The 243,793-nt window shown below is 40.7% G+C and overlaps 2 protein-coding genes across 6 annotated transcripts; both read right to left on the reverse strand.

Annotated features, from left to right (window-relative positions):
* Positions 1-22,462: 22,462 nt before the first annotated feature.
* Cdca7 (cell division cycle associated 7) lies at positions 22,463-33,919 on the reverse strand. 3 transcript variants are annotated; one of them, XM_048344235.1, is made up of 10 exons: positions 33,805-33,919; positions 30,038-30,160; positions 29,360-29,596; positions 27,126-27,353; positions 26,653-26,733; positions 25,415-25,618; positions 24,943-25,080; positions 23,979-24,128; positions 23,494-23,630; positions 22,463-22,950 (listed from the first exon to the last, which is right to left on the reverse strand). In XM_048344235.1, the coding sequence occupies exons 1-10, from the start codon at positions 33,823-33,825 to the stop codon at positions 22,920-22,922; spliced, it is 1,350 nt and encodes a 449-aa protein (XP_048200192.1). In that variant the 5' UTR covers positions 33,826-33,919; the 3' UTR covers positions 22,463-22,919. The 3 variants fall into 3 exon arrangements, with proteins under 3 accessions (XP_048200192.1, XP_048200194.1, XP_048200195.1); XM_048344237.1 differs by having other exon boundaries at positions 30,038-30,279; XM_048344238.1 differs by lacking the exon at positions 29,360-29,596.
* A 33,996-nt stretch (positions 33,920-67,915) lies between these two features.
* Positions 67,916-238,816, reverse strand: Map3k20 (mitogen-activated protein kinase kinase kinase 20). 3 transcript variants are annotated; one of them, XM_048345234.1, is made up of 20 exons: positions 238,657-238,816; positions 224,122-224,313; positions 163,119-163,206; positions 153,629-153,730; positions 148,896-148,961; positions 146,761-146,789; positions 146,228-146,365; positions 139,496-139,582; positions 133,707-133,781; positions 126,312-126,418; positions 118,905-119,040; positions 105,966-106,010; positions 103,959-103,989; positions 103,716-103,855; positions 98,863-98,925; positions 97,902-97,994; positions 78,137-78,253; positions 74,917-74,991; positions 71,720-71,870; positions 67,916-69,123 (listed from the first exon to the last, which is right to left on the reverse strand). In XM_048345234.1, the coding sequence occupies exons 2-20, from the start codon at positions 224,278-224,280 to the stop codon at positions 68,423-68,425; spliced, it is 2,403 nt and encodes an 800-aa protein (XP_048201191.1). In that variant the 5' UTR covers positions 224,281-224,313; positions 238,657-238,816; the 3' UTR covers positions 67,916-68,422. The 3 variants fall into 3 exon arrangements, with proteins under 3 accessions (XP_048201191.1, XP_048201190.1, XP_048201193.1); XM_048345233.1 differs by lacking the exon at positions 238,657-238,816 and adding an exon at positions 224,471-224,908; XM_048345236.1 differs by lacking the exons at positions 67,916-69,123; positions 71,720-71,870; positions 74,917-74,991; ... (4 more) ...; positions 103,959-103,989; positions 105,966-106,010 and adding an exon at positions 108,620-114,670 and having other exon boundaries at positions 238,657-238,790.
* Positions 238,817-243,793: the final 4,977 nt, after the last annotated feature.

Here is a 243,793-nt window from a genome sequence, read left to right on the forward strand (position 1 = left end):
TGTCTCCCCCCACCCCCCCACCACCACTTATCACGTCATTTTATCCCAGTCTCTTTGGGAGACACAAATAGCACACTAGTGTTTCCTTTTGTTAGGGTGAGTTGTCAATCTCCTCTGAGAGAGGGAACAACTACAGACAGCTCTTTCTTTTGATAATCTTCCTGACACTTGCCTAAGACTGCCTGATCCATTGCTTGGAACTGGGCTCAGGGGAGAGGCACATGCCAACAGTCAATCAGTGTGGATTCACTTTGTGTCCATCAAGAAAATGCATCATGTGAACAACTATGTGTTTTGTTCTAGTAAAGAGCCTTCCTTTCTTCCTAAATCTTGTGGGGTTTTCAGGAGCTGATAGTGTGAATCAGCACACAGTACTCTGCTCTTTTAACATGCAAGTCTGAAAGTGACCCGCTGGGTGGGTCTGAGCATAAGGATGCACCAAGTGATTTCTGGAGATGAAGGACAGGAAGGTTGAGTCTCCCACATGGAGGGGGTCATGATGCTGTAAATTTAGATCAAGAGTCCCTTGGTAGATTAGGAATGCTGGGTTGGGTGTGAATGGCTCAATTGTCTTCTTAGCCAACAAGTTTTACATCCGGGGATCTTCCCACTTAGAGCTCCACTTCCCAGGAGAAAAACAATTCAGAGACCTGGAAGAGCGAACTAGGGATATAGAGCCAAAAAAACATAATGAGTAATTTCTCCAAAAGAATTGTACAGATCAACCTGGCCCAAGCCTAGAAGCTTTTCTTAGAACTTTCTTTTTTTTTTTTTTGGCCAGTCCTGGGCCTTGGACTCAGGGCCTGAGCACTGTCCCTGGCTTCTTCCCGCTCAAGGCTAGCACTCTGCCACTTGAGCCACAGCGCCGCTTCTGGCCATTTTCTGTATATGTGGTGCTGGGGAACCGAACCTAGGGCCTCGTGTATCCGAGGCAGGCACTCTTGCCACTAGGCTATATCCCCAGCCCCTCTTAGAACTTTCTTTTACCATCTAAAAGTAGGGGGTGGGGGGCACGGAATCTGCCAGGACCTTGGTGGCGCCCACCTAGGAATTCTAGATACTTAGGAGGCTGAGGTTTGAGAATCACAGTTCAAAGCCAGCCTGATCAACCAAGCACATCAAACACTTAACTCCAACACCCATTATAAGGCTGGAAAGTGAAGCTGTGGCTTAAGTAGTAGAGTGCCAGCCTTTAAATGAAAAAGCTAAGGGATAATGCCAAGGCCCTGAGTTCAAGCCTCAGTACCAACACAAACAACAACAACAAAATCATGTAAGAAGAAATGTTTGAGGGAAGGGGGAACAAAAGGCAAGATTTTGAGGCTGGATGCCAGTGGCTCATACCTGTAATCCTAGCTGAGATTCAAGGATGGTAATTCCAAGCCAGCCCCAGCGGGAAAGCCTGCAAGAAAAAGCCAGAAGTGGCGCTATGGCTCAAGTAGTAGAGCGCTAGCCTTGAGCAAAAAGGACAGTGTGCCCAGGGTCAGAGTTGGATTCCCAGTACTGGCAAAAAAAAAAAAGCAAGATTTTGCTGTATTTCCCAAACTGGCCTTGAACTCCTAGAGCTCAGGTAGTCTTACTCTCTCAGCTTCTAGTGAGCTAGTACAGTAGGCATGTACCACAGCACTCAGCAATTAGGAATATTCTTAACTATTCTGCATTAGAAGTAGTATAAAACTGTGTTTTATACTATTTCTTTTGTTCTGTGCTCTTCATTGCAGGGTGCACCCATCTTGTAACTCATGCTAGAAGACAGTATCAGCATGCACCTGTGTGTGTGAGTGTGTGCATGCGTGTGTGTGTGAGTAGGTGGGTGTGTAACTTCTATGGTGTTGTTCTAGTATCTTCAATCTAGCCTCGCCATGGAGTAGGAGACAGAAAGCATATTTAATTTCACGTAGTGTGTTATATAGTTTTAAAAGTTGCTTTACATTTCTCACCAGATGGCATTTCTAGTTCTGAAGAATTTCTTCACAAATTGTTCAATTCCTTGAATTCCTAGGGGAGAAAAAGAAGCAGCAAACAATAGCAACTAGTATGTGGCTGGACCCTGATTGAGTGTCTGTAATGGCACCTGTTCTGCTTGACTGGAACATCCTGGGTGAACACACACAGCCCCTTTCTTCCTGCTGTAATGCATGAATCTCAGTGCTCCTGTTCTCAGCCCTCTCCCCAGGCTTTCTGTGTCATAATCTGCTTTTTATGAGTCAGATTCTCTTACAGCACTCCAGGGCTGTGGGTTAGCATGTTTGCTGAATTTTCTTTTTGGGCGGGAATCACATTCCTGTTTAGTTGTTTGTTTTTTTAAACACATTTTTATAAATTCAGTCAGAAAGACAAGTAAAAATAATTTTCTGAGATAATGTGTTTAATGTGGATCTTTATTTGGATGTTTCTTTAGGTCAGTGATATGGAATTCTTTGTAGTGGAGAAGCCACGGGGATTATTGCGTCTTTGTCACAGAACCCCTACATCTTTGTGGGAGGTTCAGGAGCACCAGTTTCTTCTCTTTCCTTTAAACAAATTCAATTCAGTTCCTTGCACTGGCAGAACACACCAAAATCTTATTTTTCTCAGCCACAGAAAGCAAAGCTGATCTTACCATAGCTTGTTAAATTCACATTTCTCCCCACCCCCTCCACATGCTCAGAAAAGAAAAAAAAAATTACCCACTCCTCTCTAAAGCAATGAGGACATGTAAAGTTTCTTTTTGGAAACCCTTTCCTGATCATGAGATGGTGATGTGTGAGTGAAAGTAAGTAGAACTTAATGTCTTGAAGTAAATGACCTTTTGTTGTTCTTGTTGGTCCTACAGCTTAAACAAACTCAGGGACTGGGTGCTGTCCCTGAATTTTTTTTTACATCAAGCCTAGCGCTCTACACTTGAGCCACATCTCTATTTCTGGCATTTTGGGGTACTTAATTGGAAATAAGAGTCTCATGCGATTTCCTGCACAGACTGGCTTTGTACCACAATTCTCAGATCTCAGCTTCCTGGGTAGTTAGTACATGGCAATATTTATTTTTAAAAATTAAGCAAGATAAAATATGAGCAGGTCTCTTCCATTCCCATTATCTCAAGGTTAATCCTTAACAGTTGGCGCTGATGTCCTGCTTTAGAGAGAAAAGATGGGCTGTGTTGTCCATACCAGCATACAGAAAGTAAGTTCACATTGTACTGAACATTTCATGGCTATACACAAAGATCTAGCTCATTCCTGAGCGGCAGCAAGGGATCCCACAGAACAATGACGCCCTATAATTTACTACTTTCTATTCATGGGCAGCTTGGTTTTCTGCAAAATTTTTATTGTTGTTGTTTAAAAGCCAAGATGTTGCATCTAAGTATGTCATAGGTCCAATTATACTGCTAACACTGCCAGGCATGGGAATTGTCACCACTGAAAGTGATTGCTTTTTCTGTGTCTACTTCTAGAAAAGAGAGAATGAAACAATCCTGATCCAGGGACTAGCCTACATACACGGTACAAAAATGTAAGTGTGAAGCTGCTTCTCCCGCCTGTAGTCTAAGTACTTGGAAAGCTTAAGTGGGAGGATTGTAAATTTAAGGCCAGTCTGAGCTTTAGAGCAAGAATCTATCAAAAAAAAAGTACATTCTTTTTCGTTTAAAAGAAATGTTAGGGCTGTGAATATGGCCTAGTGGTAAAGTGCTAATCTCGTATACATGAAGCCCTGGGTTCGATTCCTCAGCACCACATATATAGAAAAAGCCGGAAGTGGTGCTGTGGCTCAAGTGGTAGAGGGCTAGCCTTGGGCAAAAAGAAGAAGCCAGAGACAGTGCTCAGGCCCTGAGTTCAAGCCCCAGGATTGGCAAAAAAACAAAAAACAAAACAAAAACTTTTAAACTGAAGTACCAATACAAAATTTAGGGGATAGGTATGTTCATCAATGTTGGCTCAAGGGAAATTTTAAAATATAATCATAAGGAAATGATGCTTTTTTATCCATCAATAGTTAAAAGTAACTAACAAAAACATTATGGTACCCTAATCATATATACATTATTCTTATAAAGAGTAATGGTTTGGGGATGGTGGTAGTGCTTGCCCAGCATGTAGAAAGCCCTGGGTTTCATCCCCAGCATCACACACACAAGTGATAGTTTACTATTATACTTACTGATAGGAAGGTATTCCACAAAATGCTAATTACATAAAGCTGTACACATTTGAGTTTCGTTTTATTATCTTTAAAGAGTTGTACAAAGTGGTTTCAATTCAACACATCCATTTATGAGTACAGTGCATCTTGATCCATGTCACTCCTCCCTTCATTCTTCCCCATCTCTCGAAACTATATACTTCTACTAATGATATTTTACTAGTTTAAGGCAATATGATAGAATTTAAACGTATTTGTCTCGTGTGATATGCAAAGCTCAATATTGTGTGAAAATTGGATCCATTTATGAAAAAGTATGTGATATGTACATAACACAAAGTGTAAAAAAGTAAAAATATGGAGAAAACAGTACCAACTGATACTATGTGAAATATTGTATATGAGCTATTTCACATTGTACATGCATGTTATAAAGTACAAGCAGATAAGCATGGAATCAGAACGTGGTCACTCACTCTTCAGGAGTGAGATGGGAGTGTAAGGAGAGGTCCTGACATCATTTGCTAGGGGGAAAAAGTCTGTGTGGATATGTACAATTTTTAAAACTATTTTTTAATTTTATTAATTTACTTCATTGTTATAGAGGTGATGTACAAAGGGATTACAATTACTTGAGTCAGGTAATGAGTACACTTCCTTTGGTACAGTGTCTTCTGTTCCTTTTTCTCTCCCAGTCCCTCCATTCTGTCTCCACCCACGAGTTGTACAGTTCACTTTCTTCTGTGTCCAGTGAGCTCCACTGCTGCATTAAAATGATTTTAAATATTGTCCACTTACTACTTGTGCACCTTTCTGTATGTATACCGTATTTCATTTTTTATTAAGAAATAAAAAGCATAGATCCAAGATGCTAAGAATGCTCTCTTTGGAAGATAGGGTTGTTGTTTTTTATTTTTCGTAGTCCATTTTTCTCTCTTACTTAAATGTTTTATAACAACTGTATATGGATTGCTTTTCAAGTTTGAAACACAAATAATGAAGGAATTATTTAGAGAAGTATCAAGCCATGGAAACTAAGATCATAATGGCATTTTGGCATCAAGTCATAATTTCTCTCTACAGGATTCTTTTCTTAGCTTTGCAACAGCCATAGATAGACACTATCTGTATGGTTCCTTCCAGACACTCAAAGAATGTACCCCAACCCCAACAAAATCAACTGTTTCCCCTCAGTGGTTAAAAGGTGTGAGTAACATGGAGACCTAATCCTCCTGCCTCATTAGGAAAATAGCCAGCCCAAAGAGGTCACAAACCAGAGCAGTGTCCAGCCTGGGAGGGAAGTGAATGGGAGACAGGATGAAGGAAGCCTCGGCTCAGATTCCTGCCGTTCTGGCCTAGATGTTGAAGGGCTCCGTTGAGGTGTGTTGCTGTGTACGTGCCAGGCTCTGTTTATTTCATCTTCTGAATGATTCCTTTTTAACCTACCAAGTATTTATAGCCCATAGAATCTCAGAGATGAAAGTTGTTCCAACGTGCAAAAGCCACAAATGACAAGATCTTGTTAGAGTGGCCAAAGCTAGGAGGGCTCTCCTGCCCCATCTGTGTGCGTGTGTCCGTCCGTCTGAAGCTCCTGTTCATTACGAGGGGGCTTTTCTGGGCTGGTCCACAGAGGAGAATGGATGACCCTAGGAAACCACTGCCCACCACTGTGTTGTGAGCTGAAGGAGAGCCATTGAACACAAACAAAAAGAATGCTTCAAGGACGCATTGCAACACAATCGGAACCATGCCACAGGCTCTGATGGCTAGAGGGGACAGCAGGAGTGACACAATTAAGGACAGGAGTGGTTCAATTTAGGGGGAAAAAAAACCAACAGAAGTATGCGGTTTGCTGGACAAAGAGGCCGAGTTCTAAAGCACCCCCAGTAAGCGGCTTCCACAAAGCGCTGACCATGTGTATGGAGCAGGCTCTGCAGACGGCTCTTTAAGCCCCACTCAGAGCTGGCACTCTAAAAAGAGTTCAGGGGCAGCAGGCTGGCAGACCAGGGAGAGCGAAGCTGCATGAGGATGTGCGTGTGCCCTCACGTACCAGAGGCAGTGCGGGCCAACAAAGCCCCACCTGGCAGGACTGGTGAGTCTCCAGCCTATTTCTGCTCTCTTCCTCTTCTTCCTGTTCTGTCCTTCCCAGCACTCCCAGCTTTATGTATTCTGAAGTGATAAGCCACGTTAGAATTCCCACATCTCATTTGTTCAGTCATTTTTGGTTACAAGGCTCACTCAACCCACACTTTTCCTCTTGATAACAGTGAAGGGCACAGGATCTTTGGGGAGAATGGGAATGCTATGATGTATAGTATGTTCCCAATGACAGTGATGCATTCAAGACGACTAACTAGAGAAGACATAGATGAAGAAGACAAGTGGAATAAAATGTGTATTTTAACCCAATTATTCTCCTGAAATTTCAGGCCCAAGTGAATCCTCTCTCAAGAAGTTTATAGGCTGAGAATAGTACTGCAAATCTCAGCTTTTTGAGAGGCTAAGATTGGAGGATTAAGTCCAAGGCCAGCTTGGACAAAGTTATTCAGATCCTGCCTCAAAGAATAGACCAGATGTGGTGCTTCATGCCTGCCATCTACTTGGGAGGTGGAACAAAGTCTGAGACTGTCTAAGCAAGAGCAGGAAACCGTGTCTGAAAAACTAAAAGCAAAAGGCATGGCTCAAGTGGTACAGCACTTGACTAGCAAATATGAGGCTCTGAGTTCAATCCCAAGAATTTCCTTCTCCCCACCAAAAAAAAAAAAAAAAGAAAGAAAGAAAAAGAAAAAAGATGTTCACAACAAAATAAGTCACCGTCAGCCTTTGACATGCTGTTCAGGTGGGAAAAACAAGGGAGCTCTGAGCTTCATCTTACCTTACCATGTTACCCTTGTGTTTGAAGGAACCAAGCCCTGGGCAGCAGAGTTACCTCTATAGATCTTTAGTGTTGATGTCTGTTTGGGGTATTTTTGTTTATTATATTTGGTTTGGTGTTTTCTAGGTTTTGGTTTGTTGTTATTGTTGTTTGCTTGCTTTTGTGCTAGTCAGGTCCTGGGCTTGAACTCAGAGCCTGGGCCCTGTCCCTGAGCTTTTTTTTTTTTTTTCCCTCAAGGTTAGCACTCTACCTCTTGAGTCACAGCTCCACTTCCAGCTTTATGGTGGTTAACTGAAGTAAAGAGTCTCATAGACCTTCCTGCCCCAGGTGGCTTCAAACGACAATCTCCTGAGTAGCTAGAATTACAAGTATGAGCCAATGGTACCCAGAATGGATGTTTTGTTTCCTTGCAGCTCAAGAGGGACATATTCCTTGTTCAAAGATGAGTACAGTTTGTGATAACATTATGGAATAGGTTAGCAGCTTTTGGAAAAGATAAACACTGAAGAGCCTATCCATATTAGGAAAGAGACTTTCTGGAATCATTGGTACAAAAGCAGTCTGTCTTGAAAACAATACAGGCTTCATATTTACCACTTTCTTTTAATCAGTCCTGTTGTTGTTGTGTTTCTGAATGTGGCCTGTACATTTATGTCATGTACAAACCCATAGGCAATTCTCAGACAATGATATGTCCAGCTGCTGATGCTAATAGAGTAAATGAACTTGTGCAGTGGGTGCTGTATGTTGAAGCCTAGGTGGGTACCTGTTGCTACTTGTGCTGCATAGCAGTGCCAAGATGTGCATCCCTGTCCCTTTATCTATACTATGCCTCCAAAGGCCATGTACCACAAAATGAGGACAGCTGTCTGCACTGCCGTGTAGAACGCTCCCCAGCCCACCCATCAATCATGATCAACTCTAGGAAGAGCCAAGACCTAGCAGATGCTACTATTTAATCTTTCACAACTCGTTGAAGTAAACTGGCCTATATACAAGTTCAAGCCTCCCTGAGCCCTGGGGTCACATTTCTCATTTGGTTTTGTTTGTTTTTTCCAGTCCTAGAACTTGAACTTAGGGCCTGAGCACTGTCCCTGAGCTTCTTTTGCTCAAGGCCAGCCCTGTACCACTTGAGCCACAGCACCACTTCTGGCTTTTTCTGTGTGGTACTAGGAATTGAACCCAAGGCTTCATGCATGCAAGGCAAGCACTGTACCACTAAGCCACATTCCCAGCCCATCTCATTTGTTGACTATGAAGGCACCACTTCCCTCCAGGTCCTCCAACCTCCCTTTGGTTCCTGGGGCTCTGAGCTTCTGTTGTTTTGCCTGGAAGGTGCTTTCCCATCCTGACTGCTTCTGATCTTTGGGTCCTCAGCTTCAGAATGGCTCCTCAAGCTAGCTTAGGCCTCTCCTGTTCTACTCCCTTCTTCCCTGTGGCACTGGGTGCTGCTCTGGCCCTGTCCTAGTTCTGCGTTTGTGTTGCCATACTGAGAAGCTTGAGAGGGAGGATTGGGCCTGTCACATGGCTGGCTGGCTGCCTAGTGACTGGCACATCACTGGGCTTCTCAACATCTGGTGAATGAATAAGTGCAAAGAGTACACAGGGGAGTGGGGTCTACGCAGCACAGATACTGAAGTGTCATAGAGTTCTCTTCAGATTACATCCACTCTAGCAACACAGAGCTCTCATTGTGAAGAAAGCTCACACTCAAATCCTTCAGAGCCATCTTGTGAGCTGGGCACCAGTGGCTCATGCCTGTAATCCCACTCAGGAGGCTGAGTTCTGAGGACTACAGTTCAAAAACAGCTTAGGCAGACAAATCCCTAAGACTTGTCTCGAATTAACAAGTAAAAAGCTGCAAGGTGGGGGATGGCTCAAGTTGGTAGAGCACCAGCTTTGAGCAAAAAGCCAAGCAAGAGCAGAGCGTAAGGCTCCAGATTCAAGACTGAGTACTGGCATACACACAAAAAAGTATCATTTTCTGGGTGCTCATGAAGGTTCCTCTTTGAGGGGTCTCCTGACTACACCTGCCTCCTAGGACAGACTTCCAGAGAGGGCTCCTCAACCTCCCTGAGATTCTGGCCTTCCACCCACTGCCCAGGGTGAAACCCAGCCTGCTCACTCTTCTCCATATTACTGTGACTGGGTCCCACCATTAAGTACAATATTACTCCTTAGTTTCATGTACAATGATCATATTATAGTGATATAATACACTGTGACAATCTCGATACTTTCATTTGACAAGCCAACAAACCTGACAATCTCATTTTAAAGGCATCTACAATTTAAAGGGAAAAAAAATGTACACTCTAATGTCATTGTACCCTCCCCACAAGAGGAGGGGTTGGATCTACTTGGAGTATGACATTCTAAGATGCTGTCAGGATTCTTAAAGTTAAACAAAAACCCTCTGGGTGTTACAAGCAAGAAGACAATAGCAGCCACCACCTGAATAGATAGCTGTCACTCTAGATGACAGCCTGCCTGCCCGCTATTCAGAGATGTTGCTTTTGAGGGGAGCTGTGCTGGGGCTGCTGAGGGTGTTTCCACTGGGTACCCCATTCCAGCTGCCTTGCAGATGGGGTAGGAGGGCCCTACCTGGCCTGGCTGGTCCCTCCTCCAGGCTGAGCTCTGTATCTGAGGAACAAAGGCTGCCAGGTTGCACAGTTAAAACTGCAATTCCTCCAGAACATTACAACAAGGCTCAGTCCAACCCGACTTCCCCAAGAATTAATATTCCCATTTAACAGTATTTCCAGCTATGCTTTAAAATCACTCCTAACCTGCCATCCATTTGTTTGGGGTTGCTTATTCTTTCCCTCCCCTGCCCCCCCTTACAAATAAGCTCTCAATCCAAATTAATTATTTGCATTCTGTTAATTAAAAGAAAAAAGAAAACTTGAGCCCCGTGCTATCAAAAGAAGAGCAAAAATTCTGGCCAGTTGTGCTCCTTGGGAGAAGGAAGTGCACCCCCACCCTGACCTCCCCTCAGGAGTTTGGGAAACCCTCCAACGAGCTAGCATTTTGTGGGGGGTGCCATGTTCCACAAACTGGATTTGAAAGAACCGGGAGGAATCTGCCCCTGGTGTGGGGCTGCAGGGCCCTTTGTGTCTGCAATGATTTTCTCAGCCTTAATAGGAAGCCAAGTCCTGCTCAGGCAGCAGATGAGTGCCCCTGGGTGACCCTAGCATGCAGCCGCCCTGGGTCCGTGCAGGGCGATGCTCACCTTTGGGGAAAGAAATGCTCTAATCTTGATCCTGTTCCCACAGCTGCAGGAAAGCCCCCTGGGTCTGTGTCCTCGGCCTTTTTTCTTGCTTGCTTTTGTGGGCTGGGGACACCGATCCCTTCCTGGCTGGGTGAGAGAGCAGTAGGGCCTCAGGGCTCCCTCCCTCCTACTTTCCCTCCCTTGCTCCTCATCTGGGTAGCAAGCTCTTCCAACCCCCAGTCCTTCTTCACAGGTAGGAAGCACATCACAACTCATTAGTAATTTACTGCTACAGTAATTTTTATAATTACTGCCAGGAGGCCTCATTAAATTTGATCTAATGAATAAATATTGTATTTTTCAACGTGATTACCAGAACAGCTTAAGCTGAGTGCCATAAACAATTATTTTCCTCACTACTCAGGATGTCGGTGAGTATTGATTTTTATTTCATAAAGAATTTACTGTCGTAATACCAATAGAAATGATTTCAGGAATCGACGAAATCCCCTGTGTCAACTCGCAAACAATATCTAGCTCTAGAAACAGCCAAAGGGCAGGGCTGGGAGGCCAGAGGGAAGAAAAAATTGACAAGAAGAGCTTTGCACCCAGGGTCTGTCCATCTATGGATGAAGAGCCTGGTGCTACTGACTGCCCATCGGGACCCTGAGATTTCTGACATGGTGGGTAGTGAGCTCCAAGGCAGAACAATAAAAACAGCTGTTTTGATTTTTGCAGTTCCATAAATTCTGCTCAGTTGGAAATTTCTCAAAGAAAATATGAAAAACAGTCAGTAATCATCTCATACCAAATTCTAGTGTATGTATCTATAGATATTATGAACTCTCCTGCTTTGTTTTTCTGTTGATTTGCTTTTTTCCTTTTCTAACTTCATGTAATGGAATTTCGCTTTTCTTTCTGTCTGTGTGTATGTGTGCCAGTACTAGGGCTTGAACTCAGGGCCTTGAAAGCTCTCACTTGATTTTTGATTGATGGTCTGCCACTTAAGTCAGACTTCCACTTCCTGCTTTTAGGTGGTTAAGTAAAGACATTGAGTCTTGGGGACTTTTCTGCTCAGGCTGGATTCAAACCAAGATCCTCACATTTCAGCCTCCTGAGTAATTAAAATTACAGGCATGAGCCACCAGAACCCTGGAGAATCTCACATTTTAACTAATGGGATAGGTATTTCCCTGCCTCTTGATTTTTATCGCCCTTAACACCCAGTCCTCCTGATAACATAAAACCCCTGTGAAATACACAGAGGGTCTGCTGATTCTGATTTCTCTTCCTCTAACCAAAGCAGCAATTTGCTACCATGGGTGTCCATGGCTTCCTTCTCAGATCTCTCTTTCCCCTTAGGTTGGTGGGCCTCAACCCAGATTCTACACTTGATTTACCGAAGAATTTCCAAAATATGTGAATTCTCAGATCTTGAGAGTAGAGCCAGGCTGTATTCCTTCTTTTAACTCACTAGGCAATTCTAATGCAGTTAGGGTCTGAAACCACTGCCCTATAAAGAAAAGGGTCAAGGCCCCCAGTCTACATAAGAGCTCCGGCCCTATAGAACTCCACAAAGCCTGCAGGCAGTCAATGGGGCTCAGTTGTTTCTTTCCAAAACTCATGTTGCTGGGCCTCGTGACTCACACCTATAATCCATGCCATTTGAGAGTCAGAGACAAGAGGATCTAAGTTGGAGACCAGTCCTAGGACACTGTGGACATTAGGAGATCTAACAGCTAAAAACAGAGACTCTGGAGGTAGTCAGAGTTAGTTTCAAATCCAGCTCTGGAATATACTTAGTCAAATTACTTCAGAAACAGTGACATTAAATAGCCTTTTCCATACTCTGCGAATCAAGACTTTTGATGGTGTTCCTTGGTGACAACCAGTCTCTCTGCAATGCTGTCTGAGGTCTTAGCTGGAAGTTGAGAAGGATGAGGTTCAGGATCACCTGAAGACCTGTCTTCTTTCATGCCCTGAGATGGGCTAGCCATCGGCTGGATCTAAGCTGAGCCTAACTAGCCAGAATACTTACACATGGCATCTTCATGAAGCATAGGCTTCCTCACAATATGGCAGCTGGGATCTGAGGGCCAGAATCTAGAGGAAAAGACAGTAAGATGCACCTCTGCCTTGCAAAAACCATGCAGAGACTTCCTCATGTTCGGTTCAATAAGGTGGCCACAGCGGCCTATGCATGTCCCAAGGGGAAGGAGACTGGCAAAGGAGCAAATGGCAGTGCTTGAAAAAGCAGGTGGGGGCTAGGAATATGGCCTAGTGGCAAGAGTGCTTGCCTCATATACATGAAGCCCTGAGTTCGATTTTTCAGCACCACATATATAATAGAGAAAACAGCCAGAAGTGGCACTGTGGTTCAAGTGGCAGAGTGCAGGCCTTGAGCAACAAAAAAAAGAAGCCATGACAGTGCTCAGGCCCTGAGTTCAAGGCCCAGGACTAGCCTCCCCTGCCCCCGCCCCCCAGCAAAAAAAAAAAAGAAAAAAAAGCAGGTGGGACCAGGAAGAATGCTGAAGCCATTTATTGGAAAATAGAATCTACCCACACTTAAATGTATTTTTTAAAAGCTCCTTGAGCCTCTATTTCCTTATTCCTAAAATGTAATAGTAAAGTGCCAGTGTGGTGATGCTTGCCTGTCATGCCAGCACTTGGGCAGCAGTAGGAAAAATGGAAGTTCAAAGTCAGCTTCAGCTACATAGTGAGTCCTAGATTGCCTAGGCTACATATAAATACCATATCAGACAAAAAGGAGTATCATAAAGTTACCCACTTACAGGCTAGAATGGTAACTGTAAAGCATATAGTCTGATGTACCTAGCAAGACTTTAGGAAATCCTTGTTCCTCTATTTTTTTTTCCAGTACTAGGGCTTGAGCTCAGGGCTTCATACTTGTTAAGCAGGTGTTCTACCACTTGAGTCATACCTCCAGTCTTTTTGGCTCTGGTTAGTTTTGATTTAGGGATTCACTTTTTGCCCAGGTTGGCCTGGACTATGACTTTCCTCTATTATACACTTCAACACACTCTGCCTTTTCTGTTTAGATAAAGGTCTCCTGAACTCTTTGCCCAAGTTAGCCTGAAACTCCTATCCTCCTGATCTCTGTCTCCCGAGAAGCTAAGATAGAGGAATGATACAGGCTTGAAATTGCTAGTTAGTATTTGAGGCCAGCATGCCTATTGTGGCCAGGGCTTGACAGATGATCAAAGGCCTCAGAGGCTGCTCCTGCCTGCCCAGAATTGTGACATCCTCCTCATCCTCTTCCCCCTCTGCACCCCAGTCTCACTAGACAGGGCCTGGGACCCTCTGCTCCAAGCCCCACCGGTGTGATCTCTCAGACTCCTACCCCTCTACCCCTACCACCCTCTGCCTTCACACTGGACATCCAGGGCTAAAAACCTGGACCTTCCTCCTCATCACTATTAGTTCAGTCACCCAGGCCAAACATTCAGGGTAAAAACTTGATTTGAGAAAAGCAAGTTGCCAAATAATATCTCCAATATGATCCCAAATTTGTAAAGGAAAAAAAAAAAGAAAAAGAAAGCCTGTATACCCAGATACAAAAAGCTAAAAATGCTAAATGTTAAAAATGCTGAGCCAGGTGGCCAGGTGCCAGTGGCTCACACCTGTAATTGGAGCTACTCAGGAGGCTGAGATCTGAGCATTGCACTACACTTCAAAGTCAGCCCAAGCAGAAAAGTCCATGTAACTAGCAAAAAGCTAAAAGTGGAAGTATGGCTCTCAAGCGGTAAAGTACTAGCCTTGTGCAGGAAAAGCCAAGCAAGAGCTCAAGGCCCTGAATTCAAGCCCCAGTAAAAAATAAACAAACAAACATCAAAAAGCATTTGAGCTAAAAGTAAGCAATCATTTAGAAGGCATTTGTATGAATCAGTCCACCAACCCTTTCACATCTAGCCTACAGGTAATATGAGCCAGGAATTTTCCCACAGGTAAAGACTTTTTTTCCCTAGAGAAATAGAATTGAACTATACAGAAAGAACTAGACCAGTTAATCCATGTGTTATCTCCTCCTAGAAGCCTGCTGGCACTTCCAAGTGTTCTAGGGAAAGACTTGCTCCCAGCCTTCAGCCTGAAGTCAGCCTCCCCTTGAGCCAGCCTGGCTCAGCTACCCAGAGCCAAGAGCCAGCCTTCCAATATCCCCATTCCGAATACAGACAGACTCTGAGAGATCCCCAGATACTGAAGAAAACCTCAAACAAAATTAACCTCAGAGGAAGGAGCTGAAAGATTCTTTTCAAATAATCATACAGAATAAAACATTACTATGTATATCCCCCCCCCCAAAAAACCCCCACAAAGTACAGGATGCTATGAAAGAAAATCACAGAACAGGAATGAACTCTTGGATATGAAAAATACAGTAAAAAAAAAAAATAACACAGTGGGGGCTGAGAGTGTGGCTTAGTGGTAGAGTGCTTGCCTGGCATGCATGAAGCCCTGGGTTCAAATCCTTAGCACCGTATACACAGAAATAGTCAGAAGTGGCGCTGTGGCTCAAATGGTAGAGTGCTAGCCTTGAGCAAAAGAAGCTCAGGCCCTGAGTTCAATCCCCCAGGACTGGCAACACACACACACACACACACACACACACACACACACACACACACACACACAGTGGTAAGCTGAAACAGTTGAAATGGTTGAGCTTTTTGGTACCATGTAAATAGCAACTTTGTATGATACAAATTGCTTTAAGGATTCAGTGATAAAGTTGAGGAAGCCTCAGCAAATGTAGAGAAACAGACATTATACTTCATGAGAGATGGATGACAAAAGAAAAGGAAAATTCAGATGGTCATTACAGAAAACAAGCATCCAACAATGAAAAATTCAAATTAAAAAAGTCACAAAAAAGCGACATAAAAACATACAAAATTGAGGGCTGGGGATATGGCCTAGTGGCAAGAGTGCCTGCCTCATATACATGAGGCCCTGGGTTCAATTCCCCAGCACCACATATACAGAAAATGGCCAGAAGTGGCGCTGTGACTCAAGTGGCAGAGTGCTAGCCTTGAGCAAAAAGAAGCCAGGGACAGTGCTCAGGCCCTGAGTCCAAGGCCCAGGACTGGCCAAAAAAAAAAAAAAAACCCATACAAAATTGAGATCATTATTGAAGTAACAAAAAAATTTACCCTTGTACAGCAGGGAAGTCAGAAGGGAAAAACTGGGAGCGAGTGAGGAAAGGGGTGACACTGTTCAAAAAGAAATGTACTCATTACTTGATTTCCCTAACTGTAACCCTCTGTACAAGACCTTTACAATAATAATAAAAAATTAGCCTAGCAAAATAGAATAATTGTAATTGAAACTGCCGATAAGAACAAATGAAAATAAAATAATACTAAAACAAAACATACCAAGGTACCTCATCATTGTGAAATTTCAGCACATTGATCATAAAGATTGCAAAAGCCTCCAGAGAGCAGCAGACATATTCTCGCTGGCAACAACTTCTCACCAGCTCCAAAGACACTGGAGGGCAATGAGACAGGCAACAGTAAACATCTGGAGAAAAATCTGATCTGCCTTCAAATTCTCTTTCCTACCAGGCTACTAGTCAGGTTTGAAGATAAAATAACTTCCCGTGAGTGCAAGCACTTACTTTTTATCTTTTCGGGGGAAATTATCTAAGGATGCACTCCAGCAAAATTAGAGTTGAAACGAAGGAGAAAATGTGGGTTACAGAAGTAATGGCTTTTGCTTACCCATCCTAGGAAGACAAATGTGGAGCAAAACAGAGCAGTGAATGAAAAACTGACTTCGGGAGAAGAGAGTTCCAAGCAGCAGGCGGATGAGAAAGACTAAGGAGATAAACCTATGAAAAGTATATGACAAGGGGCTAGGCACCAGTGGCTCACACCTGTAATTCTGGCTACTCAGGAGGCTGAGATCTGAGGAGCACAGTACAAAGACAGCCTGGGCAGGAAAGTGGGTAAGACTCTTTACATCCAATTAAACACCAAAAAAGCCTGAAGTGGAGCTGTGGTTCAAGTGGTAGAGCAATAGCCTTGAGAGAAAACAAAAAAACAAAAAAACTCAAGGACATTGCCAAGACCCTGAGTTCAAGCCCCACAACAAGTGTGCACACACACACACACACATATACACACAAAAAGGTGTGCCCTTTCCTGTCATGTGTGAGGCCTAGGTTTGTTTCCCACAATCAGAAAGAAAGGAAGAAGGAAAAAGAAAGAAAAGCAATGTGTGTGTGTGTGTGTGTGTGTGTGTGTGTGTGTGTGTGTGATTTGAACTCAAGAGCCTTAACATTTACAAGGCATTTTACCAAGGGAGCCATTTTACCAAGTTTGTTTTTCAGATAAGATCTTCTGTTTTTGCCCTGGGCTAGTCTAGGACTACTATCCTCCAACCTCTGCTTCCTAATTACCTGGGGTTAAAGGGGTGTACTGGCACACCTGGCCTGAAGAGTCACTAAAGAATAGGAGTAGAGAATCCAATTGATAGCAACACTGAGAACATTTTACTTTCAGAAGACAAAGGTGGTGGAGGAAATGAAATCATTCACTTAGAACTAATAAGAGGTCACATCTTAGTAATATGTTTATTTGGTCTCAATCTTTAGAACTATCTTAGAGATGGGGTTTTATGTATATAGAACAAAATACAACCATTATCACCCTTGATTACAGAAAACTAAAAGGATAAGTGCCAGAAGTTGAGAAGAGAGACCAAGAGGTCTCAAGTTAAATCAAGAGATATCAAGGGCTAGGAATATGGCCTAGTGGCAAGAGTGCTTGCCTCATATACTTGAAGCCCTGGGTTCGATTCCCCAGCACCACATATATAGAAAATGGCCAGAAGTGGCACTGTGGCTCAAGTGGTAGAGTGCTAGACTTGAGCAAAAAGAAGCCAGGGACAGTGCTCAGGCCTTGAGTCCAAGCCCCAGGACTGGCCAAAAAAAAAAAAAAAAAGAGAGAGAGATATTAAGAGATATCAAGCAGCCAGGTATGGTGGCCAATGCAAGTAAGGTCAGCTATTTGGGAGGCAGAAACAGGTGGATCTCAAGTTTGAGGCTAGCCCCGGTAAAGTTAGCAATTTTAAATTTGTAGGAATAGACAAGGTGATCTTAAAATTCACACAGACTTGCAAAGGGCTCCAATATCAAAATTATCTTGGGGGGGGGGGGAAAGAAGAGTAATTTTACAACTACCTATGAAAATATAGCAATCAAATCAGTATGGCATAAAGGCCGATAGAGCACAGTGGAAGAGAGAACTGGAGCTTCGTTGCAAATTCCTCAACGATGTCTAACTTTCAACAAAGGTGCCAGCAGGAAAGAATAATCTTCGCAGCAATGGTGGAGGGACAATTGGATATCCCTGAGCAAAACAAGGAAGTTGGACTTCTACCTCACACAAAACACAAAGTTAACTCAAAATGGACTGTTGACCTACCTGTACAAAGCTATAGAACTCAGGAATAAAATGCTCCAGCCAGGCACTGGTGGCTCATGCCTGCAATTCTAGCTATTCATTCAGCAGGCTGACCTGAGGATTGTGCTTTACCTCCACTAAACTACCAAAATAAGCCAGAAGTGGAACTGTGGTTCAAAGGCAAGAACTGTGCCCAGGCCCAGAGTTCAAGCCCCAGGAGTGGCACACACACAAAATATAATACTGAAAACATGAAGAAAAATGGAGGGGCATCAGGTATTAATATGTGGTGGCAGAGCATTTGCCTGACATGTGTGAAGCCTGAGTTCAAAGCATCACAACAATAAATAAAAAAAGAAGCCAGATGCTGGTGGCTTGTGCTTGTAATCCTAGTTATTCAGGAGGCTGAGCTACAACACTTATAGCTCAATGACAGCTCTGGAAGAAAAAGCATGTGAGAATCTTATCCCAATGAACTAACAAAAAGCCAGTAGAGTTGTAGCCTCAGCGGTCTTCAGTGAAAATCTAAGGGACAGTGCCCAGGTTCTATGTTCTAGCCCCAATATGACACATAAATACATATGTACGTACGTACATACTTCTGTGTCCATGAGCATGAGGCTATAGTCTGGCAGTGGTTTAAAATAGTTGCTTTGTGATCTATAGTCCTACTCTTAGGTATATAGCAAAGAAAGGAAATCAGCTGTTCAAAAACTAACAAATGCTCACAGAAGCATTACTCACACTAGCAAAAGATGATAAGAATAAAAATACCAACTGTGTGTAAAATTCATGATCAATTCATATAATGGAATATTATCGTCATAAACAGAAAATGAAGTACTGAAACATGCTATAACATAAGCCTTGAAAATATTACCACAGGTAGAATAGAACACACATGTTTCTACATGTGCAGAATGGGGGAAAAAAAGAGAGAAAGCAGATATAGGTTACTATGAGTTGGGGAGAGGGAAATGGGAGAACATTCATTACTTTTGTAGAGCATCTTAAAATAGACCAGAGACCACTCAACTATACGATTGGAAATGTTAAAATGGTAAGCTTTATGTTATCCAAAGTTTAATTTCTTTTAAGTTAAGAGAAATAATCACAAAACCAGTCATGTGAAAACACTAGCAGCAGTCAGGCACCAGTGGCTCATGCCTATAATCCTAGCTACACAGGAGGCTAATATCTGAGAATCAAAGGCAGCCCAGGCAGAAAATGTCTGAGACTCATCTCCACTAATGTCCCCAAAAGAAGCTGGAAGTAGAGCTGTGGCTCAAGTGGTAGAGTACTAGCCCTTGAGCAAAAGCTCAGCGATGGTGTCCAAGCCCTGAGTTCTAACCCCAGAAAAAATAGATATACCACAGAATACACGTTTCATATATGTGTGTGTGTACACACACACACACACACACACATATATATGAAACACACACCTCAAAGCCTAGAACTAGTTTGCTTGCAAAGCTAGGTTCTATGGTAAAGCAAAAGAAAAGAACATTAAGAGAACCTCAGCCTCATCCAGGCAGCTCTACAGCTCCAGCCCATGTCACCTGCTGCAACTGAGTTCTTGGTGTCGCCCTAATCACATGCAGACAACACTGTGTTAATATCCTTTCCTCTCTCCCCAGTACTGAAAAATAAAATAGAATCTATCTCCATAATTTTACCTAGTCATTTTAGTTTAGTAGCATCTGTTTATCATGATGATTTAGAAGATTTTGGCTGGCAATGAGTTGCAGAGTGGATTTGCATTACAGAATTTTATTTACATATTTTTTCCTTAAGTATTAGGATACTCAAAAAATGGTCACATCTAGGAAACACAGGCAAGCTCTTGTGCTATTACTTTTCTAAATGTCCTATCGGATGGTAATTTGTAGCACATGCTTGTAATCCTAGCTACTTGTGAGACTGAGACCTGCAAGATCAAGATTTGAAGCCAGCTCAGTCTCTCTTACCTCCAATTAACCAGCAAAATGCTATATTGGAAGCACAGTTCAAGTGGTAGAGCACCAGCCATAAGCAAGAAAGCTGAGCCAGAGCTCAGGGCCCCAAGTTCAAGCCCCACTTGTGCACGGGCATGCGTGTGTGCATACACACACACAAATACACAGACACGAAGATATTTGCAGCTCTTCAGTTTGAAAGACAAACCTAAAGATCATGATGAAAGCAGGGGTAACCAAAAAAATAAGAGAAGCTGAGATAGATTCCTGTTGCTCCTGGCTTCCACCTAAACATGAGGAAAGGGAACTGGCCTTGTCAGCAGGGGCTCACAGACTGTCGTTGGGTAGGCATAAGTCGTGTCCACAGTATGTTCTTCTGCAACTTTCAAGGTATTTCTATGTCCATCCATGGAAGTATACTTCAGAATAAAGTTTGTTATGGTCATCTCTCCCATATGTAGTTAGAAGGGTAATAGAAATTTAGATTTTGAAAAATAGGCTAGCGCTCTACCACTTGAGCCACAGCGCCACTTCCAGCTTTTTCTATTTATGTGGTACTGAGGAATCGAACCCAGAGCTTCATGTATTTGAGGCGAGCACTTTACCACTAGGCCATATTCCCAGCCGCTAAATTTAAAAAAAAAAAAAAAAAAAAAAAGGTTATCCATCCAGCAAGTGCTCAGACTAAAAGAGGCAGGGATGTGGACTAAATTTCTCTAAAATCATCTTACTTTGCAGATGTAACTTAAGTGTAACTGTTTAAGCAGGACAGTGTTAACTGTTTAGCTATAATCCTAGCTACTCAGCTAACTTATCCAAGGAGATTTATATACCATTATAAGATAGAATTGAATCCTTATGTGCGTGCAGGAATGCACACACATGCATGCATACACCAGTCCTAGGGCTTGAACTGTGTTGTGTGGGTGCTGTCCCTGAGCTTCTTTTGCTCAAGGTTAATGCCCTACACCACTTGGCCATTGTTCTACTTCTGGCTTTTTTTGGTTAGGTGGAGTCTCATTGACTTTTCTGGCCATGCTGGCCTTGAACCATGATCCTCAAATCTCAACCTCCTGAGTAGCTAGGATTACAAGCATGAGTCAGTTCGTCCAGCTTTAAGTTTAAAAACAAAAAATAGGATTCAGCAAGGTGTTGGCTCAGAAGTAGAGCTGTGGCTCAAGTGGTAGAGGGCTAGCCTTGGGAACAAAAGCTCAGGGACTGTGCCCAAGCTCTGAGTTCAAGCCACAGAAATGGCACACACAATTGTTAAAAGCAAATGTATACAATTAAATCTAACTATGTATAAAATTAAAAAAAAAAAAACAGAACCCAAATTTCAGCAGAGTCTAGCCTACAGGTGTAGCTTCCAATTCCTGGTCAAATAATTTGGTTATAGCTTTTTGAGACATGTTTTGTTATGTATGTAGCCCAAACAGGCCTCAAACCCCAGCTTCCTGCTCCTGCTTCCCAAATGCTGGTATTACAGTATGTGCCACTGCTCCCAGCTAGGAGTTTAGATTATGCATTTTGCGTCTTCTAGTTACAATCATTTTGGAACAGTCCTCAAGGGCAAGCATACATTTAGTAAATATCAGAATGGTTGGTAAAAGCAGTCAAATATTGTGAAGTTGCTAAATGCTTTGGTCTGCAAATGATAAGAGAACAATGGCTTTATGAAACTTCACAAGTACACCTGGGGTAAGGTGGGAGGGGGGGTTAATGGCTGTCTTTATTTCCTCATCACAGCTACTAATCACATCATCAAAGAAGGTACTGTTCAAATCCAGAAACTTTAGCCAAATGGGAAACTTCTAAAAGAGGCAGAAAGGGCCTTTCAAATTAAAAATAAGTGAATAACTAAAAAGATTAAGAACAGTAAGAATGAATTTTTTTAAAAAAGCAGACAAGTTAGAACATAATGTTTTATTATTAAAATAAAAACCTTTGTATAAAAGCATTACAGATCAAAAGCTATATTTACACTTAGTGATGCAAGGTCCAATTAAAAGCATCCAACACTGAGTAGGTCCAGCAACAGCTACATATGCGAAGCCAGACACAATATAGTAAGATGCCACCTCCAGGCAAGTGACCTATTGAAAAAGGGAAGAAGAGGGTGACAGAGTAACAAGGCAAGAAGACCTGCCTGCAAACTGGGTCAGCATTAACTAGTAAGTTAACAATTCGGTGAAAGTTACCCATTTCCCAAAAGGCACTTCTCATTGTTACAAAAGTGCTTAAAAACTAAAACACAAGGCAACCGCAGTGATGATTTCTTCAAGACACAGCAAAGAATAGACTAATTATTAATTTTAAAAATTCAAAAGTTTTACCCCAACCATTCCATTACCCTGTTCCTGGATTTCACCATCTTAAGTTTCCAGAATATCTGTTTGACAGTAATTTGACGTAATACAGTACAATGTTGCCCACAAACCTATGGCTGAATGGGACGGGGGGGGGGGGGGGCGGGGGGGCGCAGCACTTAGGCTCAGGGCAGGTGAAATCAGTAGGGACCATATGTTGGCATGGAAACTATATACTGAGTACAACAGAGACACAGCCAAGGCTGTTAATTCTGTAACGAATTGCCTAACTTCCCACAAAGCTTTTACATTTTTTTGTGCCTAGATTACATGTTTTAAATGTCAACTAGTGCTGGGCGCCAATGGCTCATGCCTATAACGCTAGCTACTTGGGAGTCTGAGATCTGAGAACTGCAGTTTAAAGCCAGCCTAGGCAGGAAAGTCTTAGTGAGACTCTTATCTCCAATTAACCACCAGAAAACCAGAAGTGGAAGTGTGGCTTCACATGCCCTTAAACACAAAAAGCTCAGGGACAGCAGTGACAGGAACAGACTCAGGCCTTGAGTTCAAGCCCCAGAACTGGCACAAAAATAAAGCCAACTAGCATAAATAACCATCTGTTTTTTTAATGTAAACAAGTTATAGGGCTGCTCTCTGGAATCCAATGAAACAATTATGTTAACATTAATATGCTTCTAAGTGCTTGGATTTCAACACCAATTAAATGCAATATGCTTTCATGGCTTTGCCACTTAAGAATCTGGAAACCAATTGTTGGGAAGGACCACCAGAGTTAGATGGGCTCATTGGTAGGGCTAGAATTAGAAAACTACTGAGGGACCAAATAAAACTAGCAACATGCTTTCCATGGTTCAGGAGTCTGTGTATAGCAAGATCAACCTGATGTGAGCTTCCTATAAAACATCAAGATTCTTAACTAGGTTTTCAATCAAGAACAAAAATGAAAACTATACAAGAGAGACTGAAGAATCAGGATGGCACAGAAGAATCTTCTAGACACTATGCTTGCATCTCAAATTCCTGCTTCAGGCTGTGAATAAAGAGAAGGAAACACATTAGGATATAGTTTGTGACCAGAAATTTTCTTTTGAATACCAAATTCAGCTTTTAAAAAATGTTACTGAGTTACAATGTATAAGCTGGGCACCAGGGGCACATGCCTATAATCCTATCAGGAAGAGGAGATCTAGGATCACAATTTGAAGGCAGCCCCAACAGGAAAAAGCCCGTGGGATTCTTATCACCAATTAACCACCAAAAAGTTGGAAGTGCAGCTGTGGCTCGAGTGGTAGATCACTAGACTTGAGTAAAAAAAGCTAAGCAAGAACATGAAGTCCTAAGTTCAAGACTTTGTACCAGCATACACACGCATGCACGCACGCACGCACGCGCGCACACACACACACATATTACCATGTATTACATTAACCAGGTATGTGCGTTTCAAATATGAACTTTAATTTTTCACAGATACAGAGACCCAGTCAGATGTTTCCAGCCCTTTAACCCTGGAAATAATTGCTAGTCTATCTTTTCATTAGGCACATATAAAGAGAAAAATAATAGCCATTACCTTTTTAAGTAAGCATGCACGTTCCCAAAGCCATGATACTTCGCTAAGTATACAAGGACCCCAGTGGCACACCGTCCATCTCGCTGGCGGCAGAAACTACAATTGCAGATCCCCCGGCATGGCGGGCAATGCCAGTTCTGAAGGCAAATGGTAAAAAGCACCATGAAACAAAACTTTACCCTACTCACACTCCTTTTCTGGGTAGGTATCAAATCACTTGAACACCCTTCTCCCCTTATTTAATAGAGAACTCATAAGCTGGTTAACATATAGTAGTCACAGCTAAATCCAAAGAAGGAAGTCCTGTACAACTAACCAGGGATAAGATGAATAATGAATGTCCCTGAACAGATGGCTGTGAGCGTTCTGGACCCAGCTCAGCTGCATCCTACTTCACCCCCAGCCCCTGCAATACCCCACACATGCCTCTGAACACGAAAGGTTCAAGCCTTCCTCTAGTACCCCCTTTCCTTCAGGAAACCCACCGGATCCAGGAGGGCCTCCTGGACGTTCTCTCCGTAACGGTTTCGAAGGCAGGGACCACAGAACTGGCCTCGCACACCCCAGCAATCTGGGTTTCTGCAGTTTGTTTTGGTATCTATAGTTTTCTGGCGGCACTGATGACAAGTAGATCCCTTCAAAGAAAGAGCAAGGAAAAAAAAAAACACCTAAAACTATACTGCTATTTTGTAAGAAAAATGGCATTGAAACAACACCCTTGTCCATACAAAAGTCTGACACTTAAATTTTATTTCATAGCTGGGCACTGATGACTCACATCTATAATCCTAGCTATTTGGGAGGCTGAGATTTGAGGATCTGCAGTTCAAAGGCAGCCCACATGGGAAAGTCTGTGACACTTTTGTCTCCAAAAGAACCACTATAAAGCTGTACGTAGAGCACTTGCTCAAGTGGTAGAGCACCAGCTTTGAGTATAACAGCTAAGGGATAGTACCAAGGCCCTGAGTTTCAACTCCCAATAATGGCACAAAAAAGTAATAAATTACTTACCATCTACATACACAGGTAAATACCTGGCAATGTAAACTATCCCAAACAAGGTGATTCAATTCAATTGACAGATATAATAGTTAACAGCATCAAAACTAATATTTTGGGGGGAGCCTGAGGGTATCGCTCAGTTATAATTGGCCCAGCATGAGCAGGTGCCTGGGTTCCATTTCCAACACCAGAAAAAACCCAGATCCATTTTTATCTTTAGCCTACTACCGTATCCCAACATCTATGTAACACATATGCACATAAGAGACTCATAACAAACACAGGCTGAATCTAAATTGATTCAATACTGCTTCTGCCAGGAAGACTATAACACAATTCTTTCCATGTGTGGAAGAACACACAAGCCTGTGTCCCATTCACCCAGACCATTGAGGGATAGAAGCCAGTCACCATCCCATTTCCAGACAAAGAGGAGATGACTCTCACCAGTGACCGGCTATATATCTTCTCACGAGAGTTGGTGCAGATGTTCTCCAACATTTCCTCTGTAATTTCTTCCACTGGGCGAATTATATGTGGAAGGGTCATTGATCCAGGACGACGGCTCCTGGGCATGTCATCATCCTGTCTGACAAGAAGCAAGAGATAGTTCCTCAGTCCCTTTCCCGGGCACTGAAATTCCCAGGATCTTGGAATGAAAATGACTGCTGCTTATGGAGACGGGACAAGGTCTAAGTGGACTGTACAGACAACTGGATTACAGAATGGACACAATTTGTACAATTGAGATAAGCTGGAAATCAGACTTGCCTGGTAAAGAAACAAAGTTAGCTAATGTCCCACCACCAGTGGTTCTGCAAGGTCTGAAAAAACATTTATATTGGTGTTGTGAGGCTATGCCATCTGAATTAACGTGATAGCAGATGGACAGAAGAACAGAGAAATGCAGAGAACTCACGTTCATGTAGCCGTCCATGGTCTTCCTCTTTCTCACTAATGCAAACTTATCATCTTCCTCCTCCTCTTCTTCCTCCTCGGTGGGTAGAGCCCCCAAGGACCCTAGGACCCGAGACCTCGATCTGGTAAGAGGTCGGGCTTTCCGCTCGGGGTTCCTCCGGGAACTCACACCTGGGAAGGAACGTCTCGAAGGTGTCTTTGATGGCTGAACAAACAACACAGGATAGAATTCATTTATTCCAGAACAAAGAGAAATAGCATTTTGGAAAATTCCTACCTTGTCTCTACATTTTCATTTAAGTAAAAAAATAAAAAGGTGACTCCACTTTTTCCTTTTCTTTTGTCTTTTTTATAATACATGGATAATGAGCCCTAAAGCCATAGTCACTGTAATTGTTATTTATTCTATTTAGCTCTACTATTTGTTCTTCTCATACAATATGTAAAAAATCAATTTCCAGTTCCATTTTTTTTCCCCTATGACATCTCTTGGCACTTTTCTATGACAACACATGTGTTATACACATTTGCACAAAAGAGGAACAGCAGGCTTTCCTTCTTGCCCTTCCTCTGGGGAAGATGGGGAAAGGCAAGCTTTTCTTTTGTATAGCAGACACAGCAAATTCCCCTTAGATGTATCATGTTAATTCCTCAAAATACAATCACATATGATATTAGGCCAAGACCTGATTTTAAAACTTGTGTGTGCTTACGTTTTCCTCATTTTGAACTCTTAAAAGCATAGTAGTGTAAGTCTGTAATCTTAGCTACTCAGGAGGTAGAGGTAGGAGGATTGTAGTCTGAGGCCAGTTAGCACAAGATGCTCTCATTAAAACAAATCAAAAGCAAAAAGCCTAGGGGCATGGCACAATAGTCAACTGCTTGCCCTAGCAATCACAATTTTCCCCAGTCTGGCCATTACAAAACATAGCATCTATTGTTCATCTACTGTGAATAGAATTAGGAGAAATGTGCTAAAGTCTAAGATATAGAAGCACCCCTTCAACCTTCTCTGGGAAAGAGGTAAGTAACCAAAAGGATACAGGAGTGAAGGGGGTTGCAAGGGAAGGCCACCCCACTGTCTGGAAGGTACTGCTAGTTCCTCTCTGTCTGGAAGACCAAACCTAGATCTTAACAGTCTCACACAAATCTGCCCGAGGCTTGCCCCAACACCACACTACATACAAACATTCACACTTAGCACCACACTACATACGAGCACTCACACAGGACACTTACCGGTGCCCTGGAGCCTGGGAAGGACCGTCTTCCTGGGAACGAGCCAGGAAAACTTTCTAATTCTGACATGAGTTTTGCAAGCTAGAACGGAAAGAAATTAAACAGAAATTTCTGGTTTAGAATAAGTGCTAAAAATGAGCAGAAATGCTATCCATAGAAATAATGCTAGCACATCTCAAGGACTTGAATTTAGCAAACAGATAAAAAAAAATCTGTTATTTCTCCCTTAACCCAACCCAAGCTTTAAGAGATCTTTTTTTAATGGAGAATAAAGGAAGGGTGACATTGTCCAAGAAGCTATGTACTCCCAACCTGACATGGAAGTGTAGCCACTCTGCACAACTACTTCATAAGAAAGAACTTTTACATGGAAAATATGTCGCACTTATGTTCTCAGGACACAGACATTAAGTAACAAAGCTGCTCTCTGCAAAGACAGGAGGAATTGACACCCTCAAACCCAAATTACCTACCATTGCTTTGTTTTGTTTTATATTTAAAGCCCTTTTCTCCAGAAAGCTCATGCCACTTTCATCTTCTGAGTCATAACTGGACTCCATGGCAGAGTTCTCCGGGGCCTGGAGAGGGGCTGCTTTTTTGCTTGCTCTCCTCCTGGTGTTTTGCACTGGGAACTTCATGGCTACCAGGAGAGGTCCAGATTGTAGGCGCTGGCTTCGGGTCCTGCAGCCTTCCTGCCTTGGCTTAATCAGAGCAATTAAGTTGTTAAAAACTTGTAAGTTTCACCCAATGGCTTTCAAATACAAGGAACTTTAACAAATCAATTTCAACCCAATACTGGTAACAAAATCAAAGGCTTATATACAAATACCACAAGAAAGTGAGCAGACTCCTAGCATCCTGCCGGGCTACCTAGGTTTAGGATTCTAAGCCATTTTGTAATGTAGTCACTCCAGCGCTATAGATCTGTATGTATTTTAAAAAGGACTTCTGTAGGAACTGTGTATTAAACTATTTTGTGCATATGCTGGTACTAGGGCTTGAACTCAAGGCCTAGGCACTAGTCCATTAGCTTTTTATTCAAGACTGGCACTCTACCACTGAGCAACAGCACCACTTCCAGTTTTTGCTGGTGAACTGGAGATAGGAATCAAATGGACTTTCCTGCCTGGGCTGGCTTTGAACAACACATCCTCAGAGCTCATCCCCCTAAGTAGCTAGGATTACAGGTATGAGGCATGGGTACTGGGCTTAAACTACTGATATTTTTAAATGGTCTCTATTCTCTATCATATAAGATGTAAGAAATATAACTGTTCTCAATTTTAGTGTCTTTTATCACACCCAAAAGAAACCCTGTATCAATTAATATCCGCTTTCCATTCTTCCTCAACATCCTTCAGTTGATATGTCAGTTGTTTGTACTTTTTTTTAGCCTTACTGAATAATGGTGCTGGGAATATAGTAGTCCCTGTAAGTTGTTACTGTACATATGTACTTGAAGTAGGTATAGTGTACTTGAAGTAGGTATAGGAGTAGGAGGTCAGACACATTGGCTTGTGTATATCATTATGGCTATTCAGAGGCACAGAGCACCAAAAAGTTAATAAGATTTCATCTCAACAATAAGTGAAGCTTGGGGCTGGGGATATAGCCTAGTGGCAAGAGTGCCTGCCTCGGATACACGAGGCCCTAGGTTCGATTCCCCAGCACCACATATACAGAAAACGGCCAGAAGCGGCGCTGTGGCTCAAGTGGCAGAGTGCTAGCCTTGAGCGGGAAGAAGCCAGGGACAGTGCTCAGGCCCTGAGTCCAAGGCCCAGGACTGGCCAAAAAATAAAAATAAAAAATAAGTGAAGCTTGGTGGCACATGCCCATAATCCCAGCTATATAGGAGGAAGATCAAGGTCTAAGGCTGGTCCAAGGAAAAAAAAAACAAAACAATACCAGGAAACCCTATTGAGAAAATAACAAAAAAGGCTGGAGGTAAGGCTCAAGTGGTACAGCACCAATCTAGCAATAAGGTCCAGAGTTCAAACCCCAATACCAACATACACACACGCCAACTTGGATTGGTACTGCTTGTTGAAGGAACACACCTCAGCACCACAGTGCTAAAACGTGCCTGGGTCAAGCACTGCAACTGTGTTACTCAAGGGACTCATGTCAGAGCACTGGAAGTGAAGAAAATGTACCTGTTGTTATGAACACACTGCTGCCTCTGGAGAAAGACATAGGGACAAGCAAATGTCTGCAAAGTATACAACATGCTCAGGGAGAGTGGCTGGGTGCAGATGCAGCAGTGTGCACAGGGTGAGCAAATTGAAACAACAGGAGCATGCACCAGAACAGCCCACAGAGAAGCAAGCAGAGAGAGGCAGGCCAGGCTGTCAGCACCTCTCCTTAGGAGAGTCACTTGCTCTCAGAGGCAGATGGAGCGAATCATAAAATCAGCCCTGATCCAAGGCCTGCTCTGCACCTGGCATTGCAATGAGCACCTAATGCCCAGCTCATGGATAGGACAGGGGTGTTTCCTTGGGCTAGGCTAGATCCCTGAAAGAATGGAATCTGAAGGTGACCAACTTTATTTACTAACTTTCCGAGATGGTCAAAACCTATTAAGGTTGAAGACTTACAAGCAAGTCGCTAGTTAAAGTCACATGAAAAATGGTTTCTAAAAAGTTAACTATCTCCTGCCTCTTAGCCAATGTCCCCTGCTTCTTCAGAGCAGTGCAATTCTCAGACTCACCATTCCATCTTTCCTCTCACTCTTTGAGAAAGTGCAAAGAGGTTCATCAGCAGGGTCGACATGAAAACCACTGGCCAGCTCATTAGTGACACCTGGCCTTGCTTTCTCTGAAAGTCCACAATGCTCTAACACATCTTGCACCTCACTTTCTGAAAAGCCGCAGAAAGATTCATTATCAGAGTCCTCATAAAAAACATGTGCCAGTTCTTCACTGATATCTGACCTGAATTTAGGTTTCTGTAAAATAAATAAATAAATGTGGTTGTGCATTTTTTTCTCCCTGCTTTTTTTCTCTTTTCAAGAACCCATTTTCCATAAACCGCGCAGAGAGCAAATCACATTTACAAGTGCACTACAAGAGAATAGCTTTTGTTACAAAGGAAAAATGGTTCAGAGGTTTACAAATGACTTCTGAGTTGTTATGGCAAATCATCAGGCATGTTAGGTTAGTCGACATTTCAAAAGGATAGAATAAGTAGCTAATCTACCTCCAACAATTACTACCTAGAACCACAGCAAAAAGTGAAATGAAATTACAGTGCGTACTGTATTTTCCTAAGGGCTGTATAGAAATGTAGGCAAAAAGCAAGCAGTTTTAATCATGCACAAAGCGTTTGGGGGGGGGGAGGATTTTGAACACCACAGACTCAATTCTGTTTATTCTCAGGCAGCACTTACCGTGTTTGCAAAATTATCAGAAGCAAAGCTGTCACAACTGTCATCAGAGGATGACGAGGTTTCCATGGAAATCAACTTCATATAGCTGAATTTCTTTAAGTTCTTTACTCTGACATCCTTTCGCTGCAAATGGAAATGGCAACACTATTAAGTGGGATGCTTACTGTGGGATCTAACTGGAGACATGGCTTTTTAGTTTAGTAGGCTTAAACAGCAGAGTAGACATGTCCATCTCTCATGCCCTACAGACAAAAAAAAAAGATTTAAAATTGCTGGGAAAAAGAAAAAAGCTCAAATTCAGATCAAATCCTAAGAAAAGAATCCTTTTGAAGAACATTTTAATGGCATTTATCAATTTATTCAAACATCTGCAGAGCTACCGATTTTCCCACCTCAAGGAGCCCCAAAGCTCTTAGCATTACGCTGAGCTCCAGAGGAGTTGAATACAAAACTCCAAAAATCCAACCTTATTTTTTTTTAATTGAACAGTACTTCTACCAGGAAATTTCCAAAGTATAAAATGGCAGAGCCATTTTTCTCCCTCGGCCAAAATCAAGCTAATGAGGTCTTTTTATGTAAGCTGTGGGCGCTGTACTGTGACGCTAATTTCCCAAACTAGAGAAACTGGGCAGAACCTCTGCTTTAAGATGGCAGGCAGGCAGGCAGGCTTCCAAACAGGCCCCTAGGAAGGGTACAAATCCTTACAAATTTATCAATCTAGTAAACATAGGGTACAAAACACCAAGGGAAAGGTCAAAGAACTCTCCCAACTCAGGTACTCCACTGAATTACATTTTAGTAGTAAATTATTCTAGGCTTCATTCAGCTCCAATACAGGCCTTTCAGTCTACAAGTTTGGGGGGATAGGGCTAGTGGTATGGCTCAGTGGAGATGTTTGCCTAGTATACATGAGACCTTGGGTCCAATCACCAAGCACAATGGCAGAAAAGGAAACTTGTCTTATAACAGAGACCTCCTATAAGGTCAAATTACTTAATGCAAAAACGCTTTATTTGTTCACTTAACTAGTATTATTAATCAGAAAGTGTAACTGGGAACTATCTTGTGTAAAAAGGACAGAAATTTATGCCCATTTTGTCATATTTTATGTGGGGTTTTTTTGTCTGTATAATACCAGGGTTTGCACTCAAAAGCTTCAGGCTTGCTAGGCTCTACCATTTGGGCCACACCTCCAGCCTAGGGCTTCTGGTGACTTCCTTTTATTTTCTGTACTGTAACTCAGCCTTCTTGCTCACTGCTGGGCTCTATCACTTGAGCCACACCTTCAGTCCAGCATTTTCTTCGTTAATTGGAGGTGGAATCTAACAGTCTGCCTCCCTGGTTTCAAATCCTGGTCAAATTTCAGCCTCCTAAATAGCTAGGATTACAGGCCTGAGCCATCAGAACCTGGCTTTGTGTAATGTCTTAAGAGTTGCAGGTGTGTGCGGGTGTTGTTTATTTTCCTTCTTGTTTTTGCGGGGGGGGGGGGGTGGGGGGGTGGGGGGGTGGGGATGGGTCCTGGGGCTTGAACTCAGAGCCTGAGCACTGTCCCTGGCTTCTTTTTGTTCAAGGCTAGCACTCTACCGCTTGAGCCACAGCACCATTTCCAGACTTTTCTGCTTTTTCTGTTTATGTGGTGCTGAGGAATCAAACCCAGGGCTTCATGCATACTAGGTACACACTTTATCACTAAGCCACATTCCCAGCCCTTACTTTTTTGGTGCTGGTCCTGGGGCTTGAACTCAGGGCCTGGGCACTATCTCTGAGCTTCTTTTGCCCAAGGCTAGCACTCTATCCTTGAGCCACAGCTCCACTTCCAGGTTTTTTGGGTTAATTTCTTGGAGATACACACACACACACACACACACACACACACACATACCTTTAATCACAAACAATCCTCAGCTCTCAACCTCCAGAGTAGCTAGGATTAAAGGCATGAGCCGCCAGCATACAGTCATTTTTATTTTTAAAGAGAGCCATGGAATAGCAGTGAATCCTTATAATGAAAACTTAGAAAGGCCAATTTCCAATATACACCCTAGAAAAACAATGCTAATACTTGAGGCCTCAGGTACACCAACAGCCTTAATTTCCTTCACCTTACATTGTGAATTTCAGTCTGGCAACCAATAGTTATTTCCATGATGAAAGTAGCTCAACCTCCTTTTGCTAAGTAGATAGCATTCATTTTAGGAATGTCTTTCAATGTCCTTCCAGGAAGGTAGGAATCTGACAACAGGCAGAGCTATAAAGTATAAAGGTTCTTATGTAAACAGGATACAGTATTAGGGGCTGAAAGGGATCTCAAAAAAGTCCCTACTTCACCTTTTCAGAAGAGGAAATTCAAGGCCCTAGCAAGGTAAAACAAGATTGTGCTAGAAGTCTGTCCTCTCAAATAGCAGCGTTCCTTGCAGGAGGGTTTCTCATCAATCTACCAATTATCAAGACGTCCAGGACGTCCCCAAGGAAGGCCTTCTACTGGAAGCTATGGGGAGGGGGCAGCGCTCACGTGTTGATCTTTAACAAGTTAGGGCTGGCCAAGAGTTATTTACCAGGCCAATTTACCTTGGAGGAAAAGACATGGTAAGAAGCAAAGCAAATGGTCATGGCTAAACGGAACGTTTTGGCAGGCATAACTTATTTTGCCCTGGGTGTTTCCTTCACACCAGGCATTGTGTAAATAATTGCTTACAAATCATGTTTCATTCTTTGCGACAAAATGTATTTTTACCCTCCACTTAAAAAGTGAGGAAAGAATACTGAGGTGAAACATATTGCTCAAGAGTCACAAAGATGCCCAAATTTTAACTAGGTTTGACGGATCCCAAGCCAGCAAACGCAAAAGCCACCTGAAACTTTGCCCCTCCCATTCACCCCAGACTTCCCTAAACCTCTAATAATTCTGTTAAACGCCTCCCTCTATCTCTCCACCCAACCCCCATTACTGTATCCACTCCAGGGCCGAAAGAATATTCACTCACCGCAGCGAGTGGGTTTGGGGTGGAGTAGAGTGTGGTCGGGACCACCAGACCCGTTAACTACCCCTTAGTTAACATTTGGGACTGAAGAAACACCCATCCCCCTGCATAAACCGAGTTCTAAAAAGATCCATTTGCTGAGGCATTAAACTTCAAAGCTGCAGAATCTGAACAGGTGGGGGGTGGGGTGTCGCGTCGGTGATCCCAGCTCTAGGGAGGTTGGAGGCAGGAAGATAGGAGTTTAGGAGGCCAGCTTGGACAACAGAGCCAGACTTTAACGCCCTCGCAACTCCCGACAGGGCCGCAGAGGCTAAGCGTTCCAGACTCACCCGCGGCGCGCGGACGGGAAGTCACTCACCCGCCCCAGGGCAGCAAGCCGAAAAGACCCGGCGGCTCCAGGAAGAAATCCCCCGGAGCCAAGAGGCTGGAAACACCGCCTAGGGATGCGATCCAGCAGGCCGTCTCCCCTCCTACCCCCTCCCCCCAAGCCTCTTGCGTGCACGTGCATCCTAGGAGCACGTGCCTCGGGCTCCCCAATTCTACCAACCACCCCGCAAACCCGCTCACTTCTCCATCCCTATACGCCGATCGGACGATCCCTCGGCCCCGAGTTACAAAAGTGCACAAAATCTGCAACTTGCTACTACAGGCGAAGCCCAGGACAGTCTCCAGTTGATTAGCAGCTCTAGATTGAGAAGGAAGCTGACCTCTGCCCAAGCTCAATTAGCACCCACCTCGCTCACCCCAGGGTTCACCCGCCCTAGAGATCATCCACCCATCCCTCACCAGCACTCCACGAGCCGTCATGCTGGTGGCCCGCACCCAGGAAATCGCTCAGAACAGGGAAAGCGGTGCAACGGTGCGCCGAGAACCGGGATGCAACCGAGCAGGAGCAGCCAGAGCCGCGCGCGGTCCGCAGGAGGGGCACACCGACCGGGTCCCAAGGGGCGGGGCACAGGCCGACTTTCCCGCGCTGGAGTACAGGTCCTGAAAGCTGAGGTAACTGCCGAGCTCCAGAGAAGACAGATTCGGGCACAGAAAAAAAAACTTTATCCGTTTCTACGTTTCAGTTCGGATAATAGTGTTGACCCCTTATATAATCCGCTTTTTTAATCTCTTTGGAGACTTAAAGGATCTTCCGCTTTATGTAGCTGCAGTGTCCTCAGCGAGTGGCGCGAAACTGGTTCCTATTGCCCAAGGGCGAGCAGGCTGATTTGCATGAATTCCTGGGCTGGGGGTGGGGGGCAGCCGAGGTGGGGGTAATGGGAAGCCGCACTTAGCATTTTGCCCCTTGACATTACTTACATTACATTAAGAAATAAATAACTGTCCCCAAATCTGGCTCGAGTACCACCCTTTAGTCGCAGATTCTAGGGTCACTGGGCGTAACACCTCTTATCTGGCAACCTATGCATTCTCTGAAAAGATTGAAGTCGTAGAACCCCGATCCTTGCCAAATCGTGGCAAAATAACTCAACTGCGCTAACACCTTGGCTGTTTTTAAAGGACGGCCACTGCAGTTTGGTGAAGACTTACCTATAGGATTAAAAAAAAAAAAAATGGCTTTAGGGATTATCTGATGGAGATAAAAACCGTAGATTGTATTTAAGTGGTTTGGTAATATTTTCTTTCGTCAGAATTTGGAGTTACCTGAATTAGAGCTGTTTTTCATCGTCTTTTTAATCAAATCTGGCTTGAAGATGGATTGAAGGGCGCGTGTGTGTGTTTGTGTTTAGCAAAACACTTGCCTTTTTAAAGAAGAAACCGGGTTTGCTTTAAAAGACCTTCATTGTAATATTACATTTAAAACAAGTGCTTGAAGTGAAAACATTCACATTTCCTAATATTTGAAAACTTTACTTTGGAGAATAATTTCTTGACAGCAAAGAGAGCATGCGTGGACAGAGTTCCTCTGGATATGTGGACTGTATAAAAACTTGTAAGTAAATAATGTACACAACAATGGAGACGCCCCTGCTTTTCTGCAACGCAGGCTAGAGACAAAGAACTCTCCCATGTCAAGGGATGGCTCCCAGAACTGGCTGTTAGTCTGTCTGGTGACTCTGCTGGTGCTAACTGCTCCTCAACAAATTCTTGCTGGATGAATAACCAAATGAATGATGAACCAAAAATAACTTCTGGGCAGTGTCTTTAGAAGTAGTTTATGCATATAGGAACACTTGTCATTGCTGTTCACATAAGATAAGGAAGCTAAAATCCCTTTGCCTTATGAAAGCAAGGTTCTGATAAGAAAAGTTTTCCCTTGGGGACACTCCAAAATAATTTGGTTTACATGTTTTTGAAAGGATGATTTTTGAGAAAAAAAATAGTCTTTTTAGTGTAAGCAGGAAAACGCAGACTAAAACAAGATGATACAGTTTTGTTCTGATGGGCAAAACTTTGAAATCTGGTGAGACTCAGAGTTGGTAAGGGGAACCTTTCACACCTTTCCATTAGTGGAAGAAATTGTTTTCTAATTAGTAAAACACACCAGCTACTCACACTGAAAATTCAAACCTCGCAAACCTCAATTCAGTGAGTTACAACTAGCATATTTTCCTCTAGTGTGTCCTTAGTAATTTCATTTTACTGTGGTAGGTAAAAATGTTTAACATGAGATCTACCTTCCTAGCAAATTTAAAGAATATTATATTGTAGTACAGATCTTTAGAATTTACACATCTTAGTTCACTGAAAGTTTAGGTTGATTACTAACTTCTCACTTCCTCCTCCTACTATTCAACTTGATTCTAGTAATTTGACTATTTCAAGTACAAGAAGGAAGGGAAGGAGGGAGGGAGGGAGAGAGGGAGAGAGGACATTGCAAACATCTGTAAAGAATATTCCCTATGCAAAACATAGACAAGTACAATGAGATAGAAGTTAGAGCTCTAGAGAGGGAGAGAGATGGTAGTGGAGCCTTTGTATAATGAATAAAAATAAAGACTATGTATCAAATATGGAAAACTGGCCAATGTGGTAAATATGAGCACATGGATATTCTTTATAATTTTAGTTTCTGTGAGGTTTCTTTGTATCTGACACATTTCATAATTATAATTAAGGATTGAACTATATATGTGTACATATGCATATATATTTGTAGTGTTAAATATGCATTTCCTTTACAGGTACTGGTAAATGAGAAGGCAAGTTTGCCTCAATTTTCGTTCCCTTATATTGCTTTAAGTCAGTAGATTAACCACTAAGCAGGGAAAACAGAGGCGCAAGCCCCAGGAAACATGTAAAAAAGGTAATGACAGTAAAGGTAATAACAGTTGTGAGCCCTTACCCCAATTTATCCCCTTAGCATCACAGGCGAGTGCTGTCAAAACAGTGGGTATTCAGTCAGCGCTTATTATAAGTGTACTCTTGTATCTGTTGTAGATTATCAGTCTCCAATTTCAGAGCTTTGCATTTCTTGGGCTATTAAGAACTTTTAAGGATGGCCGTGAGTTGTCCCCTTAGCTTTCATTCACTTTACACAAAGAACTCTTATTTCCTCTTGTTCAAAACTTGACCCAGAGGTTGTGAGCACCTGGTGCTTTTATAATGAGGTGAGTTGCAGTTAAACTTGTAACTCTGGATGATTGGCTTTAAAGTAAAGAGCTCCACGGTCAGTAAGATATATCATTATTACATGAGATTCCCAAACAATGCTGAGGTCTGAATGGGGCCACACCCCCCTCTCAGGCAGTGTAATGTGAACCCAGGCAGCCTGGAAATGCAAGGCCTGGAGTAAACCAGACCCACTTAGAGACAAAGGGCTAGGAAAGGTCTTTACAGTGTCCCAGGTACCAACAAGTGGCAACTTGCCAAATCACAAATCTGTATTTTTCAATAACCTTCTAATTACAGACCGACTTTTCTATGCCAGCTTTCAGGATGTATATAAAAAGAGCAGAAGTCAGGTTAACTTGCCACTGGGTGGGAGAGCCCAGCCTTACCACCCAGGCTTAGCTACCTGGAAAAGCCAGCACCTTCAAATTGGAATATATGACCACGTGTATCTTAGGTACATCAGCTAGCTCTTGTCCCTTACTTGGTTAGAGAAAGGAATATGGAAGAAATGAATGAAAATCTGTCCATTTTTAATGAGAGAAAACATTAGTTTTGTTGGATCTTTCATTTTTCCCTCCTTGTAGTGCTCGGACTCAGGGCCTACACACTGTCCCTGAGGGTTTTTTGTTTTTTTACCCAAGGCTAGCACTCTACCACTTTGAGCCACAGCTCCACTTCTAGTTTTCTGGTGGTTCATTGTAGGTTGGCTTCAAACCGAAATCCTCAGATCTCAGCCTCCTGAGTACTGGGATTATAGGCATGAGCCACCAGATCCGGATTTGGAAGAGCATTTTTCACAGTCAAATGTTTAATTACACAGCTTAGAACATTGTTTTAAATACTTTTGGTTTGTTGTTGTTGTTTTTGTTTTTGTTTTGGTGGTGCTGGGGCTCAAACCCAAGGCTTTATGCTCGTTAGCCAAGTGCTCTACTATTAACCCATATCCCCAGCCCCATTAAATCCTTTGAATAAAGTCAAATTATGATTAAGAAATCAGACAATTCCACTATGGACGCTGGCTTACAATTAAAAACTAATTTTAGCTGAGTGTTCGTGCCTTTAATCCCAACTACTCAGGAGGCTGAGATCTGAGGATTGTAGTTCAATACGAGCCAGGACAGGAAATGGGGACTCTTATCTATAATTAAGCAGCAAAAATCCAGAAATAGAACTATGGCTCGAGTAGCAGAAGCATCAGCCTCAAGTGAAAAAGCATTCTTACCTTAAGTTCAAACTTTAGTATGAGAGAGAGAGAGAGAGAGAGAGAGAGAGAGAGAGAGAGAGAGAGAGAGAGAGAGAGAAAAGAAATTGGCAGTCTTTCTAACTTGAAGAAACCGGATGAAAGAGTTTAAAGTGACCACAGCAGCTGGAAACTAAGTGAGCTAAGGATAAGTCACCAAAAAGAGTAGCTTCAAATTCTGCAAAAACAAACAAAAAAGCCCCACCTGTATGGAAGAATTCTCCTCACACGCTCTGCTCATATGTGAAGTACATTCTAGAGGTTCTGGCAGAGAAAAAAGAATAAGCAATATTTCAGCTACTGCCAAATGCAGGGATGTTTATATTTGAGGTAGCTAGGTAATTTCCTGTTCAAACACACTATTGAGACTCTTTGGGAGAATAGAAAGGAGTTTCTGCAATGTATCCTTTACATTGTCTTAGATAAATTCAAAATTACCAGACAAAAGAAAGAAGACAACCAATTCAGGCTGATTTCTAGATTCCCTAGATGATGAAGTTAACAACAACAACAACTTTGTAATTTATTAAAATCATGCTCAAAAGAAGAAATATCTTATAAACAAATAGGAAACACCAACAGAAAGATTAAAAAAAAGGTGGGGGGCAGGGGGAGAACCAAATGAAAATTCTAGAGCTGAAAAAGAAAATTACCAAACTATTTAGCAGAAGGACTTTACAGAAGATTGGAGATGATCTAATACATGAAGATAAAGACAGAGAATTACAAATTATCCAATGTGCGGAACAGGTAGAAAAACATTTGAGGTAGGGGGAAGGGAAGAGAATAGAACAGGGGTTTAGTGATCTATGGAGCCATATTTTTTTTAAAAAATCAGGTATGACTCAGGTCCTAGGAGGAAAGGAGAATGAGTAGAACAATGAAGGAATGGTAACAGAAAATTTCCTAAATTTATAGATTTATCCAGCAAACTCCGAGCTGGATAGGTGGGAAGAAAACCATATTTATGGCGGTATAGTAAATTTCATGAAAACTAAAAACAAAAGTCTTAAAAGCAATTTTTTTTAAATCAGTCTATCATATGTAAGAGATTACAATACAAATGACTAGTGACTTACCAAAAATACTTGTTAAGTATAGCCATGTCTATATTCCAGGTAGAATTAAACCTTAGCATCCTATGAGACAGAAAAGGTAGTTGGCTGTGTAATTATGATGTTAGTCCCTTAGCAAAATTTTTTCCTTCAGTCCCATCCTCCAAAATAGATCAAAGAACCAGTTAGTCCACTGTAGACTAACAAAAAAAAAACCTAGTTGCTTAAGAAAATAAAACTGTGCCTTTGTGATAAGCATTAACACTGGGTTGTCATATCAACCCTCCATAAGGTAGCATAAGAAGCTCAGGTAGGAAGAGATCAAAAAAAAATGCAGCTGATTAAATTGGATTATCATCCTTCCAGCTCCTTCTAATCTCTAGTCAATGCTATCTCTCTGGGGGTTTATTTTCTTTATATTCTTTGGATAACAGAAGTGTTCATTTTTCAGGTGATATTGACCTGGTCCAGGACTAGAGTCAAATGACTTAAAAGAAAATTTTATAACTCTTTTCAGGATCAAGATCAATGTAGAAAAAAAAAAGACAGAGAGAAAGAAAGAAAGGTAACAATAGATACTTCTAAAATCGAACAAGTTTTCATCAGAGCCAGTCAAACAAATGAACTTAAGAGGTATTTTAAAGCTATCTTCACAATGGTTGGAAATATAAAGCAAAAAAATCAAATAAAAAAACATAAATCAGAAGTAGAATTGGGCATGTGATACTGATTCTTAGAAAATGTATCAATCTATAAGGATTAAAAACATCTCAGGGGACCAAAGATAGGCCCTCTTAGAATGGTTACTTCTCAACAACCTTCACATAAAAGTTGTAAAACATGATTCAAACAATGGCAGTGGACCGAAGGTCTTCAGCCTTTGAGTTCTCAAATCTGTTTCTTGAATTTTCTTCCTAACTCTGGAATGCCATTCTCCATTCACCATTTTTCCATGGGGAACTGTGTTTCCCTGCCTCAACTCCTTCCAGCTCGTTGGTCACGTATTGCCCTAATATTATAACCCTCTGATGTGTTGTGTTACTGCATTCTTTACATTGACCTCTATGCTTACCTCCATAAAATTTTAAATCATGGCTACCATGAAAAAGGCAATGTAACTTGCCATCAATACAGTGATAGATAAATGCAACAAAAAGCATGATTTCTTTTTTACATGTGGTTGTCTTCTAAAACCTGAACCCTACTACCTCTTCGATAAATGAAAAGTATCCAACATTAACTACCATTAACATCAGATGAAGCTTGATGTAATTTAAAAGATTTTTTTTTATAGAATTAGGAAACAGTGAATATTCTGGGGTGTGAACGTGAGGCCTCATGCTCTTGCTCAAGGCTGATACTCTACCACTGGAGCCACAGCTCCTCTTCCAGCTTTTGGCTGGATAATTTGAAATAAGTCTCTCAACTTGGTCTGCCAGGCTGCTTTGAACCTTGATCCTCAAATCTTAGTCTCCTGAATAGTTAGGATTACAGGCTTGAGCCACCAGCATCAGACAAGAATGTATATTTCTTTAAAAAGAGAGAAGGAACAGAATAAAAATAAGAAAAATCAAAATTGTTACACACAAAATATAGTACTAAACCCCAACACTACAATTATCTAAAGAAAATGGAAAGTGACTAGAATTAGATAGTAAAAGCAACAAATCTATTTCTTAACTCATGCTGCCATTTTTCTTTTCTTTCTTCCTTTCCTTTCTTTCTTTTCCTTCCTTCCTTCCTTTCTTCCTTCCTTCCTTCTGCTCTCTCTCTCTCTCTCTCTCTCTCTCTCTCTCTCTCTCTCTCTCTCTCTCTCTCTTTCTTTCTTTCTTTTTTATTGTCTGGTCCTTGGGCTTGAACACAGGGTCTGGGCATTGTCCTTGAGATTTTTTGTTCAAGGCTAGCACTCTGCCACTTGAGCCACAGCTCTACTTCTGGCATTTTTAGCGGTTATTTGCAGTTAAGAGTGTCAGGGTAGCCAAAGCAATTGCGCGCGCGCGCGCGCACACACACACACACACACACACACACACACAATGCTGGTGGTATCACAATCCCAGACCTCAACCTCTACTACAGAGCTATAATAATAAAAACAGCCTGATAGTGGCACAAAAATAGGCCCCAAAATCAATGAAACAGATTATAGTAGGCCCAGAAATAAAACCACATACTTACAGTTATCTAATACTTAGTAAGGGAGTCAGAGATATACAGTGGAAAAAAGATAGCCTCTTCAATAATTGGTGTTGGGAAAACTGGGCATCCATATGCAGAAAACTAAAATGGATCCCAGTTCATCACTATGGACTAATATCAACTTGAATTGAAAAGAAGCCCTCAATATCAGATCTGAAACTGAAAGTGCTGCAAGAGAGAGTAGGAGAAACACTAGAACTCATAAGCATAAGCAGAAACTTTCTGAAGAGTCCTAGGGGCACAGTAAATAGGAGAGAGCCTTGACAAATGGGATTATAAAAAACTAAAAAGTTTCTGCACAACAAAGGACATAGTTACTAAACTAGAAAGACAGTTAACAGTCTAGGAGAAGATCTTTACCAGCAATACATCAGACAAAGGCCTAATATCCAAAATATACAAGGAACTAAAAAAACTAACCCCTCCCAAAGCTAATAAACTAATCACTAAATGGGTAAAGGAGCTAAGGAAGGACTTCTCAGAAGAGGTAAGAATGGCAAAGAAACGTATGAGGAAATGCTCATCATCCCTGGCCATAAAGGAAAAGCAACTCAAAACAACTCTGAAATTCCATCTCACTCTAGTTAGACTGGCCATCATGGTGTATTCTAACAACAACAAATATTGACCAGGATGTGGGGGAAAAGGAACCCTAGTGCAGTAATGGTGGGAATGTAAACTAGTATAACCACTCTGGATAGCAGTCTGGAGGTTCCTCAAAAAACTAAACGTGGAGCTTCCCTACGACTGAAGCCATACCACTCCTGGACGTCTACCCAGATCATCACAAGTCAGGATATCATAAAGATGCTTGCACATCTATGTTTACTATTCATAATATCCAAGTTATGAAAATAGCTCAGCTGCCTTACAATAGATAAGTGGATCCAAAAATATGTGTTACCCATATACAATGCAATTTTACATAGCCATTAGAAATAATAATATGATGTCATTTTCAGGAAATGTATGGCCCTAGAAAAAATCATGTTAAGTGAGGTAAGCCAAGCTCAGAGAGGCAAACAATACATGCTTTCTCTCATATGTGGAGGCTAGATCTAAAATACCCGAGAACATAATAAATTATACAAGATTCTATGCATTCATACACAGTGAGATCAAATGACTATACTCTTAGAAACACAAAGGGGCAATGCCTACTATGTCCCTCTAATCTTAAAAATAATGTTTATTGAAATAAACTCCAGGAAATGGAAATAAGAGGTTCTTTTTTCTTTGTTGCTATCTTTCTTTTCTTTTTGTCTTGTTTGTTCATTTATCTGCCTTGTGGGGAAGGGGGCAAGAGGAGACACAGAAATGGAGAGACCAAAGGTAAACAAATGCAGCACTGGTACTCACTAGACCCTGTTGAAAATGAACAATACAACTTATGGGTGGAGATTGGAGGGGAAAACAGAGGGGGGAGGGGTAATATTGTCTAAAAAGAAATGTACTCATCACTTGACTTATGTAACTCTAACCCCTCTATACATCACCATTATAATAACAATTTTAAAGCCTAGCCTTTTGGACAGACCCACCATCTTCCAGTAATTTGCCAAAATGACAAACACACAAGGAAAGAGGAGAGATACCTGATACATGTTCTCTAGACCCTCCAGAAAGCATGGAGTTATTTGTTTGGCCCCATACAGGCGAATCTAAAAGAAAGGTGTTACTGTGGACATCAAGAGAATGGGTAATGTTCAAAAAGGAATGCTCCACAAATGTTACCACGGCAAAATTGGAAGCGTCTACAATGTTATCCAGCATGCTGTTGGCCTTATTGTGAGCAAGCAAGTTAAGGGCAAGATCCTTTCCAAAAGGAGTAGTGTGCGTATTGAGCATATGTATTAAGCACTCCAAGAGCTGAGATAGCTTCCTGAAATGAGTGAAGGAAAATGAGCAGACAAAGAAGCCAAAGAGAAAGGAAGCTGGGTTCAACTGAAGCACCAGCCTGCTCCATCCAGAGAAGCACACTTTGTGAGAACCCACAGAAAGGAGCCTGAGCTATTGGAACCTATGCCCGAAGGAAGGAAGGGAAAGAAAGAAAGGAAGAAAGAAAGAATGAAAGAAAGAAAGAAGGAAAGAAAGAAAGAAAGGAAGGAAAGAAGGAAAGAAAGAAAGAAAGAAAGGAAGGAAGAAAGAAAGAAAGAAAGAAAGAAAGAAAGAAAGAAAGAAAGAAAGAAAGAAAGAAAGAAAGAAAGAAAAAGAAAGAAAGACTGCTGGACTATAAAAATGACAAATAAATAAATAAATAAAATAAAGCATCTCAGGGACTCACCTGCCTTGGCTGGCTTCAAATCACTATTCTCAGAACTCAGTCTCTTGAGTCATCTGTGCCTATCTTTTCCCCATACTTCTTTTGTGCTTTTTTAAATTTTTATTTTATTTTTTTGCCAGTCCTGGGCCTTGGACTCAGGGCCTGAGCACTGTCCCTGGCTTCTTCTTGCTCAAGGCTAGCACTCTGCCACTTGAGCCACAGCGCCGCTTCTGGCCGTTTTCTGTATATGTGGTGCTAGGGAATTGAACCCAGGGCTTCATGTATGTGAGGCAAGCACTCTTGCCACTAGGCCATAGCCCCAGCCCCTCTTTTGTGCTTTTTCTGTTGTTGTTGTGGGGGGAGGGAGGGTGCCGGTCCTGGTGCTTGAACTCAGGGCTAGACACTGTCCCTGAGCTTTTGTGTGCAAAGATAGTGCTCCACTACTTTGAGCTAGTGCTCTATCACTTTGAGCCACAGTGCCATTTTGGGTTTTTAGTAGCTAATTGAAAACAAGAGTCTCAAGATCTTTCTTTCTTGCCCAGTCTGGCTTTGAACTATAATCCTTAGATCTCAGCCTCCTGAGTAGTTAGGATTACAGGCATGAGCCACCAGCACTGGGCTTTAATGATTCTTTGGCTAGAAATGTGTTTGTTTGCAGCTGTGTGAGTGGCTCACATCTATACCCCTCGCTGTAAGGAGCAGCCTGGGGAGAAAAGTCTGTGATAGTCAATCTCTAACCAGCAAAATGTCAAGCTGTCAGCGTGGCTCAAGTGATACAGTGCCAGCTGTGAGCAAGCAAACTGATCTACAGCACAAAGCTTGTGTTGAAGCTCCAGTGTCCGCATGTGCTCATTCACATGTACACACACACACACACACACACACACACACAGAGAGAGAGAAAAAAGAAAGAAAGGAGGAAAGAAAGGAGGGAGGGAAGGGGGGGAGAAGAAAGGAAGAAAAGATAAATCTACAATCAATGACAGGAAGTAAACGAAAATAGTTAAGACAGTGAAATTACAAAATTGTGTAGAGAGCAGTAAAAGTGTTTGTTTATAATGTTTATTTGAAAGATAATCTTCCACAGTTTGAATTATTTGACTGAATTACACCAAACCAACTTTTCTCTAAGTAGAATTAATTGTATGTATTTTCTTGGATGGAAGGCAAGTACTACAGTAACTTTTAAAAAATTTAAAGGGGGTTATATATTTATAGATTTTAAAAGCTTAAGCTAACAACTGCTGGGCTGGTAAAATCTCTCTAAACACTTTTAGGTTAACTTTAGATTGAGTTTTATTCTTTTAAAAATCTAAAAGCAGGGCTGAAGGCAAGGTTCACTTGGTGTAGCGTCTGCCTAGCAAGTCCAAGCCTTGAATTCAATTTCTTATACTACACACACACACACACACACACACACACACACACACACACACACACACACACACACACACAAAAAGCTATGTTATATTTTATAGGTCATCCAATGAGATTACTAAATAAAATCTATTAAAGTCCTAGGAAGGAAGGGAGAGAAAGAATGAAGGAAGGAAAATAGGAAGGAAACATAAAAATTCTTTGCAAAAGTTTACTGTGCTTAACAGGATAAAATAGAAAAATTTGTGTTAAATTATTATAAAAATGTTCTAATATAATGCTATATATTTTGAATATGAAGTCCCATGTAAAACATACAGTTTTAGAGTTGGAGGTTATAAATCAAAGCCTGAGGCTTTGAGTTTGGTTGCTGGCACCACGGAGAGGGAGAAGAAGAGGGAACGAGAGGGAGAGGGAAAGGTAGGGGCAGGGGGTGGGAGAGGGAGAGGGAAAGGGAAGGGGAGGAGGAGAGACAGGTTTAGCATCACACTGGTGTTGGTGTCAATAATGTCAAAGTATTTGCAGTATAATAACCCTCAAGCAGAAAACACTAGTACATTCTAAACAAAATTTAATCAACTACTTGAAGACACTGGAAACTAGAGGGCATTTCAAGCCATAAAAGGGAATCACATTCACTGGGTGAGATTCACATTTGAGTGGATTTTCCTCAAGTCTTTGCATCATGGGACAGGGACAACTGCAGTATTCATGGCGTGAGGTGTTGAAGGCTAGAAATTACAGAGTGGCTGGAAGTCTAGGGTGAATCCCAGGAAAGAAAGAATCATAAAATAAGGACTCCTCAAAGTCTGTATATAAACTCTTGTCAAATACTCAGCAGGCTTTGAATTTGTGCTTATGTACAGATAACGACAACAAGTGTAGAGAAGGCTGATAATTGAAAGGCTGGAAGAACTGAGCAGATGTGCCAGCTGTTGTTTACTGCGAGAAAGAGACAGACAGACAGACAGATAGACAGACAGACAGATTGAACTTGACGTGCTTCCCAGTTTAAGAGACTTCCTAAATACCTTGGTCTCGAAATAGGTTCATCCTGAAAATTCATAAAACCAAGGCTTTAGAAGTTTAATATGCAGACCAGGATTGAAGGCTCATTGGAGAAATGTAACAGAAGCCAGTTGCTACAGATGATCATTCACTGGTCCAGTTATGGGAAGTAGGGAACTAAGGAAACCTGGCCCCACACCAAAGAAGAAGGAAGTATACCATAGAGACACACCCTTAGACCACCAAGATGCCAGAATTAGCTCACAAGTACTTAGAGCTGTCACATGTGTATTTCAAGAACTTTGAAGATACTCATGAGTGAACCAATGGGGAATCTCAATGGAGAAATAGAAACTCTAAGAAAGAATAAGTTGGCAACTCTAAACTTGAAGGTGCCATTGCTGAAATGAATTACAGATCATTACGAGTTATCCATGGATGGTCTATGCAGGTGTGGAAATACCACACCACTGTGAATCTCATTAATGTGTACAATTAATCTACGTTCATAATAACATAAAAACAAGGGGCACAATCTGGAGACAAGAGAAAAAATACTTTAAGAAACAAACCCTCAGTCACACATGACACAATATGAAGTACTTTACTACTCATGCAGTTGACATCTTGGGGGCAGGAGACAGCCAATGAGGCAGAAAATAATCTGAAGAAATAATGTCTAGATTTTGCCAAAGCTGATAAATAAAAAAGAAACCACATTTATTCACTCATAGAGTGATTAATAACACCAAAAGAGAAACCAAAGAGAAAGAATAATTCTTGAAAGCAGCCAGGGTGAGGCTGGGAGCAGCCCAGGATGGACACACTACACACATGGAAGCCAGATAGTGGAAAGACGTCTTTATATTGCTGAGGAGGTGGGGGGAGGGAACTCTGTCAGATGTTTGATATATAGTGAGAGGATCTTTAGAAAGGAGGTATCAGCTAAGACATTTTCAGATAACAATGCCGACAAAACTTATCAACAGTGAACCTATAATACAAATAAGAAAAGATGAAAGGAGGGAAAGAGAAAATTTTTTTAAAGAAATAAAGGAAAGAAGGAAGGAAAGATGAAGAAAGGAAAGGAGGAAAGGAAGGATTATTACAGTTGAAATATATAAAATATATAAATTTGGATCTATGAAGGAAGGAAGAACATGGGAAATGGCAAATGTGTTCATAAGTATAAAGATTTCTCTTTAAAAAATTAACATATATTTTTGGATTTGTAATATAACTCAAAGTGTATATATGATACCACTAACAAAATGGTCAAAAGAAATAGCTGGGGGCTGGGGATATAGCCTAGTGGCAAGAGTGCCTGCCTCGGATACACGAGGCCCTAGGTTCGATTCCCCAGCACCACATATACAGAAAACGGCCAGAAGTGGCGCTGTGGCTCAAGTGGCAGAGTGCTAGCCTTGAGCGGGAAGAAGCCAGGGACAGTGCTCAGGCCCTGAGTTCAAGGCCCAGGACTGGCCAAAAAAAAAAAAAAAGAAATAGCTGGAATTACATTATAATATGGATCTTAATTTCATGTAAATTGGTGCAATATTAATGGGGAATAAAATGTGATAAATTAAGAATCCTTCTAGTGCTCACTAGAGCAACTATGAAAACAACGAGAGATATAGGCAAGAAGCCAGTAAGAAACTAGAACTAAGTACTAAAAGTATATGATTTACTAAAAATAAGGTTGTACAGGAAGAACAGAGGAACGAAAAGCAGTTGGGACAGAAAAGAAACAAATAGTATAACTGAATTCACTATGCCAATAATTGCATCAAATGTAAATGAACTAAGTATACAAATCAAGCCACGCACAGTGGATCAAATCTATTGTCCTAGCTACTAGACGAGCCGCAGTGGGAGGATCACTTGAGCCCACGAGACTAAGGCCAGTTTGAACAAAATAGTTAGACTATACCTTAAAAGCAAAAATAAACCCTCCAACAAAAAATAAATAAAAGAGCAAACAACAACAGCAAAAAAAGCAAATATCAAATGAGGTATAGTTCAGTAGAAGAATAGTGCTTGCCTGATATGTGCAAGGCCCTGGGGTTTGACCTCCAGTATCAAACACACACACACCCCTTCATTTGCTTTCCAGTTGTTTAGGTCCTGTATAATCCTATCTTCCCCTTCATTCTCTCTCTAATTTCACCCCATTCCAGTGGTTCCCTGGGCTCAATGGGGCCCAATCACAGGAGGTTCAGGTTCCCAGCCATGTTGAGACCTGTGCCTATGTCATTTGGTCTGCCATGAAATGATTTTTGTACTTAGATACCTTCTGAGTATCCAAGTCCAAGTTCAAATGTTGTCTTCCTAGCCTCGATATTATATTCAGAGCGGCCACCTCTAACTTATTCTGTCTCAGGATCCTATTTATTTTCTCCAAAGCTCCTTGCCATTAGCTGTACCTCCTTCCTAATACCTAATGACTGTTTAGGCTCTTGTCCTATAGAATGCTGAAGTGTTCTGTGTCATACTACCTTGTGAACACAGGGCCTCATGTATGCAAACTGCTCTAGATAAGATGACAGGCATGTACGCCACTCAGTCCAGTTACTGGTTGAGAAGGAGTATCTTAAACTTTTTCTCACTAAGCTGGTATTGAATTATGATCCCTCGTCTGTAGCTAGGATCACAGGCAGGAGCAACTGGCAGCCAGCAATAGCTAGCAAGTATTTCTAATACACCTGTAATTGAGTAGATCCCCCCCCCCCCGCCCTTCTTACTTCTTAGGCTTTTGGCTAGACTTGGAACCAATTAATTCTTGCTACTAGTAACTAACAAGAGAAAAAGCATAAACGCTTTATTAATCTTATATGTCAGTCTTCAGAAGAGAGTTGCATCAGAAGAAATAACTAAAAGCATGATGCTTTTCTACATGTTACATAAAGAACAGTACATTGGTGAAGGAGTAACAGCACAAATGGATATCTGGTTTAGCTAGGACAGGAAATGTCAGGAATGTTATTAGAAAACTTAGCTAGTGTGTAGTTAGTAGCTAGTGTGGCCTCTGGTTCTAGTGACCAGTCTCTAGTGATCAAGGCTAGTTTTTGGTCTTGGATGTCAAGGATGTCCCTATTAAAACAATCTTTATAGCTTGTTACTAGGAAAAGACAGGCCAAATGGCCCTTCTATAGTTACAGCAAGATTTCAACTTGAAATAATCAATATGCCAATTTCCATACTTCACCTTATGTCCTTCACTTTGCTTGTGACTCCTCAATGGCTCTCAAATGTTACTGAATAAAAACTCCACAATTTCAGCCCAGTCCAGCTACTTAGTCTTTATTTCTTTGTCCTTGACAGGGACTAAGCTAGCTTCTCTTTGCATTTTAAAACTACTAAAACTCTACTATCTACCATCCTTCAACTTAAGAGTTCCTTTCTCCTCTTCTCCAGACAGTGGACTAGATAGATCACAGTCTCTTGCTGATAGCATTTCCCTAGTCTCAGGTCCTCAGCTCCTCCCACTAGCCCCCAGATCCACCCATACCTAATGAGCCACTCCTACTCACTACCTAACCACTTCTCCTTTACCCCCAAAGAGAGAAGCTGCCACCTGGATAAGGTGCAGACTCCATGTAGCGCCCTCTCCCGTGGGAACTATGGCCCCACTAATAAACCTCCTTATGAACCTTCTTCTGCCTGTGATTATCTCCGCATGGTTCTCTGGGATGGCCGGGACCTATGCTTTTTCACTTGCTAACACATGTTGGATAAGCACAAAAACAAAAACATACCACCATCAGCTAGGAGCCAGTGGCTTACACCTGTAATCCTAGCTACTCAAGAGGCTGAGATGTGAGAATCACAGTGCCAAGCTAGTCCAGGTGGAAAAATTTGTGACACTCTTATCTCCAGTTAATGAGCACGCATCCAGAAATAGAGGTATGGTTTAAAACAAAGCAGTAGATCACTGGCCTTGAAGGAAAAGGCTAAGTGATAGTGCTCAGTCCCTGAGTTTCAAGCTCCAGTGCCAGCAAACACACACACACACACACACACACACACACACACACTCTCTCTCTCTCTCTCTCTCTCTCTCCCTTCATCTCTCTGTGTCTCTGTCTCTGTCTCTGTCTCTGTCTCTGTGTCTCTCTCTCTCTCTCTCTCTCTCTCTCTCTCTCTCTCTCTCTCTCTCTCTCTCTCTCTCAAATAGGCCACCTTGACAGAAAGATTCTTTTGAGCAGAAGGCAACTAAGAATCAACAGATGGAGAAAGAAGCCTTCCAAGCAATTCCCTTATTTCCACCTGACTAAACACAGAAACTGTTGGCATCAATCCCCACTCCCAAGGGGTTTATGGCCATAAGGAAGACAGAGCTGGCACCAAGACAGACTTGCATAAACAACCCAGCTTCTACCACCTATTTGCCACATTAGAAACTATGGGTTCAGTGGCTGGGAATATGGCCTAGGGGCAAGAGTACTTGCCTCACATACATGAAGCCCTGGGTTCAATTCCCTGGCACCACATATATAGAAAACGACCAGAAGTGGTGCTGTGGCTCAAGTGGTAGAGTGCTAGCCTTGAGCAAAAAGAAGCCAGGGACAGTGCTCAGGTCCTGAATCCAAGGCCCAGGACTGGCAAAAAAAAAAAAAAAAAGAAAAAAAAGAAACCATGGGTTCTTTTCCTTAGCCTTGGTGCTTCTCTAGAAATCTGGAATCTCAGTAGCAATAAGGCTAAGTCTGAAGCACTCATCAGAACTTCCTTCACCATCAAATATGCATTATTTTGTGCCTATCCTGGGGTTTAAACTCTCATTCTGGGCACTGGCTCCAAATGCTTTTGCTCGAGGCTACCACTCTGCCACTTGAGCCACAGCTCTACTTCTGGCTTTTTGATGGTTAGAGATAAGAGTCTTACTGGCTTTCTGCCCTAGTAGGCTTTGAACTGTGATCCTTAGATCTCAGCCTCCTGAGCAGCTAGTATTAGAGTCATAAGTCACCAATCCCTGGCAGGCTGAGCACGCATTATTAATTCTTTGTTACTCTTCTGCTCACCTGTGTGTGTCAGTCAGATTTATAGACCCTAGCTGAAGAACCTAAGAAGGTAATGAGAAAAAGAATCTTTTCCTTCCCAACATAAACAATCGCCATTTCTATTGAGTTATTTCTACTGCCCAGCCTAAAAAAAATATTGATGAATAAGAGAAGAAAAGTAAAATTTCTTTTCTCGCCCATCATAGATCCTTAGGAGGTATTCCCCTTAAAAAAGGCAAATGAACCCAGGAGGATCAAGCACTTTTAACGCCCTTGGATCATGTCAGCCATGTTAGGGGTTGGAGGGAAACTTCTCAAAGTAATAGATTGACCGAATGGTCTTCAATAATATTTTAATAAAGAGCAATGAATCTCAGACTGACAAGATTAGGGAGCCAGGCGTTTCAGCCTTGAGAGGTGGGAAAACTCTGACGAGGTGTGAAGTCTACTCCTAGATCCCCTGAGTTGAGGGCAGTTGTCTTCAGCAAGGGGGAATTTAAGAGGCTTCAGGCTGGCAAGGGGAAAGGGTAGAAAGACCTTTTGTCGTGTGCTTCTCTCTCATCAGGCAAATAGAGGGAAATACTTAATACTTCAATACCTCTTAATACTTCAAGTACTTAGTCTGGTTTCCTTTGAGTTTGGGGGGACTCTGTTCTGAATTCTCTCCTCTAGTCACTGTTCTGAGTAATCACATCCCATCATTCCCCTTCTCAGTTCCTCTCTTCCTCTCTCTTGTTGGGGCCAGGCCTTGAGATTTAGGTGTATCTCTTTTTTAAGAGAAAGTCAGAGGATGCCAGGGACACAGAAGCCCTTGTGTTTGTTTTCCTACGAACTTAAATTTTCAAAGGCTCTTGTTTCTGCAGTGCACCCCCACAGGCCCAAGGCCAAGAACAAATAAAGTCTACCTGGGTCCCTAAGTCCTTTCACTACCTTCTAGCTAACTTGTCACAGAGCAGTTCAGAAGATAACCAATTTTTTCTTTATAGAAGGCCTTCTTCCCAGGACACACCTGTCAAAGAGCCTCAGCCTCTCAAGCAAAGTCCTCTGAGAGCCATTTTCTACCTTTCTAGATTGGGGATTCTCTTTCACACCACCCAGCAGCTCTAGCTCCATAGGAAATACCTAATGTCACCTGCTGCTTCCTGGTGAGCCTTCCTCCTGTCTGAGGGCTGCCCAGGTTTCTTGCAAACCAAAACCAACTCTGTAGCCCTGAAGTGTTCTGTGGGAACTCCTTTGTTCCCCCACTATCCTCCAGGTCCCCCAGGAATGATCCTCCTAGCAGCTTTCAACAGCCCAAACTCCTGTCACACTTGGTCCCTCCTTGTGACCATGTGACCACCTGGATGGCCCCAGGGTCTCCAGAGGACATCAGCTGCTCATACCTCACCCACCAGGAACCCGAAGATGGTGGGGGAATTCTCCCAGCTCTCTGTAGCTAACTTCTGCTCATTCATTTCCCATTTTGTTCCAAAAACCACATAAAGCATCCACCACCCAGCCTTCAGCTACATCACTCCACATTGTACTGCATAGCCAGCTTCAAGTGACCCAGGCTTTATCATCATCCACAGGAACTGTAGAGTCTGTGAAGTGACCCATTTAAGAACTCACCTGCAGATGTCTGTCTTTAACTGATTCTAACGGTCCCTCAACTCCCACAGTTCAGAGTGGCTCTATTTGCAGAGAGGTCAACTCTAATAATAGAAATCAGGAACACACTCCTGTCCTTCTTGTGGTCTCACTTTCTGACTTTTGTAAGGGCTGGGTTTCCTTCCTTCCTTCCTTCCTTCCTTCCTTCCTTCCTTCCTTCCTTCCTTCCTTCCTTCCTTCCTTCCTTCCTTCCTTGCTTCCTCCCTCCCTCCCTCCCTCCCTTCCTTCCTCCTTCTGTCCTCCTTTCTCCCCCTATGCTTCACTCCTTCTCCCCTTCCCCACCACTTCTCTATCTCTCAGCTTGTAATAACCCGCAGGGCCAGGAAATCCTGCCCCATGCCACAAGTTATTACAGTAGGCCATATCCTCGAGAGATAGGAAGATACTAAACCAGAACAGTATGCTATCTATAATGAAGGAGTATTCAGAGAAACATAAGAAAAACTCTATCAAATAAAAAGTAAATATAGACAGGTTCTGGTGCCTGTAACTCTAGCTACTCAGGAGGCTGAGATCTGGGGATCATGGCTCAAAGCCAGCCAAGACAGAAAAGTCCCCATGAAACTCTTATTGCCAATTAGCCATTCCAAAACTGGAAGTGGCACCGTGGCTCAAAGTGGTAGAGCACTATCCTTAAGCTAAATAGCTCAGGGACAGTACCCAGGCCCTGAGCTCTAACCCCACAACAGACCAGGAAAAAACACTAAATATGCAAAAGTAAGGAAAGGTTTGATAAAAAGGTCTAGATGATGCTTCGCACAAATGAAATAAAAATGAAAGATTTCAGTCACTGAGTCACTAACCTGATGACTGTCACTTAGAGAGGTTAAGTACTTTTCCCAAGTCCACATAGATCACTGTGGAGTTGGGAATGTAAAGCAGACACCTGATTACAAAATCTCTCTCGCCCAACAGGATCATGTAATAGATGTATCCAAAATGGAATGTATTTAGTTTTGTTAAGCAAATGTTTTATTTGCCTTTTGACATGTGGTTGTGAGAGGAAGATACTGAGCCTCTGGTCTCTTCATCCTGAAACATCACCTCTCTGTCAGGCTGACATTATCAGCTGTTCTGTGCCTGGGAAACTGTAGTAAAATGCCAGATACTGGGAAGCTTATAAATAATAGACACTAATGTTTCTGGAAGCTGAAATCCAAGCCCAAGGTACCACCATGGTCACATACTGGTGAGGTCTCTCCTCTGGGTTGCAGACTGCTGGCTTCTTGTCATAGCCAGAAGAAAGAGAAGAGAGCATTTCTGGGCCTCTGTCACAAGGGTTCTGCTCTTATGACCTAGTCACTTCTAGAAGGCCCTGCCTCTGATTACCATCACATGAGAGGTTAGAATGGTGACCTACAAATTTTAGACCAACACCAACATGTAGAGCACATAGTAGTGCCTATTATTTTTGTGAAGTTATTGAATATTCAAAAGATATTATCAGTGATCCTGTTTAGGAAAGCTGCTTATAGTGTGAAAAGGCCAAGCTACAGAAACATGTAGATTTTTGTTGTTGTTGGTGGTGGTGGTTGTAGGGCTTGAACTTTGGGCCTGGGCACTGTCCCTGAGCTTGTCAGCTCAAGGCTAGTGCTCTACCACTTTGAACCACAGTACCACTTCCAGTTTTCTGGTGGTTAATTGGAGCTAAGAGTCTCACAGACTTTCCTGCCCTGGCTGGCTTTGAACCACAATCCTCAGATCTCAGCCTCCTGAGAATTAGGATTAAAGGCATGAGCCACCAGCACCTGGCTGATTTTTTTAACACTCAGTTATTGTACATTCTCTACTAAATCAAGTATAACATAACATAAATAGTCTAGGGATTTGAAGAAAAGAAAAGCAGGCTTTCTGTGAGTCTAGACATATAGGGAAGCTCAGAAAGTCACTAGGGTAAGATGCTTTCACTGATAACCTCCTCAGAAGAGAGGCAAGTAGACACGAGTTCCCCCTGCAGTCTTCAACTTAAATGTTCTAGAACTTTCTAGTTGGAACTTTCTAGTTGGATTGGGCCTATTGTGTTTTTCCACATAACATGTTTACACATGGTTAAACACAATCTCCACAGACTATTATTAAATTCAGACATAGAAAACTCCTCCTGCATAACTTCCAACCTGTCACAAGGAAGAATGTGATTCTGGAAGTTTATTAGAATAAAAAAATTAGAGAAAAAAATTGCTTGAGCACCATATATTCAGCTTAATACAAGATATTTGTGCCAGTCTCCTCAAAGGAAACATGGCTATCTTCCAGTTTACTGATAGAAAGTATTAGGAGGTCTTTTCTAATCAGGTTTTCCCTCCAATTTTTTTTTTTTTCCAGTCCTGGGGTTTGGACTCAAGGCCTGAGCACTGTCCCTGGCTTCTTTTTTTTTTGCTCAAGGCTAGCACTCTGCCACTTGAGCCACAGTGCCACTTCTGGCCATTTTCTTTATATGTGGTGCTGGGGAATTGAACCCAGGGCTTCATGTATATGGGGCAAGCGCTCTTGCCACTAGGCCATATCCCCAGCCCCTCCCTCTCAATTTTGAAATGAAGCAACTTTGTCTTTTCTGAAGTAGAATAATAACAGTAATTAGGTCATGAGATATTTCACTTTGGATGCAAACGTTCAAATGTGTATCTTTGGGGTATACTATCAGTAGACCTGGAAGTTGAGTTTGTAGAAACTGCAAGCTTCAAAGGCAAAGACTTTATCTTGAACATTGTAACTTGGACCTGAAAGCATAGCTGGGAATGGACCCAGAGAGAGAACTGTGTCTGACTGACAGGCAGAGTGTCCTGCTCCCAACTCAGCAAGTTTCTATAAAATGGTCAGGAGGCAGTTCTGGCGTGTCCTCTGGTAAAGTGCACATCCTTGGGTCTTCCTCAATTCCATCTTTCTATGGAGACATCTACTGGGGAGGGGCTGGAATTAAGGAGAAGAGGCTGGGATTAGAAAAATGCCAACAGGGCTGGGAATATGGCCTAGTGGCAAGAGTGCTTGCCTCCTACACATGAAGCTCTCGGTTCGATTCCCCAGCACCACATAAATGGAAAACGGCCAGAAGGGGTGCTGTGGCTCAGGTGGCAGAGTGCTAGCCTTGAGTGGGAAGAAGCCAGGGATGGTGCTCAGGCCCTGAGTCCAAGGCCCAGGACTGGCCAAAAAAAAAAAAAAAGCCAAGGGACCATGTATTCAAACACTTGATTATTGTGGCACCAAATAGTGACTATTCCAGCTTATCTGGCACCCCCAAATCAATTTTCTTCACAGGGAGAATAAGGCCCTGCCACTTAACTTTGAATTATATCTATGACACAAAAATGACTTAGGAGATATTCTGTGTCTTGCTCTCTTCTCTATGACAACTGCACATGGATTTAGTGATTTTTCTGACAATGGTTCTCAAGAAACAGAATCATGCATGTTGGTAGCTTGCCATTCTGGTAGAATGATGGAGTCACAAAGGTCAGTGGAATCTCTTTCATGTTTATAATATTGATCACATCGAATAAGAGCTACTTCGTGCTGAGCTCTCACTGTTCTTAGCAATTTACCTTATGAGATGCGATGGAATTATTATCTTAATTGTTGAGGAAACTGAAACTGTTGAAGTAAGTAATTTGAAAGTGGTGAGTTGGAATTGAATTCTGATTTCACATATTCTAGTATGGGGGTAAGGCAGACAACTAGGATTGAACCCAGGGCCTAGTGCAAGCAGAACACATGTTCTACCTTCTGAGATTCACCCCACCTTCTGTTCCTAGTTCTGAATATAGGATAGAAAATAACTGGGGGAGGGGGAGAAGCAAAGGAGAAAAAATATTGAGAGGTTTGGAGGGCTTCTCAGGAAGCTTTCTGGTTTGGAGTGCTATAGATGGGACCCAGAACCTCATACCTGTCAGGAAAGCTGCCTAAATAGCCCTGAGACCATAGTCTTATCTATGCCTCTTGAGTTTAAACAAAGATTAACAAAATGACTAAAACAAGTGCTTAAGTGTTTGTCTGGATGGTACCAGTCTTTTCTGTCTCTGATCTGGTTGTTTCCATTTGAATTTTAGGATATATCTACAGCAGCAAGTATGGTAACAGTTGCATTTTATTGAACCCACAGCAGGGGCCAAGAAAAAACTGAGATACATATGTGTGTATACATATACACGCATATATTTGTATGTATATAGTTGTATGCATGTATATATGCACATATACCTATACATACATAAGTGTGCATAATGTACATAAACACACATATGCTCATCCCCCTCCCATATATGCCCATCCCCCTCCCATACACACTATTTTTAGTGCTGGAGATCTAACCCAATTTGAGAAATGTGTCTATGTGAAAATGATGGATGAAGGAGAAGGGAAAGGTTGTTCTTTTTCAAGGAGCCTGGCTAATGAAAGCATTGATGACAAAGGTTTTTACTCACATGTAAACTGTCTCTTATTGAGAACCAAATTACCACAGTCATATACCAAGCCTCAATCTCCAAGGATAACAAAATCCTTTCAAGAAAATGACTCTCCAAGTGTCATTAATTCTTGACTCCAGCAATAAACACAAAGGCCTTGTTCCATGCTCAACTTTCAGGAACACTTAGCAGCCACTCAGCATGAAAAGCTGCCTCGGTACTGAAACGTCTACCAAAAAAACCCTGGAAAACCAAATGGCTAACAAAAACCAAGTGAAGATAAAGCAGGATGTGTGAGGTAAAATTAAACATTACACAAGTTCACATTTATAGAGCATCTTGGGCAGAGTAAGCTAGAGTTAACTTAGAGTTTCAATTATTATTAGTCCTGAAAATAGAAGAGAGGAAGGGGAAAGGGAGAAAGACTGGGAAAGAGAAATCAGAAAGTGCCTAGTTAGGTGATCTGGATAAGCAGACATGGAAAAGATCCTCAAGGTGCAATTTCAGAAAGGATATGGGTCCAACATCTTATTCTGGTCTGTCAGTAACTTCCTGAGAAGCCAAGTTTGGGACACTTGAGATGAAAAAGACAATCCTTGTCCTAAGCAGCTCGCAGATGTCCTTCTATTCCAGGGCCTTGTCCACCATCAGAAAATGGGTAGGGGTGATGGAAATTACTATTCCTTGAACAAGTAATGCAAGGCCTCCTTTTAAAGGAAAGGAATGATATTCTCTAAGTATTACTTAACTACTCTGGTAATAATGTTACTTAAATATAAACATCACCACTAAGGGGAAAAAAGCATAATTTCCTTATTTTATAGTTGTTTTTCAGCTATACTGCCTTAACTTATTTAAAACGAAATGTTAGCTGGGCACCAGTGGCTCGCACCAGAAATGCTAACTACTCAAGAGGCTGAGATCTGAGGACCATGGCTCAAAGCCAGTTTAGGCAGGAAACGCCATGAGACTCTTATCTCCAATTAACTACCAAAAACAAGAAGCTAGAAGTAAAGCTGGGATTCAAGTAGTAGAGTGCTAGCCTTGTGCAAAAAAGTTCAGGTACAGCATAATGGCCTTAAGTTCAAGCTCCAGGACCAGCACATCAACAAGCCAACAAAAAACTCTAAATATAAGAAAAAATAATCTTTTAAATTTAGATTGGGTCTTTCTTTTCAGATGGTGTCTGAGGTGTCTTGAATTGAGATCCTCCTGCCTCAGTCTCCTAAATGCTGGGATTCCAGGAGTAATCTATGCTGTATATATGCATATATCTGTATGTGTCTGTCTGTATTTGTATCACCTGTACCTATATCTCTATATTATCTGTCATCTATCTATTTATCTATCATCTATCTAAACCTATCATCTATATATCATCTATCTAATCATCTTCATCAATTTGTGACCTTTAGAATGCACCTGACCCCAATTTGAGGAACTCTGAACTAGTGATCCCAAATCCTTCCCAAATCCTTCCCAAATCCTTCCTACTTTTAGGAAGTTTGTCCTTAAATGTAATAGGTGCTTGACTTAATATTGATTAAAATCAATCATACCTCAACTTATAAAATCATGTGATCCACTCTTTTTTAAAGCAGAGATATTTATCTACATGATCTTCCTAGTACAATTCTTCTAAATGCCATATAATATAGACCTATTACATTTAGCAAATGTGTTCACATCTGCCCTTCTAGCAAACAGGATTAAACAGTAGAGGATAATGACCCTGGAAAGGTTATTCTGAATCTTACAGCCCCTGCAGCTTCTGGCAGCCTATATGGCCATGCTGCTTTTCACTTGTCCTCCTGTCCCCTCCTTCTAGAGGCCATCACTGGCAACTGAGTTATATTAATGGGAGAACATGAAGCAGGGCCCAGCAGCCCAGCCAGTCCCTAGAGATACCTTAAATTCTGAAGCCCCAGTCTTTGGGGGGCTCTACTCTGTTATGGTTTTATTTCTTGGACTACCCTGATCAAGTAGAACCTCTCTGTGCCTTTTTCTTTTCTTCTTCTTTATTTTTTTATTTTTATTCTTGTTGGTTGTGGAGCTTGAATTCAGGGTCTGGGTGCTGTCCCTGAGCTTTTTTTGCTCAAGGCTAGATCTCTATCACATTGAGCCACAGCATCACATCTGGTTTTCTGGTGGTGAATTGGAGATAAAGAGTCTCATGGACTTTTCTGTCCCTGGCTAACTTTGAACCTTTATCCTCAGATTTCAGCCTCCTGAGTAGGTAGGATTACAGGCATGAATCACCAGCACCCAGTTTGACTCTCCCAATCTCTTTGAAGGCTATGTAAGTGACTTTTATCAGGGCTGTGACCAAATACCGAGCAGAAGCAATTTAGGGGGTTTATTGTGGTTTACATTTTCAGAGGGCTTCATCCATGGTTGCTTGGCCCCATGCACTTGCACAGAACATCATGGCTGTAGAAGGCTGCCTGGCGGGCTTCTTCACCTCATTGGGACCAGGAGCCGAGAGGACAAGAACTAGAGCCAGGTATACCACCAAAGGCCCACCTCCAGGGACCTACTTCCTCTACTTAGGCCGTGCCTCCTCTTGCACAATCTCTCAAAATATCATTTCCAGCTGGGAACCAAGCAGTCAAATACGTAAGCCTGTGGTGATGTTTCATATTCAAAACTCTTGACACCCAAGAAGCTTCAGCTGTTCAACATTTACTGAAGTCAGTGTGAACCCACAGCTGACAGTGCTCAGCAATATAAGTTCCATAAGTGATGGAAAGTTCCCAAAGCATGAGCTTCAATGAGAATGGTGCAGAAAGGATCTGGGGCTGGGAGGCTTGGAGCTCTGTCTTTCCTAGAAACTGGTAAATAAAATGAGGACACAGAACTTCTGTAGATGCTCTTTAGGATGCCTTCCTGTTCTCAATTCAACTGACCTATGAGCAGTTTTAAATTATAGATTGTGGGAAAAATTAAAATAAGCAAAAAGGCAAAGCTCAGAAAAGAAGACATCTAATGTCAATGGGGCAAAGAGACTTGGTTGTAGTTTGCATTGCAGCCTCCAAAATGGCCTTTTCCAGTGACTCTGAAACTCAGTGTTGTCATTGTCTCCTCTTACACTAAACAGTGCCCACCTGTGTAAGTAGTGGGACATTACAGGAAAAATGGGGCATGACACACAACAGGCAAGGGCCTCATATCTAAAATATACCTACAGCTCAAAAAATTAAATTCCCCAAAAGCAAACCCCAAAGAAACAACTATCTCATTAAAAAGTGGGCTAAAGACTTTAAAAGACACTTCTCTGAAGAGGAAATATGAATGGCCAAGAGACACATGAAGACATGCTCAACATCTCTGGCTATAAAAAAATTAACTCAAAACAACATTGAGATTCCACCTTACACCAGTTAGAATGACCATTATCCAGAAAACTAATAACAACAGACGCTGGTGGGGATGTGGCCAATGGTGAACACTTCTACACTGTTGGTGTGAGTGTAAACTTGTCCCACTAATCTGGAAATCAGTATGGAAGTTCCTCAAAAGACTAAGCATAGGGTCTGGGAATATGGCCTAGTGGCAAGAGTGCTTGCCTCCTATACATGAAGCCCTGGGTTCGATTCCTCAGCACCACGTATGTAGAAAATGGCCAGAAGTGGCGCTGTGGCTCAAGTGGCAGAGTGCTAGCCTTGAGCAAAAAGAAGCCAGGGACAGTGCTCAGGCCCTGAGTCCAAGGCCCAGGACTGGCAAAAAAAAAAGAAAGAAAGAAAGAAAAGAAAAAGAAAAAGACTAAGCATAGAGTTCCTCTATGACCCAGCAATCCCACTCCTGGGCATTTACCCAAATGATCACAAACAAGGCTGTACTAAAGCTACCACCACAACCATGTTCATTGCAGCATTGTTTACTATAGCTAAGATATGGAACCAACCCAGATGCCCCTCAGTTAATGAGAAGATCAAGAAGATGTGATATATATAACAATGGAGTTCTGTGCTTCCATCAGAAAGAATGACATTGCCCCATTCATAAGGAAATGGAAAGACTTGGGAAAATTTTATTAAGTGAAGTAAGCCAGACCCAAAGAAAAGTAGGTTGCATGATTTCCCTCATATGTAAGAACTAGAATATGTCTATGATATGCTTTTTTTTTTTTTGGTCAGTCACAGGGCTTGAACTCTGGGCCTGGGTGCTGTCCTTGAGCTCTTCAACTTAAGGCTAGCATACTACCACTTGAGCCACAGTGCCAGTTCCAATTTTCTGGTGGTTAATTGGAGATAAGAGTCTCATGGACTTTCCTACCTGGGCTGGCTTTGAACCACGATCCTCAGATCTCAGCCTCCTGAGTAGCTAGCATTATAGGCATGAACCACCAGTGCCTGGCTTATGGTATTCTTAACAGGGGATCTCAATTACCCAATTGCTTTGAAGTGTATCAACATGAACTCCAATATATGGAAACAAGAGGTTATTATTATGTCCTGTATGAAGTTTTTTTTTTCATTTCTTAGTCTTCTGTACCTTGTGTCTTGTATATAAGATTATTCAATATGTGGAAGGGAAAGGGAATCGCAGAAATAGCAGGACAAAAGATGAACCTATGCAACATTGATACTTACTTGACACTATGTTGGATATGAACCTTACAATTTGGGGGAGAGGGGACAGGGAGGGGTAAGTGGGAGATAATGAGGGATCCAGTAACAATAATTGAAAACAAATGTACTTACATGTAACTGTAACCTCTCTGTTCATAACCTTTTCAATAAAAATAAAATTTAAAAAAATGGGGCATGACTTCTGAGGTTAGGCCATAAGAGATATTATGCCTCTCCCACCTTGACTCACTCAAGCTGGACAAATCCGGCCACTCTGTAATGAGGACAGTCAGGCATGTGAAGACCCTCATGGAGAGGAGTAAGGCATGGGCCTATAATAGCTTGGTCTGGCCTGAGGAGAACCATCTTGGAAGTAGAGCCTCTAAGCTTCAGTTGAATGTAGCACATTCAATACCCTGGTTGTTACTTCATTAAAAACCAGAGCCAGAGCTGGCCAGCTAAGCCACTTCTGGATTCCTGACCCTCAAATATCATGTGGGATCAAACATGCTTATTCTAATTTGAGGTCATTACGCCTGGGGGGATTTGTTACACAACAATCCCATAGCTATTGCAACATAAGAAAAATACAGTTGTTCCAGAAGAATGCTTACACACATGGAATATTTTTCACCTTTGTTCTTTAATTATTCATCAGAATATTTTTTAAGAAGTCATTGTGTTCAAGGTGGCAAAAATCCAGGAAGAAATTCAGAAATAAAATTGGCTACTTTCAAGAAGCTCATAGTCACCAGGCAGTAGTGGCTCACACCTGTAATCCTAGATACTCAGGAGGCTGAGATCTGAGGATCTAGGTTCAAAGCCAGGCAGGAAAGTCCATGAGACTCGTATGGCCAATTAATCACCAGAAAACCAGAAGTGGAGATGTATTTCAAAGTGGTAGAGTGCTACCCTTGAGCAAAATTGCTGAGGACAGCACCTAAGCCCTGAGTTCAAGCCCCACAACTGACCAAAAAAAAAAAAAAAGCTCATAATCCATTATTATTATGTTAAGGGATGCTCAGTGAAGATATAGCTTAAGTGGTAGAGTGCCTGCCTAGCAAACACAGGCCCTGAATTGAAACTGCAGTAGTTCCTAAAAATAAATACAAAACAGTAAGTGATTGGAGTGATAGCACATCCCTTTAAACTCAGCTGCCTGGGAGGTGGAGATAGAAGGATCATGGTTTCAGGTCAGCCCACAATCGCTCCCTTCTAAAAACAAAAAAGTTTGTGAGATATCCTTCCCCATCTCAAAGAAGCAGATCACAGTAGTATATATCTTTAATTTCAGAAACATAGGAAGTAGAGGTAGGAGAACTGAACCTAGCCTCAACACTGACTTGGATTCCTGCTAAAATAATAACAATAATAATAATAATAATAATAATAATAATAATAACACACACATGAGACATGAAAGAAGAGGAGCTATATTAGGAAGGAAAGGGACCAGCTGGAGATAGAAGAGGGACAAGAGAGGGTAATGGCAATAAATATGATCAAAATACATATGCATGTATGAAAATGTTATAGTGAAACCCTATTAACATATGCTAGGGCGAAATGAATGTAAAATGGGAGAAACAGACGTAAAAAGAACCATTGAAAAATTTAAGGAATATTGGTGTTATTTGCCTTTAAAGTCCTACAGAATTTGGCCTTCAGGTCCTGGGCTTTTCTTGGAAGGGAGGGCTTTTATTGTCAATTCAATTTTGTTACTTGTGATGGGTTTGTTTAGTTGGTTTATGTCTTTCTGACTCACTTTGGGTATATTTATTTTATCTAGGAATGTATCCATTCCTGCTAGATTCTCCAACTTGTTGGCATAGAAACTTGTAAAATATTCCCTTGTAATAGTTTGTATGTTGCTTGAATGTGTCATGATGTTTCCTTCATCATTTCTGATTTTATTTCTGTGCATGGTTTCTCTTTTTAATTAAGTTTTCTAGGGGCCTGTCAATTTTGTTAATTTTTTCCCATAGAACCAGCATTTGATTTTGTTGATTCTCTATATGGATTTTTTAAGTGGAATTAACTTATTTTGTTCTAATTTTTATTATATCTTTTTGTCTACTGGTTTACTGTTTGTCTTGTTTCAGTTTTCCTACGAGCTTGAAGCTCATCATTAGAGTATACACAATAGAATTCTACTCATCTGTCAGAAAGAATAATATTGTACCATTTGTAAGGAAATGGAAAGACTTGGAGAAAATCATATTAAGTAAACCAGACCCAGAGAAACAGGTTGCATGCTCTCCCTAATTTGTGGGAGCTAGAATGGGTCTATAAGTCTGTAAGTAAGCACATTGGGTGATATACAAGTAGTTATAAATGAATTAGCTGAAGTATAATAGACTCTATGGAGAGTGTAAATAGTATAATGCCAAGCCAAACAAAATAAGTACTGGGAAATGGGTATTGGCAAGAGGTGGGGAAAGGGGAGAGGGGTAGAAGAATGAACAGGGGGGAAAGGAGTAGAATGCAGGCAAGAATTCATTGTATATATCACCAAACTGAGAAACATAAGGGAAGGAGTGACACAAACCAAGATGCATTGTATACATAAACTGTTTGGTTAAATGGCAAAAAAAATTAAAGGCATAACCTAAAAATTAAGAGGAGTGAGGGGAGGGATGGAATGGGAGGAGCAGGTGAGAATGTCGAAAGGGGTGAGGTTGATCAAGGTGCACTGTATAAACTGCTCTGTTGAATGGCAACTCCTTTGTTCAACTACTTAAAGAGAATACAAATATTACAGAAAAAGCAACAGCAAAAGTAGCTCAGGATCTAGGAAACTGGGGAGGTGGTGGTGGCATGCCATAAGTGATGGTAACAGATGTCACCTCTCCCTGCTTGAACATCCCTTTTCAGCTTCTGCTGGGGTTCCAAGTGCAGCAACTTTGGCTGGGACCCCAGCATCTAAAGAGATTGCTCATCAGATCCTGCCGCACGAATGTGTTTGGTTTTAATAAGAGTGATCAATACCATCAGTTCCCCCTTTAAATGCTAATGAATGCTTTAACGCAGCAGATGCAGACATACAGTACACTGCAGATTAAAATTAGGCACAAAATTAAATTGCTTACACATAGCAAAGCAGCCAGTTTGGACATCTTGATAATCAGCCACAACCAGCTGACAAATCTTGAATTGTTCCGGCACCGACACAAAGCCTCTCCCAGCCTCCATCAGAACAGGCAGCATCTGGTGGCTAATGCATGGGCCTGGGGCCTTGGACAGGAGAACATCAACTAGGGAAGTCTTTCAGCAGGACTGTAGAGGGCAGGGTGTTAGCATGAGGAACCATTTAGATTCATTAAAAAGACAATTCTTGTGCATTGGGAAAGGAAAGGCCAAATGTCAAGCTTCTCTAAATTTCCTAAATGATTGCTTTTGTGCACAAGTCTTCCTTCCTTCCTTCCTTCCTTCCTTCCTTCCTTCCTTCCTTCCTTCCTTCCTTCCTTCCTTCCTTCCCCTCCCTCCCTCCCTCCCTTCCTCCTTGTCTTTAGCCCTTTATCCATCTCTCCCACCTTCTCTTCTTTCCTTCTTTCTTTTTTTTTGAATTTTAACCTGACCGAGACTGTTGCAACTAATATGGATCCTCACAGTTGGAAACTAATGTATTCTCTGTTTTCGGTGTTGGGTATTGAAGCTAAGGCTTTGTGCATGCTAAGTCACTAAGCTACATCCTCAGCTCCTATTTTTTAAAAATTATTTTTGCAACTGATTAATCTTATGAGAAAGGTCCTGTTGATTCTTGTTCTGCGCTTGACTTCCATTCATCTTTCAACCTGGCAAACCATTTTGGGTGAATAAGCATCATTAAGGGGGAAAAAAGCCAGAAAGCATGCAGATCCAACTCTTATTATTTCTTTACAACTAAGAAGCAGACTGCAGATGTTCTTGTTTTGCTTTTCATTGGGAGCATAGATGATGACAAGTATTTTTCCACAAGATGTTACCAAGCGGTCAGTGCTGTAGGCTGTGAGTATAACTTCATTGTGGTTGCCAACTGTACTTAATAAAGCTGAGATTGTTGAAGTCATTTTATTACTAATTTGGATCCTCAAGTCATGTGCAAGCAAGCAAGATAGTGGGGTGGGAAAGAGAATGAAAAAAGCTAGCATTTTCAAAGCACCTTTTAAACTAGAGTCATCAACAACTCTCCAAAATGCACATGCTAATAATTAAAGCCATACTTTAATTCCTTTCATACGTCAGTTCCTTTCAGAGTGCTTGAATGATCCGTGCTCTACTATGTACACAAACATTCTAATAGAAAAAAAATACTGCATATTTGGGAACAGTATGTATTAAGAAAACAAACTTGGTATTAGTCTTTTTTCTCTTTAGATTTAAGTATGTGATAGTACACACCTGTCATTAAAGAACTCAGAAGGCTGAGGTAGGCAGATTATGAGTTCCAGGCCAGCCTAGGCTACATAGAGAGACCCTGTCACAAAAGCCAATAGCTGGGAGTAGTGGCACATGCCTGTAATCTTAATTATATGGAAAGTAGGGATGAGAGGACTAGAGTTAATGGTAGCCCAGGCAAAATTATTAGTGAGATCTCATATTAACAAACCAGCTAAGCATGGTGTTTCATACCCGGGTAGGTGGGAGACAAAGGAAAGAGGTCTAAGACCAGTCCAGACCAAGAGCCCAAGGCTCTGTCTGAAAAATAACTAAATAAAAAAGAGAAAGAGAGAGAAAGAGAGACAGAGACAGAGAGACAGAGGGAATGAAAGAGAGCTGGGATATGGCTCAAATGGCTCAGTACCTGTTTATCAAGTTGCAAGGCCCTGAGTTCAAGCCCCAGTAAATCACAACTCTCCCTGTCCTCCTTTCCAAAAATAACATAAAACAAAATGAAACATGACCACTGGACAAAGAGAAAAATTGGGGAAAAGTCTGTGGCTGTTTAAGTAAGCTTTGTGAGAAGGGGTACCAGTGGAAGTGACTTAGAGAAGAGGAGATGTTGCCATTCTGGGATGGAAATCAGTACTTCAAACCTCAGCAACTGCTTTGGACTTAACATTCTCATTGTTTTGCTTATAATTAATACAAGTGGCAAGCAAGGTTGATCAAGTCATCAAATCAACGTTTAGGTCATAACAGCTTCACTTACAAATCAAGTTATTTCCTATAACCTTGACTCCAGTGCTATTGAATACAGCTTTCTCCAGGAGGTACAGGGCTGTCCTCTGAGAAGACAGGTATACACCTGCATGATTTCTACAGAGCATCAAAAACTTCAGGTAGCTCAGAGGACACTCAACATTTGGTGTTAGTGAATGCAGAAGGCATCTCAAAATAGTGAATGTTTATTGATTTTTCATAGAGAAGCTTAGTTGCCACTGACTTGCTGATTTGTAAAAGAAGAAGGGTTCTACCTGTGATCCTAGCTACTTAGGAGGCTGCAGTTCTGAGGATCGTAGTTCAAAGCCAGTCTGTGAAGAAAAATCTAAGAGACTCTTATCTCCAATTAACCAGTAAAGAGCCAGAAGTGGAAGTAAAGCTCAAGTGGTAGAGCACCAGCCTTGAGTAAAAAAGGGACAGAGCCCAGAGCTCTGAGTTCAAGCCCCAATATGGGCACAAAGAAGGAAATGTAGGAAGGGTTTCATAGGTTGGATTCCAGCATTCCTGTACTAACTGCAAATGGTCACCTCTTTGTCACCCCCAGATGCCCAGTGCCGTCTGGCTGCAAGGCTTGTATTTGCTGTCTTGTTCTAACAAGGATGTTGATAATTGAGAAATTGTCCTGGCTTTTAGCTTGTGATGCAAGTCTCTCACTCTGTTTTCTTTTAGATTTTGGATTTCTGACATTCCAGAGGCTTTTGTGGACTCATACTTTTCCTTTTCCTTCCCTGGTAATCTGGGAAGTCTAGAATGCTTAGGCCTCAGAAATGACCATGATCTCCAGGTCATTGGTTTCTGATCAACAATTTTTTTCCTTCTTTTCTCCTCCTCCCTCCCCACCTCCCCCTGCCTTTTTTGTTGTTGTTGTTGGTTGTAGGGCTCTCTTTTGTTGTTGTTGGTGGTGGTCAGGGCTCTTTTGCTCAAGGCTAGTGCTCTACCACTTTGAGCCACAGCCCTACTTCCAGTTTTGTAGTGGTTAATTGGAGGTAAGAGGCTCACAGACTTTACTGCCCAGGCTGGCTTTGAACCTTGATCATCAGATCTCAGCCTCCTGAGTAGCTAGGATTACAGGTGTTTGCCACTGGTGCCCCGGCCCCTCAGTTTTTATTACCATCAATTAGTAAACAGGGATTTCATCTTGACATGTCCATACATGCATACAATGTGCCTTGATCAGATTCCCCCCAATCACTACACTAGTCACTCTCTCATCCCTCCCTTCTCCCTTGCATAAGCTTAATGAATGAGATAGGATAATGTAATTACCATAGGTATGATAGCCATTTTTTATTACCAAAAAAAAATGACAAGCCAAATCAGTTCCATGATAATAACATAAATACCTTACTACAATAAATACTACCTAGCAGGGTAGAGATGAGAAGACATTTGCTTGGGCACAAAATTTATGGAGGCATAAAAAAACCTCAACAATCAACATAAATGATATTTTAATGAAAATATTAAAAAATAAAACCAATGCAAAAACTTCATGAGGACGACTGAAATACCAAGATTTTAAGACAGGATCAATAAAAGCACCTTGCTAAGCCACACTAGAGCCTTAGCCAAAAGGAAAAAGAAATTACTATTACTGATCTTGTCTTTATCTTTGATTTCTCATAGACCTCATTTGCCTTACCCTAGTCCCAGCCCTGCTAAGCACAATGCCAGTGCTCAGGGTAACAAGATGGTACGTCCTACCTCCCACAATGTGAACTCAGGGAAGGCAGTATGAAGAGTTGTTTTGTAAGCTTGGTGATCACCGCTAAGGCAACCAACGACCATAATTTTTGTCTTGGTGTGGCTGCAGTCTCAATTAGAAAGAATTTCCCAATCCCCAAATAGGAAGAATTGTCTTCTTTGTTAATTGGATCTGAAGATATCCTGTGGTCAAAACCCACTGCATGAATCAAAGAAAAACACATCAAGTTCAAGACATCAAAAGTTCCTCCGCCCTCGGAAGTTTCCTCTGGCTCTTTCTTTGCTGGTTTTGGCAGGAGAGGGCCTGTGAGGCTTCTTCCTGTATTCTACTTTAGTCCACCCTCCCTCGCTCACTTTGCTTTCCTCCTCGCTGGCTCTGGAGACAGGCTCAGAGTGCAAAGGCATCCCTGGGATGGTCTTAGGTAAGTGGTGATCATGAGGGCCTCTTTTGAAGTCAGGTGACTGGTGAGGACTGAATGCTGGTTGAGACACCTTGTAGAACTTTCCAGAATATCTTTCTCTTGATGGAGTAGAATGTTGACTTTTCCCATCATATCTGCCTCTCGGAGAGGAATTGAGTGATACACTCCCCCGACCATACTTGTTCCTGCTTCGGTCTGAGTAGCGACCCCTCTCTGAAAAGCTATCAGTGTTGAGACTGGAAAAGCCGCTGTCCTTGGAGTTGAGCTGCAGTGAGGAGAAGTGTTTGGTCAGCCCATACTGAGTGGGAGAGGAGCTTCTGGATTGGTTGATAGGTGTGATCTGTTGATACTTAACAGGGACCTGAGTCCGCCTCACTGCAGCTGCATAGGAGCCCTGGTCAGCAAAGTATGGGAAGAAAGGTGACCCCAGGATGGGGTTGCTCTGGGAACGCTGCAAGGATGTGTTGGAGGCAATCTGCCGCAACCGCAGTGTGTCTAACCACTGGCAGTCAGCACCTGCAGGAGAGAGAGGAGTGAGCACCTTCTGGGCCATAGGGAGGCCACAGGCCTTGGGAACTCAAGGCTTCTTGGGACACTGCAAGCTTTCCTGTTCATAGACACTCTATAAGGATATTTCCTTTACTGGTTAAAAAACGAAAGACATGGTCATTGAGTCTAAGCCATGTGCTTTTTTTTTTCACATTGATAGGTTATTTTATTAAATTAGCCAAAATTTTATATAAAATAGTTACATTTATATATAAAGAGCACCAAGATATGTAAACACAATAAGAAACTGCCTTTTAGTCTGTTAGTCTGTTTTAGTCTGTTAGTGTGTTTATCCTGGGACCCTTCCATCTTTCTTACATTATTTCTTCCAACCCACAATATGGTATTGGGGAAAATCTTATCCTGAGAAAAAGATGTATTATTTCCTCTGCCTGAAATATTCTTTCCTAATTCCTTTTTTTTACTTTTCTTCCTTCCTTCCTTTCTTTTTGGCACTATTAAGGATTGAAATCAGGACCTTGTGTTCCTTGAGCATTTCTTTTAATTTCTTAGTAGCAGTCCTGGAGCTTGAACTCAGGGCCTGATCCCTGTTCCTGAGTTCTTTTGCTCAAGACTAGCGCTCTATCACTTGAGCCACAGCTCCACTTATGGCTTTTTGGTGATTAATTGGAAATAAGAGTCTCACAGACTTTTGAGTCTGGCTTTGAAACACAATCCTCAGATCTCAGCCTCTGAGTAGCTAGGACTATAAACGTGAGCCACTAGCAGAACTCCCTCTTTCATTTCCATTGGTCAGCCAAGTGTTCTGTATTTAGTGTGTGTTTTAAAAGATAGGTAAGGGACTTTGTTGAATGATAGTCAATATGTCCTGAAGACAGAGTTTAAATTCCAACCTAGTGATGGGTTTCCAAGAGGGAAAGAAATCATAGTTCCTACATTTTCTACATATGGAGTATTTATATGTGAGATTTACTTTTCTTTTTTAAATTTATTTTATTTATTTATTTTTTCTTATTTATTGTCAAAGTGATGTACAGAGAGGTTACAGTTTCATACCTTAGGCCTTGGGTACATTTCTTGTACTGTTTGTTACCTCCTCCCTCATTCCTCCCTTCCCCTTTCCCTCTCCCATGACATGGGCTTGTTTTTCCATGGGTTTTCCTTACGTTACTCCATTGCTCTTCCAATAACATCAGGAAATTTGTTACTAGTGGTAGTCACGGGGCTTGAACCCAGGGCCTGGGTACTTTCCCTGAATTCTTTTGCTCAAGGCTACTGCTCTACCACTTTGAGCCACAGCTCCACTTCTGGTTTGGGGGGTGGTGGTTAACTGGAGATAAGAGTCTCATGGACTTGCTTGCCTGGGCTGGCATCTTCAGGATACAGGCATGAGCCACCAGCACCCAGCTTCAGGGAAATATTAATTAACAATCTTCTGTAAATAAGGAAGCTTATGAGGCCAAGTTACTTGCCCATGATCACTCAGCCAACAATCCCTCTACATTGAAATCCCATATTCCTCCTACTTAGTTGTGTTGTAACTTCAAGAAATAATTTGCTTTGTAGGTGGTAAGGGAATTATGACTTTTCTTGGCAATATGCTGGGTTGGGCACCCTGGCCGGTGGACATTTAAGATCTATCTGGTCCACTGGGCAGGTCAGTTCTTAGGGTAAGGGACATGGAGATGAGCCTCAAGACACCAGTCCCCCAAAGTAGTAAGTTAAACCTCTGGCTAACTGTTTTCTTGCTTACCAAACAATTTCCTGACATGGACTCATAGTTATATTTTTCTCTTGGGAGAAAAAGTATACTAATCAGAAAAAATATATTTTTGGTTTGTTTGGTGGGTATATTTCTTGTGGTAAAGAGGGAACCACAAGAGATTTCGTATACCCCCTTCTCCAATGTATTTGCTAGCTGTCCTAGGCCCACTGAGTATTAGGGTTTCTGGATCTACAAAACTGAGAGTCTTCCTTGAATCTACCAAATAATGACCAACTTGATAGCCAGTCAGCTGGCCTTCCTCTATGTTATTCTGTTTCTTTACATGGACTGTAATTACTGCCCCCACCATCCATTAAATGCATTTCGAGTTTTCTTTCTTTATCCTCTTTCTTTTCCTGCCTCGCCCCTATTTGTCCCTCCATCCTTTCCCCTTCTCTTCCCTCTATCCTTTTCTTTCTGCCTTTCTTTATCATTCCTGTGCTTTGATGCATCAATGATGCTCAGGACTCAGGAAATTCTAGTGATGGAATGGTGCTGTAGGCATGTTTGCTAGACATAGAAGAGTCTCACCTTTATCTACATATAGTTTCAGAAATGAAATATACAGACAGTTTTATTTACCCATGCAATATAATCATTAATTTTTATCTGTTATCATAGTCACCCAAATATTCTAGTTAACTCATATGCTCATATTTGTGTCTATCAGTACAACTCTCCCTATAACTGTGATAAAGGCAGGCTTGTAAACATATGAGAAGGCAGTCCTAGGGTAGAAGTCTGTGTCTAGCCACTGGCCAACACTGTCTCTGCGATGCGCATGTCATAACCCACTCTGGGCGGCAGCATACATGCAATACCAGAGCACTAACTTACTCGAGTCAGACCTGCTGCCAGGGTTACCCTCAGAATTGGGGAATAATGTTTGAATGGCCAGCTGGACTGCTTTCACGTCATCCTGGGGTTTGGTTCTACTCCACTGAATTGAATGGATGTGTTTAGTGCTTTTGGGAGTTCTGACATCACTCTGTTAAGAGGAAAAATAAAAAACAATAAGTAAAGTCAGGATCAAACATATACATATTTATAAAATGAGAACAAAAGAAGCCCAAGTTATGATCTCACTTTAATTAGCACATTATCATAATGTATTAGGTAAAATAATTTGAATAGCTCACCAAAATATGTGTATTTGATGAAGAGGAAAATTTTAGTTACTTATTCCTTAGTGGATTATAGCACTTTATTTTTTTTTTCTCCTCTCTCCTTCCCCATATTCTTTCTCCTCACTTTTTTTCTCTTGTTTCCTTTCTGTCTCTCTTTCTTTGTGGTTGTTGGGGGTTAAATCCAGGTGTCACAAATGCTAACTAAGCATGTGCTCTTCCACTAAGCTAGATCCCTATCCCAATAGTAAGTATTTTCTTTCTTAATGGATTATAACATATTCTTTAGTAGGTTATCGTACTTAACAATGTAGTTGTCTTCTCTCAGAATTTTTAACATTCGGTGAATCTTAACACCTCTAGGTGATGAGAAATGTGATATATTTTCTTCTTCTTTTTGTATTTAAAATAGATAGTTTGGTGAAAAAAAACCTAACACTGTCTACATTTTTGCCCAAGAATGTCTTTGGTCCCGGGGTGCTTCAGTGTGTTTATCTAGCACAAAAGGAGATAATTTTCTACAGGAAGAATATAGGGAAACAGGGTGCCGGTGAGATGGATGGAGAGTAAGGAAATTAAGATCAGGAAAAGAAAGGATACAAGATCAAGAAAGATAAATCTTTGCCTTGCTCCCTAGTCACCATGCGTCCCCAAATAGTGGAGGTTAAAGTGTGTCCAGGGCTGGGAATGCAGCTCAGTGCCAGAGTGCTTGCTCAGCATGTCCAAGGCCCTGGGCTTCTCTGCACCCCCCCCCCCAAAAGACTCTTTAGGATTCAGTTATAAAATAACACTTTTAAAAACTAGGAAGTGAGAAACACAGACATAAGTGGCATGTCAATATGTCTAAAGAAGTCAAGGAAGGAGAGAAAGAGAGCAAGCACAACACAGAAGCAGGTTAGTGTGTCTGCAGAGTTGCAGGCAGAGGTGAAAATCTATCTCTTCTAACTATGGGCTGTGAAGACCAGTCAACAGGTTTGAGAATGATCTGGATGGTAAGATCCTTAAGACTCACCAGGCTCCTTCACAAGCAAAGGAGCTTGTGTCCTTTGCAACCTCAATGAATGTTATTTCTCAGGTGACTCATCCCTGATAGCCTGTGGGCCCTGGAGGTGAAGCTATATCCTTTCTGTGATCTGTATTGGAAGGTATCTGTAATGGAAGGTATGGCCAAGTCTTGGAGCTCTAGTATTAAAGAGCCAAACCTTAGGAAGCCATCCCAATGTACCAGTTCCTGACTCCAGTTGAAGCTGACTTCTTGCATCTTATGGAGAAGCTAAGAGCTGTGGTGGTCAGGCCTGAGCGGGAAGTGTTCTTCCAGCCAGAACACATGGGTGTGGCCTTAACAACTCTGTCACTGAGTACCCCGTGCTCGGGACTTCCTTTCACCTCTCCATGCCCATTTTCCCTATTTGTAAAATAATGAAAACCCTCTCTATGGTTCGTATTTGTGAGAGCATATGTTCCTCTTATAGTTCCTGGTAAATTCCTCATAAATCATTCTTGAACGAATGATTGAGTTCATGTCTTACGGATGTAGCTGCATATGAATATCTTCATGTGGCTCCTAGACTCTGCCCACCCCCCACCCCCACCCCCTCACATGGAGCTCCTCTATTTTATAAAGTCCACATCCTGCCATCCAGGAAGATCTTGTTAATTTTTACCAAGTCATTAGCATTAAATAGGCTTATTAAAGACAGATTATGGAAATATATTTACAGAGAGACCATTTAGCAAGTTGAGGGGAATTTTTTTTAATGCCAACTTGAAATCTATCCTCTTAACACATTTTTAAGTGTAAAATATTATTAACTACATTGCACAGATGATCTTGCTTGTAACAAAACAACTGGAGTTGTTCTATGGCTTAAAATGTCCCCATTTACTTTTTATTGTGGTTAGAGTAAGTCCAAACTCCCTCCCCGGGCACTGTGATCTGACCCTTCCCACTTGTCTAGTTTTTTTCCTTGTACTGTTTTTTGTTTGTTTGTTTTCTCCTGGTTCTGAAGTTTAAACTCAGGACCTCACAATGGTTTGGCCAGTACTCTGTTACTTGAGCCATGTCTCCACCCTCCAGCTCAGCTCTTTGTTGATTAATTGGAAGTTGAGTCTCACAGACTTTCCTGCCCTGCCTGACTCTAAACTGCAATCCTCTGGATCTCAGTCTTGAATAGCTAGGATTACAGGCATGAGGGATGACCCCAGCTTTGTCATTGTACACTTGTACTTGCTATTGCTATTTACCATCTATCACGGACATGATTTAGTTATTTCCCATCTCTTCTGATCGGAGTATGAGCTTCAGGGAATACAGGCTTCTGCCCTCACCACAGAATAGTACCTGCCACCAGCTACTACTGAATATATGAATTTTAATTTAACACCATATTTTTAATTATACATTTTTACACAAAAATGTATAATATCTGTGTCTGCTTTTCATAACACACTCTTTCCAGATGGTGGGGAATTATGCTCTGGTTTTTTGAAGAAAGACTCCTAAACTTCTTCACTCAAAGAGGGAAAAGGTCTGTTTCACTCACTTTTTGGCATTCCCAGTACCTAAATTATTAGATGGTGTATGAAAATGTTCAATTAGTCACAAATGAAGACTGTAAGTGTGGCTTAAGTGGTAGAGCACCAGCTTAGCAAGTGCAAGATCCTGAGTTCAAACCCCAGTGTCAGCAAAAACAACAACCAAGAGTCTAATGAATGAAGTGTAAGTTTATCTTGTTCCCTTTCCTTCCTAACACATGGTTAGAGAATTTATATTGATCTACCCATATTCATGTTGACTATATAATTTCTATCTCAATAAATCCCAGTAACCTCTAAGTACTCCAAGGGAGCCAATAAAAGCCAGTTTACTGAGTGGTGGTGAAGCCAACAGCCTTCTTCCCCGGAGCTTACCTCATAGGTCACTGTACACTCCACAGTCTGATCTTCCACTATTCCTACAATCCACTTCTCCATCACAAATGGCGGCTGCAAAACAAAAGATAGGATGGTGCAGTACCACAATATAGCCTGCTCTGTCATTGTGTGTTTCTTTAAGGCTAGTTGTGCTGAGTACAATTTACAAATACAAGCACAATAACAGACTATCATGAACATCATGCTGGTTCACAACTCAGTGATATCTAGGACTTTGTTTTTTTATAAGACATCAGTTAATACATTGGCAAAACCAGTTTCCTGAATGAATGAATGCTATGCATAGCCTACTGATGGCAGAGGGCAGTCCTCATTTCTTCCTTTTGTTTTTCTAGGACAGAGTCTTGCTATGTACCCCACTCTGGCCTTGAACTCCTGCTTCTCGCCTCAGCCTCTTGAGTGCTGGGATGACCAAGGTATACTACCATGCAGGTCCATAATCCATTTTATTTTTCCAGTCCTGGGCCTTGAACTCAGGGCCTGAGCACTGTCCCTGGCTTCTGTTTGCTCAAGGCTAGCACTCTACCACTTGAGCCACAGTGCCACTTCTGGCAGTTTTCTATATATGTGGTGCTGGGGAATCGAACCCAGGGCTTCATGTATACAAGGCAAGCACTCTTGCCACTAGGCCATATTCCCAGCCCCCACAATCCATTTTTTATATGATATAACATTTGCTATCACTCAGTCTTATCATTAGGTCATTTATTCATTTGTTTGAAGCATCAATCAGCAAAACCATAACCATAGAAGACCCAGAAGTATCCTTGAGTGGCTGCTGAAGTAACTTCGACCATTATAGCTTTCCCCTCTCTCAGGTAACCCTGTGGAGCTGCATGTAAAACACACAGACAATGTGGTCACATTTACCCACAACTAAAACAAAAGATGAAGCTGGGGGTGGGGGCAGCTGGTAGCTCACACTTACAATCCTAAGTACTCAGGAAGCTGAGACCTGAGAATTATAGTTAAAAGCTACTCTGAGAGAAAAAAAAATCCAAGAGATTATCTTCAATTAACCAGCAAAAACCTCAAAGTGGAGGTATGGTTCGGGTAGTAGAGCACCAGGCTTGAGCAGAAATGCCAGGTGAGAATACAAGGCCTTAAATTCAATCTCCAGTACTAGCACACACACACACACACACACACACACACACACACACACACACACACAAAATAACAATAAGATGAACAAAGAAACCTATACCTTGGATCTATGCTAATTTTGATTAAAATAATCTATCTCTTCTATTGTATTCTTTTCTCCTCTCCTGTTTAGTGCTGCCTATGAGTTGAGTACGGAAAATGTGGTAGAGATTTAACTGGGCAATTTTTAAAAAATGAATAAATTATGATTACTGTTCTTATTGATGTTAAAAGTTCTATAAAGTTTGAAAGATTTACCCAATCATATTTTCCTGATAAGCCCTATGAATATGGGTATATGCTTTTACATATATGACATCCTAGCAGAACCCTCTGTACTTGGCTTTACAATTCCATCTTTTTATGTTTTTGTTGTTGTTGTTGTTTTTTGCCAGTCCTGGGCCTTGGACTCAGGGCTGAGCACTGTCCCTGGTTTCCTTTTGCTCAAGACTATAGCACTCTGCCACTTGAGCCACAGCACCACTTCTGGCTGTTTTCTATATATGTGGTCCTGGGGAATTGAACCCAGGGCTTCATGTATAGGAAGCAAGCACTCTTGCCACTAGGCCATATCCCCAGCCCCCATCTTTTTATGTTTACCATGCGTGACTTCTCTGCTCATAGGCAATGACTCGAATCTTGCTTTGAAGGTACTGGGAAACAAGGGACAACTGCTGCAATTAGAGTGAGCATGGGCAAGGAGGAGGGATTTCCTATATGTTCTAGTCTCCCAGACAAAGTTAAACCCAAAGCATAACCTTTATACATAAATAATGCCATCAAAACAAAGTGCAGGTATGCAAAAGATTGCAACAATCAATATCGAATCAGTTGACTTGATGAATCCACTTGTAAATTAAAAAAAATATATAACTTGGTGTTCAGCAATCTAATGTTGTGCAGAGAAGACATTTACAAGTCTAATGCCAGACTTTGAAGACTCATTTTATTTTCCTACTTGTGTTTATACTCTGGTTCTTTCTTCACTGAGACTAAAAACTCAGTGAATAGTGCACTAGAGTTGCTGGTCATTTAAGGTTATGATCATTGTCTGGTTGACATCACAATTATTTGCCTGAAATTGCTGACCTTCTACTATTCACATTTTATATGCATTTTTCATTGTACTTGAAATAAGCCTACTTTCTTTTTCCCTTCTGAGGAGCAAATTAATTATTTATATCAGTCACTTCTGTGTTTCTGTTGGAAATGGTATGTCAGTGACCCTGGAGTGGTTACATGTTTTCTGATCACCCCAATAATCCTAAGTATAAACTCAAGCTAGCCACTAATATTTCAACATGTATCCCCTAAACAACTTTGCCAGAAAGTGGAGTTGTGGCTCAAGTGGCAGAGTGCCAGCCTTGATCAGAAGTCAAGCAAGAGCATGAGGCCCTGAGTTCAAGTCCCAGGACTAGCACAAAACAAAACCAAACACCAGCCTCATTTCCATGCCCCAAGAAAAGTCTACATCTTAAAAGTTTTCCAAAGTTTATGGGCTGGGAATATGGCCTAGTGGCAAGAGTGCTTGTATTGTATACATGGAGCCCTGGGTTTTGCTTCCTCAAAACCACATATATAGAAAAGGCTGGAAATGGCGCTGTGGCTCAAGTGGCAGAGTGTTAGCTTTGAGCAAAAAGAAGCCAGAGACAGTACTCAGGCCCTGAGTTCAAGCCCCATGACTGGCAAAAAAAAAAGTTTTCCAAAGTTTAAAACAATCCAAATGTGAAGTAAATATTTTCATGGGTCATATTTTCTTCCTTTTAACAAATGACAGAGTAAGCATAAAGAAATGTAGAAAGAAACTTAAAAAAATGAAATGATCCTTTTTTTTTGCAGTGCTTTTTAGTTCACACTGCATAAGTGGAATTTTAACAAAAAACTATTATCCTCTCAATCTGCTAAATAAAATGTGCCTTTCAACAGCCTGCTTGAGGCTGAGCTGATGTGAGCATGGACAAGCACAAAAGCGTACTGCTGGGGTATTTTAATGTCTTTGTTTGATATCTGTGAATGCAAAAAAGCTTTTAAGCTGTAAATAGAACCTTACCTTTGTCATCTTTAAAATCTCTGCATCAGGTAGGTTAGTGTTGAATGTCACATCTTTTATGTAGGTTATTGCAATTTCATCCCCATCCATCTCCATATACATTTTCCACTTACAGTCCTGGAATTAAAAGCAAAATTACAGAATTGAGAAAGTGAAACAATATTTTTTTAGCTTCAATGTTTTATAACATACAAAGTATTCTAAATGATGTATATGGAAATATTTTTATTTTCTTCAATAAAAGGATATGAAATCAGATTCTTTTGTATATCTAAATAATCCCCACATAACTGATCAGTTCATGTGTTCTATTATAGGAGTTACAAACTTAAAATCCTAAGAGGTTGAGGAAGAAAATAAAAATAAGTAAAGCAGGCAGTTTCATTACAGAATGTTAAGGTATAAGGTTTTTAAAACAGATCCATTTAATTTACAAATTAAGCATAACAATTACTATTTTCTCATTGCTGCAAATAAATGTGGTCTGTGTCTTTTCAACTATGTTGCCTTCTTTGCCAGTACTTGGGCTTGAATGGAGGTCTTTTCACTCTTTTGTGCAGCTTTTTCTTGCTCACAGCTAGTGCTCTACTGTTTGAGCCATGCTTACAGTTCCAGCTTTTTGCTGCTTAATTGAAGACAAGAATCATTTAGATTTGTCTGTCCCAGTGGGCTTTGAACCTTGATTACTCAGATGTCAAGTTTCTGAGCACTTAGGACTATAGACATGAGCCACAGGCATTTAGCTAAATATCCCTCTTTTAAATTTTATTTATTTCATTTTTATTGTTATTGTAAAGGTGATATACAGAGGGGTTACAGTTACATAAGTCAGGTAATGAGTGTATTTCTTTTTTGTTGGTTGTGGGGTTTGAATTCAGGACCTGGGTGCTGTGTCCCTGAGCTCTTTTGCTCAAGGCGAGTGCTCTACCACCTTAAGCCACAACTCCACTTTCAGTTTTTGAGTGGTTAATTGGAGGTAAGAGTCTCTCGAGGACTTTTCTGCCCAGGTTACCTTTAAACTGTGATCCTCAGACCTCAGCCAGGAGTGAGCCATTGGCGCCTAGCATGAGTGCATTTCTTTTGGAATAGTGTCATTTCTTCCTTTGCTCTCTCCCATTTTTTTCCCTCATGTTCCCACCCACAAGTTGTGTAGTTCATTTTCAACATAGTATTTAGTGAGTACCACTGCATTTTGATATCCCTCTTAATCTACCCTTCATTTCTGCAGAATTTATGATATGGCCTCCGGAGACAGCTCACCTTCTTTTTAATGGGGAGAAAAACAGCATAGTAACTGTGAGACACATAGAAGCTGACAACTGGGGAGTGAAGGAGACCTCAGCTAGGGACTCCGGGGAGCTGATGAGCAGTAAAGCACAGCCACTGCCCAGCTTCTACTTTTTCTTCTTTTTTTTTTTTGGTTTGTTTCCATAGGGGAATATGAGTCCAGTTTTGCTAGGCTCTTTCAGGAAATCTGGATTCTTATGTAAAATCTCTTAATTATAAAATCACAGCATGTTAATTAAAATTTCAATAATACTGCCTTATAGTAAAAAGTGTTCTACATAAAGGGTCACTAGAGAAATGCAAAAGCCACAGTGAGGTAGCAGTACATACCCAACAGGGTGGCAAAGGCTGATAATATCAAGTGTTGTCTGGGGTTTGGTGCTTAGCAGGAGTGTGGTGCTTAGCAGGAGTGTCAATGCTTCAGAAATGCTTCAGAAAAACTTTGGACAACTTGTTATAAAATGAACTATATGCCTATTCAATGACTCAGAAATTCTACTTCTAAAGAAATTAAATGAAAGACTTGTCTGGGTATGTTCTTAGCAGCTTTACAAGAACAGCCAAAAACTGAGTCAAGGCCAGGCACTAATGGCTCATGCTTGTAATCCTAGCTACTCAGGAAGCTGAGATCTGAGGATCACAGTTCAAAGCCAGCCTAGGCAAGAAAGTCCATGAGACTCTTAACTCCAATAAACTACCCAGAAAAATCTACCTGTGGTATGTGGTGCTCTGGCTCAAGAGGTAGAGTGCTAGCCTTGAGAAAAAGAAGCTAAGGTACACAAGCCCTGAGTTCAAGCCCCAAGACCAACACACACACACACACACACACACACACACACACACACACACACACACACACACAGATACACACACCCCAAAACAAAACCGATCGAATCAAAAGGAGAATACATACATAAACTATGGTCTAATGCTCCTAAATACTGAAGTGTAACACTGTCTTCAGATCACTTTGGTTTCCATCACATATTAAAGACTGCTAGATGGCTTGAGAGATAGGTAGATAAGCTATTGTTTGTCTTATTAAACAAGCATAGTAAAATGTTAATAGTTGACTGAAGAGAAACAACTGATTCATGAACAACACAGCTACATCTCATTGTAGTGAATGAAAGAAGATTTATCCAGAAAAAAAGAATACATTCATGGTTCCATTTATATGTCACCACACAAAACAAGCCTGATTGCTTCTGCAGATGGAGACTGCTTGGGACGGCATTAGGGAACTTCCTGAGAGTGGCAGTTCTTGATGGACAGAGGTTAGTATATCATAGTTGTATGCATTTGTTGACACTTAGTGAAAGTACTCTTGGGATTTGTGCATTTCTTGGTGAATTCTAACATACTGAAGTATTTAGGAGGAAGTGTATGAATGTTTACAAGCTACTTTGAGATGATCACAAAATACAATTGGCTAGAGAGATAGGCAGGTAAGCAGTAAGGCAAGTGAAGTGTTAATGGTTGAATTCAGAGGTGGGTATATGAGAGGTTTGCAATAAAATTCTTTCAACATTACATATGAAAATTTTAGTAACAAAGATGCTGTAATTCAAACAAAAACAAACCCGTGTCTTCACACCTAGTTTGATCCGTAGAGCATAAATTCATAATCTGTCTTGCAGTTTTTGAAAACGGAAGGTTTCTGAGTGATTAAGGTTAAGAGATCAGGCACTTCACATGCTGAAACTAGAAAATGCCCTCATGAATGAATGTGTACCTGGAATATTTCCTATAGCAAGCTCAGACAATTCTCTGGAAGAAGGGCAACAAAGAAGCTGTTGAAATCCTGTTGGCTCGAACAGGAGGCTGGGGAGATGCTGTTTCAGGAGCACCTCTGGAGGAACTACAGAAGTAGGCAGGGTGCATGTCTGAGGGGAGGGGCCTTCTGCCTAGCCACAATCCCAAAAAGGGGCAACGAATTACATCAGGAAAAGGTCTAGTCAATCAAATGAAAAACTAGCTCTTTCTAGTATCAGTCAAATGAGTCACTGAAAATGAACAAACCTCTCAGTATTTCTTTGTTTTGAAGCCACTGCTACCCAGGCAACGTGGGCCTTGAAGTAACAGGGCAGGATAATGACTGGTGTCATGATTGTTCTTCTCAAGGGAACGGCTGGAATAAAAAGCCTTTAAACAGAGGAGTTTACTTGGTTCTGTTCCTTTCGCCTGTCAAGATTTACATTAGTCAAAAGCATAAACACAAACGGTGTGAAAATGCCAGGACTCCCTCTGCTTTGTTCCTGTCTCAAAGCTCTGGTACCTCCACGGTGTCATGCTCCAGATCAGAGCCTCCTGGCTGCCAGAAGGAGCTCAGTGTTAAGATGGGGCTGATGGGAGGAAACCCACATGGGTAGGGTGCTTACTATGCTCTAGGCATGTGGCTGTTAACTTACATTGTGCTATGTCTACTTTCCCGTTAGATGAATGGGAAAACGGAGGCTCGGACACATGAAGGAGCTTTGCTGGGATTTCCTGAGCAGCAAGTGGTGGGGGTGGAGGTCTCTGACACTGGAGGAGAAACCAATGGGGAAGTGGACTGGAAGGGGGAAGCTGGGCTCACTCAGTTCTGCCTGGCTCCACAACGTGAGAAGACATTGACAACAGGAAGGAGGGTGAAGGCCAGTCACGATTTCACTAATCCAACTAAAAACACCCCAAAAGTCAGGAGTTCTCCCTGCAGTGACTGCTCCCCTGCTCCCCAAACTCCAACTTGGAGTAACAGAGCCAATAATAGGGTTATAGACCCTTTATCTTTTTGTTTTGTTTTGTTTTTTTGCCAGTCCTGGGGCTTGAACTCAGGGCCTGAGCACTGTCCCTGGCTTCTTTTTGCTCAAGGCTAGCACTCTGCCACTTGAGCCACAGTGCCACTTCCTGCTTTTTCTATATATGTGGTGCTGAGGAATTGAACCCAGGGCTTCATGTATACGAGGCAAGCACTCTACCACTAGGCCATATTCCCTGCCCTAGACTTTTTATCTTTTTAACCTCTCTTTTTCTCTTATCTGCAAGAAAACCATACCTGAACCATAAAACAAGGCAGCTATGGGAACAATAAAACCACAACCAAGGGAGTTATAAGACCAAAGACCATTATCTATTTCATTAAAAGATGCGTACTGCTGCTTACAAAACTGGGTAACCAAGAAAATGAGTAGTTTTCACCTAAAGCAGTAACTCCATTTGCCAATAGCTCGACATAGCTCTTAGGGATTTTCAAGGTCTCCTCGATGTCACTGCTGCCTAGTTAAAAAAATGCAACCCACAAATGAAATGAAAGAATATCTTAATTCAAATGAATCTAAAGTATCTTTGGATAGCTGAAAAGAATCTCCAAACAAACAAGAATAATTATATCATCACTAAAAGTAACAATCACATATATTCATGAATGGAACACAGGCTTTCCTGTCGCAACTGCTGCTGGCTCACATGTATTGCGTGATTTTAGAGATAGACAGGGGCCAGGTAGAGAAACTGAGGGCTCTGGTTTGAAAACCACCCACTGTACCAGGGTGAGCTGGTATTGATTTTGGCTTGATGTAAGTATGAGAAATGTGAGTGCTGGTTTTGAATGGTTCAAGAGTGACTTTCACTGTGAACAACTCGCAACCCTGACAGGCCCAAATCAAAAGTAGACAGCTCTAGATTCTGAGAGATCCCATAGGGGCTCAAAGGACTTTTTTCCAAAACCACCTCAGCCTTGACAGTATAAAAGGTCTCTGCTGTTCAATCAATTGGCTTAAAATATTGATGATTCCTATATGAACAAATGGTAAAGGTTATCTGTTAAGTCATTATTGGGGGTGCTATGGGGCAAGGTAGAAGAGCACAAGTTTAAATTATCACTCCTTGTTTTTGTCTCTTCCCCTCACAACCATAGTCACCTTATAGAACTTTTCTGAGCTTCAGTTCTTTAGTCACAGGTGGGTTGCTGTATTGTGTGATGATTAAACAAAATAACATTGTCAGAATTGAATTAGGAACTCAAAAAGAGTGATTATTATTATTTCTGATGTGTTGTCAACACAACTCCATTTTGTTTACTAGGCTAGCTGGCTTGTCATCCAGGAGTGATGGGAAGTAATGGGACAGAGGACAAGGGAAGAAAGCTTTTTTTTTTTTTTTTGGCCAGTCCTGGCGCTTGAACTCAGGGCCTGAGCCCTGTCTCTGGCTACCCCCCCCCCCTTTTTTTTTTTGCTCAAGGCTAGCATTCTACCTCTTGAGCCACAGCACCACATCTGGCTTTTTCTGTGTATGTGGTACTGAGGAATTGAACCCCAGGCTTCATCTATGTGAGGCAAACACTCTACCACTAGGCCATATTCCCAGCCCCAAGGGAAGGAAACTTTGATGGGCGGTAAGGTGCAGAGTGATCTAGAGCAGGATCCTGCCAGAGCAGGAGGCTGGGTCACAGCATCACCCCTGGACAGGCGATCCAGGGATCAGAGGATCAGTGTTGAAAAAAAGAAAGTGTAGCTAAGAGGTAGCATGAAAATGACTAGTTGTAGGGGAACAAATACAAAGACTAAATACCTTCTTTCTTTCATAGATGGGTTACATAATAACACTTCTCTTCTATTTCAATAGATCCCAATAAAGCCCTCCTAAGAAGAACTATTGGCTATCTGGAGACACAGTGGATATTACATGTGACTGACAGCCAGAGAGCCTTATCTCGTTTAAGGAAATTGAATCTCAGAGAGAAATTGAATCTCAGTAATTTGATTGAGATCACACAGGTAAGCAAGTGGTGGGTTCATTTCAGATTTGAACCAAAGCAGTCTCTCTTGCTACTTTGAAGAAGAGAATGCTTGTATTAGTCAGCCTTGCATCACTAGCACAAACACCTGAGATAATCAACTTACAAATAAAGGTTTATTTTGATTTAACTCATGGTTAGTTGGCCTGTTGTTTTTGGGCCTGTAGTAAAGCAGCACATGATGGTGTATAGTGAAGCAAAATAGATAACTTCATGTCCAAGGAGTGAAAAAGTGATGAAGAAATAGATCCTACAGTTCCCTTTGAAGGCATGTTCCCAATGACCTAAAGACCTCCCACTAGGCCATGCCTTTTAAAGGTCTTACAACTTCATAATAGCTCCAAGTTGAAACTAAGTCTTTGACACATGGACCCATGGAGAACACTATGGATTTGAACTACGGTTTCTCCCTCATTGTTTACTTTTCATTGATATTGGTTAACAAAAGGAAAAACTTGGAAGTACTAGGAAGTATCATCTTTCCAAATCAATATGAAAGGCAAATATTACAAATAGTTCAAGTTCTCTGATGAATTCCTTAGTAAGGCATTATAGAAAAGATAAAAATATTGTCTCTATAAATTCTAACATAGCCAGTTTCCCTTCCAGTCCTACACAAGGCTACCTACTGGCTGTGTAGCTCTGTGAGAGTTCTAACATCTGAGTGAGCTCTCCTGTCTTATTTCAGATGCAAAACCATGAAGACGGGTTTGGTCACCCCTAATTTTTATTTTCCAACTAGATTCCTGTTTAAAAGGGCATTCACTGTTGGTGTGTGCACCATCCTAGGGAATGTCAAAGGGCAAAGTCCCAGCTTAGCAGCAGAGTTAGGCATTGGAAGTGATTTTGCTTTGCTATAACTTTGAGTAGAAAAACAGTGACCTGAAACTCCATTAGATAAAAAAAAAGTTGGAGGGCTGGGAATGTAGCTTAGTGGTAGAGCCCTTGCCTAGCATGCATGAAGCCCTGGGTTGGATTCCTTAGTACCACATAAACAGAAAAAGCTGGAAGTGGCTCAAGTGGTAGAGTGCTAGCCTTGAGCAAAAGAAGCTCAGGGGCAGCTCCCAGGCCCTGAGTTCAAACCTCAGGACTGGCAAAAAAATAAAAAATTTGAGCCAGGTGCTGGTGGCTCACACCTGAAATCCTAGCTAGTCAGGAGGCTGAGATCTAAGGATTGTGGTTCCCCTGAAAATGGAGCTGTGCCTCAAGTGGTAGAGGAATAGTCTTTATTTATTTATTTATCTTGCCAGTCCTGGGACTTGGACTCAGGGCCTAGACATTGTCCCTGAGCTTCTTTTGCTCAAGGCTAGCACTCTACCATTTGAGCCATAGCGCCACTTCTGGTTTTTTTCTGTTTGTGTGGTACTGAGAAATCAAACCCAGGGCTACATGCATGCTAGGCAAGCATTCTACTGCTATGTCACATTCCCAGTCCCTAGAGGACTAGTCTTAAGAAAAAAAAAAGAAAAAAAAGCTCAGGGACAGCACCAAATTCAAGCCCCAAGACTGGTACAAAAGCCAACAAAACAGAAAAAAATAAAAATAGAAGTACATTTTCTAACCAGGAAAAAAAAAGATAATAATTGAGTAATTCAGAGACTATCAGTATATATGCATTGTTCCTCTACCAAATTTAATTGGAACTATCAACACAGTAGGTAAATAAAGAAAAAATGCAAGGTACTTATTCATGGTACTTATTAAGGCAAGTCACTCAATTAGGCTTTCAGGCTTTTATAGATCATCTTTAGCTTAAGGCTATAAACATTAAGAAAATTTAATGTGCTTTCTTATTGAGGCATAATTTATATGATACTATGAACAGATTTTTAAATGTACAGTCTGAGTTTTGATGAAAAAATCTATCTATCTATCTATCTATCTATCTATCTATCTATCTATCTATCTCAGTGTAAATGAAGAAACAAATTAAGATAAGTTGGTAGTACATGCCCGTAAGCCTGTACTATCAGCTGGAGGGAAGTGGAGGCAGGAGGATTTTGAGTTGGAAACTAGCTTGGGTTACACAGTGAGACTTTCTATTAATAAGCAAAAACAAAACAAAGCAATAAAATAAGTAGGAAGTTATTTCCAGAAAGTTGTCTTCCAATATGCCCTTTCCGGGCAAGCTCCCTACACAAACAGTAGTTCTTTTTCTTGGGGGGCGGGAGGGGGCACTGGTATTAGGGTTTGAACGCATGCCTCATTCTCTCCTTGAGCTTTCTCGATCAAGGCTGATACTCTGCCACTTGAGCCACAGCTCCTCCACCTCTGGCTTTTTGCTGTTCAGTTGGAGATAAGAATTTCTCCGCTTTTGCTATCCAGGCTGGCTCCAAACTATGATCCTCACATCAGCCTCTAGGGTAGCTAGTATTGCAGGCATGAGCCACCAGTATCTGGCTACAGGTTCTAATTTGTCACCATAGATTAAAATTTATGGAACCACTGGGGCATGTCTGACCTAAGATTCTTGAGATCTACCTATGTTATTTAACCCTCCTGGTCTAACCCTGCTTTAGAGAACACTGTCCCATTTTACAGATGAGGATACTGAGATTCAGAAATGGGAATGATCTGGCAAGGTCATTCAGCTTCCAAGGACAGGAATTCAAGTCAACTCCAACTCTAGAGACATTAGCTTTCAAAATCAACACAATTTTCTTCTCTTATGAATGGATAACAAAGTAAAATCACCCAGAAGGCTCAGGGTTCCAGAGAAAAGGCCTGAACTGAAAAATAGTATAAAATATACAAGTGAGTGACCAGAAAAAAACTTTTTTTTAAGACTGGAGAGTGGGTAGAACAAGGTAGCAATCATCGCAAGCAAGTGAGTGTTGTGAAGTATAAGAAGTAATGCCAGATGAAATAAAAACAGGATAAAAATATTGGACCCTGCTGGTATGACGGTAGGGCAACGCTAAGGAGCCACAATCCAGACCTGAGAAGGCTCCTTTGCATGAGACCACGACATTATTATGTAGCTCAGCTGCAGGAACCTGCTGGGTTCAAGGCAGGAGAGGAGAGCAGCCCCTGGTAGCACCTGGGTTATTTATCATTAAGTATAACCCCTCTATACTACATTTTATTATGTTGCCTTTAAAAGACAGCAAATACAAGTATGGTTAATTTGCCGTTCTTCTTTATCTATACAGTGTCATGACCCACCACGGCTTTGTCCCATGAGATTTGTTTTTCAACCCTAAAGAAATCCACAAGAAACTCTCCCTAAAAAAAAAAAATAATAAATTCCATTAATAACCTCTTTCAGTGCCGTATAGGTTGCAGGGTCTGGAACTAAGAATGTTTTAATCTCTTCAGCAAAACAATGTCTCATAATGATGTACAGGACTATTGCTGCACTCATGAAGAATCATACATAATTCAGCACCTTTCACTTTGGCAACACTGTGATATCCTCATTAGCCGTGGCTCACAGTGTCTGTCAGATGGTGTCCATGCGAACGCAGGCATTATATTGTCTTTGAGATGCGCAGCTGCTTCCATGACACTGCCAGTATATAAAAACATGACGCCAGTTTGTTTTATTTAGTGCTAAACCTTCCAGTTTGTAAAAACAAGGCTGACACAGAGCCTGACATGAGGCAGTGAAAATAATTAGCTCTCATTTTCTCAGCCTCCTATTTCCTTCTCCCTGCTGTGTTCTCTTTCCACTAAACCACCACATGTCAGTCGAAATGGGAGGCAATTAGTGGGCTCATTTCAGTCCCCACAACTGTGCTGAAAAGAAAGTATTTATGATGGCACAATGAACAGCTGAAAGATTAAATAACATTTGCCTTTTGAAAAGAAAATGACTTCTAGCTAAATGGGCAATTTTTGATTATTCTCAAACAAGCTTAGAGTAGTTGGTTTTTTTTTTTTAAATACAAGAAAGGAAAATGAGTCATTTTTAGGTGAAAGAATCAAATAAAACTTGACACAGTAATGCAAATAACTGATGTTTTATTGCAAAATATGTAAATGTGTTATACCCTTAACAATGGCTCATGTCTAAGGTCAGGGCAGATTGGTGCCAAGTAGACACCAGTGGAGATAAGGGTGTTAGAGTGTCTTTTGGGGGACTGTTATTGGAGTCATGTATGAAAAAGGATGTTAAAACAAAGTGAAACAAATCAAGTGATGTGTACCATACTTGACAAGCTAAGATTGTTTGGATGTTAGTTGATAGGAGAGGCCATTAAAACAAAACAACAACAACAACTGTATTTGAAATTGTAAGGTATTAGGTACTTATCTTGTTAAAAAAAAAAAGGATAGTAAGTCTTGCTGTTGATTTGTGAGTAATTAAGAATGTACTCTCTCTCAGACTAGGCTTCTTAACCAATGCAGAAGGAAATCTGGCTTACCTAAATGCTGCTTCATTTTTGCTGTTGTTGTTGATACCGAGAAATCTGTAGGAAAGAAGCTCTTCCCCTGGACAGTCAAAATATAAAAAATAGCTGTTCTACTTGCTAAGCTGTTTTTCTCCTACCTGCTATGACTGTAGGTTGGTTGTGAGAAAGACAATCTCATAAAAAATACAATTCCTGACTTAGTGGGTAGGCATGTTTACCAGTCAGGCTATTCTCTGTTAAAATTTGGATGAGGAGATTCATATGGCTCTCCTATAGCCTTGATTTCCTAATAGTGCTTTTAATTGTATTTCAAATAATTGGTCCATTTTTGAAGAGATTCTTCTTAAGAACTAATGTTTGGTAACTACTGAGGCCTTCCCCCCACAACCCTTAGAGTGGTCCTCAGTCTTAGGAACCTCTTCTAACAGCAAATACCCTCTTCCAGCAACAACTGACCCTGTCAACCACCTAGGATTTCAATCCTTTTCCAAAGAGAGCCACAAATTTCAATTTTGTTTCTCTGTCTCTGTAAGTCAAGTTTTCCTTTTCACAGACTTAAATGCCCCTTTTTGATGCATGTGCAATGGTCAGTATGATACAGTTTGATACTATGAGATAATGAAGACTCAAAGACTTAAGCTAACAACGAATTCAGAAAACTGGAGCTAATACCTTTGAGCATTTGTAATCTAGTTGAGCCTGTGTTTCTTCATATATGCCTTATTTGCTATTTGTTATTTTTTTAAAAGGAATTCATCATCTTGATTAAGAAAACTCAAGATAAGTGACGTCAGAAGCCCAAGGTCAGTGACTTCAGAACCTCAAGGTCAGTGAAGTCAGAGTGGTGACTTGAAGTAGCATGCTAGGAATATTTACATCCTGGAAATAGGTAAATGCTGCAAATCAGGGTTCTTTTCTCTAGTTATTATACATTATCTGGCAGGCTGGCCTGCACACATAATTGTCATTCTGTCAGCAGACAAGCAGCTCACACCTTGTACCTCTCCCAGGTCTGTCCAGCTGCAAGAACAGCTGTCCAACTGATTCAACACATTCTTTTCATTAGCAACCAGCAGTAAGTAATGCAATTCTAAGAGCCTACATTGCATTTGCTTCTTTGCTCTCAGTTGAAACTTGGAGCTCATGCCTGTTATCCTAGCTACTTAGGAGACTGAGATCTGAGGATCATAGCTCAAAGCCAGCCTGAGAAAGAGCATCTGTGAGGCTCTTGTCTCAAATTAACACCTCTCCTACCTACAACAAAAAAATCCCCAGACTGGAAGTGGAACTGTGGCTCAAGTGGTAGAGGGCTATCTTTGAGCTAAAAAGCCCAGAGACAACACCCAGGCCCTGAGTTCAAGCCCCAGGGCTGGCAACAATCAATCAATCAAATTAACAAAACCCACCCTGGGTTTCTTAGGGAGGTATGATTGATAAGCAAAGAGCTGAACATAGTGTAAATAACTTGATTCTCTAAAGATAAGTAACATTCATAAAGCCATCACCTCAGACTGCCATGAACTTCCTGATCACCTCCAAAGGTTTCCTCTGCTGTCTTACTTATTATTATGGTAAGAACATTTAACATAAGATCTTCCTTAAGGACACATGGCCTTGTTAGCAGTAGGCACTATGGTATTTATTATTTATGTTGTATAACCAAAACTTTGTACCCTTGAACTGATAACTGTTTCTTCCCCCAACCTTTGTAATTCTTAGAACCCAATAACTGCAAGTTTATATACTTGGCCACACAAATATGTGTCTGTGTCCATTCTGACACCCTCCCCCAAGATGATCAAAGGAAATGAACATCCTTTTGCTGAATTTTTAATAAATTAAACCTATATCAAAGTAGAGAAAAGCTCTGCTTTTTAGCTGTTCTGAAATTTTACCAAAAAAAAAAAAAAAGGTATCGGCTTTATACTTCCTTACAAAATCCTTTTCTTTGTGCCCTGTTATTTTATTCATGTTTATCTATCCATTTACAAAAATTACACAATAGGGGAAAAAGGGCCTATTTGACAGTTTTTGATATTTATAGTGCTTTGAGAAAGAGCCTGGAGATTCAATTAAGTTTATTAAATGCAACATTTTACAATCAATCTAATAAAGACCCGAGCACAATGCAAGTGGGAAGCATTTGTAAAAAGCAGCATTTTTTTAGACCTATAGATGAAATGACAAAAGAAGCAGAATTATTGACTGGTGGTGGTGGTAAAAGCGGCCAGGGGTCACCAAGGCCAGGGCTGGCCAGAGGAAAGGGAGAAGGGCAGTGAAAAGTCCTCTAGATACCACCATCAGCATGGAGGGACTTTGTCACTTGGCTTCCCCCTCTTTAAAATGATTCCCCTTATTTCCTCTTCCTGGCCTCCTGGTCCCTCAGAACACCCTTCCAAAGGAAAGTAGGAGCGATGCCTACGTGGAAAGGGTGGTTTGAGTCCAGAAGTGCATCCAATTCAGGGGTCCATGGCTGAGAGTGTTGGGAAGGGAAGAGGGTGCTGGCTGTTGACTTTTCCTGTAGCCTGCCTTCTTATCTATGGCAGGTGGTCGACCCACAGGGACCCAGCTCTATTCCGATTTCATTTCTCACTGAGGACAGGGAAAAGAGGGACTGCATGGACTGCATTTGATCGTTCAGCACTCATGAGCAATGGATGACTCTCAAGTAGTTTTCTTCCTCATTTTGAATTTGTACTACACTAAGTCTCAGAAAGATCTTGGTGAGAAAACTGCTGGGTGACTTAATCGTTTCTCCCTTGGCAAGTTGAGAATCAATATTCCTGACGGGTGAGCTGATAAAAGCTATAATAATAAACCCTATGCACCTGCATATTTTAATAATAAAAAAGAGTGCCTGCTACCTGGGGAGGGCTCGAAGCTGCCTGATTTTCTAGAAGCTGCTTTCTGGTTTTTGTGTTCATTTGTTGAGGTGGGAGCTCACTATATATCCCAGGCTGGCCTCAAATTCTGATCCTCTTGCCTCAACTTCCCAAGTGCTGGGATTATAGGTGTGCATAAATACATCTGGCATTTTCTTGTTATTATTATTATTGTTGTTGTTGTTATTGTGTATGCTGGTCCTGGGGCTTGGACTCAGGGTCTGAGTGCTGTCCCTGAGCTTTGTGCTTAAGGCTAGTGTTCAGCCACCAAAGCTATAGCTCCACTTGTGATTTCTTGGTAGTTTATTGGAGATAAGAGTTTCATGGACCCTACTGCGTGGACTGGCTTCAAGCTGTCATCATCAGATTGCAGCCTCTTGAGTAGTTAGGATTATAGGTATGAGCCACTAATGACCAGCTTGTTGTTTATTTTTTGAAACAGTCTCACTTCTTGCTCAGGTTAACCTCAAACCACTATCTATCCTTATCTGGCCTCTCAAACACCGGATCCTCCTGCCTCAGTCTCCTGATTGCAGGAATTCCATGGCCAACCTGCTTTTCTTATGCATCCAAGTTCAAGATTTTACCATGCAAAGCACAAGGCATTTTCCACATAAAGCAGATATTGTAGGAATACATTATAAACTGACCCAAACCTAATTGATTACCAGTGCACCTGTTCAAAGATAGGTACTCAACAGTGGTAGTTTCCAGAAGGAAGGTGCATGACATAGTGGCTAAGACCATCAACTAGACCTGTCCCTTTCCAGGCAGGCACTCTGGGCAAATAGTTTCACTTCTGCTCTTGGGGTTCATGAAGAGAGAAATACAAGGATGGTGCTCCCCATTATGCGGAGTTAAAAGGGTGGCATAAAAAATATTCACTGCAGTGTCTGCTGGAAGTATAAGGGCAATGACAATTATACAGGCACTTCCTGTTCTCACAGGAGAGGCATTCAAGCCGAGAAGGACCCAATGTCTGCTGACCTGATCGCCATAATTTCTAGGCTGTCTTAATATACAGTGTTATTTAAATGAATAATTAACTTTACTCTTTAGAAACAGGTCAAGTGGCAGAGTAAAACCCATTTTCACTTATTAGCTGAAATTTCCCATGTACCTTTTGGCTCAATCATGATTTTTCTCCCTGCCGGTTGGTTGTTTCACAAAAGGTAATGAAGAAGGGCATTTTGTTTTGGGGAGAAGTAATGCCTGTGATGTGCATAAAGTCAGTTCCGGCTCTCTGGAGAAGGGTAGCTATAAAGACTCAGATTCTGGGAAAGATGTCACTGCAGTGACCTTTGCCTCTGGCAGCAGAGGGCTTTCCAACCTTCTGCAAACTAGCCTCATTTTGTGCCATAAACCATCTGGTTGTAAATTTAAAGCTAAGACAAAGAATTTAAGAAAGAAAAAGAATCCTTCCTTCCTTCCTTCCTTCCTTCCTTCCTTCCTTCCTTCCTTCCTTCCTTCCTTCCTTCCTTCCTTCCTCTCACAGCTGGAATTCTACCACGTGGGCCATGCCTCCAGTTTTATTTTTATTTTTTCTGTTTCACAGGAGATAATAGGCTTGTGGATTTGTTTGTTCAGGCTGGCTTCCCCATATCTCAGCCTCACGAGTAGCTAGGATTATAAGCATGAGCTACCAGTGTCTGGCTAAACTGGATTCTTTGAACAAAAGGTTGATTTTACAACAAAAGGGTTCTTCCTTGTCATCTATTTGTGTCTTTGTGTTCTCATATTTTCATTGTTTTGTCTTGGTAGACTTTAAGTTAATGGCCTGGCATAGTACTTCTATGGGGTAGATGCCTAGTGGGCCTTCTCAGAGGTAAAGAGGAAAAGTAGCTGCCATCTTAATGAAAGTCACCATCATACACCACGTCCAGTGGTTCCCAGTAGAACACACCTTCTGTTTCACTTGCAATCAAGCAAATGCCTCTGATCTGCAAAGTTTTAGGTCTGAGAAGAATTTCCAAAGCTTCAACTGTAAGGCTTGTAAGGATTATCTGAGTCATAGGTAGAGCGGGCATAAGGCTTCACCTGTTCTGTGAAGATGGGCTCATGAGAACTCAGTTAACTAGGATTTTGAGGGAGTCCTTGAGGGTGGGAATGTGTGTGTATATATCCTATATTTAAGGATCAAGATAACAGGCAAAGCATTTTTATGAGCAAGTATTTTATAATGCTACCTTATCTCTTGGCATAACTGGGTAGCTTAGAAATGGCCAGTGATCTACTTCCAATACTGTTTTATTTAAGTTTACAGATGGATTAACAGGTCAGGTATCATGGTTCAAACACAAAGAGAGAAATAAAGCCACAATTTCTGGACTAGCTCTGTTCTCACCTCCCTTCCCCACCACCCCCTCCACCCCAAGCTGGCCACACCTTTCTCTTGTTATCTATTTCCTAATCAGTAATAACACCTTCTATATCTTATACAGATCCCAAGGGGATCAATGAGATGATATTGACTGTTATATCACTGTTGTAATTACTTTCAACATGCCATGTGAAACCGTAGTTTCCATTGTTGATGATCTTCTTGTATCCCCTTCCTGTGGTTGTACCTGCACTATCACTGTATCTTATCTGAGTACACTGGAAACTGTATATACTGGTATTAGAACTAGGGAAGTGAAAGGGTATATCAAAATCGAGAGACAAAGGATAAAAAGACAAACAACTCCAAAAGCAATACTTGCAAAACCATTTGGTGTAAACCAACTGAACAACTCTTGAGGGGAGAGGGCGAGGGGAGGGGGGAGGGGAGAATGAGGGAAGAGGTAACAAACAGTACAAGAAATGTACCCAAGGCCTAACATATGAAACTGTAACCTCTCTGTATAACACTTTGACAATAGATAAAAAAAATTAAAAAATTTAAAAAAAAATTTAAAATAAGATGATATTTGTAAAACCCTTGACACTTTTAGGAGGAAGTATTTTCTAAACATAAGCTTGAAACATTATCCTCAGACAATCAGTTTGCAATTGTCTATCAACTTCTTCAAGCTGAAATTCAGTGCTCATTGCTTCCAAAAAGCTTTTCCTGATTAGTGGGTCACTTCTTTGTGCTTTTAAACCCTTAGTATTATACTCACAGAAAATAGTTTACTTCTGGTCTGTCAGAACACCAACTATCTAGAAACCTTAGGTCCCATCCTGGCTCTTCTCACTGACCCCCTTTTCTGCTAGTTACAAATCTCATCAGTTCTATCTCAGCAGATCCCAGGACCTGTGGCACATTCCTCCATACTTGGAATCTACTTGCCTTCTCTGTCTACTCTCAGATCTTTGTCACTCTAGCCTGGTCCCTTCCCATCTCATCCTCCTCTTGCCTCTGAGGATGTTCTAGAAACCTAAATCAGACCTACTCTGCTTAAATCTTTCACACTCCTTAACCCAGCACGTAAGATAGTCATTTTTCTGGGCTTGACTCTCATCACACTACTCTCCTGCTCCCTGTTAAGTCTTCCCAGGGTCAGGATGCTTGAAGAGTGTTGTTAGGGCCTATGGAAAGGAACCAGGAGAGCTCAGTGGGTTTGCCTGGCTTCACGCATCTGAGATTTACATACACAGTTCCTTTGCCTTCAACATCCTCTCCCTACCTAACAAATCCTAATGTTTTCAATTATATTTTGTTTTCTCTTGTTGTTGTTTGTCTTTTTCTGGTCCCAGGGCTTGAACTCTGAGCCTGGGCACCGTCCCTGAGCACCTTTTGCTTAAGGTTCTATCACTTGAACCACAGCTCCACTTCCAGGTTTTTTGGTGATTAAGAGATAAGAGTTTTTTGGTGATTTGGAGATAAGAGTCTCATGGACTTTCTTGCCTGGACTGGCTTTGAACTGAGATCCTCAGATCTCAGCCTCATGAGTTAAGTAGCTAGGATTAAAGATATGAGACACCAGGACCCAGCTTCAAGCTTTAGTTTAAGCATTACTACTACCCAGAAGACTTGGGACTGTCCCACACCCCTTCCTCAGGGGGTTCACCCATACAATAATATTCAGGCTTTGGAAAAACACATCTTTCTGCACTTTAACCATTTACTTGTCCGTTTCTCCCAATAAGCTGTCGGTTCCTTGAAAGCCCAGATTGTACTTGTTGATTCTATATTCTGAGAATGTAGTATACAGCCATGAACATAATAAGTACTCAGCAACTGTCTACTGAATGAATGGATGAAATTATTCCTCCAGCTAGGTGACCCAGGACAGGAAAATATCAAAAGTTGTGGCAATTTTAATCTTGTGCATAATAAATGTGCCTGAAGAAGTCTATAAAATTATATTAAAAATGGATCATTGTGTTTGGTCCCAAATGTCATCAATAGCCTCTGGTTTTTAAACCCAATGGATAGGGGCTGGGAATATGGCCTAGTGGCAAGAGTGCTTGCCTTATATACATGAAGCCCTGGGTTCAATTCCTCAGCACCATATATATAGAAAATGGCCAGAAGTGGCGCTGTGGCTTAAGTGGTAGAGCGCTAGCCTTGAGCAAAAAGAAGCCAGGGACAGTGCTCAGGCCCTGAGTCTAAGCCCCAGAACTGGCAAAAAAAAAAAAAAAAAAAAAAAAAAAAAGACTCAGAATCTAAACCCAATGGATAGTAAAAGACAAAATAATTATACTTGGACATTATAAATTAAACAGACTCTAAACATTCACACAACAAGACCAAAGGAAGAGATTCTTAGGAAAGGAATACAAGGGCTCAATAATTATTGCATATGATCATATAAAATGATGCTTATTGAAATGAACTGGAGTTCACTGAAATGGAAACAAGAGGTGTTTTATTTTGCTTTCTGTGTTTTTCCCCCCTTTTGTTGCTGTTCTTGTTTTTTATACCTTTTGCCTTATATATAAGCTTATCTGATTTGGGGATGGCACTCGACACTATGTTCGCAATGAACTATATAACTTGGAGGGGAGAAGGGTCAGGAGAGAAGAAAATGACAGAAACCGAGGAAAGAGGTGATACTGTTCAAAAAGAAATATACTCCGTACCTGACTTATGTAACTGTCTCTGTACATCACCTTGACAATAAAATTTTTTTCAAAAGAAATAATAAGAAAAATATCTGTATTTTTCAGCTTTTAAAATAAATAATTCCTTCCTTAAAATTGAAAAAAGATTGTTTATGCTCTCTCTCAGGGAAATTCTTCTCTCTTTTTATGACCTACAAGCCATAAAAAGGTTAGAACAAAGAGAACTCATAAATGAAGCACCATGGAGTTAAGGATACCAAAGAAGGCAAACTAAAACGGTTCCAAACAGATGGATTCAAGGGTGCCCACCTACAGCTACAATATTTCAGGTTTAGAAAGACCCCTTGATTTGCTGGAGAGAGAAAAATTTCCTCATTGGTCCCCTTTCCGGAATGCATAGAGGGTGACCCAAGAATAGAAAAGTAGTTACATACAAAAGAAGCCTGGATTCAGAACAGCTTTCCTTCAACCACGTGTCAAGAAACACCTGAGGTCAAGAGAGGTCATGTGTTTCACTGGGCAGGGGAGGCATCAAGGCAACTACAATGGTGCAGGCCTGACCCTCCCTGCAGGGGTCTAGAATGCATCTTTTACAGATCCAGGTGAGGTTCCACCCTCCAACAACTTCCAATCCCCAAGCACCAGCACGGGGCTGGGGGAAGCATGCTTGGTTAAGCACTGGCCCATGGTCCAGTGGGGCCCATTATAGTCATCCCCCAGTGACCAGCTACAGGAGAAACTGTGTTCACAAGGTCTCTCAACCCTCAAGAAAAGAACAGAGTATAGGAGTTAAGAGCTGGGGTATTAGGGATAGAGAGGCTAGTGCTCTGCTATTTGCTAGTCAGGTAACCCTCGAGCAACTCATTCAACCTCTCAAAGCTTCATTTTCCGCATTTGGAAATAGGGGAAGACAGCATTTACTCCATGCCTCACACACCATAAGTGGTCACTTAGTCGTGATACTACTATTTGCTATTTATGGTACTGTACATGAACAGAGACCTATTAAAATTCTTGTGCACATGCTACCTAGACAAGTAGTTTTCTTCTCCCCCTCCCACCCGACTCTTAAAAATGACATAAAGAGCAAGCAAACTCTGAATGAGTTCTGGTCAGATGCCCCGACACCCTATTTGGAGCTGGTAATGTGGGTCTCTAGAGTGTCCAGAACTCCAATCTCCATGCTGGTTTCCTCTTGCAGCTGGAGAACTGATTTCCCTTAGGAAACAGGTGTCAGGAGTAGCATCCTCTGCGGCCCAACCTCTTCCATCCCCATCCGGGCTTTGCTCTGAGCTACCTTGGTGCCTTTCGCAGCAGTCTTCCGCATCGGAGAAGATAGGATTCCTAGACTGGTAGCTAAATCTTATTCTATAAAGTCTGTAAGTTCACTCGGAATCACATCACCAGATGACTGATTATTACAGTGGAGTAAATTAGACTGAACATTTCCCCAAAGGATTTGAAATATAATTTACCTGTGGGCCAGTTCCTGGTTTCAAGTGAAAACCAAAAACAAGTTCCAGGTTCACTATTTTTTCCTCATTTTCTTCAGGTTCACCTCCAGAGTCCTAAAACAGAAAACCGGGCATCATTTATTTAATGTGAGGTTTTCACTTTGACTGCTACTTTGGCCTTTTGGATTTGCTTTTAACTTCTGGTTGTTTCTGGATTAAGCCACAATTTCTAATTAAATGGAACAAGAGAAATCACCTAATAAGCCTGTGAAAACGTTGCCAAGTGATTTCTCTCATGCACTTCGGGGCAATGAACATTGTACCTGGAGATGCCTTGGGAGATGTCAACTGGAGAGTCTGAAGGTATTTATATAAACTCTTCCCAATGAGGAACTGTAGAGCTGCTAGCATGTGTGTGCGTGGATGACCCAAGAGATGTCTATTTTAATATTAATTATTGCTGTTAATCCTTTATTATGTCTACTTGACACATTTTATTATATCTATATACAAGGGAAAACAGTACCAGTGGGTTTGATACTAACCTCAGTTTCAGGCATCCACAAAGGGTATTGGCACACAATTCCCCACAGATGTGGGGTACTGTCTATTCTTATCTCATCTAAACAATAAACCTTCCATGCCTACCAGGGTGAGTGATAATCCAGAGCCTCTGCTGTGTGAATTCCTTCAGTGTGCAGAGCCAGATGCAAAACCCAAGTCCTCACAAGAATGGAGGGCAGTTAGCTCTCCTAGCCACGGAGGAGAGATGTGCAGTTCTTATCATAAATGCGTTGTTAATATTCCAACTCCTGAGGAACAAGTGGGTTCAGTTTATAGCATCCTAGTCTTCAAAGGGCCTTTTGTGAGACAGTAAATTTCACTTCAAACACAAGTTTCCCACCTGGGCAAAGTGAGGTGTGGATGTGCAGGTGCATAGGTTAATAAAGGTAGGGTGCTCTCAGTAAGGAAAAAGCCTTACCTTAATTAGAGGTGGGAAGTGAAACAAGTTCAGGTAATCGTGGGTCAGTTTCTCAATGGCTGACTGTTAACAAAAATCACATGACTTTATTAATGATTCAATAATGCTGAGAGAGAATTAAAATCCTTGGCACATATATAAAAGTATTCCATATGGTTCATAAAGTATTAGGGGGAAATTAATATCCATTGTCTGTTTGTACACACACCTGGCTGTTCAAAATAGTACAGGTAGTTTGTATTCATGTCAAGGAGCAGGAAGGTATTTTAAAGATGTTAAACCTCAGACTAAGCATTAAATAAAAGCATCCTTTAGACAGCACCGAGGCCCAGAGTTCAAGTCCCAGTACTGACACAAAATAAAAAAATAAAAGCATACTTTATTTAGTAGTGACAAGTTAATGTTGTAGTATATAGATCACAGCTGTCACTCAGAATAACTGGGAAGAACGAGAAAGCACAGGGAGAGAACAGCAAAGACTGCCAAGGGGGGGGTTCCATCTCACTGAAGGACTGGGTATATCATGAGGGCTTTCCTGCGGAAAGGAAGCAAAGGACATCTTTAGGGAACAAAGACATCTTTAGGGAGAGGGGGAAATGTAAAGGATGAGATTTTTATACTCATCCACTATCAGTTCTCAGCTGATGGGAACACAAACAAGGCCAACCTAAAGATAACTCATTTGCATTTTTTCTTAAGGCCGATGAAACAGTTGACAATGCAGTGAACACTTACTGGCTATCCAGTCTTCCTCCCAACCAGCTCCTCTACGTGAGGATTTTCAGGCACAGGGGAGAAGGGAGCCACAGACAGTCTCGAGGGAAGGATGACTGGGTAGCCAAAGGATAGTAGATACGCTCTGTGAGTCTATAGTTTTATCATGATTTCTTGGGCCCCAGAGACTCTTAGAGAAAGTATGTAATGGTGGAGAATCTACCTTTCTTATTGAAAGATCAGGGCAAGAGGCTATATCCGTGTGTGTGTGTGTGTGTGTGTGTGTGTGTGTGTGTGTGTGTGTGTGTGTGTTACAGAGAAAGATTGGTAGAGAGAGTGAGTGAGTTCTGATTAGCAACAGTAGGGTGCTCCTTTAGTCTAGTATACTCACAGGACAGTATTCCAATGACCTACCTCTTCATCCTAACTGTCCTGAATATATGTAGGGCTTCCAAGAGCACATGTCCCTCCCTTTTCCCTCACCTTTATTCCCATAGAACATGGCAGAAACATCATGCTCAGCTGAGTTAAAGGAGCCCCCCCTGCAGCCCCTATAATGCTATAGCTAGGCAGCCAGGTGGAGGTCCTAGACCCTGACCACTGAGACCCACCCCTCTGTATGCTACTTTTCTTTCTATCCTAGGGCTCAAGGGGGGTCTTGGGCCCCTGTAGATACTGGTTGCCCTTTTCTCAGCTGCTTGGATTAGGTTTTCTGGGTCATGGTGAGACCCCATGTTGAGTACAGCCTCCCACAGTGGTTGTTCTCCCCAAGCTGCTGGGCTTCTCTGTAACCTCCAATTCTTTGGATCATTCTACATGGTGGCTTCCCAACCTGACTTCCGAATACCACTTCACCATTCCCCACTTTCTGGACAGGAGTTGCCCTCCTCTCTCTCCCCTGCACAGGCTCCTCAGACCCTTCTTGCTATAGGAATCTTTCTAAGGTTCATCATTCTCCAAAGACAGACAGTTCCCAGTAGGAAAATGACTGTTTTTGGCCACCGGTCTAAGTATAACTGTGCTTTCCTTGTGTGTATTGGGGCTTGAACTCAGAGCCTGGGAGCTGTCCCTTAGCTTTTTCGCTCAATCTGGCACTCTAGTACTTAAGCAACAGTTCTACTTCTAGCTTTTTATTTTGATAGTTCACTGGAGAAAAAGTCTAATGAACTTTCCTTCCTCAGCTGACTTTGAACCTCAATCTTTAGTCTCAGCCTCCTTAGTAACTAGGATTATAATCATGAGCCACTGGCATCTAGATCCACCCCCCCCCCCAACCCCGGCTTTTACTAGTCCTGGGGCTTGAACTCAGGGCCTGAGCTCAGTCTCCAAGCTTCTTTTTACTCAAGACTAGTACTCTAACCCTTAAGTTACATTTCCACTTTCAGCTTTTTTATTAGTTTATTGCAGATAAGAATCTCACAGACTTTTTTGCTTGAGCTGTCTTTGAACTGTGATCCTCAGATCTCAGCCTCATGGTTCTCTAGGATTACCGGTGTGAGCCACCAGTGCCCACCTAGCTCATTTTTTTTTTTTTAATGGAAGAAAACTGACACAACATAAAATGCACCACTTTAAAGTGAGCATCTCAGCAGCATCAAGCACCTTTACAGTATTGTACAACTCTCTCTACAGTGGATTCTAAAACATTTCCACCAGCCCACAGGACTCTATCCACATGAAGCATCCATGACTCTTTCCTACTTGCCCCAACCTTTGGCAATCACCCATCTGTCACTATGATTTGCCTTGTCTAAATATCTCTTGGTACCTGATCTTTCTTTCCTTCCTTCCTTCCTTCCTTCCTTCCTTCCTTCCTTCCTTCCTTCCTTCCTTCCTTCCTTCCTTCCTTCCTTCTTTCTTTCTTTCTTTCTTTCTTTCTTTCTTTCTTTCTTTCTTTCCTTCTTTCTGCCAGTCCTGGGCCTTGAACTCGGGGCCTAAGCACTGTCCCTGGCTTCTTTTTGCTAAAGGCTAGCACTCTGCCACTTGAGCCACAGGGCCACTTCTGGCCATTTTCTATATACATGGTGCTGAGGAATTGAACCCAGAGCTTCATGTATACAAGGCAAGTACTCTTGCCACTAGGCCATATTCCCAGCCCCGGTACCTGATCACTTTCACTGAGTATTGTGATTCCAGACTCACTCATGTGACCAAGCACTGCACATCTCCTTGTGTTCTCCTTCATGAACTCCATCCCCTCAGGAGCCAGGCCTCATTACTCTAACATCACACCACCCTGCTAGAACTGATTTTTCAGCCTGTCCTTTTGAATCTACATTAAAACTTCCAGAAGCAAAGTTTCAATATTGTCAAGTTTCCATATGCTCCACCTCCGGTCAAATTCCAGACCTCCAGCCTGAAGTTGGAAGCAGTGCAGAATGTGGCTCCATCTTTCTTCTACTTCATCTCTCCTGAGCTCTGTTTCCCACCTGGGCTTCCAACAGACAGAGCAAGTGATCCACTGCTCCTGGGAATGGAAGCAATCCATCCTGCTCTCTATCTTCCTGTACTCTGGTCTACCTCCCAAATTCTGTCCTTCCTCAAAGATCTGTCTCCAAACTGCCTGTGGAGTGTCCTCATTCCATGTCCTTATACTATCCCATACAAGTCAAGGCAATGAACCATTCTTTTTCTTCCACCTGTTTGTAAGAAGTTGAACACACGTTTTATCTTTTCTCTAGGATGTAAATTCTTAAGGGCAGAATGGTTCTTCAATCTTCACAAACACAATCTTACAATTAATAGGCACTCATTGAGTTTGTTGAGCATAAAAAATAAGAGTGGATATTGTTATCTTAATGACGCCTACCAGCACAAAGGAGGTCCTGCGGTTGTCCCCAGCCAAACCCAGGAGTGTTTAAATCCCTAATGGTCTTGTGAGGTATCATAGTTTGCCACCCTCTTTTCCCCTAACTGGTCCCTAAGGAATGTTGGTCTGTTTTTAAAGACAACAGAGGGAATAGAAAGATAGGGACATTTAACCCACCATCTGCCAAATAGGATAAGATTTATAAAATTTCTCTTTGTAGAACTTGAATCTTCTTTTTCTACAGAAAATATTTTTTTTCCTATTGTGGCCCACTAAGCTAGCATTATGTTTTGGGATGGACTTGCTGATACCTAGAGGGCCAGATTCAATTCTTTTCTAGTCTTTGAAGTATAATATGTATGTCTGAGTTTTTGTGCTCAGCATGGATAACAAGGTCCTACTTTGTTTGGAAATGATCTCTGGTGGCTTAGTGACAAGTTAATCTCCAAAAGGTGCTTAGGGAATGCAAAGATGATCCCTTGCTGGGTGCTAGTGATCATGCCTATATTCTTAGATACTCAAGAGGCTGAATTCTGAGGATTCATGGTTCAAAACAAGGCACACAGAAAAGTCCATGAGGCTCTTAGAGCCTATTGACCAGCAAAAGCATGAAGTGGAAGTGGTAGAGCACTAGCCTTGAGCAAAAAAGCCAAGCAGAGCATGAGGCCCTGAGTTCAAGGCCCAGTACTGGCACAAAAACAAACTCCCCCCCCCCCCCCCCGCACCAGTTCTTTCATAGATTGGAGTCTGTGGAATGAAATGAATAGATTATCTTTGAACCTTAATGAGGATTTTTCAAGGAAGCTAATGTGAATAGCTCTGAAGGTAAGGGAAATGAGTTGGTATGTGAGCAGAGCCTTTAGGAAGGTTTGGGTATGATAGGAAGCTGATTTTTCTGTTTCCTCTTTTGATTTCTCTGCTTTCTAATCTATGCAACCCCCTGTGCACCCACACTGGGAGTAGGAAGGTTTAGAAAGTCAACTTGGTTTTTATCTTGCATAAGATCTTTCTCAAAACAAACCTCAGAATCTTTCTGCCCAGTTAGCTTTCTCCCATGCACAGGCTTTCCCAAGGCAGTGCCTTGCAGGATACCTACTGTCCCACCCCTTCACCTGGTTAATGCCTACTTGTCCCATGCTTTCATGACCTTCATCCCTTCTTCACTGAAGCCTCCTCCATCCCAACTCCTTTGTTGTGGGATTAAGAGGCAGGTATAAGGGCAGCATAGGGCAGCCGCTGGTAATGGACAGATATGGAGCCTTTCAGCCATTACAAGCCAGCATGGTGCTCAGTAAAGATGTGTTAGTGGTGTGGCTCCCTTTCCAGGTACCTTAAAATGGATAATATGTCCTTTGGAGACAATGCCCATGTCTTTCAAGTCCTCTTCATCCAGAAGCAGCAGCCGCTTGCCTGTGATGTTGTTGTCTTTGAACAAGCTGGCGTAGGTACTCATCTCCACTGAAGAGTCACCTGAGGACGAGGGTGGCGGGCAGAAGGCAGAAGGAAATGAGAGAAAAACCACATCCACAACAAAGTTAACTCCATGAATAAGAAGATAACTTGTTCCACTTGCCTTGTCTGACGAGTTGCTGAACCCATAAATACTGCAAAAAAGGACATACAGGGTTTGGAAGGTTCACATGTAGCCAGTGGCTATGCGTAACCATAAGACACAGTTTTCAATAGGTTAAAGATATAAATCGATTTCCTGCTTAGGAGCAACTTCTCCTTGTAGTTTATAGAATCTCAACCTTTCAAACTGGAGCCATCCCTCCCATAGGGGGATGGGGAGGGCTGGGCCCACTGAAATACTTCCTTGGGAGATATTTTAAATTTTTCTAACAGGGCTTTTACAGTGGTTCCCCCCCCCCCCACACACACACATCTGCACAAGTCATCCCTAAATTGTCAGTGGCCACAGCAATGGATGGAATGAGGACTCTGTCCTGGGCTTGTCTGTTCATAGTGTATGCAGATGGCCCCAGATAAGGCAGTGGAGCATTCCCCAGTGGGGTGAGGTAGGAGGACCTGGACACTCCTAGTTCTTGGGTTTCACTTGGCACCTGGTCACTGGTGGCTCCTGACATTACCTGGTGAAGGCATATAGGTTTCAATCCGTTTCTCTGAACCTCTGGGTCCCTTAACGCTGAAATTTTATTTAAATGGCCTGGAAACAATTCAACTTGAGAGCTAAACACAGCTATTGGAACTCAGTGCTTTTAGAATGATTTCTTTTCAAAGGGAGTAGGCCTTTGTAGCTGAGGAGCAAGGGGAAAAAGGAAACTAGACATCTTCTTTCCATGGTAAGCTAGATGGCAGAGAGTTCCTGGGACTCAGTGACTGGAAAGAAACAGGGATAGATGATGCCAGCCTTCCACACCCTCCAGGAGCTAACACGGCTGCCTAATGGGAAGACAAGACAGTGGGCTAAAGGGACACATCCTGGTCTCACACCTGGGTAGCAGACTTTCTGAAGTGTTCCTAGTAGCCAGTCAGTTCCTTAGGGCCCTTGGCCTGTTCCTTGGGTGGGGCCATCCCTGGCAGGCTACCTTCCATCTTTACATCTTTATTTTCTTCTTCATTTCTAAAATGGTCCCGAACTGGTGTGTGTCCCAGGGGTCTCAGATCAGTAATTCTCATGTCTGCTTTATCACTGGCCGGGAGAAGGGGGGCTGGATGGGGGAAGGTGGAGATCTAACAAGTTAAATGGGATTGCTTCTTATGGCTTCTACCCAGTGCATAGAGAACAGGACTTTCTTTGGGTTTGAATATCCTGCCCGCATTCCCTTGGCATCATGTCTGAGAGTGCTCTGTCCATTTCTCCTAGGAAGAAGGAGCAAAGATGGTAAATAGGAAGCTGGGCTTTCATGAGCAGGATTAAGATGGGAAGAAAACACTGTGCAGGGGAACCCAGCCCAGTACTGCCCTCATGAATCCTTCTCTACCATGCCTCAAGTCCACACCTGACATCTTAGGAAAATTTAAGATCTTTTTTTTCCAAGTCTGTTCATTTGGTTTTCTGAGTCACTATTAAATGTTGTGATTGTGTGTGTGTGTGTGTGTGTGTGTGTGTGTGTGTGTGTTTATCATTCTGGAATACTGTCACTGCCAATAGAAAAGTGAAATCTTCCTTTTAGATTTGAGAGACACTTGTATTATTGTATTATTCTTGAGACCTTATGATTATTGGATTAAAAACAGAAAGAAAGGAATTTGTCAGTTCTTGCTGGTGAGGCTTTTTTTTTTTTTTTTTTTTTTTTGGTGCTGAGGTTTGAACTCAGGACTCGAATGCTGTCCCTGAGCTTTGTTGCTCAAAGCTAGCACTCTATCACATGAGCCATAGCTCTACTTTCTGCTTTTTGGTAGTTTATTGGAGATAAGAGTCTCAGGACTTTCTTGCCCAGCTGGCTTTGAACTGTGATCCCCAGATCTCAGCCTTCTGAGTGGCTAGGATTAGAGCTGTGAGCCACCAGTGCCTGGCTTAGACTTTGCTTTCCTAATATCTAAATCCCTGTAGCTGCATTTTCAAACTTCTGGACTACCTGCTTGAGTGCTATGAGGCATTTGCAGAGCAGCTTACCACGTCGTCTTCAGTCCATGCACCAATCTCAAAGGAAGGCAGCAGCTGCGTGGGAGATATGAATGAAATGAAAAAAGGAAGTAAAATTATCCTTGTCCTTTTGGTTCATCCTCTGGCCTCACTCACCTCTCAGCCGCTGCTCCTGCAGGTGAGGTTAAATGGAAAACAATTTCCCTGACCTTCAGAGGAAGTTCTCAGTATTCTGAGGTTCTGACCCCAGAAGCCAATAATGTACATCATTCTCCTGGAACAACACCTTGCGAACTGTTTCAAGAGGGACTCTGTACAACTTGATATACTCTTCTCTTGGCATGTAGCCTACCAGGAATGGATGTATATCCCATAATAGGGTCCTGGGTAGTCAGGGAATTTTTAACCAACATGAAGATCATCTATCAATGAAAGTCCCAAAGCATGGAAGCCAGATGACTTATGTCCAATCTCACAGAAGAATTTGTGTTTAAACATCTCACTTGTGTTATATCAGGACCCATGGAAGAACATGTAACATGTGAAATTGGAATTGTCCTAAGAAATCCAGGTATGGAATTGCTCTGACACAGACTAAACTATTTCCCTGCCAGGGGCAACAGCAGGACTGAAAACTGTGCAGAACATTTTGATCCATACCATCTCCATAGACAATGAGCTCCTCATGTCACTGTATACCCCCTGGTTATAGTCTAAATAATAAATGCTTACATAGAATCTATATGCCCTTTGGATTGAATCAGTCTGATATGTAGCTATTTGCTTTAATTATATTAACTTGCCACTTATTTTGTTCACTGATAATATGCCAATGAGTCACCCAACCTCTGTTACAAATACACTTTTGTGGTAGATGAGTTTTAAAAACAAAGCCATTGAATTAGTTGTATTTATTATTGGTGTAAAAATCCAAGGGTGACTGGATGGATCTTTCTAACCTGTAGATATTTATTTTTGTATTCACACGTTCTAAGGCCTTCTAGGAAAGGCAGAGCCCCTGCAAGCTGCTTTTAGCAGAATCAAGGGTGAGATGGGTATGAATTATTCATGTTTTCCCCAAGACTCTTTCTTCATGCTTTACCTCCTGCCTCGGGTATACTTGGTACACGTTTGTTGAACCATTTTGTGGAATGAATGAAACTGAAGGATGTATGTGCTAAAATGCCAAAATCTCTGTTACAGACTTCAGTGTCAGGTATAAATGTTGATGTATTCCCCAAAGAGCCCTTCAACATACTCTCAGGAACTGCAAGGCCAGTGGCTTAAGCTGGGTGCAGCAGGCCCAGGAGAGAGAGGTGATTCCCCATGAAGAGAAGCAGGAAGGCAAAATCCCAGAAGAGGAGAATGGAGTGGCACGCTTACTTAACTGGAGAACATTGGTGGAAGAATTGGAAATGATGCAGATTTGGGGGGTGAAGCAGCAGAAGGTATTTTTGTTGTTGTTGTTGTGGTTGTTGTTTTTGAACCTCCACTTGTTAAACATAAATGTATAGGGTTTGAGTAGTAGAGATAAGCTAAGCTGCAAGGCCATAAAGCATACACTTAGATCAATTCTGTAAATTCTGCTAAATTCTGTAAATTCTGTAAATACTCTGCTATCCTGACGTGACTTCCATCACATGACTTCTGTCAGGAAGTGTCTCTTCCCTTTTCTGAAACACTTGAGGTATATAAGAATCATTAAACACACTCACCTGCTTTAATAATGTGGACAGAAGATGCAAGGAAATCAAATCTAAAGCTGAACTTGATCAAAGAGAACACATGACAAGTTTTACTCCTTTGCAGGGCAGCTGGATACAGCTGCAGGAATGTGTCCTTCCCTCTCCCATCAGATGCCAATGTGAAACGAGGTACTTTTTGATTAATTCAAGAAAGACAAGACTGAGTAGCAGAAATGTTTCCCTGTGTCAAGGCTGGCTTTTACAGTAAAGGGAGAGAGAGAGAGAGAGAGAGAGAGAGAGAGAGAGAGAGAGAGAGAGAGTGTGTGTGTGTGTGTGTGTGTGTGTTGATTTTTATACAATTCCCCACACTGAGAAATCAGCATTTTTTCCATAGACGTTGTAAAGGAAACAATCCACATCTTTGGTTTCAAGGTAAGAAGAAGAGCAGAGCACTCGCTTGTCCTCTGAGGCTGGTTCATGAATATGATGCCAGGGGAAAGACACTGAACGACACGGACGCAGCCTGCTCCTCCAGCAGGAGCCTGCGAGATGCTTACAAAGACCAGTGAGAGGTAGGCTAGAGCTGGCCACTGTTGCAAGACCCTTTGAATTTGGAAAGACAGGGGATGAGAGTTAATGATCTCCAGCCACATAGTGGCTTACCATTTCCTTTATGCTTTCTGTACCTTGTTAACATATCAGTGTATCTGCTACAGAATGAATTCTAAGCCTTTCTGCCTTTCTTTGGAGATTGAAACACACACACACACACAACACACACACACACACACACACACACACACACACACACACACACACACACCCCAAAAACCTCATGACTGCCCCATCACTTTAGAAATTCATTATTTGCACTCTGACTGACTCCAGGGGACAAAAGGTAGCACTCATGTGCATGTGTGTGACAATGGTTCCTTCAAAGCATGTTGCAAATTCAATCTAATGAAGATCTTATATACACAGCAACACATAACAAAGGGATTTACTGTCAAAATGTTTATTGCAAAATGGAGTCTTAGAACAAAGAAAAGCAAAGAAAAGTTCACATCAAAATGAAATGTATGACACCAACTTGGATTCTGAATACATTGTGGACTTTTGTGCTGGAATATCGAATTCCAGCTATGAAGTCAGTGGCTGAGTAGTCTTAACCACGCAAGATTAAAATGTAATGTTCCCAACAAACATTATACATGGTATTTGCCATAGGATTTGCTCAGAATAACATTGCATTAGAATAACTGAGAAGATCTGTTGTTAAAAACAAACAAACAGAAGGATAATGCCATTTATCCAAAGCTCACACCCAAAGAATATAAATATTTTCTAAGATTTAATACAAAATTTGCAAAGTGCAAAAAGCAATAGGTGTAGTGTGTCAAATATGAATTAAAATTTATACTATGATGCACACACTTAAAAATAATGAGTGCAAGTGCTGGACACTCTAGTTTTGAAGTAATGGATCACATGCCAGAAAGTCCCTTGTGGGCAACACAGTACACACAATCTTGAAGGCTGAGAAAGCACAGCCAGCCCTCAGGTTTCCTAATAACTGCTCAGATTTCATTATGGAAACATTTCCATCTAGAGTTGTTGGGCTACACTGCAGCATTCAGAATAGCACAGATGATCTTTTCTAGAAGTGCTTAAAATCTAAACAGAAAAAGGTTTACTCAAACGCAGCAGAAGGTGCCTGATTATAGAAAACATATGCTCTCTTGTATATGTGGTATAGTGAGACAGACACAAGGCTGCAAAAGTCGAGTGTAACTCTCCCTCCTCCTCCGCCAAGCATCACTATTTAGCTCAGACTACATTTAAAAACTCTCCCTATTCTAAGGAAATTTTTGAACATAAAGTTATTAACATAGTAAAGCTATGAAACTGTTCTGGATCTCTCTTCGATCTTCCCACCATCTCAATTCTTTTCATTTTAATGGGAAAATCAAGTTTGCAGACCACAACTGGTGTTTAAAGTCTAAAAAATTCAGTGCATGTTGAAAAAAAAAATCACTGACTAAAATCCAGTCCTCATTATTTCCAGAGCAACAAAAAACAGTGGACAATATGCCTTAGATCTCACGGCTTTGATAACTTATGTAAAATACTAAAATGTTATTTTGCTTAAAAAAAAAAGATTTAGAGTTGGGTGCTGGTGGCTGATGTTTATAATTCCAGCTACTCAGAAGGCTGAGCTACAGAAGATTTCAGTCCAAGGCCCAGCTTGGGGCAGAAAAGTCTGTGAGACTCCATCTCCAATTAACCAGCGAAAAGCAAGGCTGAGGTAAGACCCAGAGTTAAAAACCCTGTACTGGGAAAAGTTGTGTTGTGTGTGTGTTTTTAAAGTTTTTAAATTTTAAATGAAAAAAAAGAAAGTTTTAAAAATTTAGTTGGTACCCTCTCAGAACTTCAACCACCTCAATGGGGATTTTCTTTTTTGCAACTTGCAGACCAGTTGTAACAGGAACAAGGCCTGCCCTCCCCTTCCGGAGGTGAGTTCGGCTGTTTCGTGAAGTGTCTATCCACCTGCAAGCTTAAGGAGGCAGACACCATACACACAAATGGTGATTCAAGATAAAACCATGAAGCTATGAAACTCAGCTGAGTTGTAATTATTTTTTCGAAAACGCTTTTTTTTTTAACCTTGGATTTTTTTTGAGGAAAAATAAAAATTACACATACAATTCTAAAATGGCCAGGCTTACCAAGCTGGAAGGGAAGGTACAATGCCACTGGCACTGAGTTTGGACTCTTTCTGGCATGGAGGATGCCCCAGGTCTTGGCAGTGGGCATTAAATGTGCCCCAGCCTCTCCCAGAACACCACCACTGACAGAACAGCTCCAGAATATAGATACCACCAAATTCTATACACTCAGTTTTGTGGGTAAGAGCAAAAACAGATAAAAGGTGATGAAACGCCCTCGATTGTGTGACTCGACAATGACTACAATTGAGTTTCAGTTCTCATGTGAATCTTTAAACTTCTCTCCATTTCTCTACTCCTCTCTTTCGAAATGTACACTTTTTAAGTCAAATAATTGGAACTAAATCTAACACTGATAATTTTCCATTTCAAAAACTGATCTCAAAAGTGAGTTAGAAATGGCACAATTATCGTCATTGGTAGAAATTGCACATACAGCGAATAGACATTTCTTTTTAAGTGAATACAACCTAAAATATTCTAAATAATCTTTATAGGCAGAATGAGAATGCCATAGAATGCTAGTTATATACTTCAGACTTCATGAATATTTTCATAGTTTCAAGTTACTGGAAGGACATTCATTTGGAACAGAAAGGAAAAGAGACCAGGTCAAACAGTCCAATTCCAGGTAAAGAACAATTTTAAGGCCAACTCTGCTACATCCTAAATCCTTGTGGTGTCTTTTCATTTTTCCTCTTTTTGGTTGTTCAGGATCTTGCATTTGCTAAGCAAGTCCTCTTAGCCACACCCTAGCCTGTTTTTTTGCTTAGGTTATTTTTCAGAGAGGGTTTAATGCTTTTTTGATGAGCTCACCTGGACTAAAATCCTCCTTCTTATGCCTCTGACACAGATGGAATTACAGATATGCACCATCAAACTCAGCTTATTTGTAGAGATGGGGGTCTTGCTAATTTTTTTGCTCAGGCTGAATTTGAATTGTGATCCTCCTGATATTGGTGAGGAAAATGGCAGCAGTTAGGAGATGAAGGAAATAGTAACTGATGGCAAATCTTGGCCTAGGTATAAAGTCCTACAACTTTCCCTAATTCGCCTTATTTGGCTGCTTTTAATATAGCAAACCTTAATAAAAAGTAATATAAATTTATACATTTCATTCAATTTATGTGTCCTAGACTTATCTTTAGTTGTTATTATTATTTTGACAGTATTATTATATTTATTATTTTGGCAGGACAGAGATCTTGAACTCGGAATCTTATGCTTGCTAAGAAAGTGCTCTTGCCACTGAGCCATACCTCCTGCCTTAATTTTTGCTTGTTTTGAGATAGCATTTTACTTCCTGCTTGAGTGCAGGAATCCACCTATGCTAGGCTGCTGAGTGGCTATAACAGGCTCACACCACCACATCCAGTTCTTAGTTGAGAAGGGGTCTCCTAAATGTTTCTCTGTCTAGGCTGGCCTCGCACTGAGATTTCTGCAATTTTAGCCTCCCAAGTAGCTAGGATCACATACAGATCTCTCGGCTTTGCTCAGATATTATTTTCAGGTGGGACTTTCATGATCACACTCTCAAAACCTCAGTCCTTTCCCACCAGCCTTACCCCCTCTCTCTTGTTTCATTTGTTAGCATGTACTTAGCAAATGTTAAACTATTTTATGAGGCATGTTCTGTTGACTGTTGATTCTGCTCACTAGTATATAAGCTCCATGAGTACAAGATGGACATCTAGCCATTCTCTAGAACAGTACCTGGCTAGGAAGCACCTGTCTAATGAATGTCTGCCTGGGAAGGTGTGCAAGAGGCTGTGAGGCCAATTTCTGCTGTTCTCTCCCTAAGGTCCCCAGAGAAGGCTGGAAAGGAAGGAGTTGGAATGCATCCCTTCTGCTTGAGTGGTCTGGCTGTGGTCAATGCCACTTGTTGTGCCTGAACATGGACAGGCTGCATGTGTGTGCCCATGCACCTGCTTCTATCCTGCTCAGAAAGAGAATTATAGCAGAATGGGAATGGGAGGGACCCATCTTCCAGGGCAAAGGCCCCATCTGCTCACTCCACTCTGTGTTTGCTTAATCTGGGGGTGGAGAAACAGCCTGCAAACACCTCAGACCAGGTGCACTTGGTCAGGGTACAGTTTCTAAAGAGCAACTGAATTAAATCTGGTTGTTCATCTTACGTTTTCTTTTGAAAGACATTCATTTTTAATTTCATTTCATACTACTAGTAAAGTGTCCCTTGAAAGTGATAGTTTAGTTTTCAGGGTTACTGAAACCATTTAGTTCTCAGTGTCTTTTAACTTGTACAGTTATTAATAGCTGGTGTTGGCTGGCTACTACCCTGGGCCAGGTACTGCGCTAGTACTACTTTCTACTTTTTACTTCTTTTGAACCTCGCAACATTTCCTTTGAAGTAGGTTATCATTATTCCCATGTTGATGATAAGCAAACAGACTCACAGACATTAAATAACCTACCCAAGATTGCCTGGCAACTAGACATTATTAGCTGTTTCTCCCTACATAAAACTAGGCAGAACATATTTGATCATTTGGTGGTATTTTTCAGTTCTTAATAAGGACCCTGTCATATTTCAAATCTCAACACTTTATGATCAAATGTATCTGAACATAACATTAGATAACATGTATGATTAGATAACATGAAGTTTCTTAAAACTTTTAGGTAAAAAACCGAAGGTATTTGAGTTTAATAGTCAAATGAATGACACTGTTTTCTGATGTAAGGGGAAAAAAGTCTTTGTTCTTTTGCCTTTCATTATCTAATTACATTTTTTTGTTGTCATTTTCTTTGAAAAACACGTGAAAATATTCTAAGAATATCTCTGAGTAGCCAGGTCTTCAGAACAGCACCTGTATCTATCTCTCTGAAATACTGAGCAAGATTTTTTTAAAAAGAAAAAGAAAACCTCTGGAAAGCGAGTTTTGACATAAAAAGGATCCTTCAGAATGTGCCTAAGCAGGATAACATTTTTGAGATTCTTTTTATACTATTTAACTTCCTCTCTAAGGGATTTGTATTCCTACTTAGCATCCAGAATGATTTTGTAGCCCTTTGCAAAACAAAGAAACAGCCAGCCACACCAAGCGCAGCTGCATTCAGCATATGCACACCTGGATGCATGCCTTGGTATGACAGCTTCCTCCGTGTTATGTCCGAGCTGAGCCTCAGCTGACAGTGTGGTGTTGCTTCCAGGGCTAGTGTGACTTATTGCAAGCCCACACAGACTATTGCTGGTGTCAAATTAGCATATTCCTCCTTGAATGTACTACTGACAACACTCACTGCTCAGGTTTTACTTTGAGTAGCTGTGCTATTTAGTATCGAAAACTCTTGGCAGTTAGGTTATTTCTGAAGGAGTGCTTTGTTATAACCTTCTTTCATCTCAGTATTTTTTTTTGTGGCTGGATTTTACAGTCACTATCAATCATTTCTGCCATTACAATGTACGATCACAAGAGAAAAAGAATGTCGTATGTTACCAGAAAAATCAAGTGTCAAAGAAGAATTAGGAGTGAAGAGTGCCTGTTGCAAAGGTAGGTTTTCTCAACCGATTGAATAAAGGGAACAAAATAAAGTCAAATACGAACTATAAAATATTCATTAAAAAATGAAAAAGCCAGAATGTCACTAGTGTAAAAATGCTCTATTGTGTGTACAATCACAAATTTCTATGATCAGGCACCGTATTTGCTGATTCAAAATATACTTGGTTTTTTTTTCTTTCTTTTTTCTTACTTAACCTAAACCTCGCTTTTCTGAAAGCAAAAATAAATCAAAAATAAAACTGATAAGGAAATCACTGTCATGTAAATGTGATTGGCTTAAAAATGCACTGCTTGGTTTTTTTCTGCCTCTCTACTGTTTTTGAACAGACTGAGATAACGAGTTTCTTTGGTTTTGGTTTTTGGCTTTCCTTTTTTTCCCCGATTTTTTTTTTTCTATTGTATCACTTGGCTTTCTGCTTTCATTCACTATTATTATCCATGTCATTCTCCTCCTCCTCACCGTCATCATCATCATCATCATCACCTGACAAGTCAAAATCACTGAACCCCAGGGCCATGTTGACTTTCTTCCCCCTTCTCTTAGATGTGGTTTTGGAAGAATTCTGCTTGGCTTGCATGTTTATCTGCATCCCAGAATGCAGCACAGCTCCTGCTTTGTTCATGGAGAAGATATCTCCAAAGCCCATCAGCATCATGGCCTGCAGACTTGGGTTCATGCCATGGCCCTCCCCGTTACTTGCTGCTGTGATCTGACATGACATCTCTGCACTGTTTGACTCCTCTGTTTTAGATTCAAAGTAAGACTCCTCAGACATTCTTGCAGCAAGAGGCAAGAGAAGCTATCAAAAGGAAAGAAAGGACAGAAGTAAAAAAGAGAAATTAGGACCAATTTAAATCAGGGGAATAGATACCACAAAATTAGTTGGTACAATGCAGGAGGTAAACGATTAGTGCAATGCATGAATGTAAGGAATGATGTGAGAACATATTTCATGGTAGATTCGGCATCAGCATATTTGCCATAATTAACGAATGACAAAGTAAATCATAACCACAAGTTTGCAAAGCACCACAGCAAAGCCACATTTCAAATGGACAGGAAAGTGCACATATTAAGCTCTTGTTTTGCCTAAAACCAAATTGTTTTTAGGATTTCCCTTCATTTTTCCCAATTTCACTTTCACAGGGGAGCATTTTATTAACCATTATATTCATTAAAAAAAGAAATCAAGCAGATAATAAATCTCAAGGAGGAAATGCTCAGAGTAAGTGTGAAAACAGTCTGGCTGTCCCTGTGCTTTGCAAATCTGGTGACTCTACCTCCTTCCTTTCATCCATATTCTGACTGCACACTCCAAATGAGTAGAATCCACTCACCCTCCATGTTTACTACAGCCTGATCAGCTACCTTATAATGTTTTCAAACCATTCAGCAATTTACTTATGAACAAATTCTGGATTCTGTCTCTAACTGTTTAAAATCATACTTCCATATGTGAACACATGAAAAGTGGAGGGAAATTTATTAATTAGTATTAATACTAACTTAGACTTTTATCTTTATCCTTTCATAGTCAAGTTTGTGTGTGTGTATGTGTGTATGCATGTTTGTGTGTGTGCAAGTACTGGGGTTTGAACTCAGGATCAAGGTGCTTTTCCGTAGCTTTTTACTCTCAAGGCTGGTACTATGCCAATTGAGCCATAGCTCCACTCTTGTCTTTTTTCTGGTTAATGATAAGAGTCTCAAGGACTTCTTCCTGCCCAGGCAGGTTTTGAACTAAGATTCTCAGATCTCAGCCCCCTGAGTAGCGAGGATTACAGGCAAAAGCTACTGGTGCCTGGCAGTTTCCTTCTATAGTCTATGAGTTCCCTTTCTCACAGCAGAGACAAACATTTCCTACCTTATGTAATTATTTTGAACAGCCAGACTATTCCCATAAGCTTTTGGTCATACTTATTTCAGGGATAAAGGTGTTAAAATGTGAAAAATGTGACTGCTGCCTCTTTTGATAAATAAGCAAATTAAGATATAGTTTTTCATAGGGCTTGCTATTGATAAATTTATGATAATGTACAAGTGATAAACTAGGATGAACGGTATCTTTCAAGGTAAAGGTTCCTAATATTTAGTATCATTTCCCTAATTTTTAAACTAGAGCAAAGATTTTTGTTTGTTTGGTTGGTTTTTGTGCTGTTCTTGGGGCTTGAACTCAGGGCCTGAGCACTTGCCCTTGAGCTTTTTTTGCTCAAGGTTAGTGCTCTACCACTTGAGCCACAGCTCCACCTCTGGCTTTTTGGTGATTAGAGATAAGAGCCTCATGTACTCTTCTGGCCAGGTTGGCTTTGAACTGCAATACTCAGATCTCAGCCTCCTGAGTAGCTAGGATATTACAGGCATGAGTATTTGTATGCCAGCTTTTCCTATTAAGAAAAGGAGTTCTAGAGCTGTAAGCTTAGTAAAAACTTCAGGTAATTCAGCTAACAAGTTGCAAATAAATGAATGAAAAAGGTTGTCCTAGATCCTTAAACACTGGAAATAGGATCTGATTTCCCCTGTAGTTATGGTTTTCAGCTTCTCAAATTTGTTTTCAATTGTCAGATCCTTGCAGGAACTCTGTGTTATTTACTTTATTATTGCAGAAGTCTTTCCTTAGAGTATGTTAGACACTAAGGATTTCCTTAAATAGATAAGATTTTATTCCTCAAATTTTTACAGCAAGCTGTAACAATAAAAACAATGAACATTATTCCTATTTAGTGCACAGAGACTCATCTTCCCAACTATCTTTGTTGTTTTAGTAAGAAAATAGTGACCCTGAAATCAATTTAATAACATTTTAATAAAGCTACACAAAGGCTAGACTTTTATAATTAAGATGAAGCTACCTACAGAAACCTAAGCCTCTAGTCATTTTTCTTTTAAGATTTATTTTTATAGTTCTTGCAGTAATCTCATTTAAAGTCAACTAGAAAGTGAAATGAGGATAAAAGGAAGTACCTACATATGAACTACTGAACATAAACTCGCCTTCCTTCAGAAATAGCAGCTCTAGGCAGAGGACACATTAAAAGCAAATACATAAAGAAAGACAACTCAGCTCCTAATCGGAAAAAGGGAGGGAAAAAAAATCTCACTGAGCTTGTGCTTCCTGCTGTCCATTGTTAGCTGGGAGCCCTCCAAGTGGCTTCTTTACACAAAGTTTTCTGGAGTTAAAATGCACGCATACAACCTACTGAGCACTCATTATTTATTACACAGCTATGTCACCAAGAGCGATCATGTGTACAAGGCAGCCCATAATTTCTCAGTGAAACGGTTGCTAATAAACTAAAGAAAGGTTTTAAAGCATATTCTAATAGGTGGCTTAAAGTTGTTTTTTTTTCTTACAATTCTACATTAAGAAAGCATCAAGCCATGCAATGCCTATTAGCTTAAGATTTCAATGCGTTCAAGGAAAGAAAGCAGGAGACCCCTCAGATTTCAGAAGACAAGATGCAGAGACAAGGGTGCCCTGTCACTCCTGCCCCTGCCCTACCAGCCTGAAAGAAGCAGGGCTCCTGTGAAGACCCTGGGAACCTCTCCCAGAGTCTCCCTGCTGCCACCCATTCACCTGGAGCAGAGCCCCCCCACCCTAGGTTTTTCTTGAAAGTCGTGTTAAAATCAGGAACTTATAAAATGTCTTCAACATTTACACATAGCAATTCAATTCTTATGTTGTGATTACCTGGATTACCAAAATCATCTTTGCAAAAGTTAGATCTGATTACAAACAATAAACTTTATTCTATTCCCGTGTGGATATTGGGCTGTTTCCTCACACAAGTTACTTATTCTTTAGACATTGGAATTACTCCAAAGCTGGGCACTGACTGACTACTTAATAGAGTCAGACAGTTGAGATAGAACAGCTTTCTGGAGATCACTGGTGAGAGGCATTTAAGCTAGTCTTCTATTGTTTGTTTAATTGTCAATAAATGTACCGTAGACTTCTAGTATGAGGCTTGACCTCAGGGCACTGTCCTTTTGTTTTTTTGGTGTGTTTTTGGTTGTTTTTTTCTCAAGCTGGTACTCTACCACTAGAGCCACAGCTCCATTTTTTCACCCCCTTCTAGTTAACTAGAGATAAGAGTCTTCCAGACTTTCCTGCCAGGGCTGGCTTTGAATCAGGATTCTCAGATCTTAGCTTCCTGAGTAGCAAGGATTATAGGCGTGAGCTACTGGCACCTTGCTCAATAAGTTTACTCTTAATCTACCATTTCTTTTGTGATTTTAGACAGCCACCATTGCCCATTTAAAAAATCTAGAAAAACCAACTCTAACTTAGTACTTAATTCCTGAAGTCACTTAAATAGGGAATCATATTGAAACTTGATTCAATTTTAATATCATATAAGCTTAAGGTTAGTATATAAACAACCAATCTTTAAAAAGCATTCATAGGTTCCTCTAAATATAAGATGTAAGACTAGAGTGGAGGAAGTCTTCCTTGATGTAGAACATCCTGGAAGTTTGTCCCAAGAGAGGTCTTTTTTTGCAGTCTTTTGCTGTCTGTGATCATATCATTGAACACAAGTAGGAACATTAATACCAGCATTGCCTATGTCATCAGCTAGCTCCATTTTAGAAGGAAAATGTGGTTAAGTCTGACATATCAAAGATGTTTTTCACTGCCTTGGAATGACAGCTATTCATTACTGATCAACTAGAAGAAGTTAAATCAGCCTTTAGGCACATACTCCAGAGAAATAACAGAAAATATATCGGATCTTATTTTTTTTTTTTTGTAAATTCAAATATACAAATACACTGAGAAAATAGCAATGCTTACCAAAAGAGCTAAAATAAAAACAATCATTTTCTTCTATGTTTCTGGAGTTTTGGTGAATTTATACACCTTGCACCAAACGGGGGCCTTTTAAAGGCATAGGCACAGGCAGGAAGCAAGGAGGCGGTGGCTGGGGCAGGAAGAAGACGGAGTCGCCATGCTGCCATGCTGCCATGCTGGCTGGGTTCTATGTGCTGCATGGGCTCGGGGCGGGGAGGGGGGCGGGGGGGAGGAGGAAGATACTCACCGGGGTGTTAGACTGCTCTGTCAGTTTCTGCTCCCACATCTTTAACCGTCTTTCCCGCTCTTTGAGCTCCTGCTCTTTAAAGCTGAGATCACGCTCCAGTTTCTTTAGCCTCTCAAGGGTTGCCTCAATTTCACACCTGCACAGAAACAACTGAGTTAAGTGTCCATGCTTCTGAAGGGATAAACGAGGCTAGGATGTCTATTCAAATACCAATCAGTGCAAAAGACTAAGGTGTGTGTGTGTGTGTGTGTGTGTGTGTGTGTGTGTGTGTGTGTGTGTTATGCTATTATTGTGACTGGAACTCACAGCATTATATTCTTGTTTAGCTTTTTAGCTCAAGGCTGGTGTTCTCCCACTTGAACCACACCTCCACTTCTGGATTTTTGCTGGTTAATTGGAGGTAAGAGTGTTGTAAACTTTTCTTCTGGCTTTGAACCACAGTCCTCATATCTCAGCCTCCTGAGAGGCTAGGATTATTGGTGTGATCCACTGGAGTCTGGCTCAGGCATGTGGTTTGAAATGGATCAGGAAACAGAGAAGCAGGATTTTCTTCATTAACAGCTAGTTTCTAGTTTGGAAAAACAAGCTCAAAGTAACTTAACAAAGCATTGAAGAGCCACTGGGGCATAGCATAAGCTATAAAGCTGGTGTCCTGCTTAGTCATTTACTATATGCTTGCATCCATCTAGCTCTTTCAGTGTACAAAACAAAAATACAGAGAGTCTTACTTTATTTCCTTAATAGCCCCAAGAAAGAGGCACTGATCATATGATGGAAGAGAAAATGACACTGGCTAGATGATCAATATCATGTCACCAGCAAGTGACTCTGATGGCATGTTGTCTACTCAGTGGCTGAGTAACCCAAGCAATCAGTTGATTAACCTTTCTTTGTAAGGGGTGTTAGGTACTGGGGGGGGGGGGGGTTATGCTACATTTTCACAATTTACATGATCCTAAGAATTATCTGGGCAGCTTGTTCAAAAAAACAAAGTACAGCAGTGTGTGTGTGTGTGTGTGTGTGTGTGCACATGCATATGTACGCGCACGTGCAAGCTGGTCCTTGGGCTTGAACTCAGGGCTTGGGTGCTGTCTTGAGCTTCTTTTTGCTCAAGACAAGCACTCTGACATTTGACTCACAGCTCCACTTCTGGCTTTTTTTTGGTTTTGTTTTGTTTAGTAGTTCATTAGAGATAGAATTTGCGTACTTTTCTGCCAGGTTGGCTTTGCACCTAGATCCTCAAATCTCAACCCTCTGAGTAGCTAGGATTACAGGCGTGAGCCACTGGTGCCCAGCTTTAAAACAGATTCTTAAAACACTTCTTTGGAGTTCATGATTCAGTGTGCCGAGTAAGGCCTAGAAATTTCCACTGCTTAATAAAAACCTGGGTTATTTTTACAATTTGGAAACCACAGACAGCAGGGTCTAGAGGGACTCAGGGCCTCTACAACAGTAATCATTTGAAGGGAAGTTTCCTGCCTCATCTCTGGGCCAATCAACCTCATGCTTGGGATATGACCAGAAACAGAAGCCATCCTTCATAGAAACTGAACTGGGAAGATGGCTGGGCACAAACTTTGTTTCCCACAGGGCTGCCACAGGGCTGTCTAAATTTATGTTCTAAGAACTAGCAGTTTTTTTTCCCCTTTAGTTTCTGGAGAGCTTGTAAGTAAGCTATTGCAAGGAGAGGAGAGGATGAGAGGTAGGATGGGGGAAAAGACAGGGAAGGAAAAGCCAGAAAGACACACAGAGCAAGAAGGGACATGACCAAGTTAGACTGCAACTCCTTAACTCTTGGTACTTTTTTTTTTTTTTTTTGTACCCTATTACTGGGGCTTGAACTCAGGGCCTGGGCGCTATCTCTCAGCTTTTTCCACTAAAGGCTAGAACTCTGTCATGTAAGCCACACCTCTACTTCCAGCTTTTTGCCAGCTAATTTGAGATAAGAGTCTCTTAGATATCCCTGCCTGCTTGCTTTTGAACCACAATGATCCTCAGATTTCAGCCTCTTACAGAGCTAGGATAACAGGTGTGAGCCACCAGTACCTGGAAACTCCCTGTACTTCTGAAAGAATTTGTCAATTGGCTGCTGAATGCCAACAACTGCTTTCAGGTGCCACCATGACAATCCAGCATTATAGCCTTCATCATCATGGCTAAGACTTGAGAGTGGAGGGTAGAAGCCTCAGGTCTAAGGTAATGAATATGTGTAACCAAAATCTGCTTCTGTATTTCCAGGGAAACTCAGAATAAGTGGCTGCCTTATCCCAATGTTCAGACAAGAACTGAACAAAAACAAGATGGTGCTAGTCAATAACCAGGCAAAATCCAACTCAAGGAACAGCTTTGAGTCAGATCACCTTCCTCAGAGCAAGACAAACATAAAAAAGTACTTGTGCTACTCACAAGTTAGCAACACAGTCCTTTCACTGTACTATGTGACAAAGCACAAAAGGGGAAGTCAAATCACAGTACAGTACCTCTAAAAGGCATGAAAGCAGCTATCTTCTATAACGATGACTCTATAATAAAATCCAAGTTTAATCCCAAATATTATGCCCAGTCATAAGTTTGCTTTTGTTTTTCCAAAGGAGGATTAAGAAGCTGGGGGCTGATGGCTCACACCTGTAATCCTAGCTCCTCAGGAGGCTGAAATCTGAGGAGCTGTGCTTCAAAGCCAGCCGGGGCAGTAAAGTCTATGAGACTTTTATCTTCAGTTTACTACCAGGAAACTGGAAGTGGCACCATGGCTCAAAGTGGTAGAGCGCTAGCACTGAGCAAAACAGGGACAGTGCTTAGGCCCTGAGTTCAAGGCCCACAACCTACCCAAAAATAAATAAATAAAAAGGAAGATGGGGGGGCATAGGAATCTCATATGGAAAACCTTAGGGTAAGCCTTTGTAACAAAAAGCGAGTAAGCCATCTTGAAGCTATGAGGGTCAGAGGTCAGCCAGGAAGCTGTAGATCTGGGCATGCTCAGTAGCAAGCTGGCAGTGGCCCCACCGCCATCTGTATGGTGATACTTTTGCCAAGCCAGCCCTAACTCTTCTTCCAATGAGATGAAACCCACTGATTTTCTTTTGGCTCAGAGTAAATAGCCAACATAGTCAGTTTTACTTGTAACTGGACAAGGCCTCATCTCAATTTCCAGGTCTGGAAGCCCACTGCAATTGTGAGCCCTTCTGGAAACCAGATCAACAGTTAAGTAAGCCAAATAACAATAACCCACCTATAAGTGCTGCCTTGGAGGGAAGATCCTTATCCTCAACCTGTCTCCTCAGGTACCACTTCCCTACTGCTCCCAATGATGGGAGGTTAGCATGATAGGAAATGGCCTCCACCCTGTCCACATACAGAAGGCACTCCTCTTGCTGTTCCCTTTCCTTGTACACCCATTTATATCAGATGCACCTTCCTATTCTAAAGCTATCACTCAAGTGTCTGGGTTCTGGGTTGAGGAAAATCAAATCTTAAATCTCTGAAATCAAATCCAGCTAAGTTGATTTCAACTATCAATTTTCCCTTCACTAAGAACTAGGATGTGCGTGTGTGTGTGTGTGTGTGTGTGTGTGTGTGCGTGTGTGTGTGTGTTGGAGTTATTGTTACTTGTTTGCTTTCCAAGACCAGATCTTGCTATGATGCCTGCTCTGGGTTTGAGCTCAGGATCCTTCTGCCTCAGCCTCTCTGTAGCTTGGCCTTATAGTATGAACCACAATGCAGCTTTCACTTCAAAATATTTTAAAAATTACATTTATCAATCAGCTAATCCAGGTCTAGTTTAGGAAAAGTTTAAAGAAAGATATATAACTAGAAAACCATCTTTAAACATCTTATTACCCAGTGATTTTTTGATACTTTCCTCTATATGCAAGTATATGTACATGCTACTATATGCTTTATAGCATTTGGAATCCTAAACAAACTAGGTCATAGCCTCCATTTAAAAATATCTGATCAGATCTGTGAATGTTTTTGCATCATGCTGTGTGTGAAGATACCATTTACAAGAATCATTCCCCTTCTATTGTAGGTCTAGATTTGCATTTCTAAATGAGGTTTGCTGAATGAGTGCATATGTATGTGTGTATACATACATACATACATACATACATTCCTTCTTCATTTTTTCTTTATTTGTACTGGTATTGAGACTTGAACTCAGGGTTTTATTCTCTCATTTGGCTCAAGGCTGGTGCTCTACTAATTGACTTTTTGTTGGTTAAATTGAAATAAGAAGAATCTCATGAACTTTTCTGCCCAGACTGGCTTTGAACTGCAATCCTCAGATCTCAGCCTCTTGGGAAGATAGGATTGCAGCTTGGATTATAGCTACCAGTGCCTACCTTCCATTTTTCACATGGCCTTCCTGCTTATTTTCTCAGGAATAAAGTAAAGTGGTAAGATGTCCAGGATAAAGAATATAAACATTTTTAGGGCCTTCAGAAGGCTAGTATTTTACCACAAACACTGAGTGTTTTCACTATGTGAATTTTTTGCCAGTCTGATAAAACTATACTTCCTTATATTAATTTGACCATTGAGGTTGAATAATGTTCATGGGTTTATTAGCCACTTGGTTTCTCCTATAAAATGCCTTTTCATGTTCTTTAGTATATTTTAATTACAGTGTTATTTTACAGATAGCAACTCTTATCAGAGAGTAGTTTTCAGCGTGTTCAGTAGTTTTCAGAGATTTCTTGATGTCAAATTGTTTTCAGAATAGCACCGAGACAGAGCTTGACTCTCCTATTTTCTTCCTTTGATACATATACAGAATTTTTCAGAGGCTTAATACATACAGAGGCTGAATGTAGAAGTAGGATTTATTATTGTTTTTTAGATGAATCAATAAATACACAAATATTTCTTAGCCTTATTTATTATTTATTTATTTATTTATTTATTTATTTTTTGGCCAGTCCTGGGGCTTGGACTCAGGGCCCGAGCACTGTCCCTGGCTTCTTCTTGCTCAAGGCTAGCACTCTGCCACTTGAGCCACAGCGCCACTTCTGGCCATTTTCTGTATGTGGTGCTGGGGAATTGAACCCAGGGCCTCATGTATACGAGGCAAGCACTCTTGCCACTAGGCCATATCCCCAGCCCCTCTTGGCCTTATTTTTGAATGTGCTAAATATGGATAGTTACGAATCATGGAAACAGAAGTTCTTTAGTGTCGTTGATCATTTTTACGATTGTAACAGCATTTTGAAACCAGAACATTTGAGAAATGCTGGTCGATTACATAGGGAAAAATTGTAATTGCATGTCATTTCTCTTAGATATTTAGTATTTATGAGGGCTATTGTTTTGGGTCATATGGAGGCCTGAAAATATTATACAGAACATTCACCAACTTTGCTTTTTAAAAGATTTTGTTGGCATATGTTAACTACTTCTCTATCTCAGTAAATTAATACTAGTATTAAAATCCCACAAATCCTCCAGTTAACAAGATCAAATAGCATTTCCTCTGGGAATCCTTTTATAACCTCAGACTGGATCAGATTGCATGGCTAATACCCTCAGACGTTCAGTATTCTCTGTCCTGTTGCCTGTCAAAACAGCAGTTGGACAGTTACTTGTACACATATATTTAGCAGTTTAACACAAGATGCCCCTGTGGAGAGCACCAAGTGTTTGGAGACAAGTGTGCTCACCACTGTAGCTCAGAACCTCAGGAGGCACCAGCCCTTCCTACACGAGCGGAAGTTCAAGGAAGAAATGAACGAGTGGCAGAAGCAGAACAGCAACCATGTTCACTTATATTTATCTTCTCTTGTTCAAGAGGGCAATGTCTTTATATATTACTACCATTGTGGTGCTTTCTCCTTTTCCTGCCCTGTACATTTACATTTACTGTGCCCAAGGCATGTTCCAGCTGTTGTGAGAACAGTGACTCACAAAGATCTTGCTGGCTCCTGCAACATCTCAGCCAGGGGGACAGGAGAAATGAGGAAGGACCAAGAGCACACTGGAAGTACTGTGTAGCCAGAGTACAGGGGACCCTCCCTGTAGATGCGCTAGTTCAGTAGGAGCTGGGAAGACTGGTTCAGGAGAATAGGCGGCTGGGTCAAGCTATATACATGCCTTCCTTGAGGGATCAAAAGCCAGGAACTAAAGGATATACTGATACCTTTCAGTGAGACTCATGAGCTTGGAGTAAAGGCCTCTGGATCTTTGACACTTCTGTCTTCAGAGCAATTGGAACCCGTAGATGGATTTTTAAAGCAGGAGTGAGCTGATTAGATGGGCACTGCTCTACTGCTGTAGAAACGATTACTTCTAAGTTTTGGTGTGTTACTTTGGCACAGATAAAAAGTCCCTTGCATTTAAGACGTGAATTCAATGTGCTCATTTTGGAATTCTAAATAAATATTTATTAAATTCACTAGCCCTGGTCAGGAATAAAATGAATATGGGCATCCTAAAACATCAAACAGAAAGCAGGAAAAAAATGGGTAGTTGTACAGAAGAACCAAGTGATTTCTAAAGTGCATGCAGTATCATTTAGTGCCAGCAGATGGCAGAATGCATTGCATTAGCATCGGGGCTGTGGGGAACAAAGTTTCTTCAAATCTCTGCTGAGTCAGGGAGGAGTGTCAGCCCCCAAGCACACTATTTATATTCCTGCATCATGTGACCAGCTCAACTGTTTCATCCTGGGCTTACTTTTTCCCCACTCACACAATACAATTCTCTCACCACTGAGGTTGTTTTATATTAAACAAGTTTTAGTGAGCTTTATAACATGCAAAGTTTATCTTTAAAAGTGTGTTCCTACCCTTTATACTAGTAGATTCAGTGTTTTGCAAATTTCAAGGCTAAAGTTAGTGTGTGTGTGTGTGTGTGTGTGTGTGTGTGTGTGTGTGTGTGTGTGCTGGTCCTGGGGTTTAAACTCTCAAGGCCTGGGTACTGTCCCTAAGCTTTTTTGTTCAAGGCACTACAATCTATCACATGAGCAATAGCTCCACTTCTGGCTTTTTGTGGTTAATTGGAGAGAAGAGTTTTACAGACTTTCCTGCCCAGACTGGCTTTGAACCACAATCCTCAGAACTCAGCATCCAGAGTAGTTAGGATTACAGGCATGAACCACTGGCACACAGTTATAAAAGAACCCTTATTTCTTACTTAACAAAGGCCAAATCTTCCTAACACAGAGTATATACAGAGAAATGTCTGGTAACCATCTTTTGTCTCAGAAGGTACTATTTCGATGCTCGTTCCAAATACTTAGACATACACTAAAGCAACAAGCTTAGAGAAACTCTGTTGCTTGCTTATGAAAGGCAGGACTTTTCTCTCTCTCTCCCTAAGCTGCACCTAGAAATCAGGCCTGCCACCCATATACCTCTGGCTCTTTTCTCCACAGAGGTTGGGAGCCAGGACAGGAATGGCAACGTTACCCACCTCCACTCGGCCTTGTTGTGCAGGAATGAGTTACACTGGTCGGGAAGGTTCGTGTCATTTGACATGGACTCCAAAATCAAAATGATTTGCTTGAATGATGGTCTTTTCTGAAAGAGAAAAGAAAACAAAACAAAAAACAGTCATCATGTGTGGGGACTTGTCACAACTAAAGACACTATGAAGTAATGTTATGACCTGGTTATTTTATAACCCCCAGATCATGTGGGTTCAGGGAAGCATATTTTTTTTAAATTTCAATTAATTATTCACAAGAACAGACATGTCCGTATTGTTTTCTCTAGATAAGGAGAATACTAATTCTCCCTTTGAGGTAAGAGTAAGGATTTCTAAAAGAAAAAGTGAAGCCATTTAAAAAGCCACCTATGTACCTAGGCATTGGTGGCTCATACCTATAATCCTAGCTACTCAGGAGGCTGAGATCTAAGGATTTGAGGTTCAAAGCCAGACAAAGCAGAAAAGTCCATGAGACTCTTATCTCCAACTAATCAACAAAAACCCAGAAATGGAGTCATGACTCAAGTAATAGAATGCCAGCATTGAGTGAAAAAGTTAAGAGAAAGCATGGGGTCCTAAGTTATGGCCCCATCACCAGCATGCATGTACACACACACACACACACACACACACACACACACACACACACACCTCAGTGTGATAAAGCTGGTAAAGTTTAATGGTAAATGTATGCAATGGCCATAACAGTGCTCACTATAAAAGTCTTTCTTCTTTTCTAAGGCATGAAAATTTTTATTTAAAATATTGGGGAACAAATTAAATCTGCCTATTTAATAAAATCTCTCAAATCAGCTGGTCAGACATCCATCTTAACTTTATTGTTCTCACTTTTAATTGACATTAAGAATGAGCGTTGGTCCAGGGTCTCTGTGAGGTGTGGTTTGGTAGAAATTTAAAAAGCCACGGTTAAGTACTAACTATACTAGTCATTCTTTAGACTCGAGCCAAGGGGGAGACAAAAGGTTAAAACAAAAATGGAGAAAGATGATAAAAGGATGATGCAAGTTCTCTCTTCATCAAGCCTCATAATTATACCATTTCTGCACAAATTACAGTAGCAGCAATTAAAACATGCATTTTAATTTAGGAGCACAAAAACAAGAAGGAACAATGCTGAGGTGGCTTGCTCAGAGGACTTGAGTGCTTCCGACATTATTAAAGAAAAGAAATTTTTCCATTTCTCAGGAATGAAAAACTGGAGTATTTTCTGGGTTGCTGTTGTGTGTGTGTGTGTTAAGGACCTGCATGCTTATGTGTATGTGTACACAAGGGTGTGTGTGCAGTGGGCACATGGAATCTGTGTACATGTGTGCATGTGTCTATTTGTATCTATAAGAGCAGCATGCCAGCCAGCCTCTGGTGGCCCACGCCTGTAATCCCATCTACTCTCAAGGTTGAGATCTGAGGATCATGGTTTTAAGCCAACTCGAGCAGAAAAGTCTGTAACTTAAATCCAATAAACCAGCAAAAAGCCAGAGTTGAGCAATGGCTCAAGTGGTAGAGTGTTAGCCTTCAGTGAAAGAGCTGAGGGAGAGTGCCCAGGCCAAGTTCAACCTTCAGTACATACTCACAAACATAGAGTATGCATATATATATATATATATGTGCATGCAGGTGCATAAGTGTGTACACTTGTACTAGCATATGTATTTCAAGTACAAGGCATAGCAAAAGGCATGACAGCACAAGTCCCTGAGTTCAAATCCCATTACTGCAAAAAACAAAAGAGGGGGGGCTGGGAATATGGCCTAGTGGCAAGAGTGCTTGCCTCCCATACATGAAGCCCAGGGTTCGATTCCCCAGCACCACATATATAGAAAATGGCCAGAAGTGGCGCTGTGGCTCAAGTGGCAGAGTGCTAGCCTTGAGCAAAAAGAAGCCAGGGACAGTGCTCAGGCCCTGAGTCCAAGCCCCAGGACTGGCAAAAATAAATAAATAAATAAATAAATAAATAAATAAATAAATAAATAAATAAACAAATAAATAAATAAATAAAAAGAGGGGGAGGGAGCATGAGGTAAATGCGAATGATGCACAAACAGGAAAAAATGCCTTTTGTAGGAAATCTGAAAAATATTCTTCTTAGGCTGTTCCCATCTGAATTTCTTCCATGATGTGTCAGATTTTATTTATTATTATTATTTTTTTTGTTTTGTTTTTGTTGCCAGTCCTGGGGCTTGAACTCAGGGCCTGAGCACTGTCCCTGGCTTCTTTTTGCTCAAGGCTAGCACTCTGCCACTTGAGCCACAGCGCCACTTATGGTGGTTTTCTGTATATGTGGTGCTAGGGAATTGAACACAGGGCTTCATGTATGGGAGGCAAGCACTCTTGCCACTAGGCCATATTCCCCAGCCCGATATGTCAGATTTTAAAAGAAAAAAAATATTTTATTTGTTTGAACAAGTTCTAATTATATAATAAATACAGAGCTTTCCTTTTGCAAGGAAAAGCAGCAGGAGCAGCCCATGAGTCTTTAGAGGATATTATTTTCCCTACATTTGATCATTTTGAAATAAAGTGAAACTCTTTTGTAATTGGGTGACAGGCATCCCGGAGTGGGGGAGGGGTGGATCTTCATTTTATAGCTAGAATGTGTTCTCAGGAAGGAGCAGCAACAGCAGAGCATACTGGTGTTTGCCTGTAGTCCCAGCTACCAGGGAGACTGAAGCAGAAGACTGCTGGGGCAGGAGCGTCAAGTCTGCCTGGGCTACACCACAAGACCTCCCCCTCAAATGACAGCAATGGAGAATGGTATATTGATGCTTTATTTATTTTGAGTACAGAAAATAACATTTGGTGTAGGATCTTACAGGTGTTCCTCGGAGGGGGCTTAAGTTTCTTTTATGTATAATGCAAAGGGTGGCTTTTTTTTTTTTTTTTTTAATGCTGATCCTGGGGCTTGAACGCAGGGTCTGAGTGCTATCCCTGAACTTCTTTTGCTCAAGGCTGGTGCTCTGCCACTTGAGCCACAGCTCCATTTCCAGCCTTTTAAGATAAGAGTTTCATAGACTTTTTCTGCTCCATCTAGCTTTGAACCTCCATTCTCAAATCTCAGCTTCCTGAGTAGCTAAGATTACAGGTGTGAGCCAAAGGTGCCTGGCTAAAGGTGGCTTATTATTATTTTTAAATCACAGGTAAGACCACTTATTAAGCAAGTATCTATCTTCTTTTTCCATTGGTTATCTTGATTTTGTAGACAAGGACAACTAGTTCAGAAAAGAAGGGCTTTCCTGTGTGCACGTAAGGTGGGATCCAGCCTCAGGCGAAGCTTTCAAATCCTTCACAGTGTTTATCTCACAAGGGTAACACATGACTTCCTATCAAACTCATGGATTTGCCTTATTTCAAAATTTCACTTAAGACTTAAATCAACACTCACCTTTCTTTTCTTCCCTATTTTCTTCAATAAATGCTTCAAGCACCTGGTATAAGCCACAAAGAGGACATGGTGTTGACCTAATACCAACTTTCTTTCCTATTCTTCTACTTAATAAAGGGAAATCAGGAGCACAGGTGAGCTGGTTGTGTGTGTGTGCACGCGCACGCACATGTGCACTCGTACCGGTACTGGGACTGGAATTCAGAGCCTCATGCTCTCAATTGGCTGGTGCTCTACCACTTGAGCCACAGCTCCACTTCCCAGTTTTTGCTAGATAATTAGAGATAAGATTCTCATAGACTTTTCTGCCCAGGTTGACTCTGAATCGCCATTCTCAACTCTCACACTCCTGACACTGACACAATTACATGTATGAGCCATCCATGTGTGGTGGGCTAAATATTCTAATCTAAGTGTTAGCATTCTGAATTCTAACGACTTAAAAATAGCAATACAGTGCTTGAGCCAATCACTGTTCTCCATATTTGCAAAGTACAACACCAACTTCTGGAGAACTTGCTCCAGATTTTCTGCTAGAGAACTAAAACATGCATATCAGGAAGTGTACGATGATCTGGCTCAGCAGACAAGGAGTTGAACTTCTACTTACTAAACTGATGCAAAGTGCTATAGGGAAGTTTATGGTGGAACTTAACTATTCCCTTGCAGAGCTGCCATGCATTTGACAAGAGAAGATTAAAAAAAAAAAAAAAAGCCACAGTAGAAGGGAAGCCAGTAGTCCAGACTGAGTTTGGAAAAGAGGCCTAAGTTGGGCCTGGGGCTGGCAGAGAAAGTGGAGAAGGAGGGGCTGGGAATATGGCCTAGTGGCAAGAGTGCTTGCCTCTTATACATGAAACCCTGGGTTCGATTTCTCAGCACCACATATATAGAAAACGGCCATAAGTGGCGCTGTGGCTCAAGTGGCAGAGTGCTAGCCTTGAACAAAAAGAAGCCAGGGACAGTGCTCAGGGCCTGAGTTCAAGGCCCAGGACTGGCCAAAAAAGAAAGAAAGAAAGTGGAGAAGGAGCCGTGAGGGAATGAGGTGTTTAAGGTGTGCCTGGAAGATTAACAATGGTAGGTTGGAGATGTGAGCCAGCTGTATTATTTTACATTAAGTACAAGGATATGGAGTAGTTTATCAGAATAAATTGTTACGATTAAAAAATAAAAACCAACAATTTTTTTTTTGCCAGTTCTGGGGTTTGGACTCAGGGCCTGAGCACTGTCCCTGGCTTCTTTTTGCTCAAGGCTAGCACTCTGCCACTTGAGCCACAGTGCCACTTGAGGCTTTTTACCATATATGTGCTGCTGAGGAATCGAACCCGGAGCTCCATGTACCACCAGGCCATATTCCCAGCCCCCAAACCAAGAACTTTAAACTTTGTTACAACTGGAACACAAGATTCTTTCATCTTCTAGAAGAGTCAGCTCATTACATGGTAATAAAGACATGCCAACTTCATAGATTCAACATTGAACCCAGTGTCCTTATAGTGGGAGGGGTTTATACCATCATTTAATCAATGCATATTTAGTTAAAAATGTACATTCTTGTCATTTTAATTAATATAGTACCAAGTTTCTGATTAAGAAATTGCTTTCTTTGCCTACACTGAAATATGATTACAACTATAGATATTTAGTTATATTAATCTACTTTAATGCCAATAATTCCAGATAAGATTTCCACTCAAGTATCATGGAGAACAATCCTACAAAAATCAGTGTACATGTTGCAAGGGGCATAAAACTGATAGAAGAGTGGAGAAAGGGAACATGATACTGTTTAAACAGTATAAAATACATGTTTTAAAACAGGTTTGTAAATGTCTGCTTATCATTTCTACTGTATTTGTTGTAAAGTGCAATTTCTCTAATGCTTTAAGATCTTCACATTTTCCAAAATTTGACACTAAAAACAACAGGGCCTACACAAGGGTTAGAGCTGACCATTCAAAACACATGCCAACATTGTCATGGAGTACTCATAAAAACAAAGAACACAGTTTTGAAGCATGCTGCATTCTTTAATTAAAAAAATACTAAGCAGACTGTATATTTCAGCCTTTTTCAACTAGAAAAATTGCTGAAGAAGCTTGAGGAGTGTTAATGGAAGCAAAATTTAGGCTGAGGGACTGCAGGACGAAGGCCAGGACGTGGTGGGGTGGGGGGAAGGGAGAAGAGAGACATGGCTGTCATAAATATACACGAACCTTCCCAGCATGCCATGCAGGAGCACATGGGGTAGAAGGCCTCTGAGCCCTGGGCCCAGATGCCTTGCTAGCTGTATTATTATACTTTGCTCTCAGTGTCCAATAAAATACTGGGGAAAATTCTGCTTGACTCCACATAAATTTTGTTTTACTAACATAGCAAACCCACTAATTGAATTATTCTCATTAGAGAAGCATGTTGCAGGAGAACAGACTATATGTTGTATCATCCACTCTTCCTAGGGGTCAGGCTGGAACTGGGTATAAATCAAGGAAGAATTCCATTTTTTAGCACGCCTCAATTATAATACTTCCATTTCCATGAAAAACTAGACAAATGTGAACTATAAATTTTTATTTCCTTCTGGAATGTAACTGCTCTCTCATTCTAATGTTTAGTATGTGAGACTCTTTTTGATATTTTACCTTTTTATTATGGAAAATTCCAAACTTGCACAAAAGTAGGAAAAAAATACAACAAACCTTCATATCCCTCATTTTGTTTAATCCATATCATCATCCACTTCCCCTCACCCTCTTTTGAAGCAACTCCAAGACTAGCTATCATTTTATCTGTAAATATTTCCGTCTGTATTTAAGTGTCTTTTCAAATGATCTTTAGAGGGAAAGGAAATGGGCTATTCATGCTCTTATGTGATAACCACACAAAAGCCTGTTTTGGAATTTCTCCAACTCTGTTATGATAGCCCCAAAACATTCCTGATGCTGGACAGAGAGGGCAAATCAAGAGTCTCGAGAAATGCTATTTTTGTCTGCTCTTTGGTGAGAAAGGCAACATAAAGTAACAGGCTAGAGGCTGGCAATATGGCCTAGTGGCAAGAGTGCTTGCCTTGCATACATGAAGCCCTGGGTTCGATTCCCCAGCACCATATATATAGAAAATGGCTAGAAGTGGTGCTGCGGCTCAAGTGGTAGAGTGCTATCCCTGGGCAAAAAGAAGCCAGGGACAGTGATCAGGCTCTGAGTCCAAGGCCCACAACTGGCCAAAAAAGAAAAAAAAAATAAAAGTAACAGGCTAAGAGCAAGGCATTATGCCAGATTTCTTGGGTTCATGTGCAGCCCTACTGGGTACTTGCAGTGTGACCTTAAGTCATTATTTAACTGCTGGGTGCCTTGGTTCATCTGTAAGATAAGGAGAATATGCCTATTTCATTCTGGGGAACACATGGCTTAACATATATAAAGTGTTTGGAACAGTGCCTGTACTGTATGTTCACCATTTTTAGAACATAAAAATACTTTTTTTTTTGGTGCTGGTACCTAAGCTTGAACTCAGGGCCTGGGTGCTGTCCTTTAGTTTTTTCCCTCAAGACTAGTACTCTACCACTTGAGCCACAGCTCCACTTCCTGCTTTCTTCTGGTTAATTAGAAATCAGAGTTTCATGGCCTTCCTTGCCTGGGCTGGCTCTGAATGGAGATCTTCAGATCTCCTAAGTAGCTAGGATTATAGGCATGAGCCACAGGTGTATAGCACAATGCTTATTATTTAAACTGGAAAACAAAAGCATTTTTACTCAAGAATGCAAAAGAGTACTTAAGGAAGATTTGCTTTCAATCTTTAGGGATTGATAAATCTTTAGAGATGACCAGATGCCAAAAATCACCTTAACAGTCACCCTGGGGCTCACAGGAATGGCAAATTACAGTCAAATACAACACTGCTGGGTAATTCAGTTTACTACCTGAAGTTTTAGAAACACAAAACCATAAAGTGAAACTTCAGAATTGTGAATAAGAACAAAGTACCTTGGCATCAGCTTCCCAACACTGGTGTAACAGTTCAGCAAAACTTCTGGGGCAGCTGCTTGGAATGGTCAGCCTCTACAATAGACAAAGAACCAAAATAAAACAGGAGCCAATACCACCTGAAAGGTCATAAGAAGGTTAATACAGGAGCAGATGTGAGACATGAAATTGAAAGCTTCCATGGACTAATATGTGACAAGGGAGAATTTATGTTTACATTTGGAATATCTAATCTCTAAAGGCTCTTACTAGTCCTCTAAGGGGGAATGTTAGTGTCAGCTTCAGCACGACAAATACAACAAAACACCAATCAAAGCAAGGAGAAATTACAGTAGGAGAGGGGCAAATGGATCCAAGTCTAAAACCATAAACTTAACCTGGTGCCAGTGGCTCATACCTATAATCCTAGCTACTCAGGAGGTTGAGATCTGAGGATCAAGAGGTTTGAAGCCAGCCCTGGCAGAAAAGTCTTAAGACTCTTATCTCCAATTAGCTACCAAAAAGCCACAAGTAGGGCTGTGGCTCAAGTGATTGAATGCTAGCCTTGAGCAAAAAAAGCTCAAGGATAGTGCCCAGGCCCTGAGTTCAAATCCCAGAGCTGGCACAACCACCAACAAACTCCACAAATTTATCATTGTTTTCATAGGTAACTTACATATTGGAAAAGAGTCCAGTTAACTAGAAAATGACTTTATTTTGACAATAAGGGGACAACTCTGAAAATAGCTTCAACACAGTAGATCACAGACATAATCTGAAAGAACTTGGTATGTGAACTTGATAATTTGGCCAATGCCAAAAATCACTGTCCCAGTTAGCCTGGGGCTCACAGGAATTGCAATTTATAGCCAAATCCTGCATTGCTGGGTAACACATGTTGCTACCACTAGTTTAAAAACACAAAATCATACAAGTGAAACTTCAGAATTGGGAATAACAACAAAATACTGTAATTTTCTCATGGGTAAATAAGGCCCCCTGAATGTAAGACTCATTATGGCTTTTGTTTCAGTCATATTCTTATGTTTAAAGAGCCTGATCCAAAAACACATGAGGATAAATCTATTTTAACATTCTGTAGTAGTGGCTCTTATAGAACACATCACACTCTTAACTGAAGGAGGGATTTTTGTCTTAAAGATCGGAGTAGCTGGGTGCCAGTGGCTCATGCCTGCAACTCTAGCTACTCAGGAGGCTGAGATTGAGGATCACAGTTCAAAGCCAGCCCGGCAGGAAAGTCAGTGAGACTCTTATCTCTTATTAACCACCATAAGCTGAGAAGTGGTACGGAGGCTCAAGTAGCAGAGCACTAGCCTTGACCTGAAGAGCTCAGGGCCAGTGCTTAGGCCCAGAGTTCAACCCCCGCAATTCACATAAAAACAAAACAAAACAAAACAAAAGATCGAAGGGACTGGAGTTATAGTTCAATGAAACAGCACCTACCTAACATGTGGGAGGCCCTGAATCCAATCCCACAAACATAAATGACATCCTTCAATATGTCATCAAATCTTGCATGATCAAGATCTCTCTTGACACCCAGCAAATTGCTAATGTTCTGTGTATTCATGTAAGCAAAATAAGCAAACAAGGGAGATTTCTAATTTTTCTAGGCCTTGAATCTAACTTGGATTTATAAATAAATATAAATTAAGTTTTTTAAACATAGTTTCAAAATACAACAAACTTTCTAAGTATGCAGCTACCGAATAAACTACATCAAAGGCAGACTATTGCATTATTCATAATTTTTTCCAAGATGTTCTCAAAAGACTATTGCCAACAACAGTATTTCTCTTGATACTCTAGCAGGCTGCAAAAGCAGCTGTTGAAGTCTATTTATCCACATGTGAAACCCCCTGCACCTGCCTCATTATCTTCTGTAGTGTGGTCATGCCTGAGCATTTATCTATACCTTGCAAAGTATTTCTCTGAATTTCCTTTAAGAAGAGTATGGATGTTAGCATAGTTGATATAAAGAAAGCAGTGGGGGCTAGGGACATAGCTCAGTAGCAGAGTACTTGCCCAGTGTGTGCAAACCCTGGGTTCGATCCCTAGCACTAGGATGGGGAGCGTCAGGGGGTGCAGAAGAAGCACACTGGGTATAAAGGAGTTGAGAATAGCTGGGCTGTATAGTATTTACATTTACTCCTCAGTAATGTCTGCCAAAGAAGTTTTGCACTAGAAAACTGTAAACTGAACTTAATTGGATTGGGGGGTGGCTATGTATAAAATGAGAAAAAGAATTGAAGGAGTTGTCTTGACAAGGAAACTGACAATTTATGTTTGCAATTACACATAATCTTCAAATCAAAACAAAAGGAAAATAAAACAACCCTCTCCAAATTAAAGGCTAAACTAAGCACTTCTAAACTTGTGATCTCATGAAATAGAGCAAAGTATATTGCTGTTCTTTTGCGGCAAATGTTTTAACAAAGGTCAAAAGGCAGATCAAGAGGATACAATATGGGAACTAATAGAGAGAGACTATGCAACTTGAATGTCCTCCATATATAATGAAAAATGAGTGTTCAGAAAAGGAAACACATTTCAAGATAACCTTGTCTCATCATTTTGCCATATGCTGAAATGTCAACTGGCTGAATGGGGTTGATCATTTCTGTCATCTTTTTTTCTTCGCTGGAAAACTTTCTAGACATACATTTGTGAAATTACACAAAGTAATAGTCATTTAAAATAATCACACATGATCAAGTATCAGTTAAATATAGACTTAAGACACTGAACTAAATTAGCCATGACATTAAAAATCATATTATTTCTTCCATCATTATCCACATAGGGAGTAAAAATTATTTTTAAGTCAAGTTTTTATCTTTCTAAAGTGCAGTCAAGAGCAGTGAATTAAGTTTTTTATGAAGACAAAACACATTTTACATAAGACTCTAAGTATTTATGAAAGAAATTATGCAGCCAGAACATCTTGAATGCCTACTGATTGAGTTTCATGGAAATGACAAAAGAAAATATACATATCTATAGATTTTTGAAATGTCTTAGTAATATTCTCTTTTTTTCCTGTCTTCTCTAAAGGGTCACTGTTTACTTTGTAAACTTTAAAGTGCTTTATCATCTAGTTTTAACAGGATTTAATTAGAAAAAAGACCCTTTAAAAGCCTTATTTCATTAAGGGCTTGGATGCAAATATCTTCAGATATAATTTTTTAAAGCATTGACTTTCTTAAAGACTCAAAAGCAATTCTCCATGGTCAATTGATTAGTGTAACAATCTCAATTCCTTGGTTTGAGCACTACACCACTACTACTATGAGGAGCTGTACTGGGGTTTTGAATGCAGAGCCTGGTGTTTGCTGTTCAGGTGCTCTACTACTTGAGCCTCACACCCAGGTGCAGTGTTTGTTTGTTTTTTTAAATAACTTCCTGTAAGTTTGTATTTATTTCAAAATAAAAGTTAAAAACAAAAGCTAATCCCGTATTTGGACAGACATTACAGGGTGACACAATCACACTTAAAATTTCTTCTTGACAGTTTAAACACATCATTCTTTATTTAAATGAGGCTGGCTGAAAACATAGCTACCTTTTTCAACTGAAAGTATCCATTAGTAAAGATAAATAATGGAAGGGCTTTTGTGAGTTCCATTTCTTGAAGTCTCAGCTTTGTTACTCAGGGAAATGAATCTTTGAAAATTACCTTAATGCTATGTCAACAGAATTTGTTTTGGAAACAGTGCCTCTATTGATGAGATAAAATGAACACCCTAATGATAACACTATAAATTGATTTAAATTTAATTTCCATTCTTTTTTTTTTTTTTAACAGGTAAGTACCATGCAGAATGATAATAGGAGACAAATATCCTTGGGATGCCCAATCTTACTTGAGCTCATTAGAAAGAGGACAGAACTTGGGACACCCTGTGGGTTCTTTCAACTCACTACTCCAGTTACCATACACAAGTATGGGAGGTCTCTGAGTACTCTTCATGAGTTATGAACTGATCGCCAAAATGCACCATGGATAAACAGACAGTATGTACCATGGCACCTCTGGGGAACAGAGGGGGGTGTCCACCCTCCCTTATGTCCAATGTTAAAGAGGTTGTTTTGAAGTGGTCGCCAACCCTCAGGCAGCAGTGAAGTCTATCTTTCTCTTCAGCTTTAAATTTACATCTACTTTGGTATTGTTTAGCCAGATTACTAAGATATTAGTTATTTGATCTTATATATTTTGGGGTAATATCTAGTTGGCTTTAAAAATCTTTTCTGTTGGTTTTATGTTTGAATAAGGTAGAGGTGGACATCACGTGTGGTGCTCTGCTCCAGAATCAATCGAAGGTCAACGATTCTCACTCTCATTTGTAAGCCCTGAACTAAACATCCAGTCATCTCTCTGATAGAAGAAGCAGAACAGAAATGAGTAGGCCCTTGGCCCCTAAAAATATTAGTTATCCTGTGTTGTAAGATCTTATTAACAGCACACTGTGAATGACTAGCACATCTAATTAAAACCAAACAGCCCCTGAGACATCATGAACAAGGTACATTCTAGCACAGAACTCTTTTGCATTTCTCAAATTGGCAGCTTTCTCCCATTAAGTTCAGCCATCATCAACATTTCATTAATTTATGATGAAGCAGGAGGACAAATTAGTCAGGTAGCTCTGGATTATGTGATGTAAGAGATAGAAACATGGCTTTTTCTCATCCATAGCAGTGATTTGATTAACCTAGCTCATTCTTGCATTCACATAGGAAGCAGATCAATGTAATTCTGTGAAAGCACTAAAAAGGGATTTAAAAAAAAATATATTCACCTTTTGGGAAATTATTTTTTCCTTAAAGTCATTATTACTCATTGTGGAGGACATGGACACAATTGGGAAATGAAAGAACTTCTAATCAAGTTGTTTTGCTTTATAAAGACAATTGCAGGTTTCTATTACGTGATCTAAGTTCTTCTAAAACCTTGATAGTGGATGCTTCATCCTGAGGCTGAGAATTTCCATGGCTGTGCGTTTCAGTCCCAATTTTAAGCCTTTCAAAACGTAGTTGCTCTCTTTGATATGAATGTGCCATGTTCTCTGATGTAGGCTCATAGGTCCAACTAACTGAAAGCCTCAATTTGTAGCAAGAAGAAAAGCGAGGCTGGGGACACAGCACAAACGGTGTTTACGCCACTGAAGTTCTTTTGAAATGGAAAGGCTCTGCATGAGGAGGCGAACAGTTATGCCACTGCCTCGCCAATTCCAGTGAGGAGCTCATCTTCAATGTAGTGTTCAACGTAGGTGGCAAAACTGTAATTTTTTCCCTTTTTTGAAACTATTTTTTTCTTCTTTTATTTTTGAAATTCTCATCTAAGCGACAGTTTCTTGTACTATAGTGACTCCTGCTGGGAGAGGTAAGTTGAAGTAGCTGAAGGTCTCTTACAGATATATCAACTCCCGGCCAGTAAAAAAGATGTCCTAAACGCGGGAGATGGAGTTAAACTGTTCCCCTACCTTGGACGCAATGGTTTCTTTCATCACTAAGAACAAACCCCTAGGTTTTACAATTGAGACTGAGAAACTAGTACAGTACTTGTACAATTTTTGATCTACAGCATCACGACGTGAAGCTGCAACAATTAGATGTAAAGGGTCCATTCATGAGGAATAACATCACTTTGACCCTTTGTGTTAGCTCCTACTGCTAATCTTTCCATAAGCGTGAACTTACTTTCAATTTGAAGAAGATGAAAAAGTCTTTTGCAAAACCCCAATACTGTTTTCTGATCTATGTACCTGAATGGAGAAACGTAGTCTTACCTCGTTTTTTTCCACTACAAGCCAAGCTACTTGTAATCCTTCCAAACCTTTAAAGGGGACCTCTCTTGTTAGCATTTCCCAGAGAACCTGGAACAAAAAAGAAAATGGAATTTTTATTCTAGTGCTTTATACTTTGGGTATATTATTGAAATTTTTATCAAGCATTAATTGTATCTAATTATCAGACATAACCAACCCTATTGGTAGAAACTTGGACAATATATATATGCTTATACATAGAATATCTCCCATATATTATATACTTCTTATATTTTTATATGTAAAGGAAAAACCTAGTTTATGTAGAACCAGACTTAAAATTTTATGCAATGGGCCTAAGTTATTTAAGTTGATCTTCTGAGATGTTAGAATTTGCACAAATCAGATTTTATATTTTGTTAACCAAAAGTATTTCTAACTTCAAACTCTTACACATTTCTCTGTAAAAAAATGACTGGGAATTCAATAATAGTTTCAAATCTCAAGCACATTTCTCTATAAGAAAATAGCTAGGAATTTACTAGTATTTTTTAAAGGTTCCATAATGGCCTTATCAAAATAAATAAATAAGTAGATAAACTGAGTATCTAATCCAAATTATTGGCAAACCTATCCACCACTACCACCTCTTAACAGTAGATTCTTGCAAGATTATAACATTTAGGTTGTGTGTTTCAAAAGAAGTCAATCTAAGAATCCATGTTGGTGTACCTATAATGTAATTTACCATAATCTAAAAAGTACTTCTTACACACATGATCATGCTTATGTACATTTACATGTGTATTCAACTCTGTGCAGTTTTTGAGATCAATACTGTTAATATGTTTGCCCAAGGAAAGCACATTGGTGCTAGGACTGCTTTTGATGCTGATTTCACTGTGAACACTAAGTAATGGCCATCTGGACACTTAGTAACTTTCTCTATTTATTTAAACAGACATCTTTTAAAAAATGCTTTTGAGACAGCTCAGGCTTTCCTCAAACTCATGATCTTCCTGCCTCAGCCTCCTAATTCCTGTGATTATAAGTGTGTACCATCACACCTCTCTGACAAAGTCTGAGTCTACCAATACTTTGTAAAGTGTAAAAACAATGATCAATAACAATCATAATAACAACTACTAGTTTTTATTGAGTGCCTACTATGTTCTTGGTACCTTAATGTGTTACTATAATCAATATGAATCCTATCAGATAGGCATTATCCTCATTTTATAGGTAAGAAAATTAGATAAATTTGCCCAAGGACATTCAGGTAGCAAGTGGCAGAGCCAGAACAGGAATTGCTACCTCACCATGATACTCAAGCTCTAAGCTCACAGAATCTAGAGAAGAAGAAGAAGAAGATGGGCACACAGTATCACCTTGTTAGCATGGAGTCAGGGAAGTGAGGAGCACTAGGCAGACTGAGATTAGATTTTCCTGGTTTCAATCACAAAAGCCTATTTGTCAGTGAGAATATAAATGGGTGCATGTACTCTTTATTTGAACAAGTCTTAGAAACCTTTAACTGTAAAGCCACTATTTCTTCAGCTGGCATGTAGCTTTATTGGTGGCATGACATGGTAAATGAATGCTGGCTAATACGAAGATAATTAGTAAGAAAATCAGAGAAACGGGCAGATGCTGTTCAAGCAGGAGGAAAAAAAACCCTCACTGAAGCCTCTTTGGGCTTTTAATCAAGTGTGTAAGGTACTTCTTCAGAAGAGCTACTGAATAATTCTATCTGAATAATTCTGAATCACACAAGTGATTAGGAAAAGGTAAGGGGCATCCCATAAGGGGACAAGTATAGTGATGGCTGCAAGGAAGAAAAGGGTGAGGAGAGCCAGCACAGGTAGGCAATTACCCTGCCACGCGCCTGCGCAAAAGGCGGGTCGGGGGGGGGGGGGTGAGGGACAGCAGGAGAGCTGAGCAGGAAATGAAGCTCCTCAATTTACTGCAATTGCTACACCATGGTGCTGGGGATGGGAGGGGTAAGGACAGCAAGAGCAAGCAAATGAAAAGATGTGGTATTCCTACAGAGTTTGAGAATAAAGAAACAGCCTTAAATAAATCAAATGCTCCAGACAACCAAATGTTCTAGTGAACAACCTCATGCCTCCTCCTTTCTTGGTTTAGCTGGTAAACACATTGCACACACATGTGCACACCACACATGCAAATACTGGATTTGGTGGGGATAAAGTACATCATTAAGGGTTTCAGGAAATAACACAAGGGGGGAAAAGCATTATTCCTTTTTAGTGTTTAATCCAACATACCATGCCAGAAAGTAACCTAAATCTAATAAGACCTGAACTGTATTTCTCTAAGAGTTCTTACCCTGAAAAAATAAGACAGTTTCACTTCACATCCTGTGTCTTTGAGGAGCTACCACAGCCCAGATGGCAGCTGATGGACAAAACAGGGGAATCATCTTATCCATGAGCTCACCATGAACTTCCATGTTCAAAACCTCCAACAAAGCCTTCAGTTTGATTCCAGTACCTTATCTTATCATATCTTATGATTTCCTTTAATGTATGTATTATGTATGTATGTGCCGATAGTGGCACTTGAACTCATGGTCTGGGGTGCTATGCCTTAGCTTTTTCTGCTCAAAGTGGGCACTCTATTGCTTTAACCACAGTTCTCCTTCTGGCTTTTTGGTGGGTAACTGGAGATAAAGAGTCTTGCGAACTTTCCTGCCCAGGCTGGCTTAGAACCACGATCCTCACTCCCAGCCTCTTAAGTAGCTAGCATTACAAGTAAGAGGCACCAGTGCCCAGTTGCAATTATTTCCTTTTATTAATTCCCCAGGTTTGGAAATGTACCAAAAAAAGTTGGTAGAATGAAATAGGATAGCTTTTTCTACATTCAACAAAATGACTTTTGGCACATTTTTTAAAAAGGTAACTTAGTTAAAGAAGTCACTTGGAAATCTAAAAATACATTAAATGATGCTTTAGAATACCAGGGAGGAGGTGCAGGCCAAACATTACTGTGATCTTTCACCTTAAAAATATTTTCCAACTCATTGTATATTGAGATGTCCTCAGAGCGTAACTGGGCTCACAAGGAAAATTTCTATTTCCAGTTTGCAGAACAGAAACTTGGACCAGGCTGTGTGCTTCTCCTGCCTTTTCTCTTGAGAACAATAGAAAGCCATTACCTGAGCCCAGCTTGTTCTGGAACAGGGCTTTCCAACAAGAGAGGCTGCGTCTTAAGCTACTGGTTTTTGGCTGAGAAGCTTCCAGAAGCTAATCCTTTCTGCCTTGTCATTAGGCTGGCTTTGTTTCTAGACAGTGGCCAGGCCTTGTGTTCTCAAAAGGTTCATTTTTTTTTCAATGATTTTTGTTTGCCTGAAGTCTTTTCCAATTTTTTTTGTGTGCGTGTATGTGTATGACACACTAAACGTACTTTCTGGCTCTTTCTGCAAGAGAAGTTTTCATGAGAGCGTACAAAAATCTCCCTTCTTACAAAATGGAGGGGAACAATAGCAATGTTTATCTGCTTAGAAACAAGGATCAGGAGATCCTTTTCTGGCACTGGCTGTGTGTTTATTTTAAGACAGCCCATGGCTAGCTAGTTTTCCCATGTGGTGGTGTAAGAAGCAACGCAGATTTACCCAGCTGTGGAGGGCTATTCCTGTTAAGGGAGTATAGCAGGGACTAAATTCTTATAGCAAGACTAAAAAAAAAAAAGGAAGAACGAAGAGAAAATACCAGAAAAATAAAAAGCAAAAACAAATTGAGACAATACACTCTTACTAAGAATCACTGATTGTAGATCCTCAACTCAAAAAGAAAGACTTCTCTAAAAAGAACAAAGCAAAATTTATTCTTAATATCTCTAGTTCTACATTTACCCAAATCAGTTTAGATTTTGGTTTAGATTTTCTACATGTAAATAATCAGTAATAATTGTTTGGCGCTGAGGATGTAGCTCAGGGTCACAGTGCATGCTTCATATATGCAAGGCCTTAGCTTTTCATCACTACAACAATAATAAAGCTGTTTGAACTCTAAAAAAAAAACATACTGAGGTTTGAGGGAAAGTTTTTAATCATCTTATCCATCTGTGTGTGACTGCTTTGTATACGGAGAGGTCTCAATCAACACAGTAAGTTCTTAATGAACTTTCGGAAGCTGTGTGGTAACCCAATGTTCCTACTGACAAATGAGTCCTGGGCATGTTTCTTTTTCAGAAAGGACACCAAAAGTTCTAAGAAAAGACACTGTTTCCCTAGAGGTCATTTTCAAAGATGGTATTGCCACAAACTTTGAATCCTAACCATAAACCCACTGTAATGACCATCCTCTCCTGTTCATTGATGTCACAGCTATTTTGAAAGGCACAAATGCTTTGTTCATTAAAAAAAAAATCTGACATTGCTCAAATCAATTGAATCTGGCAGGCATGGCTTGTACTTTTTCTTTTACTAATAGCATTTGTTTAGAACAACCAGAATGAAAAGGGTCAACATTAAATACAGTCTTGAATTCTTGTTTGTAATTAACTTAGCATTCACATATACTTCTCTGAAGAGAGCTCTGCTGACAGAGCCCTCTGAATGATGCAAACCAGCATTCTGACCCAACCTTTCACTTTAAGACATGAGTTTTGGGGTTGTTTTGTTTTGTTTTACTTTATTTGTGCCAGTGTTGGGGCTTGAACTCATGACTTAGATGCTGTCCCTTGAGCTTTTTCTCTCAAGGCTGGAGCTCTACCACTTGAGCCATAGCTACCCTTTGGCTTTTTGCTGGTTAACTGGAGATAATAATCTCATAGACTTTCTTGTTCAGTTTGGCTTTAAACCTTGATCTTCAGATCTGAGACTCCTGAGTAGCTAGGATGACAGGTGTGAGCTATTGGTGCCTGGGAAAAGTTGCTTGTAAGAAGTCACGGAGGAGACATCTGTGCTCAGCGGTGTGGGAACAGCTGTGGGGTACATGTAAATCTGATGCTGATACAGTCCTGAGGCAATGAGGTTCTTCAGGCAGCACCTAGCATCTAAATATAGAGCAGCCCCGGAAATGCTCCATCAGCTGCAGAGCTGGCTTCCATAAATTAAATTCCTTGACAGAATTATTTGCTAAATCTCTCCTTGAATAAAACCAAATCAAATCAAACTAAGGTAAACCAGCCAGCTGAACACTGGTAGTTCATGCCTATAATCCTAGCTACTTGAGAGCTGAGATCTGAAAATCACAGTTGGAAGCCAGCCCAAGAAGGAAATTCCTTGAGACCAAGGGTTTATGCTAATAGACACGTGTTCTTTCACTAAGCTAAATCTCTAGCAAAAAAAAAAAAAAAAAGTCTTAGTAAATCTTCCACTTTCAGATTCTCCACAAGAATAATGCATGGTGTAGTAACTTTTGACATAGGAGCTAGTTTTAGAATCCAGTCTCCTCTTTATCTTTATTTCTTCCTTCTTTCAATAAGAATTATTTCATGGCTATCTATAATAATGTATAGTCTTCGTTCTTAGAAGCACTCAGGGCGATTAATGTTTCCATTATCTTCCAGTCTTAAAGGTTAGTCTAGCCTTAAACCAAAGCATGTATTTCATTCTTGAAATTATTCTTTTTCAATAGGTGACAAAATTAATCTTTGTTATGGTTCCTTGGTATACACAGGATATGCTATGATTTAGGAAGAACTAACTAACTGCAAAAGCCTCCAAACTACCTCAGACACAAGTAAATACCCAGAGACCATGGCAAGGAGAGGCCTGTGCCTGACCTCACATTCCTCATTTCCAGCCAGCAGCAAGCACCTTTGGGAGGAGCGGGAGGAGCGTACGCAGGTTCAGGAAGAAGGGACCAAACTAGTCTGTTTCTTTTCCTTCTATAATGCAAACATCCTATAAGAAGTGATGATATGAATAGAGAGGATGTTCACACAGAGTCTAAATAGAGGGAGAACAAGACATAATGATAAAAGACAGAAATACCACTCTGGATCTTTGAAAGGATATGGAGTAATTTAGGGGGGAAAAATCTTATCTTCAAAGAAAGGCAACAAATAAATTCCTTTCTCTAGTGATAATCTCTATTCCTTCTTTCTCTCTCATAAGGCAGGTGTCAGTTCTTGGACAATCCTGCTTCTTACCTGGGTCTTCCTGTGCTCTTTCCTTTCAAAGGTCATCCTCCCCCACCCTCATGGTTCTATACTTGATGGTGCTCTGTTCTCTTGTAGCACCTTAGAATCACCTCTTGGGTAGCCATTATTACTTCCTAGCGTGGGCATTGCCTGTGCAAGGCCATCTTCTCCCAAGTCATTTTCTTCCGTACTTTTAGAAATTCACAAATCAGTTTTATGGTCCACACTCAAAAGATTCCTGTTTATTAACTCACTTTGGCAGATCTGTTGGTGAGCTGATTGCACTGGAGCATCCAGCACAATGACAACTTGTTCCAACTTATCTGCTCCACTGAATTACAGCAAATAAATAAATAAATAAATAAATAAATAAATAAATGCCCACTAGGTCCAACATGGATGCAAGTTCCATCTAGTTTGTTTCTTGGTTTTTTTCTCAACACAGGAAAAATAACTTGGGTACATAAAAGTGACCAGGACATTTCAGCAATTAAGAAGTTCTCCTGTGCCCCTGCTCTAGGCATTCTTCAGAAATAGCAGTCCTGTCTCAAGTGAAACTAGGTTAAACTGTGTCACCTTTCTTCTTTAGTCTGATTGCTCTATTATGTGCTTTGGAAAACAAGAAATGAGAAACAAACTTACCACACCATAGGAATATGTGTCACAGGTTTCAGACACGGGGAGACTCTGGATAACCTCTGGAGCCATCCAAGGGAAAGTTCCAACCAAGGACATGTGTGTTGTATGGTTATGGAACCGAGAGGCACCGAAGTCACAAATCTGAGGACAGAAGAACCAGAATCAGCTTCCTACTGATTGCTCTATAATGTGGGAAAATGTGAAACTGATATGAACAACGATTGTATGTGTGTGTGTGTGTGTGTGTGTGTGTGTGTGTGTGTGTGTGTGTGTATGAAGACAGAGATGGTTCTGGGGCTTAAACTGAGGGCATGGGCACTGGACTCGAGCCCAAGGCTAGTGCTTTATCTTTTGAGCCACAGCTCTACATCTGGCTTTTGGGTGTTAACTGGAGATGAGTCTCAGGGACATGGGTGCCCCAGTGGGCTTCAAATCTTGACCCTCAGATCTCAGTCTCCTAGGTAGCTAGGATTATAGGTGTGAGCCACCTGCACTCAGTTGTTTAACATTTTTTTAATTAAAGGAGATTGTCTTACCTTCAATACGCCATCAGCAGCTATAACAACTAAAGAAAAAAGATATGACAATCATTATTTTGAATAGTTTTATACTAAAAAAGCAGAACCTATTATTTCTAGCTTTAATAAAAAAAGTATAGAAAATTTAAGTCTTCTTCCTTCTCTTAGGGAAAATTTGCAAAAAGTTAAGCCTATATGCCTTCACTATGAGTATATATGCATACCTATCAAATACATAAGGTTGGAGACATGGCCCAAGTGGTACAACTCCTGCTTAGTACCTGTAAAGGTCCTGAGTTCAATACCCAATACCACCACAGACTGTTCCTCTCATAAGCTATAGTATTAACAATAGTGATGTTATATAGCATTCATGCTGTTTGTATGGATAATTGATATTTTTCTTTATTTACTTATTTTTGTGCTAGTGAGGCTTGAACTTAGGGCCTTCAGTTCTCACTTGGGTTTTTCACTCAAGGCTGGTGTTCTACCACTTGAGCCACATCACCACTTCTAGTTTTTTTGCTTGTTAACTGGAGGTAAGAGTCTCACAGACTTTTCTTCCACCAGGCTGGATTTAAACTGTGATCATCGTATCTCAACCTCTGGAGTAGTTAGGATTAAAAGTGTGAGCCACCAGTGTCTGGCTAGCATTTTCCATTTATTAACCATGGGCTTACTTATTGACTTAATCATTCTTTTCCTATGGAAGATTTAGAATATACTAAAGTCAAATGATTTCTTTAGATTCAAATTCTGAGCAAGAACTGAAAATTTATAGTCATACAACTCTGACACTGCCTACTAGATTCTAGACTATTCCCTGATGAGTTCTCATTAGCCAAGTATGCATCGTAAGTGTTTAGTTCCAGGAAGCTTCTGCTTAAGAAGAGGCAAAGGCTAAATGATGACCTGGAAGAGGGCAAGACAACTAGGCAGAGCCACCTGGTAGGGTTACTATATATGTCAGGGGGACCACTGATGGCAACTGCCAACAACTTTTCCTGTTGGCCCTCCCATGCCCCCTCAGGCACATACTTAGCCTGAGTATCAACAGGAGGCAACCAACTATGCCCAGGTCTTCTGCCTCTTCTTGTCCTCACTACCTATTCTAAGGATCACACTACTAGCAAATATCCATTTTAGCTTCAGTGGTCTAAAGGTTTCCTTTAAAAAAAAAAACAGGGCTGGGGTTATGGCCTAGTGGCAAGAGTGCTTGCCTCATATACATGAGGCCCTGGGTTCAATTCCCCAGCACCACATATGCAGAAAATGGCCAGAAGGGGCGCTGTGGCTCAGGTGGCAGAGTGCTAGCCTTGAGCAAAAAGAAGCCAGGGACAGTGCTCAGGACCTGAGTCCAAGCCCCAGGACTGGCAAAAAAAAAAAAAAAAAAAGGTTCTTCTCTTTGCTGAAAACCATTTAGAAAGCACAGAAATCATTCATTGATAGCAAGGCTGTTCCCTCTCCCCTCTACCCCCATTACTTTTTAAAGGAGCCACTCTGCTGTTTCCTTAGTTAGTTCTGTTCAAGCTAAATAATCCTACTGCCTTTCTCCAATAACTCTGAAATGATGTAATGGAAGAAATCCTGCTACCATTCCTACTTGGAGGTAATGTCTAATCCTGCAAGTTATTTTAAAATGCTCACACTCCAGGATGATAAATAAACTCCAGGAGAATGGAGAAGAAACTTACAAGCATGCTCATCATTTGGGGGCACTTCTCCAAGAAATGGACACAAGTGACATAATGAATTTTTCACCATACAATTCAGAAGTAACAAAACTCAAGATTGTTGGTCCACAATCTAAAAATAGAAGACTAAAAATACACTCCTGTCCACTCTGACCCTGCAGTACCTCTTTCAGAAAATAGAGATGTGTTAAAAATTTGGCTGAAAGGTATTCAGCTAAACAGTTCTTATAATAGAAAAAAGACGTAATCAATCCAACGTCTACATTCTGTGCTATTCATACAGCAGAACACCAGGCAGTCTCTTTAACTAATACTTTAATTTTTGATATTTACTAAAAGTGGAAAGATTTCCTGGTAAATTAAACAACAGGTTACAAAAGAGAGCACAATGCTTATCCCTATATACAGGTGCATGTCACTTATTTAAAAACAGGTAAAATAAACACATGAGCACATTACCATTTCTTGACTTGAGATCCCTGTGAATCACCTTGACAGGAGCCTCCATATGTAAGTAGTGCATTCCTTTTCATGCAAGAAGGAAAAAAGGCCTATTAGTGTTTTCCAGCATTGCCTCTGTATTACCACTGAGCACGTAAGGAATTCAGCAGCAGAAACTAAATCCATGTACCCTATTCTTCCATGATACTTGTAACAAACAACAAAGAGTTCTCCATCAGTCCTAGCATTTAAGTAAAATTTATATGGAATTTGATTGGGAACACAGCTAAGTTTCTTAAAATACCTAATGTGGACACCTTAATTTTTTTTAGAATTTTCATGAAAATAGCTTCAGTAACTACTGGAGGAGGTGCTCTGTAACTAAGATAATACACTATGAAGGGCCTTCTACATCGGCCAAAGTTTTAACTAGGTGTTCAGTTTTCATTTGGATGGCTACAGTTACCTAACTGCAACTTGGTTTACGTACTCAGTACTCATTCTAAAGATCTGAGAGCAAAGACAGAGTAGGGTGAGGAGCTGGAGGATTAATTTGTTATGGCTGGCAAAGGGTTTTGTGATCTTCTGATGAAAAAAATACATAGTAGTAATGAAATAGTTTATTATCTTTACAAAAATAAGTCTTGACACAAACTATATGTAAACATACTCCAAAAATATATCTATTTATTTTATAATTCATGATATTCCTGTAAACACACATAATTTAACAAATTTTATTATTTTACATAAAAATTACACTTTAAAAATGACATATTACATGGGTAACTCCTCAGAAATGTTTGATTCTTCCTGTATATATGTGCTATCTGTTCACTTAGAATGAAGAAAAGGAACATTTTTGTTTTTTACTAAACACTTTCTCTCCATTTCTTAAGTTCTGTTTTGTTAATAACAATGAAGAAATTGTCCCTCTTGCCACCAAATCAAACAGGTTCCTTTTAATAATGATCTATCCATAGATGTTAACTTAATAACAAGGTTGTTTTTAATGTTTATAGAAGATTTTAGCTTTATAAAGGTTAATTTATTAATGATATCTACTCTTCTGTTCGGATTATATATTATGTTATATATTATATTATAATATACATTATATATTGAGAAATCATGAAAGAATAAAAAAATCTTAAAAAAGGGAAACTTATGCTATATACAATATCAATGAAAAGAATCAAGTTAACAAAAGTATTAGTAATTTAAGTAGTATTCAGCAAAGTGTAATTGGGGTACAGGGAATCTCATTTAATATGAAGTCCTACATACTCCAAACTGGAAAAACTGAGAGTTGAGTGGCACTTTACAATATTTATGATGAGATTTCATAATTACCTCTTTCTTGTTTAGAACCAAATTCCTGAATAATTTCTTAAGTAGACTATTTAACTACTAGTAGAGGTAGAGACAAATGATTTCAATATTTGCTAATAAATAAGAATTTCAAACACATGATTTAAGTATGAAAGCTTAAAATAAATGTACTTTCTTCCTCATGGCAGATTATTATAAGAAAAAGTACTGTAAGTTATTTGTGTACAATGTGTGTGTATATATACACATATATATGTATATATACTGGGCAGGGTTTGGTCATATACACACACACTTAGACAGAATTTAGCACATTAATACTGTAGTAATTGCAGTCATGTAAAATTCGATTCTATTTACTGGGTGCCAGTGGCTTACATTTGTAATTGTAGCTACTCAGGAAACTAGAGGTCTGCAGTGGAAGGTGAGGGTAGGGGGAGACCTAGGCAGGAAAAAAAAGTTCTTCAGACTCCATCATAAAAAAATAACCAGCAGAAAAGAAAAGCTGGAAGTGTGGTTCAAATGGCAGTGTCAGCTGAGCAAGAACAAGGCCCTGAGTTCAAACTTTAATATAATAATAAACAAATAAAATCTCCTCTATGTTTTTGTAGAATCACCTCTCTTGTTTTTATGACAAGCCATTAAAAGATTGACCATGCCCTGAGTTCAAGACCCACATTCAACAAAAAAAAAAAAATTAAAAAGATTGAGTAAAGTACTTTCATTAGATTAAACATTCAAGGTTTCCTTTAAAATACTTGACGTGGAAGAGACTTTGTGGAGATGAGGCTGAGTGAGGTTGAGCTGCCCCAAGTGGAGGGTGGTTTGCAGCAAATGCAGATGTATTTGCGGCCCACCCTCATTCTCTTCAAGGTAGAGAATCCTTCCTAGACTCCTAGACTCTCTCAACAGCAACGATGTTGAGCAATGCCTATTTCAAAATATAAGAGTCAGCTCTTATTTAGGATGAATGATTCATTCTTTGATTTCTCAACATATTGTTACTTCAGTGGTTTCAATCCCCATCAAACTGAAAGGGACACACAGGCTGAATTTGAAACAGGGTCAATAAAGTGAAGTTTTCCTAGTTAATCTCTATAATTTCTACGCCTCACTGTATTGGACAGGGTTGAAGTCACTCCAAAAGCATTGACTTCTTTCTCCATTTATAGACTATCTAAAAGGATTTTTCAATGTCACATATTACTTATGACTTAAGCAGATAAGCCTCTTGTCAGCTGAAGCCAAACACATTAGCACTTGTCTTTCAGCTCGACTCACCAATCAGGCCAGAGGGATTTTATTTCTTTGACAGGTTTGGACTCTGTTCAGGGGATCTATTCCTATTCTTCTTTCCTATTCAGGACCCCTGGTTCCAGTTTGAAACTTAATCCTTTTCCTTCTCTTCCCTGCTCTTCTGATGCCAAGAACCTTGTCCCTTGCTAAGGGATAATGCAGCAGCACAGGGGTGGGGTGGGAGTGGGGTGGGGTGACATGCCCGGACCTGGGGCCTGAGGAAGAGCACAGCTGGAAGCACAGTGGCCCATGGCAGCTGTCTGCTGTCCCTCCATCCTAAGTGCCCTTAAATAATGGTGAGCACCCTGAATGTTGATATCTGTACATTTCCTCATTGCTGCAGGCCACTCTCAGTAGCAGCAGTCCCTGAGATGCCAAGAAGTGACTATGATGTTTCATGAAACTATCTTGAAGAATATGAAATTGTAAGGTTGATTTGTGATACTTATTACATGAATACATGGTTAAGTTCATTAACACAACCAAAGCTTCAAGTATTCCATCTTAAACGGAGTGTTATTGACTCCAGTGCCTCCTCTTCCTCCTTCCCCCTCTCCCCAATTATTCTTTTTCTCTTTTTTCTTTGTCATACTGGGGCTTGAACTCAGGGCCTGGATGCTATCTCTTAGCTCAAGGCTGGCACTCTACCACCTGAGCCACACTTCCACCCTACCACTTGAGCCAAACCTCCACTTTTGACTTTTTCCTGGTTTATTGAGGATAAAAAGTCTTATGGACTTTCCTGCCCAGGCTTCTGCTAACCACAATCCTCAGATCTCAGCCTGGTGATTAGCTGGGATTACAGGTGTGAGCCACCAGGCTCCTGGCTGCTTACTATTCTTACAATGTAATAACCTGTCATCCAATCGCATCTTACATAAAACTTTGAAAAAAATCTTTCCCCCTCCTCACAGGTCCTATTTCAAGAACATGACAGGTGACGAGCTAACCCAACAGTCAAGGAAATACTTCCAAAGAAAAACTATTATTTCTGGAAGTCACTGTGTGGCTTTGCCTTGCAGTGAAAGCAAAGCCTGGACTGCTCCCCTTACAGAGTGCCAAAGAACTGTATATTTGCTATTTTGTAAAGAGATGTATGTAGAGGGGCTGGGAATGTGGCCTAGTGGTAGAGGGCTTGCCCAGCATGCATAAAACCCTGGATTCGATTCCTCAGTACTTCATATACAGAAAAAGCTGGAAGTGGCACTGTGTCTTAAGTGCTAGCCTTGAGCAAAAAGCCAGGGACAGTGCTCAGGCCCTGAGTTCAAGCCCCAGGACTGGCAAAACAAAACAACAATAGAAGAGAGATGCTTGTAGAAAAAGAAGTAATAAGATGCAAAAAAGTTAATTGCCCCAGTAAAATATGGACACACTTGCTTCCTAGAGGTTGCTAGAATACAAATGTAACTATCAGCACTCATTACTCAGATCAAGTTGTTTCCAAAGCAACTATGACAGTTATAAATAAAACCCCAAACTGTTCAGTTAGGAAAATGGAAAAAGAAGATAAAAATAAATGGAATTTGAATTGCTTTAGAAAGCATTAGTCTCTGCTGGAATTTGTGGGGAGAAAAGAACAAGGCACCTTGTTTAGATATTTTGTGTGGTAAAAAATATTTAACTTCCAAGGGTGGTATCCAAGCTTACATTAAATATAGTATAAAATTTGAGTTACTTTTATATAGCAGAACCAATAAAATTTTTAGAAAGTGGTTACTATTTTTAGTATATTATTCTGTATTCAAAATGGAGAGTACCAGTCCTATGACAAATTATGTTTTTAGATACTACAAAGAGACTTCCAGAGAAACATCAGAATTACCATTTTTTCTCATTTTATGTGTGAGGCAGGTTTATCGATTATGTCACAGAAACAGCAAAAATATGTAGGTGGGGGTTTGCTGATTTTTATCAAAGTTGAAATGAAGAAGGAAAAAAGAGAGAAAAGACATTCAAGAGTGGAAAGACAATGACCTAAAGTATCTGTCTTACAATATCTGTTCAGTAAGTTGGTTGGTCTAAAAAAAAAAGAGTATCTAAAGACACAGAACAAACATTTTCTGACATAAATGTCCCTGTGCCAATTCTATAGGAATTCTGTAGGATATGGCAGGCAGCATTACCTTTGGCTACATCAGTGGCCCAGGTCATGATGTGTTCCATGTCCATCTCCTCGCTTCTGTTACTGTTAATGTAATCATAGAGCGACCCCAGAGAAGCATATTCTAGTTTAAAGGGATGAAGAAGTACATAATTAAAACCAAATTACATTTCAGAAATAGGATTTCATACTGCTATTGAAAATATGTTAGAGACCTTAGGAAAAGACATCAAAATGATATATTAAAAAAGTGTAGTTTCTAAAAGACTGCTGGGTGATGGTGGCTCATGCCTAAAATCCTGAAATAGAGGTTTGAAGCCAGCTGGGGCAGAATAGTCTGTGAGATTTTTTTTTAATCTCTAATTAATCAGCAAAAAGATGAAAGTCAGGAATGTGGCTCAAGTGGTAGAGCATCAGCCTTGAGCAAATAAGTCAAGTGAGAATGCAAGGCCCTAAGTTCAAGCCCCCAAACCAGCACCCTTCTGCCCCCTAATAAAGAGTTCTATCAAAGACAAGGCTGACACAGAATGGACAGAACACTTCACTGGAAAATCAATGGCCATTTATTTAGCTGAAACTGAGAAACAGAAAGAGGTGTGGATAAATGTACTTAAAACAACCACAGGTATGTATATAAGTAGATGTGTCTTTAAAAAGTATTATTGTGATAAATAATGTTTAATCGGAGTTGATGTGACCATGTCAGTGAATCAATCCTGGTTACAGAGATTTCAAAATTTAAGTGTAAACCTCAAGAAAGTGACAATATCCCTTTCAAAATGGCTTTAAAGTAAAACTGCATGCCATATAATCCACCGGCTTTCAGTTTTAAGTTGCTCTGAAAGTTTCCAGGGCTGGGCAGTGACTACCACAATGCTGTCTAGGGTCATTCCTACCATCCCTACCTGTTCCCAACACTCTTCATGGTCCTCACCCTGGCCCTAGGAGCTGCCTTCCCTTTCTACAATTTACCTTTTCAGGGTGCTTCAAATGGGACCATACCAACTGTGGTTGTTGTCCATTCCCATAATGTAGTTTTTTCAGTATTCATTCACACTGTGGCATGGGGATCTACTTCCTTACTTCATATTGCTGAATTTTATTCCTTTGTGGGGATATACAACATTTGCCAGCGGACAGACATTTGGATCGTTCCTAGTTTGAGGTTATTATAAATAATAGACACCCATGTCTGTCGGGGGAAAGTGTACATTTCTTAAGGGCAGATAGATTACTGAAATTTGAATGGCAGGTCACAGGGCAAGTTTAGAAACGATTAGAGAGCCTATATGGTGTAATTGTGGCACCAGAGGTGAATGAGGCTTTTAGTCTCTTCACATCTTTGCCAACACCTCATATTGTCTTTTTTATTATGTTTTTTTTTCTAGTGCCATAATAATGGGTATAATTTTAGTGGTATCTTATAGTCCTTTCAAAAAAATTTTTTAAATGTAGTACTATAGTTTGAACTCAGGGCCTCACACTAGCAAGGCAGGTGTTCTACTGCTGAATCATGCCACCAGATCTTTTTGTATTGGTTTAGTTCTGTGTCTGGACTTTGATACTCCTATTTTACACTTCCTGATAGCTAAGATGACAGGCATGCAATATTATGCTAAGCTTCTTCAGTTGATATGGAGTCTCACAAATTTCTTTGCCTCGACTGAACTGGAACGCCAACTCCCCAATCTTGGTTTCCCATGTAGCTGGGTAACAGACACACGTCACCATGCCATTAATGAGTGAGAAGGTCACTCACAAATGTTTTCCCTTGGGCTAGCCTCAAGCTGCAATTTAGCTTAGCAATTTTTTAAAGACCTGCTTGGTTTATTTCTAGTTATTTTCCAATTCCATGTAAATTTTAAGATTGGCTTGTAAATTTTTATAGAACTATCTGCTAGGATTAACAGCAATTATGTTGAATTTATAGATCACTTTGGGGAGAACAGCCATCATGTCCAATAATATTGAATCTTCCAGATCATAAACATGTAATGTGTATTTATTTAGATCTTTAATTTTTTTCAACATCCTACTCTATGTTTCATTGTGTAGATCTTACATTCATTTGTTAAATTCATTACTCAATCATTTTATTCTCTTTGAAGGCATTGTGAGTGAAGTTACTTCTTAATTTTATCTCTAGGTTGCTTCTAAAACATAAAAACACGACTGATTTTTGATATTGGCTTTCAATCCCTGTGACTTTAAAAATTTGTCATAGGACTTTTTTGTGGAATAATGAGGATACATTTTGTCATAAAGACAGTGTTACTTCTTTCTTTCCAGTGTGAAAGCCTTTCTTTTTTTCTACATGATTTGACTGGCTAGAACCTTCCATCCACTTCTGAATACATGTGGTATGAGTGGAACCTCCCTTTCTTATTCTGTCTTGGGGAACACAGGAAGCTTTTTACTATTCAATATAGTATTATCTGTGGAGTTTTCTAGATGCTATTTCTCATGTTTGACAACACTCTTTTCTATCTCCAATCTGTTGGGATTTTCCATTGCCAATACAGTGCTACAGTAGGTTGAGTGCTTTTTTTTGCATCTTGAAATGTTCATATAAAGTTTGTGCCTTTTATTCTATTACTAATTTGTGGTGCCTTATGTTAACTACTTTCAGATGTTAAGCCAACCCTGTATTCTCAGGACAAATTCTATTTGCTCATGGTAGACGATCATGTGTGGGTAGACTCGGTATGTTAAAATAGTTAACTTTTGATGTATTTATTTTTATGAGAGCTACTAGTGTATGTTTTGTGTGGCTTTGATGGAGGGATAATACTGATCTTATAGAACTCCTCTATCTTTTAAGAGCATATGGGCAAGATTGGTATTATTTCTTTTTAAACTATATCTATTTTTTAGATGTACTGATACTTACCCAATGGCCTTACTTACAAAGTATCCTGAAGAATATGTATTGCAAATACATGTTCTTTGTTGGGTAGTGTGCTCTGAAGTATGTGAATTAAGTACAATTAGTTGGTTGTGAACATTTCTGAAGTTTTCTACATCCTTGGTGATTCTGTTTACTCTCAATTATGGAAAAGACTGACATTGGTTATTGTTCAATTGTCTATTAATTCTGATTCTCCTTTTAACTTAGTCAACTTATACTTCACATATTTTATGAGTCTGCTATTAGGTGTATATACATTTATGATTACTATAACTTCCTGATATATGGACCCCTCTGTCATTACAAACAATACCCTAACTTCTTTCATTTTTTTGTTTCATGTCTATTTTGTCTAGATTAATAATTACTACAGAACTTACAGGTTACTGTTTGCATGGTATTTCCTTATTTTCCCTCTTACTTTTTTCCCCTATGTCTTTGACTCTACAGTATATATCTCCAAAAGATATTATGTAGTTAGATCTTACTTGTTAAATACAGTCGGACAATCCCTGCCTTTTGACGAGGATGTTAAGACCATTAATGAACTATCTGGGCTTACATTTGGCCTCTATTTGTTACCTAGTTCTCCTGTCCTTCTCAGACTTCTGTTCCTCCTGCCTGCCCTCTTTTTGTATTGTATTTCTTCTCTTTTTTCTTGTGTGTGTATGTGTGTGTATGTGCACATGCATGTACATGCACATATCCACGTGTGTGTGTTCATACCCAGGGCCTTATGCTCTCAGCTTTTTTTGCTCATGGCTGGTGCCTTACCACTTGAGCTAGTCCACTAGTCCAGTCCGGCATTTTTGCTAATTAATCTGAGATAGCATCTTATAGATGTTTCTACTCAGACTGGCTGTGAACCACAATCCTCAGATTTCAGATTCCTGAGTAGCTAGGATTACTAGTGTCATTAGGGCCCAGTTTATGTTTAGTATTTCTAATGTATATTTACATTTTATTGATTATTTTTTAAGACAGGGCCTTACAATGTATCCCAGGCTGGACTTAAATTTATAATCCTTATGACTCAGCTTCCTATGTGTAGGAATTACAGATGTACACAATTATAAGAGTATGTCGTACTTCTTGCATGATTTCTTTTAGTGGTGACACAAAGAATTATAAAATACATCTTATAGCATAATTATTTCAGATTAATACTAATTTAAAATATAAGTCATTTTATGTACCCTGTTCGTCAAATAACTCAATGTCCTTTACCATCTTTTATACTATTATGATATATTGATCTGCATGTTTTAAAGTCAACAAAAATTTATTGATCCATAATTTCTTTTTGTTTTCAAATATGGTATGTGGAGAGACAAGAATAAATTGAGAGTCTTTCATATTAACCCACATTTTTACCATTTCTCATACCATATCTCTTTCCATTTCAATTGCTATCTAGTACTATCTGGTATTATTTTCTGGTATCATCAGTCTGAAGGATTGCCTCTCTCTCCCTCTCTCTCTCTTTTCTCTGTCTATCCTTCCCTCCTTTCCTCTTCTTCCCCTTCCCTCCCTCCTCTCTTCCCTCTTTTTCATATAAGAGATCAAGCCTGGGGCCATGTACAGGCTAAGCACATACTCTAATCTATTCATATCTACTAGCTACAAATGATCTAATTTTCTATCTCATAATATATTTTAATTTAATTTTTAAAGATAATTTTGGATGTTTTCTTTTAGCACTTAAAATGTCAGTTTATTTCTTTTTTTCTTTTTTTTCAAATTTTTATTATCAAACTGATGTACAGAGAGGTTACAGTTTCATACGTTAGGCATTGGATACATTTCTTGTACTGTTTGTTACCTTGTCCCTCATACCCCCTCCTCCCTCCTCCCCCTTTCCCTTCCCCCCCTCCAGGTGTTCAGTTCACTTACACCAAACAGTTTTGCAAGTATTGCTTTTGTAGTTGTTTGTCTTTTTTTACCCGTGGTCAGTTTATTTCAATCTGGTCTCCATTATTGTATGAGAAGTCAGCCATTGATTATATATAAATAGTATATTATATATGCTCATTTGTGTATAAGGAATTATTCTGTTGCCGCATTCAAGAATTTACTTTGTCTTTATCAACTGTTTGTGGTTTGGGTATGAGGTTACTTGCACTTATCCTACTTAGGGTTTTCTTTTGTTGTTGTCAATTAAGGGGCTTGAAATAAGGGCCTGGGTACTGCCCCTGAGCTCTTTTTGCTCAAGACTAGCGCTCCACCACTTAGAGCCATGGTGCCACTTCCAGTTTTCTGGTGGTTAATTGGAGATAAAAGGCTCATGGACTTTCCTGCCAGGGCTGGCTTTGAACAGTGATCTTCAGATCTCAGCCTCCCGCCCAGCTAGGATTACAGGCATGAGTTACTGGCATCTAGCTTCTGCTTAGGGTTTGTTGTACTCCTCAGAGATGTAGATTAATGTATTTTACCAAACTGAGAAATGCTTTTAGCTATTACTCTTTCAAATATTTTTCTATTTTCTGTTCTCTTTCCTATTATATAGTAATTGGTACACTTAATATCCTACTGTACTTAGGACTTCTTACTTTTTTCATATGTTCTATCCACTTGAATTAGACAAATATCTATTAATCGAACTTGAAGTGTACTAAGGTTTTTCTTCTGCTCTCTGAAATGTGCTGTTAAGTCATTCCAGAAGTTTTTCATATCTAATTATTCTTTCTTATTTTCAGTATTTCTGCTGAGTCCATTTTAGAAAAATAATTTCTGTAGACAAGGTTATCTGTTTGTTGAGTCATGGTTTTCAGACCTTTCTTAACTTCTTTAAATGTAGTTTCCTTTTGTTCTCTGAACACATTGTTTGGAAAGCTTCATCATCTATTAATAACCAGGGATACTATAGGCCTATTTCCATTGATAGCTTTTAATTCTGAACGTAAATTACACATTCCTTTCTCTTTACTTAGGTTTCCTTTAGTTGGATAATTTATCACAGCAACTCTAGAGTCTCATTTTATCCTCTGAATGTCATTTCTGATTTGGTTTATTTGCTGATTTGTTTGGGTGAATCTTATTAAAACCTGTTTCCTGTACAGTGTGTCCCTACACTGTACTGCTTTTGGTGTTTTATGTTTTTTCCTTTCTTCTTTTCCTTTTCTTCTATTGTTTTTATTTATAAGCCTAGTCTTTTAGGTGCCACCTTTTATCTCCATAGGTTACCTTCTGCCAATGGTTACATAGGAGTTGTGCTCTATTTGAGCCCTTGGCTGTAAATGAGTATGTAAGCAACAAGGGCCCATTCAGAGATTGGGCTGTTTTTACCTCTGTCCTGGCTTCTTCTTTCCATGACCTTTGTTTTCTCCTTAAAAAATGTACAGACGTGTAAGAAGTGTGTGAACACTCAAGACCTCTCCATTCTCTGTTATATATATATATATAAACTCAGCCAGTCATATACTCCAATCACAGCCATAAGTTCAGCTTGTCAGGTTACTGGAATCTCCGAGTCCTGTTACCAATGCTGCAGAGATGTGATTAGGCATTGTTCCAGTGCAAGCACACTTCAACTGTGGCAGCAAAGATGCCGGTTCTCACAGCCTGCCCTCTCTTCTGACTGAGCCAGAGTGGAAGCCGAGGAGGAATGAAAACAAACCTAGGCAAGAATATTACTGAGTCTCACTATTACCCTCAACTCAGCAGGTTTCAAGCATAGACATTCCTCAGCTTACTATATATACTTCAAAAACTGAGACATAAGGAAATTCTCATTATGAGAGCCCATCTAAGAAGATGGTAGAGTCAAGGCTAGGTCTCCCAACTTCCAATTCCTATTCCAGTGTTCTTTCCATCATATCAGTTGAATAATTGATTCTTCTGAGTCCTCAGAATTGAGTGACAATAGCTCTTGGCTTCAAAAATGTTTTCTATTAACAACAACAACAAAAATCCGTTCAATTCAAGGCATTCAAACGTTTTCCCTCCAGGTCGCCAACAGCTGACACAGATGATGAGATTCATAGAAGGGTATCTAGAGTAAGCTGACTGATCAGGGTCCATTGCCAGGCACCCCACATTAACCTTTACGTGTGTTCAACAGGTAGGATAAGTGCCACTGCTCCTAGCCTGCTTGATCCTTTCAACTGCTACCCCTGCATAGAATAGGCTTTTCCCTAACACTCCTGAACAGGTTTGAATAAACTAACGTTTAGTTAAAACAGCCAGATGCAGGTGGTTCATACCTGTAATCCTAGTTACTCAGGAGGCAGGTTCAAAGCCAGCCCAGTCAAGAAAGTCTATGAAACTATTATCTCCAAAAAGTCACAAATGGAGCTGTGACTCAAGTGGCAGAGCATTAGCCTTGAGTAAAAACAAAAACCTCCAGGACAGCACCCAGGTCCTGAGTTCAAAACCCAGGACTGGCTAAACAAATAAGTAAACAAAACTATATCTCTAAAAATATAACTGGTAAGATTAATTTAATTTAAAATATAAAAATCTAGCTAATAGATCTCTTTTTACTCATCAATTTTACAGGCCAATAAGAGAGTTTTAAAAGTATATATATATATATATATATGTATTTTATCACATCACAATTCATAACTGATGCTCTTTAAGAAGTGTCAGCAAGGGGCTGGGAATATGGCCTAGTGGCAAGAGTGCTTGCCTCATATACATGAAGCCCTGGGTTTGATTCCCCAACACCAAATATATAGAAAATGGCCAGAAGTAGTGCTGTGGCTCAAGTGGCAGAGTGCTAGCCTTGAGCAAAGAGAAGCCAGGGACAGTGCTCAGGCCCAGGACTGGAGGAGAAACAAAAAAAGCATGGGATGTGTTTTAGGGGGAGGGTGTATTCTGTAGCAGAAATTGAGGAAATCAGACAGGCAGTTACATGAAAATTAAATTAAATTTAAATTTAAAAAAAAAAAAAGAAGTGTCAGCAATTTAGCCATGCAATGGAGGCTCCCATCTGTAATCCTAGCTACTCAAGAGGATCATGGTTTGAAGCCAGCCCAGGCAAGGAAGTCTGTGAGACTCTTATTTCCAGATTGCACCACAAAAGCCAGAAGTGCAACTGTGGCTCAAGTAGTAGAGTGCTATAGCCTACTTACTGGTTCTACAGGGCAACAAATACAGATCTGTAAAGAAACGACCAATTTACCAAAAATAAAAATTGGTACTTTCAGGTATGAGCAGGAAATGATGAAGAAATACAGGAAATATAGGGCTGACTAATCATATGAGAATACTAAATCATATCAAGCTTACTCATTAAATGACTTGGATCCTCTCTCTCTCTCTCTCTCTCTCTCTCTCTCTCTCTCTCTCTCTCTCTCGGATGAGGTGACTCAGATAGAATGTGCTAAAATGTGTTTCACATCTGCCTCAAGATAGACATAAGACTCTTGGAAAAGGGACTCAAGTTTCCTTTTCTATTCTTCATCCCCTCTCAAAAAAAACAAAACAAAACTATAAAATTCCATGAGGAGCCCATGGATTTAATTCAGCTAAAATCTCCTTTTCCAAATCATTAAACTTCATGGTATAAGAGATGAGAAGCAGTTTCTAATCTCGGTGGTAGACAGGAGCAATATCTGTCATTTAAGGATAGAAGTGTCAGAAAGGATGAGACCATGACACATAGAGCCCAGCCTTCTAGAACCTGACTGAATGTAAGAGAAGATTCAGGAAAAATGCAACATGAAAAACATATCATGATGGGGAAACTACTTAAGTTAGAGTTTCAAAAGTACAATAGAAATGGTTTTACCTATCTCATATTGTTACTATGAGATTTGTTTTTGGGTAAGATAATTGTATATATAAGTTCCCAAGACAATTCTTTCTACTGTGAGTATACTGATTGTTCATTTGTTTGTTGTCTATAGACAACCCAAGTTCTTACCACTTCCATGGAAGAAAATAGGTTGACTCATTGGCGGTTTTCTTGCTTGTTTTTGTTTCCATCAAATAATCTCTGTTATAAAGAACCTAATCAAACTTCATGAAACATAAAAGCTGCTCATCAGATTGTACAAAACAAGCATGAATGTTAAAAATATGTGTTCTTTCTGTGTTTTTGTGAGGGAAAATTTTTATTACACTCATTTTTGGAAAGGATATTTTCATCCATTTAAAAACTTTGGCTCCAAATTATGTGATAATTTAGCTCAAGGTCATTATCAGCTCAGATGACCAAACCTGAAAAAAATACTGCTCTCACATCAGAGACCTTGAGGAAATAATGCTCTAATGGGATTAATATGACTTGCAAAGAATTACAACAGGAACAGCTCAAGAAATCTTAATTTATAAAAGGTCACAGAGTGACAAAAAACATCTCACAGTTCAAGTAATTAAATGAAATTTTAGTTAAACGGCACCTTTAAATATTGGCATTGCAGCTGCGAGTGCATTTAAATAGCATTTACACAGATATAATTAGCACAATTAAACATGGATAGAAGTGGAAACACCATTCTTAATTATATTGATATAATCAGTTTTATTAATGCTTTATGGCAACAAAAGTGACATCTGACAGTAGCACACAATTCATGACTGAACCTGGTATTAAGCATTTAAGGAATCTAAAGCAAGGTAATAGGGGAAAGAAAGAAGGCAAATCATGGGATCCTACCTGTGACAATGCCATAGTTGGGAGGTTCGAGAATCACCCCGTAAAACTGAATGATGTTTCTGTGACTGAGGACACTCAGTATTTCTGCCTGTACAAAAACCAAATGCAAAACTGAATAAAATTTTACATTTTTAATAATCATACTAAACAGGATTTCTAGTTTCCATTTTCACTTACTTACATTCATAAGAATACATATGCACTCAACAACAATGGTGATAAAACTTTCTGCAGCAGCAGCTCTAAAAGTTGAATTTTTTTTTCCTGAGGATGCCTTATTTATAGGAATAGCCCCTTTCCTAGTAACCAGATATTTTATTTTCTGCATAGTATCTGTAATATGAGGCTGAAACAAGCTTGAACTTCCTTATGGTAAGAATTTTCAAATATTAATGAAATACATTCACATAGTACCCAGATACAATTTATCTAATAAGTCATCTATAATATGTTGGTTGGTTTCTGTATGCATGGTAACTATAAGCATAGACTGGTAGATTCCAGGGTGATTTGATGGGAAGCCCTATTAATTAATGTGCTTTTTTTGTTTGTTTGTTGGTCATGGGGCTTGAACCTCTGGGCCTTAATATACATACATTTATTTATTTTGTTAGTTAGTTATTTGCCAGTCCTGGGCTTTGAGTCAAGGGCCTGAGCCTGGCTGTCCTTGGCTTCACCACTTTTGGCTCTTTCTGTTTATATGGTGCTGAGGAATGGAACCCAGGGCTTCATGCATGCTAGGCAAGCACTCTACCACTAGGCCACATTCCCAGCATCCTTATTATACTTTTGAATGCATTAATATTAGAAAAGTGTTCTGAAGAATGACATGAAAAAATAAGGCATATTTAGTAAACTTAATTTTTACATGAAAACAGAGGTAGCACAGTGTAAATCTACAAATACCCATATAAAGATACTCTTCTCTAGATAAATCACATTGATTTATTAAAATTTATTACTTTTATAGAGATAAAATATAGCTAAGTAAGAATTATAAATGCATGGTATAAAATCATGTATGTTAGATAGAAAAGACATATTATTGGTAGCAAAATAGATTACATATAATTTTTGTTATCTTTAAATATTGTACAAAGGAGTGTCAATTCAACATATTACTTTCTAAGTACAATGCAACTTGATCAATTTCACTACTTCCATCATCCCCTGTCTCTCCCAACCCCGCCCATTCCCTCAAGTTACATGATTCCATTTTTACATATATACATCAAGTATCATGACTATATTCACTCATGCTTAAAATAGAATTTTAACTCCTTGCTCCAGAAAGGGTATCATTAAGAATGTCAGCAAGTAAGACAATGAGGAAGGCAAGGTCAGAAAGAAGATGCAACTCTGTTTTGAAAACCTATGTGTTATGAATTGTTATTTGCTCTACATGTTCGTTATTTGCTCTACATGTTTTTCTACAGATCAAGATTTGAGATTTCTTTAAAGACACACTCGATGAACCTAGTTTTTTGTTTGTTTGTTCTCCTGATTTCTTTTTAAAAAATTTTTTATTATCAAACTGATGTACAGAGAGGTTACAGTTTCATACGTTAGGCATTGGATACATTTCTTGTACTGTTTGTTACCTTGTCCCTCATTCCCCCCTCCCCCCTCCCCCTTTCCCTCCCCCCCCCTTGAATTTTTCAGTTCATTTACACCAAACAGTTTTTCAAGTATTGCTTTTGTAGTTGTCTTTTTTTACCCTGTGTCTCTCGATTTTGGTATTCCCTTTCAATTTCCTAGTTCTAATACCAGTATAGACGGTTTCCAATATACTCAGATAAGATACAAAGATAGTGTAGGTACAACCACAGGAAGGGGATTCAAAAAGATCATCAATAATAGAAGCTACAGGGCTGGGGATATGGCCTAGTGGCAAGAGTGCTTGCCTCATATACATGAGGCCCTGGGTTCAATTCCCCAGCACCACATATACAGAAAACGGCCAGAAGTGGCGCTGTGGCTCAAGTGGCAGAGTGCTAGCCTTGAGCAAAAAGAATCCAGGGACAGTGCTCAGGCCCTGAGTCCAATCCCCAGGACTGGCCAAAAAAATTAAAATAATAATAATAATAGAAGCTACAGTTACACATAGCACGTTGAAAGTAGTTACAACAGTGATATAACAATCGTTTCCATAACATGGAGTTCATTTCACTTAGCATCTTTGAAGGCAAAGTAATGAGGTAGAAAACAGACCTGAGGATGGCATGGGATTAATATGGAAAGGAGGGAAAGAGAAATTGTCAGTGGTTAGATGAGACACTTATCCAAGTTGATTTGAGTTTACTATTAGTAAAATAGGTGTTGAATGGTGCAACTCTGCTTAATCAAATGATTCCTGGACACCACAGTGCTCACTAGGCAGAGGCCAAGTCCACCAAGAAATTGCCACTGTTTAGTTTCTCCCATAGAAGAAAACACATCCACTGCACAAAAGAACTACTTGTCTGCATGGAAATTTTAATTCTCATTGTAAAACAAAGGTACTTTGGCTGTCCCTGGTGGCTCTCACTTATAACCCTGGCAAGTCAGGAGGCTGAGATCTGAGGAGCTTGGTTCAGAGCTGGCCTAGGGAGGGAGGAAAGTCAATGAGACTGGAGCACAAGTGGTAGAGTATTAGCCTTAAGTATAAAAAGCTCAGGGACAGCACCTAGGCTTTGAGTTCATCATGTCCCAGTGCTAGTGCACATGTTGTACACATGCAGGTGTACATGCATACAAAGGAACTTTGTTGTAAAAATAAGGCCCCTGTGAAGTTTGGAAATCATCCTACTATTCTAAGTAGCAGCTAATTGAGTAAAGCATTAGAGTTAAAGATGAGAAAAGCAGGAGAGTTAATGTTTACACCAGACTTTGTGTAACTGAGGAGAAACAAAATGACAGAGGACATAGATTCACTCCCATATTCATTTATACCTAGAAGGTCAACTTAGGATTTCCTACAAATGGCAGTCAATTAACTATATAACTACAGCAAAAGCCACATTTGAAATTTATGTTCACTACCTCATTGTTGACTTCAGCTCTAAGAATGAGGATTTGGAAGCAGTAATTTGCCTCTGGTAGGCTCTGCTGTCCAAGACAAACAAAGGAGCCCAGTTTCTCAAGAGCCTGTTCCTGCTGTGCATGCTTCCAGCAAGTCCTTATCCTCAGCATTGGAATACTTCACATTAAGGACACAGGACTTTTTAAGTCTTAAGCTTTCCTATCCCAGTTTTCTACCCAATGCATTTTGTCATGTGTTTCCAAAGCACCTCGGCGGGTGAACTAGGCTTGTTTCAAGCCATCCCTGTTCTTTTCTTTGAATGCTTCTCCAGATGCTCCTCCACAAGAGCAGAGAGATGTAGCCTGGTTTTCAACAGAAGGGCTGCATGTCACCCAGACTGCTCATGGACTAGATGTGCTATAAAACTTACTGGTAGCTGGTGGCTTACACCTCTAAATCCTAGCTACTCAGGAGGCTGAGATCTGACTATTGCAATTTGAAGCCAGCCCAGCAGGGAAGTCTATGCCACTCTTACCACCAATTAACCATAAAAAAATCAGAAGTGGAATGGTGGCTCAAGTGGTAGAAAGCCAGCCTTCAGCAAAAAAGCTAAGTGACAGCCCAGGTCCTGAGTTCAAGCCCAGTACTTAAATTCAAGCCCAATACCAGGAGTAATGGAGGGGGGCGGGAAGAGTGTCTGGCTAGGGACATTTTCCTAAAATAAAGCTTTTGGAGAAAATGCAGTGACAAGAACAATTTAAAAGACAGGCTTAGGCCAGGAGCTGATGGCTTACACCTGTAATCCTAGCTACTCAGGAGGCTGAGATCTGAGGACCATGGTTTAAAGCCAGTCTTGACAGGACAGTCTGTGAGACTCTTATCTTCAACTAACCACCACCACCAAAACAAATAAAGCCAGAAGTAGAGCTGCCATTCAAGTGGTAGAGTACAAACCTTGAATAAAAAGAAAACCTCAGGGACAGTACCCAGGCGCTGAGTTCAAGCCCTAAGATCAGCACATTAAAAAAAAGGGGGGGGGGGGCTGGGAATATGGCCTAGTGACAAGAGTGCTTGCCTCGTATACATGAAGCCCTAGGTTTGATTCCTCAGCACCACATATATAGAAAACAGACAGAAGTGGCACTGTAGCTCAAGTGGCAGAGTGCTAGCCTTGAGCAAAAGGAAGCCAGGGACACCGCTCAGGCCCTGAGTTCAAGGCTCAGGACTGGCAAAAAAAAAAAAAAAAAAAGAGTAGGGGAGACTTGGGAGAGATTTTCAATCCTGTATTTATTTATTTATTTATTTTTTATTTATTTTTTTTTGCCAGTCCTGGGCCTTGGACTCAGGGCCTGAGCACTGTCCCTGGCTTCTTCCCGCTCAAGGCTAGCACTCTGCCACCTGAGCCACAGCGCCCCTTCTGGCCGTTTTTCATATATGTGGTGCTGGGGAATTGAACCGAGAGCTTCATGTGTAGGAGGCAAGCACTCTTGCCACTAGGCCATATTCCCAGCCCTCAATCCTGTATTTAATCACCAGAATGTCATACACAGGTCATGCTCTTGAAGAAACTTTGGGTTTGATGAGAACCATTCAGTATCACATGACAAGCAGCAAACCTCACAATTCCATAGGCTCTTTCAAATGATGCTCTTGAGGAATTCAGACAAATAAGGAAGGATAAATAAATTGAATTCAGATTCTATCACAAAACACAGCCTATCTTCCTAACAATGCTTGAAGGATCATGAAAGAAACTGTTTACAAATGCTAAGAAGAAAATGTAAACCGGTTATTCTGTCCATGCTTCTTGAGAAGTAACATGGAGTCATGTGGAACTTTAATCATCAGGGTTGGGAAGTCTCTGGTTGCTCAACAGTTTTCTTGGACATCACTGCAAACTCAACATATGGGGAGGGGCCTGGACTCCCTCCAGTCATCATGCTGCTCCCCAGTTAAGTCAGCCTGAGTCAGACTACGGGCAGACCAACCTAATATAGAAGATGGCTTTTGACCTAAATATAGAATATGGCTTTCTACTAAACAGTTTATATAACTTAGTCAGAGATGGCTGCTTTGTGCTCAATTATACAAAACAAACCTCATGAAATCATCAAACAATGGCTTACCTATGAATTAATGAAAGCCTAGATCCTTTAAAAAATGACTAGCAATATAACTGAACACTACACTGGGTGAATAAAAATTGAATCCTTATTACAAAACAGATGTCTTTAAAGTTACTTGGCCATTCTGGACCTAGCTCTTGTTCTAGAAAATGACTTAGATGAACAGGTATCTTCTAGATTTCTTCATGCTTTAAATTTCTATTCATTTCTGTCTTAAAAAACCATGTATCATTATGACTACATTACACTGAGTACATGCTTAATAAATATCCAATAGATTGAACTGAGGCAGTTCACCCTCATTAGGACATCCTTATATCTCAATGGGCTCCAGCAGTAGTCTTGGCTACGCTGCTTACAAGCAGAGGAAACAGCTAGTCTTGAATGTTAACAAAGGCCTATGTGCTGCTAAAGGCTTAGTCCTCAGCTTGGGCATTACTGGGAGGTAGTAGAGATGCTTCAGAAGCAGAGCCTATTGAGAGCTCTTTAGGAGATTGGAAGCATACCTCTGGAAGGGAAAATGGGACCCCAGCCTCATCCTCTTCCTCTCTTTTGCACCCAGCCATGAAGTAAACAGGCTTCCTCTATGCTGCTATGATGTACAGTGTGACACCATGCACCCATAGCAATAGTCAAATCAGTTATAGACTGAAACCTCTCAAGCTGTGAGCCAAGGTAAACCTTCCTTCTTTTTAAGTTGATTCATGCCATGCGTTTATTACAGTAATGGAGAGCAAACTCACACACGGACTCTGGAGAGGTTCTCTCTGAATCTCTCACCTACAACATGGGGGGTGGTAATCTTATCCCAATGTTCAGCAATGTCATGTGCTCAACCAATGCCAGTTACTTTCTCTGATATCTTGGCACTTCTATAGGATCCATTTGTTGTTCACCTAAACCCACATTCTGTAAAATTTATCTCAATTCCAGCAGTATATATAGATGTGCATAGATATATCAATACATATAGATATATATCTTATGCTTTATTAGTCTAATGTATTTATTATCTCTGACTTCCTATGATTATGTTTCACATTCATACCCACTTCAGCATTTTCAAAGCATCTATCCCATCTGTCTCTCATCAAAAAGTTCTTCTATTATACTTAAATGTTAAAAAATTTGGATTTTTATTGGATTCAACTGACTTGCTAGTGGCCAAGTGAATGCCAATAGTAAGATCTGAACCCAAGTCTCCTCCTTCTGCCTCTCTCTATTTTTTTTCTGGTTGTATGCTTGGTGTTTTTTTTTTCTTATTTATTGACAAAGTGATGTACAGAGAGGTTACAGTTTCATACATGAGGCCTTGGATACATTTCTTGTTGTATGCTTGTTTTTAAAGTACAGTTAAAACAATGTGCCCTTCTCAATATTTTCTAATTTAAAAGCTACTTTGCACAAAGAGATCTCAATTTATAGGCATTTCAATACTAATATTAATGTTTCAATGAGCCTATTATGACCTAGGCTAAGCATTTTATGAAAGATGAACTGTAATCTCATAACAAACCACAGACTAGGCCAGGTATGGTGGCATATGCCAGTAATCCTAGCACTTAAAAGGCTGAAAGGTAAGGACTTTGAATTCAAGGCTACCACAAAGTACATAGCAAGATGCTATCACTAACTAACTCACAAAAACCATAGCCTTGAACCCATTAATATATCAGACTTTTATAAGGAAAGAAATCCAGGTAAAGAGAAAATTTAAAACTTGCCTAAGGATAAGTAAATGGCAAGGCCAAGTCTGATCCCAAAGCCATCATTATAATCACCAAACTATACAACTTTGCTTCACAAATCTAATTGGAGATTATAATGGAACTTCAGCTCGTCAGACATCCAAACATAACAAGAGGCCTCGAAATTTCCAAAGATCTCTTTTAGTCGGTTACAGGACGGTGTGGGTAAGGTCCTTGTGGCCTAGTTCTCAGGGGCTCAACCATGGTGTCCACTGACATTGCCATGTGTCCTGTCATTTTACCATGCAGACCGGGTCAACAGCAAGAATGAATTCTTCTCAGGCGCTGGGACGTCAGGCCAAATTTATAGCTAATAAAACCAGTTAATTGCACAGCATGAGGCACCCTCTCTCTATGCAAAAATTACATGGTAGGAATTTTGAGCAACTCTCACAATCTGATTAGCTAAGTGCTTTATAATATTACTCTACAGTGCAACAGAGTTTGATTATTTACATCCCATAAGAGAAATGTTTGCCACATTTATTATGGAAATCGACAAAATCATTTACAAGAGTTTAGGCATATTTAATTTTAAAATAGTCTGAAAAGTCCTTTAACATCTTTACACTCCAATTAAACAGAATCTTGAATATCTGAATTCTTTTCAGCAAAACTAATAGAGATTTTACTATTTGGGGGTTCTATTGGCATATTTAAATATTGGTTGGGGGTTTATTGAGAAGAAGGAGGAAGAAGAGAAGAAGGGAGGGGAGGGAAGGAAAGGGAGGAGAAGGGAGAAAACAGTGGGGAGGGGACAGGGGAAGGAGGGGGAAGAGAAAGAGGAGAGAGGAGAGGAAGGAGGGGAGGAGGGGGAAGGGGAAAAAACAGAACCAAACTATCAAATACACAGCACAGATAATTTGGAACACAGAACTTGAAGAATGAGGGATTCAAAGTCTTCCAGTTTTTGTCTTTGTGGTTCCCAATTACAACACCATCTTAATGGAATTTTGATCACTTCTCTAAGAGCTTGATGAAAAGACTGTCTTCATTTAACTAAAGCCTCTAATACTTAATAACCACTAGTAGCCAGCCACCATCTTCCTTCATGCTGAAACCATGGAGACAGGATAATTTTTACATTAGCCCCAGTTTCCCCAAAGCTTAAAATTCTAGTTCTTCTTATTTTCCTTGACATAGCTTATTTTTAGTCCTGGTTATTTTACCCATGCAAGAAAGATATCTGTCATTATGAAGACATATTCACAGAATTGAGATTAGGTAAAAATCACTAGGCTGAATGTAGCTCTTGTCAAAACCATTTTTAACTGGGTTCGGGTGGCTCATGCCTATAATCCTAGCCACTCAAGAAGGCTGAGACCTGAGGAGCATGATTCAAAGCCAGCCCAGATTGGACAATACATGAGACTTTTATCTTCAATTAATAGAATGCCAGCCTTGAGGGAAAAAGTTAGGTAAGAGCACAAGTCCCTGAGTTCATGCCCTAGAACTGGCACCACAAACAAAACACCTACTATGTTTATTTCCTCCCATCTAAAAGAAAAGAAAACCTTGGTGCTCTTAAATTCGATCACATGAAAAGTTAAGCCTTTAAGCATAATTGTCTTAGTAAAAGAGAATATTTATGATTTTTCCCCAAACAACTGATTTGTTTCTATCCCACTGCTTTAGTGATTACTTTAGCAAACTACTGTGTTATGCTGTTCAAGCTGGTTGCTAGGAAAGTTAGACCCAAGTTTGTTGCCTTTATCCAGAGAGTATACCAAGGCTCCTGAGTGTATATTTACCACATGCACATGATGGAAGATTCTCTGTAATTCCTTATCAGAATGCCTATGGCTCACAGGCAACAAGGTCTATTCTGCATGTAACCAAATATAACCTGGTGATGACTGATGTGCTGTACCAGCCTGCACCACAGCAACATTCTGTAACCTGAGACACAAAAAAGCTCCCAAGGTTATAGCTGACCAGAGCAGAGACAGAATAATGGCCCAACCATGAGCCCAGATTTAAAGAAGAAAACAAATCGGAACAGCAGTCTGCTTTCCAGGAGACAAAAGAGAGTGGGCCATGAAGCATGAGACAAAAGAGAGTGGGTCATGAAGCATGACAATAAAGATTCTGTTAGTCTTTAGAAAGGCATATAAAAATTGGATACATATGAGCCTAACCACATAGTTTCACTACTATAACTCTTTTGCAATCAACCACTGTAGTAACTCTTGAGTTTCAGAAGTTGTAAGCAGAGTACATGCTTACTCATACCCTATAATAGCTATCCTTTATGGAAACCAGTATTGTCTCATCACTTTATATACATTAACTCATTCAATCCTTGAAGTAAGTACCAGAATTATCCTTGGTTTAGCTCTTGAGAAACTGAGGGATGGAAAAGTTAAAGAACGTGCTCATGGTCAGACAGCTAAGAAGTAATGAGGGCAAGATTCAAATGAGGCAATCTGACTGCAAAGTCTATTATTTTAATCACAAAAATATGAATGGAGAATCTTATAGCCACACAGATGTACATACTGACATATTTCTATAACATTAGATATGAATTAATAAATTCTCCTGTGACAGCATTTATGGCTGTGATTTTAGGTATACTAAATGTTTTAGTATGGATGCCAGTATGCCAGTAGCTCACGCCTGTAATCCTATCTACTCAGAAGGCTGAAATCTGAGGATTGCTGTTCAAAGCCAGCCCTAGTGGGAAAGTCTATGAAATTCCTATCTCTCCTATCTCCAATTAAGCACACACACACACACACACACACACACACACACTAATTATAAATAAAAAGCCTGAAGTGGAGCTGTGGCTCAAGTAGTAGAGAGCTAGCACTGAGCCAAAAAGCTCAGGGACAGTGCCTACACCCTGAGGTCAAGCCTCAGGACTGACAAAATAAATAAATAAATGCTCTAGCACGTTTGTTTTATCTAAGAATGGAAAAAACTCTAAACGCTGCATCGAGACCTCCTACAATCTAGCTGTAGTTTTGCTACTTGATGGCTATAGGAATTGCATTAAAATGTCAACATGTGGGATAAAGAGGAGAAAATGGATAAGCTAACATCTCTAACGCTAAAATTCTGATTTCAATCTAACTGCTATGGATTATGAGCAGCCATGGATGTCTTTTAGAAGCTTCTAAAAGCTGGGTCCAGCTCGGTCCAGTGTACAGCCACAGGCCACAAGCTAAAGTGTGGCCTAGTCGCTTTGGTCATAAAACTCTGGAGCTGAAATTCAGCTCTGCCACTTTGAGCCGAGTGGCACTACAGATCTCTTTATGTCACTAAGCTTGCTCTTTGTATATGAGACAAGAAAACCAGTAACATCTGAAAACAGTCGCACAGACCAAAATCACATGTGAATTGCACATAGGCAAATCCTTTCCTCAATACATGCTGGCTGCTAGCAACTGTGCCTAGTGAGCAGAGGAAAATTTAAAAAGATGCATAGAACTCAAAATAGGTATCCAAGACACCATAGAGACCTATATCATGTTGGAAACCAGGCCATAGATGCATGCCCTAGCACACTGAAAGCCAAAGAAGGAAGAGGCCAAAACAGATCTGTTGGGGATTCACGATGCCCTTCCCCCAGCCCTGGGGCAGTGTAAAAGCTAGCCACCCCCATCTTCAGGCTTCAACCAGAAGAGAAGTCCCCGCCCCTGGGGGGAGAGCACGTGGGTGCCATCATGGCGGCGGAGCCCCCAGAGACCCAGCTCTTGGAGGGCTGTGGTCTCCGTCCATAGAGGAAGTTTCATGACATCACCTGATGGGCAGCCCAGCTCAGCCAATCAGCTAGTCAACTCAAGTCCCTCCTCTTCGTTCCTGCCATTACCGTTATGTAAACCCCCTCCTTGAGTAAAGAGTCTTTTGAGACCGGTGGACCATCCAGACCGACTCTCCGGAATTTCTTTCCTGCATCGGCTCCGGACACGTGAGGGGGACGGACGGGGAAGGGAATTTCGGCATTTCTCCTCAGCTTAGTGCAGTCCACAAAGATACGCTTTACTCCTTCTGTGGGCGGGAGGGGTAGAGCCGAGTTTCTTTCATAGTTTGGGATTTGGGCATCTCCCCAGGAGAAGCGGGGAGAGGGGTCTTGAACCCCAACACAGATCTGTGCAGAGCACTGATCACAAGACAAGAGTAGCTTCAGAAAACGGTCAGTGCATGGCAGGGTCAGCCTGCTCAGGTCATACCACAACCAGCAAAAAACCTCTAAATTCTTCCTATTTGTTAAGCTTGATTCTGCACATTTCTAACTCAGTCTGTCAGTCAGTCTGTCTATCTTCTCTCTCTCTCTCTCTCTCTCTCTCTCTCTCTTTCCATACTGGGGTTTGAAGTGAGAGCATCATACTATGCTATGCAGGTAATCTACCACCATGCCCGGCTTATTGGTTGAGATGGTGTCTTGCTAACTTTCTGCCTGAGCTGGTCTTGAATCACCATTTTCTGAATCCTTGACTTCTAAATGGCCAGGATTATAGGTGTCTATGTATCTGACCAGTAAATCTCTTAAAACTCATCCTCCTGTATGAAAAAACAAATTGCTAAGTTGAGAGAAAGGGCATATTACTCTCCCTCATGCAGAGCAGCTAATCTGGCTTGCCTTCATGAGCCCCACAGTTCCTGCAATTGTGGAGCAAGTCTCAATCTTATAGGGCAGCTCTTGTGTTTTCATTCTCTTCTCAATCTCAATTCTCAGGAGCCCCTCCCACATCCCCACTTTCCTTCCATCACTCATCACCTGTGCCCCTAAGTGAGGTTTCATCAGTGGGCCCCTCAATATGTAGTGTATTATCCATGCTAATGTATGAGGAGCACTGAGTCCACAGCAATGGGAAACACATTGGGTCCTCTTGCCCACATGACAATGGCCTCTTAGCTGTCAGGTGAGATGATGACTCGAAAATGCTAATTGCCTGCATTTGATCACTGTGGGTGTATGGAATTACCACACTCTATCTCACAAGTAGGAAAAATTTGTAAAGTTTTAGAAATCTTACTACTTTTGTCAAAAGAGAAAGTATTATCCATCCCTCACACCTCAGGGGAGGATGCAGTGTGCTCCAAGGCAGTACTGAGTACAGCACTCACACTAAGTACTGAATATAGCATTCTCACCACACAGTAAACACAGCACTTTCACTAAATCAGTACAAAACACAACACTCTCAGGCAGTAAAGAACACACCACTCCTACAAAGGTGGTACTGAACAAGTACTCTCAGTAAAAAGGTACTGAACATAGCACTCTCACTATGGTAGTACTGAATATATACACAGTCACTTCTCACAGACACTACTGAGCAAGGACGAAATCCTTTCTAAACATTAGAGATCTGGAGTGTAAGGATAACAAAAAAATTGCTTTGACTCAACTACAAGTTTTCTTTAAAAAAAAAAGATTGCTTTATTTTGGATTAATTTTTGATTAAAGGAGAATCCAGTAGAGTTCCCATATCCCCACCACCCTGTTTCCCACAGTGTTCATATCTCCTATTATACCAGAACACTAAGTGAAGCGGAGACTTGATTTAGATGTACTCAGTTTCTCCTTGAGCATTTGTTCTCTTTGTGTCCCAGAATGCCTACACCATCCTGTCTCCCAAGTTTCCCCTGGTCTCATAAGTACAAGGTTTTAATAAGATTAAAAATATGTATAGTAGGACATGGTAAACCATACAGGTCTCTAGGCAGTCACATACAGTGAGACCAAAGGAGGATATTCCTAGGACAGGAACAGAAAGGCACAGTACCTATGTGCATCTGATCACATAAAATTATATTTATCAACATGAACTCCAAATGGAAACAAGAGGCCTTTTCTTCTTTGCTGTTTTTGTTTTCTTTCCCCTTTTGTTCTTTCTGTTCATGTATATGTTTTTGGGAAGGGAAGGAAAGCACAGAAACAGTGGGATAAAGGTGAACAAATATAGCAGTGGTATTCACTTGGTACAATGTTGAAAATGAACTACACACCTTGTGGGTGAGAACAGGAGGGGAAAAACTGGGGAACAGTGAGAGAAGGGGTAATACTGTCCAAAAAGAAATTACCTGACTTACATAACTGTAATGACAAAAGTCATTACCTGACTTACATAACTGAAACCCCTTTCTACATCTTTATAATAACAATTTTTTTAAAGAATCAAATACATGTGAAAACGCTTTTGAAAATAAAATAAGACACTATAGGAATACAATTTACTCTTGTTAAGCATTAAAAAAGTTTGGAATATGTAAAAGTAGCAGAAAATTGACATGTGTTAAGTTCCAATTACTGGTTAGCATTACCATTGTAGATATTTATATCTCCCCTACACTGTGACCGATTGTCTTCAACAGTTGTACCCAGGGGTCACTTTAGCCTCAAAAGCCAATCTTCAGCCAAGAGCCAGTGGCTCACATCTGTAATCCTAACTACTCAGGAGGCTGAGTTCGGAGGATCACAGTTCGCAGTCAGACTTGGGCCCTTTTGGTAAACTACAAAATCCAAGAAGGGACATGACAGAGACCAGCAAAGGAACCAACACACAGACATTTCCTGTGAATACTTCTGCATGCGGCTGCTTCCAAGTACGGTGAGGAGGTTACAAAGCAGAAGAGGGCTGAGGGCACAGAGCCCTGAACTGGCCAGGAAAAAGTTATTTTACCACCCATGCTACTCACAGCACACATCCAAATATCAGGGATGAGGCGCTCCACTCCAAGTGGCTTCGCCACAGTAAAATAAAGGGAAAGCTTGGCAGCCCGAGCTGCTGTGGATGACACTACTCACCCTGCCTCTTGTAGCTGGAAATTGAACCAGAAAGTGCTCCAAAATGTTTATAACCCAAGAGCCAGGAAGACGCTAAATTGTGTTTTAGTAGAAAGGCCAACATGTCCACTTAAGGGTATGTTTGTCAAACCACTATTATTATTATTTTTGCCAGTCCTGGGGCTTAGACTCAGGGCATGAGCACTGCCCCTGGCTTCTTTTTCCTCAAGGCTAGCACTTTAACTCTTGAGCCACAGAGCCATTTCTGGCTTTTTTTTGTGTATGTGGTACTGAGGACTCGAACCCAGGGCTTTGTGCATGCTATGCAAGCACTCTACTGCTAAGCTACATTCCCAGCCCCAAACCATTATTTTTTTTTATGTAACATTAACAAAAAAAAGTGGACAGATGAAAACTACACTGTGTGTGTGTACGTGTGTATGTGTGTGCAGACATGAGAGAATACTAGGGGACAGGTAGTGAGTAGAGGCATAAGAAACAAATAAATAATAAATGCTTTAACTGTAATAAAGAACAATCTCTTCCAGCTCTCAGCATTATTTTCCTGAAACTTGTATTAACAAAAGTCAAAAACAGTTTTAAAACATCACTTTTAATGCCTCTTGATTATGTTCATAGTTTTACCAAGGTTAGAAGAAAACAGAACTAATAAATAAAATTAAACATTTTTTCTGTACTCCTTTTTAAGGCTAATTATAGAAGAAGACAGCTTCTAATCAAATGTGTACTTTAGAAACATTAGGACAATTCATGACATTTGGTAGTATGTTATTCTGAGTTAAAATTGAAAATATTATATGTAGTGGCAACGCTAAAATTTCAATAGCCCCTTGACACTATTGCCCACATGCCATAACAAAAAGAAAGAAGTTGGATATTGAAAGTTTCCTCAGACACACTTAATACTAAAGATGGATTGTGGCCATACTACTACTGCTCACTACAATGGTAAAACTCCTCGAAGAAAATACAGGAATGTATCTTTATGACCTTGAGTTAGGCAAAGCCTAAGGACACCAAAAGTACAAGCAACCAAAAGAAAGATAAATTGGACTTCACAAAAATTAAGTGTATTTCTGTTTCAGTAAGGTACCATCAGGTAGAGAAGTAACTCATAGAGCAGGGTTGTTAATTTCTCTACATCATGGCTCTGATAAGGGATCTGAATCTGGAACATATAAAACCTTCCAACTCAATAATAAAAAGATAAAGAATCTTATTAAAATAGCCAAGAAAACAGCACTCCAAAGAACAGCAGTAGGTGAAAAGAGGCCCCTGTACTCACATCAGCATTATATTTATAATAATGAAAATTAGAAACAACGCAAATGTCTGTCTAGTGAATGCATACATAAAATGTGGCATGTCGAGGTAATGGGGCATTACTTAGCAATAAAAATGAGTGAAACAAATACCCACGCTAACCAGAATGAACCTTGAAAACAGGATCAGGGAGAGAAGGCAGACACAAAAGGCCACATATTATGTGATTCTATTTATCTATGTCCAGAATCGATAAATATGTAGAGAATGGAAGTCAATGAGTTGTTGCTTGAGTGGGGTGAGGGGAACCACTGGGAAATGGGAAATGGTTGCTGATGGGAATTAGTTTTGCTGGGGGTGATGAAAATATTTGAAAAGCAAGACTCTACACATGCATGCATTAACCCCTCACAGTATAGCACATTCCCATCTTTGTATGTGCCTTTTTAGTAATATTCATCTTCATGGGCTCTGTTCTGCATTCTACAACAGACCAACTATGCCTTTTCTTGAACTTCACATAAATGCAATCTTACTCTGTATGATCTTTTTTTGGCCTGGATTTTTGCTTAGAAGTTAAAAAAATCATCTATGGGACTGTCTATAACATTAGTTCATACTAGCATTCTATTGCTTAGAGGTATTGATCTTAGTATTTGATGCTCTGGGCTATTATGAGTAAAACTGCAGGGCCTTGTACTCAGTGGGCTTGCTTGCTTGGCTAGTACCCTACCACATGAGTCACCCTGACAGCCCTGCTTTTTCCTGGTTAATTGGAAGTAGACTGTAACAGACTTTTCTACCCAAGCAGGCCTTGAATCATTGTGTTTCCACCACCACCCCCATAAAATTATAGGCATGAGCCACTGGTGATGGGCAATATTTTTATATTAGTCTTTTCTGAACAGATATTCCTGTTCACCCTTGTAAACACCTAGAAGTTGAATTGCTGAACCCTAGGGGATTTGTTCGATTCCTATGAAACACTGAAAATCAATCTTAATATGTCACATCTCCTCACACTCCCTCAAATAGTAAGTAAGAATGTGCTCATTCACATTCTTGCCAATCTGTGCTGATGTTGCTGTGATTTGCCCTTGTGCTTCTTGATTAGATATGCATCCTCTGGTGAGACCACCGTGGGAACATTTCATTTCTTAACTTACTCCATTCTTTCTAATCTCAATTTGTAGGAAGACTTAGATATTCTGGAAACAAGTCTTCAGTAGATGTATGCATTGTATTTTCTTTCACTCTGTAGATTGCTTTTTAAATATTGAACTATTTCTTTCTGTGAGCAAGGGCTGGGAATATGGCCTAGTGGCAAGAGTGCTTGCCTCACAGACATGAAGTCCTAGGTTCGATTCCTCAGCACCACATATATACAAAAGGCCAGAAGTGGCACTGTGGCTCAAGTTGGCAGAGTTCTAGCTAGCTTGGAGGAAAAAGAAGCCAAGGATAGTGGTCAGGCCCTGAGTTCAGCCCCAGAACTGGACAAAAAAAAAGTCTCTTTCTGTGAGCAGGGAGTTAAAATGTGATGAAGTTCTAGTTACCAGTTTTGTACTAATAGTAGTACTTGTGATTTGTCTAAGAAATATTTGGCTAGTGAAGGTTCTAAGACATTCTTTTCCTTTTATTATAGAAACACTAGTGTTTTAGCTTTTACATTTAAGTTTAGTATAGATCTTGGAGTAAAGAAGGAGTCAAGATTCATTTTCTTCATATGTTTTAAAAACCTGTCAAATTTTATTTTATTTTATTTTATTTTTTATTTTTTGGCCAGTCCTGGGGCTTGGACTCAGGGCCTGAGCACTGTCCCTGGCTTCTTTTTGCTCAAGGCTAGCACTCTGCCACTTGAACCACAGTGCCACTTCTGGCCATTTTCTGTATATGTGGTGCTGGGGAATTGAACCCAGGGCCTCATGTATACAAGGCAAGCACTCTTGCCACTAGGCCATATCCCCAGCCCCCCTGTCAATTTTTTAAATGACATTTTAATACCTAGCCTTACAATCCATAGACAAAGCTATAAGTCTTTACTTACACAAGTTTAAAAAAAATACCTCTCAGCTACAAGCAATACTATATTTGGGTTACAACACTCATGTTTATTATGTCAGATGTATAATCAAAATAAGTTAAATAAAATACTTCTCAGCAATGCATAGATTTTTTGCATGTCTTTTGTTAAATATATTTCTATTTTTTGTGTTGCTATTATAAATAAAATGTTTCCTAGACTTGGATTTTCAAATTGTTTGTTGCTAGAATATGGAGATACAATCAAACTTTTTTTTTCTTTTCTTTTCTTCTCTTTTTGGTGCCACTCCTGGGGCTTGAATTCAGGGCTTCAGTACTATACCTGAGCTTTTTTGCTAAAAGGTAGTATTCTACTACTTTAGCCACAACTATACTTCTGGCTTTTTGTGATAGTTAACTGAAGACAACAGTGTCATGTACTTTCCTGCCCTATCTGGCTTCGAACTGAAATCCTCAGATCTCAGCCTCCTAACTAGCTAGGATTGCAGCTATGAGCCACTGGCTCCTGGCTCAACATTGAAACACTTTTTTTCTATAAGTTTGCTAAATAAATTTAGTATTTATTTTGAAGTCTTCTTAAGATTTGCTCTATAAACTCAATAAATGACATCCTCGCTTCTTCCCCACCAATCAGTATATCTTTTATTTCCTTCTCATACCTGAGATATAAGATTATCTTTATTATTACATTATTATTAGAAGCTTACTATCTCCTTCTCTAATGGTGACAGCAGGAATCATCTTACTCTTGACCTTTGAGAAGAACATATAAAATTTCACTGCTGAGTTGAGATGTTAGTTGTAGAGCTAGGTACTAGCGGTTCACGCCTGTAATCCTACTTAACTCAGGAGGCTAAGATCTGAAGATCACAGTTCAAAGTCAGCCTAGGCAGGAAAGTCAGTGAGACTCTTATTTCCACCAGAAAACCAGAAGTGGTGCTGTTAGTCAAAGTGATAGAGGGCAAGCCTTGAGCAAAAGAGTTTAAGCACAGTACCCAGATCCCAAGTTCAAGCCCCACAACCAAAAAAGAAAAAGAAAAGCAGATATTAGCCATAAATTTTTTGGTAGATGCCCTTCTAAGACTGAAATTATTGAAGTTTACCTTGACCACTTGTATAGTCGATCTTACTGAAGGTACATATGCATCTGAAGGAAATGTTATGTTTATAGGTATTAAAATAATGTTTTCAGTTGCTTTATTAGAAGCTGAGTGCCAGTGGCTCATGCCTGTAGTCCTAACTATTTGGGAGGCTGAGATTAGAAGGATCAAGATCAAGGCCAGCTTGGGCCATATCTAGATTCAAGGGAGTGTGCCTGTGATAGGAGATTAGCAGCTCTAGGCCAGACTAGGCAGAAAATACTGTGAGACTCCATTTCAATAGAAGAAGCCAGGCATGGTAGTATATACTTGTCATGCCAGATACAATAGGAAGCCTAAAATAAGTGAATTGCAGTGCAGGTGCATACCTGAATGGGTGAGTATGCACAAAAAGAAATAGAAGTATGGTGCACTGGTAGAATGTCTATTTTACTTAACAGGTAAGAATCAGAAGAAAAGTGGAAACTTAATAAATATCTTTCTACATGAGTTTTCAGAAGAATACAGTTTTAATATCTTTAAAAATCACATTACAGTAATTACATGGATCCTGTTATTCTTGGCCCAAATAAGGATAGCTGGCTGGCACATGTGCCAACTCAGAATAACACAGAGAACTTTCTAGCCGTCTGGCTCTCCAAAGATGAAGGGGACTGCTAGAGAAGGTCAGTGAGTTCCTATCGTTATTAATCAGAATTAAAACAGAAGCTCAATGCCCATTTGTGGTAGGAATGTCTCAGACATCCAAAACATCAGAAATGTGGTCATTTAAGGGCTTTTCCAAAGCTGAGATTCTATCAAGGGTAGAGATGACTAAGTGTACAGCCAGAAAACCTATGATTAAGCTCTGGTCTCTCCAGTGTGATTTTGAGGCTCTCTGTTCTAGGAACAGACACAAAGGAAAGAATGTAAGGCACACAGCTTCATAAATGATGGGGCATTATCAGAGTGATATCATCACAAGGGTTACTTAAAGCCAAACATGAAGCAGAACTGGTGAGTGGAAAGGTGTATGGAACTCATTTCCCAGACAGCCTATGGAAATAGCAGATATGTAATTCTCATTGTCTGAGATGATTCAGATATAATCTTGATCCAGAACCAAAAGCTGAATTGTGATCTATATGATATTAGGTTCCTAGCATGCTAGAAAGACTAGATGAAAAAGGAAAACAAATGACCTTCTGTTGCTAAGGCTAATATGTCATCAAATGCCTTTCATTCAGGAATATCCAACTTTCTCTTATAACAAAGCACAAGTCATTTCAAAAATAAAAGCCACACCTGACTGTGGGCAAGCTCCAAAGGAGCCAAAGACCTGGACCCTCCAATTGAATCTACTCTGTCCAGCTAAATCTACATCAACTTCCAATCACTTCTCAAAAATACTAAAACAGCTATTAAAATTTTAGCCTGAGTATTGTACTAGTTTTCTAAACCAGCAGACCATTTTATAATTATATGAAAACCCACCCCTTAAACAAAACATCCAACACAGTATCAGCCCTTCATCTACTTTCTTTCCCACCTTTCTCATGGTATATTGCTGTGAAAGACATGATAGTCATATGTGTGTTTGCACATGCACATGCGTGTGTGTGCATGCATGCTGGTACTGGGGCTTGAACTAAGGCCTCTGTGCTCTTACTTGGCTTTTTCACCCGTGGCTGGAGCTCTACCACAGCTCCACTTCAGGCTGTTTGCTGGACAATCGGAGATAAGAACCTCACAGACTTTCCTGCCTAAGTTGGTTTTGAACTATGTTGCTCAGGTCTCAGTAGCAGGTGTGAGCCACCAGCACCCAGTAATACTCAATGCTTAACCTATCCATATGTAAGAATTCAAAAGTCAAAAGGGAAAAAAATATGTATTTCACACTGAGGAGACTTGGATACTTTAAATCGTTCCTTTAAAATGACAAATATTTATTTATGAATCTTTTAAATGAGCTAATATGTGGAATAGATTGTTAAAGTAGAAAAATGGCTAGATAATTGTTCAAATAGATTTGTGTAGATTGATTGGAAAAGCACTTTAGTTTTCTTTTACATAAATATTACTGTCTACAAAACCAATTGTCCTAGTATTAGGAAATATTATGTAAATTATGATTCAAGTACATTAAATGCTCTATAAATAAAATAAAACTTCCTTCTGTTTTTGCTTATAGATTTCCATTTCTTTCTTTGGATACACAGATGTTTTACAGAGTATTTTGTGAAATAAGTAAAGCAACATGCTGTCACTGTAAGAATGAAAGAAAAAGGAAAGGGACAAAGAAAACACATTTCCTTTTTACCCTTATATAGACAATTCCCTTACACATAAAACTACTCATCCAGAAAAAAAAAAAACTTCTCACACTGACATCTTAATTAAAATAGATGTGTCTGCCTTGTGCTTTCACTCTCGCCTGCCTCTCCAAACAGAGAACTTAGAGTATTTATGATTCTCTTCTTTACACATCTGCTCAGCACCACAGCCTTCATTATCAAGGTAGTGACCAAAGTATAAAGGATTTAACACAGTCATAATCACTGTTACTGTTTGGACTAAGGGCTTTGGCACATTCCTAGTCTAGATTCTGATAGTAAATGAGGAATTTGACATATAAATCTTATGGTAGATCATTACTACACTTAAAATGTACAAAAAAATAGAACAAAGCTGTGTGCCAGTGGCTCATTCCTATAATCCTACATAGGAGGCTGACATCTGAGGACTGAAGTTTAAAGTCAGCCCTGGCAAAAAAAAAAGTCCAAGAGACTCTTTTTATTTCCAATTAACCAGCAAAAATCTAGAAGTGGAGTTATGGCCCAGGTGGTATAGTACCAGCTGTGAGTGAAAAAGCACCCACACATGTGTGTGCATACGTGTGTGCACACACAGACACACACACAAAGAGCTTATGAAAATATAACACTCCTTGCAATAAACACAGGAAATCCTGTTTTCCCATGCAAAGTTCACACACAGAGCCACTGATCCATTTGGGATTGAAAGAAAAACTGGGAAGACCAATCTTTTGGATATTTTCATAGCCCCTGTCCCCCCAAAACTGGTGCTTCTTGTAAGAAAACGATGGAACAAAGATCCTAATGTTGCAGCAGGTCTGAAAGATATCTACATCAAAACCAGGTAGAGTGGGCCTAACCCAAGCTGCTGGCAAGCCGCAGGATGGATGTGGGCACTCTTCTGCCTAATAAAATCTGAATCAAACACTTTGCATCTGATTCTCCATGTGAGCTTTTATGCAAACTTCTAAAGTGCAAGGAATCCTGGGGTGGAAGAGCTATTCTGAGAGATTTCACATAGTTCATGTAATTAGGGAAACCACTTCCTTTGATTGTAAGTGTTCAAAACAGCTGAATTTCTCCTATCAAAGGCACTCTGTGATTTGGGTCACCTCTTTTACTTTCTCTTTCATGTTTCTCAGGATGAGAGGTGAAGCTGGAGAGCACATTATTTAGGGGAAAAAAGATCTACCTTTTTGTTTTAGGGATTGAACTTGCACTATTCAAAAGACTGGCATTTAGTCCTCTCTCTCTCTCTCTCTCTCTCTCTATCTATCTCTCTCTCTCGCTATCTATCTCACCCTCTGCCTCTTTCCTTCTCTCTGAGGTTCTTTAGGTGCTACAGAACATACAATCCAAAAATGCCAATTTAAGGCTGGTATAAAACTGTCGCATTGTGTGTAAAAGGATTCTAACATTCGTGTTTGGAATGAAAGCATAATTAGAACTGCAATCTGCAGGATCTTGATCTCATATTATGCAGAATAAGAACCTAAAAAGATGTCAACAGATCAGAGCAAGAGTCCAATACATGGAAATGAAAAAATACCACCTGCAGTTTCTGGAAAATCAAATATGGGTAGAGGATATTTTACTTTGTATTTATTTATGTGTATTTTCTTTCTCTGTTTCTCTCTCTCTCTCTCTTCTCTCTCTCTCACACACACACACAGACAAAGAGAGAAGGGGAGGAGGAAGAAGACAAGGGGGGAGGGAGAAGGTGACAGAGAGAAAGGAGGAGAGAAAAGAGCCCACTCCAATCACCAAAAAAAAAAAAAAATCACATATAACCATCAAGCAAATAGTGCAAAAGCAACTCCCACTAGTTCTTTTCCTGTTCTTGGAGTATCCTTTTTCCCTGTAAGGGGAACATTGTGTAGCTTTTGTTACAGCTAATTTTAGTGCTGATGTCGTACAAGTTATTCTAAAACACCTCAGTCAATTTAGCATGGGTTAGCCAGTGGATACACATATGAAAATAGAAAAATTAATTTATGACTAACCAGCTACTGTAGTGCCCATATTTTTTCAAGATGTAAAGCAAGTCTAACAATAATCTACATCTTTGCTTGGTTAGTTTTGTTTTGTTTGCCAGTCCTGGGGCTTGAACTCAGGGCCTGAGCACTGTCCCTGACTTCTTTTTGCTCAAGGCTAGCACTCTGCCACTTGAGCCACAGCACCACTTCCGGCCTTTTCTATATATGTGGTGCTGAGGAATCAAACCTAGGGCTTCATGTATATGAGATGAGCACTTTACCACTAAGTCATATTCTCAGAAATAATCTACATCTTGTAATCTCTAAGACTTTAGTTAATTTTAATTTCAATTAATTAAAATTTCAAGTAGCTAATAGCTAGTGATATGTCACTTGCCGTCAAACCAAAAAAAAAAAAAAAAGGTTTTGGAACCATATGAATGTGACAGAATTGGCTAGATTGACAATAATAACATCATTTTGGACTCACTACATTTGACTTTTACAATTCAAGGGAATACTACTGGGCAGGAATTATCCTCATTATCCCAGAGAAATAAGCAAACGTGTTAAATCCACTAATGAGTAAGGGCAAAGTCAGTGCCGATCTCAAACTTGTACAGAGGAGAACAGAGCCTCTCATTTGGCACTAATTTATATTACATTTTGAAAATAACATTAGCTTTTCTGGCAAATAGCCAACATGGTTGCTCATCAAAAATCAAATGGAAAAGCTCAGGGTGGCATATCACACTGGCGAACTCAGATTGAGGCAGGGGGAGTTGAGGCCAACTTGAGCTACTTAACAAGTTCCAGGCCAGCTTGCCTACATAGTGAGACCTTATGTCAAAAAATAAAAAATAAATATATACAAGCTAGGTGTTAGTGGCTCATGGCTGCAATCCTATCTACTCATGAGGCCGAGATCTGAGGATTGGGATTCAAAGCCAGCCTAGGCAGGAAAGTTCATGACAGTCTTATCTCCAATTAATCAACAAAAAACGAAAAGTAAAGACATGGCTCAAATGGTAGAGCACAAGCCAAATGAGAGCCCAGGGCCCTGAGTTCAAACCCCAGTACTGGCACAAGAAAAATAAAAATAAAGCCACAATAAACACATAAATAAACATAATACAGAATGTCCTAATAAGTCACATCTTCCTTACCCTCTACCCCTATTTAGTTTTCTAGAATCTGCATGTAGAATTTAGAGCTCTTGCTCTGATCTGTTAACTTTTTTTCAGGCTTGAATTCAGGGCGGAAGTGCTGTCCCTAAGGGATTTGTTTTTCTTTTCTTAGTAACTAACTGAAGATAAAAGTCTCATGTATTTTCCTACCCAGGCTGGCTCTGGACTGCAGTCCTCAAATCTCAGCCTCAGGAGATCTGAATAGCTAGGGTTACAGGCATGAGCCATAGGTGCCCAGCTGGATTCTTATTGTGCCTTCATTAATCAGCTACACTTTCTCAAGTAAACCAGGTGCCACCTAAATCAGTACTGGAAATGCTGAACAAGACACTGGGTAAAATTATTTCATTCCATGAGATCTGTGCTATCAATGCACTGGGGAAAATTGTTTAAAAATCCAGTTAATTTGTTTTTTGGTGTGTTTTTGTTTTTTGTTTTTGCCAGTCCTGGGGCTTGAACTCAGGGCCTGAGCACTGTCCCTGGCTTCCTTTGGCTCAAGGCTAGCACTCTACCACTTGAGCCACAGCACCACTTCCGGCTTACTTTGTTTATAAAAGCTTTATTTCAATGTTTTATTTCAGCACACTTTGCCTTCCAAAGAGTAATCCAGTCTCTTTGCTCCCAGTACTCTCATCCCCTTTAGCATATTTTTTAGGTAAAATATATTGGACCCTTAACTGTGCACCGTCATTATTCCAAGTTAATACCATAATGTAGAAAAGAGAACACTAAGGCACAAAGGTGTCTTACCTTTGCTTATGGAGTAAGCTAGAGGCTGAGCAGGGGGATTTGAAGACAATCTATCTGACGCCAGAAATCACACTTCAACTGCGGGTCTCTGTTCTATAGATCTAGCACAGTTCTGGCATTATGAAGCACTTAAAAAGTGGCTTCTGAACTCTGCTAAAGTCATAGCCCACTAAAGATGGAGTGGGCTCTGCAGCCTAAATAAAAGAAAGTTAAGCCAGGTGCTGGTGGCTTATGCCTGTACTCCTAGCTACTCAGGAGGCTGAGATCCGAGAATAGCAACTCAAAGTCAGCCTGGGCAGGAAAGTCCATAACATTCTTATCTCCAATTAATCACAGAAAAAGCTGTAAGTGGCACTGTGGTGCAAGTGGTAGAGTGCTGTAGCCTTGAGCAAAAAGGGGCTCAGGGACAGCACCTGGGCTCAAACTTCAAGCACCAGGACTGGCAACAACAACAAAAGTAGTTAAACAGAGCATTATGGCTGTCTCCAAAGATAGCATACAAAGGAGGCCAGGTGCAGGAAGTTTCCAACCTGGTTACACAGCTCCAGAGAACGGCTAGAACCCACAGAGTTCATGTGAAGCAAGTTCTGTAGGAAGCCAGCTAAAGAGAACAATGAAAGGTAAATTTAAAAAACTAAGATGAATTTAAGATAACAGAGTTTTCTGAATTAAAAAAAAATATGGTTGCTTAAAAATTAACACACACACATAAGCATAATAGGTTCTTTTCTGCAACAATGAATCAAAATCTAACAAACCTTTTAGCTCAAAATTAGGAAAACTGCCCTGTGATGTTGATTGAAGATTCTATAATTCTATTAAGGTAAATACTCAACCATCTCTTAATTCTATGATGGTGTGTAAAATTCTCAAGTACCACAGATGCTGCAGTCTCTATGTGACTCACTGTTTACATTGAACTCTGGTCTCTTCTCACATTTTGCTACATCCTTTTAATTTAATGACAGTTAATATAAGGGAGCTTCCTCCTGGAAACAACTTGGGAAAAGTAATTTCTCAGTTGTTCAGCTTTCTACAAGTTACTCAATCTGCTTTCACATCTTATACTCTTTTTATTGCCATGGATACACTGGGTATCAACTTTTTTTTTCAAATTTTTATTATCAAACTGATGTACAGAGAGGTTACTGTTTCATACATTAGGCATTGGATACATTTCTTATACTGTTTGTTACCTCATCCCTCATTTCCCCCTCCCTCCTCCCCCTTCCCCTTTCCCCCCATGAGGTGTTCAGTTCACTTACACCAAACAGTTTTGCAAGTATTGCTTTTGTAGTTGTTTGTCTTTTTTTTACCCTGTGTCTCTCGATTTTGGTATTCCCTTTCAATTTCCTAGTTCTAATACCAGTATAGACGGTTTCCAATATACTCAGATAAGATTACAGAGATAGTGTAGATACAACCACAGGAAGGTGATACAAGAACATCATCAATAGTAGAAGCTACAGATACACATGGCACGTTGAAAGTAGTTACAACTGTGATATAACAATCATTTCCATAACATGGAGTTCATTTCACTTAGCATCATCTTATGTGATCATAAGGGTATAGCTATTGGGCTCTTGTGATCCTCTGCTGTGACTTGCCTAAACCTGTGCTAATTATTCCCAATAAGGGAGACCATAGAGTCCATGTTTCTATGGGTCTGGCTCACTTCACTTAGTATAATTTTTTCCAAGTCCTTCCATTTCCTTACAAATGGGGCAATGTCATTCTTTCTGATAGAGGCATAAAATTCCATTGTGTATATGTACCACATTTTCCCGATCCATTCGTCTACTGAGGGGCATCTGGGTTGGTTCCAGATTCTAGCTATGACAAATTGTGCTGCGATGAACATTGTTGTGCTGGTGGCTTTACTGTGATTTTGTTTGTGTTTTTTTGGATAGATACCCAAAAGTGGGGTTGCTGGGTCATAGGGGAGTTCTATATTTAGCCTTCTGAAGAATCTCCATACTGCTTGCCAGAGTGGCTGAACCAGTTTACATTCCCACCAACAATGAAGTAGGGTTCTGGGTATCAACTTCTATGGGAAAAGGAGTCTTAAAAGTTTACACTGCTTTGTCACTATAGACAGTCTTCTAAACTCCTGTAATTAAGTTTAAAATGTATTCTTCACTATACTTACATTTTAAAGTACAGACAAATATCTAGAGGAAGCAATTGGCAAGATTACTCCCTAAGCTGCATGTAGTGGTACACGCCTACAGTCCCAATATTCAAAAGGCTAAAGACTCAAAAGGCTAAGGAAATAGAATCCTGAGCTAAAGACTAGAGTGGGTTAATTAGCAAATCTAAGATTAGACTCAGCTACATAAGGAAATGTCTCAGAGTCGGGTTCTAGTGGGTCAGGACTGTAATCCTAGCTACTGAAAAGACTGAGATCTGAGGATTGAGGTTTAAAACCAGCCTGGGCAGGAAGTCCATGAGACTTTGGTCTCCAATAAACTACTCAAAAAAAGTTAGAAGTGGTGCTATGGCTCAAGAAGTAGAGTGCTAGCCTTGAGAAAAAGAAGCTCAAGACAGCACTCAAGCCCTGAGTTCAAGCTCTAGGACCAGTATACACACACACACACACACACACACACACACACACACACACACACACACACACGCACACACACACCAGATCACTCAGTATATATTTCTACCATTTATTTAATGTTTACAAGGTGCTCTGCACTATGCTTAATGAATGTTTCCTGTGTATTTCTCACACACTCAAGAGTGCGCATTTCTTTAACAAAGCTGTTCATGTGTACATGAAGAAAGTGGTAATTAATAGATTAAGCAAGCTGCCTTGGGTCAGGAAGCTGAGGCAGATTCAAAGCAAGGACAGCCATGTGCAAGCCTGCGCTTCTAACACTAAACAACAGGTGTGATGAAGGGAAAGGAAAAGGTTTGCAAGAAGAAACCAAAATAAGGGCTTGGTAGAGAAGTGAACAGATTATGAAAGCACAGAGGGAAAATCTAACCCTGCAGGGGGAGCACAGGGGCCGGGATCTCTTTGAAGGATGGGGATTTTAAGGACAACAAGCTTCTGACAGGCAAGGAGAAGCAAGAAATGCACCTCAGGCACAGGTCAACAAGAACACTGGTCATTTGGAGAATGTTCTGTTCTCATGAAGCTGATACTCAACCTACATGATGGGCAGGAGAAGTTGGAGAGTGTTGTTGGGGTGACTCTGGGTGATGGAATATCATCAAAGGCTCTGGTACAGAAGTAATCTGATCTGGTTTTTGCTTTTCCTCAATATGATGCTCACATGGCACATGGGTCAGAGAAGAAAAATAATGAAAATGTTAGGAAACAATGAAAACTTGAATTAAGGGAAGTAGAGCTGTAGATAACTTCTTTAATTTCCATCTTCTCAGCAAAATGGCTATTTCTGTAGCAACCTGTCTGGTCCAGTCCAAGGACCTTGTTCTAGAAACCACCAGATAGGATATGCAAATTCCCCTGGGGTTGGGGGTGCAGAAGTAGGACCATATCTAGGAAATCAAAGAGTTAGACAGTTTAGTTTTGATCTCAAGCTACTCTTAGAAAAAGGAAAAACATGAGATCACATCTCATTACTTAGCTGCCATTCTTGTGGCTGTTATTGTGTGTGTTCTCACATTTGTCCTCAAAACTTGCTCCTTTCTCAACATCTTTGCTTTGTTAGCCACCTAAAGGCAACCAGAGGTTCACAATACTGTATGCATGTGTGATTCTTGGAGAACTTGCTGCCTACTATCTGACCACTGACCTCTCATATTTCTTTATTGATTTGTTCAATATTTATCTGTGATTAGAGTATCTTCTTCTGAGTCTATCCAATTTGCCACATAATTTCCTAGCTGAGGTAAGGAATTCTGCCCATCCCTTTGGCTTACAAATCAGCAGCCAATATTAAGTTACTGTGATTAACTGATACTCATTTTGAAACATGTTTCCCTTTTAACTGACAATTTTGGAAACCACTTATAAATATGACTGGTCTAATGGTTCCTATCTCTGGACAGTTTATTTTGCACTCCAAATGAAATCACTGAATTCCTAAGCAACTCTTTCCTATCTCCATCACACTGAGTATCCATGGCAACAAGTCCCAAAGACCGGTACACTGTGGCATGTCATGGTTTAATGGAGCACCTAATGTCAATTACTATACATATAACTTTATACGTGAGTGTTACTTAATCTCCTTTATATTCTCTAAGGCATAGAGACAGGCTCTGATTCCCTGGAGACAATACATTATCCCCTCTAGTGGGTAAATGCCAGAGCAGAAAAACAAAATGAGAGCACACACCAGATGATTTAAGATCTCTGGGCTGCTACTGCTGTTTCTGCCGTTTTCATCAAGTCAGAAGACAGAGGCAAGGTTTTTATCCAGATAACACAAAACTGAACATATGCCACCATTCTGTGAATTATATTCTCCAGTGAATTGTATGCAAATTGTTATTGAGGATGCTGATAAACATGTCAAAATCTACTTTACCATATGTCTTATGGGTTTCAATAAAAGTATGGTTGAGTCTGAAACCCTGGAGCCCTGTCACACTGGAATCCTGGTGTGGTTAAAGGTCCTATACTGCTGTGGTGATATTCCTGTGGCCACAATAATTAGGAACCAGACCTTTCCTATCCCTGGCCCCAGCTCTCACTTTATCCACTAGACAGTCTAAAGGACAAAAACACCAAGTCTCTCCTCTCAGAGCACTTATTCAGGCCTCTAATTAAACATTTAGGTTGTTTCTGAGTTTACATATAAAAACAAGTGAATATCACTGCATATTATCAGATGTTATTTGTTTGACCACAACCTCAGGATGTTTTATTAATTGTGAAATGTCCAGGCCAAATACAAAAAAGTATTTCAGAAATGTTATCTTATGTTTTTAACCAACTGTTTAAGAGAAATTCATCTGCATTTGTTCTGATCTTTATTGACAGTAAATTTATTGCCATTTTCATGAAATGTCTCTTCATGTACTTTTATAACTTTTTATTATAGTGCAATGGGTCCTAAGTTCTTTATTCCACTTCAGTTAAGTGGGATTCAATTATAATTTCTAATTTTGGAAAAGGTAATTTCAACATAATTTTTGAGAGGTCAAACGTAAGTAAAACATCTGATGAAGTATCATTTTCAAATATCCCCATCTGTTAATGAGAAAAAATTTGAAAGCTCAAATGCAAGCATAGTTCACTGGCCTAGCTTGAAGTCCAGGCAAGTTATCCAATTCCCTGTGGGCTTCTTCAGATATAAACAGTGTCACTCATACTGTGTTTCAGGTTCTTAGATGCATGTACCTTTTGGTGTCACTGAAATTGGGCTTGTAGTACAGTGGCATCAAACCATTTTCACTGGCAGTACTTTTTATATGCTTGATTTTGTTATTGTTATTTTTCTGCAGGTACTGGAGCTTGATCTCAAGGCACTGCACTCTTGCTTGGCTTTTTCACTCAAATATGGTAATCCATCTACCACTGGAGCCACAGCTCCACTTCCAGCTTTTTGCTGGTTAATATGAGATAACAGTCTCAGAGACTTTTCTGCCTTTGTGGGCTTTGAACTGTGATCCTCAGAACTCACTCTTTGGTATAGCTAGCATTATAGGCAGGAAGCACCAGTGCCCAGCTCTACATTTGATTTATAGTGGTGCATCTGATCATTACTCATTTTTATATCTAATGACGTCTTAGGTTTGATGCGATATGGTAATATTTGCCGCACAGGATTGTTCAAAAACCACAATGACATGAGGTTAGTACAGAAAACCCCATCCAAGAATGTTACGAATTATTTTTGTACTCTTATTTCTATAATTTTGCTTCAATGTTTGAAGATACATAACATTGATTTGAAGAATATTTTTACTTGCCTTAATTTCTGTAGCACATTCAAAATGGTTTTATTCTGAAATTAATATCATGTTCTTAAAGTATCTATTTTGCAATTTTAGGAAACAGTCCCCAAGTAGTTATGGTAGAACAATTACATTGAACGCCTGGAAACTTCTGATTAGGGTCAACTTAATCACAAGGTTTTCCATGTGCTGTTTTGTCATGGGATCAATGCAGCTGCATAAACCCAAATCAACGTCATTTCTGGAGAGTTGCATTTAGATCAGGCATCAGATAGAATGTGAGTCACAACTAGCACTGGAGGGGAAAAAATTCTCTTGATATCTCAATTAGGTTTTGCGATGTTTCTGCATCCTTGTATTTATCTTGTTAAAAGTCATAAAGAAGTGTGTGACAGGCTGGTAATATGGCCTAGTGGCAAGAGTGCTTGCCTCATATACATGAAGCCCTGGGTTTGATTCCTCAGCACCACATATATAGAAAAGGCCAGAAGTGGCGCTGTGGCTCAAGTGGCAGAGTGCTAGCCTTGAGCAAAAAGAAGTCAGGGATAGTGCTCAGGCCCCGAGTTCAAGGTCCAGGACTGGCAAAAAAAAAAAAAAAAAGAAAGAAAGAAAAGAAAAGAAAAGAAAAGAAAAGAAAAGAAAAGAAATGTGTGACATCTTTGGGGAAGATCTTGACTGGTACAAGATAGGAAGAAAGACCTGGAATGCTACAGTTACTAGAGAAAGTGAACAAATGTGTACGTGGGGGGGGGGCGCGTACATGTGTATACAATGGAGTGGAGAGGTCTGGATTCAAATCCTTTATCTATCACTTATGGGCTGTAGGATGTTGCAGCTACAAGTTCCTTCTCTGCATTTCTTCACTCGTGCCCTGGTTATAGTGGTGATAATATCTACCTACCTCATTGGACATGCCTAGGTACATGGAACACATAGCCCAGTACCTACCCTATAGGCAGAGTTCAATGAAGGAGTTCAGCTATTACTAATGCTTGTTGATATGTGTAAAATATGGAGCTTTTGACTTTCACATACTTTTTTTTTGCTCTAATTTACGTTAGATTTTACTTACACATTCCTAACCAGTATATGTATTCTGAAATTAGTGCTTTCCTAGTCCCATCTCATTTAGGAATTAGACAACCACCACAACAAGAAGTTCTCCAAGAAAGAAGAAAAGTCTGGTTTAACATATTTCAGCTTTTCCCCAATCTCTCAGGCCAGCTGCTTCCCCACCAAAAATCCTTCAAAAATGAAACTGTGCTTATTTTTAGCTGGAATCCTAAATTTGAAAGATCATCTTTTTTTTTAACAGCCTCCTCAGAAAGCAAAATTTCTGTTTGTGAATCCTCAGAAAAGAAAAATAAATATATTTTCATTTCATCTTTCTCTCAGTAGGAACAGAGGAACACATCTTGGGAGAAGGAGTAAGAAAGCAATATCTAAATCAGAACAGATGGAGTAGGCAATGGAATGGGGGAAGGGACCCTAACTTCCAGAGATTCTACTGTCAGTTAATATCCATCTTCTTGGGCTTTCTAGACTTGGTGGGTAATTAGAGGGAGTTGACCACTGGGTGGTCCTCTGAAATGGAAATTTGCTTTCATAACCCTTATTTTATTCATCTTGTCATCAAAATCCTTCTGTTTCCTACGTGGTCATCATGCTAGTAGGTCATCCTTGCTTCCTGTTACATGTTTGAAGAAAACCACAAAACCAAACCAAACAGGACTGTGGTTTGGCAAGGAAGTAAGTGTCCTGAAATCACAGGGCTGGCACACAGGCTCTGCTCCATCTTCTGAAATCCAGAGAACTAACTCCTCTTGTTGCCTAGCAGATGCCAGTCTGGACACTGCTGTCCAAACACTGACCCCCCCCCCCCCACTTCTCCGAGCCTGCAGGACCATTCTGCAACCCAAGCAGTCCCCACACCTGCTCTCCCAGACTGACAGTAACAACAGACACCGACTATGCTCCTCATAAAGCCTCATTCTTGTAACCTTAGGCACACCCTTACCCCTAGCCATGGCTGAATGCTACAATTCTAAGAATGTACGATCCTTGCTCTATCCTGTCATTCTTTTCCCTACCCCAACTACCAACTCTGAAGCTCTTAAAATTCTATATCCTCTCTAATTTATATAAATCCTACTCAGTGCCACCAGCAAAAAAAAAAAAAAAATTCAAAGTGATTTAAAGATATATACACTTAAAAAATGTTTCTTTGTCTGGATTAAAGATATTGTAATTCCATAAAGAAATATAATTATATTGCTTTCAAAGCATTCATTCTTCACCATCCTAGTAGTATAATCTTCTGCTCACTTACAATGAACTGATTACTGGAAAACAGGATTGAGGAGTGTACATCCTTCAATTAAAAAAAAAAAAAAGGAAAATAAAGCCAAGTAAGCTTTCTGAAATCTTTCCTGTCTGAATGAAGTATTTTCCCTTCTACTCTGTCGAGTGCTGACATTTTTAGTGTTTGACAGAAAATACTAGTATATCCAGTTACAGTTTCTATTTCCGAGGAACATGTATGAAATGTAAGTACATTTTCTATTTTCAAAGTGTGAGGTAGAGATCTCTAGGCAGAAAAACACAAGTGAGCGAAGTTGCTGTAAGCGTAACCTCAGCGCAGCTTGCTCTGACCTCAGAACTCAGCAAGCTCAAAGGCTCAGATGCTAAATGGCCTTTACCTGCAGTCCCAGATACTGTATTAATCATAAGAAGAGTCAAGTGCACAGACACAAATATATTGCTCTCAGAAGGTGTTTTCCTTCAGAAAATAGTAATGCATAGCATTCTACAAGGGATTCTTGTATATTTTTAGACGAATATTGTCCAGAAATATGTAAACTGATGGCTACGAAGTGAATTTTCAACGTGGGGAGGTAACATGGCGCATGCTATTTCTTCTCAGAATGATTTCTTACTTGCCCTCTAGCTCCATGTTCATCAGGTTTTGTGACTAGCGACACTGGAGAGTGGCCATACGTGAAGGGACTTCTCTTGCTTAGTCCCTGGGACCTTTTCCTCCCTTATGACATGGTGGAATGCAGGAGAGCCAGCTTCCAACCCATTTCTCTGATGCCACAACAGCTAGGTTCTTGGGCACAAGATGCAGCACGCAACACCCTACTGAGTGGCTTCCTGTCTGCCAACTCTGCCTACTGCACCCAGCTTCATGCCTCACGGGCCACCCAGTAAATGGCTTCTCAAGAAACAACTCCAACCCTATGTCAAACTTTCCCAGTATGCTATCAGGTAACTTGTGAAGCAGTTCCAGCCCATGGAACCTCAACAAATCCCCAATTATTCATCCACAGCTATACCCTCTCCTGATTGCCACTGTACCACTTGAGCCATAGTGCCACTTCTGGCTTTTTCTGTTTATGTGGTACTGAGGAATTGTGCATGCTAGGCAAGCACTCTACCACTAAGCCATATTCCTAGCCCCACATTCGTTTTCTTAACTGTGATTGATACAGGGTTGGTTCCAGGGATACCCACCAAGTTACAAATCCTCAAAAGCAGGATTTAGGGATTCGTTTATTCATGAACTTGGACTAGAGGGCAGTGCAAGTTCCTGTTAATTGGATATTAGTAATCCATAGTTAATGAACTCCAAAGTTAATTAAGTTATCAGCTGTGATGAACTGCAATGAAGTTCCAACTGAAACCAGGACCATGAGTCAAAGCAGCTGCTGCCCTTGACCATGATGGCAAGGGAAAGTGGGGTGAACTCTACAGAACACCATGAAGCCTTACTAAAAGAAAAAGGCAAGTCTGAGTCTGTGAACCTCCAGCCCAAGTCACAGTCCAAGAACCAGAGAGTTTGCAGAGCAGTTTCAAAAGGACCTTTTATTCCCTGTAGTCCTGTCCCTCACAGTTGCAGAAAGCAAAACAAAAATTTATTGTGTGTGTTGCCGAGTTACAACACCTGCTCAGTTTATAAGCTCACCTAGTTTCTCATGTGACACTGCAATGCCTGGGAAAGAATGAGACCTGAAACCTCGAAGGGAGAGCAGCTAGTTGGATTCAAGCTTCAACTACTTCAAACCCCAAAGAAACTCTGAGCATCCCTTGACCGTGGAAACATGTCCTTGTAGGTCTCATGAGTGGTCTTCTTTCCACAGCCTCATCTGCAATCAATACCAGGGATGCAAATTCTCCTCAGGGTCTGTCATAACCCCTCACTGTTTCCAAATCTTAACATGTCTCCGGATTCATAGCATCATCTGGAAGAAAAGAGCTTATAGACCAAAACACTGCAAGACTTTGTTTAATAGACATTGGCAAAAACCCTGGAAATACCAATGGTGTGAAACAGAGAAGGGTAAGGAATATACGCAGATTAGGCTCATTTTATGGATACGGATGCAATGAAATTACAGTGATTTCAGAGTTAATATGTCAGCTCACAGGACTGAAAGTGTCTCTAAAAGCTTACCTGGTTACTGCTCCCCTACCATGATCTGGAGGGAAAAAGGTATCCAAAGGCTTAGGGAGATAGGAATGTTGGAGTGATTTATCCTGTATGAAAACAAACCTACCCACCTCAACTACATTTACAGTAAAGGACAAGAGACACTTCCTGCACAAAAACACTGAAAAATTCACTAATGAAGGGGGCACTAAATGTTTGAAAAAATGAGGTTCTTCTCTTTGGTATGCCCATAAAATATGTCACCCATATGATGGGCTTCTCGATTTCCTTGGGCTGATGGGATATAGATGTAGCAGAGACTCAGCAGTAGCACATGAGGCCAAAGGCTACAATTAGTGCACATCAGAGGCAGCAGGGACATAGTAACCCAAGCGCTCTGGCCAACAGGAATCTTCTCTGTTGTACAGTCATTTATCCTGGTGTCTCCAGGAATATCAGTGTGTAGAGCCTACTGGAATACTGTATAGTCTATATAACTTTGGCAAAATATTTGGTGACTTTCTGTGTCTGGAACTAACCTACTAATTCATGACACTTACAGCTTTAATGGGATAGAATTCAAAGAGCTGTGACAAAGAACTTGGGGGGAGGAATGCATTATAAAACTTTGACACTGGACACAGGCTGTGTCCCATGGAGATACTCTCCAAAGGGAATCGACTGAAGAGGAAATGCTCAATAACTGGCTAATGCCTATTATCCTAGTCACTCAAGTGGCCGAGGTCATGAAGATTCTGGTTCAAGGCCAGCCTGGGCAAAAAAAAACAAGACCCCTTCTCAATATAGCTGAGTATGGTAGTATAGGCCTGCTACCTCCATTAAGTGGGAGTCTGAGACTGGGAAGAGCATGGTTCTAGGCCAGCCTAGCAAAAAAAGTTCATATGAACCCATCTCATAAAAAATAAAATAAAAATAAGCTGGGTTGGATGGTATATGTCTATCATCTGAACTATGGAGGGAAATGTCAAATAGGAGGATCACACTTTTGGGCAAAAAGCAAGATCTACCTCAAAATAAATGGGGATGGGGGAAGGGAGGGGAAGGAGAGAAGACAGTGCTTTGTGGTTGTACTTCAGCCTCTTTGTAGCCATTGCAAAGCTTGCTCAGTGGGCTCAGCAACACAGTGACCAGAGCAGCAGGGAAATGTCTGCTGCCGCTGTTTAGTATATACCCAATCTGCTAACTGTGGGGACGCTGAGCCCAAGAGTCACTATTTCCAGGACTACAGATTAAGAGGTTTATCCTCACTGCCATAGACATATGTCCTGGATATGACTTTGTTCTCCCTGCCTACAGTATTGCCAACAGTCTTCATCAGTTGCTCATAGAAGGCCTTCCTGAGCATTTAGTCTACCCCAATGCAGGCTTCTGAGGAAGGAAAACACTTCACAACACAGTGTGAAGCAGTGGGCTCATAGCCACAGCATAACTAATCCCACATATCCCTCCCTTTTAGAGGCAGCCAGTGAGGAAGCAGGTGGAATGGCTTACTAGAGACCCATCTATCCATTGAGGGACAAGAGGCTGATAGCACGTTAGACTTACAAGATGAAGTATATGCTTTGAGTGGGAACCACTTTCTCTTCTATATCAGAACACATGATTGAGAATCAAAGATCAACAAGGGAGTGGCTCCTATTACTGTTAAATCTAAGAATCCACTCATTCAATGGGAAACTTTTGTTCCCCATTCCAGTAAAGATGAGCTCTTCTACTTCAGAGGTATTAGTCCCTAAGGATGGAATGCTTCCACCAGCAGACACAACAAGATTGAATTATATGAATTAGAATATGAGAATGCCCCTTGGCCAGTTTAGGTCCTTTAGCTCAGCGGAACTGGCAATCAGCAAAAAAAGTTTTCTCAACTGGCTAGAGAACTGACCCTAATTACCAAGGGGAAAAAAATCTGGGTTGTTGTCAGGAAGTGGTATTAGTCAGCTTGCTGTAGTAACTAGGACAAAATACTTGATATGATCAACTTAAAAGAAGGAAAGGTTTATTTGGGCTCATGGTTTCAAGCTCTCAGTTTCTAGTTGGTTGGCTCCATTGTTGTGGGGCCTTCAGAACATCTTGGCAGAAGTGGATGGCTGAACAAAGCTGCTTACCTCATAGTGGCCATGAAACAGAGTATGAGTGAGAGTGTGAGAGGGCAAAAGGGGGGGGGAGGAGGAGACAGAGAGACAGAGAGAGAGAAGGAGGGGGAGGAGGAAAGTGTGAGGGTCCTATTGCTCTCTTTATAGTGTCACTCCCAGGGACCAAACTTGCTTCCATTAGGCCCATCTCCCAAAGGCTCCACCATTTCCCAACTGCACAACTGGCTGGCAATCAAACCATTAGCCTATAGTGAAGCAGAATAGGCGTGAGGAGACTCCGTCTTAGGGACTCTGATTCCATTTTTTAATTATGACACATGGCCCTAGCCAATCACGAGAAGATGACTCCCATAAAATTATAATAAATAATCGCAAACCCACAACCACATTCAGGGTTTGCTGAGCTAAGTTCTCCCAAAAGGAATGAAGGCATTTAGTTATCTGGTTCCTGGCCACGACCCTTTCTGTTTTACTGCATGTGACCCTTCCCCACGTCCTTTCCTGGCGCCCGTGACTGCCAGCGACCCTCATCCTTTCTTGTTTGCTGAGAGTAAATCTGTAGCTGTCAAATTGTAATAGCCCAGAAAACAGATCGTAATTTTTCCTTATCTTGCTTAACCACCTGCAGTGTGGTTTTTTTTGCTATAAAAGCCTTTAAGGCTGGGTGGGGTAGCAGTTCAGCTCCGGAGCTTGACTGCGTCCCTGGCCCGCCAATGTAGGAACTTCTCGATAAAGTTGTTTTTCTTTTTCTAACTTTGTTGTGGTGGTCTTAATTCGGGACATGGGTTGGTGGGCTTGCTGAGCCTGCCCACTGACCAGGTGAGGCTTTTCCCACTTCAATAGGCCTTTGGGTGGCATTAAAAAGTCCAAATTATATCAGAAGTCTAGAGGATTCTGTGGACTCTTTTTAGCATTTCTATGGCCAATAATAAAGGTTAATGAAACATTATAACAACCAATAAAAGACAGGATTACAGAGGACTTAGGACTTTCAGGAATGAAAGTTCACATCACCTCACCAGGTGAAGATATAAGCCAGCAGCAGCTTGGGATGCTGGAGCAAGGAAAGGTGGAATGTGTATGGAACTAAGGACACCAAAGCTGGATTACAGAAGAAAGGACAACAGGAGCTTTGTGTGTTCCCTGGGCTAGTTCTTCATGTGGGTGTATGTATTTGTGTACATTCTCCTTCATACCCTTACAATTTCATATACAACTTGTTAGGGGTAAACTTTACAATTTAGCCTTTAGGTAACAATATTCAGTATGCTGCAATGAAATCTGAGGACAGATGAACAAAGCCAGCAATGTGTACTGTGACCATTAGGGCTGAGCATCTCATTTTGGGGAAAAGTTAAGTGACTTTCTCTTGTATGAAGGGCTGATCTTTATGGCTGAAAATACAAAGCTATTTCATTATTCTATATTCATTCAAATGGGGGTGGAAGCTGTGTATAGAAGCTGGGTAGCTGAAGAGATGAACAGTACTGGTTCATCTCTTGCTTCTCAGTGCTGTTGCTCTGCTTTGTAATAGTAGAGCAGCCCTCTACATACATTTCTCCTCTGACAGGTGGCCCAATGTTAACCAGTCAATACAGGGTGGCAGGAAACACTGCAAGGTACAGCACATGAACAGACTCGCTCCCTGGGTGGTTTTTTCTCCTTCCGGGGGCTGAGGTTGCCAGCAAGTACAAGGCCCACTGTTACTCACCCTTAGTCAATCTTCCTGGCACCCAGTGGTAAGATTCTGGGGTTCCAGCAGCCTCTTAGCACCCAGTGACTTTATACACATGCGCACCAGACCATAGTGCCTTTGAGAATGCCACAGGAACCCCAGAAGTTGACGTGTTGGGAAACAGCTACAGCCTAGCACCACAGCAATGCCCAGCTCATCCAGTGGACCACAGTCCCATCTTCTCAATGAAGCCTGAATTTCAGCCTAGGTGGGGCTTTCCCCAGTCTGCTCCCTCCTTGGTTGCCTTCCTTCTGCTCCACAGGTAGCAGCTGCCTTCAACAGTTACTAGTTCTATATTTTCTATTGTATTTAGTTATCTTGTTAGGTGCTGGTCACACTTGTAATCCTCACTACTCAAAGGGCTGAGATCTGAGGATCATGGTTCAAAATCAGCCAAGGCAGAAAATGTCTGTGAGACTTATCTTCAGTTAGCCACCAAAGAGCCAGAAGTGGTGGTATGGCTTAAGCCTTGAGTGAAAAAGCTAAGGTTCTACCAGTACTGACACACACACATACGCATACACATTCACACACACAAGCACAGAGCTACCTTTACTTGTTAATAGTTTTAATGTCAAGATTTCTTTGTTTAAGGTAGTGCTTCTGTGTTCTGAATGGACTTTGCTTTTTTGTTTTGGTTTGTTTTTTAAAGGAAATGACAGGAAGAGGTTGTAATTCCTTGAATGAAAGGAGATAGAATTCAAGTTCAATATACCATGATGATATAAAAGCAAAACCTGATGGTAAACTAGCATAGTTACTACTAACTTCTAAGTCAAGCCTTGCTGTTATGGGCTATAAATTTCTCTGTCAAATATAATGCCCAGATCATGTTTTACCTTATGCTAGAAAATGATTGTACTCAAATCAGATGAGTGAAACCCCAAGGGGAACCTAATGGGCATGCCAGCTACTTGTGCATACATTGCTGGCTTCATGTCCTCAGTGACCAACACAGAAAACAGTCACTTTCTTTACCTGCTGCTTTTCTAAATGATCCTCTACTGCAAACTTAGAACATAATGATACCAATCTAGAAAGCATTCCAAAATTTAACAGTCCATAAAAAAATGTACAGTTCCTTAATGCTAGTAAATTCAGATCCCATTCTTTTTTGGTATGTGTCCATTAAGGAGGTATTTTATTTCCTTGAAAGTATAAACCATGCCAGGCACTGGTGGCTCACTCCTGTAATCCTAGCTACTCAGGAGGCTGAGATCTGAGGGTTGTGGTTCCAGGCCAGCCTAGATAAGAAAGTTCTCCAATTAAGCATGCACAGATGTACAGCACGTGTGCATGCATGCACACACATGCACACACACACACACACACACACACAGAAGCAGAGCTCTCGCTCAAGTGGTAGAGCACCTTGGGCAAAGAAAGCTCAGGGACAGTGCCTAGACTCTGAGTTCAAGCCCCAGGACTGGTACCAAAATAAATAAACCATACATAAACAAAGCAGTCTGACTTGACTAGAGGCAAATGAAATTATAAAAGGAAAACAGATAATTAATCTTCAGGCCTATGGAACACTGGACTTTGCACTTGTGAAATCATGGAAAGAACAGATGCCCTAAAGAGTATTCTTTTAGGTCCAGAATTTCCCAACTATAATTGCATAAAGACTGGAAAACCTCCTGGGGTAAATCTGCCACAACAGAGATTAGGATTACTGCAGTCTGGTTACATCTTTCCATTTACCACACCCACAAGCACTCTCCGCCCCTTCCCACCCTCCTGGCTGAGAGGAATGGCAGGCACACCACTGGGAGACAGAGAAGGTCTTTATGCAACTTAGGTGTCTTAACACATTCTCCTCAGCAAAGAGGAGAGTGTCTCCTCTACTAAGTGCCAGGAACACAGATGATTCCTGTCTGTCTTGTTCAGACTCATTATCTGGAGCTGCTCTCCTCTCAAGTAACCTAATATCTGTTCTATTCTGTATTGTGTAACCTTGGAAATGTGTAACCCCAATTCTTTTTGTGCATTTCTGAGCAGCTTTGTTAGGTCTTATTACAAAAAAATGAAAAAGTTAAAATGTTTATAAGAATACTTTTGTCCCTTAAGAAAGGAACTCTTGTCATTCATTTGTTTGGGGTTAGAAGCAGTGCTAAGAGTCGAACCCACAGCCTCAAAATCACACCCAGGGCCTGGAATATGCTATCATTTGCTGTTCTTAAGAGACATCTCAATTTTTCAGATATGCTTCATGAGTAAAATTTAAATATAAATTCTTGTATTTATTTCATGTCTGCACTGTTAAACACTAGTACAAATTAGATCTTATTCGTATGAGCCCTAATTATAAAACAAAAGATCTGTTTTTCCCCGATGCTTTGGAGTGGGTTCCTCAGAGCAGCCTCACCCCATCAATAAAGTCCCCGGCGGCATCCCTCAAGGAGTCTGCTTCTTTTCAAAGCACGCTAGGAATCTAGATTTAGTGTACAATTCTCTAAATTTTAAACGTTCTCAATGAATTTTTAGAGATGAAAATGAAATTTGAGCCAGACACTAGTGACTAACACCTGTAATCCCAGCTCCTCAGGAAGCAGAGATCAGAAGACTGAGGGTCTGACATTGGAAGGCAGCCTGGGCAGGAAGGTCCCTGTTAATGAACAGGAAGGTCCAGTTCACTAACAAAAAGCTAGAAGCAGAGCTGTGGCTCAAGTGGCTTGAGTGAAAAAGCTAAGGGACATGGCCCTAGGCCTCAAGTTCAACCATACAAAGAAAAAACAATGCTATGGGAACCAAATAGAACCTACTTGGAGGGCAGATAAAGCCAAGTACTGTGAGTTCTCACCCTGTCTTAACATTGATGGCTGCGTGGACCAATGCATTGCTGCACTGTAGAAGTGCCCTCTCATGTGCCCTCTCTGTGTGCCTCCCATTGTGCAATGCTTGCCAAACTTTATTCTCTGACATTACTGCGGATAGACTCCGAAGTTTGCTGACTCTGACTCAAAATGTCAGGCTGTGTAACTTCATTTGCTGGATATCGCAATGCTAATAGATTTGTCCTCCGATGCTGGGTTTCATTTCTTACAAAACTGAATGTTACTAAAACCTGTGAATAGATTTGTTAACATTCATGTGTCATTAAGAAAAATAATGAACACTGAGGTAAGTGGTGCAACAAGCCCCTGTCTTTGTCTTTGAGGTGACAAGAAGGAAAGAGTAACAGAACTAAGAGGTTAGTGCTGAAACAACTGCATGATAGAAAACATCCAGGTATGGAGACAAGTGAGAACCAAGCTTGGGACTCACTGCTGCATACCACAATCAGGATGAAGAAAAGTTCAGATGCTGGAAGAGTGGATAAGATCAAGTCTAGACAGAGCATGGGCACTCCAGCTTGGCACATTGAAGTCACAGCAGCTGTAGCTCTTACCAGCAAGAAGCTGGAGGAAGTAGAGCTGAAGGCCAACATATGGTAGGGACTGAAGTCTGTGATGGGCTCAGAGGTCACTATAGCAGATACCAAGCTCATTCACTCAGATCGACAGCCAAAGAACTGAGGCAAGTAAGGAAAGCAAAGAAGGTGGGAGCGTTTGCAAGGTAGAGAATCAAATACAACCAGAACACTGTCTGCAAATAGTTGTATGGAAAGAAAGTCCATGATGAACAAAAAAGACATTAATTCTGCAATGGTCAGTGACTGACCCACATGAATGCCACAGCTCTCATTTTGACTTAGAAGTGGAGTGAAACCAACTTGGGGAGATGCTGGACAAAGGACACATGTTCTACTTAGAATGAGTAAGTTCAAACAATCAATTACTTATCATGGCGGGTACAGAGAACAGGGATATCAAAGAGATTTTAAAAGTTCTCACTACAGAAAACATGTAAAATAATACATATGTGAAGTAGCTAACTTAGCCATTCCACAATGCACATGTATTCCAAAGTATTACACTGGAGATATATACAATTCAAACTTGTCCATTTAAAATATCTAATAAAACTGAAAGACAAGTCATTTTACTATGTCCCACTTATGACTGGATTAAGGGCTACAAAGGAAGTGAGTCCCCACTCACTCCCCTAGGAGATACATATTACCACAGCTCATCCTCCGACTAGATATCCTGATCATCCAGGCTGAGAGAGACATTCAAAATAGTTGCCTTTTTTTAAACAATCTGAACCATCCAGTGAGTTTCTGGAAGGGAATACAGAAGGATCTTAGGATTGTGAACAATTCTACCAGGTGAACTGAAAGGGAGATACCAATGGGCTCAACAGGACAAAGAAGAAATAGAGGAAAGGTTTTGTTTGTAGGCCTCCAAGTGCTCCCAAGAAACAAGGCCACAGGCCTCTCTCTCTCTCTCGCTCGCTCTCTCTCTCTCTCTCTTTTTCTCTCTCTCTCTCCTGAACCCCTCTCGCAAAGGAGCCTCTCTCTCCTCTACAGACTCTGCTAAGATAAACAGGTGCAAAATTCTTTTCTCTCTTTATGCTGAATTCTTCTGAAGAAAAAATTTTCCTACTCATCCAGAAAATAGCTGTGGATAAACATTCCAAGATCTTTTATATGCTTGCTAAAACAAACAGGGTGGGGGGGGGGTGGGAGTAGGGACAGAAAGCCCATAATGAAGAACGAGGCTATTCCAAATACCACCAAAGTACTGGTTATGCATTCTTCATACATTTTCGCCTACAGATTCCCCCTTTACAATGACCAGACCTACAGCATGCTATAAACAAGTGCCAAATTCTAAAGCATTATTGGCTAGTACCCAAACGTTCTATTTGTATTCCTAAAGAACACTGAAAGTACCTAGTGCTCAGATAAATGCAAATTAAATTTATTTTAAAATGTCTGCAATGTTTCTTCAACTATCAACTAAGACGTACAGAAACTCTTAAGCAGAACTCATGTTTACTTTATATGAAAAATATGCAGCACTTCATGACAATAAAGAAATCAGAGGGGAAAAAAGGGATAAATAAGAAGATTAAGATTCTGGGCCATCAATGACATTATAAGAGAAGTGAAGTGGCAAATATCCAAGGCATGTAAGTGTACTTTCAAGGTACTTTGTCTGATTCAGAGCTAAACATGGGTGAACTGCCAATCGGTACAAAGCAGACAAATTATAATGTTTCCATGCATTTGATTTTCTTTGTTTTTCTTCTGATTATAAAAGAATGTGCTCACTGTTACCAATTTGCATGAATTTATCATCTGTTAATGTATGTGTGTTAATGTATCTGTGTATGTGTGTACCTTCCCTTTACAACAAATTCATAAAAGTGAGGGCAATGGAAGGAATGGACTGTTTTGTTTTGTTGGTTTGTTTTAACTCAGCCTTATACTTCCTAGGCAGATACTCTACCACACAAGCCCTGGCCCAGCCCTTCTTGCTTTAGTTATTTTCAGAAAAGATCTCATGTTTTTTACCCAGCAAGCCTTAGATCATGATGTTCTCCAGATCCTTCACCTGTGTGTCCTTGTGTAACAGGAATTTCAGATCTTCCTAACTTTTTGCTCAGGATGGCATTGAACAGCAATCCTTCAGATTTTTTTTTTTTTTTTTTTTTTGGCCAGTCCTGGGGCTTGGACTCAGGGCCTGAGCACTGTCCCTGGCTTCTTTTTGCTCAAGGCTAGCACTCTGCCACTTGAGCCACAGCGCCCCTTCTGGTCATTTTCTGTATATGTGGTGCTGGGGAATTGAACCCAGGGCCTCATGTATATGAGGCAAGCACTCTTGCCACTAGGCCATATCCCCAGCCCCAATCCTTCAGATTTCAGCTTCTTGGGAAGCTGAGATTACAGGTATGAGCCATTGTGCTCAGCCTCTCCAAGTATTTTAAGGCTTTTGTCAGCCTTCCAAGATGACTTCTAAGAGCAGTATAGCATTTTAGATTCCATCAAGAGAATGTGTATGTCCATTACCAAATTCTTCATCAGCTCTAAGTAGTATTCTTCCTTTTCATGCCACCAAACTCATGCGTGAAAAATAGATCTCCAGAATGTTCCATTCCAGTCACAGCCACCGTATACAACAGTGACTGAAGCAGATCTATTTCCAGAGGACAGAAAATGTATTGAATTAAAAAATAATAAAATATTCAGTTAGTGGCCAAAAGGAATATAGTAAATAAATCACAAAATATTATTTGCTAGTGAGAAAATGAAAAATAAATAGGATAAGAAAACACCACCAGGACCCAAGTTTAAAAGTTTGAGAACATGTACTATAGGATGATATATATAGCTGGTTATTTGCAAGGCCAAAATATGTGCCAACAAGCCTCAGAGCAGAGCCTAGAACACTGGGTGCGTTCAGGCTAAGTTGTTGAAATAACAGTAATAACACAGTCTATGTATGTGAGCTGACTGCACGCCAAGAACAATGTGTGTACCTCCATGCATTACCTCACCCTGCCCTCACAATTGCCTTACGAAGCAGACCCTATGATTATCTACATTTTATAGAAGAGGAAACTAAGGCTGGGTTAAATAACTTGTCCTTGCCCCTAATTAGCAGGAAGCCAGGATCTGAATCTACACTGTCTGACGCTAGCACTCAGGCTCTTAAAACAGTAAGCCATATAGCTTAGTGTTTAATTTAATAGAAATTAAATGTCTCCACTTCCAACAAAAGCCAGAGATGCCATTGTAAATACATCTTTTCTGAAACATGTAAGCAAAAAATCCAATGGACAGTTTTCCTAACTATGTGGCTGCTATCTTTGCTAAGGAAGTTCATTCCTCATCAAGAAAATGCTGGCCACAAGTTGCCCCTGTTTTAGGTTTCCTGGTTCCTCAGGAATTCTCGTGTTACCTGCTCTCAGCTAGGTGACCTGCTCCCAGAGTCACTGGCAAAGTCAGATTATGCGAATTACAGCACTTGAAGTTAAGGGAAGTATGTGGAAAACTGAGACTTTTTTCACAGGCAAGGTGCTTTATCCCAGATCTCAGGCCCAACTCCTGAGGCCAGAGGAACCCTCCCCTCTGCCTATCTGGTCCCTCCATTGTCTTCCTGGAGCACACCCGCCCCCCCATCTGATCCCACTGTACACACTTTCCCAGGTCCCATCTCCCCTTTCCCAGCTCCTAGCACCCTTCCGCATCTCATACTTCCTCACAGCTACAACCTCCCTCCCTGAACCTCCACCCTTATCTTCCCCACTTCTCAGAGAGAAGCTGGGCACTCCTGGGCTTCAGGTCCTCTTTTTTTTTTTTCACAAGGTAAGAAGTGTTGTTATTTGGCAATTATAGTTTACACAGTGTTCATTAGCGTTTATACATTAAACATTAATTCTTTTTTTCCTTTTTTTCTCTCTTTTTTATTTTTCTTTTCTTGTTTTTCCAAATTTTTATTATCAAACTGATGTACAGAGAGGTTACAGTTTCATACGTTAGGCATTGGATACATTTCTTGTACTGTTTGTTACCTTGTCCCTCATACCCCCCTCCCCCCTCCCCCTTCCCCCCCCCCAAGGTCCTCTTTAGTTTGTACACAATGCTAAGACTTCTAGGTCACACTAGACCCCTGGTCCTCCTGTATTCTAAGGTGGGAAGTTTTTCATGCACAGAAGTGAGCCACTGACCTATTTCCTTCCATTCACAAACTCTTTCCCTCTAACCATGCAACCTCTGCATCCTCAGGCAGGAATTAGGTCATACCCTTGATCCTATATTACCACTATCTGCGTCCCTCTACCATCCCAAATCCATGCACCTCACTTGCTGAGCCCCACTTGCTATATTTTCAGCTTCCGGCCTCCAGTACTTGTGCTCCTATAATTCCTCAACCTAAATCCCAGCTCCTATACCTGTCGGTGTTGATCCTGTCCCTGCTGACTTTGCTTCCTCCTCACCCAGCTTAAGTGCCATAGCAATCACACACTTGCAGACACCCTTGGGTGTTTGCTTCCACTTTACCATTCAGGAGACGCCCTGACTGGATCCAATTCTTGTCCACCCGACTATTGCCTCTACTGAGGTGAACATGCTCCTTAGCCACCATACCATATTTCCTTAGTCCAATGGCTCTCAGTTGTTTGCATACAGACATTAATTGGCCTACCACTGGTTGTTGAAAAAATGAATGTTTCCTCATTGTATTGTCATGGCACGAATGTCAAAAACCTATTAACCAAATATGTGTGGCTCTATTCTGATGACCCCCCCTAAGTCCCGCTGGTCTGTCTGTACATGCCTTAGTTACTAGAGCTTTGTAGGAAGTAATGGAAGAAGAGTCGTCTAATTTCTCCAATACTGTTCTTTTTCAAAATTGTTTTGGCTGCTTTAGGCCCTCTCTATTTCCATATGCATTTTACAACCTATCAACTTTCACAAACAACAGAGAGAAAAAAGCAACTACTAAAATAAAAATTGGCTTGTGCAAGAATTTGAAAATGGTATAAACTGTGGTAGAAGAGGAATCATTTTTTTTTAGATTAGGAACATTTTATTTTATTTATTCATTGTATATTGAACTAGACTTGATCCATCTATAAAGTATAAAGTCTTACAGTTCCTTGCTTAAAATTGATCTACTGCTTGATGGCTTTTGTTCTAGAAGAAGAATCTTAAGATCAAATATTCTGACTCATGAACACAACATGCCGCTCTACTTTTTTTTTATGCCTTACAATATCTCTCAGCCATATTTTATACTTTTCATTGTGAGGATTTTACAGTGTTGTTAAGTTTATCCCTTGGTATCCCGTCCTTTTCAAGAAATATCTTCAAATGTTGGTGCATAAAATTTACCACTGTAATCATTTTAGGTGTTTTAGGTGTATAATTCAGAAGCAGTCAGGACCAGGTAACCATTGTGCAACTCTACCACTGCTGATTACCAGGACATTTTCATCATCCCAAACAGATGAAGACCCCTTTACTAGTTCTTAGTAATGTCCCCTCTTCTTCCTGGCTTTGTATCTGACTCTTTTAGATACCTCATATTAGTGCAATCATGTAATATTGGTCTTTTTGTGTTAAATTTACTTTACTTAGCAAAATGTTATCAAGATAAATGTTTTGCCCAGGATGGTCTTGACCCCTAACCCTCCTGATCTCAGTCTCCTCAATAGCTAGGATTTCAGCAAAAAAAAAAAAAAAAAAAAACCTCTTGATCTGCTCATAAACATGCTCCACTCATAATCTTCCTTATCCCCATGTAAAATTCTATTTTCTCAGTGAAAAACCTTTTGAGATTCTCTGATCTGACTTTCACAACCCATGACCAATCTGAGATAAAATGTTATTTGACTCTACCTTCAAAATACATGCTCAATTCAACCACTTGCACTGTAACCATGTGGGCCCCAGCCACGAGTATCTCCCGCCTGGACAAGAGCAGGTCTTCCTGGTCTTTCTGTCCCTGTTTCTGCCCTGTGGAACATTTTCACAGTGGGGTATCCAGTGTGGCCATGTGAAAATGTAAGTCAAATAATTCGACTTCCATTCTCAAAAGCATTCCAGGGCTCACCATTTCCTCCCAATTTAAATCAGAAGTGTTTTCAATTGTCTATAAGGTCCTTGACAATCTAGCCTCACTTGTTTAATTTCCTGCTTTTCCCTGGCTATTTCTCCAATATATCAGACATGTTCCCATCTGCCTTTCTCATTGGACCTTCCAACACACTGCTCCCTCCCCAAATCTCTTCAAGTGTCTACTCAAACTACTTCTTCAGTGGGGCCTACTCTGACTAACCACTCTAAATTTGCAAGCCTACTCCATGCTGGCACTCTTGATCTTCCTTATTATGCTCTATTGTTCCTTGTATTTATTAAAATAAACCTTTTATACTGAAATTACTTTAGATTTATAAAGGAAAAAAGTACACAGTAAAGAGTAATACCCTTTCTCCAGTTACCCCTACTGTCATCATGTTGAATCATCTGGGTAGATCTGTTAAAACTAAGAAAAACAGGCTGGGTGCTGGTGGCTCACACCTGTAATCCTAACTATTCCATTTCCAACAAACAGGGTAATGTCATTTTTTCTAATAAAAGCATAGAATTCCATTGTGTATATATACCACAATTTCTTGATCCATTCATCTACTGAGGAGCATTTGGCGTGGTTCCATATTTTAGCAATGGTAAATTGTGCTGCGATGAACATAGTTGTACTGGTAGCTTTAGTGTGGTCTTTCTTTTTTTTTTTTTTTTGGCCAGTCCTGGGCCTTGGACTCAGGGCCTGAGCACTGTCCCTGGCTTCTTCCCGCTCAAGGCTAGCACTCTGCCACTTGAGCCACAGCGCCACTTCTGGCCGTTTTCTGTATATGTGGTGCTGGGGAATCGAACCTAGGGCCTCGTGTATCCGAGGCAGGCACTCTTGCCACTAGGCTATATCCCCAGCCCTAGTGTGGTCTTTCTTGTGATCCTTTGGGTAAATGCCCAAAAGTGATATTGTTGGGTCATAGGGGAGCTCTATGTTTAGCCTTTTGAGGAACCTCTACATTGCTTTCCAGAATGGTTGAACAAGTTACCCTCCCACCAACAGTGTAGTAGGGTTCCCTTTTGGCCACATCCCTCTTCAGTATCTGTTGTTATTAGTTTTCTTGATAATGGCCATTCTTATTGAGGAGAGGTAGAATCTCAATGTTGTTCTGATTTGCATTTCTTTTATGGCCTGTGAAGTTGAGCACTTCTTCATGTGTCTCCAGGCCATTCTCATTTCCTCTTCAGAGAAGTCTCCCTTAAGTCTTTAGCCCACTTACTAAGGGGGCGGTTGTTTCTTTGAGGATTTGTTTTAGGGGGAATTTAATTTTTTGAGTTCTAAGTATATTTTAGATATCCTTCTCTGATGTGTGGCCCATGAAGAAGGGAGAGGATCATATTTTTAGGACATTAAAACTGTCCCATTTCACTAGAACATCTTTTTCTCAAGTAGCTCAATGCGTATCTGCTGTCAGCAGGGCTAAGAGAGAGCATGTGCTGGATTCTTTCTGAAAATAAACCAAAAACAAAAACAGATAACAGCCATGACCAGGAAAATTCAGCATAGCCACTGTAGAACAGAACTGTTCATTGAGGCAAATGAAGAGATGAAAAAATTATCTAAACATGGAAGAGCAAGTCTTCTCTGTAGATGTAGAAATAGCATGTCTTACAAAAGAAGAAAAGACTAAAATGTGATCACTTTTTTTCATTTTATTCACTCACACATTATTGACTGCTAACCTGCAGTTACACGTGACTGCATTTATTGACTGTTTACTATGGGCTAGGTACTGTGTGCAACCCAGAAAATACAGATCCTATCTTCAGAAAGCTGCAATCTAACAGAAGGTAAGGCTTGATCTCGTGTGGCACAAGAGTCAGGAACCATTATCAAGGGCCAGAACTTGCATTATAAAGAACTTTCCAAAAGCTGGGTGCTGGTGGCTCACACCTATAATCCTAGCCACTTAGGAAGCTGAGATCTGAGGATCACAGTTCCAAGCCAGCCCAGGCAGGAGAGTCTCTGAGTCTCTTATCTCCAATTAACCACCAGAAAAACCAGAAGTGAAGTTGTGGCTCAAAGTGGTAGATTACTAGCCTTGAGTCAAAAAGCTTAAGGACAGTGCTCAGGCCCTGAGTTCAGACCCCATGACTTACAAAGAAATAAAAAAGAGATTTCTGGGAATTAACCTATAATAAAATAGAGCAGCCTACATCCCATTTGTCATCAATGGAAGTGTTCAAAAACCAACTGGATGTCCTACTCAGAAACAAAATTGGTCACATGGCCTTGATGCTGGGGAAATATCATTACAATGACTTCCAGTCTACACTAGAGAGCAGAAAAAAAACAATCTAGGTACTTTTTAATATCCAAGAGAGTGAGTTTAAGTGCTGTTTTTTGTTTTGTTTTGTTTTTGCCAGTCCTGGGGCTTGGACTCAGGGCCTGAGCACTGTCCCTGGATTCTTTTTGCTCAAGGCTAGCACTTTACCTCTTGAGCCACAGCACCACTTCTGACTTTTACTGTATATATGGTGCTGAGGAATCAAACCCAGGGCTTCATACATTCTAGGCAAGCTCTCTACTGGTAAGCCACATTCCCAGCCCCTGAATTTGTTTTGAATACAAAGAGCTGGCCCTATCTACTCTAAACAATCTCTCCTCCAAGTTTTCCATGGTTCAAATGTCCTCTCCTTAGTGAATTTCTCTGTAATTCAAGTCATGCTGCTTGCTATTCTTCTCCAGCATTAGTCCAGCTTTCTATAACAGTAGTTAGTAGGACATAACATTTTTATTGGAATACATTAGTGACTCTGATTTCAGTACAATGTTTATAGAGCATGGCTGGAGAACAAATAGGAACTAAGTGAAATGTTTATTGCTTAATATACCAAAATCAATAATCCCTAAATGAAAAGCTGAAATAACACTAGCAATAATGTTCCTCTTATACCAAATGGAAGATACTTCAATGTACAGTAAATATGTAATTTAAAAAACTTTTAAAATATTTCTTAAATCTTAAGAGACTAAGCTGAAAAACTAAGAAAGATGGGAAGGATTTTTCTTGCAAGCAAAACATCTTTATGATCACTCAGTAATCCAAAATAAATCATAGAGTGATGTCAAGCTTAATGTAACTGTATTTCACATAACAGAGTTAGAACATTATTTATCATTCCAGTATTTTCTAAACTTTTCTGGGCCCTGGGGAAGGCTTTCTGTTGTCTTTTCCTTACCAACCTCTCCCATGTGGTTCAAGTTCTCCTCAGACATATTGACAACACATATTTACTCATTTAATTTATATATTTGTTCAACATGTGTCCAATTTTTTCTATCTCTTTTACAGCAGTTCACCTTGGAGTGTCTTTAGATCACAGGTTCCCAGTAACAGACATGTCTCATAGAAAGAGCTGAGTGATGGATGGTGATTCAATTTACAGTTCTGGAGGATGAGTATGTTAATTAGCAAATAAAATGATTCATTATTTCAAATTGCTTATTCTCTGATTCAAAGCAATGATTTATATATGCAGAACAAAGTTAAAGCATGGCCCTGTGAAACGTCTAAAAAGCCTTAAGTGGAAATGACATGCCATTCGAAAAAGTACAAAACCAAGGACATCTGCAAATTCAAGTATCAGGTCCCCTAACACAAAAGTGATGACGGAAAGTTCTCACTAGTACTCATCCTGGAATGTAAGCCCCCTGTCATGTTTATAGTGGTTTAGTAAAGACAAGTGTGTTCTGCTGTATTTACAGCTCAAGGCAGAGCAAATGAAGAAAAATGTAGGTACATCCAGACAAGATACTTTTCCTGGATGAACAGTTAAGATCAGAGGATCGGGTTTGAATCCAACAAGACTCTTATCTCAATCAGCCAGCAGAAACTGGAAGTAGAGGCATGGCTCAAGAGCTAGAGTACCAGCTGTGAGCCAAAAAGCCAAGGGAGAGTATAAAGTCAAGAGTTCAAACCCCAAAAGACAGTCCCAGCTCTCTCAAGAGTTCAGGATAGCGATGTGGAACATTCCACCCACATGCTTGCCCACGGCATTCACGTAGAGCCTCACCTGTGGCTCTGTCTTGCTGACTGCAATGAAGCACCTCTTCCCATCCTAGGCTTAAAGTCATTACAAGCTTCACAAAAGAGGACATGTCTTCTATTCTGGCTTTGGAGTACAGTTATAAAGATACAGCTGGAAGATATCATACTTCAAATCTTCCCACATGTCCAGCACTCGTCTACATATTTATGTATATTTTCTCTTTCATCCACAGCAACCTATGGACCAACACTGACCCCACTTTTAGCTGAGAAGACACAGCATGCTCTTGTGAAAAGTGGCAATTCCTATGGAATGTCCACAGTCACAAAGCAGTTCAAATCTTCTGTCAAATGAGTGGTTTGGAGGTTTAAATAATAAACATTCAGAAGAGAAAAGGCTGGGCTGTGGATTTGGGCTGTTTCATCGAGAAGGAACAAATGAAAACTGAGGAACCAGTGGGATCTGCCCAGGCAGAGAAGAAAGACAAAGGGTATTACAAGTGAAAGAAAGCATGCTACAGACATGGTGTTACAGGAACAAAGAAGCGGGAAGTAAGACAGAACAGCTAGACAGGAGTGGAGAGGCCAAATCTGAAAATAAAAAAGCCAAGTAACTGGAAAGTAAAGCTCCAGAAGTGGACAGGCCTTGAACCTGAAAGCCAGGGCCTGAGGTTTCCATATGCTTTGTGCCTGAGTCAGCCCTTAGTTCCTCATGCTAAGCAGGGCCTGGACACAGGTGCTCATCTACACGGGAGGAGCTTCAAAAGCCTTTCACCACCAGTCATAAGCACTCCCAAATTCCAAATTGATATTGAACATACTAATGGTCTGTGATAGACATGATTCTAGGTATAACCTGAGCAGTGATCCTTGAACAAGTTGGTTCCCAAGTGATGGTCCCTGAGCCACATTTTGACAGTTTTTGTATAATGTTGTCTTAAATAGCTCATGAAATGACTTGCTGAGTGAAAGGAAAAAAGATCAGGCATGTGGAGACACTGTACAAATGGTTGTGGGGGGGAGGACTAAGAAGGGACAAGTGAATGATAGCTTACATAATAGTTAAGGCTGCTCTCTGCAGTGGCCATTCCTGAGGGCCAGACTGTCATAGAAACCAGGCCAGAACTCAGTGACAGTTGTCAGTCAATATTCATATTCGTTCCCTCAGTATACTTAAATATCAAAAAATTTCAAAGAAAATACATGTGGTATCAGTCTTCTTTATTGCATTCAGGGACAGAGAAAAATATCAAGACAACAATGCTACAAGTAAAACACAAAATACTTTATTGATAAAAGGTTCACAACAGGGCTGGGGATATAGCCTAGTGGCAAGAGTGCCTGCCTCGGATACACGAGGCCCTAGGTTCGATTCCCCAGCACCACATATACAGAAAACGGCCAGAAGCGGTGCTGTGGCTCAAGTGGCAGAGTGCTAGCCTTGAGCAGGAAGAAGCCAGGGACAGTGCTCAGGCCCTGAGTCCAAGGCCCAGGACTGGCCAAAAAAAAAAAAAAAAAAAAAAAGGTTCACAACAGAAATGCAAAGAAAAAATAGGTCTCTCATGAGTTACTAAAGTGATCATGTGGGCTGGGAATGTGGCTTAGTGGTAGAGTGCTTCCTAGCATGCATGAGGCCCTGAGTTCCATTCCTCACTACCACATACACAGAAAAAAACAGAAGTGGCGCTGTGGCTCAAGTGGTAGAGTACTAGCCTTGAGCATAAACAGGCTCAGGGACAGCACCCAGGCCCTGAGTTCAAGTCCTAAGACTGGCAAAAAAAAAAAATAAAAAGTAAAATGATGTTTACTTACCTAGTGTCTTATCAAACCCTGGATACTTATCATGTTGGCACACTATGTACAACAAAGCTTTTTGCATTTTGAGTTCTGCATAAACTTTTTAAGACTTCATTTTCTAACTCACATAGATATTTTCCCTTTTATATAAAAAATTATTAGTTCCTATTTTTATGGCCAATGGACATTTTTTCAAGTTTTTTTCTGCTGCTAAATGTTTACAATGTAGAACAGTTTTGAAACTTGAATGTATTTGGCTTTCAACATTTCTACAATAAACTTGGTAGGATATTTTTTTCTTCTTTTTCCTTAAGGAAGTAATGTCATACATAAGCCAAGACAAGTGAAGAAAAGGCCTTTATCTTACCTCCTGAGGATTCTTCTTTCTTTCTGCTCTTTATTGGGGAAATAGAAATGAAATCATAACTCTTTCATATCTCACACTTAATTGTGGCTTGTGAATATTAGTGCGTATCCACAGATTCCAAGTTAACATAAAAACTTTTAATAGGACCGGGCACTGGGGGCTCACTCAGGCAGTCCTAGCTACTCAAGAGGCTGAAACCTAAAGGATGCAGATCAAAGCCAGCATGGGCAGAAAATTCCAAAAGTCTCTATCTCCAATTAACCAGCAAGATGCCAGACTGGAGGCATGGCTCAAGTGGCGGAGCATCTGCCATGAGCACACATCAATTTGATTGAACTGAGAAGCCTAATGGAATGAGACATGTCTTTGAATATGTCTCTAAGGAGTTTCTAGAGAGGATTAACCATGAGGGGGACAAGGGGATGATTCTGAATGTGGGTAGTAGCACCCCATAGGCTGTCCACTGTGATGTCAGCTCACATGGCCCTCCCTGCCCTGCTGGACTGAAACCTCTGAAACAATGAGCCAAAATAAGTCCATTCCTCCCTTAATAAGATGTTTCCTCAGGTATCTGGTCAGAGTGACAAATAGCTGAGTTACACAAAGGCTTTCAGGTTTCTTCCTCTCCCAGACAAGAAGGAAAAAAAAAAAGTGCCCTGTGCAGACATGTCTGGTACAATACATCATCAGATCTACTGTCAAGGTAAAATTAAGCTGCCATGTTTAATCCTTTTGCAAAAGTGCACATTGTGAAGCTGGTGAACTTGTTGGGTGGGGACTGTTGGAGAAAAGGAGTTGTAAAAATCACACACGGTGACCCATCTCTTTCCTCTCCACTCCCATGCCATGCTTAAACTGTTGCTTAAGCAGTTTAGTGGAAGCCTGGCACATCTGTCATTTACCAAAGAAATACAATGGCCCTCTTTTCTTCCTTAGGTAGTAAATGGAGATCCTAATACCTTTTCCTGTGGAAAGCTCCTTTTCAAATGGAAATAGGTAACTTTGTAAATAATATCAACAGCACTTCCAGCACTGCCATGGAAAAGTAAACATTCAACATGGGAGAGGCACAGACTAGCCTGGAAAATTAGCACTGTCCAATAAACTAAACTGGGTTGATAATACTCCGTTCTTAGGAACATCCTGAGCAACAGATCATTAGATCTATACTTTAAGTTTTTCTGACTGTGTGGCACATGACATTCATCTTTCTCAAAACTTAGTCATGTGCCTTTCATTGTAGATAGTGACATGGATCCACTGTTTTACCACAAGAGGAAATGAAAATGAAAACACACACACATAATGAAATCTCATAATAATGTGTATGAAACGGTACATTCTAGGGAAGTATAGTGATGCCTAAAACTTAGCTGAGGAACTTCAAAATGCCAGGATGGATGAGGCTGCAGAGAGAGGGCAACCCCTCAAATTCCTGCTCCCCAGAAACCCCACATGATGTGTATAAGCATCTTCACTTTTATATGTGTAATTTTTCATAATAAAATATTAGAGGAAAATATGATACTGTCTTAATACATATGTTCAGTTAAAATAAAAGCAATAGACAAACACCAAAACAAATGCCTGGGATCATATTATATACAATGTTTTATAGATCATGCTTTCACCCCTTAGTAGCTAATATGTTATGAGCATTGTCCTAGCCTTTTATATATTCTTCCAAATAGAATGCATTTCATTGTGCAACCATTGGCTATTGCCTTGTTTGTTACAGTTTGTACATCTGAGAGGAACTCCTACTGTATCCATCTGTCTTTATGTCTCTATTTCCTTAGGATAAAAGTTTTTAGAAGATTGCTGGCTCAAAATAAGGAAACATTTTAAGTAATTTTTCTTTCCTGGAATACATTTTGGCTAAACTGTTCTCCAGAAAGAATAGCTGTGAGTACTAGTATCCATTCTATCTAGAGGTAAGATTTTAACATTTAAATTAAATGCTTTCATTAAAAAAATCTCTATTATCATCATTTCTGCTTAAGGAATAAGGGTGCTTTTTTTTGAGGGGGGCAGTCCGGGGGATTGAACTCAGGGCCTGAGCACTGGCCCTGGCTTCTTTTTGCTCAAGGCTAGCACTCTACCATTTGAGCCACAGTGCCACAAGGGTGTTTTTTGTTTTTTTTAGTCTAAAATATGTGACCCTAGTACTCAGATCGGGGTTCATAAATGATCACATAGCTAAGAACACTGATCTAAGACTTCCTCCAGACACGGCTGACTAGGGATTGGGACAGGAACTTGATGAACTTGAGACTTTACTTAGTGCCAAGAAATGAAAAACAAAAAAACAAAAAACAAAAAACCCACAAACATCAAAACTCAAGGAAGACATATCAAAACCACACAGAAGTCAGCCAGAAGTTCAGAATTTTCATTTGAGACAACAATTTAAACACAAAAATGAGCGGCAACACTTTGTATTTAGAAAAGCTTAAAAGTCTATAAACAATGAGTGAACAAAAGGAAGACAGAGGAAAGAAATAAGGGTAAGATATCATCAACTAGCAGACAAGAGTCAATGGCATTGGGTGTTTGAAGAAAAAATTTACATAGCCTCAGAGTATCTACCAAGAGCTTAACTACTAATCACAAAGGAAAAATGGGTATTTTTACAATAGAAAAACTGAATGAAATCCTCTTAACTAAGGGTTCAAAAGTAACACCACCAATAATGAGACAAACTGACATCATTCAACTCTAATTAAATTGTAAGGAGGTTGACCAGGGTCAAATGACCATGTAACATTCTTACCAAACAACATACACTTAATCTAGGTGAGGGGACAACCTGTCATTTCCAAACTGCCTTTACAAAACTGTCCTTTTCAAACCTTCTTACAAGACAAAGAAAGGCAGACAAACAGTTGCAGATTAAAGCAGAATCTGTCTTTCTAGATTCAATCCTACTTGGGGGAAAAAATTGCCACAAAAAATCAATTGAGACAAATTTCAAAATCTGAATATAGACCCTGTTTACAAAATAATACCACATTTTCTGAACTTGTTCATTGTGCTATGCTTATGTTTGGGGGAGATGCTAAAGGAGTTAAGAATAAATGCATATAGCATCTGAAATTTACTCTCACATTCTGCAAAAATAAATATAATTACATATAAATTCAGGAAGCAAATGTAAAACATTGCTAAGTGATAAGTTTAGCAGATACATATTAGAGTTCATGGTATTATTTTTATACTTTTTCTCAAGGTTTAAAAAAAAAAAAAAGAACAAGTAAGTACTATTTTTTTCTTTCCTCTGTAGAAAAGTAAGATCTAAATGCCAAAACCAGAAAGTAACAAACTCATTACATTTGCTTAAAAACAAATGAAATGAAAGCCAACAGTTACATAAGCCAAGTTAGAGGGTTTCATATAAATTTTCCACACTGCAAATAATTCACAAAACATCCATTTAGTAAGATGTCAAGTCCTTCTTCTATGGCCATAGGAAGTGAGTGACAAGCACTTTATTAAAGATCCCATTCTTTCTCAAACTCTTTGGATAAAAAAATGACCAAGTAACATAAGATGGAATCTATATAATGGGGGAAAAAAACCCTTTGGAGCTGATCACTTTTATCCTGTGAAAGTTACAAAAAATACTTCATAAAGAATAACAGGCATGTACACTTCCTTTCAGGAGCTACCTGCACCTAATCAAACTTCTCACATGTTAATCTCCTTGTGGATTCAGCATGTGGGATAGGGCTTCCTCACAGAGATCTGCAAATAGAATGATCGCTCCTTCACTCACCATCACCGCTGAAACCAAGTCCCTAACCAGTTTTGTTTTTTTCTAACTAAGTTTTTGAGTCATGCTCTTGTCATTTACAGTGGTAGCTTCAGTTTCTGAGCTATATATAACTCAGGTTAAAGACCTATACAAAAGCAGGATTGGGCAGTTTCCAACTCTTGCTCTCATGCCGTCCCATGTCATTTTTCTTTTCTTTTTTTTTTTGGCCATTCCTGGGCCTTGGACTCAGGGCCTAAGCACTGTCCCTGGCTTCTTCCCGCTCAAGGCTAGCACTCTGCCACTTGAGCCACAGCGCCGCTTCTGGCCGTTTTCTGTATATATGTGGTGCTGGGGAATCGAACCTAGGGCCTCGTGTATCCGAGGCAGGCACTCTTGCCACTAGGCTATATCCCCAGCCCCCATGTCATTTTTCTGGCTCTCTCAAACACAGGAGTATTTGCATGTTGGCAAGGTACGGAGTAAACAAGCTAAAATTCATGTTTTCCTTCAAAATCTTCTTTCCTGTGACACAGTCGTTCTCACATCCAGTAATCACATATGATGCTCATTGTGCTAAAGTTCTATGGCCTAATGCTTAACATGGTTATACACATTTTTTTTTTTTGTCAGTCCTGGGCCTTGGACTCAGGGCCTGAGCACTGTCCCTGGCTTCTTTTTGCTCAAGACTAGCACTCTGCCACTTGAGCCACAGCACCACTTTTGACCGTTTTCTATATATGTGGTGCTGGGGAATCAAACCCAGGGCTTCATGTATGTGAGGCAAGCACTCTAACCACTAGGCTACATTCCCAGCCTGGTTATACACATTTTTTGGATGAAAGTAGATAGAACTACTTTATTTTCTACTTTTTTTCCTCAGTCAATCAGAATTAAGTTCTAAAGAACACGAGTCTGGCTTCCCAAATTTTACTTGGCCAATCAGAGCAGCTTAGTACATTTCTCAGAGCTCTATGTACCAAATCTATAAAATGGGGACAACAACACAAAGTTTCCTAGATAAAAAGATTGCTTCCAGAATAGGGAAATGGCTCTGTTACTTGGCCACTATTAGTTGTTTTTTTTTGTTGTTGTTTTGTTTTGTTTTGTTTTTCTTGATCACGAAGGGAAAGGCTTGGGCCAGCTACTCAGGAGGCTTAGGTAAGAACACCATTGTCTAAGGCCTGTCTGGGCAAAAATATGAAAACCTATCTAAAAACTAACTAAGGTAAGAAAGGGCTGGGGACTCAAGTGGTAGAGCGCTTGCCTAGCAAGCACAAGGCCCCAGGTTCAAACCTAAGTACTTCTCCCCTTTAAAAAAGGAAAGAAAAAGAGGAAGAGTGGGAGAGAAAGTACTTTTCCTACCTAATATCCTTCTGTTTTATAAACATTGGCTTTAATACTTTGAGTGGGGGGGGGGTATATGTACACATGCATGCATACTAGGACTAGGGACTGAATTCTCAGGGCGTGGGCACTGTCTCTTTGCTCTTTCACTCAAGGCTGGTTCTCCACCACTTGAGCCACAGCTCCACTTCTGGTGTTTTGGCTTTTTTGTGGTTAATTGAAGATAAGATTCTCATAGACTTTTCAAGTCCAAGGCTGGCTTTGGACCACGGTCCTTAGATGTCAGCCTCCTGTGTAAATAGCATTAGAGTTATGAGCCACCAGTTAGCAGCTCTCATTTCTCAATGCTTTGGAAAGACATCTAAGGTGGAGACATCTTAGTCCTGCTGACTGACTGGTGAACTACAGCCATGCAGCACTCCCAGAGAAGACCCACAAAGTGCTATCACTGGGTTGCCTTCTCTCATCAGCTGCCATGCTTCGCTGGCAGTTAACACAACAGCAACATCACTCAGGGAGATGAAAGAATATTTATGGAAATGCTCACTTCAAATAGGATAGGGAAAGGAATACTAGTTAGCTAAAACCAGATGTGAATAGGAATGACCAAAACAAGTTGCAGAGGGCAGCTCTTAAAAGTTATCAGCTGGATAACAATAGGTAACGATTATGTGCTATATATTTCAAAAGCCAGAATAAAAGAGTCTGGATGTTTTCACCATAAAGGAAATATTTGGAGAGATGGATATGTTTAGAATGATTTAAACATTATACAACATATATGAGACCTGAACATACGTGGTATGCCATATGTGTATAATGTTTTTATGTTTTTATATGTCTTTTAAAAATATATTTAAATAATTGAAAAACTTCTTAAGTGACCAAAAAAGCTGAGCACATGCTGGTGAGCTCTAGCAAGTAGTTTTATCATTGGGGTACCAAAAGTGAAGGTGGGAACTATGTTGGGCCACATTCATTAGGAAGATGAAAGCTTTAAGTGTTGAGTTCATCTAGGATCAGCCTGAACTCCACACGGAAAGTTAAAACCTTTTTTCTGATTTTACAGGGAAGGGCAGATCTCTGTCAAGTATCTACTCATGCTTTTTTACCCAAATCTGTCACTATGAGCCTTAAGCAGAGGTGAAACCCAAGAAGCTGGCATTGCTTAATCCAGCAGAAAAACGGTGCTCTTATTTAAAAAGCTATTTTTATTTTTTAAAAAAATGTGTGTATAACCCTGGCTATTTAGGAGACTGAGATCTGGCAGTTCAAAGCCAACCTAAGAAGGAAAGTTAGTGAAATTCTTACCTCCAACTAAGCAGCAAAAAGCCAGAAGTAGAGGTGTGGCTCAAGTGATAGAGCACCAACCTTGAGTGAAAAGAGCACGAAGCCCAGAGTTCAAGCCCCAGACTGCTTTCTACCTCCTCCTCCTCCCTCCCTGCAATGCTCTTTTTAAAAGACAACTCTTGAGGACTGCAAATCTAAGGGAAGAAATAGCCAAGAGATGAAAATATCACACATTACTCTTTACTGCCCCCTCTTGGCTGCCTTAGGGAGGAGAAAAGCCCAACCCCTGGGCAAGGCCTAAGAACTCACTCTGCCTCTAAGACAGCCAGCTCAGAGAACACTGGCTCTTTTCATGCCCTGGAAAGAAATTTCTCACTTCAGATGACCCCTAATAGAACTCAACTCTAAGGCACGCTGCAATAATTTCTATTTATGGGGCTCCCAGAATGGAAATTGGGAAATAGCCTCATGGATCTGTCTCAAAGGCCTTGCTAGGTCTCTTGCAGCCCCGTGACCCTCTCAATGTAGGTTGAAAAGCTTATATAAGTGGTACGGTGAGCATTTCTGACAGCAGGAAAAGCTCTTACCTCTTTCTCTATTTTGAGCAGCTTCTTCACAGCCACCTCCTTGTCCTGCGATATCCATTTGGCTCGATAAACACTCCCAAAACTCCCTCCACCGCAGTTCTCGAAAAACTGCAAGTCATCAAATTTAATTTGCACAAAGGAGGCACCGAGAGACGACATCTCATAATGACAAGGATAACCCTTCCACACGATCTGCAGGGAGAAAGAAAAGGGACACGCTGAATTGCAAATAAACGAGAGCGAATCTTCTGCAAGATGGTGTATAACAAGTTCTGTGAAACTTCCAGAAAGACCGTGACGACTTAGCAAAGAGAAGAGCTAGACAAACAAACCGAAAGAAAACACTCACCCTGGCAACCAGTGCAAAATTCAAGAGCAACTTGTCCAGACTTTGAAATGCAGCTGACCAGGGAGAAATGGCTCCAATTTCCCCCAACACGACCTGTCCGGGCACATCCCGGGGAGCTCTGCCTAAAGGCTACTGTGTCACCAGGTCTCTCTACCAGGAAGGCCTGACGGAGAGGAAGCTGTTTTCAACAGCAAGCTTATACAGCCCTGCTGACACGTGTGGCATGCCATTTCTCCACGTTGCCCTCTGTCTCTCACAAAACCAACATAACCTGAGTCCCTGTCCATCCGCCAACACGTGGCCAACTGGACACACATTACGTATTTATACTCCAAAAAACAAACTTGCAACTTATGGACAAATAGAAAGGTGGCTCCAGGCCTGTATACCCTAGCTGAGCTTAAAGAGTAGAAAATTTACTCTTGATTATATTAAATCATTCCAAACACATGGCCAAAGATATTTTTTTTTAAATCTCAGGTCTTCCAGGAATATTATCCTTGTATATAGTATTGAGATTACTGTAATGATACTTTTCTGTGGCTGAAGGAGTCGTGCTATTCTCCAGGTAAGTATTCATTCCTAGTGTTCAATGTCAGGACAAAAACCAAAATAAAACCCAAAACATACAAGGAAAGAAGCCAATGGACTTTAATCCTGAACCTGTATAAAAAGCTGAAAAATGGTATCTAAAAAGTTATATGCATATTCTTGATAGAATTTGTAAAGCAGATTATAACAAGGGACAGAAAGAGATGCTCATATTTGGAAGACATTCTATAAAACTGCTCTGCATGCCTCATAATTGTCAATCTCCTAAAAGGTATCTGTAAAAAGCAGGAAAGTAGCAGGGCACCCAGTGCTCATGCCTGTAATCCTACTGAGAAGGCTGAAAGCTGAGGATTGTGGTTCAAAACCAGCACAAGCAGAGAAGTCCCTGAGACCCTTACCTCTAATTAACTACCAAAAAACCAAAAGGAGAGCTGTGGTTCAAGTAGTAGAATGCTATCCTTGAACAAAAAAGTGGACAGTGCTCAATCCCTGAGTTTAAGCACCAGTACCATCTCTCTCTTTCTCTCTCTCTCTCTCTCTCTCTGTGAGAGAGAGAGACAGACAGACAGACAGACAGACAGACAGACAGACAGACAGAAGCAAAAAGGTCTACTTAAGAACTTTGGAAAAAAGTGAGATTTTTTTAAGGAAATCTGAATACTAAGTACATATTAGATAATTTTTATCCATTACAAATACTGGTATTTTCGTTTTATAGGAAGATGCCTTTGCTCTGGGGAGACAGATAAAGTGATATATCTCCAACTCATTTATAAAAGTGTAGACACCATCCCGTCCGTGTGTCTCCCCTAAACCACTCCTAAAACATGTGAGCCAAAGAACAAACCCAGCCCATGCAAGATAGAAAGCAGTGCGGCAAGATGCAAATACATGACAAATTTGGGTGAAAGACATAGGATTTTACAGCTCTTTCCCTCCGTCTGAGAGGTTTCTCTTTTTTTTTTTCTTTTTTCAGAATAAGAAAAAAAAGCAGAGGGCAATCTGCTTCAGTATAAATTTATGGTTTCTCCATAAACAACTTGGAGCTTTGCTGGGTGATGTAAGCAGTCTGCTGAGAGGTTTTAACGTGCAGCTGACGAACCAGCCCCTTTTAGGAACATCAGCTCACCGGAGAAGTGGAGCTCTGTTCTACTCTGAGGAGAAAGCAAGAAGTATTGTTTGTTCTAACATTTAGAAGACCAGTTGACATCACAAATAAAGTAGGGTTAAAGGAACCTTGCATGCAGGCACAGTCCGTAAATACCTATGAGTCAACAACTTTTACCACAAATGATGTCCAATTAATTGTACAGAAGAAAGTTTCGATAAAAGTGAAAAATGAGTCAAGGTAGGTATGTAGCATATGCAAGCTATACACATTGTTCAACAAAATGCAAAACACTACATAAGAATTCCTTGGAATTGCAGATGCTAAGTCTACATCTTAAATTATGAGTCTTATCTAGGAATTTTAAAAAGGAAATAAGTCTATAAAGCTTATAATATAAAACACAAGCCCCCTGCCCTCACTCTCCCTAAACCCAACTCTCACTCACTAAAAGCAACTTATTCCAATTCTTTTAAGTATTCATCAGGCGTTTAACCCCACATTTCTAAATAATGGGTTTATACTGCCATTTCTTGAGCTTTCCATCTTAGATATTGTCTATTAACTTCTCCCTATGAAAGATACAGGTTTATTTATCCTGTATCATCCTTTACCTCCCTAAATACAAATGTCACACTTGCCTAAACTTTTGTTTCCATGATATTGTAACATTTGATAAGATCAATACTCAAAGTAGTCTGACAAAGTAAATATCCTTCCTAGTAGTAGCATTTAATGACCATATATTCTTTCTTGGATAACTTCTTGTTTTTCCTAGAATTATTAGTTGTTTTTTTTTGGCCAGTCCTGGGGCTTGAACTCAGAGCCTGAGCACTGTCCCTGGCTTCTTTTTGCTCAAGGCTAGCACTCTGCCACTTGAGCCACAGCGCCACTTCTGGCCATTTTCTGTATATGTGTGCTGGGGAATTGAACCCAGGGCTTCATGTATAAGAGGGAAGCACTCTTGCCACTAGGCCATATCCCCAGCCCCTAGTTGCTATGTTTTTATTGTTGTTTGCTTACGTTTGTTTGTTGTTGTTTTTTACAACTACTAATTTACTCAACTTCTGAAACTTTTTTTAAACCAGTCCTGGGGCTTGAACTCAGGGCCTGGGCACTGTCCTTGAGCTTCTTTTGCTCAAAGCTAGCACTCCACCACTTGAGCCACAGCACTACTTCTGGCTTTTACTGTGTATGTGGTACTGAGTAATCGAACCCAGGGCTTTATGCAAGCAAGGCAAGTACTCTACCACTAAGATAAATTCCCAGCCAAAATAAGAAAGAATTTTTTTGTTTTGTTTTTTGCCTCAAACTCTAAATAGTTGCAAAACTCCTCTCAATGAAGTAAAATGCCAGGTTTGTCCTTCCTTCTTTCCTTCCTTCTTTCCTTCCTTCCTTCCTTCCTAACTTCCTTCCTTCCTTTTCTTCTTCTCCTTCTTCCTCTTCTCTCTAAATCTTTTTGGAGCGAGGGAAGACCTGTGTTTTTCTTTTTTTTTAATTAATTTATTAATTAATTAAAAAAATTTTTTGACAAGGTGTTGTACAAAAGGGGTACAGTTACATAATAGGGCAGTGTGTACATTTCTTGTGCTATCTTACACCCTGTTTTTCTTTCCCTTCCCTAGATCAGGTAGACATATATACAATATACAATGTACCAAGAACATATATAGTAGCCACGTGGCCTACGCCAAAGAAAATTCACCTAGGTCTTTAAATGTAATGTCTACAATAGACAGTATGTCAACAATAGTCTTATATGAACGTACATACATAGCTTTTGAGCTATTGTGATCCACTGAGAGGTCTATTTTTTACCTTTATATGTTGAGTAGTTGTTTGGTTTCAGTTACATAATGTAGGGTCGCTGACCCAAACCTGTGGGAAATACCATTTGACAAGAAGTTTTTGGTTTCGCAGACCTGGTCTTTACTGTCCCCCCTACCCCCACCTTAACAGTCATATATCAGGGAGATCATGCCCCTTTGTTTTCTGTGTTCTAGGCTTGTCTTGCTCAACATTATTTCTTCAAGTTCTGACCAGTTCCCTGCAAATACCAGTATTTCACCATTTCTAATCGCCATGTAGTATTCCATTGTGTATAGGTACCATATTTTTTGGATCCATTCATCTGTGGAGGGGCATCTGGTTGTTTCCATATTTTGGCTATTGTGAATTGTGCAGCGATAAACATGGAAGTGCAGATGTCTTTTTGATATCTTGAGACCTGTTGTTGACCTGTGTTTTTCTTAGAGACATTCTTTCTAAATACTTCATTCCTGATCTAGTCAGGCTGGAATGGCTGCTCCCTAGGCCTGCCTTGGTCTGGGATTTCCCTTCATTACTATTCTAAGCAGCTCCTTCATCTTTCCTCTGAAGGAAAACTGACCTTGGATTTGTCACTTTGTCTTTCTTAATTTTATTCCTGTGTACCTGAACCCAATGCAAAGAATATAAATCTTTGAGGAGCTGTGTATGCGTAATGCCTTGTCGATCTGCCTGGATATGCAGTTCTAGATAGGAAACAATTTTCCATGAAGGTATGACTTCATTTTCCTCTTGTTTTTAATGTGGCTATGAAGCAGCCTGATGCTACTCTGGTTACTAGTTCTTTTAACATTTATGTAAATACTCTAGATATCCCTGGAATCCTGAATTTGATTAGCCTATGCTTAGGGACAAGTCTTCTTCAGTCACTGGTGGGATACTCAGAGAACTCTTGTCATCTGTCTCTTGTCATCTGTAGCTCGTATCTTTTCATTTCAGGAAATTTCCTTGTCATTCCCCCATCATTTGGAGGCACCTGAACTTCCAGTTTCCTTCTTACACACACACACACACACACACACACACACACACACACACACACACACAGCACCACCAGCAGTTCTCCCGGTATGCCAACCTCTCTCAACTCTCCTTACTCTACACAAGCCAGTGCTATCTTTGCACAGCAAAGCCCTGTCCATGACCACTTCTTTGAGTTCCACAAGGAAAATTACATTCTCCTTCTTTTATACCAGCACCTCTCTGTACCATCCATCTTTCCCACTACATCCCCATCAAACCAGCAATCCCCTCATTGCCATTTCCAGTTGGTTCTCAGAATACATAGTATGTAACTTTTCCATTCAAAAATATGTGTTAAGAGTGCCTGCCTTGTATACATGAAGCCCTGGATTCAATTCCCCAGCACCACATATACAGAAAATGGTCAAAAGTGGCGCTGTGGCTCAAGTGGCAGAGTGGTAGCCTTGAGCAAAAAGAAGCCAGGGACAGTGCTCGGGCCATGACTCCAAGTCCCAGGACTGGCCAAAAAAAAAAAAAAAGTGTGTTGAGGCTGGGAATGTGGCTTAATGGTAGAGTGCTTGCCTAGCCTGCATAAAGCTCTGGTTTTGATTCCTCAGCACCACATATATAGAAAAACAATCCAGAAGTGGTGCCGTGGCTCAAGTGGTAGAGTGCTAGCCTTGAGCAAAAGGAAGCCAGACACAGTGCTCAGGCCCTGACTCCAAGGCACAGGACTGGCAAAAAAAAAAGCTTAGAGGGCTGGGGATATGGCCTAGTGGCACGAGTGCCTGCCTCATATACATGAGGCCCTGGGTTCGATTCCCCAGCACCACATATACAGAAAATGGCCAGAAGTGGCGCTGTGGCTCAAGTGGCAGAGTGCTAGCCTTGAGCAAAAAGAAGCCAGGGACAGGGCTCAGGCCCTGAGTCCAAGCCCCAGGACTGGCAAAAAAAAAAAAAAAAAAAAAAGCTTAGAAGTAGAGGTGTAGCTCAAGTGGTAGAGCACCAGCCTTGAGCCAAAAAAACCAAGTAACGGTGTGAGACTCTGAGTTCAAGCCTCAGAATCAGCACAAAACAAACAAACTAAAAACAACAACTTGAGACTCACAGTCTTTGCAGGCACTCCAGAGGATTCTGAAGCAACTCCTGATTTTAAAACTGCTGCATAGGCTCCTTGGGGTACTAAGGAGAGTGGGTGAGGCCTCCTGAGTCTTGGGGTAAGGTGGGTGAAGGAAGAAAACTTAAATATAAGTGATCCGAGCCAAAATGGGATCAACATCTGAGCCTCTGAGAAGTACCTTCTCCGAGGTCACCCTTTGACATGAGGCAACTCATCAAGTTATTTCCAGAATCACAGTTCACCCACATTATGATGCCTATTCAGAAATAGGCTATGAATGGATGGAACTATGCAAATACTTGAATGTTTTATTGAGACTGTAAAAAATTAAGTCCTGTCTGATTACCAAATAGACAAACAATTCTAGGGTACAGGTTTCAACTCCAGGGAGCCTGGCAAAGTATCATACTGTTTGTTGAAAGTTTTGGTTGAGGTTCCCATCCTCCATACATATGAAAGTCAGATTACAATGTATGTTTTTCTCCTTGAGCTTTCTACCCTTTCATTCAAAGTCACTATTCTAAAATTAACTTATGACCAGAGAGTGAAAACTCTGAGTTGCTAGTTAATAGTGTCTACAGCATCTTTGGGAACACTGCTACCTGATCAAATTATATTCTAGTTTTTTTCAGATGGATTCTCCATTGACTGCTCCAGTAGAGTGTCATCTACAGAAACTTATTTACATGGTCTATGAAAAGAATTGCTCTTACAGGCAAAGGTAATTTTCTCCATGGAACATTCTCAGAACTAATTTTATGAGATTCTCAAAGGCTATTTTAAATGCTAAGTATCTACCACACAGCATTCAAGGGTAAGTTAGGGCAGGAATATCAGAAAATCAAAGCATAGTAGGATGCCACAAGTCTTGAAAACAATAACAGAGTGGTTGAAGTCAGTCAGCTGAATACTTGAGCAGAACATCAAATTTTCTTAATTTTCCTTAAATTAAAAAATCCAAAACACCTTTAACTATTAACTAAATTTCTGAAAGCATTTACATTATCATCAGCTAATTCTCAAAAGTAGAAGTATATGAAGTTAGAAAATCATACAGGGAGTATTGTTTTACTTTCCCAAGTTTTTAATCTCTTCCCCTGAAAATGGAGCTAGTTTTTCTGGTCACAGATCTATTTTGCCCCTTGTAGTGTTGATTTCAAATAAATCATTTGTCTTATCCTCCCTTCCCCTTTTTGCCCCAAATTTAAAACAAGAAAGACACCACCAAAGTTCTAACACTGAATAAAGGCTTTAAAATGAGACAGACATTGAAGTAGAGGTGGGTCAAGTGGTAGACTGTCAGCCTTGAGCAAAAAAGCTAAAAGAGAATGTCAGGCCCTGAGTTCAAACCCCAGTACTGACATAGCATTGTATGTCCCTCTCTTATAACCTTGAAACAATCAACTTTTTCTCAGATTATGGCATTTCCAGGCCTAGTAGATAAAAATTCTAAATCCTTTCCATTTAATATCTCAAAAATGGGTGGTCCAAAATGATTACGTATGCTGTGTATTACTCAACTTCATTGACAAGTCTTATTTCCAAATAACAATGATTTCATTGGAGTGCAGGGGAAAGATCGTTGTAGGGAGCTCCAGTAACAAATCTGACCCGACAAGCTCCTGTGGCTGTCAGGCCTCAGTTTTCTCACTGGAATCAGCACTTCTGCATAGGATCAGGGAAGTAGAGCTGGTATGAAAAGTGCCTTGCACACAGTCTAGCACATGGTATATGCACAGTAAATGGAAGCTGTGGTTTCCTGTTTTAATAAACTCCTCTACCATATTTAGCCATCTATTCCTTCACAGTCAGGTATGCTTTCCTCAAATTGCTTTCCTCTCTGTAGTTGAAGAATTGTTTTCTATGGTAGCTCCATTGCTGCTGCTGCACCATTACTAATATGCAAATGTTCTACTGATTCCTAAATCATCCTAGATGCTTTTCTTTGTGTGTATTTTAACTTTTCCCCCCTCACCTCTGTTTGCTGCCTTGTTTGGTTTTGATCCCTTCTGCAAGATGTAGTTTATTAGCAACTCTTACTTTTTCTTAAGACATGATTTCACTGTATATCTCACACTGACCTTGAAATTTTTTTTTTTTTTGGTGGGTCTTGGGGCTTGAACTCTGGGCCTGGGTGCTGTCCCTGAGCTCTTTAGTTCAAGGCTAGCCCTCTATCACTTAAGCCACAGTGCCATTTCCAGGTTTCTGGTGGTTAATTGGAGATAAGTGTCTCGTGGACTTCCCTATTGGGCTGGCTTCAAACCTCGATCCTCAGATCTCAGCCTCTGCAGTAGCTAGGACAACGGGCGTGAGCCACCAGTACCCAGTTTGGCCTTGAACTCTTAACCATTTGCCTCAGATTACTGAGTGCTAGAATTATAGGCCTGTGCCACCACACCTGTGTACAACTAGAACTTTTTTCCTTCACATTGCTTTCACAGGGAGCATGTTCAAGTTACTAAAAGGCAACATTTTTCTTTTGCACTTTAGATACTAACACCTCTAGGACCTATTTACACCATCACAGCGCTCACTTTGGTGGGGGTCCTAAAGTGTCCACTTCCCAAATGGTCACTGTCCCTGCACAGAAAGGACACCTGGATGCCTGACCTGAGAACGTGTTCTGGCTTAAACTGGCTTCATCAAATACCTGCACATCATACTTCTTTTAAGTTTAATTCTACTCTAGAAAAGGATTAACTTTACTAGAAATAAGATCTTTGGACTTTCTCTGGATGTTTCTTTTAGGTTTATATGGATTTATTTATTTCTGAATTAGACCTTTTCTCTTCTTCTATCCCTAATTTATACTTTCATTTTTCCTTCTTTCACAAAAGTAGTTAGTTGTAAGCTTGTTTCTGATATAACATAGAAAGAAGAATTATTTATCAGGACCTAGATAAGATTTTTTTAAGATTTTTTTTCAAAAACAACCCTCTGCCCCTTACATACGTTGGAGTTGTTTCAGTCACCTTAATATAGACCAGTAAAACGTGTGTATTATGTGTATCAAAACAAAACCACTTGGAAATCAACATTCTGTGATTTTTTTAAACTCATATCTTTAAAAAGAAGGGAGAAAGCTTTGGTTCAGTGTATTTCTTCAAAATTCAAAGGTGCTATTCCTGAATAAGACTACTCCTCTATGCTTCTCTCTTAAAAAATCACTAAAAAAAGATAAAAGCAAGACTAGCTGACGGAGACTCAGTTTTATTCTAAGTCATGACGTGTCTGCCATCAGTAACTCCTTTAAGGTTGATCCCAGTAAACAGACTATCTCATATGCAACAGCTCGGCACCAGTGAGCAGGACTACTTCAGGCATGGGTAGCTGAGAGAAGGCAATTTTAAATAAGAGAGAAAAAAGACAGAACAGCTATTGTTTCATGTTCCCCTCTCTATCTGTGCTTTACCATATAAGTAATACAACTGTCTAGTTGGAACAAATGTTGAAATGAAAACAAGCTAGTTAAAACAAACATCCTTATTGGTACCTTCATATTCTAATAAATGGAAATCCACTTCCATGGCATGCTTACTTGCCAGAAATGTGTCTACCACAAGTGAATCCTGAAGGACAACAGTGACTGGTGGGAGCTGGTAGGCCACAGAAAAGCTATGAGGAATGGATCAGAGCTCAACTGCAATGCAGCCAACCCATGCCATAGGCTACCATAGGGACTTCCCCTGACATTGGGAGGAGAATAGGGCCTGCCTTGAGTCTAGTGGGCAAGCACTGGAGGGCAGATTGCTGGGGCTGGCCTGAAGAGGAACACACAGGTGTTTAAGGTGGTGCTCATGCATACTGAAAGCCTACTGCCTGGGCCCACTGCCACCCAGCCGGAGCAGCCCTGGTCACTGCTACTTAGCTGACTCTCCCTTAGGACTGTTTTCTGCACACAGAAAGGATGCAACCATCGTGGCTACTGACAACAAGGTGCAATTTTGGACTGAATGCCCTTCCTAAGAAGGGCAAATACACAGGTTAAAGCCTGGTTGTCTGTGGTAAGACAAAAGATAAAGAAGAATGAAGATGTTAAAACCAGAAGACACCCAAGACCCTGTATTATGCTTTGCTAATTAGGAAGGAAAATTATATGTGGTTACAAGTTATAGAAAGAATTCCTAGTTATTAGGACTGTCCACAAGAAAATGCCTCACTCTCTTAGTAGTGGGTGACCTAGGATCCCAGCAAGTGGCAGAGGTGTAGGGTGGAGATCTGAATGTGTAAGTGAGCAGGAAGGATGCTTCTTTAAGATCCACGCCAGCCTCACCAATAGGATGACTAGCCAGCCCAGCACTGAAGGTCTCCATTCCCTTCTAGACCATGTAGTCATCAGCCTGACAATAAATGTGGCCAAGCACAATGGTGGATCATCATCCTTGATGGAAATGACTGGGTTGCTTTCCTACAATTCACCTCCCAGGGCTAGGAAGGCCAGAGCTACATTCCAGATGGCTCGACCCCTTCTCCCCGTCCCAAAGCAAGGCATTCTCCACTTTGAAAGCCAGAAGATAACGAGACTATACAAAAACTCCTTGGACGATCTACCTCTCTTCATGTCTATGGGGTGTATAGGGTGTGTGTGTGTGTGTGTGTGTGTGTGTGTGTGTGTGATAGCATCCTGCTATGTAGCCTAGATCCCCATCTCAGGCTTCCATGTGCTGTGATTACAGGCATGCTTCACTGTGCCCATCTTATCTACCCCTAATCTTTTCTCAGCAAAATGGAATTGCATTACCCAATGAGCTTGGCTATGAAACTAAATGAGGAGGGACTATTTAATAGCACCAAACACAAGTTTCTTATGCACTTCTTCCCAGAATGGAATAAACAGCACTGTGCAGATATATGAATAAATGTACACACTGATTTTACTCAAAGATTGGGAGGAAGCAATATGTCTGTGTGTATTGGTTTGCTCAATGAGATAAAACAGAACAGGAAAATAGACAATTTGAAAGTCACATGTATTTTTAAAATACAAGATTTTAAAGAGATGTGTGCTTACACTGGCTCTATTTAGAGACCCCCTCAAGGAATTCATTCCTTTGTCCCCACAAATAGTTTTGTAGAAGAGTTTAAGAAGCAAAGATTTGCTCTGTGACCTACAGAGATAATTCTTTCCTTCTCTTGTGGGACAGACAAGATCAAGAGACAAGTCCAGAAAAAAACCAAAACGATGTTGAGTCCCAATGATAAGCTGTGTTGAAATTATCTATAAGAATTATTCCAGCCAGGCACTGGTGGCTAACACCTGTCATCTTACCCAGGATCTTGGTTTGAAACCAGCCTGGACAGGAAAGTCTTATCTCAAATTAACCAGTAAAAAAAAAGTGGAGGTGTGGTTCAAGTGTAAGAGTACAATCCTTGAGTGAAAAAGTTATCACCCAGTGCTTAGGCCTTGAGTTCAAGTGCCAGTACTGGCACAGAAAAAAGGAAAAAAAAAATGATTCTAAGTGATTTCAGTTCTGACCTCTGATCTCCAGTCATAGCCTTCCCTTTCTCCCAAATTTGTCCTATTTAAACGCATTAGCTTTAAGATACACACACACACACACACACACACACACACACACACACACACACACAGTGCCAAGTTGTATACAGGTGCAGATGGGCACAGAGCCCACTTTACAAACTCTCTACTTAAAACAAAAAAGTATTTCAGAAAACCTCCTATCCCAACATTCATACTTAAGTATGACATGAGAACTGGGCAAACTACTGCAGACAAACCTCAGCTAGGAGAGTCATAAAGTTTGGGGCAGCCTCTCCTTAACAGCCCCTCCCATCCCCTTTCTACTATTCAGAATGGTGGCTAGTTTCAGGATTGGTTCCAAGCATTTCCATTTGGCATCTCATATACTTCTCATCCTTAGGAACAAGTAGCATCATTGTCTCTAATTTACATGTGAGGAAATAGAGGGCAGATCAAGATGTAGAAATTGCCCAAGCCAAGTACTTAATTTACAAGTGACACAACTCCATCTCAACTCAGGTCCAACTCCAAAGTCCTATTTTTCCACCATAAGTCTTTTTCCCACTGTATCACTCTGCTGCCTCCTTCTAATATTCCTGTTTTCATCTTCTTCAAACAGACCCTTTTCTTATTATAGTAATTACTGGATTGCTTACTCTCCACCTAAAGTTCCACTGGAGACTTTCATTTCCTATTAGTGATGGTGGCAATGGGGCTGTCAGTTATGTGGCTGTTTTGTGCTCGTAGTTTTTCTGGTGTTGGGATTATTTAACTGCTATTAGGGCCTAATCGATGCTTTAGCTGTCTGTAAAAGGGTCAGACACAAAAGCACCTGAATATCAGTCAAACCAATCTAAGCTGTGGCATTTACAGCTCTCTCCCCTAACTGGCACACTTTTCTGTTCACAGCTGGAACTCTGCTTATTTGTGCGTACGAGGGCAAGGTTAATAGCCATAGAAGTAGTAGCCTAAATCTTCCCTACAGTAAGACAGAAAGGTGTCTTAGCTATTTTATTACATTCAGATAGAAGAGATACACACCCTGTCAATCTATCCTGAGCAGAATAAAATGGAAAACAAATGATCCAAATAGATTTTTATTCCCAACATCTGAGGATAGAAGACATAAGGCTATCTATTCCAACAACCACTATATATCACCATGAACACTTTTTTCTCATTTAAAAAAAATAGTCATTGATTCTCTCTTCTCTGAATCTGTCAATTTCTAAAATCCACTGCCCATTTTGCTCTGCTTTGCCACACTAATCGCTTCACTTTATGGGTGACCTCTTTTCCTGAAACATCATTGTCATTTCTCCAGTGTTTTCTCTGATGATTCAATTATTCGTTCCACACCCTTTGTAACTCCTGTTTATAATTCTGCAACCCTATCACAGTCAGTTTCGCTGTTCATTCTAGATAGGCACTGGGCCAATGTATTGCCAATAACACTCATTCTGTGCTGACTTAAAATACACAGTGCAGCTTGCCACGTTTCCTTATTTGGCAAGAAGGTCCCTCAGTTCCCAAGATCTTTGACCATCCATTTTTAGATCCAAATCTGTGTGCTTAATATTCAGTTATTAGTGCATCCTTGTGTATCCCTAAAGGAATAACAAAAAAGAGATCAACCCCTCTATTTGCTTCCTGGACAAGGAAAAACTTCTTTCCCAATGTGTTATGGCCATTTACTCTGGAATGCCTCCCATTAAAACTTTTGATTCAAACAAGATTTTCCACTTAAAAAAAAAAACAAAAACCTTCCAGGATAATCCCCAAAAGAGTGGATATTAAACTGTGAGATTAAAATAAACAATGCACACTGCTCCAAAAAGGACCATTTGTTAATTTTCTCTTTTCAAACCAGCTAAACCTCCCAAATCGCTCACAACTGTAGCAGGAATCCAAAAGACTTGTACAAATGACCAAACTCACAATTAAAATGCAGTCATTATGTATAGACATATATATACTAAATGTCTACATCTATATCTATATTTTTTTTAACAAGTACAACATGAAGATTTGACCGTGGAGAGGGGCCTAGTACAAAGACGACCTTCACAGGTCTTGAGGCACTTGCTTTATTTTTGTCTTTAAACGTCGAGGTAGGTTTGGACCACGAAGTCCTGTCCTATAGCCAGGAAAGGGAAAGCAAGACGTCCTGCCTAAAACAGCTTTTAGCAGTCAAGGAGGAACTGAACTTTCACAACTTAGAATTCACGCCGAAGGAGGATTCTGCAGGCGTTCCCAGTTCCTAACGAAAGCTGCTGATTTACTGTAAAGCCGTTGCAATGGGCCACTCCACGACGCGCTTTCATTATTAACGAAAACTCACAGAAATAGTCATGAAGTTTCCCAGACGCAGCGCTTCGGCGGGATCCCGCAAGGGCGCCCCCGCGGGGTTTTCTTTTTTTTCGGGGGTGGGGGGTGTCTGCGGTATATTTGGCAATTCCGTGTCATTTAGATAATTTGGCCTCCCAAGTTTTCCTAGAAGCCGGCGCGTGTGGCGACGCCGGTGCGGGTCTCGCGGCCCGCGGCGCCCAGGCCCGGGGAGCTCCCGCGGGGACGGGGAGCCGTGGCCCCGGGTGGGGTGGCGTCTATCGGCGGGGTCCCCCACAAAAGCAGAAGTTGCCTGCCGCTCGTCGCCGGCGCATACCTCAGCCCGGAGCGGCCGGCGCGGGGCCCCGATTTCCAGGACGCCGTCCCCCCCAAACCCTCGCCCCCAGCCTGCGCTGACCTCCAGGGTCGCGGCCACCCACGGCCCGGGGCGCGCGTACTGCGCCCCTCTCGCACTTCGGGGCGCCAACTCCTCGGCGGGACCGGCCGGGACTTCCTGGAGCCGCACTTGGCCGGGCCAAGTGTGGGGAGGTCGGGCGCTGGGACAATCGCCCCGCCTGGGGGTTGGGTTGGGGTCGAGATCGGGCGAGGGGTGGAGGGTGAGGGGGGCGGGGTAGCCCTGGGGGCCCCTCAGGCCGCTTGTGTTCCCGGCCTTGCCTCGGGCTGGGCGCCGGGCCTCCGGGACGCCCAGCTTTCCCGCGATCGGTCGCGGCGGACCAGGCACCGGCCCTCCCTCCTCCCTCCGGCCCGCCCGCCCGGCCTCCCTCAGCGGCCACCGGCCTGACCCGTACCTGGCTCCCGGACCGGAGCTGCAAGGGGGCGCGCAAGCCCCGCGCGACCGGGGCGGCGGGAGTCGGGGACGGGGTCGGGGACTGCGGCCCGCGCGGCTCCCACGCTTCCGCCGGAGTCAGGAGTTGAACATTCCGCCTCTCCGCGCAGCGCCAATGAGGAAGACAGGCACGGCAACAGCACCACCTACCTCCCGGCGTGGAACCGCCGGGCCCGCCGGCCCTGCCTGGCGGGGCACGCGGCCTGGCACGGCACGCCCGCCGCTCCCCCGGGGTACCTCGGCACCGTCCGCCCAGCGCCCCGCGCCCAGAGCCTGCCCGACCGACCACGAGGGGCACCAGCCGGCGTCCTCCTGGCCCCCTGGTACCTTAGCATCCTGTCCACAAGTTGATACCGCCTATTGTGGCCACTCAGTTCTCAGCAACACACCAAGGCGCTTGGGGATACAAAGGGTGGGGGGGGGGGGGGGGGACTCCGTGTCCTACCGCAGTCTGTCCTTTAGTTAGGAAGGGGACAGGCGTTGATGGCAAAAGACAAGGATGGCTCCGTGGACCCATCGGTAGATATTTGGAATTTTGAGGAGGGTCCATGGCCTGCTGCTCTGGTTGGTGACTTTAAACCCAAGTGCCTTCTACATACCAGGAGACCAAGCATAAGCAAAGCTGGCCGAGGGCTTTGGGAAGAAAAGAACGCGATTGGGGAGAATGGTTCTGGGGAGGAAAGTGAGAGGCAATAGCATTGCAAGGACCCTACGTTTAATGAATCACTCACAGATACTGAGGGAACCGTGGAAAGTTGAGATTAGGAGTAAAACGGACGTTTGTATTTCCATGATGTTTCAGAGAGCAGTCCACTGTGGTGGTGGGTGGGTGGGTGACTAGTGGGGTGATGGCTAAGGATGGGATCAGGGAAAATCCCTGGTTATTGGATCTTGAGAACCGGAGTTAGAGGGTATACAATGGAATTTAAAAGAAGGCATGGAATTGAGAGATAGGTTTCAGAAAGAGGCCAAAGAAACTGGTGACCCACTAAAATTGGAAAAGAAGAAGAGGGAAAGATGATGCTAAGCCTTCAGACCTGGGTGACTGGAAGAATGATGGTGTCATTGACAGAAATAGGAGTTTGTGGAGGGAAGCTGGCTCCCCGCTGAGGTTGAAGTCATGAGAGGAAAAACTAGTAGAGATGCGGCAGCTAAAATAAGAAGCTGAAATTGAGAAAAGAAGCCAAGGGAGAAATATAAAATCTGTAAATCGCTCATGTAAGTTACATATATGAATGTGGGGTGGGGTGAGCAGGTCAGTAAAGGACTGGGAATTTGAGATTAATCATTTCTGTTTGGGGAAGACAACAGTGGAAGGGGTGACACTGATCAGGATGCATCGTGCTCATAATCTGACTTGAGGAATTGAAGCGCTTTGTACAACTAATGAAAAATTAAAAACAATGACTTCAGTTTTGTAACTAAGACATTAGTATCGATACAAGCTGTCAGGCCAAAATATTTCTAATGTAGATAATCAAATAATTCTGAAAGCCGTCTGTCCCTAAATGGCAAGATTAGGGCCATTTAGCAAAGTCACCGGCATAAGGAGAGAAGAGGGTAGTCGTTTTACATTGCCTTCAAAGGCACTTGATTGTGAAATGGCATTAGGCTGGGAAGTCAAGAGACCCTGACATTGGTCTTGGTTCTGCTAGTTATCAGCTGGGGTATTTTGATAGACCTCATCTTCCTCTAGCTGAAAATAAAGGAAGACCTAATTAGATGCTAGCAATTGGTTCCAGCTTTAAGCCTATGTATGCATTGCTTTATATTAGAAGCACATGGCTTGAAAGTCTTAATATTTTTAGCTGCATTACCCTTCCTCCCCACCCAGTTTTTCTCCATTCCATTTTCTTCACATAATTAGGCTCAGAAAATAACCAGCAGGAGCCATGAACCTAAAAAGTAGTCTCACAAACATACTTAAATGATCATGTTAATCATCCTCTTGTCTTCCTAATTACATTGCATGCTCTTCAAGGTCATATTTTATATTCTATTGTATTTGTCCATAACTGAAATAAATACATCATAATTCTGCGATAAACCGATTGCCTCAATTCTGATTTTTCTTTCATTAAGCTGCCTATTACCTTAAGACTATATTCATCTCTTTAGGCCCCAGAATAAACAGGTACAATCTAGTCTAGGGCTTTTCCCATTCTTTACTCTGAATCTTTACTCTGCATTTGCATATGTTGAGTTTACTGGTTAATTTTCATCAGGCAGAGTATTGGTTTACCAATTGATACAGCAATAACAAGAGGACTCGCCAAAGCTCTATCAAGCCTCCTATTCCTTTACTTCAGATATTTCCACACTAAAAATAGCACCCTCAGCAGAGAGATGGCTTGGAAGTCCTCAGCACCCTCTTACAACCAAGAACACCCTCCAAAATAATCATGCAATCTAAGTAAAGAGAATGTATTTGCTATTCAAAAATGTCTCCTAACCACTCTTTCAATGGGTTTATTCCTCCCTAAGTCCCTCCTTTAAAAATATAATTGTATTGTTATTAATAAGATGTTGTTCAGAAGGTTTACCATTTTGTAAGTCAGATAATGAGTACATTTCTTTCTTGGATAATGTCACCAGGGCCCTCCTTTGCTTCTAAATCCCTCTTAAATACAAACTTTAGAGCTGCCACCAGCTATCAGTGGATCAGAGATGTGCAGACATAAGTTGTACTAAGCGTAGAAGGAAAGGCAACTTAAAAGGAAGAAAGCAATCCAAATCTTCCTCCCCCTTACAGATAAGAGCTACAATGCAATCTGGAACCCAGGAGCATTTTTTCCAGCCATCTCAGTTCTTCATCTCAGATGGGAATCAATGTCTGGAACATGGCTAAGCATTAGTCAATCTTTATACAGAGGTCAGAGCTTTAACTTCTGAACCACTGTCAACTGAATCCCTGGGGAATGGAGGTGTACAAATCAGGCATGATTCTTAAAATGATTCTTAAAAGAATCATTACCTTAAAAGCCCAGGTCATTTTTTTTACTTTAGTTTTCCCATGTAACTTGAAGATCAAAGGATATCAAAAGATATTTAGGTGTCCTTGCAAATGAAAGCCAAGAAAAGATGCTGATGACTTGGGCAGAATTTATTCAATAAACATTTACTGTCAAGCATTGTGTTGAGCTTTATGATTATAATAATGGTGGATAACATGTAGCCCTTTTTCTCTGGCATTTTCAGAACACAATGGAAGAGCCAGTGAAGGCACAATTATACTGAGGTATGCTCTCAAGGGAGCACTGAGAAGGGCTATTAGCAGAGCACCTCACACAGTTTCAGGAGGCCAACAAAGGCTTCTAAGTCAACCTGTAAACTAATACAAGAAGAATGATGAGGATTTGTTAGACTAAAAAGAAGGAAAGGTATTCCGGGCAAAAGAAATAGCAGGTGCAGAAGCCCAAGAGCATTTAAAAGTTGAAGGACTCAATTTTTTAGTGGTTTCAGTAAACACATTGTTCAGGAAGAGTAACAGTTCTCAGAGCAGTCATGATAGTAGTAGCAGCAATAGTAATAATAGCAATAACAAGAGTAAAAATAATAGAGATGGCCAACATTGACCTAGCACTCATTTGCCAAGCCCTGAGCTAAGAGTTTTACACACTCTATTTAGTCTTCAAGGTAATCCTCATGGCTAGTTTACATAATCAACCCATGCTCTAGAGCAGAGAAAAGTCATAAGCTTAGGTAACTGGCCTTCCCCTAGGGATTAAGAGATGGGCTTTAGGGCTTGTTTTTTGTTTGTTTCTTTGTTTTGTTTTGTTTTGTTTCCATCATTTGGAAGCCCTTGTTAATTTGGACAAAATGGTCTTTCAGCTTTTTGATCTCAGGACTCCTGAGACCTCCTTATAAAAAAAAGTTGGGTTTTCAGAATGTCAATTAACTTCGGTTGCTGTGGGTTGTATCTAGCTCTATCATTCTAGGAATTAGTGCTGAAATATTTTATTTCACTCATTTAAACCAGGAATAACTATATATTAGCCACACATTTTAATGAAAAGTACCCATTGTTCAATTTTTTAAAATTAGAAATGTCACTGTTTTAAATTTTGGCAAATTTCTTTAATGGCTTAAAAGGGGACATCTGGATTCTCCTATCTACTTCTGCAGTCAATCTTTTCCAATCCCAACTACATGTGTCCTCTGAGAGTTTAAATTCCACAGTACACTCATGAGAAACCACAGGGAAAAGAATATCTACTTAGACTAGGACATCATTTTATTTATGAAACAAAATAGATGCCACTTATTTGTATTATACAAAAAGGAGTTCCACCTTTGAAGACACCTGAATCACAGTTTGCAGTCTGTGTGGCAGCTAAAGGTGCTCCTTGGGCAGAAGGAAGTGAGTTTCCCGTGCTCAGCCTCAAGAGGCAGCATCATAGGTCAGCTGCATCAAGTGAGGAAGAGAACACTTGGCTAGATGCTGGAAATTTTGGAATGCAGTGCCAGCTCTATCCTGAAGTAGCTGCCTCTTAGTTTTGTTTTGTTTTTTGGCCAGTCCTGGACCTTGGACTCAGGGCCTGAGCACCATCCCTGGCTTCTTCCCGCTCAAGGCTAGCACTCTGCCACCTGAGCCACAGCGCCCCTTCTGGCCGTTTTCCATATATGTGGTGCTGGGGAATCAAACCCAGGGCTTCATGTGTAGGAGGCAAGCACTCTTACCACTAGGCCATATTCCCAGCCCCTGCCTCTTAGTTTTGATGATCACAAATGTGGTAGTAGCCGCAGCCTGTATTCAAAAAGCACATTACTGAAATCTATAGGTTTCTGAAATTAAAGAGATTTCTGTTTCTCTTTGTTAACTGAAAAAAATCTTTATCCCCACATAGCTGTATCTTCTCATCAGATGAGCTGATTAAACATTGTAGACACATTATTTTCTTATAGTATCCAAAGCTTCCAGGAGACATGCCTTGTTTTTCTGAGTAAAACAAATTCTCACACCCGAACTTCCAAATATTCTAAGATATCCAATGGTATAATCCCACATGACATTGAATTTCATTACCAACTTCTTGGGTTAGGCAAATGTCATTGGGAAGAAAGAATTCTATCTGCTGCTACCTGAAAAAGCAATAATT

The sequence above is a fragment of the Perognathus longimembris genome, chromosome 4, assembly GCF_023159225.1.
Source record: "Perognathus longimembris pacificus isolate PPM17 chromosome 4, ASM2315922v1, whole genome shotgun sequence".
NCBI lineage: Eukaryota > Metazoa > Chordata > Mammalia > Rodentia > Heteromyidae > Perognathus > Perognathus longimembris.

What these genes read in the sequence shown, in the direction of transcription:
- Cdca7 (XM_048344235.1), bottom strand. Translation starts at nt 33,825, where the DNA reads ATGACGGCTCGTGGAGTGCTG. An exon ending in GTGAGAGGAAAGATGGAATG is followed by an intron (nt 27,354 to 29,359) that starts GTGAGTCTGAGA and finishes GCTCTGATTAAG; the next exon opens with CCAAGGCAGGAAGGCTGCAG. An exon ending in GTGCATGCTTACTTAAAAAG is followed by an intron (nt 22,951 to 23,493) that starts GTAATGGCTATT and finishes CTTTATTCACAG; the next exon opens with CCTGAAGCAGGAATTTGAGA.
- Map3k20 (XM_048345234.1), bottom strand. Translation starts at nt 224,280, where the DNA reads ATGTCGTCTCTCGGTGCCTCCTTTGTGCAAATTAAATTTGATGACTTG. An exon ending in TTGTAGTGGAAAAAAACGAG is followed by an intron (nt 133,782 to 139,495) that starts GTAAGACTACGT and finishes TGTCTATTGTAG; the next exon opens with AGGCTGACCATTCCAAGCAG. An exon ending in TCAGCAACTCGTCAGACAAG is followed by an intron (nt 103,856 to 103,958) that starts GCAAGTGGAACA and finishes CCTCGTCCTCAG; the next exon opens with GTGACTCTTCAGTGGAGATG.